The sequence below is a fragment of the Sus scrofa genome, chromosome 14, assembly GCF_000003025.6.
Source record: "Sus scrofa isolate TJ Tabasco breed Duroc chromosome 14, Sscrofa11.1, whole genome shotgun sequence".
NCBI classification, from domain to species: Eukaryota; Metazoa; Chordata; class Mammalia; order Artiodactyla; family Suidae; genus Sus; species Sus scrofa.
Genome location: NC_010456.5, coordinates 91,981,862 through 92,252,353, shown reverse-complemented (window position 1 = coordinate 92,252,353; position 270,492 = coordinate 91,981,862). Strand labels below are relative to the sequence as shown.

Below are 270,492 nucleotides of genomic sequence, written 5' to 3'. Positions count from 1 at the left end.
TCTTCTGTTTTTTGTTTGTTTGTTTGTTTGTTTTGGCTACACCTGAGGCAAATGGAAATCAAAAGTCACAGCTGTGACTTTTGATACAGTTGAACCAATGCTACAGCTGCACCAGTGCCAGATCCTTAACCCATGCGTTGGACTGGGGATTGAATCTGTGCTGCCACAGACAACACCAGGTCCTTAACCCACTGTGCCACAGCAGGAACTCCTTCATTCATTTGTTGATAGATATTTGGGTTGTTTTTACCCTTTGCCTGTGGTTACTAATGATGATGTGAACACTGGTATACAAATATCTATTCAAGTCCCTGCTTTCAATTCTTTTTGGTTTATACCTAGATTTGAAATTACTGGATTATATGGTACCTCTATGTTATTAATGTGGTGGTTTGTAGACTGATGAGCTAGAAGTCAAGTTGCAGTATTTTATGGTGTTGTAGGAAAGATGGAGCATGAGACAATGGTTATGTCCCAAGTCTTGAGTGAGTCTCTGGGACAATCCATCATATGAGGGGCCTTGGCTTCACCCAGGAAAGAATTAAAGAGTGAGCCATAGTGAAGTGAAAGCAGGTTTATTTAGAGTGATGCATACTCCATAGAGAGTGCGGATCATCTCCAAAGGAGAGAGCAGCTCTGGAAGATACACATTCCATAGACAGAATGTGGACTGTTTCAAAAGTTTTGAGAGCATGCCCTTTTGAGTTTGGGAGTGGTTAATTTTTACGGTCTGGGTAATTTCAAAGGCTAATGAGTGGGAGGATGATTCCAACTATTTTGGGGAGGGGACAATGGCTTCCAAAAGGCAAAAAATGGCTTCCACTTTTTGGCCTTTTATGGTTTGCCTTGGAACTCTCATGGCACCTGTGGGTGAGTCATTTAAATAATATATTACAATGAGCCTATAATGAGGCTCGAGTTCTCCTGGAAGTCAAATCTTCACCGTTTTGTGCCTAGTAGGTTCTAACCATTTTTTGTGATATTCTGTCCTTCTTCAAGGTCATGTCATTCTTTTAATGGTTATGCCCTGCCCTCTTCCTTCCTATCTTAATGGGATTTCTTTCAATTAATATGAAAAGGAAACTAAATTTTGAATTTTATTGTTGGGGGAGTGGTATTATTTAATCAAACCATGTTAATTCATGCATATCTGAGCCTGTAAGGGATTGTTAGTACAGTGCTGCCACATTTTATGGGAATGTAAGTTGTGCACATTATGATATGAATCAATATCTGAAAGTTATATGTTGTGCACAAAGTTTAAAATAATGCAGTTCTGGGAGTTCCCGTTGTGGCTCAGTGGTTAACGAATCCGACTACGAACCATGAGGTTGTGGGTTCGAACCCTGGCCTTGCTCAGTGGGTTAAGGATCTGGTGGTGCCGTGAGCTGTGGTGTGGGTCGCAGACATAGCTCGGATCCTGCGTTGCTGTGGCTGTGGCATAGGCCGGTAGCTACAGCTCCAATTAGACCCCTAGCCTGGAAATCTCCATATGCCGCAAGAGCAGCCCTAGAAAAGGCAAAAAGACTAATAATAATAATAATAATAATAATAATAATAATAATAATGCAGTTCTCAATATTTAAAAAATGGTTGGGAGTCACAGAATTTCAAAACTCTCTCTCTCTCTTTTTTTTTTTTTTTTGCTTTTTAGGGCTGCACCTGCACCTGCAGCATATGGAAGTTCCCAGACTAGGGGTCAATCGGAGCTGCAGCTCCCAGCCTACGCCACAGCCATAACAACTTGAGATCCTAGCCATGTCTGTGACTTACACCACAGCTCATTGCAACGCTGTTAATCACTGAACAAGGACAGAGATCAAACCACATCCTCATGGATACTAGTCGGGTTAGTAACCGGATGAGCCACAATGGGAACTCGCTCAAAACTCTCTTGAACCCAAATTGAGGGCAGTATTTGTTATTACCTGCTTAATCCCTTTAGCACACAAAATTTAGCTCTTTCACATGTCATTCTCCTATAAATATTATGTGCTTTGAAATTTTTGTAAATGATCTGCTGACTTATATTGCTATTGTAATATTCAGTGTTGTTAAAACTCAAACTCTTTTTTTTTAAAACCAACTAACCCAAATATTCATTTAGGATGGGCATTAATGCTTGTCCTGTAAAATATGCCTGAAGATTGGTAACTCTGGAACAGTATGTTTTTTTTTTCTTTTCTTTTCTTTTCTTTTCTTGGTTTCACTCTGGGAATATGGAAGTTCCCAGGCTAAGGATTTTTTTTTTTTTTTTTTTTTTTTTTGTCTTTTTGCCATTTCTTGGGCCACTCCCGCAGCATATGGAGTTTCCCAGGCTAGGGGTCTAATCGGAGCTGTAGCCACCAGCCTATGCCAGAGCCACAGCAACGCGGGATCTGAGCCGTGTCTGCAACCTACACCACAGCTCACGGCAAAGCCAGATCCTTAACCCACTGAGCAAGGCCAGGGATTGAACCCGCAACCTCATGGTTCGTAGTCGGATTCATTAACCACTGCGCCACAATGGGAACTCCTCCAGGCTAAGGATTGAATCAAAGCTATAGCTAGCTGCAACCTATACCACGCTACAGCAACACTGGATCCTTAACCCACTGCACCAGGCCGAGGTTCAAACCCATGCCACCATAGAGACAATGCAGAATCATTGACCCACTATGCCCCAGTGGGAACTATGGAATTATGTTTTTGATATAATTTGATTTTGATGCCTGTGCAGTTGAATTGGTAGATAATAGTCTGGAATGCTCAGAAAATAAGAAGCAGAACTAAAAAAAATTTCTCCATCCTATTAGTAGATTTATGCTTTTTGAGAATGCCCTCTCTATAATTTTTCCAATGGGATAATTACTACTGTCGCTGAAACTTGGCCTTTGTACACTGGTGCTGAATAGAAAGGAGGAGACAGAATTTTGGACAAAGTAGAAAGGAGAAGTTCCTAGGCTAGGAGTCGAATCGCAGCTGCAGCTGCAGCTGCCAGCCTACTCCACAGTCACAGCCAATCCAGATTGGAGCAACATCTGCAACCTACACCACAGCTCACAGCAATGTCAGATCCTTAACCCACTGAGCAAGGTCAGGGATCGAACCTGAATCCTCATGGATACTAGTTGGGTTCTTAACCCACTGAGCCGCAATGGGAACTCCAGAAAGGAGTAGCTTTTATTGCTTTGCCAGGTAAAGGAGGCCACAGCAGGCTAATGCCCTAAAGACTGTGTTAGGGCCACAGATAAGAATCAGGGTCCATGCATGCTTGCATTTTTGGAAAATTTCAAAATCATCAAAGCTGGTGTCAGGTGGTCCTGGGACAGGTTCTTGTGGTCTTTGAGGCTGTTGCACCATTACCTTCTTTCTAGACAGAAGAATCAAAGTAGTTAATATCTTCCATTTGTTAGGGGTTATAGTTCTTCATAAGAGCTCAAAGATACTGTTATGTGCGTAACTTAAGGTGGGGTCAGGACCCTGCCCTCATGCTTCACTATTGTTTCTTGAATGCTCCCCCCCTGGTCTCTGTATCCACTCCCTTCCCTGATTAGCAACTATTTTTTTTTTTTTGTCTTTTTTGTTGTTGTTGTTGTTGTTGTTGCTATTTCTTGGGCCGCTCCCGCGGCATATGGAGGTTCCCAGGCTAGGGGTTGAATCGGAGCTGTAGCCACCGGCCTACGCCAGAGGCGCAGCAACGCGGGATCGGAGCCGCGTCTGCAACCTACACCACAGCTCACGTCAACGCCGGATCGTTAACCCACTGAGCAAGGGCAGGGACCGAACCAGCAACCTCATGGTTCCTAGTCGGATTCGTTAACCACTGCGCCATGATGGGAACTCCCTGATTAGCAACTATTTGAACCTGCCCTTAGGGACTCAGGGAAGGTCCTGGAGGCTGAATGAAGCCTGTTTCCTACAAACAGGAAATGGGGGCGGGACGACACAGAAATGCTTTTGTGGGAGTTCCCTTTGTGGTTCAGTGGGTTAAGAACCTGACTAGTATCCACGAAGATGCCGGTTTGAACCCTGGCCTCACTCAGTGGGTCCAGTGTTGCTGGAGGCTTCAGTGCAACTTGCAGATGCAGCTGGGATCTGGTATTGCCGTGTCTGTGGCATAGGCTGGCAGCTGCAGCTCCAATTTAACCCCTAGCCCCTGTGAACTTCCATATGCCTTAAAAAAAAAGAGAGAGGAGTTCCCGTCGTGGCGCAGTGGTTAACGAATCCGACTAGGAACCATGAGGTTGAGGGTTCGGTCCCTGCCCTTGCTCAGTGGGTTAACCATCCGGCGTTGCTGTGAGCTGTGGTGTAGGTTGCAGATGCGGCTCAGATCCCATGTTGCTGTGGCTCTGGCGTAGGCCGGTGGCTACAGCTCCGATTGGACCCCTAGCCTGGGAACCTCCACATGCCGTGGGAGCGGCCCAAAGAAATAGCAAAAAAAAAAAAAAAAAAAAAGAGAGAGAGAGAGAGAAAGGCTTTTGTGCCCACGAGCCTCACAGGGCCTTGCTTGGTTTTAGTACTTAATCATGTAGTGAAAGTTGAGGAAGTCTTTCTCTGTCTAAACTTAGACATTCCTCATATCACTACTATATGTATGTGGGTTTTGTTAAATCTGGATTTAAAAAGTTTCAAAAATTTAAATCTTCTATAACAGACACTCTCAGGACAATTGGAGAAATTTGAATATGGACTTGATATTAGATGATTTTTATGGAACTGCTGTAAATTTTGTCAATGGTATTGTGATTATACAAGAAGATACTCTTAACCACTTCACACCAGTCAGAATAGCCATCATTAATAAGTCCACAGATAACAAGTGCTGGAAGGGTTGTGGAGAAAAGGGAACCCTCCTGCACTGTTGGTGGGAATGTAAACTGGTACAACCACTATGGAGAACAGTTTGGAGATACTTTAGAAATCTATACATGGAACTTCCATATGACCCTGCAATCCCACTCTTGGGCATCTATCCGGACAAAACTCTACTTAAAAGAGACACATGCGTCCACATGTTCATTGCAGCACTATTCACAATAGCCAGGACATGGAAACAACCCAAATGTCCATTGACAGATGATTGGATTCAGAAGATATGGTATATATACACAATGGAATACTACTCAGCCATAAAAAAGAATGACATAATGCCATTTGCAGCAGCATGGATGGAACTAGAGACTCTCATACTGAGTGAAATGAGCCAGAAAGACAAAGACAAATACCATATGATATCACTTATAACTGGAATCTAATATCCAGCACAAATGAACATCTCCACAGAAAAGAAAATCATGGACTTGGAAAATAGACTTGTGGCTGCCTCATGGGAGAGGGAGGGAGTGGGAGGGATCGGGAGCTTGGGGTTATCAGACACAAATTAGAACAGATTTACAAGGAGATCCTGCTGAGCATCATTGAGAACTATGTCTAGATACTCATATTGCAACAGAACAAAGGGTGGGGGAAAAATGTATACATGTAAGAATAACTTGATTTCCCATGCTGTACAGTGGGGGTTGGGGGGAGAAGATACTCATAGAAGATACATGACAGACTTAGGGCTGAAGTTTCATCACAAAGACATACGTAGATAAATCATGTTGGTCTGCACTCACAGGCTTGCAAGCCCTGTACTTGCCCAGCCTCAATCTTGAAGAGTCCAGAGTCAGTGATAGAGACATCAGTAGTTTAATAGATGGGAGATCTTTTTTTTTTTTAAGCTTTTTACGGCTGCACCCGTGGCATATGGACGTTCCCAGGCTAGGGGGTCGAATCAGAGCTATAGCTGCCAGCCTACATCACAGCTCATGACATCACAGCTCATGACAGCCAGAACCTTAACCCACTTAAGGAGGCCAGGGATAGAACCTGAAACCTCATGGTTCCTAGTCGGATTCCTTTCTGATGAGCCACAGCAGGAAATCCTATATGGGAGATCTTAACATGTTTGGAGTTGAAGGGTGTCTGGAGCAACACCCCACTGTGAATGGCAGACATCTGGCAGGACACAGCAGCAGTCTTTGCTGCCTGGGGGAAAGGAAAGATTGCCAGTTATATGGGGAATCAGGTCAGATGGGTTCATTACTAGGAAAACCAGTAGAGGGGCACAGCCCCTAAGAGGTGGAGCTCTTCCCTTTGTTAAACTATCAAAGGGGAGCCATTCTGATCTAAAGATTAAAACAATCTCTAGCTGGGGCTGGGGCGCAAGTAGGTAGGCCTTTACTGATTAGATTAGGATTAAGGTGGATGGTCAGTCATGTGAGTAGGGTGTGGGTGAAGCAGGGACTGGTTGCCTGGGGATGTACAGAGGAGCAAACAGCCATCTTGGGTGGCCTGATTATACAGGCAAATATGATACACAGCTTTTTTTTCTCCCCTTTCATTTTTCCACTGCATCTGCGTGGCATCTGGAAGTTCCCAGTCCAGGGACTAAATCTAGGCAATATATGTGGTCTATGCCGCAGCTATGGCAACGCCGGATCCTTAACCCACTGCCACGGTGGGAACGCTGATACACAGTTTTTGACTCTAAATGAGATATGTCTGCTCACTGAGTATGTTGCCAAAACTCAGCCTCTGTCCACCGGTGCCTAATAGAAACATGCAGACAGTTTGGGGTGAAGGAGAAAAAGATAGTTTTATTGCTTTGCCAGGCAAAGGAAGCCACAGCAGGCTAGGGCCTTAAAGACTGTGCCCCCTTTGGGAGAGATTAAGAGGTGGTTTAATAGTTTTGGGAGTGGAAAACAGGTCCATAGATAAGGATCAGGGTAGAGTCAAGCTTGCATTGTTTCTCAAAGCTGGTGTTTAGTGGCCCCAGGCCTGGTTCTGGTGGTTCTCCTTCTTTGCAGAATGAAGAATGCTTCATCAAGTAATTAACATCTTTCATTGTTGGGGGTTTTAGTTCTGCAGAAAGGCTCCAAGATACTGTTAAGTACTTTCCTTGAAGTGGAATCAGGACCCTCCCTCCAGGCTGCACAATGGTCAGTCTCTTGACTTCTCCTCTCTGGTCTTTGCGTCCTCTCCCTTCCCTGATGAACAACTGTTTGAACCTGCCCTTAGGAACTCAGGGAAGGTAATGGAGGGTGAAACATTTTCTAAAAACAAAAAATGGAGGACACAGAAAGGCTTGTGTGCCCAGGAGCCCCACGGGGCCCTAGCACGCTTACAAATTCTTTCAAATTTTGTTTTAAATTTCCATAATGAAGACCTGGGAAATTCGTTGACCAAGAAAATGTTTATACTGCTTACTGAAATAGCTATGGCTTGAAAATACCACTTGTGTAAAATGTCAAAAGGCTATCTACTGTTACCTAAGGGAGATCAGGCTGTGTGTGTGATAGTCTTTTCCCCCAGTTTGTGTGTATTTTCACTCATCTAACACTTTTTTGTGTACAAGTAATTTTGAGACTTACTCGTGTCATCACACTTCATAATGATTGTTACTACTGCCAGCACGACCAGCACTAAGCTGCTGTGCCTTCCTGTGGGAAGCCCTGCTGTCACGTGGTTTGTTTTCAATTATTGCACTGTGGGTCTCCTCCAGTCTTCCTCCCACTTCAGGCCCTGGACTAAGCACCTCACACTTCCTTCCTGACACCAGCCCATGGGGCTCAGGTCCCACTGAGGCAGAATATTAACTCAAGTAGTCAGTGTTGGAGCATGGGCTTCAATGCATTCTTTGATATGGCCATTGATGAACATTTGTGGCTTAAGGGCTCCAGGGAGTAACATCCCCACAGGCCTTGTTTACTATAGGGGGAGTACCTATGCCCAGATGGGCATTAATCCCTAATCCTCTCTGACTCAGTTTACGGGAAGAAAAGGGCACAGAAACTATGAGACTTACAGGACATTTCCACCCCTAAGACCCCCACTGGACAAGGACTGATAAAGGTAACTGAGCAAGGCTAATGGGAGAAAACCACATCTTTCTGGACCCCACGTTGTTGGTACCCTCCCCCATCTTTAAGGGATAGAAAATCCCTATAGGACAATAGAGAAGGGGGTCTCTTCTCCCCACTCCCAGCAGCCCTGGGAGCTATTTGCTTTCCTTTAATAAAGACCTTGCTTGCTTGCTTGCCTGCTGCCTGTGTGTTGGTGGAGTTCATTCTTTGACTGTATGAACAAGAACCCAGATTCAGGTAACATCTTTCTGGCATCACCACTGCCAGCTCAGTGGCGGGGGTGGGGCTCGGCACCCACCAAGTGCTCTGATGGGAAGCACTCTTTGTGTCTGTGGCACACTGGTGCCAACAGGTGCTCTGGCACATGCACTTCCCATTCACAGACCCAGTCTGGGTGCTGACGGGATCCGAGCACCATTGGGTTCTTGGCAGGTGCAAAGGGCTGGCCTACTCTGCCGGAATTAGGGGTTCAAGACTTGATCCCTGCAGGCTGGAAGTGCCGAGGTGGGTTGTTCTGGGCTGGTCTTTGCACTTATAAGTGCCTGCGGGTTCCCAAAAGCCACAGTAGGGTTGGCAGCCACTGTTCTGAAGTCGCCACACATTCCACCAATGCTTCACAACCTTCCCACTCTAATAGATATGGAATAGAGACTCAGAGGCCAGTGAGTTTCCAAAGTCCACACAGCCCCAGGAGGCTGTGCTAGAGGCACATCCACATCTGCTTCCTTCCTAAAAAACAATTATCTGTGAATCTGGCCTTGTATCCCTCCTGGCACTAAGCCAAAGGACATCGCTGCCTAGTGTAACATGGACTCTTATCACTGGGCACTTGGATTTATGGGATTCTTGGTGTTTCTTCAGGGCAGGCCCTGGGATCACAGTTCCTAATGGTTAGTTCTGGGCCTGGTCTAAACTGCCGAGTCTATGTGCTTTCAAAGTCCTGATTTGCAGTTCTCGTCATGGCGCAGTGGTTAACGAATCCGACTAGGAACCACAAGGTTGCAGGTTTGATCCCTGGCCTTGCTCAGTGGGTTAAGGATCCAGCTTTGTTGCGAGCTGTGGTGTAGGTTGCAGATGCGGCTTGGATCCCGAGTTGCTATGGCTCTGGCGTAGGCTGGTGGCTACAGCTCCAATTAGACCCCTAGCCTGGGAACCTCCGCATGCCGCAGGAGTGGCCCTAGAAAAGGCAAAAAGACAAAATAAATAAATAAATAAATAAATAAATAAAGTCCTGATCTGAGTTTATTGAAGGACTCCACCTGAGATTTGGGGGCACAGGGAGTTCCAAGATTTGGGGCCCTCATGTATAGCTTCCAACTAAAATGATTTTGTGTTCAGGTCTTGGTTCCTAGGAATAAAGCTGATCTTGTGAGGAAGAGGAATCCTGTCTGTAAGATGGCTCATCTGCATGGAGATCTACCAGGGCTGCAGAACAGAGGAGGATCAAGGCCAAGAAGCTCAGACCCTAGATTTGCATGGCTAGTAGCACTGTGATTCTTGTGCTCTGCAAGCCACACTTCAGATTGTGATATCCTGAGGTTTGAGCCAAGTTTTGTGAGAGGCGACCCGGGCTAAAGTGAGGGGCAAGTCTGCCCAGGAAACTATGCTTTTGAGTATTTGAGAGAGCTGAGTCTGGGGGAAAAAAAACACCACCTATCACTAAGAAAATGTTATCTCAGGAGTTCCCGTTGTGGCTCAGTGATAACAAACCTGACTAATATCCATGAGAACACGGGTTCAATCCCTGACCCCACTTAGTGGGTTAAGGATCTGCCATTGCCATGAACTGTGGCGTAGGTTGTAGAAGTGTCTTGGACCTGGCATTGCTGTGGCTGTGATAAAAGTCAGCAGCTGCAGCTCTGATTCAACCCTTAGCCTGGGAACTTACATATGCTGCAGGTGCGGCCCTAAAGAAAAAAAAGAAAATGTTATCTCAGTCTTCTCTAACAGCCTTTGACTTTTTTTTAGTTCCTCTACACTTTCCAGTTCCTTAGGGGGCCTCACACCATGCCGTTTATCACATGTGGCATTGAGAGACATGGGTGCTTCCTCAATCTTGATTTCACAGACAGGAAGCAGTGAAAGAAAGAGAGCTTCCTGGACTGCCTGTTTTCTGCCTAGCCTGAGAGATGCAAACCACTGAGCCCAAAAGGATGAATGTCCATGTTATCTCATTCTTGGCAGCCTATCCAATAGTCAGATTTGCAGACATAGTCAAACCTAGCTTCTATCAAAAGACTGAGAAACTATTGCCTAGGTAGTTAACTACGGGAGTAGTGACTATGGGAAATCAGTGTAGCCATCTGCCTGTATTTGCTCCTCAGGAGAAACAGGACACTTTGTATCAAAGGAGAACTCAATCAGTTCCTGTTTCTAGGCCTTGTAGACCTTTTTCTGCTGGTCCCACTGGATCCAAGCATAGAACCAGGGAAATCTTTAAGAAAGAATGGATAATCTTCTTTAATATTATGAATAGGTTGCACAGCAGATAGGTTACAGTTATATTTTCTGGCAAATGCTCCCCCACTGTCCCTTAACATTTCAAACTGCATCACTTATTGGATCTGTCTGGTCAGGGACACCAGTAACCTTATTGTGATGAATGTCATTGATCATATAGTATTTGCCTTAATTGAGCATTCTGTCCAGGTGACACTCATGTCAGCCCCTCCTAGAAAGTGTTTATTGGTTTCTGGTGTCTTCCTCTGTGATTATTTCTTTTCTGTTTTCTCCATGGAGTCTTCATCCTCTTCTTACCTCTGCTTCCCACAAGGTGTCCATTATTGGTCCCCTATTGTCCTCTCCTGGTCTTGCTGAGTGATCTCCTTTCCCCTCTGGGCATGTACATTTGCTGGGATGCTTTTCTGGCTCTCTAGCCCAGACCTCTCCCCTACCTTAGACCCAGTTGGCCAACTTTCTGTTCAACATCTCTGTATGGCTCTTCTAAAGGCCCATCAGACTCTATGATCCAAAAGAAAAGTTGTTACTAAGAGCCTCCCACCCTTCTCTTTTATTTCCCATCAGATGTCGTCACCAGCCCACACACAGCACTTAGAAATAAGTGCTTTTACCTTTACCCGCTACCCACACATCCAGTCAGCAATCAAATCTTGTTACTCTCAAGTTGTTAATACTTCTTTCTTTTTTTTTGAAATTGAAATAAAGTGTACACAAATCCTCAGAGTACAACTTGATGAATTTATTATACGCTTTGCTGCTGAATAGCTATCCCTCAGCTCAAGATAAGGGGCATTTTTCTGTACAAAATGTTTTCCTGTTTTCTTGCCAAGGCTGGTCTTATCCGCTCACTCATCCCGCATGTGTGTCTCCTTTTGGATTCTTATTCTATTGCAGTTGCCTCTTTGTCTAGCCTGATACCAGTACCGTTCTGCCTTATTGTTTGGTTCTTCAAGATTTGGAGTTCTCTTGTGGCACAATGGGTTAAGGATCCAGTGTTGTCACTGCAATGGTTTAGGTCACTGCTGTGGCACGGGTTTCATCCCTGGCCTGGGAACTTCCACCTACCACTAGGGGAGCCAAAAAAAAAGAGAGTTACTGTGACTACTTTAATTTCTTTCCCGCCCCTACCCTGAGAATTTGCTGGAATTTGGTATTACACTGAATGTATAGATTGATTTGGGGAGTTTGGTTATATTAATATTGACTTGAATTTTCAATTCATGCACATGGCATTTCTCTTCATTTGTTTAGGTCTCATAATTTTTCTCAACAATGTTTGATAATTTCTATGTGTACATCTTATACTTCTCTCATTTGATTTATTCTTAGGTGGTTGAGAAATTTTTTCTGTATTTGGATGCTGCTAGTGCATAGAAATTCAGTCAATTTTTGTATATTGAACTTGTTTTCAATGACTTTACCACTTATTAACTCTAATATTTTATCTGTAGAATACTTGTTTTCTTTTCTTTCTTTTTTGTTTTTTGTTTTTCGTTTTTTTTTTCTTTTTAGGGCCACACCTGTGGGATATGGAAGTTCCTGAGCTAGGCGTGAAATGGGAGCTGCAGATGCCAGCCTATGCCACAGCAACAGCAACATAGGATCCGAGCCTCATCTGCAACCTACACCACAGCTTGTGGCAATGCTGGATTCTTAACCCACTAAGCAAGGCCAGGGATTGAACCCACATTCCTGTGGATACTAGTCAGGTTCTTAACTCACTGAACCATGATGGGAACTCCCTATTTTGGGTTTTCTATCCACGCAATAATATGTAAAACTGATTTTTAAAATTTAGTAATATTTTCTGTGAAGGCACAGCATAACATAACAATTATAATTGGTACTTTATTTTCAAATGACCTTGTTCCAATTTAAGGTGACCTTGGGGAGTTGAGTAACCTCTCTGCCTCAATTTTCTTATATGTTAAATGGGAAAAATAATGTCTTTTTTTAGGTTTGTCCTGAGTATCAGATAGTATATACTTAAAATATTCTATGGAATAAATAGCTGCCCAATGAATTTTAACTGTAATTATTAATTACCTAAACAGACTTCAACAAACTCCACTTGATAATCCTTTCTGTTGATAGAGATATATTGTCTCTTACTGTAATTGTGGTTTTCTTTAAATTATCTTGTAATTGTAGCAGATTTTCTTTTACCTATTTGGATATATACAAATTTGATTTTACCATTTATCATTACATAGTATCTACTTTGCCCTACTAAAGTTAAGGCTGCAAATTCTAATGAATCTCATACAAATAAGACTATGCTCTCTTCTCTTTTATTTGCATTTTCTTGTAATATTTTTCTATTCTTTCTCTTTGAACTATTCTTTATTAGATTTGTTTTTGTAAACAACAAATGGCAACATTTTTTTAGACCAGTATGGCATTCTGTCTTGGATAAGAAATATATCCATTCACATTTCCTATGATAATTCACATATTTGGTTTTATATATATGTTTTAGTTTACTAAATATTTTATTTGACTTTTTAGGACTGCACCTGCAGTATATGGAAGTTCCCAGGCTAGAGGTCAAACCAGAGCTACAGCTGCCGGCCTATGCCACAGCCACAGCAACACAGGGTCCAAGCCGAGCCTGCGACCTACACCACAGGTCACAGCAATGCTGGATCCTTGACCCACTGAGCAAGGCCAGGGATTGAACCCACATTCTCATGGATCCCTACCAGGAACCCACATCAGGTCCCAACTAGGATCCATGGGGATGTGGGTTCAGTCCCTGGCCTTGCTCAGTGGGTCAGGGATCCGGCATTGCTGTGACCTGTGGTGTAGGTCTCAGGCTCGGCTCGGACCCTGTGTTGCTGTGCCTGTGGTGCAGGCTGGCAGCTGTAGCTCCGATTTGACCCCTAGCCTGTGTGAACTGAAGTTTGGCACTTGCCTCTACATGGAGTAAAACATGAGCCACTGTAGCTGCCAATCTACAGCACCCCCTGAATGGAGCTCAAGGTGGAGACCAAGAGTGAGGCCCTCTGTGCTCTGGGAAAACTGGAAGAACAAGTCTTCGGATAGCTAGATATTTTTAAGAGAAGATTTTACGAGCTCAATTCTTGCATCTCCTCCTATCTAGAAAAACACTGATCCATCAATGATGACTAATGTCTATGACTAGTAGTAACCTTCAGAGACCAGCAGAAAACTGTAAAATGTGTGCATGGCTGCAAGCGCCTCCGCCTTCACCTTTATCACTTGGATCTTGATATTCCCCCTTTCCGCTTTGGGCCAGTATTTCAGAGCTTCTAAAATACTGCCTCCTAAGCTGTAGTTAGTGGGCGAAACAAAAGATGTCATGATCATCTATGAGAACAGCTGCTCTCAAGGGTGGGCCAGTGAGCCTTGAGGGAACTCAGGGAAGAAACAGAAGAAGCATATCAAAGGAGTGATTCCAGTCTTGTGCAAATCTGGTTATCTGTACATTTTTTGTCCCTACTACCTCCCCTTTGTTGCAAAAACTCTTATATCCTAGCTTCCCCCTCCTCTCCTCTGAGCAGTTTCTCAGGGTTACCTGAGATGCTGTCTCCCGGTCTAATTTCACCATAAATAAAACTTAACTCTCAACTTTCAGGTTATATTTTTTTTTAGTTGACACCTGGGAACTTCCATATGCTGCGTGTGTTGCCCTAAAATGACAATAATAATGATGATAATAAGTAAAACATAATGCAATATACATCATAATTTATACCTTTTTTTTTTTTTTTTTTTTTTTTTTTTTTTTTTTGTCTTTTCGCCTTTTCTAGGGCTGCTCTTGCGGCATATGAAGGTTCCCAGGCTAGGGGTCTAATTGGAGCTGCAGCCGCCGGCCTACACCAGAGCCACAGCAACGCGGGATCCGAGCTGCGTCTGTGACCTACACCACAGCTCCTGGCAACACCGGATCCTTAACCTACTGAGCAAGGCCAGGGATCGCACCCGCAACCTCATGGTTCCTAGTCGGATTCGTTAACCACTGAGCCACAACGGGAACTCCATAATTTATACTATTAATTATACTTTTTCAGAATCTTTACTTTTTCTGCATATTCGTATTTGTCATTATTTCGTTTTTCTTTGGTAAATTGGTAGTTTTCTGATTTTCAGTTCTCACAGCTACCAACCCACAACTAAGTATTACAACTGAGTTTATATCTACTAATATATCAGGATTACTCTGCTATTCCATAGTGTAGTGATTGCTACTCCTCTTCCTCCAGTTCTTAGATGATCTTAGAAAGTTGTAATCCATTCATTACTCCTCCCCAAACCCATGCTCCGTTTTGCTAATTTACCCAGGCTCTTTTTTAATTCTTTCCCCAGACTAGGGGTCTAATCGGAGCTGTTGCTGCTGGCCTACGCCAGAGTCACAGCAACACCAGATCTGAGCCCATCTGCGAACTGCTGCTGGCCTACGCCAGAGTCACAGCAACATGAGATCTGACCCCGTCTGCGACCTACACCAGAGCTCACGGCAATACCAGATCTTTAACCCACTTAGCGGGGTCAGGGATGGAACCCGCAACCTCATGGTTTCTAGTCAGATTTGTATCCGCCGTGCCAAGACGGGAGCTCCCCACCTGTTGCGGCGGCTGTCAGCAGCCCAAGGCCGGAGCATATCAGCTCTGATGGCAGCCCTATGGCCAGTGTACCATCTCCAGCAGGTCTGTGACCCCAGTGTACCAGCTCCAGCAGCTCTTTCACCCGGCGAGAAACCAAGCGAGCACTCGGAGAGTTGGAGAATTCAGGTTTATTATGCCGGCGGGCTCAGAGGAGATTGCTCTCCGGAGTCTGAGCCCAAAAGAGGGGTTTCACAAGGCTTTTATGGGCTAGTTCTTCCGGGTCTGTGCTTGGCGGACCAGAGTGAGAACTGGCAAAGTAATAGATGTGGGAGCAATTTTTACAGAAGCAAATGTGTGGGGGAGGGGTGGTTATGGGTAGTTGGCTGGGTTAGGGGCTGTTTGGCCAGATTTTGCTTAGTCATCATGGCCAGGGTGTCTCCTTTCGACCTTTTTGTCGGGACATTTTCTCCTACACACCCAGGCTCTTTTATTATGGGAGGGTCTCTTCTGTTTTAAGAGGTCTTCTTTATGTTATATATTGCATCCTGTTCATATCATCCATCTAGTTGTAACCTTCCTCTTGACCTTCACCTTGCTTGAGACTTGTTCGGCAGATTGTTAATACCTCCTTAGTGTTTTCTATGCGGAGATTACAGGGACAATTTATTTCCCAAAGTCCTGCTCATTTGAATATGTCTGGTTTGGGACCTCTCATGACAGCATGTGGGCCCTGCTCAGAGGACTCTACAGGAATATGATGCTAGAGAACTATAGCCACCTCATCTCAGTGGATAGGGATTGCATAATTTGTAAATCCAAATAATATTTGCTTCCTTTTTTGCAGCTGATATATGTGGTTCCTTTGTAGAGATTAATGATTAGATTTTTGTTTTGTTTTGTTTTGTTTTAGGGTTGCATCCATGGCATGTGGAAGCTCCCAGGCTAGGGGTTGAATCAGAGCTATGCCACTGCCATAGCAATACAAGATCCAAGCCATGTCTGTGACCTGCACCACAGCACATGGCAACGCCAGCTCCCCGACTCACTGAGTGAGGCCAGGGATCGAAACCCTCATAGATACTAGTCAGATTTGTTTCCACTGCACCACAATGGGAACTCCTGATTTATAGATTTGAAATTCAGGAATCAAAGGTGATTCATTCCTTTCATGCACTAGGAAGAACACTTGTGTTCTCTTCCTGGCAAAATATTCAAGTGGGCCTATTTTCATGCAGGCATAACTTTGTCCTCCTTTAAAGATCTTGAACCTCAAGCCACCTGTCTAAGTCCTAAATCATTTCCCATTTACAGGGTATTGTGTTGCCAAACCAGAGGTGATTTTTCAAATTGGAGCAAGGAGAAGAGCCATGGATGTTAAAGGAAGAGTCCTAAAGTCAGAGCCACCCAGGCGAGTAGTGAGCATAGAGGTTATTGTAACCTAGGGAGAAATCACATCTCAGGGAGTTAGTTCAGATGCTGCTCTCTTTCACATTTTTTAGGAAATTTTTTTAGAGTTAATTGAGCTTTGGAAGTGACAGAATAATTGGCCTTCATGCCTCAGATGCATGTATCACACAGATAATAGCTAAATTGTTTCTTTTTCAGTTTTCTTCCAAAAATCCAACCTATGCCTCTATAATTTTAGATATTTGATTATTCTTCTTATATTGATTTCACTTGTCTTCTTTTACTCATGTATTATGTATTCATTTAATAGATATTAATTTGATATCCACTATATGCCAAGTCTGTTTATGTGCTGGGGATGCAGTTGCTAATAACATAATGACTGAATTTTAGTGGCAAAAGAGAATTAAATGTGGTGCTGCTTAAGAAATTGTGATCAGAAAAGAGCCTCTTTGAGGTCAATATTATTTTTATTTTTATTTATTTGTTTTTGCTTTTTAGGGCCACACCCGTGGCACATGGAGGTTCCCAGGCTAGGGGTCGAATCAGAGCTGTAGCTGGCCTGCGCCACAGCCACAGCAACTCGGGATCTGAGCTGTGTCTGTGACCTACACCGAAACTCACGGCAATGCCAGATCCCCTACCCACTGAGCGAAGCTAGGGATGGAATCTGTATCCTTGTGGATACTAGTCAAATTTGTTTCCGCTACCCCACAATAGGAACTCCCAAGAGGTCAATATTATAATTAACACAGATTTTTAATTGAGTGAGGCAGTAGATTTTGAATGTTCTAGTCAGATGGTATATACCCTGTGCCATGAACTTGAGACCAGAGTGTTTAGTGTGTGCAGGACAGGATAGTGTATGCCAGGCTAGATAAGGGTCAGAGAGTTAGAATTGACATCAAAGAGATGTTTGGGCCAGTTGGCTTTACTGGCTATTGAAAGTGCCTTAATTCTTTTTCTTTTTTTCTGGCTGCACCTGCAGCATGCTGAAGTTTCTGGGCCAGGGATCAAACCTATGCCATAGCAGCCACCTGGGCTGTTGCAGTGACAAGGGGGTATACTTAACCCACTGTGCCACAGGTAACTCCAAAAGCACCTTAAATTCTAATTGAGATGGAGCCATTGGAAGGTTTTGAGCAAAGGAGAGCATGTACTGATCTGATTCATGTATATCTCTGACTGATATACAGTAGAAATGCTGACAGAGGGGTGGAGAGGAGGGAAGAGTAAAGTCAAGGATGGCAGTTAGCAGTGTGAGGGCTCATAGTGCCTCACACTGGTTGGAAATAGTGAAAGTCAAGTGGCATGGTTGGATTCTCAATATATTTTGAAGTTGTAGCCAAAACAGGATTTGCTGTTAGAGTGCATTATAGGTATTGGAGAAAGAGAAAAATCAAGAGAAAACCTGAAAGGTGTTTTTTTGTTTGTTTGTTTTTTGTTTTTATTTAGGCACTGGATATCCAGTAAAGCTAGCTTTTAACACAGATGGGGGAACTTGAGGAGAAGCAGTTCTGGGAGAAAATAAGTAAAGATATGGGTAAATTTATCCAAATATTATTTATATAAAATACAGACAATCTCCAAATTACAATTATTCAACTCATGATTTTTCAATGGTGTGAAAGCAGTAACCACTCACTGGAAACTGTATTTTGAGTTTTGAACTTTTCCATGGGCCAGCGATATGTGGTAGGATACTCTATTGTGGTGCTGGGCAGTGACAGCAAACTGCACCTCCCAGTCAGCCACATGATCATGAGGGCAAACAACCTTACAACTATTCTGTACCCATACAACCATTAGTATAATAATCAATAAATTACATGAGATGTGCCACACTTTACTATAAAATAGGCTTTGCATTAGATGACTTTGTCCAACTGTTGGCTAATACAAATATTCTGAGTGCATTTGAAGTAGGCTAGGCTAAGCTATGATGATTGGAAGGTTAAGTGTAGTATACGCATTTTCAACTTTTGATATTGTCAACTTACAATAGGTTTATGGGGACATAACCTCATTGTAAGTCAAAAAATATCTGTAGTGTTCATTCTTTTGGGTATAAAAACAATAAAAATATTCTAAAATGATGTAAGTAATTTATCAGTTGATCAGACTCGTGTTCTAAAACCCTTTTATTGTTTAGAAGAGGTGTTGAGTTAAATATGAATGGTAAAATTTAATGAGTAAATGCTATAAGAAAATAACTTCTAAACTCTTGAAAGGAAGAAAATGTAGAAGAAAAAAATTAAAATATATTGGATTATTTATTTATTTATTTATTTGTTTATGTATTTAGTCTTTTTTTTGTCTTTTCTAGGGCCACACCCGCAGCAAATGGAGGTTCCCAGGCAAGGGGTCTAATAGGAGCTGTAGCAGCCAGCCCACACCACACCCACAGCAACATGGGTTTCGAGCCGCGTCTGCCACCTAAATCACAGCTCATGGCAACGCTGGATCCTTAACCCACTACAGGAGGCCAGGGATCAAACCCGAAACCTCATGGTTCCTAGTCGGATTTGTTAACCACTGAGCCACGATGGGAATTCCTAAAATACATTGGATTAAAAAAAAAAGAACAATGAAAAAGAGGGGAAAGGCAAGTAAAAATTAGAACAAGTGGAAACTATAAGTGAAATGGAGGAAACTAACCTAGATATTTTAGTAATTACAATACATTCGAACGGACCAAACCCTTTTGTTAAAAGTTAAATATTCTCGATTTGATTTTTACAAATATAGGTGTATGGTATTTGAAAAGTACATATGAAATATATAATGAAATAATGAACTATATTTCATTGTTGGAATATAGAAAGGAATAATGATATATTTCAAATATTAAACAAAATAGAATATTAAACCTTGGTATACTATCAGGGTTCCCGTGTACTCAGTTTTTGTTTCTGAATTTCTTTATTTTTAAATTAAATTAATTTTGTTGTTTTTTTGACTACGGTATGTGGAAATTCCCAGGCTAGGGACTGAACCCACACCACAGCCATTGCAGTGACAACACCAGATCCTTAACCCACTGTGCCATGAGAGAATTCCATGCTTCAGTTTCCTTTTTTAAAAATTTTATTTATTTATTTATTTGCTTTTTAGGGCCACACCTGTGGCATTTGGAAGTTCCTAGGCTAGGGGTCTAATCGGAGCTGTAGCCACCAGCCTAGGCCACAGCCACGGCAACACGGGATCGAGTCACGTTTATGAGCTACACCACAGCTCACAGCAACGCAGGATCCTTAACCCACGGAGGGAGGCCAGGAATCAAACCGGAAACCTCATTGTTCTAGTTGGATTCCTTTCTGCTGCACCATGACAGTAATTCTTTCTTTTTTTTTTTTTTGCTTTTCAGCATGTTTCAGTTTTCTTATTGAGCTCTCTTAAGTATCAGTTGCGATGATGGTATGAAGAAGTTTGGAGACCTTATTTGTTGTTTGTTTGTCTGTTTAGTTTTCATTGAATATGGCTGAGAATTTAGAATTTTTATTTTCTACCTTTAATTGCAAAGAGCAGAAAATTGACATGAGGACTTTTCACAATTAATTTACGATTATTAGACAAATCAGAAGATGAGTGTTAAAAAAAAAAAAACAGGAAAAAAAAAATAACACCATCCATCAACTGGATGTAATTGACAGCGATAGCTGCTTCATCCAACAACAACAGAATACTCATTCTTCTCAAGTGCACGTGAAACACTCATCGTGAAAGACCACATTCTGAGCCATAAAACACACTTTCACAATTTTAAAGGATAGAAATCTTATAATGTTTGCTCTCAGACTACAGTGGAATTAAACTGCAAATCAGTAATAAAAGATAACTGGAAAATCTTAAAATATGTGGAGATTAAACAACATATATCTAACAGAGAAGTCAAAGAAGAATTCTGAAGACAAATTAAATAGTATTTTGAAGTAAATGAAAATAAAAGCATAATATATCAAAAAAAAAAAAGAAGATGAGTGTAGAGCATTCTGGATGATGGATAATTGATTGTATAAGTGAAATTCATACTCTAAGTTTTAGATGATAATATGCTAGGAGAATAAAGATGTGCCTCTGAGTCTCTTATAAGAATAGCTTGAGGGAGTTCCCATTGTGGTGCAGCAGAAACTAATCCGACTGGTAACCGTGAGGTTGCAGGTTTGACCCTTGGCCTCACTCAGTGGGTTAAGGATCCGGCATTGCCATGAGCTGTGGTGTAGGTCGAAGATGTGGCTCGGATCCTACATTGCTGTGGCTGTGGTGTAGGCTGGCAGCTATTGTTCCAATTTGATCCCTAGCCTGGGAACTTCCATGTGCTGTGGGTGCATCCCTAAAAAGAAAAAAGAGGAAAAAAAAAAAGAATGTATACTTCATTTGGACATTACTATTCATTGTAATCCTAGTGAGAATGCAAATATAGCCTAGGCAATACAGTTTTCCTTTCAACTCTAATGGAAACGTGTACTTACTGAAGTTTAATTTGGTGCTATTATTTGGAATAGAAAAGAGGAGAATGAGGTGGTAACCATGTGCATTAGTGAGGTTCCTGCTTCTGGAGATAATGACTATGTTCTGATTTAATTGTTCTTTTGATAGCTCCTCTTACCCTCATTGTCTATTAATTTTCTTTGTGAGTCTACTTAATATTTGTTGAGCTGTTGGGCTGATTCTGTTCCCTGTGAGGTTCCCCATCCCAAGATTAAGCAGTCATTCAGACATTTTATTTTATTTTATTTTATTTTATTTATTTATTAATTTTTTGTCTTTTTGTCTTTTGTTGTTGTTGTTGCTATTTCTTGGGCCGCTCCCGCGGCATACGGAGGTTCCCAGGCTAGGGGTCGAATCGGAGCTGTAGCCACCAGCCTACGCCAGAGCCACAGCAACGCAGGATCCGAGCCGCCTCTGCAACCTACACCACAGCTCATGGCAACGCCGGATCGTTAACCCACTGAGCAAGGGCAGGGACGGAACCCGCAACCTCATGGTTCCTAGTCGGATTCGTTAACCACTGCGCCACGACGGGAACTCCAAAATTCTTTTTTTTTTTTTTTTGGTCTTTTCTAGGGCCGCACCCGTGGCATATGGAGATTCCCAGGCTAGGGGTCTAATCAAAGCTGAGCTGCCGGCCTACACCGTAGCCACGGCAGCGCTCGATCTGAGCTGCGTCTGTGATCTACACCACAGCTCACAGCAACACCAGATCCTTAACCCACTGAGCAAGGCCAGGGATCGAACCTGCAACCTCATGGTTCCTAGTCGGATTCATTAACCACTGCGCCATGATGGGAACTCCCATTCAGACATTTTAAATTTGTTGTTTGTGTTTATTTCAAATTTTCTATTTTTGAATATCACATTTAAGAAAAACTGAGGTATAATTGACATACAGCATTTTAGTGTCAGATGTACAACAAAATGATTTGATATTTGTAAGCACTGCAAAATGATCACCACAATATACATTTTTGAAATGTCAATCTATTGTGTTTTGTTGCCAGAGTCCCCATTTTCCACTACTGCAAGTTATTTATTTCTCAAAGCTAGTGGAATGAGACCGTATGCCCTTGGGATTACTTTCACAGCAAAAGGCTGGGCTGGAATAGGACATATGAATGTGTCTTCTTTTCATAAGAAATATGTTGATATTTATAATCTATAGTAAATTATTTTCATTTCTGGACTTTTGCATAATTGACCTGATGGAGAATAGCCAGGGAAATGAAAACCAGCATTGGTGGAAGGTTGATTTTGTCCACAACAAAACAGTGACTAAAGAGAGAAATAGTGTGTTAGGAAAAACATTTTCTTTTTGTCTTTTTAGGGCTGCATCTCCCAGGTTAGGGGTCGAATCCGAGCTGTTGCTGCCAGCTTACACTAAAGCCACAGCAATGCCAAATCCGAGCCCCGTCCTCCACCTACACCACAGCTCACAGCAATGCCGGATCCTTAACCCACTAAGCAAGGCCAGGGATCGAACCCACAAACTCATGGTTCCTAGTTGGATTCATTTCCGCTGCACCACAACAGGAACTCTGGAAACACATTTTCTTGGAACACAAACTCTGTTTTATCAAGGAAAATACCTGGTAAATATGACTCATGGGATGAATTTGAATTTTGTTTCAGAATTAATTTTCAGTAAAAAACTCCTTTGTAAGGCAGTTTGATGAGTTTACTGTCCATGTGGAAATTATTCTTCTGTACAAAGCACATTCTCATTCCAGAGAGAAACCTTTTGAATATGACAGAAATGGAAAAGCCATCAGTCAAAGTGAAGGCCTACTTCAGCATCAAGATACTCAAAACTCTAAATAAAGCCTCCTTTTGAATATAATGAATGTGGGAAAGCCTTCAAGGAGGGGGCAATTTTATCCTTTTTTTTAAGATTTTTTTGTTGTTGTTGGTCTTTTTAGGGGCGCACCCGTGGCACATGAAGGTTCCCAGGCTACGGGTCTAATTGGAGCTATAGCCCCTTGCCTACACCACAGCTATAGCAGGAAGCAATCTAAGCCTCGTCTGCGACCTACACCACAACAGCTCACAGCAATACCGGATCCTTAACCCACTGAGCAAGGCCGGGGATCCAAATCCATGTCCTCATTGATTCTAGTCGGATTTGTGTCTGCTGCTCCACGAAAGGAACCCTCTTTTGACAATTTTCTAATTGTGTTTATTTTTTTACTGTTGAGTTTTATATTTGTTCATTTCGTTTCTTTTTTCTTTGTTTCTATTGCTGGCCTTTCTGTGGATTACTGGAACATGTTTTAGAATTCCATTTTTATGTATCTAAAAGGTTTTGAATATATCTCTTTGTATAGCTATTTTAGTAGTTGCTCTATGTATTATACATACACGTATCTTATTAACTTTGCTTTCATTTTATCAGTTTGAATGAAGAATAGTAACCTTACTTCCCTTTACATCCTTTTTTCCTCACTATAATCAGACATTATAATTTGTGTTTCAAGTCAGAAATATAACTTAGAAATATATATATATTTTTTTGTCTTTTTGCCATTTCTTGGGCTGCTCCCACGGCATACGGAGGTTCCCAGGCTAGGGGTCGAATCGGAGCTGTAGCCACCAGCCTACGCCAGAGCCACAGCAACGCAGGATCCGAGCCGCCTCTGCAACCTACACCACAGCTCATGGCAACGCCGGATCGTTAACCCACTGAGCAAGGGCAGGGACCGAACCCGCAACCTCATGGTTCCTAGTTGGATTCGCTAACCACTGCGCCACGATGGGAACTCCAACTTAGAAATCTTAAGAGAAGGAAAGTCTATTGTTTTTAACTCATATTTTTTATTTACTATGTTCTAAGAGTCCTCCCTTAATCATTTTTTAAATTAACTTTTTATTTTTAAATTAAAAAAAAATTTGGGCGTTCCCGTAGTGATGCAGTGGTTAAGAATCTGACTAGGAACCATGAGGTTGCAGGTTTGATCCCTGGCCTTGCTCAGTGGGTTAAGGATCTGGCGTTGCTGTGAACTGTGGCGTAGGTTGCAGACGAGGCTTGGATCTGGTGTTGCTGTGGCTCTGGTGTAGGCCAGTGGTTACAGCTCTGGTTACACCCCTAGCCTGGGAACCTCTATATGCTGTGGGTGCAGCCCTGGAAAAGACCAAAAAAAAAGAAAAAAAAATTAATTTTACATTTTTGTTTAAAGAATTTCTAGCCATTTATGAGGGCAGATCTGAGGGTGATAAATTCTCTTAGTAATCCTTCAACTGAAAAATATTTATTTTCCCTTTGTTACTGAAGGATATTTTGGCTGGTTATAGGATTTTTTTTTTTTTTTTTCATTTGCTCCTGCACATGTGGAAGTTCCTGGGCTGGGGATTGACTCTGAATACTGCAGTGACTGGAGCCACAGCATTGATAATGCCAAATCCTTAACTGCTAGGCCACCAAGGAACTCCTGGTTATAGGAGTTTGTATGGGCATTTCTTTTCTTCCAGCACCTGAAAATTTTTGTACCACTTCTTTCTGGACTCTATAGTTTCTTTTTTTTTTCTTTTTTTTTTTTTTTTGTCTTTTTGTCTTTGTTGTTGTTGTTATTGTTGCTATTTCTTGGGTCGCTCCCACGGCATATGGAGGTTCCCAGGCTAGGGGTTGAATTGGAGCTGTAGCCACCAGCCTACGCCAGAGCCACAGCAACGCAGGATCCGAGCCGCCTCTGCAACCTACACCACAGCTCATGGCAACGCCGGATCGTTAACCCACTGAGCAAGGGCAGGGACCGAACCCGCAACCTCATGGTTCCTAGTCGGATTCGTTAACCACTGCGCCACGACGGGAACTCCTGGACTCTATAGTTTCTAATGAGAAATCTATTACCATTCAACTTTTTCCCTTATAAGTCAGGTGTCATTGCTCTCTTGATACTTCCCAGATTTTTTTTTATCTTTAGTTTTCAATAGTTTGATTATGATGTATCTTTTTTTATTTTTTATTTTTATTTTTTGTCTTTTCTAGGGCCGCACCTGTGGCATATGAGATTCCTAGGGTAGGGGAATAATTGGAGCTGTTGCTGCTGGCCTACGCCAAAGCCACAGCAATGCCAGATCTGAGCTGCATCTGGAACCTGCACCACATCTCATGGCAACGCCGGATCCTTAAACTTCACTGAGCGAGGCCAGGGATCGCACCCGCAACCTCATGGTGATTATGATGTATCTTGATACAGATTTCTTCAAATTTATCCTGTTTGAGGTTTACTCATTTTCCTGAATGTTTATGCCCTTTACCAACTTTGGAGAATTTTTAGCTTTTATCTGTTCAAGTATTTTTCCAGTGCTACTTTGTTTTTCCTCTCTTGTGACTCTGATAACATGAATGTTAAAATTTTAAATTTAGTTGGTCAGGTCCCTAAGACTGCCTTTTTTTTTTTTGGTCTCTTCTAGGGCCGCACCTGTGGCATATGGAGGTTGCCAGGCTAGGGGTCTAATCGGAGCTGTAGCCGCCAGCCACAGCCACAGCCACTAGGGATCCGAGCCGCGTCTGCAAACTACACCACAGCTCACCTCAACCCTCTGAGCAATGTCAGGGATCGAACTTGTAACCTCATGGCTCCTAGGCAGATTCGTTAACCACTGTGCCACAATGGGAACTACCCCCGCCCCCCCTTTTTAAAGTCTCTTTGTTGTTCAGATTGGGTGGTGATGCTGTTGTGAATGAACTTAATTATTTTTCTCATCATTGTGAAAAATAAGAGGTTATATTGTACAAGAAAATGTTTTCTGCAAGATTAGTGATAGAAATCATCATATATGATGGCATTTCTGCAAACTATTAAGTTATACGTTTAATGGTTAAGCACGTTAATCTAAGGGAGTGAGAGTAAACCTGTGTTCATCATTCCTTTTGGTTTGTGCTTATTTTTCTGATTTTCCATATTTATATATATTTAATATATATTATATAGTGTATTTAATTATTCAATAATCAAATAATTATTTAATATATAATACATAGTGCAATTATTTAATATGTAATTATAATTAATGTAATTATACATGATATATTAATATGTAATTAATAATACATATAATGTATAGAGTATTTTGTGTAATTCTTGGAAGCTGGTCTTGTAAAAAGTATGATAATAAAAAACATTCTCCGTATTTTCTTTCTTTCTTTTTTGCTTTTTAAGGGCCACACCGGTAGCATATATATGGAGGTTCCCAGGCTAGGGGTCAAATTGGAGCTACAGCTGCTGGCCTACACCACAGCCACAGCAACACTGAATCAGTGCCAAGTCTGCGACCTACACCACAGTTCACTGCAACGCAGGATCCTTAACCCACTGAGCAAGGCCAGGGATCCAACCAGCCACCTCTTGGTTCCTAGTCGGATTCCTTTCCTCTGTGCCGCCACGGGAACTCCCATTCACCATTATTTTCCAGTCCTGGGAGAAGCCATGCTATTCCCTCGTTTTCCATTCATAGGGCAGATCTTGTGTCACTGCTTCTGATGTTAATGTCACCCTGCCAGCCTTCTCGAGGTCTCGCTGCGCTGGTTCCACCTGCACATGCTTAGCCTTGTGCGCGTTTCCCTGCCAGGCACATAGGTGCATACCCTTCCCGCTGGAGTTGATGGGAAGCTGCACACGTGGGCCTTCCTGTGCGCATGTGTATCCGTGGCCAGCGTTTCACAGCTCGGCTGAATCAGGGCGTTGGCAGTGCTGTGTCAAGGTTTAGCCGCAGAGCTGTGTGACCAACGCAGCTGAGAAGGCTGCTGGGTGAGTGTAGGTTGGAGTGGGGTGCGGGACGGGTTCCAGTGTGGCCCTGCAGCAGGGCACGTGCAAAAGGCGGGCTGCTGGGGGGGAGGGGGAGAAGAGTGTGACCTGGCACCCAGGCTCAGGATTTGCAGCCAGCTGTCAGGCCATGTCCACCAGGGGTTGTGACCTTGGGCAAGTGCCCTGAGCCTCTGAAAGCAGCCCGGGTCCACACTTTGAAGGAGACCTGGCTCTTCAGCCGGCTTCTCTGCATTTCCAACGAGGTCTGTGTGAAGCATTGGGCGTAGCGTTTTGTGTTTAATGATTAAGCAGCCGTTGGTTTCATTTGGTAGCTCTTGAATTTTCGCAATCGTTTGTTTTAGCAAATAAGAAAACAGGCCTGAGAATTCCCGTCGTGGCTCAGTGGTTAACGAATCCGACTAGGAACCATGAGGTTGCAGGTTCAATCCCTGGCCTCGCTCAGGGGGTTAACGATCTGGCATTGCGGTGAGCTGTGGTGTAGGTTGCAGACACGAATAGGGTCCATTGTTGCTGTGGCTGTGGTGTAGGCTTGCGGCTACAGCTCCCATTAGACCCCTAGCCTAGAAACCTCCATATGCCTTGGGTGCGGCCCTAAAAAGACAACAAACAATAGACAGGTCTGGAGAGATGAATGACTTACCCAAGTTCACATACCTTGCAGGTGAAGGAGTTGGACCGAAGGCCAGGTGTTGTCCAGATCTCTTGCTGCTGCTAATAGGACACTGCTGAGCGCTCCCAGGTGGCACAGGTGCCTTTCTGCCCTGTGGAGCCCTGGGTTCAGAGTCTGCAATCATGGGTATGGATTTCTCCCAAACCTTACCAGCCTGTGTGTTTCAGCAGTCCTGCTTGAGCATAAAGAAGGTGCAGTCTTGGAAGCAGCCTTCCAGAGTAGCCAAATCGGGGGCACTGTATGAAGATTACAACTAAATGCTTTTGTCCTATAGGCCCTGAGTTCCATTTCCCTGGGAACAAAGTGATTCTGTGGGAAGATAAAGGGAAAGTAGTGCATGAACCAGAAACCTACCTGTAAGAAAACACCCCTGAGAACTCCCTCAGACCTCACAAGAGCTTCAGTGCAGAAGTAGACGAGACCTCTAAAGGAACAGATTTCCAAGGCCAGAAGTAATTTTTGATCTCCCTGCCCTAGAATGAGCATGTTTTCAGATGTCGTGTTAGAAATCATCACAGCTTTGTAAAGTGGAAGGTCGTGACCAGGTTTCAGCCGAGAGCTGTGCTGCCTTGAATGGTGAGTGAGGCGCAGGCTGCACAGAAAATGCCGCTTCTCTGTGGGTGCTTAACCTGGGGGAAGCGGAAAGATCACCACAAAAGAGGAAGTTTTAAGTAACTCTCCAAATAGCCCACATTTTCCATGTCCTGAACTTGTATGTGATGTATATCCATGTATTTAGCATGTAGATATTTTAAACCTCTTTTTACGCTGAACTTGGAATCACATCTTGGTAGTTCAGGGACGGTCTACAAGGTTTATCTATCTCTGCCTTATTTGAAAGATAAAAACCTGCGGAGCCTGAGAGGGTTAATAAATTGTTACAGGTCACCCCTTTGTTACTGATCAAGACGTAAGTGTTTCTTGGTTGTCTCCTATGTACATTTAAAACCAGTTTGTTATCAAAAGATTATGAAATTGCAATCAAGTTAGGACAGATTTAAAAAATAACTCATTAAAGCATTCATTCCCTTTTTCAGAGTTTCTGTGAATTGTTCAATATTTCCAGTATTATACTAATGGAAAATAGATAAGCAATGCAACCTCAGTAATTCCAGCCACATCAGTTTAAAGAAAACAATTTCTTTGGAGTTCCCCTTGTGGCACAGTGGAAACAAATCAGACTAGGAACCATGAGGTTCCAGGTTTGATCCCTGGCCTCGCTCAGTGGGTTAAGGATCTGGTGTTGTTGTGAGCTGTGGTGTAGGTCACAGATGCGGCTTGGATCTGGCATTGCTGTGTCTGTGGTGTAGGCCAGTGGGTGTAACTCTGATTAGACCCCTAGCCTGGGAACCTCCATGTGCTGGAGGTTTGGCCTTAAAGAGCAAAAAAAAAAAAAAAAAAAAAAAAAAACAACCCACAAAGAAAAGTTTCTTTTTCTTTTTTGGCTGCACCTGTGGCATATTGAAGTTCCTGGGCCAGGGATCAAATCTGAGCTGCAGCTGTGACCTATGCATCCTTAACCCACTGCACCACAGCAGGAATTCCAAGAAAACAGTTTCTGTGTTAGTATCTTGTAATGTATAAATCGATTGTATTTTAAGGTTTTTTTTTTTATGTTTCATAGACATAAATTATTGTTGTAATCAATGAATGTGTATGTTTACTTTCACCCAGTGAAAATGTGTGTATCTGGTCATTGTTATTATCTTCATATTATTCAAACTGCCTATTCTGTGGAGCATTGTAGAAAGGTAAATCTAGGATCTGCAAGGCAGGCCACATTCTCCTGACTTGGTTCTTATTTCCTTCTTCCCAAGCTCTACCTTTATACTTTTTCTACATTTTTCCCAAACCAGCAGAAAATGAGTAAATCCTGGTGAGTTGTTTGTACATTATTTTCAACTCTATTCATAATGCTTTGTGTGAGGCTTTTAAGGGTTAGAGGATTAGATTGGAAATATAGAAATAAATACAAATCAACAATGGTAATAAACAGCAGATCAATGATAGAATTCTATAGCATATAGATATGTACAAGTTTTATGATCTTAGAGAGTTATCAAAGCTGGGCTGCAAATTTGTTCTTTCTTTTTCTTTCTTTCTTTCTTTTCTTTTCTTTTTTTTTTTTTTTTTTTTTTTTGCTTTTTAGGGCCACACCTGCGGCATATGGAAGTTCCCAGGCCAGGGGTCTAATCGAAGCTACAGCTCCTGGCCTATGCCACAGCCACAGCAATGCCAGATATGAGCTGTGTCTGTGACCTACACTACAGCTCATGGCAATGCCGGATCCTTAACCCACTGAGCAAGGCCAGGGATTGAACCTGCAACCTCATGGTTCCTATTCGGATTCATTTCTGCTACGCCACGATGGGAACTCCATGTTCCTGATCTTTCTGATCAGGTCATGGCAAAGTACAGACATCTGGTAAATGACTTACATTTTCCATAAAGAGAAACCATATTGTTAATGGGGCATAAAGCCTTCCTACCACTGAAGTCTAAAACAGTTCCTTTCTTGCCCTTTGTGTGAATGATGAAATGTACTGTCTTCTTTCTAATAACTTCCTTAAAAGACATGCAGCCTCTTTCATAAAGCAGTTCTTCAGTGGAAACAGAGAGCTCTAGAGCTAAGGGAGAACTCAGTGAATATAGGTTTTCAAAGAATTGAAATGTGATGGTCCTGTACTATATGCTGTTCAGTATGGTAACCACTTGGCATATGTGGCTATTTAGTTTGAAATAATTAAAATAATAGCTCCTGAGTCACATATCAACATTTTAAGTGTTCCGTTGCCACATGTGGTTAGTGGCAATCTGCTCTAGACATTTTTCCCCTTTTTCTTTTGAGGGCTGCACCTGTGGCATATCGAGCTTCCCAGGCTAGGGGTCAAATTGGAGCTGCAGCTGCTGACCTATGCCACAGCCACGCAATGCAGGGTCCTAGCTGCATTTGTGACCTGCGCTGCAGCTTTCGGCAATGCTGGATCCTTAACCCACTGAGTGAGGCCAGGGATCAAACATGCATCCTTACAGATACAATGTTGGGTCCTTAGGTCCTTAACCCACTGAACTACAACAGCAACTCTTCTAGACCGTTTTCTGATGTTCCTGCTTGATCCAGGGATAAAATGTAGGAAATAATTGAGTGCATTTCCTTACTGATTATTTCAGTAAATGACTTTTTCCCACTAGGCTGCATTTATTGAGTGGCATAGACACTTCAGAGTTATACTCTTTGGCACTTATGTCCGTAATTCTGCTTTACATTTCAGATCATTCTTGCTTCTGCCTTTATATTTGTCATAATCTCTTTTGGTAAAGGTCACAGTGAACTACTTATATTCAGAGGATGGCTGTTTTCTGTGCCTTCACAGACACTGTAACAATTCTCTCCTGAGAGCCTTCTGTTGGTTTCTCTGACACAACCCCGTTGGCTTTTCTGTTTTGTGGTGCTTTCTTTGCCCCCCCCCTCCTTTAATCATTATTATCCTCAGGTGCCTATCCTAGTTCCTCTGCTTCTTGTTATTCTCGTCCCTCCCAGATCCCATCCTCTCTGTTTGTAGCTGAGGAGCACCTGTGGGACTCAAGAGTCTGTCTTTCCTGTACACCTCACTGCTGGTCCCTGTGTGTCTAAAAGCGTATCAACATCACAGATCCAAAATGAAAGTACTTGTGTTTCTTTACTGTCTGTCAAGTGTTAACAACTGCTCAGCCAGTCATACTATCCATCCTTAAAAAGCAGGTCCTAAACCACTCCCATCTCAGTCTCCTATCCATATGGTTAGTCATCTCATTCTTGTATGTTTTAAATTCTTAATATTTTTTATATCTGTCTTTTCTAGCTCATCCTGTAGTCCACCATCACTTCATTTTCTTTTTTGTTCCAGTCTATATGCCTCTGCTTTTTAGCATCTCAGGATTTTTTTTTTTTTTGTCTTTTATCTTTTTTGTTGTTGTTGTTGTTGTTATTGTTGCTATTTCTTGGGCCGCTCCCGCGGCATATGGAGGTTCCTAGGCTAGGGGTTGAATCGGAGCTGTAGCCACCGGCCTACGCCAGAGCCACAGCAACGCGGGATCCAAGCCGCGTCTGCAACCTAGACCACAGCTCACGGCAAGGCCGGATCGTTAACCCACTGAGCAAGGGCAGGGACCGAACCCGCAACCTCATGGTTCCTAGTCGGATTCGTTAACCACTGCACCACGACGGGAACTCCAGGATTATTTTAATTTGTCTAAAATGTTCATCAGTTAATGTTTCTTCCACTTCATTGGCTTTTACCTGTTGACAGAGTCCAAGATCCTGTGACATAAAGGGCTGCTGCTGACACAGTGACTTCATACTATCCATCCTTAAGTACACACCATGACTGGTCTAGTCTCTGTCAGTGTGTTACTAAGCAATTGTGATATGTCTCCTGTGAATTGCTCTGTTTATATTTTTTCCTATTTTTTTCTAACCTTGTAAGAATCTGTTATATAATTTGGATAGTAATCTTTTTTCTCTTTTTTATGTGTAACTGCATTTCCTCACTGTGTCCCCCCTTTTTTTTTTTTTTTTTTTTTTGTCTTTTCCAGGGCCGTTCCCACGGCACATGGAGATTCCCAGGCTAGGGGTCCAATCAGAGCTGTAGTCACTGGTCTACACAGAGCCACAGCAATGCCAGATCCTTAACCTGCTGAGCAAGGCCAGGGATCGAACCTACAACCTCATGGTTCCTAGTCGGATTCGTTAACCACTGTGCCACGATGGGAACTCTGTCCCTTTTTTTTTTAACAAGGTAATTTTTTTGGTAATAATAAAATTTTAAATTGTGATGTACCTAGTGGATTTTTAAAATGTCTTTTAAAAAAGCCATTTGTCTCGACATGATTATGATGAAGAGTCCTTCACATATTAATCATAGGTATTTTATTTTATTTTATTTTGGCTGCCCCTGAGGCATGCAGAAGTTCCTGGGCCAGGGATTGAAACCCTGACACGGCAGTGACAACATCAGATCCTTAACCTGCTAAGCCACCAGGGAACTCCTAATCATAGTTATTCTAAATTCTCTGTATGATAATGCCAACATCAGTGTCATACTGGATTCTGCAAAAACAGAACAAAACAACTTAAGAATGTTTTTTTTTTCCTTGCTTATTGGCATACCTTGTAGTTTTTTGTTGAAAGCTGGGCAAGTATCTGGTAATAGAAACTCAGGCCAATAGCCTTTAGTGTGAAGATTTGTGTTATTCTGGTTTAGGATTTAGGCTTTGTTTACTGGTTGTTGTAGCTATAGGTGCCAAAGCCTTCAGTTTCCTCTGGTGTCTATTTTTGTCTCCCTTCTTGACTCTGAGAGTTCTTAAAAATGCCGTCTTAGTCAGAGTCTGCGTCTTACAGCTCTTTTAGCTATGATTCACTGTTACTATGCTGGAGTCCTGTAGGTGTGGTGGTAAAGGATGGAGGAAGGAAACCATTCTATAATCTCATGATTAAATCTCAGTGTTTTAATAGGCGTGCATTCTTGGGGCTGAGATTTTCACAAGTGTTTCTTCAACAGGATAGCTTTTCCTCCCTGCCTCCACCCCCTTCCTTGGCTGAGAGTTCCTATTCTATTTCTTTGAAACCCTAGCCTTGATTTACTTACCTCATGATTAATTCTTTTCCATCTGTCCCTTTAATTTACTGGAATCCTAATTATTTATGTTAGCTCTTCTGGATGTGTCAGCCAATACCATTGCTTTTATGTAGTAATTACTTAGCTTGGATTTCTTTTCTCAGGATTTTGGTTCCTCTTAAGTGGAGGCAGTCATCCCTTTTCATGATCTAGGTTGTGCATTTCCAGTGTACTTTGATAGATAAGCTGCTAGGGTCTTTCCAGTATGTGTCTCCCAACAGCTAGTAAAGGCAAGTCAGTTTTTACCTTTGTGGTAGCTAATAAACTGGAACCCTGTTACTTTTTTTTTTTTCTTTCGGTAACAGGTCCTTTAATTGAACAAAGAGCTTCCTTGGTAGCTGAAATCCTGTTGTCTATTCGTCTGTCACACTCCAGTGGCCTGTTTACTTTTTTATATGCTCAGGAAAGAAGGCTGGACTTCTCATGTGATAGCACTTGGCTATCTTTTATTTCATGTTTTAGGAGATTTGCACAATATTTTTCACTTATGTTCATTGTATTTCAGGTCTTCAGTTAAGAATTTTGATTTTGGTTTTCACAATTCAGTCGTTGAGTTTGTTGAACAGTAATGTCGAACTCAAATATTATTAGTATTATGACTATTATGTTTATATTGATATGCTTTTCATTCTTTTTCATTTGGGTTAAGTTTTGGGAGTGGTTGCTATTCTTTTTTCCCCTCGGTTTTATTGAGAAATAATTGACATATATCATTGAATACTTTTAAAGTGTCCAGCATGGCGGTTTGATTTATATATATCACGAAATGATTACCACAATAGGTTCAGCTAACACCCATCATCTCATATAGCTACAATAAAAAGGAAAGAAAGAAGAGAAAAGAAAACAAAATTTTCTCCTTTGGTGAGAACTCTTAGGATTTACCCTCCTAACAGCTTTTCCTGTCATACAGTGGTGTTAACTGTAGCCATCATGTGTGCATTGCATCCCTAGTACTTACTTACCTTTTGACCACCTTCTTTCAGTTCCTGCTCCCTCCACTCCATGCCCCTGGTAATCTCAAATCTGATCTATTTTCCTATATTCATCTTTTTATTTTTTTTAGATTCCACGTTAAGTGAGATCATACAGTATTTATCTTTGCTCTCTGACTTATTTCACTTTGCATAATGTTTTTGGAGTCCATCCATGTTGTTGCAAATTGTAGGATTTCCTCATATTCTGTGGTTGAATAGTAAATATTCCATTGTGTCTGTCTACCTCTGTCTGTCTGTCTGTCTGTCTATCTATCTATCTATCTATCTATCTATCTATATCTATTTCTAACTCACAACTTCTTTATCCATTCATCTGATGATGGACACCTAGGTTGTTTTCATGTCTTTGCCATTGTGAATAATTCTGCTAGGCCATGGGGGTGCAGATATCTTTTTGTGAGTTAGTGTTTTTGTTTCCTTTGGATCTATTCTCAGAAGTGGAATTGCAAGATCACATGGTAGTTCTATGTTTAATTTTTTGAGGCTCCTTATGGTATTTTCCATTGTGGCTAGACTAATTTTCATTCCCACCAACAGCCATGAGGGTTGCTTTTTCTCCTTATCTATGTCAGCATTTATCATCTCTTGTCTTTTTGATGATGGCCATTCTAATAGGCATAAGGTGTATCTCATTGTGGTTTTAATTTGCGTGTCCCCAATGATCAGTGATTTTGAGCATCTTTTCGTGTACCCGTTGGTCCTTTATATATCTGCTTTGGAAAACTGTTCAGGTCCTTTGCCCATTTCAATATTGGGTTATTAGTTTTTGTTTGTTTTGCTGTTGAGTTGTATGTGTACTTTGTATATTTTGGATATTAACCCCTTATCAGATATATGGTTTCTAAATATTTTTTCACAATCCACAGGTTATCTTTTCACTTTGTTGTTGGTTTCTTTTTTCTAAAGAAGTTTTTTAGTTTGAGGTATTCCTACTTCCTTCTTTTTTAGTTGCTTGTGCTTTGTATGTCAGATCTAAAAAAAAATAATTGCAAGACCCATGTCAAGGAGCTATTTTCCTGTATTTTTTTCTAGGAGTTTCATGGTCTCAGGAGTAGTCAAGGTTGTTTTTTTGTTTGCTTGTTTTTAATTTTGAGAATTATTTCTTGTTCTCAGATGGTTCTTTTGATTAAAGTCCATTCTTAGTCAGTTTTCTATTCAAGTATGTTGAGTTATATTTAACACGTTAAATTGGAATTAAAAGCAGATTTTCTTTCATTTCTTGCTGTGGCTTTTGTTTTATTTATGTTCAGTTGTTTTGATTATTTTATTGCTTACTATTTTGTCCTTGGTTTTCCTAAAATATCTCTGTTTATTCCTTTTCTATTCATTTTTTAATAAGTGAAGAGCTATATGTTTAATGTGGATTGCCAATTTTATTTTTACCTTTCGGATAAATTTTTCCTCCCAAATGGCTCCTGAATTTACCTGGATGCTTATAAAGATGCCTTGGGAGGTAATTTTCTTTTCTCTTTTCTTTTTTTCTTCTTTTTTGTCTTTTTGCCATTTCTTGGGCCGCTCCTGAGGCATATGGAGGTTCCCAGGCTAGGGGTCGAATTGGAGCTGTAGTCAGCAGCCTACACCAGAGCCACAGCAACATGGGATCCGAGGCGCCTCTGTGACCTACACCACAGCTCACGGCAAGGCAGGATCCTTAACTCACTGAGCAAGGTCAGGGATTGAACCCACAACCTCATGGTTCCTAGTTGGATTCGTTAACCACTGAGCCACGATGGGAACTCCGGGAGGTAATTTTCTTTTTACATCATGAATGTGGGACCAAAATACCTTAATGTCTTATTTTGCATGATCATTTATTTCTAGGAGTTGGCAAACATATTTAGTAAAACACACAGACAGCAATATTTTAGGCTTTATGGGCCAAGAGATAAAATCAAGAGTGTTATGTAGGTACTTATTGAACACGAAAGAAAACAAATTTCTACCAGTTTTTTGTTGGTGAAATTTACTTATTTATTATTATTATTGTTATTATCTTTCTGTCTTCTTAGGGTCACACCCATGGCACATGGAGGTTCCCAGGTAGGGGTCTAGTCGGGCTACAGCTGCCGGCCTATGGCACAGCCACAGCAATGCCGGATCCGAGCTGTCTCTACAGTCTACATCACCGCTCATGACAATGCCAGATCCTTAACCCACTTAGTGAGGCCAGGGATCGAACCCGAAACCTCATGGTTCCTAGTTGGATTTGTTTCTGCTGTGCCATGACGGGAACTCCTGTTGATGAAATTTAAAATATAATGATGATTGACTGTAGTCTAGTCAATGTAGGTCTGGTGATAGAATGATGGAGTTCTTTTGGGGTTGATAACATTTTGCTTAATTTGGATTCTTTGTTAATGTTTCTTATCAAATCTATGGTAGATTGTCATCTGTTAATGCTAACGTGTAATGGGCTTTGGCATATTTCCTCATTGAAAATGTCCTTCAGGAGTCCTGTCCTGACTAGTATACATGAGGACGTGGGTTCGATCCTTGGGCTCGCTCAGTGGGTTAAGGATCTGACGTTGCTGTGAGCTGTGGTGTAGGTTGCAGATGCTGCTTGAATTTGGCATTGCTGTGGCTGTGGTGTAGGCTGGTGGCTACAGCTCTGATTCAGCTCCTAGCCTGGAAACTTCCATATACTGTGGGTGCAGCCCTAAAAAGACCAAAAAAAAAAAAAAAAAAAAAAGAAAAAAAAGAAAAAGAAAACATCCTTCACACAAATAGGTAAATTATTGATATCAGTCCACAATATATGATTTCAACTTATTAGCAAATTCCTTACTTATAAACCATTTATAGAATTCTTGTAAATTTTTCTCTTGGTATCTGCCTTTTAGCCTATCATTGCATTGCAGATTAATCACTTCTAACGGAAGGTTTAGTTGGAATCTTGTTAAATAGATTTTGAAATATGAAAATGTCATATGACTTACATTAAGGTCTAGAAAAAGCCACTGAAAGTGTAATTTGAGATTAGGAAATATATCTACTGTAGATTTAGAAATGCAGATCTCAATTTTTTTTGGCCATGCCTGTAGCATGTGGAGGTTCCCAGGCCAGGGATCAAACCCACACACACCACTGCTGTGACCCAAGCCACTGCAGTGACAAAGCTGGATTCTTAACCTGCTAAGCCGTGAGAGAAATCGAGATCTCAATTCTTGCTTTAACTTTTGACAGCACAGAATGTGCAGCTTAACTTTACTTGTGATGCTAATAATACTGAAATGTCTGGTGTGGTTTAAGATTTGCATAAGTGCTATTTTACTTTGTAATTTCAGGTAGAATTCATTAAGATACATTATCATGTCTTCAGAAAGAACTAATTTCCAAAGCTATTCAGTGTTTGATATAATGGATATTGAAGGATGGTCTTCTCATTCAAAAGCATTTCAATTTCAGTTTTGAGCTAAAAATAAATTATAAAATTTTACCATTGCTAAGCCATTGGAGTACTCCGTGGAAAGGCAAGTCAAGATATTCATCTTCTATTTCTTTTTCTTTAAATTGAACTATAGTTGATTTACAATATTGTGTTAGTTTCAAATATACAGAAAAATGATTCAGTTATACACACACACATAAATACACACACACACACACACACACACACACACACACACATATATATATACCTATAATGGAAAAGAATCTGAAAAAGAATATATATCAAGGAAAGTCACTTGATCATTTGCCTTTTTTTTTTTTTTTTTGGTCTTTTTAGGCCCACACCCATGGCATATGGAGGTTAGCAGGCTAGGGGTCAAATTAGAGCTGTAGCTGCTGGCCTACATGGCAATGCTGGATTCTTAACCCACTGAGCAAGGCCAAGGATGGAACCTGTATTGTCATGGAGGCTAGTCAGATTCGTTTCCACTGAGCTATGATGGGTGGGAACTTATTTGCCTTGTTTTTAAATTGAGTATTGATGTTGCTTCCAGTGCCGTTGACTCTGTGAGCAACTCTTCTAAAGTTTATAATAAAACAAGTTAATTTTCTCTAGATAGATTTCTTCTTATTTAAAAAAAAATAATTTCTATGTATTTATTTGCTTTTTGTTTGATGTCATCTTTGACTCATGAGCTTTTTTTCTTTTTCTTTTTTGGTCACCCCATGGCATGTGGAGTTACTAGGCTAGATCAGATCCTGGGCTCAGTTGTGACTTATGGCATAGCTGTGGCAATGCCAGATCCTTTAACTCACTGCACCCATCTGGGATTGAGTTTGTCTTGGTGCTACAGAGACGCTGCCTATCCTGTTGCACCACGACAGAAACTTCTGGATACATTTATTTAGCTAGTTTTATCAAATACAAGTTAATTCACCATTGCTAAGTGGCTTCCTTGCTTTGCTAAGACATGAGTCACTTTGGTTGCAACCTCATTTTCTTTTCTTTCTTTCTTTTTTTTTTTTTTTGTCTTTTTGCCTTTTTCTTTTTTTTTTTTTTGGTTTTTGCTTTTGTTTTTTTGCCTTTTCTAAGGCCGCTCCCGTGGCATATGGAAGTTCCCAGGCTAGGGGTCAAATTGGAGCTTGTAGCCACCAGCCTACACCAGAGCCACAGCAATGCCATATCTGAGCCGCATCTGCAACCTACACCACAGTTCATGGCAACGCTGGATCCTTAACCCACTGAGCAAGGGCAGGGATCAAACCCACAACCTCATGGTTCCTAGTCGGATTCGTTAACCACTGAGCCACAACACGAACTCTGCAACCTCATTTTAATTTTTAATTTTTTTGTGAAGAAATTTTGCTACTATGAGATATTATGTTTTATTATCAAACTCTTTTGACTGGTACTTGGCTGTGAGTTGGGAATACAGTTGTTGAATGCTTAGTTTGGTGATATTAACTTACATGGTGCTCCTTTTAGCACAGCTCTCGTGTCCATTGCTTAGTATACACAATACTTTACCATCTAATTTGATAAGAAAATAGTACTCTACTGTGCTTTAAAAATGTGACATTCAAAGTCTACTCTCTTTTTTTTGACATGATATAAACAAACTAAAATAGGAATTCTTTCGTGGCATAGTGGGTTGGGGATCTGGCGTTGTCACTGTAGCAGCTTGGGTCACTGCTATGGTGCAGATTCAATCCCTGGCATGGGAGTGTCCACATGCCACAGGAGTGTGAGGAGTATGCTCCTAAAATTACTTTCAGACCAGAAGATTGGGCTGTTCCAGTACATTTATATATTAAGTCCCCTTTCCACATGAAATGTGTTAACATTTTTAAGCTATGATAAGTTATTCTTATTTCTAGAATTCTGGAATGTTGATGACCTGATGGAAAAGAGCCAGGAAAACCAAGACTAGCATTTATGGGAAATTGATTTTGTCAACAATAAAATAATACTAAGGAGAGAAGTAGTGTATTAGGAAAAACATTTAATATAGACACAAGCCTGTTCCAATGAGAAAAATACCTGTTAAAACTTCTGTAATGAATTTGAATATTTCAGAATTAATTATCACTAATAGAAACTCCTTTGTAAAGAAGATCGGTGAATTTAGTGTTCAAGGGAAATTGCTTCTTAGTACAAAGCCTGAGAATTCTCATGCCAGAGAAGAACCTTTTAAATATGGTAGAAGTGGGAAAGCTGTCAGTCAAAATGAAGACCTCTTTCAACATCAGGATATTCAAACTCTAAAGCAATTGTTTGAATAAATGAATGTGGGAAAGCCTTTTATAAGGAGGCAGCCTTCATTACCTGAAAGAGAGCATGCCCGTGGGAGAAGCCCTGTGAATATAATGAACATGTGAAAACCTTTTCTGATGATTTGAACCTTTTTGTACATTAGACAACTCTTGCAAGGAAGAATCACTGTGAATTAAAAAAAAATTTTTTATTATAGTTGATTTATGATGGTCTGTCAATTTCTGCTATACAGCAAAGTGACCCAGTCATAGATATATTCACATTCTTTTTCTCATATTATCTTCCATCATGTTCCTCCACAAGTGATTGAATATAGTTCCCTGTGCTATATAGCAGGATCTCATTGCTTATCCATTCCAGATGCAATAGTTTACATTTACTAACCACAAACTCCCAGTCTATCCTACTCCCTCCCTCTCCTCCTTGCCAACAACAAGTCTGTTCTCTATGTCCATGAGTTTGTTTCTGTTCTATAAATAGGTTCATTTGTGCCATATTTTAGATTTCATATATAAGTGATATCATATAGCATTTATCATTTTCTTTCTTACTCACTTCACTTAGTATGAGAATCTCTAATTCCATCCATTTCCATTGCTGCAAATGGCATTATGTTCTTTTTTATGGCTGAGTAGTATTCCATTGTGTATAGGTACCACTTCTTCTTAATCCATTCATCTGTTGATTGACATTAAGGTTGTTTCCATGTCTTGGCTATTGTGGGTAGTGCTACAATGAACATAGGGATGCATGTATCTTTTTCAAGGAAAGTTTTGTCTGGATATATGGCCAAGAGTGGGTTTGGTGGATCATATGGCAATTCTATATTTAGTTTTCTGAGGTACCTCCATACTGTTCTCCATAGTGGTTCTACCAATTTACATTCCCACCAACAGTGCCAGAGGGTTCCCTTTTCTCCACACCCTCTCCAGCATTTATTTGTAGACTTTCTAATGATAGCCATTCTGACTAGTGTGAGGTGGTACTTCATTGTAGTTTTGAATTGCATTTCTCTAATAATTAGTGATGTTGAGCATTTTTTCATGTGCCTGTTTGCTATCCATATGTCTTCTTTGGAGAAATGTCTATTTAGGTCTTCTGCCCATTTTTCAATGGTTTTTTTTTTTTTTTTTCGGTCTTTTTGTCTTTTTAGGGCTGCACCTGCAGTATATGGAGGTTCCCAGGCTAGGGGTTTAATTGGAGTTGTAGCTGCCAGCCTACGCCATAGCCACAGCAATGCTGAATCAGAGCCACGTCTGTGACCTACACCACAGCTCACAGCAACATTGGATCTTTGACCCGCTGAGTGAGGCCAGGGATCAAACCTGAAACCTCATGGTTCCTAGTCAGATTCATTTCCGCTGTGCCACTATGGGAACTTTCTTTTTTTCTTTTTTTTTTTTTTTGTCTTTTTTGCTATTTCTTGGGCCACTCACGCAGCATATGGAGGTTCCCAGGCTAGGGGTCTAATCGGAGCTGTAGCCACCGGCCTACACCAGAGCCACAACAACACAGGATCCGAACCAGGTCTGCAACCTACACCATAGCTCACGGCAACCCCAGATCCTTAACCCACTGAGCAAGGCCAGGGATCGAACCCGCAACCTCATGGTTCCTAGTCGGATTCGTTAACCACTGCGCCACGACGGGAACTCCCCACTATGGGAACTTTCACTTGTTTTTTTGCTATTGAGTTGTCTGAGTTGTTTAAGCCCTTGTTGGTTGCATCATTTGAAACTATTTTCTCCCATTCCACAGGTTGTCTTTTATTATTATTATTATTATTATTATTTCCTTTGCTGTGTAAAAGCTTGTAAGTGTGATTAGGTCTAGTTGGTTTTTTTGTGGGTTTTTTTTTTTTTTTTGTCTTTTTGTCTTTTTAGGGTAGCACCTGCGGCATATAGAGGTTCCCATTCTAGGGGTCCAATTGGAACGATAGCTGCCAACCTACTCCACAGCCACAGCAACGCGGGATCCGAGCCACGTCTGCGACCTACACCACAGCCCACAGCAATGTCTCATCCTTAACCCACTGAGTGAGGCCAAGGGTCAAACCCGCAACCTCATGGTTCCTAGTTGGATTTGTTTCTGCTGAGCTATGACGGGAACTATGGGAGAGTTTTTATTAATATTCAATTTCATTTTGGTGATTGATCTGTTCAAATGATTTATTTCTTCTGGATTCGGTTTTGGTGGACTGTATGTCTCTAGAAAGTTGTCCATTTCTTCTAGGTTGTCAAATTTGTTGGCATATTGTTCATGTATTCTCTTACAATTTTTTTTGTATTTCTGAAGTATCTGTTGAGATTTCTCCTTTTTCATTTCTTATTTTATTTGGTCTTTTTCTCTTCTTCTTGGTAAATATGGTCAGAGGTTTGTCAGTTTTGTTTACCTTTTCAAAGAACCAGCTCTTGGTTTTACTGATATATTTCTATTGTTTTTTGAATCTCTATTTTATTGATCTCATGTCTAATTTTATGAATCACTGTGAATTTAATGGGAGGTGGTCTTTTGGTGAAAAGTTAGCTCTAAATATAAACACCATAGAGTTACCATGGGGAAGAAATACTATGAGTGTGGGAATAATTTTGGCCAGAAGTTATTCCCCATTCATACTGAAAGAACTCACAGAGGAGAAACAAACTTTGAATGTATCGAGGGAGGGGAAATCTTCAGGAAACCAAATTTCTCTCAACACCAGCAAACACATACAGGGAAGAAAACTTTTGAAAATAGTCAGTATGAGAGATCTAATCGGCATATGTCAGTTCTTCCTACAGTTGCTCCAGGACCGCAGGAGGAAATTCCCAGGCCATGTATGGCCTACATAGGGATAACTCCAAACATGCCCTTACTGAATAAAGAGATATTTCAGAGTTCAGGGAGCTCAAGGCAGCTGTAATATGTGGGGTAGAAACTGAAGAGGGAGATAGCATAAAAAGAGCTTGAAAAATCTGAGTACCAGTCTGCAAGACTCTTTGAGGCCTGGCAAAAACCAGCAGCTGATAAAGGAACAATTACTGGGGAACTGTAAGACAAACAATTTCTGGGAGTCATACAGAGCTGGGAATCATTTGACGACCTACCAGCCAAAACCCCTCCTCCTTCAGATCCTAGGATCATGGTCTCTCCACCTTTTGGTATAGTTTTTGAAGACCCTGTGGATTTACTGAGAGTGGAATAAGAGTTGGGAATATAAAGAAAAAAAAAAAAAGAAAAAAAAGAACAAAAAACAAAAAGAACAAAAAAAAAAAAAGAAAAAGAAAAAAAAGAGTTGGGAATATATATCATTCTGTATTAGTGTTCTGCCATAACAAAATGCACAGACTGTGCGGTTTAAAGAAAGGCATTTATTTTCTTACAGCTCTGGAGGCTAGAAATCCATGATCAAGGCACTGGCAAATTTGATTTCTGGTGAGGAGGGCTCTATGTCCTCACATGGCCTTTCTTCAGTGTATGCATACAAGTAGGGGAGGGGAATGAGGACAAGCTCTCTGTTACTGCAATGCAGGATCCCTAACCCACTGTGCTAGGTTAGGGATTGAACCCACACTGCCAAAGAGACTACACCAGATCTTAACCTGCACCACAGCAGGAACTCACTGTTCACTCTTATTTTTTAGGACCACACCAGCAGCATATAGAAGTTCCCAGGCTAGGGTGGAATTGGAGCTACAGCTGCCGGTCTATGCCACAGCCACAGCAATGCAGGATCTGAAGCCGCATCTGCAGCCCACACCACAGCTCATGGCAATGCCAGATCCTTAATCTGCTGAGGGAGGCCTGGAATTGGACCCACATCCTCACAGACATTGGGTCAGGTTCTTAAGTACTGAGATACAATGGGAACTCCCCTGTTGTCTTTCTCTCTCTCTTTTTTTTTTTTTTTTTTTTTTGTCTTTTTGCCTTTTCTAGGGCCACTTCCCGCCGCATATGATGGTTCCCAGGCTAGGGGTCTAATCAGAGCTGTAGCTGCCGGCCTACACCAGAGCCACAGCAATGGAGGATCTGAGCCTCGTCTGCAACCTACACCACAGCTCACGGCAATGCCGGATCATTAACCCCCTGAGCAAGGCCAGGGATTGAACCCGCAATCTGAGATCGAACCCACAACCTGATGGTTCCTAGTCGGATTCATTAACCACGGCACCACGACAGGAACTCCTGTCTCTTCTTTTTTTTTTTGTCTTTTGGCCATTTCTCGGGCCACTCCTGTGGCATATGGAGGTTCCCAGGCTAGGGGTCTAATCGTAGCTGTAGTCACCGGCCTACGCCAGGGCCACAGCAACGCGGGATCCGAGCCGCGTCTGCAACCTACACCACAGCTCATGGCAACGCCGGATCCTTAACCCACTGAACAAGGCCAGGGATCGAATCCGCAACCTCATGGTTCTTAGTCGGATTCGTTCACCACTGCACCACAATGGGAACTCCAGTCCTGTGTCTTCTTATAAGACACTTATCCTCTTGGATCAGGGCTCCAGCCTTTTGACCTCATTTAACCTTAATTACTTAGAGACTCTGTCTCTAAGTTCAGCCATGCTGTGTGGTCAGTGCTGCAACATATGAATTTGAAAGGAGACGTAATCATTTGGTCCTTAACATCCAGGCCCTGGCACTCAAAATCCGTATCTTTCTTCCCTTTTCTTGAAAAATTGCTTATATTCTGTGGAGTTCCCGTTGTGGCACAGTGGTTAACAAATCCAACTAGGAACCATGAGGTTGCCCTAGAAAAGCTAAAAAGCCAAAAAGCCAAAAAGCCAAAAAAAAAAAAAAAAAAAAAAAAAAAAGAAAGAAAAATTGCTTATATTCTGTAGAATCTAAAAAGTCTGACAACCTTCCTTCATTGCATCCCATCTCTGTCCCCTTCTGTTCAAACTGACAGCTCATATAATCTCTTAACCTCCTTATCCATACCCTTGCAGTTCACCTCAGAACATGTTTTCTAATTTTTTATAATCTGAAAATTGAGAACTTTCAATTCTCATTGAAAATGGGACTTTTTCAAATTTTCTGAGACTGTGAATTTTCCAAATCTTTAAGCTCTGATTTCTTTTGCTTATTCTTTCTTCATTTCATCTTTCTCCTCTCACATTTTGCTATAAGCAGTTAGAAGGATCCAGGTTGCACCATTAACATTTTGGTTAGAAATCTCCTAGGCTGGGAGTTCCCGTCGTGGCACAGTGGTTAACGAATCCGACTAGGAACCATGAGGTTGCAGGTTTGATCCCTGGCCTTGCTCAGTGGGTTAAGGATCCGGCGTTGCCGTGAGCTGTGGTGTAGATCACAGACGAGGCTTGGATATGGCGTTGCTGTGGCTCTGGTGTAGGCTGGTGACTATAGCTCCGATTAGACACCTAGCCTGGGAACCTCCATATGCCCCAGGAGTGGCCCAAGAAATGGCAAAAAGCCAAAAAGCCAAAAAAGAAAAGAAAAAAAACTCATAGGCTAAATATCCAGTTTCATTTCTCAAAAGTTCCATCTTGCACAAAACATTAGAACACAATTTAGACAAGTTCTTTGCCACTTTATAGCGAGGATCTATTTTCTTCTAGTTTCCAATAACATGTTTTTCTTTTCCATCTGAGACCTCACCAGAATGGCCTTTAATGTTCATATTTCTACTGACATTCTGTTCATTCTGTTCTTGGTGATTCTCTCAGATGATAGAAGCTTTCTTTTATAGCTTCCCTCTTTTCTTTCTGAGTCCTCACCCGAATTGTCCTTAATATTCACATTTCTACCGACAGTGCCTTCAAGGCAAGCTAGGCTTTTTCTAGCATTCACCTCAAAACTCTTTTGGTCTCTGCCCATCATCCAGATCAAAAGTCACTTCCACATTTTTAGGTATTTGTTTTAGTTGCACCCCTCTTCACAAATCTGCTGTGGCACCCAAATCTGCTCAGGCTGTAATAACAAAATACCATAGAATGAGTGGCTTAAATGACAGAAATTGGTTTTCTTAACAGTTGTGAAGCCTACATGCCCCAGATTGTGATGCTGGAAGATTTGGTTTCTGGTGAGGACTGTTTATGGCTTGCAGATGGCTGCTTTCTCACTGTGTCCTTACATGGCTTTTCTTCCATGTGTGCTTGTAGGGGGTTAAGAGGCAGGGAGATAGAGTGAGTAATAGAGATGTCTCTCGTGTCTTTTTCTTATAAGGATACTAATCCTATTGGATCAAGGCCTCCACCTTTACGACCTCTTTTAACCTTAGAGGCCTCACCCCCAAATACAGCCATACTAGGGATAGGGCTTCAACATACGACTTTTGGGGGGACACATACAGTCCCCAAATCAACCTACAGCCCACTGAATGTCCAATTCATTCCCTCCTTACCCTCCATTCCCCCACTCCCCTGCACCAGATCCTCCATCTCATCTAAAATTGGGTCGAATTATACATATCTGGAAGAGTGGAACTGATCCCTGAGCAAACTTTAATTAATCCACTAAGAAAGTATCCCTCTGTCAACTACTCAAGAGTTCAGGAGAGGGGTACAGATCTTATGGCTGCTATTTTTAAAATAAATTTTTGCATTTACGTTCATGAGACATGCTGATGTGTGATTTTCTTGTGATATCTTTATACGACTTTGGTATGTGGGTATATTGGCTCATAAAATAAGTTGGAAAGTGTTTACTCTTAGAAGAGTTTGTGTAGAATTCTTACTACATCTTTGTTAAATGTTTGGTAGAATTCACTCGTACCATTTGGCCTGAACTTTTTTTGTGTGGGAAGGTTGTCAGCTACAAATTGTATTTAATAAAGCTACTCAGATTTTCTCTTTCTTCTTGAATGAGCTTTGGTAGTTTGTAACATTCAAAGACTTTTTCTATTTCAACTAAGTTTTGGAATTTATTGGCATATTTATTAATATAATTCCATTTTGCTTTGGCTGCACCCCACAAATTTTGATATATTCATTCAGTTCAAAATATTTTCAGATTTTCATTGTTACTTCCTCTTTATCCCTTGGCTTATTTTAAGAGCTATTAATTTCTAAATGATGCTGACTGACCCTTCAGGTATCTTATTATAGCAACTTCTAATATAATTTTGTTCTGGTGATAGAATATACCTTGTATGATTTCTGTTCTAAGTCATTTGAAACTTGTTTTATAGCCCATAATGTATATGAACTTGAAAAGAATATTTTATGCTATTATGTTGGAATATATTCTATAAATGTCAGTCAAGTTAGCTGATAATCTTATGTATCTTAATGATTTTCTGACCATTTGTGTTATCAGTTATGTGAGAGTATTCAAATATCTAACTATAATTGATAATTTGCCTATAGTTATTTCAGTTTAATCATTTTTTATCTCATGAATTTTGAAGCTGTTATAAATGTATTGGAGCTAGAAGGTAACTGCTTTACTGTTGGATTTACAAAAGCCGGAATACAGGTCTGTTCCTTAGGGTCATTCACTTTCTACACTGAGGAGTTTTCCCATCTCTTGTTGGACAGTAAATCCCTGAGTAACAGGGCATAGGGGTTGGGGAAGAGGGCAAGTGTGTATGGAATGAAGGGAATGTCCTATATTCAACTGGATATTAATTCCACTGCTTTCTCTTCATGTTTCGCTTCTATCCTCCACAGTATTAAGCATTTCTGAGCCTGTAGCCAAGCTGGCTCCTTCTTGTCCTTATCCTTAGGCCCCTACTTCTGCTCTGATACAATAGCTATCTATCATCCTTCTATATTTCAAATTTTTGGTGAGACCTTCTGTTTACTAGTGGTTTTTTTCTTGTTCTCTTTATTGCTTTTTTTTTTTTTAAATGGCTGCACCTATGGACATTCCTAGGCGAGGGGTTGAATTAGAGCTACAGCTGCTAGCCACAGCCAGAGCCACATCAACAGCAATGCAGGATCTGAGCCGCATCTGCAGCCTATACCAAAGCACACGGCAATGCTGGATCCTTAATCCACTGAGTGAGGCTAGGAATCGAACCCATGTCCTCATGGATACTAGTTGGGTTTGTTACTGCTGAGCCACAGTGGGTACTCATGTGACTTTTTATAAATGTAAAAAATAGTATTTTAATGCTGTCGAGGGAGATATTTAACCAAAGAATGTTTTCTAGTCTTTTTTCCTTGCCATTTTGCTCAGCTGACCAAACCCTGAATGATTTCTGTAGACCCTGCTGATCAGTTGCCACATACTCCCTATGTATTAGCTTTTCCCATCTCTACCTCTTGAACCTACTTGTTGGTATCATCTGCTCTCAGGTACCAACCCAATGCCAGTTTTACTCTCACAACTACTTTGGGCATGTTGCTTTGGACTTTCCTTTGCTCTCCTTACCTGGGGTTCAGCCTTGCACTTCATGAATGCTGTCATGACCCTTTCTTGCCAATTAAAGTACAATGAGAAAGGTCATGGAGGTGCAAAAGTGAACCTCCATATTTCTTTTTATTCCCTAACTCTTGCTATCAGGATGGGGAATGAGAAAGGAAGAATTAAAAAGACTGTAATGTAGAAGTGTGACTACAGGTAATAATCACATATTCACTAGTATTTTGATCTTAAGATCTTAAACAATCCATGGAGAAAGTAACCGCATTCACTGAATAGGTAAGAATTTTAAGAACTGTAAAATCTTGTCCCAAGTACTCAACAAATAATCTTTAACCTAGGTTTTTTTGCTAAATTGGTGACAGAATTATTGAATTCTGGAGAGGAACCATTTTGCAATATATATTTTTTTTAGTTTAGGGCTGCACTTGTGGCATATGGAGCTTCCCAGGCTAGGGGTCTAATTGGAGCTGTAGCCACTGGCCTACACCACAGCCACAGCAACACGGGATCTGAGCCGCCTCTGTGATCTAACCACAGCTCACGCTAACGCCAGATTCTTAATCCACTGAGCGATCCCAGGGATCAAACCCTCAACCTCATGGCTCCTAGTCGGATTCATTTCCGCTGCACCATGACCAGGAGTCAAATCTAGAACAGATGCTCAGCTATAATCTTTTAAGGCAGGAGGAACTGGGAGGCATTCATCATTCTAGACATCACTGAAGCACACACCACTTGTGATACCATCTTATGGTATTTAAACAAGTGAGGGTATTATGCAATGCCAAAGGGCAGATGGTGCTCAGTCACCACCCTAATCATTCCATGTGTACTGCTTGGGGTTGGAGTCAAATATTCTTGGACCGTTTCTTGAAGGAAGGCAAGTCTCAATCTGTTGCCCTCCTTCATTCCTTATTAGAGATTAGATTTGTTTCCCCAAAGTTAACATGTTTCTTCCTTGTTATCTATGTCCAGTTAACTGCTTCAGGTTACCTTTGATCAGAATGAACCAGCTACAACCCCACTTTCTCAAGCTAATCCATATTTTCCCCATCATTTTTCTTGTATGGTTACTAGTCATTGGTCAATAACTGAAACATGGGTGACTGGGCAGCTTCATGAGCACTGCTGGAGGAATCATCAGGCATTGTTCAGAAAGTCAGGGCTGCAATTAGTAGTTAACTGTATAGTAACTTCTGCTTTGGTTATATATTTACAATCATCTTTCTTTCAACTGTTGCCCAAGCTTCTTGTCTTAATTTCTAGGGGATGAATGCCTAACCCTTTGAGGTGTTCTAGCTCCACACCCCAAGTGAATTAATTATGACTGATAGTGCCTATTTTAAGCTTAGTCATCCCAAACATACTCCCCAAGCCTTCCCCCAATTCCAAAGAGTAAATTTAATCAAAGTGAGAAAATGAAGAAAGGAAAACCATCAAGCAAGACAAAGTAACAGTCTAGCCATTAAAAGAAGTCAGAGACCTTTAGTTCCTTCTCAAGGAACATAGTTAATATTCTGAGCCATCCTTTGAGCTGTTCTGCAGATACCGAAACCTCCATCAGGTGGGAGAAATTAACTGTATGCCCACAAGCAAGTAGACCTTAGATGGGTTGGAAGCAGATTGATGATGTTGACTCTGATTACCTCACCACCAACCAATCAGAAGAATGTCTATGAGCAGATCACACACCCCCCAGTCTCCCCTCCCTCACCCTGTCTTTAAAACCCTCGTCTAAAAGCCATCAATGAGTTTAGGCCTTTTGCGCACTAGCTGCCTGGACTCCTTATTTGGAGCCCTGCAATAAATGCTGCACTTTCACCACAACCCAGTGTCAGTAGATTGGCTTTACTGTGCATGGGCAAGCGGGCCCAAGTTTGGTTTGCTAACAACACTGCGAAAACAAATGACTTTTTTTCGTTATACATCAAATATTCAAACAAGATAAGCCTGAAGAGAAAAAATATCAGAACTTTCTCTACTAACACCTTTGTTTTGATTAATATATAATACGGGTGATGAAGAAAATTAAGGAAATGAGAGTTAAGTGTTGAGAGATGAATTAAATACATTTAAATATATTTCAGCTTCATTGGACATCTCCACATAATATATGTACCCTACTTGGCTTTAGTTTGGTGGGGGCATCATCTGAAGTGGCTAGATCTGGAAAAACCCCAACAAACTAGCTGTACCCATGAAAAGGAACCACTGATGTTCTTGAGCAGTTGCCTTTGGGGAAGCAGGGTTCCACATCCTGGAGTGTGTGGAGTGTAATACACAAGTAGCTCTTCACCGTCTTGTTGTGAGGCTACAGGCTGGAGCACATGTGTGCAATAAACAACAGATTTCCATGCCAATGATATGTCCAACCATGCCCTCAACCTAAAACATATTGTACAGTCATAGTTTAGAGAGGGCTACTCAGGGCTGGAAGGAAATAGGAAAACACAAGGCACGTGATTTGAAGAGAAGCCAAAGTTCCAATTTCTCAGAGGATGTGAACAAAGAGAAATATGTTCTGCTTTGACAAATGTAAGGTTCTTGCACTTAAAAACGCTGGGTAGGATATGTAGCTCTAGTAACACTGGCTCAACGGCAAAGTACAGACGTTTTTCACTTTACCCATCTGAGGAACAAGAACAATCAATTTGCTGTGTAGCATAACAAAGTGCTTGGTACTTAAATACTTTAAATGAATGATTTTCAGTTAAGGAACATATCTGAGTAACTCTTACTACCTCCTAAGAGTAGAAAAGTAAGAGCAATGTTAAAAAACATTTATTTCTTGAGAGTACGAGCATGTGACTGAAGACCTCATTTAATGAGGATCTTTCCGGTGGACCCGCTGGTGGATGTGGAGGTTGGAGCTCTGGCTGAAGCCCTTCCCACACTTGCTGCACTCGTAGGGCTTCTCTCCGGTGTGGACTCTCTGGTGGATGAGGAGTTTGGAACTCTGGCTAAATCCCTTCCCACACTTGCCACAGTGATAGGGCTTCTCTCCAGTATGGACTCTGAGGTGGATGCGGAGGTCTGAGCTCTGGCTGAAGCCCTTCCCACACTCATAGCACTGGTAAGGCTTCTCCCCCGTGTGTGTGCACCGGTGGATGTGAAGGTTTGAACTCTGACTAAAGCCCTTCCCACACTCCCCACACTTGTAGGGCCTCTCGCCTGTGTGGATGCGCTGGTGGATATGCAGGTTGGAGCGCTGACTGAAGCTCATACCACACTCCCCGCACTCATAGGGCTTCTCACCAGTATGCACACGCTGGTGGATGTGCAGTTTGGAGCTCTGAGTAAAGCCCTTCCCGCACTTGTCACATTTGTAAGGCTTCTCACCTGTGTGGACTGAGTGATGAATAAGCAGACTTGAACTCCTCGTGAAGCCTTTCCCACACTTGTCACACTTATAAGGCTTCTCATCTGCATGGACTTCTCGGTGGATGAGGAGACTTGAGCTTCTCGTGAAGCCCTTCCCACAGTGATCACATCTGAAGGGCTTTTCCTCTGTGTGGTCTCTCTGATGAAGGACTAGCTCTGAGCGCTCACTGAAGTCCCTACCGCACTGACTACATCTGTATAGTTTCTCTGCAGTGTGAACTTTCTCACCTGGGTGACCACTGAGGCTGGTGCTACACATTTTCCCACAGTCATAATGGGTACAGGGCTTCTCCTCTATATGAGCTCTCTCATGACTATGACTGACAAGCCGTGATTTCCAACCACAAACGTCTTTGTGGTTACAGTCAGAGGGATCCAAAGATTCTTTCAACTGGCCAATCTGGCAGAATGTCTCACCTCTGAACAGTGGTGAGACCACTTCTGTTACATCAGACTCAAGTTTATTCTGAAATTTTTCTGAACAATGGTCAATGGGAGGACTTTTTCCCTCTATCATTTTCCTCTCAGTGCTTTCTTCAGTTACAAACAGACTTTTGCTTTCCTGAGGGTCCTGGGGCTCATTTTTACAGAATGTCACTGAGTTCTGTGTGGCCATTTGGCTTGGGACTTTCAAAGACAAATATTCTTCACTTTCCATGTTTTTTTAAATCATCACTTTGAAGAGTCACCACACTGCTCTTGTTTCTGGAAATATGAGAAGATGTTCTCCCTACTTCTGACAGGTGGAAAGATCTAGTTCAGGGTTCCTATACACCTCCCCTTGAAGATTCACAATTTAATCCTGACTCCCAGTTACTGTACTGGCCATCTCTTCCAAAATTTGCCAGGTGGAAAGCTCTTCAGGTGATAGATAACCTAAGTCCTTTCTCTTGATTCTCCACAGAATTTTCATTCAAGTCTCCTAGGGAACAAAGAGAATTCAGAGATAACAAAGGGTAAATTCAAAATTTCAAAACTGGGGTGCCTAAGATAACTAGGAAAAAATGCAGTCTTGTCCTTATAGCCATGTCCTTTGGGCTAATGTTAGGAAGGGAGAGGGCTTGGGTACACAAGACAGATGTTTTGTGTCTGCTTTAAAGCATAGCCATAAAAGTATTCATACTCTAACCCTGCAGAAGGCTATGCTCCCACATCCTTGCCACAAATAACATTTCATTTTATTTTATTTTAATTAAATTTGCATTTAACTGGTAATCTAATAGGTGCTGGGAATACAAAGAAGAAAATAGAAATCCTTTTGTCTGACAAGCTAGAGTTTACTGGGAAGAAAGATAAATAAGTCAGCATGATAATACCATATAAATGCTACTGTAAATGCTTGCACAGCCAGTCATGGGAGCACAGAGTAGGGACATTCAACTCAAACCTTAGCGAAGATTTCTGGGGGTAAATATAAGGAAAAAAATGAAATGTGGAGAGAAAATATGACATGTTCAGGAAAGCTATATATAGTTTTTTTGTGAAGGAAATAAAATAGGGAGCAGTGACAAAGACTATGCCTGGAGAGGAAGACAGAAGCGAAAACAAAGGGCTTGGTGTATACTCAGATATTCCCCTCAGAGATGTAAAACTATTAAAGGATTACAATCAAGAGTGAAAGACCGACTTTGTGATTATAACCACATCAGAAATGAGCAAGACTTTAAGGTAGGGACAGAGGAGATCAGAAGAAAAGTGATAAGGAGGATGGCTATGGAGAGAAAAGAGATTCATTCTAAATCAAATGATGACTGACTAAACTCAGAAGGAGGCACCAAGAATGATCCACAAGTTCTTTGCTTGAGTGACTAGATATAAGCATGCTGTATCACAAGATGGGGAGTCTTAATCTCCCAAGGCTGGACTGGGGAAGGGAGAGAGAGAACAAACTCAGAATCTGACTTGTTTAATTTGCGGTTCTGGTGGAACATGTTTGCACCGTTCAGTAAGCAGTGAGATACATGGGTCTGGTACTCTTGGGAGATTACTGTGCTAGTAATACAGATTTTAGACTTACTAGATATGGTCTCTGACTTACGATGGCTCGACTTACGATTTTTTGACCTTAAGGTGGTGTGAAAGTGATATTCATTTAATAGAAAGAGTACTTTAAATTTTGATCTTTTCCTGGGCTAGCGATATGCTGTACAGTACTCTCTCATGATGCTGGGCAGTGGCAGCAGCCGCAGCACCAAGCAATATGCTTATAACCATTCTGTTTTTCACTTTGAGCACAGTATTTGATGAATTTCGTGAGATATACAATACAATTATAAAATAGGCTTTGTGTTAGATGATTTTGCATAACTTAGGCTAATGTAAAGTGTTCTGAGCATAATTAAGGTAGGTCAGGCTAAGCTATGATGTTTGGTAGGTTAGATGTATTATATACATTTTTGACTTAATAGTATTTTTAATTTACCATGGGTTTATGGGGATATAACCCCACTGTAACTCAAGGAAGATGTGTTAGTCAAACAATTATGGTAAAGACTCTTATATTACACTAAATGACACTCCCCCCCCGCCAATTCACAGTAGTCTTGGGAAAAAAAAAGAAAGGTTGCCATCACCAGAATAAAAATGCTAAGGAATGGAGTTCCCGTTGTGGCGCAGTGGTTAACGAATCTGACTAGGAACCATGAGGTTGCAGGTTCGATCTCTGCCCTTGCTCAGTGGGTTAACGATCCGGCATTGCCGTGAACTGTGGTGTAGGTTGCAGACACGCCTCGGATCCTGCGTTGCTGTGCCTCTGGCGTAGGCTGGCAGCTGCAGCTCCGATTAGACCCCTAGCCTGGGAATCTCCACGTGCCGCAGGAGCGGCCCAAGAAATGGCAAAAAGACAAAAAGACAAAAAGACAAAAAAAAAAAAAAAAAAAAAAAAAAAAAGCTAAGGAATTCCTAGATGATAAAGAGCAGATGAATGAGGTCTGAGGGAGAAACTAGAAAAAAATCAAATGCACAGCTCAAATTATGTACAGGAAGAGGCTCCCGAAAATGTAGGAGAACTTCTCAAAAGTCCTAGAAATTCAAATTCCAAGCTCTGAATCAACAATTATGAAGTAAGAGAGGTTTATCCTGGAAACAAGTTTATTAAATCATGTTAGGCATTTGTAATGGTTCAACTAGTTGTTGCCATTAGCAGTACCACTCTCATTAGGTGGCTAAGATTAGTGGCCCCCTATAAAGCTTCAAAAATAAAATAAATGGTCTGCCAAAGGGGGACTCCTAATGGTATTATCTGGGCTGAAGAGTGAAGCAGAAGGTGAGGTAATGCCAAACCTGCACAATGACAGGATTGAGGTACAAAAGGAGCAACCGACTCCACATGTGCCCAGGATAAAGCCTCTAGGTAACCTGTGAAGTAGAATTTCTGATAAGGAGGACATCCCAGAGCTGGAGACTGATGCAGGGCATGCCCCAGATTACTTACCAGTCCGAAGAGGCAACCTCAGAAAAGGGGTCTGCATCACTCACCATCTGGATTCTTATTAGATCCATCCCAAGCCCAGTCAGCAGAGATGTCCCCTGTAAGTAGAACATGTATGCACCAAAGAGGGTTGAACATCAGCTGAGGATGGACCCTCTAGCATCATACTGTGAACGTAGGACTTTTGGGAAAAAAAAAAAAAAAAGACAATTATAATAATACAGGGAGTGGGAGTTCCTGCTGTGGCACAGTGGATTAATGATCCAGTTTGTCCCTCTGGAGGTGCTGGTTCAATCCCTGGCCTGGAGCAGTGGGTTAAGGATGTGGCATTGTGGCAGCTATGGTGTAGGCTGCAGTTCTAGCTCAGATTCAGTCCTTGGCCCGGAAACTTCCATATGCTGTGGATGCAGCCAAAGAAAAAAAAAAAAAAAAAAAAAAAGGAGACAAAGCAGGAAACTATAATAAAGAGGCACAAACTCAAGAAACAATAAACAGAGGAAATAGATTTTAAAAGGCTCATAATTAAAACCCCAGAGAAATCTTAGAGGATATCACATCTTAAAAGAACCAGTAACTCTAATAAAATAAAAATATAAATACACTGCTATGAAGAATCAGAATTCTTCAAAATTAATAAAAGGATTGAAAAAGATGATAATCATAATATTTAACATCTACTGAGCCCATTTGAAGCACTAAGGCACTGGCTGCATGACCTTGTGTGAGAGGAACTATTAGAATACCCATTCTACATTAGAAGAAACCAAGGTTGAAATGACTAAGTAACTTGTGTCATAATACAAATATCAGGCAGTCTGATTCTAAGGCCTGCAATCTAGATGGGTTGAATAGTAAAATGGACATCTGACTAAGATGGAAGATTGAGGGAATGCACAGTAAAAGGGTAGGCAGATAGAAAGATAAAAGCAAAAGCTCACTTGAGTTCCCTGGTGGCTCAGCAGGTTAAGGATATGGCATTGTCACTGCTGTGGCTTGGGTTGCTGATCCTTGGCCTGGGAACTTCTACATGCTGTGGCAGTGGGCAAAAGCCCATCTTGGAGTTTGATGAATATAGTGGAGGTAGAATGAAGGGAAAGAAATGATCAAAGAACAGAAACAAGAAAGTTTCATAGAATTCAAGATTCAGGGCTCACTAAATGCTAAAAAACTGTGTGTGAAACCTTAGGACTTCAAGGGAAGACAAACTTAGAAAAATGCTAAAAGCAATCAGAGAGTTCCTGTTGTGGCTCAGAGGGTTATGAACCTGATGAGTATCCATGAATATGTGAGTTGGATTCCTGGCCCAGCTCAGTGGGTTAAGGATCCCATGCTGCTGTGGCTGTGGCATAGGTGGGCAGCTGCCGCTCCAATTCGACCCCTAGCCTGGGAACTTCCATGTGTCACAGGTGCAGCCATGAAAAGCAAAAACCAAAAAACCCAAAAAGGAACCCAGATAGAAAAGCCAAGTTATGTGTAAATATAAATGAGAATTATACTGATAATGAACTACTAAACAGCAATATTGTTTACCTGAAGATAACTGAGTAAAAACTTGTAATTTTGGAGGTAAAAGATTGTGAAATTAATATTCTATTCTATACTCAGCAAATCAGCCATTTCAGTGGGAGGAATAGACACTTTTTCAGATAAGGAAGGATTTAAACAATTACTGAAACAATTACTCAGCAATGTGCTGTAGCAGATGAAAATTTAAATTATTTAAGAAAAATGATATATAAGAAATAGCAAATGACAAAGAATAAAACAGACAAGCTCAATCAACTGTTGATATATAAAAGAAAACCAATATTTAACCAAATCAACCAAAACTCTGTAAAACAGAATGGAAAGAAAGAAAACCCTAAATAAAATATACTTAGAAAGAGAGGAGGGTAGTATTTACGGTGTTGACAAATTTTCTCTATCTCTAAACTATTTTAAAAGGAAAAGAGCTATAATCCCATGATAAAACTAAAGGAACAAGAAGGTTGCTTTCTCAAACTTGTCCCAAACCTGCTGCTAATAATAGTATCATCACTCTAGCATTGGCTGGCTAGGCCAGTGCATTTGTGCATAATTTTTTATGTGTACATTTAATTTTTAAAATGTCTTTTCTTATAAATATGATATAGCTTAATTGCTGCATACTCAAGCCATAGAGAAAGGTGCAGCATTTTTTTTTCTTATAGTCTGCCAGATTTTTCCATTTTTCACTTCTTTTTCATTTCTCCCTTTACCTGAAGTTTATATTTACGGAAATGCTGGCACAATGCTCAAAGTATCGAATGGTTCTATAAGCTTCTATCATCCCACTTCCTACTTCCACTAGGCAACCACTTTGAGTTTTTCAAATTGATATTTTACCATTTACCCCAGAATCTCTGTATAACCTGTCTATACATGTACCTATATTTTCCCATTGAAATGATCGGTCGACTCCCCTTTTTGGAATATGAGGATTTGTATCTTTTCACAATCCTTTCTCTACCCCCACTACACACATACACATACACACCACACACACACACTCACATCCTTTCAACTCAGTAAAATTTTGATTTTTTTCTGACAATCCAATATACTATGATCACTTTTGCTTTCTTATAGAACACTTTGTTTAACTTTGAGCTCGAATTTTCTCTGTCAAATTTATGGAGTTCCTGTTGTGGCTAAGAACTCAACATAGCATCCATGAGGATGTGGGTTCAATCCCTGGCCTCACTCAGTGGGTTAAGGGTCCGGAATTGTCACAAGTTGCAGCTTAAGTTGCAGGAGTGGCTCAGAAGGATCTCATGTTGCTATGGCTGTGGTGGAGGCCTCAGCTGCAGCTCTCTCACCTGGTCAATGTTCCTCTCTCATTTCATAGATAGGTACTTTGATGGGCTCTGTTTCCTTCCATTATGTTGGGCACTCTATGTGTGAATCCCTTTTCAGTGGGAATTCATATACTCTAGATTTGCAAATTTTTGAAAATTATCTTGTTCATGACTTTATCTTCTCTATGCACTTCTTTTTTCTTTTCAGAAATTTCTAACAGATCTCTTGGACTCTTTCCTTTTTTCCGTATTTCCCATTTGTTTGCTTTTTTGCCCAATTCGGTGGGAGAATTTCTGACTTTGTCTTCCAAATCTTGTTTTGACTTATTCATTTCTGCCCTCATATTTTCAATTTTCAAATACCTCTGTTGGGATTGGCATATGTACACTGTGGTATATGAAATGACTGCCAGCAGAGACCTGCTGTATAGCACAGGGAACTCTACCCAATATTCTGTGATAATCTATATGGGAAAAGAATCTGAAAAAGAGTGGGTGTGTGTATATGTATAACTGAATCACTTTGTTGTACAGCAGAAGTTATCTCAACATTGTAAATCAAACATACTTTAATAAAACTTTTAAAAAAGGAAAAAAAACCCTAAATAAAATATACTTAAAAAAGCAGGTATTAGTTTTAGAAAAGGGATTAAAAAAAAAAGGAACTGTAATCATAGTATACTGTTTGCAGGAAAAAGAATTATGAAGTCAAAGCAACATAAGCATTAATTGCTGATGTGACTGAGATAAATTCTTGGGAAGATGGGCATTATGGGGGATATAACATAAAAAAGAGCTAAATCTCATCTATGATATAAAGAAGTTAATAGGAAATGTCAAATATTGATAAACTGAAAAAAGCAGTATAACAATATAAAATATTTAAATCAAAACTATGCTGAGGTACCATTTTCTCCCTGTTAACACTGGAAAAACCCAAAGCCTGGCGACACACACGGCTTGTGAGTATAAATTGGTATCACTCCCCCCTCCAAAGGACATTTTGATAATTAAGTATCAAAGTCACAAACGTACACACTCAGCAGTCCAGCCTGGGGGTTTTATTCTTTAGGTTTCCTGGCATAGTTGTGAAATGATATTTGCACAAGATTTACTCAATGCAGACAGTCTGTGATAGCAAATGACCAGAACCTGGGTAGAGTGAAGTTAGGGACATGAAAGTTTTCAGGAAGTTCCCTTGTGGCTTAGCAGGTTAAGGACCTGGCATTGTCACTGCTGTGGCATGAGTTTGGGAACTTCTGAATGCCACAGGTGAAGCCAAAACAAACAAAGAGAGCGTGAGATCATCAAATTCAGCACTCTCATTTTACAGATGAGAAAACTAAGGTTCATAATGGTGAAGTGACTTATCCAAGGTCACAAAGGGAGAAGGGATAAACGGGACTTCTGTTTTTTTTTTTTTTTTTTTTGTCTTTTTTTTGCCTTTTCTAGGGCTGCTCCTGCAGCATATGGAGGTTCCCAAGCTAGGGGTCTAACTGGAGCTGTAGCTGCCGGCCTACACCACAGCCACAACAACACAGGATCCGAACCAGGTCTGCAACCTACACCATAGCTCACAGCAACCCCAGATCCTTAACCCACTGAGCAAGGCCAGGGATCGAACCTGCAACCTGATGGTTCCTAGTCGGATTCACTAACCTCTGAGCAACGAAGAGAACTCCAGAAATTTATTAACACATGCCAGAATCTTAAATTTCAATATGCTAGCAATCCCTAACTTCGTCATAGTGAATAAACAATCTTCATTAAGGAAGAGACAGAAGGGAAGTAAAATAAGAACACAGGCTTTTACTCAGGTCAATCTTTGCTGAAGTTCTCGATTATTTTTTTTTCTTTCTTTCTTTCTTTCTTCCTTTTTTTTTTTTTTTTTAAACGGGCTTTGTCTAAGGCACATGGAAGTTCCCAGGTTTGGGGCTGAATCAGAGCTGCAGCTGCCAGCTTACACCACAGCTGCTGCAACACCAGATCCGAGCTGCATTTGTGACCTATACCACAGCTCACGGCAATGCTGGATCCTTTAACGTACTGAGCAAGACCAGGGATTGAACCCGTATCCTCATGGATACTAGTCAGATCCTTAACCTGCTGAGCCACAATGGGAACTCCCTCTCAATTATTTTCAAGGCACTGAGATGTCACACTCAGTATCTGAGTCAGCTTACTGTCCTTTTAAACAGATTTTTATTTATTTATTTATTTTTGTCTTTTTAGGGCCGCACCTGCAGCATATGGAGGTTCCCAGGCTAGGGGTCAAATCCCAGCTGTAGCCGTCGGCCTATACCACAGCCACAGCCACGCCAGATCCAAGCCATGCCTGCCACCTACATCACAGCTCACGGCAACACCAGATCCTTAGCCCACTGAGCGAGACCAGGGATCAAACTGGCAAACCTCATGGTTCCTAGTTGGATTTGTTTCTGCTGTGCCATGATGGGAACTCCTTAAACAGGTTTTTATAAGCACACATGGTGTTTTCCCATGGATGTGAGGACTAAGCAAAAAGATGGTTTTGTTGGTGATATTGTTAAGAACTAATTTTTTTTCTTCCTTAAAATCCAGTCTGTACATCTGAAACACTGTAAATCAACTATACTTCCAATTTAAAAAAATAATTTCATCTAATTATAAAAAAAAATCCAGCCTGATATTTTATTCAAATAATTTCTGATGTGATGACCTGTTTAGTTATGGAGAAGGAAGTGCATGGAGTTAGAAAACATGGGGTTTACTTCTGGCTCTGCTGCTCTCTGCAATAAAAGACATGGTGTTCCCCTTTAGCTCCCTCAGAATTTGACCTCTCCTCTGTAAGATAACGGCACCAAGGCAGAGAAGGGGCTGGCTAACCCCTTCCTTTTCAAAAATTCTATGATACTGACAGTCTTGACCTAACTTCCTAGAAATGGTTTTATGGAAACCAATGAGAAATTGGTCTTTAAAAAAATGCTGCATGGTAATTCAACTTCTTGTACCAATTAAACATGTAGATATGCTGGTATAAGCAACAAAACAATGAGAGCATGCAAGATGAGCAACCTATCTTATCTACCTAGGTGGTAAGTATGTAAAGAAATATCCAAGTATGTAGAGAAATATGTCACAATAAATTTTTGGATGTACAAAGATCAAAGGGATAAAAAAGGAGTGAAATTCTCCTTTTGGTAGGTGTGGGGGAATGATGCCTAGGAACCTTAATTCTTGGAGTTCCCTTCGTGGCTCTGTGGTTAACAATCCTGACTCGGTCTTAATTCTTAAAGAACACCTCTGATAATTGTGACGCACAGCCTGACTGAAGAGCCATTTCTGGGAGTGATCTGGTAACTACTCTGCTGTTATTTAACAAATTTCCTCATGTTTTTGATCTTTCGTGTTTAATAAATCATTGTTAATGTGCATACTTTTTTAATACACATCATCTGCTCATGACAAAAAGCACAGTTGTTTATAATTCTGTTTGTTTTCTTGAGACCACTAGATTGTGCATGTCACAACTCTGAATGAATTTCAATGTGAGTGAAATGTCTGGCAGGAAAAGGCATGGTTTGAGACACAGGACCAGACAAAAATGCTATGTGGAGTCTTTAATAAAAGAGCATAGCCCAGTGCTCTCGGGAGTGGGCCAAATTCATGGAAGCAGTGTAGTTCAGTGAAAACTGAGGTGGAATTTAAAGTCGCATGTTTTCTGTGCAGACCCTGATGACATCATTTGATAACCATACGCTCTTAGTATCTTAATGTTCTTACACTCATGTTTATAAGATGTTTTATGTCTCACGCTGAAGTATGACAATAAAAAGAAAAAACATAGAGAACCAAGACGGGACCTGACACCAGACAGGCACTCAAGTTAATCCTGATGTCCTTCCCAAGAAAAGAAAGGAAAGGAGAGGAAGGAAAGGAAAGTATTTCCAGTCTCAGAGAAGAAAAACTCCAACTCACCTGGAACTCGGTCATTTCCTCTTGTCAGCAAGGACAGACTCCTGGAAAGGTAGAGTTAGGGAAAGCGAAAAATCCATGTAAATCACGTCCACTTTGCAGGACACAGACAAGCCAATCCAGCAAGACTGTAGGAAAAAAGTTACTCAGCTCCTGCAACCTTCCTTCATACACCCTCTGCTGGGGTACCCTTCCTGTCTCTCCATGCTGCACCTCCCTCACCTCTCTCCACTGGGCTTCGGATCAAATATGCCAAGCCTCCCCCGCAAACCCACCAGGGTAAGAAATTCCCATCCTTCCCAGCAGCTCTTAAGATGTGCCCATTTCCCCAGGCTTCGCGGATTTTTTTGCCCTCAAGTTCTAGTTAGAGCAGTAGGAGCTGTCGGGTTAGATGTATCGCCTCTCCGGAGAGATTTCGGCTGCCCGACACCTGACGGCCTGACTCGTTTCTGGGGTGCACGGCCTGTGACGCACTCTCTTTTCACCGAGGACAGGGCTGTGGGGATGGAAACTTCAGTCCCTCAAAGGCCCCCTCTCGGTCCCTTAACGTCCACCGAAAATCTCCTTCGAGTAGGGCCAGTCACCGGCGTGGAAAAGGCCGGTATGGCCAACTGCGAAGCTCCCAGGCCAGCCGAGGCCGGAGCTCAGGCAGGCGAGAGGAGGGCCATTCGGAACCGCGGGCGGCTCAGCAGTGGGGGCCGCCTGGTCTCAGGTGATCGCCGCCGATCCTGGGAACGCAGCAGCGGCCGAAGCGCGTGGGCACACGTGCGGCCCGCGTTCTCATCTCCGCCAGGGCGCGCGCCCTCCCACGGCCGCCCGCCAGGCTTCCGGGTCCCTGCGGTCCAGCGCCTGCCCCGCAGCGTTCCCACAACTAGACAGCCAGATGCTTCGCTGCGGGCTGCTCCGGGCTGCGCCTTCTGCCAGACAGCTCTCACCTCCCACTTGGAGTCGGACACCTGGAAGCGCAAGATTCGCAACACTGGCAACACTGACCCGCACCCGCGCCTATGTGCCGAACTACAAGTCCCAGAAAGCCGCGGGCGGACCACGCCCACTTCCGGCGCCGCCCTGGGACCTAGCGCGGCGCGGCGTGGGAGGATAGTATCACGAGCTCCGTCCAGTGCCCTTCGCGGTTGTTTGAGGTCTGCGTCTGGTTCCTTGGAGTTATCCGTGTTAGTGCGTCTGTGTGTTTTAAATTATAAACGCATAAGAATTATTTTAGGAATACTCATTAAAGTGTATTTTCGTTTTATTAAAGCGCTAATGGGGTTAAAGAATGTACATTACCCGTAATTTTTTCCTCTCCTTCAAAAATCAGAAGTTCATTCATTTAGCGGCTTATACAAATATGCTTTTTGAAAACAAAAATGAGGTCATGCTGTATATAGAGGCCTGCAGTTTGATTTGTAAAATTTGATAGTACTGTGTATCATAGATTACACAGAAACCTTTCTCTCTGAGGCCCTTTTAGTTCTTAATGCCTTCAAGGGAATGGCACCAAAATTCTCCTCAGTGGCTTCTCCATTGTTTTCACCCCTCACTGAATGACACAGGGATGCTCACTTGGTCTCTCTGGAATACTTTCCCTTCAGATTAATCCTGGAGATGAAAGAGCTGTTTTCTAGTCCTCTCGTCTTTGTCTCTCCCCTTCTTGGTGTAGTTTCCAGTTGCTGCTGTAATAAATTACCATAAACTTAGTGACGTATCACAGACGCAAATTTCATCTTTTACAGTTCTGGGAGGTCGGAAGTCTGAAATCAGTTTCACTGCACTAAAGTCAAGGTGTCAGCACTGCTGGGTTCTTCTGGAGGTTCTAGAGGAGGATCTATTTCCTTGCCTTTCTCAAGGTAATTCATGGTCTATGTTCCTTGGTTTGTGATCTCTTCCTACGTCTTCAAAGCATATGACTCCAATCTCTGCTTCCTTTGAAGTTAATAAGGTAGCTTGATAGTTACTTTCTCTGGTGCAGACTCTTCCAGAGAACTAACTACATGTGATTACATCAGGCCCACTTGGTTAATCCAAAACAATCTCTCCACATCATGATCTTAAATTTTGTCACATTTACAAATCCCTTTTTGCTCTATAAGGTAGCACTCATGGTTTCTGGGGATTAACGTGGATATTTTAGAGGGCCTACCACATTTGGAGAGCCTCCTCCTCGGAGGTGCTCTCCTGCCTTTGGTCTGGGGAACAAAAGATCTCTCTGGGACCTGATGTTCCCCTAAATCTTCCCTATCCATCCCATCACTCTTGCCCTGACTCTCACGCCTTTATGTTCTCATTTTCCACCCCACCCAATTTAGAGGGAGTGGCTCATAATTATGATCAGTGTCTTGCTCCTATCTTCCTTGGTTTTATTTTCCTGATAAAATATCAAATCTAGTTGAATCCAACTCCTTGCCTATTTCACACCTGTACCTGTGTAGCAGATGTGTCCTGAGAAAAATATGGCTCTGGTGATTGGTCTCACTTTCAGTTTATGACTGCTAAGGTCAAGTGGGCCGTCAGTGCTGCTCAATTATCCCATTACACTTTCTTAGTTCATTCATTCTCCTAAATGACTATCTCACAGTTTCTCGTCTTTCTTCAAGCCTCCAATAACTACTTCTCTCATCTCAATCACAGCTGATGACCCTTGCTTTCTCTGAGAAGAGAGAACTTTTATACCCTCACACAAGCACATCTGCCCACCTCTTTCCACTGGAGCCTATTTTTTCTACCTTCCATTCTGAATGAACCGCCCCAGTTTCTATTTAAGAAAACTTGGAGTTCCCATTGTAGCTCAGTAGGTTAAGAATCGGACATGGTATCCATGAAGATGCGGGTTCAATCCCTGGCCTCGCTTGGTGAATTAAGGATCTGGTGTTGCTGCAAGCTGTGATGTAGGTCTCAGATGTGGCTTGGATCCTGGGTTGCTGTGCCTGTGGTGTAGGCTGGGGGAGTGGGGAGGGGGAAAGAAAAGAAAGAAAACTCTCCGTTTGTACCCTGAATCTTATCCCCTTCCTCACACATGAGGGCATTCCCTTCTCTCTTCTGTGTTATCAATTTTCATTCTGTAAGAACTTGGGAGATCTTCATTTGGGGGCTATATCTTCTGTGTGTTAAGGTCTTGGGAGGAGCACTAGTCAGGGAGCATCTGAGTCCTTAAGTCTATCTGGGAAGCCCTTAGGAGACATGCAGAATTAAAGGTGGAGGCACTTCTCTTTCTTCCTGGGTGATCTGCTTTGGGCTCGTGGCCCAGTGTTCATCCTTGCCTATGAACAGCACTGTGCAGTAGGGGTTCTTCCTCATTCACTCTTCTTTTTTATTTTTTTTTAATTTTTAAAGAATTTTTTAATGTTTTTATTTTTTTTGTCTTTTTGCTATTTCTTTGGGCCGTTCCCGCGGCATATGGAGGTTCCCAGGCTAGGGGTCCAATCAGAGCTGTAGCCACCAGCCTACGTCAGAGCCACAGCAACGCAGGATCCGAGCCGCGTCTGCAACCTACACCACAGCTCACGGCAACGCCGGATCGTTAACCCACTGAGCAAGGGCAGGGACCGAACCCGCAACCTCATGGTTCCTAGTCGGATTTGTTAACCACTGTGCCACGACGGGAACTCCTCATTCACTCTTCTTAAAAGGAAGGCACAGAGGCTGTGAGAGAGAGGCAGTGACTTGCCCAAGGTCCTGCTACTACTAAATGGCAGAGCCAGTGTCCAAACCCAGCACCTTGGGTATTGAACTGGGTCACTTCCACTGTAGCACATTTTTCATCTCATCTTTTCAGCACATCACAGTTGGAACAGGTCAGGCTAGAGATGAGGAGAGGATTTTCTGTTGGACCCCTTGGGCCCCACCTCCCAGTCCAGCCTGCTGGGGTGATTGCTCCAACCCAGAAGTGCCCCAGACCAAGCTGCGTAGTGGCAGATGCAGACCTGGCCATGCTGGACTCCTGAGAAAGCTGGAGAAACCACAGTTAGAGCTGGAAAAGGGAGTCCAGGGCTCTTGTGTAGATTTGAGCCCTTTTTCAACCCGTTTGGCTCCTGACTGGAGCAGGGGCTCACAGAGCTCTTTCCTTCCAGATCTCTTGGATCTCTGAGTTACAAGAATGTCTGCAGCTCTATTATCTGACCTGTTACCAGGATGTCCTCAAAAACTGTAGAAATGGAGGTGATTGATTGGGAGAGTCTTGTTCAGCTCTCTTCACCTTTCAGACTGATAATTGAGGCCCAGAGAAAAGAGAATTGTTCAGGTGCACCCAGACAGGAGGGGAGAGAGGAGGGAAGTTAATCTCGCCCAGTAATGATGAGCTCTTGATGTTCCCTTGCTAGGGTCCAGGAAAGATGGCCGAAGGGCTAGAAAAACTCATCATTATAGTGCAAGTGCTGCTAGAAGCAACTCAGCATCATTCCTGCATTTTTATTTATTTATTTATTTATTTATTTTTTGCTTTTTAGGGCCACACCTGCAGTATATGGAAGTTCCCAGTCTAGGGGTCAAATCAAAGCTACAGCTGCCGGCCTACGCCATAGCCACAGCAACACTACAGGTCGTAGCTATGCCAGATCCTTAACCCACTGAGGATGGGTTGGTAGTCGGGTTTGTTACCACTGAGCCATGACAGGAGCTCCTCCTGCCCTTTTTCATTCAGGAGCACTCATTGAGTATATTCTGTGTATCTTGTCACAGGGATGCTGTTTCTCTTCAGAGTTCCACTTGCACTGGGGATAAGGAGAGTTTCAGTGGGTTTTCAGCATTATGAACCCTCTCTCTTCCCTCATCGGCCTCTTCTCCCTCATTGTGTGCCATTGCTACACTTCTCACCTTTATTCACACTCCACATGTTGACTTTCTGAAAGATGTTGGGCACAGCCAACTAAGGACACTAATGTGTAGATAACAACTTAAAATGTATCCTCTCAATCCAAGGATAAATGTGTCATACGGTATCCCTAAAGATCTAGAAATCTTTAAACAAAAATTGTGGCTTTTTAGATGTTACACTGGGATAATAGAGATTTGTTTTTTTTAACTCAGTGAATTTTATTGTAGCTATACAACCATCAGAGTTTTTGTTTTGTTTTTTTTTTTAAAGATCTATATGGGGCAAAGAGGCTTGGGTTGCCAGGTTTAGCAAATGAAAATACAATAATACAATATGCCTAGCTAAATTTGAATTTCAGATAAATGGTGAATAATTAAAAAAACAATAGGTGTCCTTGCAGTGTTTTTTTCCTGAAGTTCAGATGTCACTGGACATCCTGTATTTTATCTGGCAACCCTAGAGGAGGGGTATGCTTCCAGGAACTCCTTGACATATTCTAAGTGAGCAATTGCCTTCCTGTAGGCTAATCCAAAAGATGGGCTAAGCCCTGCCTTGAACTCAGTCAGCTCCCACAGAGAGAAAGGATCTGAAGCCAGCTGCCCAAAGGTCCTCAACAGGGGGAGTCCTGACCAGCCCCTTCTGGCTCACCCTGTCCTCTGTCTTCTCTCTTTTCCTTCATCTTCAGTGAAAATTCACACCTTCTCCATTTTAGGAGCCAAAACAGAGCAGCTAAAAACAGGGGCTGTGGATGAGACTGTCTGGATTTAAACAAAGCTTCTGCCAAAAGAAAACTGCACCATCGTGAACAAGTTTATCAGTCACTAAGCCCCGAGTTCCTCCTTCATAAAATGAAGCTCACAATACTTGTCCCTTTCAGGGAATTTATGTTGTGAGGACTGCTGTGAAGGACTTTATGAAATAATAACATGTGGAAGGTGCTTATCACTACGCTGGGCAATGAAAGTTAGCTGTGCTGTTCTCATTGACCTTTGGGTGGCAGTGGTTATTAGTGACATGCCTTTGGAGACAGAGGCACTATGGAGGATGTTTTGCCCCTGCTTTAGGTGTGTCTGCACTTGTGTTTGCTCTCTGTGGTGTCCCTCTCCTTGAATCTCTGACTTTTCATTTCTTTTATCTCAGTTCTCACAATAGTCCTGGGAAGTAGGCAAACAGATTAACTGTCTTGCACGTGAACAGACTGAGGCTACATTATTTAGCCTCTCTAAACCTTCCTCAACTGCTAAAACCAAGCAACAACCAATCAACCAACCAACTGACCAAGCAATAAAAGCAACAACAACAAAAAGTAGGGAGTAGGGAAAGATCCTTATGGCAGAAGAGTTTTTTAAAAAAATTATTTTGTTGAAGTATCATTGATTTACAAAGTTGTGTTGATTTCTGATGTACATCAAAGAGATTCAGGTATATATGTATATGTATATATACATTCTTTTTCTTTCTTTCTTTCTTTTTTTTTTTTTTTGATTTTTAGGTCCAAACCTGTGTAACGTGGAGGTTCCCAGGCTAGGGGTTGAATTGGAGCTGCAGCTGCCGGCCTGCACCACAGCCACAGCACTGTGGGATTTGGGCCGTGTCTCCAACCCTACACTACGGCCCACAGCAATGGCGGATCCCTAACCCACTGAGCAAGGCTAGGGATCGAACCTACAATCTTATGGTTCCTAGTTGGATTTGTTAACTGCTGAGCCACAACAGGAGCTTGCTACATTCTTTTTCATATTCTTTTCCATTATGGTTTGTCAGGATATTGAATATAGTTCCCTGTGCTGTACAGTATGACCTTGTTTAAACATCCTAAATAGGAGTTCCTGTTGTGGCTCAGTAGTTAACGAATCTGACTAGGAACTACGAGGTTTCAGGTTCTATCCTTAGCCTTGCTCAGTGGGTTAAGGATCTGGCATTGCCGTGATCTGTGGTGTGGGTTGCAGACTCAACTTGGATCCCACATTGCTGTGTCTGTTGTGTAGGCTGGCGGCTACAGCTCCAATTAGACCCCTAGCCTGTGAACCTCCATGTGCCACGGGAGTGGCCCTAGAAAAAGGCAAAAAGACCAAAAAAAAAAAAAATCCTAAATATACTAGTTTTTATTTGCTAATCCCAATCCTTAGCTCCCCCACCTCCCACCCCCTTGGCAACCATAAATATGTCCTCTATGTCTGAGTCTGTTTTTGTTTCACAGATAAGTTCATTTGGGTCATAGTTTAGATTTCACATATAAGTGATATCATACAGTATTTGTCTTTTTCTGACTTACTTCACTTAGTATGAGAATCTCTAGATCCATCCATGTTTCTGGCAGCAGAGTTTCTGAATCTCCAAAATCACTCATAAAAATGGGTTGAGTCACTAGAATAGGAGAGAAATATCCCACTGGACAATATCTTCAATGAAACCAGAGTCAGGGTCTCCTCTCAAATCCCAGAATAGGTCAAGTCAAACAACATCAGGCTTGAGCAACTATGCTGAGATAGTAAGGGTTATAGAACCCAGAACCCTGAAACTGCCAATAAATGGCCTACCCCCCAAAGAGGGGCGCCCCGCTCTGGTGGAATCATCAGCAAGAAGGTGAGAACACTGTTGAAACTGGGCTAAGGTTCCACAGATTCCTCTACAAGCTCCAGTTTGTGGACGAATCCATGAAACTGCAGGAAACTGAAAAAGCCAGGGCTCTCTGGAGAAATGACTGGTTCACAGCAAGTGTAGGGTTAGCCTGGGACAACTTGTCTGCCAGAGAGCAAGGAAGGATTAAAGATGATGACTATCACGTCCTGAGGAGCCAGGACCAATTTGAAGGGCTCCCCTATCTGATTCAAACAAACCAGGGACAAAAGAAATCTGTGAGGCATCTTAGGGAGATTTGAATATTGACTGGATATTAGATACTAAAGAATTTGTGGAGAAAATGGAAACTGAAGACCTACCAAATGAGAATAAACAAAGGCAACTTATTTATTCAGAGTTTACTAATGGCAAGGAAGTCAGCCACCATTATTTGCATTTTGGCAGAGACTCAAAGGCAGGCAGCCAAGTGGGAAACGTGGAAATGGCTTCAGGTGCACCATGTTTACAGGTTGTTGGTGAAGGGAAACTGGAGGGGGCCAACTAGAAGAGGAAATCTTATGTGATTGGTTAGGGGAGTATATTTGGTTTTCTCTGGGTGGTCCTAAGTTGGAAATGGGGGAAAAGTTTGGGATACTGCCGTTATTAATCAAGGCCAGACATTTTGTGGGTGATTGATAGTTTGGCTTCCTGGGCTGACTGCTAGAAATGGTGGTCTGACTTACAAGTCTGACTGATAGCAGGCTGGTTTTCTGGGCTAGTTACTGTAAAAAATGGGTTGGTTTGCTGGGCTGGTGGCTGCAGATTGTTTTTATATGTGGTCTTGCTATCATCCATTTGCATATTAACTCTCAAATCATTATTTATTTTTTTAAGTGTGACAATGGTACAGTGTAAAAAAATGAAATAAAATGACTCAAGTCAGGTACATACCTTACTATTAAATAATTCAGAAAACCAGGTGTGGGAGAAGATTGTATCAATCTAAAAGAAAATAGGCACTTTTTTTTGTTTTTTGTTTTTTTTAGGGCTGCACCTGCAGCATATGGCGGTTCCCAGGCTAGGGGTCCAATCAGGGCTGTAGCCGCCAGCCTGTGCTACAGCCACAGCAACACAGGATCCGAGCTGCATCTGTGACCTATACCACCGCTCATGGCAACACTGGATCCTTTAACCCACTTAGCAAGGCCAGGGATCGAACCTGTGTCCTCATGGATACTAGTCAGATTCCTTTCTGCTGAGCCACATGGGAACTCCAGCAAAATCTTGATATTGATTGGGCTTTCATCCAAAATAACTAGCTATCCTTATAAGAGGAAATACCATATGAGGACAGAGACACACAGGGAGAATGTAAGGCAAGGATTGATGGCGACCACTAGAACCTAGGAAGAGACAAGGAAAGAGTCTACCCAAAGTCTCAGGAGGAACCAACCCTGCTGACACCTTGGTTTAGTTCTTCTCCAGAACTGTGACAAAATTAATTTCTGTTGTTTAAGCATGTAATACTTTGTTAAGCAGCTGTAGGAAACTATTGTAATTACTATCTAATTTTACATTTCGCTACCCACGAAAGAAATTCTTTACCCATCAATAGTATCAATCTATTCCGTCTTCCCTCTTTCTACCAGCAACTGTATATCTATTTTTGTCTCTATGGAATTTGACATATTGGAATTTCATATAAGTGGAATCATACAGTATGTTGTATTTTGTGACTGTCTTCTTTAACTTAGTATTGTATTTTCGAAAGTTTATTGATTATCAGCATATATCAGTACTTCCTTTTATTGCCAAGTATTATTCCATTGTTTGGATATACCATATTTTGTTTATTTATTCACTAGCTGTATATTTGTGTTTTGTCCACTTTTGGCTGTAATGAATAACACTACTGTGTACACTCGCATACACATTTTTGTGTGGATGTATATTTTCATTGCTCTTTGTTAGGTATCTAGGAATGGAATCATAGTGTAATATAGTAACTCTCTATTTATTGTTTTGAGGAACTGCCAGCTTTTTCCAAAGTGGCTGGACTATTTTATGACTCTGCTATTAGTGAAGGAGGATTCTGATTTTTCCACATTCAGTGGTGTAATGCAGTTGGTATCTGAAGGTCTGAGAACTCAGAGAGTAAATGGCATGAGAGTTGGAGGCTGAAGGCCTGAGAAGGGGGGAATGGTATGCTGGCGTAAATCCCAGCGTGTGAAGTTCTGAGAAATAGAAGCTCTGATATCTGAGGATAGTAGAAGATGGATGTCTTAGCTCAAGTGGAGAGACCACTTCCTTCAGGTTTTGCATTGTATTTGCACCCTCAATAAATTGGATGTTGCCCACCTACATTAAGGAAGGCAGTCTGCTTTACTTAGTTCACCAATTCAAATGTTAATTTCTTCTGGAAACATCCTCACACATGGGTCCAGAAATAATATTTTACAAGCTATCTGGGTATCCCTTAGCTTAGTCACAGTGAAGCATAAAATTAGTCATCACAAATATGATTGGGCCTTTTCTTATGTCTTTAATATTCCAACTTAATTGACCTTTTGCTGTTCCTCAAATAGACTGAGCACATTCTCTGTAGGGGTTTTACATCTGCTATTTCATCTGCTTGAAACATACTTCCCACGGATATACTCTGTCTTGTTGCCTCACTTCCTTCAGACTCTGCTCATCAAAGAGGGCAGTTCTTAAGCTTTATGTTGAATAGGAATTCTCCTCCAATCTCTTTACCTTGCTTTTGTTTAATCTCTCTCTTCCTGCCCCCCCCCATTTGAATGTAAGTTCTTTGAGGGGGTAACATTATTTATTTTGTTCACTGTGTTAAAGGGAATTATTCTGACACTTGTTGATTCCTGCAAAGAAGACTTTATTCAAGACTATTGCAATAGGGAGAGAGCTTGAACTCAACTCACCAATACAATAGGGACAAGTGGGTATTTATAGCCAACTGGCAGGGTGAAGGGGGTCAATGGAAAATTACTAAGAAGAAACTGGTTAGGTATCAAGGGGATGGCAAGGGGAGAGAGGAGCTTGAAGAGATATCAAGAGTGGGGAAAATCTTGATGAACTGACTTAGCAGGATTCTTTGCTACAGTTGGACTCAGCAGGCCAAAGACAAGGTCTATATGAGAAAAGGAGTCACAGGATCCTGACTAAGATTTGGTCAAATCCTTGACAACTGCTTTATCCTTAGCATCTAGTACAGTGAGTGGCATATAGTGGGGCATTGGTTAGACATTGTTAGATTGATGAATAAATTCCCCATTCTGAGAAACTTTCTTTTAAATAAAAAGTACTAATTGAACAAAAGAGATACATTTTTCCATTCTAAGCTGTCAAATTTTGGTTTTATAAGCAGATTTTTTTTTTTCCCCTAGAAAGAAATACATTTGCTAAAACTGATTTCAATCTTACATCTTCTATGTCAGTTAAATGGTGAGAAAATTATTTTTAGTGTTCGGGTGCTATGCTTTCCTGACACGCTTTTTATTTGTTTGAAATCAAAACAAGATTGCTTGGGAACAAATGAACAAACCATAAACAGCTCCCCCAAAGTAACCTAAAACACATTTTGCAGATTCGAATCAGTTTCTATCAGTGGGTGCCAATCTTGGCTGAAATTTTTTTGTGTATTCTTTTTACTTTTATTTTTTTATTACTTCATGAATTTTATACATTTATAGGTGTACAACAATCATCACAACCAAATTTTATAGCATGCCCATCCCAAACCCTCAGTACATCCCCCCACTCCCCCAGTCTTGGCTGAATATTAAAATCACTTGGGAGCTTTAAAAAAATCCTGATACCAGGCCCGCACCTAACTATTCATGCTAAATTTATGGAGCAGGGACCAAGGTACTTTTCCAAGCTCCCCAGGTGATGCCAACATGAGCGTAGGAGGAAGAACCCGAGGCCCAGATCGTAGCCCAGACTACATTTCCCAGAGGCCGCAGCGGCCACTTCCGTTTCCGGTCTACCCCGCCTCCGCTTGAGTAGACGGGGGTATCAGCTTGCTCGCGTGTAGCGACGGTGAGCATTACTTTGGTTGGTCTGTTGTCTTCTGCAGGCGTGGCCTTGCGGCCCAGCTCCCCCAAGCGTGTTCGGCTGCCGCTGGGCTGAGGCGCAGAGACCTGATGCCCTCCTCCTTTCCTCGAAGAACGGATGGAAGGAGTAGCTTGGAGGGACTGGTAGTTCTGTGGCGGGGGGGGGGGGCAACCCTAGAAACTGTGCTGGTCCTCGTGACCGTCTGAAGGGTTAAAGGTTTGCGCCGAGACCCAGGGAAAGCCTCCAACGAGACTTTCCACCCATATTGGCGAAGGTCCCTGTCTGACTCACAGTTAGAACTTGGCCTGGAGCTTGCTTCAAGGCCTGACTCAAGGGAGGTGCTCCTTTCCCTTCCTGACTTTAACCACCTTCACCTGTCTGCTTTTGTGGGGCGTAGGGAGGGTAGTGGACTGTTCTCTCTCGGCGTGCAGAGAGGGAGCTCTAGCTAGTATAGGACATGGAGGGACTTCATCGTATTTCCTTTCTTCCCAGATTGGCTTACTCAGGATTCTTTGACCTTGCCTGGGAGAATAGGTCAGGAGACAGATGGCCCCAAGACCACCAAGAGCCCATATCCAGGCAAGTTTGATTTTTCCTTTTCCGGAGAGGTTGACATTGTCTCAGAGTGAAGTTGGGTTTATGCCTCTTTTTTGGAAGATGCTCTGCTCAGTGATTGGACCAAGCTGTCTTAGCCAGTCCTGGAGGTTCCCAGGCTAGGGGTCCAGAGGAAGGACCCCTTTTTCCACTGTCATCCCTTCATGTCCTCGCTACCCATTACAGAGTTATTCACCAAATAGATTATTGCTGTCTGTACTTTCTAGAGTGCTAAAAACTGAAAGGTACTTTGTGCATAAAGTATAGCTGTTACTTCAAAGACATTGCCAACTCAGAGAAGGTAAACAGACATGTCATAAAAAGACAGCAAGATAGAATACTCATCACACGGCCATGGTACAATGCTCTCTTGAACTTCAGGGGTCACCCTGTAGGGTAGGGTGGTGGTGTTAGTGGTATTGGTCATTAATGGTTCTTACTGAAGATAAATTTGCATAATTGCAGAATTTGAGGTGACTAGGGGAAGGTGCTACAGCATTAGTGAAGCCATTATGTTGGAACCGTGAATGAACAAGCCTCAGAGAAAGTTGGAAACATTCAGCATCTAGAATGCCAGGTTGGAATTTGCCTTTATCTCAGGGTTTTGAAGGACTTTGAGAGTTTGACAGGGAGTAATCAGCGTTTTCAAAGGAAGTAATAAATAGTTGAGTATTTACAAACTAAGAGTAACAGATATTTTTAAAAATTAAAGGTTACTCAGAGTTCCCGTCGTGGCTCAGTGGTTAACGAATCCGACTAGGAACCATGAGGTTGCGGGTTCGATCCCTGGCCTTGCTCAGTGGGTTAAGGATCCGGCGTTGCCGTGAACTGTGGTGTAGGCCACAGATGAGGCTCGGATCCTGCATTGCTGTGGCTCTGGCATAGGCCGGTGGCTACAGCTCTGATTCGACCCCTAGCCTGGGAACCTCCATATGCCATGCGAGTGACCTAAGAAATGGCAAAAAGACAAAAAAAAAAAAAAAAAAAAAAAAAAAAATTAAAGGTTACTCATATTCCTAATGAATCACATTATTTCATTTGAGACACCTTTGCATGTGTATTTTTTAGGTTTACCCATTTTTTTCCTTTTAACATGTCATAGCCATTTCTTCCAGTTTGCTCCATAGTCTCATTACCACTTTTTATAGCTCCTTTTTATTTTATTTTATTATTATTATTTTTTTGTCTTTTTGCCTTTTCTTGGGCTGCTCCCTTGGCATATGGAGGTTCCCAGGCTAGGGGTCCAATCGGAGCTGTGGCCACTGGCCTACGCCAGAGCCACAGTAAGGAGGGATCTGAGCCGTGTCTGCGACCCACATCACAGCTCACGGTAACGCCGGATCCTTAACCCACTGAGCGAGGCCAGGGACCAAACCCACAACCTCACGGTTCCCAGTCGAATTCGTTAAACGCTGTGCCATGATGGGAACTCCTATAGCTCCTTTTTAATATTTTGCACTCAGCTAGCCTGTGACTTTGAGCAAGTTCTTTTCAACTCTCTGAGACTTAGTATTCTTAGCTGAAAAATAGATACACTATATAGAGTTGTGGAAATTCAGAGAGATGATGTATATTTTAGGGCTCATCATTGTGCCTAGACATATTAAGTTTCCACTGGTATGAATGGCAGTTAATGAATATATATTTGTCTATGTAAATTCTAGGATAAAGCCAGTATTATTTTGTATGTCTTTCACTGTTTCTTTTCATTTGTTGAATGAGACATCCTTGAACATACCCACCTGTCAGGCAGTGTTTTAGGCTGAGGAGTCCCTGCCCTCCAAGCTCACATTATAGAGGATACTGACCATAAATCTAGACCTTTCCTGCCAGGTAATGAGAAATCCTGTGGAAAAAGAATAAAGTGGGTCATAGGATAGAAAGTAGAAGAGGATGGGAGAATAGGAAAAAAAAGACTTTCTGACGAGGTGCCATGGAAGCAAAGACCTACTAAGTGAGGGATGAGCCAACACCAGGCCCAGGGAAAGAAGCTTGTTAGGTGTATTGAAAGAACACAAAGAGGGCAGCGTGGATGTATTTATTGTGAGGGGTCACTATTCACTTCACTTTCCAGCTTTTCATCTTTAATATTTCGTTCCTCTGAAGCAAGTCTGCTTTCTGAGCATGTCATATATACTTTCCCCATTGGAAAAATTCACTGTGTCCCACTTCCCTCCGTGTAAACAATCTGAACTATCAGAAGCTGACTTTTGAATGCCTTGCTTTCCTTCTTCACTGAGGCTTTCCTGGCTCCCCACCTCAAGGGCAAGGGAGTCAGTGGTTCCTGGATGTGCAGGATTGGGTTTGATTTTATAGGGATCACTGGTATTTGGGGCTGTGGCTGTGGCCTTTACCCAGATTGAAGAAAGACACCTGGATGCTGCTCAGCTGGCCCTGTATGGGGATGTGGTGCTGGGGAACAATGGGAATCTGGTGTCCATGGGTAAGGATTTCTTTCTCTTTGGGTCAAAATTGGTCTGCTGGGTAACTGTGCATTTTCACAAGGTTAATGATTTGTGATATTTAAACTCTTGTTTGTTTTTATCACAAGTTTAGAGGCTGGAGTTGATGCTCCTTCCACCCCTTAGAAAGATCAGAGCCTTGCAGTTTAAGGTGTGCAGCTTTGTGTGCAGTCTAGCCCAGTTCTCTAAATTTTGCATGTCAGAATTCATCTGCCATGAACAATAGGAGTTTCCTGTCCTGAAGGAGGGCTGGTTTTCTGAGTTTTCCTTCTATATTTCTATAACTGACTTGGATGTCTAGATATCATCCTCTAGGCCTTCCTGATATATCCATGCTCTTTGTAGACCCTCCACAGTCTCAAGTTGTCTACAAAGTTGGTTTTATTTCTAATTAAATAAATTTGGGATAATTCCTTTTGCTCATAACCATAGTCACATTCCCCCCCTTTTTTTTTCTTTCCCCCTGTGTGAACAGGGCTTCTCTCTCCCCAACTGAAGCTGATCACCCAGTTGTAGCAAGGTGCAGAGCCATGGATGGAAGTACAAGAGGTTTTGTCAGATACTCTGCAGGTGAGTGAGTCAGGAGCTCCATGCTCAGAACAATGAGCTCCTTGGTCAGGAGGCTCATCTTACAGAGCCCATGTCTCCGCAGAAGGTCAGTGACAGTTGACACTAGCTTTCTCTTTTTAACATCATCCTTATGTCTGATGACTTGCTATTTTTCTTATTCTTTCTACTCCTGCTCCCTTCCACGGGCCTCAGGCCTATGACTTCTCACCCTGAAATCAGTCTCTTGATGTGTTTTTTCCCCTTCTCATTTTCAGGCACTTGTCAGGTTACACATTGTTTCTACCTTCTGTCCATGTTCAGTGCCTTCCAAAGTCTCCCATGATTAGCTTGATGAATGGCTGTTTAACCCTTTCTGGTTTTAATATCCATATTCCTGATTATACAGTGGGGCCAGTGACAGATTCCAATTATAAGCATAATTTTCTGACTATCAGATAATTACTAATTTTGGCAAAGAAACTGATGGAGAGGCATTTTCTTCCCTCCCCTGCCCCTTGCCTGCCCTGTCTTCCTTCTTTTATTTCTTTTCTGTTGTCATTTGCTCTTGGCTCTAACTTTTTTCTGTGTATACTTTGTATAAATTTATGTATGTCACTTTCTTTATGTCATCATTCATTTCTAAGTCTTTAAATGTGGTTATTTCTCTCACCTAAAATATTTATCCTGCCAGTATTCCTCTTTTAAAACTTGAACTGTCATTTTGCCTATCTCATCTTCAAGGAAACATTTATAACTATATTAACCCATGATAGATAATCTTGCTTAACCCGGGTTTTTGTCTTTTAAATCTCTAAATTATTCTTTTTAAAAATTGAAGTATAATAGATATATAGCATTATGTTTCAGGTGTACAACATAATGATTTAATATTCTTATATATTGTGAAGTCATTACCACAATATGTCTGGTTAACACGTCACCATACATAGTTACAAAATTTATTTCTTATGATGAGAATTTTTAAGGTTAACTCTCTTAGCAACTTACAGATATGCAATACAGTATTAACTAGAGTTACCATGTTTTATGTTACATCACCATGACTTATTTATTTTATAACTGGAATTTTGTGTGTGTATGTGTGTTTTAATGCTTCTAAGTAATTCTCTTTGTTCTCACTATGTGGAACATTTCCCCCTAAATGGTAGTGTAAATTCTTTGTACAGTAACAGTAGTGACTCAGTTGTTTCTTATGCTTTAGTTTTTCTGCTTTTGGTATTGTGTTGGAATGGTTATATGTTGTTATAAAAGGAGGTATTTAATCTCCCTCTTTTATTAAGAAATTTTTGTTCTTTTAAATTAAGCATGGATATTGAATTTTATCAAATGCCTTTTCAGTGCAAATAGAGGTGATGTTTGTCTTTTCCCTTTGATCTGTTAATAGGGTAAATTTTATTCCTAATTATCTTAATAACTTTTCATTCTCAGTAGAACCCCAGTTGGTGAATGGCATATTACATTATTATTTTAACATGTCAGTAGATGATTCCTTTGCTAATCTTTTATTTATGTTTTTGCATTAATACTTACAAGAAATTTGTTTAGATTTTTCTTTTCATTGGGCCATTTTCATTGAGTTTTGATTTAAATTTTGTAGTAATTTTTGTGAAAATTTTGAACCCTTCTTACACATAGCAGTGGTTCCCTGAAGGTTTGGGTGCTTTTTTTTTTTTTAACTTGTTTTTTATGGTAGGGAGTAGGGGAGAGGAATTGGGGGGTAGTTCTTTAAAAGTATTTTGTCTTATATAAAACTTGGCTGAGTAGATTTTTGCTCTCTCTGAAAACAGTTTTGGTAATCAGCAATTTCTTGGGATTCTTGTCGTGGCTCAGCACTTACGAACTTGACTAGTATCCATGAGGATGCAGGTTCAATCCCTGTTGTTGCTCAATGGGTCAAGGATCTGGTGTTGCTGTGAGCTGTGGTGTAGGTTGCAGATATGGCTCGGATCCCACATTGCTGTGGCTGTGGTATAGGCTGGCAGCTGTAGCTCTGATATGATCCCTAGCCTGGGAATCTCCATATGCTGTGGTGCAGCCCTAAAAAAAAAAGACAGAAAACCCCCCCAAACAAAAAACAATTTCCTAAAAAAATTATCTGGTAATTAAATTTCTCAAATTTATCTGCATAGTATTGAACCAAGTAGGCTTTTATGATTCTACATTTATCCTTTACATTTGTGGCTACTTGTATTTTTATTTATTTATTTATTATTTTGGGTTTTTTTTTTTTTTTTTTTTTTTTTTTTTTGGTCTTTTTGCCTTTTCTGGAGCCTCTCCCGCGGCATATGGAGGTTCCCAGGCTAGGGGTCTAATCAGAGATGTAGACGCCAGCCTACACCAGAGCCACAGCAACTGGGAATCCAACCCACGTCTGTGACCTACACCACAGCTCATGGCAACGCCGGATCCTTAACCCACTGAGTGAGGCCAGGTGTTGAATGAACTCTCAACCTCATGGTTCCTAGTTGGATTCGTTAACCACTGCGCCACTACAGGAACTCCCCATTTGTGGGTATTTTTATTGTGTATGTTCATGGTTACTTTCTTATGATTTCTTTCTTTCTTTTCTTTTTTTTTTTTTTTAACAATGCAAGTAACAGACTGGAATTTATTGACATATTATCACTATATATGATGGCTGAATTCATTTCATTTAAATTTACAGAGTTGTCAAGCTTGTGATAATTTTAGGTGATAATCTCATCTCACTGTGATAATGACTACAACATGAGGGCTTGAAAATTGTCAAGGCTCCAATAATACATCAGTCACTCACATGAAGCAGTCTTTTCCCAAGGAAACACATGGACATTTATTCTTCATTGAAAAAATAGCTATTGAACAACTGCTTTGTCCCATATTGAGTACAAAGGTGTCAATAAGAACTGAGAAATCTCTGTGTTCAAGTTCATATCTTTACATCAAGCCAGGTTCAAACCTTTGTAATTTTCTAAGATGAAAATTGGAAAAGGGCGCAAAGTACGAGGCACCTCTTAAAAAGAATATGAAACTCTTTACATTTGAAGATAATTACTGAACCTATGCCATGGGCTTTCAGTGTGGTTTGCTGTACCCTACCTGTTTTGAGTCACTTAGAATCCCCTGTTATAAAAAATGTCTAATCCAGGCTTCCAAGCCAGTGTTGATAATTTCAGGCACTGTCCCAAGGGTTTTAAACACACTTTCTTTTTTTTTTTTATTTTTTAATTTAATTTATTTTATTTTTTTTATTTTCCCACTGTACAGCAAGGGGGTCAGGTTATCCTTACATGTATACATTGCAATTACAGTTTTTCCCCCACCCTTTCTTCTGTTGCAACATGAGTATCTAGACATAGTTCTCAATGCTATTCAGCGGGATCTCCTTGTAAATCGATTCTAGGTTGTGTCTGATAAGCCCAAGCTCCCGATCCCTCCCACTCCCTCCCCCTCCCATCAGGCAGCCACAAGTCTCTTCTCCAAGTCCATGATTTTCTTTTCTGAGGAGATGTTCATTTGTGCTGGATATTAGATTCCAGTTATAAGTGATATCATATGGTATTTGTCTTTGTCTTTTGGACTCATTTCACTCAGTATGAGATTCTCTAGTTCGATCCATGTTGCTACAAATGGCATTATGTCATCCTTTTTTATGGCTGAGTAGTATTCCATTGTGTATATATACCACCTCTTCCGAATCCAATCATCTGTCGATGGACATTTGGGTTGTTTCCATGTCCTGGCTATTGTGAAGAGTGCTGCAATGAACATGTGGGTGCATGTGTCTCTTTTAAGTAGAGCTTTGTCCGGATAGATGCCCAAGAGTGGGATTGCAGGGTCATATGGAAGTTCTATGTATAGATTTCTAAGGTATCTCCAAACGGTTCTCCATAGTGGCTGTACCAGTTGACATTCCCACCAGCAGTGCAGGAGGGTTCCCTTTTCTCCACAGCCCCTCCAGCACTTGTTATTTGTGGATTTATTAATGATGGCCATTCTGACTGGTGTGAGGTGGTATCTCATGGTAGTTTTGATTTGCATTTCTCTTATAATCAGCGATGTTGAGCATTTTTTCATGTGTTTGTTGGCCATCTGTATATCTTTTTTGGAGAAAGGTCTATTCAGGTCTTTTGCCCATTTTTCCATTGATTGATTGGTTTTTTTGCTGTTGAGTTGTATAAGTTGCTTATATATTCTAGAGATTAAGCCCTTGTCAGTTGCATCATTTGAAACTATTTTCTCCCATTCTGTAAGTTGTCTTTTTGTTTTCTTTTTGGTTTCCTTTGCTGTGCAAAAGCTTTTCAGTTTGATGAGGTCCCATGGGTTTATTTTTGCTCTAATTTCTATTGCTTTGGGAGACTGACCTGAGAAAATATTCATGATGTTGATGTCAGAGAGTGTTTTGCCTATGTTTTCTTCTAGGAGTTTGATGGTGTCCTGTCGTATATTTAAGTCTTTCAGCCATTTGGAGTTTATTTTTGTGCATGGTGTGAGGGTGTGTTCTAGTTTCATTGCTTTGCATGCAGCTGTCCAGGTTTCCCAGCAATGCTTGCTGAATAGACTTTCTTTTTTGCATTTTATGTTCTTGCCTCCCTTGTCAAAGATTAATTGACCATAGGTGTCAGGGTTTATTTCCGGATTCTCTATTCTGTTCCATTGGTCTGTCTGTCTGTTTTGATACCAGTACCACACTGTTTTGATGACTGTGGCTTTGTAACATTTCTTGAAGTCTGGGAGACTTTCTTATGATTTCTTACATTATTTATTTGCTTTTTTTTTTTCCATTCCCCCCCCTTCATTAGCTCTATTTTCTTTTTCTCTTTATTTATTTGGCTGTACCCTCAGCATGTGGAAGTTCCCAGGCCAGAAATCGAACCCTTGCCACAGCAGCACCCAAGCCACTGCAGTGACAATGCCAGATTCTTAACTCACCGTGCCACAGGGAACTCCCAGCTCTAGTTTATTTTTAAAAGAACCCTCAGATGTATTTATTGGTGTCACTGTTTTCTGTTTTTTTACTCTTTAATTCCTTCCCCCACCTTAGGTTTATTTACTTTTTCTAATCTTTTACAGTTGATTCATTAATCAATTAATTTATAGATTTTTCTTTCCTGTTTGTATAATATCAACATTTAAATCCATAAACTTTTGTTTGTGCAGTGTTTTGGTTGTATTCAGTAGATGCTTATATGTAGTTTTTAATTATTATTTTTTACATATTTTGCAATTTGCATTTTGATTACTCTCATCAAAGTATTAAGAGAGTCATAAGCTAGCTTTGCTTTTTCTTTCTTAAAACCCTTTTAAAATTCGACATAAGGATTCCTGCTTGTGGCGCAGTGGGATCTGTGGTGTTTCTGTAGTACCAGGACACAGGTTCGATACCCAGCCTGGCGCAGTAGCTTAAAGGATCCAGCGTTGCTGCAACTGCAGCTCAGATCTGACCCCTGGCCCAGGATCTCCATATGCTGTGTGGCAGCCAAAAAAAAAAAAAAAAGAAAAAAAATAACACCTATACGGAAGAGTTGATTTTATGTATATATGTTTTGTTTTATTTAATTTTAATTTTTTTTTTTTTTTTGGTCTTTCGTCTTTTTAGGGCTACACTTGCAGCATATGGAGATTCCCAGGCTAGGGGGCTAATTGGAGCTGTAGCTGCCAGCCTACACCACAGTCACAGCAATGTGGGATCTGAGCCATGTCTGCAACCTACACCATAGCTCACGGCAACGCTTAACCCACTGAGCGAGGCCAGGGATTGAACCTGTGTCCTAATGGATATTAGTTGGGTTCTTTAACCACTGAGCCACAATGGGAACTCAGGATTTTATGTATGTCTATTTTGAATTGGAGTTTTTGAAATGAATATGTAACTAGTACTCAGGTCAGGAAATAGTGAAACACAAAGTACTGAAAACTGAAAAAAAAAAAAAAGAGAAAAACTGATAGTACTGTATTAAATCATATCTTGATTCCTCCCAATCATTAGCCACACTCTTTTCTTTCCCCGGCACTAAAACTAATTAATTTTGGGCTGTTGTCATATATGTGTGTGTGTGTGGTTTTTTTTTTTTTTTTTTCCCCACAGCCATGACATATGGAAGTTCCCCAGGCCAGGGATCAAATCCAAGCTTCGATTGTGATCTGCTCCACAGATGTGGCAGGGCCAGATCCTTAACCCACTGCACTGGGCTGGGGATTGAACCTCACAACTCAGCATTGACCTAGGCTGCTGCAAAGACAACATTGGATCCTTTGTTGATTATATATATGGTATTACCCTTCTCTCTGTGATTTGCTTTTGATGAAAGGCACTTCTAATTTTAATGAGCTCTATTTTATTAATCTTTTCCTTTCTTGTCATTGTGGTTTTTGTACTGTTTAATGAATCTTTTATTTTCTCAAGTTCATGGAGATATTTCGCGTTAACTTTTAGAAGCTTTTTATTGCTCATCTTTTAAATTTATATTCACCATCATCTTATAATTGATTTTGTCCATGGTATGAGGTAGGGTTCATGTTTATTCCTCCCTGCCCCCAGTGTGCCAATGTAGTCTTTTTGTCACTGCACTGCGAAGCTACTTTTGTCATAGAATGTATATCCATAAGAGTGCCTTTCTCTTCATATGACTGACTTTCCTCCATCTACCATCTCTAGCTTAATAATTGCGCATTAAATATATAATCTCATCAAAGGCCATTTGAAGGATCTGGGCTGTTTATTACCAGACTTCACCTCCAACCTGCACTTCCTTAAAAAAATAAGTCCTGGAGTTCCTGTTGTGGCACAGTGGAAACGAATCTGACTAGGAACCATGAAGTTGTGGGTTTGATCCCTGGCCTCGCTCAGTGGGTTAAGGATCTGGTGTTGCTATGAGCTGTGGTGTAGTTGCAGACGTGGCTCAGATCCTGCGTTGTTGTGAGTGTGGCATAGGCCGGCAGCTGTAGCCCCGACTGAACCCCTAACCTGGGAACCAGTGTGGCCTTAAAAAAAAAAAAAAGTCCTAGTATCTGATGTATGGAACTTCTCATTAGACTAATAAATATAAATGTAAATATAAATGTACACACACTATATACATATATATATAAAGATAAATGTGTATGTATCTTTGTGTGTTTAGATAGATACAATTTTTATGAGAAAGCATTCAGTAAAAGAATTGATTGGTGATTGGTGATTTATTGCAGATTGGTTCCATTTGTTTTTCAGACTGTCCTTGTTAGAATCATTTTGCATGTTTTCTTTTGGACCTTGTATCTGTATTTTGTAAACAGCTGGAGAACAATCACATAGTTCACCTTTTGATTGATATTTTTTTTAGATAAGTTAAAAAACTTATAGTAAAATCTTGTTGACCTGAGAACTATTTTAGTTCCTTAAATATTTTTATTTTTTTCTTTGAGCGATTAAATGTTGATTCTTTTCTAAATTCTCACAGAGGAATGTTATCCTCAAGTTCTTGGAGATGTTACAGTGTTGCATTACAATGTTCACTAATGTACCACCCTCTAGGAACCTGTGCTGGTGATCCCAGCTTGTGTTGTGATACTTGGTTTTCTCCCTAAAGTTGTATTTATCCTCAGATCCTTATCTCTTTTCTTTATTGGTATTTCTTTTGTTACCTTCCAAACTTGCCAACTTCTTAGATGCTCCTTGTATTCTTTAAATACAATATTTATAACTTCCTTCCATTTCTTTAGATCTTACTTACTTCTCTCATCTTTAGTCTTTCCATCTTTTCTTATCAAAAATGACATGTGGGATGAATTAATTTTATATAAATTTTAATTGTATAAAATAGAACATTATTTTTTATCCCTGTGCAGCTCTCATTTTCAGTATTTCAACAAGAGAACATTTGAATATCTTAAAATTTTTCTTTCAGTCTAGGAGTACATATTTGTCTTTTTTTTTTGTCCTTATAGGACTGCAGCTGAGGCATATGGAGGTTCCCAGGCTAGGGGTCTAATTGGAGCTGTAGCTGCCAGCCTACGCCACAGCCACAGCAATGCCAGATCAGAGCCATGTCTAAAACTTATACCACAGCTCACGGCAATGCCGGATCCTTAACCGATGGGGCAAGGCCAGGGATCGAGCCCGCAACCTTGTGATTCCTAGTCGGATTCATTTCCGCTGCACCATGATGGGAACTCCTGGGAGTACATATTTGAAATGAAGTTGTTAGCACTAAAGCAAAATACTTCTGAGAGATATAATTTGGGAGAGCAAACAAAAAATGTCATGATGGAAAATGGCTTGGATTGGAAAGGCAGAAGCTATGCAGAGAAGACACACTATAAATGTGAGGAATGTGGGGAAGTTTTCAAATATCATTCCTTCTTTTTTAGTCACCAGAGAAATCATACTGGTGAGAAACCCCATAAATGTAAAGAATATGGGGATAGCCTTTGTGAGCAGCTCATCCCTTTTAAATCATCATAAAATTTACATAGGCAAAAAATCTTATAGATGTGTTAAATGTGCAAAATTTCTCAGGAAACACTCAACATTTGTTAATCATCAGAAAATTCATTCCAGAGGGAAACCTCATGAATGCAATGAATGTGGAAAAGGTTTCAGAAAGAGTTCTGTCCATTTAAGTCACCAGAGAATTCATACTAGTCAGAAACTCCAAATGCAAGGACTGTGGGAAAGCCTTTGCTCAGAATTCAGGCCATGTTCATCACGTGAAAGTATATAGTGGAAAGAAGTCTTTTAAATATAATGAATGTGGGAAAGCTTTTGGGGATAATTCAACTGTGTTGGAACATCAGAGAATATTTATGTGTAAGGAATGTGGAAAAGCCTTTAGGAATAGCTCAAGTCTTAACCATTCATCAAAGAAAGCATACAGGAGAGAAGAAACCTTCTCAGTGCAGTAAATGTGGAAAATTTTTCAGGTGTAGCTTGTCCTTTGCTGGGCATCAGAAAACTCATAATGGAGGAGTTCCCGTCGTGGCGCAGTGGTTAACAAATCCGACTAGGAACCATGAGGTTGCGGGTTCGGTCCCTGCCCTTGCTCAGTGGGTTAACGATCCGGCGTTGCCGTGAGCTGTGGTGTAGGTTGCAGACGCGGCTTGGATCCCGCGTTGCTGTGGCTCTGGCGTAGGCCGGTGGCTACAGCTCCGATTCAACCCCTAGCCTGGGAACCTCCATATGCCGTGGGAGCGGCCCAAGAAATAGCAGCAACAACAACAAAAAAAGACAAAAGACAAAAAAAAAAAAAGAAAACTCATAATGGAAATATACGCTATCAATGTAATGACTGTGGGTAAATGTTTATGAAGAATACAATCCTTATTTTATTTTTTACTATATGATTTATATTTTATTTAAAATTGACTGGAAGAAAAAACATCAAAATAACAAAACCGGTGGAATTACAGGAACTTTTTTTTGGGTGAACTATTAATTTACAATTTACATTGTAATTAACCCCCAAACTTTTTTTCAATTTCTTTATATGTATATTTTTTCTACTGCATAGTATGGTGACCCAGTTACACATACATGTATACATTTTTTTTCTTCACATTATCATGTTCCATCATAAGTGACCAGATGTAGTTCCCAGTGCTACATAGCAGGATCCCATTGCTAATCCATCGCTAAGGCAACATTCTGCATCTATTTACCCCAGGCTCCCAGTCCCTCCCACTCCCTCCCCTTCCCCCTTGGCAACCACAAGTCTGTTCTCCAAGTCCATGATTTTCTTTTCTGTGGAAAGGTTCCTTTGTGCCATATATTAGATTCCAGATATAAGTGATATCATATGGTATTTGTCTTTCTCACTTACTTCACTCAGGATGAGAATCTCTAGTTCCATCCATGTTGCTGCAAAGGGCATTGATTTTGTTCTTTTTTATGGCCGAGTAGTATTCCATTGTGTATATATATCACCTCTTCCTGATCAGATCATCCACCAGTGGCCATTTGGGTTGTTTCCATGTCTTGGCTATTGTGAATAGTGCTGCAGTGAACATGCAGGTGCATGTGTCTTTTTAAAGTAGAGTTTTGTCCGGATATATGCCCAAGAGTGGAATTGCTGGGTCATGTGGCAGTTCTATGTATAGTTTTCTAAGGTACCTGCATACTGTTCTCCATAGTGGTTGTATCAGCTTACATTCCCACCAGCAGTGCAGGAAGGTCCCTTTTCTCCACACCCCCTCCAGCATTTGTTATTTGTGGACTTATTAATGATGGCCATTCTGACTAGTGTGAGGTGGTACCTCATAGTAGTTTTGATTTGCATTTCTCTAATAATCAGTGATGTTTAGCATTGTTTCATGTGCTTGTTGGCCATCTGTATATCTTCCTTGGAGAAATGTCTGTTCAGGTCCTTTGCCCGTTTTTCCATTGGGTTGTTGGCTTTTTTGCTGTTGAGTTGTGTAAGTTGTTGGTATATTTAGAGATTAAGCCCTTGTCAGTTGCATCATTTGAAACTATTTTGTCCCATTCTGTAAGTTGTCTTTTTGGTTTTTTTTAATGGTTTCCTTTGCTGTGCAAAAGCTTGTCAGTTTGATTAGGTCCCATTGGTTTATTTTTGCTTTTATTTCTGTTGCTTTGGGAGACTGACCTGAGAAAACATTTGTAAGGTTGATTGCAGAGAATGTTTTGCCTGTGTTCTCTTCTAGGAGTTTAATGGTATCTTGTCTTCTGTTTAAGTCTTTCAGCCATTTTGAGTTTATTTTGGTGCATGGTGTAAGAGTGTGTTCTAGGTTCACTGATTTGCATGCAGCTGTCCAGGTTTCCCAGCAATGCTTGCTGAAAAGAGTGTCTTTTTCCCATTTTATATTCTTGCCTCCTTTGTCAAAGATTAATTGACCGTAGGCGTCCGGGTTTATTTCTGGGTTCTCTTTGGTCTGTTCCATTGGTCTGTATGTCTGTTTTGGTACCAGTACCACACTGTCTTGATGACTGTGGTTTTGTAATATTGCCTGAAGTCTGGGAGCGTTATGCCTCCTGCTTGGTTTTTGTTCCTCAGAACTGCTTTGGCAATTCTGGGTCTTTTGTGGTTCCATATACATTTTTGGAGTGTTTGTTCCAGTTCTGTGAAAAATGTCATGGGTACTTTGATGGGGATTGCATTGAATCTATAGAGATTGCTTTGGGTAGTATGGCCATTTTTACAATGCTAATTTTTCCATCCCAGGAGCATGGAATATCTTTCCATTTCTTTACATCTTCTTTAATTTCCTTGACTAAAGTTTTATAGTTCTCAGCATATAAATCCTTTACCTCCTTGGTCAGGTGTATTCCCAGGTAGTGTTTGATTTTGGGGGGTGCAATTTTAAAAGGTATTGTATTTTTGTATTCCTTTTCCAATATTTAGAAATATTCATATACAGAAATGCGACTGACTCCTGAATGTTAATCTTATATCCTGCTACTTTGCTGAATTTGTTGATCAGTTCAAGCAGTTTCTGGGTTGAATCCTTGCGGCTTTCTATATACAGTATCATGTCATCTGCATACAGTGACAGTCTTACCTCTTCTCTTCCAATTTGGATACCTTTTATTTCTTTTGTTTGTCTGATTGTTGTGGCTAGGACTTCCAATACTATGTTGAATAACAGTGGTGAGAGTGGGCATCCTTGTCTTGTTCCAGATTGTAGTGGGAAGGCTTTCGGCTTTTCTCCACTGAGTATTATATTTGCTGTGGGTTTGTCATAAATGATTTTTATTATGTTAAGGAATGTTCCCTCTATACCCACTTTGGTAAGAGTTTTTATAATGAAGGGATATTGGACACTGTCAAATGCTTTTTCTGCATCTATTGAAATGATCATGTGATTTTTGACTTTTCTTTTGTTAATGTGGTGTGTAACATTGATTGATTTGTGTATGTTGAACCATCCTTGTGAACTTGGAATGAATCCCACCTGGTCATGGTGTACGATCTTTTTGATATGTTGTTGATCACTCCTTATTTTACATCAGAGAATTCATACTGGAAAAAAGCCCTATCACTTTAAGAATTGTGGGAAATTCTTCAGGCATAGCTTTGGCTTTATTTTACATCAGAGGATTCATCCTGGAGAAAGGCCCTATCACTGTAAGAAATGTGGGAGCTTGTTCTTAAGCATAGCTTGGCCTTGTTGAACATCAGAAAGTCCATAATGAAGAAACACCTTATGAATGTAATGAATGTGGGAAAGTTTTTCCTCAGAATTCAGTCCTCAAATGACATAAGCAAATTCATGATAAAGAAAGCCATCAAATGCAGTTAGTTTGGTAAATTACGTAGAAATAGTTTATTCCTTTCAACTATCAAAGAGGAGACATTCAATAAGTTATACACTTAAAATATTCTTTGACTCTCTATCCTGGAAAACTTCTCATTTGTGAGGATGTTCATTGTAGTATAATTTGTACTAGTAAAATATTTGAAGAACCTAAATGTTTATATGGAAGAATACAGAATACTGTGTAGCAAGTGGAAAGTTTGAGGTAGCACTCTACAACATAGAAATATCTCCATGATACCTTGTTAAGTTAAAAAAGCAAGTTCAGAGATTAATATTGAAAAAATGGCTGTACCGCCCAAAGCAAACTGTAGATTTAATGCTATCTCTATCAAGTTACCCATGGCATTTTTCACAAAACCAGAAAAGAATAATCCTAGGAGTTCCCATCGTGGTGCAGTGGAAACGAATCCGATTAGGAACCATGAGGTTGTGGGTTTGATCCCTGGCCTTTCTCAGTGGGTTGAGGATCTGGTGTTGCCGCGAGGTGTGGTGTAGGTCGCAGACACGGCTTGGATCCTGAGTTGCTGTGGCTGTGGTGTAGGCTGTCGGCTATAGCTCCAATTAGACCCCTAGCCTGGGAACCTCCATATACCAAGGGTGCGGCCCTAAAAATAGAAAAAAAAAAAAAAAAAAGACGAAAAGAATAATCCTAAATTTACATGGGACCATAAAATACCCAGAATTGTGAAAGCAGTCCTGAGCAAAAAGAACAAAGCTGGAGCCATAACTCTCCCACACTTCAGAACATACTACAAATCTACGTAATCTAAACAGCACTGTATTGACACAAAAACAGACATATGAATCAGTGGAACAGAATGGAGAGCCCAGAAATAAACCCACATACCTACAGACAATCAGTCTTTGACAAGGGTGGTTAGAATACACAATGGAGCAAAGACAGTCTCTTCAGCAAGTGGTATTGGGAAAGTTGGACAACTGCATATAATCAATGAAGTTAGAACACTCCCTTACACAGTACACAAAAATAAACTCAAAATGGCTTAAAGACTTAAGTGTATAACTTGACACCATAAATCTCCTAGAAGAGAATATAGGAAAAACATTCTCTGAGGTAAATTGAAGCCATGTTTTCTTAGGTCAGTCTCCCAAGGAGAAAGAAATAAAAGCAAAAGCAAACCAATGGAACCTATAGCATGGATTTACCTTGAAAACATTGTGCTAGGTGAAAGAAACCAGGCACAAAAGATGACATATTGTGTGATTCCATTTATATGAAATATCCAAAAAAGATAAATTTATAGACACAAAGGGAGATTGTTGGTTTCCAGGAGTTAGAGTATGCAAGTGAAGTCAGTAAGGAGCAACTCGTTATGGATACTGGTTTTCTTTGTGAGGTGACGAAAATGTTTTAAAAATTGATTTTGGTTGTGTGGTAAGTCACAACTCTGTGAATGCATGAAACTATCATTGAATTGCACAATAGAAATGTGTGAATTGTATGGTATGTGAAATAAATCTCAGTAAATCTGTCTATACAAAGTATGTGAATGGATATTTTACCATAGAAGATATCTGGATTATTTAATAAGCACATTGAAAGCTCCTCCAAATTATGAGATATTAGGGAAATGCAAATTCAAACCACGAGATGTTATTTCATACCCTAAAGAATGTCTGTAATCAAAATGACAGGCAATTACAAGTCTCAAGGGGGAATGAAGAGAAACTGGAATGCTTATACATTGCTGGTGGGATAAATACATTTTGGACAGCAATTTTCAAATTCTTAAAATGTTAAACTTGATTTTACCACGTTACCCAGCAGTTCCACTCTGAGGTATTCCAAGAGAAATTAAAATATAAATGTCCACATAAATACTTGCATGTGAATATTCATAGTATCATTTTTCATAGTAGTAAAAAAGTGGAAACAATTCAAATCTTCATCAACCAGTGAATGGACAAACAATACATGGTATAGTCATACCATGGAATACCTTCAGTCATAAAAAGAATGAAATACTGATACATGCTACAACATGGGTGAACCTCAAAAACATTACACTAAATAAAAAAATCACATATTGTATAGCTCCATTTATATGAAATGTCTAGAAAATACAAATCTGTAGAAACGAATGCTAGATTTACAGTTCCTTGAAACAGACGGTAGCAGTGGGTGTGACTGCAAATGCAAATGAGGGTTCTTAGTGTGATGGAAATATTCTAACATTAGAGTGTAGAGATGGTTGCTCAACTTTGTAAATTTTAATTTAGCAGTGCTACTTCTATGAATGCATTTTATAGAACTAGTCACACTTAAATGCAAAGATGTTCTTTGAAGCATTGCTTGTGATAGTAAACATTTGAAATCAAACTGTTGATTGATTAATAGAGGATGTTTTAATAGATTATGGTATATCAACAATTCAGATGGATCTAAATGAAGAACATCTGTTAACAATTCAGATAGATCTAAATGAAGAAATTAGAAAGAAATTCAGACTTTTTAAAGGGAAAGAGAGATGTGGATCATTATATGTGCCCTGATCCTATTAAGAAAATAAGCCATACTGAGGTCCCTTTACCATCTCCCTTTTAGAGTATACTTGTTTTAAATATTTACTCTATATATATTGAGTACCACATCAGAAAGTGTTACATTTTTTGCTTCAGTTATTGAATATAATTTAGGAAACGTAAGAGGAGAAGTCTTTTATACCTATCCATGTTTTTACTCTTTCTTTTGTTCTTCTTCACACTTCAAGTTTACTTAAATTTTTTTTTTCTGTTTGAAGACTCACTTATAGTCATTTTTTAAAGGTCTGCTGATGACAAATTCTCTTTGTTTTCTTTCATCTGAAAGAAATGATTACTTTTCCATTCTTGAAAGATATTTTCAAATCATTGATTCTCTAGGGGCAACTTTTTATTTATCTCTATCTGCTTTCAAAATTTTTTCCCTTTGTGTTTGATTCTTTGAAGTTTGATTATGAGATTATGATGTGCCTTGATGTGGATTTCTTTGGGTTTATTTATTTATTTTTTAAGTTTGATTATGATGTACCTTAGTGTGGATATATTTGTTTGTCATCTTTGGAGTTATTCAGTCTCTTAAATCTGGAGGTTTGTGCCTTTCACCAAATTTGGAGATTTTTTTTCAGCCATTGGTTTTTCAAATATCTTTTCAGCATTATTCCCTTTTCTTCTCCTCTTCTGCATCATCAGTGATACAAACATTAGCTCTTTTGTTATCTTTTTTTTTTTCAATCTATTTTCTCTCTCATTTGGATTAGGTAATTGTTTTATCTTCAAGTTTACTCATTCTTTGACTTGTTAATTCTGTTATTAAGCCCATATAGTGAGTTTTTAAGTTATTTTGTTTTTCAGTTCTAATGTTTCTATTTGATTCTTTCCATTTGATTCTTTTATATCTCTAACCACTGTGACCTTGCATGAGTTTTTTTGCCTCTCTAGACCCCAGTTTCCTTCTTTCTTATTTAAAAAAAAATTTTGGGAGTTCCTGTCGTGGCACAGTGGTTAACAAATCTGACTAGGAACCATGAGGTTGCGGGTTCGATCCCTGGCCTTGCTCAGTGGGTTAAGGATCCAGCGTTGCCATGAGCTGTGGTGTGGGTTGCAGATGCGGCTCAGATCCCGCGTTGCTCTGGGTCTGGCGTAAGCCGGCAGCTATAGCTCCAATTTGACCCCTAGCCTGGGAACCTCCTTATGCCGCAGGAGCGGCCCTAAAAAAAAAGGCAAAAAGATAAAAAAAATTTTTTTTTTGGCCTTACCCATAGCATGTGGAAGTTTCTGGGCCAGTGACTGAACCTGCATCACAGCAGTGACCCAAGCTGCTGCAGTGATACTGGATCCTTAATCTGCTGTGCCACAAGGGAACTCCCTAGACTCCAGTTTCCTGATAATTGTAGTCCATGTTTATCAAGAAGTTTGCTGAGAGATACAAGGCATAATTCAGTCTAGCAAGAAGTAAATATTCCATAAATATTAGCTCCTATCTAAAAATTATTTTCCTACAAAAAAAAATAACAAAATATTTCTGACTTTCTGGTGTGTGAAAGCCCTACCTGTGGCATACGGAAGTTCCCAGGCTAGGGGCTGAATCGCAGCTGCCACTGCCACAGCCACATGGGATCCAAGCTGCATCTGCAACCTACACCACAGCTCACGGCAATGCTGGATCCTTAACCCACTGGGTGAGGCATGGATTGAACCCACATCCTCATGGATACTAGTCAGGTTTGTAACCCACTGAGCCACAACAGGAACTCCCTCTGGTGTGTGATTTTTATTGATTTTATTGTAAGTCCCACTTCACAGTTACATTGATGTTTTTTAGTTGAAGTTTAATTGACCTTCAATATTATATTAGTTTTAGGTGTACATTATAGTGATTTAGGTGTATATTATAGTACATTATAGTGATTCAATATTTATACACATTTTGAATGGTCACTATAATAAATCTTTGGCTTTACAAATTATTACAGTATTATTAACTATATTCTCTGTGCTATACATTACATTCCCACGGTTTATTTATTTTATAGCTGGAAGTTTGTACCTTTTAATCCCCTTCATCTGTTTTGCTACTCCCCAGTTTTCTCCTTCTGGCAACCACCCTTTTTCTTTCTTACCTATTCATCTTTTAATGGAACTTAGGTTGTTTCCATATCTTGGCTATTGTAAATCATGCTGTGATGAGCATGGGGTGCATGTCTTTTTGAATTAGTTTTTTCCTATTCTTTGGATAAATACCCAGATGTGGAATAGCTAGATCATATGGTAATTTTTGAGCAATCTCCATACTGTTTTCCATAGTGGCTGCAACAGTTTACATTCCCGTGAACAATGTATGAGGGTACCCATTTCTCCACATCCTTGTCAACACTTGTTATTTCCTGCCTTTTTGGTAATAGCCATTTTAATAGGCATGAAGTGATATCTCATTGTGGTTTTGATTTGCATTTCCCTGATTATTTGTGATGTCGAGCACCTTTTCATATTCTTGTTAGCCATCTATATGACTTTTGAAAAAATGTCTATTTAGATCCTTTGTCCATTTTTTTTTTCTTTTCTTTTATGGCTGCACCTGCGACACATGGAAATTCTCAGGCTAGGGGTCTAATTGGAGCTGCAGCTGCCAGACTACACCATAGCTACAGCAACACCAGATCAGAGTTGCATCTGCGACTTATACCACAGCTTGTGGCAACACTGGATCCTTACCTACTATGCAGGGCCAGGGATCAAACTCACATCCTCATAGTTACTAGTTGAGTTTTTAACCTGAGCCATGATGGGCACTCCTGGGAATGAAGTTCTGACTTGGGGGTTTCTCATACAGTTTTCATCAAATGTCATCTGAGACTGTAGTCATATGAAGGTTCTGCTGGGCTGAGCATCTAGAGTGGCTCACTCACATGCCTAGGGGTTGATGCTGACTGTCTTTTAGGAGTTCAGATGAACCTGTCAGCTGAGGCACTTGTCTAACAAAAGTGTCATGCAGAAACTTTTCAGACTTTTAAAGGGCTTTTTAGACCTATTCTTGGAAGTCAGTGTAGCATCACTTCTACCATGTTTTATTGTTTGAAGCAGTCACAAGCCTTCCCATATTGAAGGGGAGGTGACACAGACCTCATCGTGAGATGAGTGTCAAAGGACCTGAGGGCAATATTTTAAAACTACCTCTTTGTTATTTAAACTTTATGTATAACATATTTTGCATATAAAGTGTACCTTATGTATAATAACATGCATAGATTTTAAGTATTGTGCTCAAATTTAAGTATAGGCCCATGCGTCCACCACCTGAAGAAAGGAATAGAAAATTTTTTCACTCTGTAAGGCTGTCTTATGTGTCTTTCAGTTCAGTTCCCCCCTCCAACTTCCGTCTTTTTCTACAGATTAGTTTTTCCTGTCTTGTGAAATCATAATAATGGAATTAATATACTGTGTGTGTGTGTGTGTGTATTTGGGTATTTGGGTTCTTTTACTTAACCCAAGTCTTTGAGATTCATCCATATTATTGAATGTATCAGGTGTTTATTATTATTTTTTTATTGCTGACTTGTATTTGATTATATGAACATACCACAGTTTATTACCTTGTCTGTTATTGGACACTTGGGTTATTTCTAGTTTACTATTGTGAATGAGGATAGTATGAACATTCTTGTGTACACCTTCAGATAGTATCAGGGTATCTTTGGGAGCAATATTATATTGTTATTGAGACCCATACTATTTCTAAAGTGTTTCTATGCCCAGAGATCTTTGATAAAATTTACCTCTCTATTTGATTAAGATTTGCTGTCAAGTTTCTTGGGATTAAGAACCCTGCAGCTTATAGGATCTGCCAAAAGCCTATGGTTTATAGGAACCTATAGCTTATAGGATATAGAAAAAAATGGAGTGGTATCTTTTCAAGAAAACCATTTTTTTCTACATCATTCATCATGTTAATTACATGGAAACTCAGAATGAAAATTTATAGGGATGGTCAAGGCTAAAAAAGGAAAGTTCCACCTTAAAATCAACTTCTCATCTCCAGTATTCCTCACAATCTCAACCACTAGAGGTAAAAATTATTAGAGTAGATTATCCTTCCAAATTCCTTACTGTGTGTGCATGCATGTGTGTGTAGGAGGAAGAGTACACTGTTAGAGGAGAGGAACTTCATTACTGACTACAAATATGAGCTCAGTAATGAGGACACTTAATGCCCTTACTAGATGACCCTGAGATATTGCTACTGTTGCTAAAAAGGAGTGAAAGTCATTGTGTCTCCCCCAGACTTGTAGATAGTTGTCTGCTCTATGGCTATAAGCAAGTTATTGCCATCCCAGTTAGGAGTGGAAGACTGAAGTAAAACACCCAGCAGATTTGGAAAGGAACCTATTTTTGTAAGGAAAGGCTAGGGCTTCTGCTATGAACATGGGTGATTTGTTAGAATAGGCTATTAGAGGCTATTATCCAGATAATACAGTGTTCAATATGAGGATTATTGGTTAGATTTGCCTCATGAATTCTGCCTAGTGGTCTTATATGCAAAATAAGATAAATTTGAATATGTAGAGAAGAAAAGAATCTTGGGATTGGTCTGAGGCTGTTTTTTTTTTTTGCCTTTTTCTAGGGCCGCTCCCGCTGCATATGGAGGTTCCCAGGCTAGGGGTCAAATAGGAGCTGTAGCTACCGGCCTAGGCCAGAGCCACAGCAGTGTGGGATCCAAGCTGCATCTGCGACCTACACCACAACTCATGGCAACGCCGGATCCTTAACCCACTGAGCAAGGCCAGGGATCGAACCTGCAACCTCATGATTCCTAGTCAGATTAGTTAACCACTGCGTCATGAGGGGAACTCCCTGTTTTTTTTTTTTTTTTTTTTTTTTTTAAGGCTGATGGTATCAACTGCAAATTTTAAATCTGTACCTGCTATATAAATCTCCAATTGTGTACCAGATTAATGGAGGTACAGTGGGACATTAGGTCAAAATAAACTGAGAGAAATTAGGAACCATACATGATAATGATAATAAACAAGACATTTATTTTTCATACTCATTTGAGGGAAAGGAGAAAGTCAGTTTACTCTACCCAGTGATGGCTTCTGAAAGAGTCTCCATTCTTTCCACAAAATTGGATAGGTTTTTTTAATCTCAAGGAATTTTATACTCTTAATTCATAAAGAGAACTTCCTTTGAAGAGAACGGTTATAGCGTGAGCCTTTGTGAGCAGCTTCGTTGGTGCACAGCCAGACTCCCTCTCTGAGTGAAGCTTTTCCCACACTGGCCACACAGATAGGGTGTCTCTCCTGTGTGGATTTTTCCATGCAGGATACAATTCCCTCTGGTGTGGAAACTCTTCCTGCATTGTGTGCAGGCATAGGGTTTCAGGCCTGTGTGGACTCTGATATGCACAATTAAACTTCCCTTCTGACTGAAGGCTTTTCCACACTGATCACATCTATAGGGCTTCTCACCACTATGAACTCTTCTGTGAACAGCAAGGTTACTTTGATTCCTGAAGCTTCTCTGACAGATAGCACACTCATAGGGTTTTTGTCCAGTGTGGAGTCTTTCGTGAACGGCCAGACTACCTCGTTGACTAAAGCTTTTCCCACATTCCTTGCACTGATAGGGCTTCTCTCCTGTATGTATTCGTTGATGTGTAACAAGATTGCCTTTGGCCCTAAAGCTTTTTCCACAATGGGTACACTCAAAGGGCTTTTGGCCAGTGTGGATTCTCTCATGTAATGTTAGGCTACCTTTTTGCCTGAAGGATTTTCCACATTCCTGGCACTCATAGACCCTTTGCCTCACTCCAGGTGAATCTTCCTGTAGTGTCTTAGAATCTGGGGATTTTTGTTCCAGCTTCTCTCTTCTGAAAGAATTCTGGAAATCCCAGCTTGAGGATCCTGTGGCCTCAGAGTGATCATATTTGTGGTGGGCTTCTGTCATCACATCTGGTAAAATGAGAGGGAAGTCATGTAAGATGCACCAATATGCTGAGTGAGAAGAATAGGGAAAAAAGAAACAATGCTTTGAGTGCTTATTATGTATCAGACATTAATACTATAAACTTTGCATAGATAATTTAACCCTGAAAACAATCTATGAGATTGCTACAGATAAGGAAATGAAAGCATAGGGAGGCTGTCAAAGATCATGTAGTCAGGTAGGTATAAAATTGGGATTCAGACACAGGCATGCTCCATAGCTGTGTACTGCCTCTAAATTTAGTTTAATTTAGCCTCCCAAATAGTCTTGTGTGATAAACATGATTATCTCCATTTTATAGAAAAGAGGCTCAGAAATATTGAGATAACTATAAAATATCATGTTTAGTCCCATACCCAAGTTTTACCTGACTCCAAAACAGGTATGGATCCAGGTTGTGTAGGGCCTAAAGCTTTAAAATTTTGGAGGGATTCCATTAAGAAAAAGTATAAGAGTAGGTATAGGGCCTTGAAGAAGACCAGTGTAAGGGAAAGATCCTGAAACTTAAGTTTTATTGGCTTCAAAAGGAATCTACCTCTGCTCCATTCTGCTTTCCTAACAGTGGAGTAATCTCCATTATGTCAGAATATATGTAGCAGAATCTTTGATACTTTACACCTATTAATTCTAACCCTTGAAACCCTGCAATATAGAGCTTACTGTTGCACTTTACAGATGAAGAGCCTGGAGCTCAAGAAAATTAAATAACTTGTCTGATACCACAGATTGAGTCAAGGCAATCAAAGAATCTGATCCAAGGATTGTTCTTCCCTTTAAAATCCATGCTATTTCATTTTGCTAAGCTACAGTGGAATTGAAGTCAATTTTGGTTTGGAAGTTATTCTCAACACTTCCTATTCAGATATGATAGTATTTTCCAAAACTGCCCTGCATATGAGCCTCCTACTTCACTTTAAATATGGGTCCATTCATCACTAGTAATAGTTCTCCTGGAGTCATCCAAGGGAGATTTCAACTTGTTCCCCTTCCTTACTTTATCCTTTCTTACTCAGTGATTGTGCTTGATTAAAAACTGCTTATTATTCTTTCAGAGACTACCTCAAGACTACTTCATAATAAGACTGTTCTCTTGATCTGTTTCTACTATTATTTCTAACTCCAACTTGTAGGCTTTCCCTGTAACCCCCGGAAATGGTGAGCTCCACCAAAGGAATGTCTTATCTGTATCCTCAGCCTGTTGAGGACAGCCTGTGCTGAGGACAGGGACACTGATTATTGTGGGCTGAGGGCATCCCAGCAATCAACCAACTCACTGAAAAATGCTACATTCTGGGCATATCTTCCATGACAGTCCAGCAGTGTAGCTGTTGGAAATCCAAACATGTCCACTCCTGCCGTACGACCTTAATCACCACCTCCTCATATGATTCTTCCATGGGCTGCTCTTGAGTACCTAGAGAGGAAAAAACAAACAAAAACAAAACAGAACAACAAAAACAAACATTAAAGGACAGGATGATTGTTAAGTGAGAAGAATGAAGTCAACAGGCGCTCCATTTTGGGGTATGAGTGAATAGAGGAAATGTGGATTGCCTGATGTAATGTCAGACACCTACCATGAAACCACAAGATGGGCCAAAAGGTACCATGACCACTTATAAATATAAGAGTCCAAGAGTAAGCAGAGAAGCCATAAAGCAAACATGTACCTCTTCCTGCTAATGCTAAGATAATGTCCCTCCTATTTGTACCTTAGCTTTTGCAGGTGATTGGAATCTTTTGCAAGTGATTGGAACTTCCTCCATGTAACAGTTTGCTACTTTATCTCTTAGCCCCCAAAGAAATTTAGAATATATAAAAAACAATATTTTACCCTTTACAGTTGGCTCTATGATTGAAATGGCTCCAGCTCTCCTCTCCAGTCCCCACTAGGTTATTGGGACAGAAAAAGAGACTTCCTATATCTTTTTAGCACTTCTTAGGAGGCTCTAGACTCACACCCACACTTCTGCTTTTTGAGATATGAGAAAACCAGTTCTGAGGAAGTATAAATACTTGTCAATTCTTGGAAAAAGAAGACCTACTTCAGACTCCAAAACCAAGCCCAGGGCATTCTGACAAGGGAAATAACTTACCACAAGTCCCAGAGCCAGTAAGGAGTCAAGGTGGAGTAAGGTTCGAATTCAAGACTCTCGGGATCCAAAGCCTAAGTCCAGACAATTCTCTACTTCCTCATCACTAATGAGCTAGTCAGAATTCTTACAAAATGGAATAAAATGGAACAGAGTTTGACCAGACTTTCCTATTCTTCCAGATCCTAGAAATCCTCTTGTTCCACGTTATTTTTTTATTTATTATTTTTTTTTGGAGGGAATATTCTTATTTCAGGACCCTAATTACTGAATTCTTATACTTTATTTATGCAGTGGTTCAGTGTATAATCTTTGTTTTCCTCCAATATTTAACAAGAAAATGCTGACCTCCTGATTTAATGAAATAGCAGTGTGATGCAACAATTCTGTGTTAATCCAAGCATCTGGTCTTCTTGACACCTGCATTTTCTGCTACATATCATGGTGACTGGAGAGGCATTTAAACTCTTAGTTGGCAGATTCAGGTTCAGTTTGGAGTATAAACCACAATGCAATGCCCTATCAAAGTGTCAGGACACTACAGGACCTTTCACTAGGAAGTTCAAGGTGTTACTGCTCAACAGCTGCACATCAGCCAAGTCAACGTAACGTATATGTACCTGCTGCCTAAGGTTGGACTCTGTCCCTGGTGAGTCCAGCAAATAGAGCTTGGAACCGTGGGTAGAATTTACAGCTGTGCCTCTCCACGTGCTGTGAGATATTCAGGAAGAACTCAGATGTGTCTATGGAACCTCTTTGATTAATAAAGGGAATCTGTCATAATTTTCTCCCTAGATTACACAAGTCTGGGGAGTCAATTTCCTAAAGATTTTGGAGAAAGCCACTTTATACTAGAAAACATTTCTTTTCCTATCAGAAAGGCCATTATATCCTGTGGTTTAGAGTTAGGCCATGAGAGATTTGGATTACACTCTCAGTCCTCTCAAATGACATTGGGCAAGTAACCAAACAGCCCTCACTCTATCTCCTCACTTAATAAATACTTTGATAACAAATATGAAGTAGCTCCTGGGCAAATAAAAAACCAATTGTGAAGGGCCTCTGACATGTCCTACAGACTTAAGGCCTAAAGTTGAGAAGTCCTGAGGAGATGACTAGAAGAGGGGGAACTTTTGCTATCTTGAGGATAGTTTCAGGATTAGGAAATTCTGGGTAGGGGTGAGTTTTTCCTCCACACACCTGAATCCAGTTTGTCCTTTCCCATTCTCCACCCAGCGGGGTTTGTCCTTTCTCCCATTCACCCACCCCAGAGAGACACCGCTTTCCCCTGTCCAACTTCTTAAGGCCCTGGGGCACACCTGACTGTGGCCTCCCCGCCCACAGCTCCAGGTGCCAGGCCTTCCCCACACCCCGCCCTGCGGTGCGGCGGAGGGGCCCCCGCTAGTCCGAACAGGCTCTACCCTCCCGCCTCAGGCTCCCCCAACCCCGCGTTCCCGGGCCCCCAGGGCCGCCCTGCGTGCTGGGCCTCAGCACCCCGCTCTCTGGTCCAGATGGACCTTTTCTTGCGGGCCGCAGACCTCTCCCCTCTTAGTTGGCCGCCCTGGGGGTCCAGGCTGGTCAGGCCCGCTCAGGGTCTCGGGGGAGCTCGGGAGCCGTAGCCTGTCGGCGGGGCCCCGCCTCACCCGGGCGCACTGACCCGGCCGGCGGCCTCACTCACCGCAGCGGCGCGCGCCCGCAGACAGACAAAGGCCGGCACCGATCCCACAGCAGCGCCGGCGCGAGCAGACCGGACTACAGCTCCCAGGAGGTTCCGCGCGAGCTGGAGGCTGGGGCCTCGGCGGCCCCGGCTTTCCCGAGCACTGTGGGAAACGTAGTTCGGCGATGCGTCCGGCCTCTCGGGACTCTGCGGGTCCAGGTGATCGCTGGGCGCTCAGGCCACCTCCATATGGTCCTCAGCCGGTGGCGCTGATTCGTTCGCGGGTGTATGTAGAGCGGGCACCAAGAGCGCCGAAAGGCTGCTCAAATTAGCCAGGCGTGTGTAGGCAGCTTGTGAAGTCGTCCGCTGAACCAAGAAACTGAGAATCTGGGTTCTTGCATTAGGTATGGTGGGAGGAAGCTCATTGGGAAGAAATGAGTTGATAAAACCTTGGGTGCTTGGAGGTTTTGTTTTGAGCCATTGGGGGAGCAAAGACTAAGTATTCTGTAGTTAGAGCTCTGAGGCGAGGAGCAGATATTTCAAGCGAAGTCTGTGGCGTTTTGGAACACCAGAGGAGAATTTAGTGAGGTTGGGGAGGAGTCTGGTGGAGGGCTATGCTCTTCTTATCCCGTTAAAGAATTTGCATCCGAAATAATGGGTAAGAGATCCGGTTTGGAATTGTCTTGAATTTGCATGTCAGCTCCACCACTGACTAGCTGCAGAATTCTGGATAGGCTTCTTACCTGGTGGGGAGCCCAGGATGTGGTTAGGTGGCAGCTACAGAGGCTTCTTGAAAGGGCCAGAATCCAAGTCAGGTCACCCTCTTGATACTTGCAGAGCAAAGGCAGGTATGTAAGAACCCAGAAAAAAAAAATCTTTCTGCATGTACCCCCTCTGAGTTTTGGAGAGAAAACACTATTTTCTAGGATAAGAAATTAGATTTTTTTCTTACATGGATAAATTGTAAGTTTTGAAAATCACTCAGCAAGTTAGATGAGCTCTTTTTCATGAGGCTTCTTTGTGAAGTACAGGCATTCAAATCCTGTTGTGTGATCCTAAGAGGGGGCAAGGCTCCCTAAATGCCTTAAGCCACCTTCAAATGTATTTTTATAGGATCCTGGCCTCTGAAAGGGAATTTGGGAGAGGGAAGAATGGTATTAAAATTTTCTATGGCTGAGACTGCTTGGGCTTCCTCCCCGTTTGAATCGCTTTCGTCTTCCTTCATCCTGGAGCTCTCCTCAGTGTAATTCTCTCCAGGTTCCCTGCTCCAGAGCTCCTACGCAGAGGCTAGTTTATCCTATTAAAGGAGAGGTTTCATAAGGTATGTTTCCTCTTACTATGTGTTTGTCCTCTACCCAAAAGTCACCTGTTAAACATTTAACAACAAAAACAAAACATTTAATTTCTCACTGTGTACAAAGTGTAAGTTGATTGCTAAGTGTTAGTTTCACTATCACTAATAACATCATTATTTAAGTTCATTGAACCTGTATGTTCTGAGCCCATTTTAAGCGTCAGGTACTCTGCTGGGCTTTGGACACATAAATGTAAAAAAGATATACTCTCTTCTCCTAGGAAGGGAGCTGACAGTCTAGTTTAGAAGACAAACACACACCTTTCCTCAAAACCCAGGACAGCAGTACAGAAAAGTCCCTGAGTGTGTAGGGGGAACTGCCCTGTAGGCCTGGCTCCTGAAGGCGCCTCAGCACAAATGCAGAGCTTCCTGTGGTGCCTCCTTCATTATTTGCTCCAGAATCACAGAGAGAAAGGGGTAGGGCATTAGGAGGTGAAGCACAGTCATCACATCCTTTCCTTCTAGAGCAGCCACAGACAATTTTCAGTGCCCAGGTGGCACCCAGCAAAGGCCAGTCCTTGCAGCTGACTGGATGGTGCTGTATGAGTGTCTCTGCTCCCTTCTCTCCCAGGGCTGTATCCGCAAAGCTGCAAGGCTGCGTATGTCACCCCCAGGTCTGGGAGTCATTTCCTCCGTTGAAAAACAACACCATGTGCCTAGAAGTCTTATCAGTTCTTTTGAGGTCAGGCTCAGCTGTGGTTGTTAGGATGATCCCACTGTGAAAGCGATGACAAAGCTTTGGTGGAGAAGGCGACTGTAAAGGGGGAATGTTGTCACCTTAACAAATCTGCGTGAATTCTTTTAAGGTGTCTCAGGAAAGTGGGTGCATTGAATAAAAAGTGGAGGAGAGAGCAGTTAGGACTGGAGTTGATGAGACCCAGAAGAGACCCACCCACCACCCTCTTGACAGACACATAGCAGTCTTTACCCAGATCCTGAATGAGGCCCAACCCTTAACCACGGCCTGCATTTTAAGACACCCACTCAACAGAAAGGCACAGAGCTGAGGGAGGGTGTTAGCAGTGTCAATTTGAAAAATTACCAAAGAATTATTCCCTTATTTCACATGCATTTTAAAACATTATGGAACGAAGATAATCTGGTAACTGATTATATGACAAAAGGCTAAACATTTGGCAAAAAAAATGAAAGTATATACTTATCTAACTTCTGTGCCAAAATAGCCTCCAGATTGATTAAATGTAAAATGTAAAACCCAGATCCACAAAAGGCCTAGAAGAATGTATGGTTTAATAGTTTTATAATCTCAGCATAGGAAGGGTTTTCCTAACCATGGTAAGAAACGCAGAAACAGTGAAGAATAAGATTGCTGGATTTGACTACATTAAAATCCAGTACTTCTGTGTCAACACCACCATTAAATGAAGTTAATACACGACAAGCTAGGAACATGGTAATCACTATCATCTTTAAAGAGACCATACAACTCAATAGGAAAAAGAAATTTCACTGGAAATTTGGTAAAGGATAGCAACTCACACACACAATAGAATTAAGGAAAAATGCTATTAATTTTTAAAAAGTGCTAATTGAAACTAAGAGAAAATTTTCTTAGCTGGTGAATGGAAAATAATGTAAAAGAGACTAGGGAAATAGACATTTTCAGCCATGTCTAAATTGAGACAATTCAGTCTAATTAGACATTTGCTTATACCTATCAAAAAGTCCTAAAAATACACATTTTACTTCTACAGATTTTTTTACTCTTTGAGTGGATTGCAATTGTTTCATATTGTGATCCTAAATTTTATATTCATTATATTCACTAAAGTATACCTTAATGAATATTTTATGACCAATAAAAAAAGAAAAAAGAGAAAAATAAACCTACCAGGAAAAGAAAAAATGAAATAATTGCATCCTAAATGTGGAATGAAAGCTGCAGAATTCTGCAGTAAATTCTTAAGTGAATTATTGACTTGGAAAAGACTCCTGGTTCCTTTAAATGGAGGATTGCCCCAGAAACCTGCATGAGAGCACATGATACTCAAGGAGAGCTTGAGCTTCATTTGCTCTCATTAGCTCAACGAAGTCTTTGGGTGTAGAGTGGTAGAATGAGGATCTGCCCTCCTGGAAGAGTTTATCAGAATAATTTCTACTCTGCCTCAAGTCTGTGTTTAGTCCAATTCCCATCAGAAATGCAGACCTCTTCAGTTAGCTCTTAATAACTGTGTTTTATGAACCCCCGTCTCATCCCACTACTCTGTACATTCTCTGAACTAACCAGGCTTCCCATCCCTCCCAAAAAATCCCACTGTGTCCAGCTTGGAGGCCAGTGCTTGGGAGAAAGCCAGCCTTCTTTTAAGCCCCTCCTACTCAATGGCCAGGCTTGAGTAGCAGGACCCACTAGAAAGAAAGAGGTTGTGCTTTAATGCAATTCTCTAGAAAGTTGTTGGTCTCTTGGTTAGAGTCATCCAAATGTCTCTTGATTTGCCAGCTATTTCTCAGGGCTGGAGATCATCCTGGCCTCTCCTTGGACAAGTCATTCCTATTTTCTGTACCTACTCCTGTCTCTTTGAGCAATTATGTCCTGTGTTTGCTCTCACTATTCTTCCCTGATTTATAAATGCAGGATATTCATAATTTGGGCTTGAAGATGCTTAGTGTGTGGATCTTAGCTTTTGTAACCTCAAAATTCCTTCCACTATTCAAATATAAATGATTTATTCTTAAGGGAGCTATTTATGCAAGCTTCAGATGTTTTTTAGTTCTTTTTTTTTTTTTTTTTTTTTTTTCGTCTTTTTGTCTTTTCTAGGGCCGTACCCATGGCATATGGAGGTTCCCAGGCTAGGGGTTTAATTGGAGCTGTAACCGCCAGCCTGTGCCAGAACCACAGCAATGTGGGATCTGAGTCACGTCTGTGACCTATATCACAGCTCACGGCAATGCTGGATCCTTAACCCACTGATCTAGGCCAAGGATCAAACCGGCAATCTTATGGTTCCTAGTTGGATTCGCTAACCACTGAGCCACAACAGGAACTCCTGTTTTCCAGTTCTTACCATTTATTTCTACCATGTAACTAGCTGTTCCTTTCTTCATATAGACTCTTGATGGAGTTGCTTATAAGCCAGAAGATGGGAAGTAAAGTTTGGGGTGGGGACTGATGACCCACACTTAGTATATATTTGCATTTATTTCCAAGGCCGTGGGTCTGGCCATCATTCCTGCTGAGGCTTTCATGCCAAGAGCTGACTTTCCCTTTCCTGTTTGGTATCATTTAGTGGGGCTGCCTTAGGGTCCCTCTAGAATATATTTACATTGCCACTTGGCCCAGAAAGAGGAGGTACCCTTTGTTTGCTGTTGTGTGCATGAGTGTTGTCCTCTCATAATGACTCTTCTGAGGAATGTCATGGGGGAGCACAGCCCATTTTGTAGGTAGGCCTTCCAGACAACCAGAGGGTGAAGATGCGACTGTGACTACAGGTGGGAGGCTGGATGTTGTTCCTGTTCATGTCATGTGTTGGATGTTACTTCCTTCCACACCCATGTCCTAAGCAGTGGTCCTAGAGCCAGAGTTCTCATCTGTGGCCCATGAACAGGCTCCATGTGAATCTGTGAACATGCAAAATGGAAGAAGTGGACTTGTATGTTTTTTTTTTTTTTTGTCTTTTTTGCTATTTCTTGGGCCGCCCCTGCGGCATATGGAGGTTCCCAGGCTAGGGGTCGAATTGGAGCCATAGCCACCGGCCTACACCAGAGCCACAGCAACGCAGGATCCAAGCCACGTCTGCAACCTACACCACAGCTCACGGCCACAGCAACGCCGGATCGTTAACCCACTGAGCAAGGGCAGGGACTGAACCCGTGACCTCATGGTTCCTAGTCGGATTCGTTAACCACTGCGCCACGACGGGAACTCCTCCATCCAACTCTTTAAAGAAAAGAATATACTATCTGTCCTAAAAAACATACAAGTCCGGAGTTCCCAAAGGTTTGATCCCTGGCCTCAGAATTTCCACATGCTAGGGTTGGGTGGGGCGTGGCCAGAAAAGTGTGATTTAGGGTGCACACTGCCTCATTAGACAGTCTTTGGTTGGGACATGGACACTCCAGGTAGTAACAGTGAGATATAGGGTGGGGGCTTTGGGTCATGTGCTTTCCATCAGTTGACCTCCAGAGGGGATGGAAACTGGAGACTGAGTTCAGCTACAAGGGTGATTAATCATGACTAAGTGATGGAGCCTGGTAAACACTCAACACCAAGGTTCCCAAGTTGGCAGTAAAATGGTCACACATTAATGTTGGGGAAGCTTTGCTGTCCTGACTTGATAAGGGAAGTGGTTCTTGTGGCATAGGCTCCAAAGATGCATGTAAAGTAGCACTGTGATGTAGTTACTCTCAAATACATTCATTCTGCAGAGCCCCTGATGCTCTTTGTAGAACTTCATAAAATAAATGTTTTCAGTAGGTGCTATTGGTGCCCCCTCATATCCCCTTAAGCTTCAGTGGACAATGTTTCCATATACAGAGGGGTTCCCATCTCAAAAAGCTGAGTTCCTTGTATGAGGACTTTCTTTGGTCATGGGGATTTGTTTGGTCCTCTGAATGTGGCAGGCCCAAAGTGTGGGGATTAATGCTTTCAGAAACCACCCAACCAGTGAGAAATAGGAATTCATGGAGAAATAGCTCAGCTTGCCGCCTTCTCAGCAGGACAGTCCTGAAGTATATTCCATATTCTCAGAGGGCCCTAATGGGCTTGCTTGTACCCCACTTGCCCACAGTGGTAACCCATCCTTATGTGCACACTGGATTGATTTTTCCTTTTATCCCTGGCTCATTTTCCTACTGCTGGACTGCGCTTCCCAAACTACTTGCTCTCAAGTTTTTGTCTCAGGGTGTACTTTCTGGGGAATACAACAGAAAACAACATATGAACTAAGTATCAAAACAGAGTCATCTCTCTTATTGGGAGGTAAAAATCTTTTGATGGGTCCCCAAACTATTTGAAGGAATGTGGGATTAAAAGAAATCAGTAACCTCACAATGAAATGTCAGAAAGGGAGTATAAAAAATCAATACCTTTAAAAAATCAAGTTTCTGTCTCCCCACCTCCTCCCCCCAAAAACCCAGGGATAAACCTGACCAAGGAGGTGAAAGACTTATATGCTCAGAACTATAAAACATTAATAAAGGAAATTAAAGAGGATGTAAAGAAATGGAAAGATATTCCATGCTCTTGGATTGGAAGAATTAATATTGTTAAAATGGCAAAACTACTCAAAGCAATCTATAGATTTAATGTGATCCCAATCAAATTACCCAGGGCATTTTTCACAGAACTAGAACAAATAATCCTAAAATTTATATGGAACCATCAAAGACCCAGAATTGCTAAAGCAACCCTGAGGAAAAAGAACAAAACAGGAGGCATAACTCTCTCAACCTTCAGACATTACTACAAAGATACAGTAATCAAAACAGTGTGGTATGGGTACAAAAACAGACATACATATCAATGGTACAGAATAGAGAGCCACACACCTTTGGTCAATTCATCTTTGACAGAGGAGGCAAAGACAATCTCTTCAGCAAGTGGTGTTGGGAAAGTTGTACAGCCTCATATAATCAATGAAGTTAGGCTGCAGCATCACACCTTACACAAAAATAAACTCAGAATGGCTTAAAAAACTTATATATAAGATGTGATACAATAAAACTCCCAGAAGAGAGGGAAGATACTGTCTGACATAAGTTTACCAATGTTTTCTTTGGTCACTCTCCCATGGCAATAGAAATAAAAATAAATGGGGAGTTCCCGTCGTGGCGCAGTGGTTAACGAATTCGACTAGGAACCATGAGGTCACGGGTTCAGTCCCTGCCCTTGCTCAGTGGGTTAACGATCCGGCGTTGCCGTGAGCTGTGGTGTAGGTTGCAGACGCGGCTTGGATCCTGCATTGCTGTGGCTCTGGCGTAGGCCGGTGGCTACAGCTCCGATTCGACCCCTAGCCTGGGAACCTCCATATGCCGTGGGAGCAGCCCAAGAAATAGCAACAACAACAACAACAACAACAACAAAAAGACAAAAGAAAAAAAAAATGGGACTTTATCAAACTTATAAGCTTTTGCACAGTAAAGGAAACCATTAAAAAATAAAAAACCTATGGACTGGGAGAAAATATTTGTAAATAATGTGACTGACCAAGGCTTAATTTCCAGAGTTTATAAACAGCTCATATAACTCCACTATGAAAAAACAAGCAATCCAATCAAAAAATGGGCAGAAGACCTAGATAGACATTTCTCCAAAGAAGACATACAGATGGCCAATAGGCACATGAGCAGATGCTCAACCTCACTAATTATTAAATAAATACAAATCAAAAGTACAATGAGGTACCACCTCACACTAGGCAGATTGGTTATCATGTGGGTTAAGGATCCAGCGCTGCTGTGAACTGTGGTGTAGGTTGCAGATGTGGCTCAGATCTGGTATTGCTGTGGCTGTGGCATAGGCCTGCTGCTGTAGCTCCACTTTGATTCCTAGCCTGGGAACTGTACCATATGCCTCAAGTGTGGCCCTAAAACAAAAACGAAAACAGAAACAATTCATTGTGCGTATTAGGTACCCAATAAATACTCAGTTGTGATAAATACACAAAAGTGCCCAAGAATGGACTTGGGGACAGTTTCAAGTCTGAGGCTCTTAGGAATAGATGTGTTTATGCAGACATTTATGATTGTTACATATAATTTAATTCTCACAACGATCTGATTCAGTAGGCCATCATTCCCTCAACCTTAGAGAGGTGTCCATCATGTGCCTAGGTTCTCACAAGCCCTAAGTGGGGAGTCTTGGATTCTCCAAGCGCCTTGCTCCTTCCACCTCACTGGGTTTCTTGATGGGGCGAGTGTTGGACTGCAACACTTGCGACTGAATCAAAGTAATCTGGAAAGGCTTTATCAAATATGAACAGAGGTGCTGATATTAATATTAAAGAAGTATTTTTTTTGTCAGCAGAAAATGGCTATATAAATGCAGCATTTAACAAAAATTACAGTCAATATTAAACATAGTGGTTTTTTTTTTTTAGCACTTTTATTTACTTATTTATTTATTGGCCACTCCAAAGCATATGGAGTTCCTGGGCCAAAGATCACATCTTAGCCACAGTTGGGACCTATGTGGCAACATTGGATCCTTTAACCCACCGCAATGGGCTGGGGATCAAACTGGTGACCCGCACTGCTGCATTTGGATTCTCAACCTACTGCGCCACAGCGGGAGCTCCTAAATACAGTATTTTTATGCAGATAGCCAATAGACATGTGAAAAGATGCTCATCATTGCTAATTGTTACAGAAATGCAAATCAAAACTACAGTGAGGTACCACCTCACTCTGGTCAGAATGGCTGTCATTAAAAACTATCCAAGTAACAAATGCTGGAAAGTGTGTGGAGAAAAGGGAACCCTCCTACACTGTTGGTGGGAATGTACATTGTTGCAGCCACTATGGAAATCAGTATGGAAGGTCCTTAAAAAATGAAAGATAGAGTTGCCATATGATCCAGCAGTCTCACTCCTGGGCGTATACCAGGACAAAACAATGATTCAAAGAGATATATGCACCCTAGTGTTCATTGCAGCACTATTTACAACAGCTAAGACTTGGAAACAACCTAAATGTCCATTGACAGATAAATAGATAAAGAAGATGTGGTACATATATATAATGGAATATTACTCAGCCATACAAAGAATGAAGTGATGCCATTTGTAGTAACATGGATGGACCTAGAGATTATTATATTAAATGAAGCAAGCCAGAAAAAGACAAATATCATATGATATCACTTATATGTGGAATCTAAAATATGATACAAATAAACTTATCTATTAAACAGAGAAGGACTCACAGACATAGAGAACAGGCTTATGGTTGCCAAGGGGCTGAGGGGTGGGGGAGGGAAGGGTTGGGAGTTTGGGATTTGCAGATACAAACTATTGTATATAGAATGGATAAACAACAAGGTCTTACTGTATAGCCCAGGGGACTATATTTAATATCATGTGATAAGCAATAATAGAAAAGAGTCTGGAAAAGAATATACATATATGTATAACTGAATCACTGTGCTGTACAGCAGAAATTAACACAACATTGTAAATCAACTGTACTTCAATAAAATAAAAATAAAATGAATGCAATGTTTGAAAAACTGAATTTTGTTACATTTGAAGCCATAACATTTAGAATTAAGAGTACTTGAAAAAATATGCTGTTTAGAAACTTAAGTTTATCAGTTTATATTAAGTCAAAAGATAGGTATAGATTATAAAACAATAAAATAGAATTGATAGAATCTGAGTCTTTCAAGAGTCTGAGGTCTTTTCAAAGTATTGTAATTCATTATGACATAAAGAAAATCAATACATTATAAAAAATAAAGAAAAATCTTATAGGCTATATAACCCCTTTCCCAATTTAGCAAAACTAGTAGCAATGAATGTTTCTATAGGAATTACAGAATCATGCCATTTATGTTTCGCTCAATTCTTTCTTGATAATTGGCTAAAGTGGGAAAATAGAAAATAGAGCAACATAACGTTAATAAAATGACAACTCTGCATTTAAATTCTGTAATATTAATCAAAGCAATACTCAAAAGAAAATTCACATAAAGTGTTTTATCATCAAAAAAAAGAGAATGCATTCAATCTGTGTCTTTTGGAAAGAGTGATTCCAAGATGTATATGACAAAGGTAATATTAATAAAAGGAGAAATAAATTATTAAACACAAAAACTGAAAATTGCAAACCCCCAAAACACAACTCACTAAAAAATCAGGTCAAGAAAAATAAATCAATATGCACAAACAATACTGTAATTAAGAAAGATTATGGAAAAGACATAATTTATTTTATAAAATTATAAGCAAATATTATGATTAATTGTAACAAGTACTTCTGGGAAATTTAATAGATATTTTGGTGTCTTTGGTTTCACTTATGACCACCAGAGGGCACAATAACTTAAAAATGCTTCCCCTCCCTTTTCTTTCCTGGGAAGTCCTAGATGAGCTGTGGGCTGTTTATTTTCGCCACAGACCCCGGGAAATGAGGAGGTGTTGTGGGGAAGGAGCCAGCCTGCTTGAGGCTTAAGTGCTGGTTTCAGAAGATGTTATGCCCATCTTCTATTGGAGGGAACATCAAAATGAGGATCCTAGGGTCCTGGTGGGACAAGAAAAAAACATGGAATTTTTAGCATAAATTGGTAAATTGATATAGTTTCCAGGAAAAAATTCGTAGATTTACGAATGGGAAGAAGATGCTAGCTTAGACCACTGTTAAAGTCCACTAGAGAGAGTTGGACTTTACTTTCCTTATTTATGTTGAAAGTGCTTCAGAGTCTCAGAGGGGCAAAATTAACTGGCTCCTATTTTGTCCTTACCGCAAGAGGGCAAACAGTCCTTTTAGAATAGCAGTGCTAAATTAGTAAAGAGCTTCATCAGAGTTCCTTTCCAGCTCAATGATTATTATTTTTTTAATAATTAAATAAGTTGCAAAGGCTATCCTTGGCCCCATGGTGGAAAGTGTACAAATACAAAAATCACATACCCGGCATGGACCCAACCTTCTGTTACTTTGAGCAGATCACTTTAAATGACTCAGAAATGACAACAACCTTGCCTGTGTCATGGGCTGGGAAGATTAATTCTGGTAGTAATGTTTCACTTTTTGAAACATAAGGCTATCCGCGTATCTAAGGGTTTCAGGTTACCCAGTGGTCCTAGAAGTAGTCTTTCTCCTTTAGACCTTCTGCAGCACTGTCAGTATGTGGTTTATGATCCTTGCTCCTTTCTATGCTGCATTAGCAATATATACATGTCTCCTCTTGATTGTAAGATCAAGATCTTGACCTATTGCATCTATGAATCCTCTTCTTTTTTTGTGTGTGTGGTCTTTTTGTCTTTTTAGGGCCACACTTGCGGCATATGGACGTTCCAGGCTAGGGGTCTAATTGGAGCTGTAGCCCCTGGCCTATGCCAGAGCCACAGCAACATGGGATCCAAGCCGTGTCTGCAGCCTACACCATAGCTCATCGCAACACTGGGTCCTTAACCCACTGAACGAGGCCAGGGATCGAACCCACAACCTCATGGTTCCTAGTCAGATTCGTTTCCGCTGTGCCGTGATCGGAACTCCTGAACCCTCTTCTTTAATGAGCAGTGTCATACATGCAGCAGATACTCAAAGACTATTTGATAAAGGAGTGGGTGAATATCTGTTCAACAGTCCCAATGCCTCACATCTTCATTCTAACCCCTAGAGTAGCTAAAACATACAGATTGGGAAAGAAGTGATGCAACTCTAATTACATATGTCACTGTCATGGTTGTTGTTTTATGGAGAAAATCCTATGGAATATAAAAACAAAACCACTAGAAAAATATTTGAATTTTGTATGGATATAGGATACAGCGAATAAACAATTAGTTGTATTCATAGTGGCAATGAATTAGAAAATGAAATAAACATCCTTTTTATAATAATATCAAAACATCAGATATCTAGGAAGAAATGTAACAAAATACATATAAGTTCTCTATATTAAAAGCTGCAAAATATTGCTGAGAAAAATTAAGGCAGACCTAAGTGGAGAGAGATATCATGTTTATGGATTATAAAATTCGATAGCATTAAAATGGCATTTTCTCCTGAAATGGATTATGGATTTATAGACTCAGTGGAAGTCCCAGCAAGACTTTTTTAGACATAGACAGCTTATTCTAAAATTTATAGAGAAAGGCAAAGAATTTAGAAGAGCTAAAACAGTCTTTAAAAAGAGGAACAAAGTGGAGTTCCTGCTGTGGTACACCAGGTTAAGAATCAGACGTTGACTATGCAGGTTTGACTCCTGGCCTGGTGCAGAGGACTAAGGATCTAGCGAAGTAGGTTGCAGCTGTGGCTTGGATTCCGTTCCTGGCCTGGAATTTTCACACATCATGGGTGTGGCAAAAAAAAAAAAAAAAAAAGAGGAACAAAATTAGAGAACTTACCTAATCAGATTTCAAGAATTATAAACTAAGTAGTAAGAATCGTGCTTATTGGCACAAGAATAGACAAACTAATGGAACAGAATAGAGAGACAAGAAATAGATTCACACAGTCAATTGATTTTCTACAGAGGTACCATATCAACCCAACTGGGAAAGAAGGTCTAACAAATTGTGTTCAGACACTGAATAATCATATTGAAAAAAATGAAACTTAACCCGTCTCACTACATACATAAAAATTAAGGTGAGTCAATGCCCTAAAAGTGAAAGCTAGGACCATGAAGCCTCTAGAAGACGACATAGGAAATTATTTTTGTGAATTTGGAGTAGGCAAAGGATTCTTAAGACACAGAACACATTGATAATTAAAAAAATAGTGAAATTAGCTTTCATAAAATATTTCTATTAAAAAATGGACAAAGGACTAGAATTGATATTTCTCTGAAGATGACATACAGATGGTCAATAGGCATGCACAAGGATATGCAACATCGCTAATTAGGGAAATTAAAATCCAAACACATTGAGATATTGCTTCACATCCAATAGGATGGCATATATATTAGCTGAAGTGTTTTGGTGAGGATTCAGAGAAATTGAAACCTTTGTACACCATTGGTGGGAATATAAATTCATGCTGCTACCGGGGAAATAGTAGGACAGTTCCTCAAAAAATTAAACATACCATTTCCACTCTGGGTATATACTCAAAAGAACCAAAGCATGGACTTGAACAAACATTTGAATGCCAATATTTATAGCAGCATCATTTGCAGTAGCCAAAAGGAGAATCAATCCATATGTCTATCCACAGATGAATGGATAAACAAAATGTGCATATACCTACAATGGAATATTATTCAGCCTTAAGTAGGAAGGAATTTTTCTTTTTTTGGCTTTTTAGGGCCACACCCATGGCATATGGAGGTCTCTAGGCTAGGGGTCAAATCAGAGCTGTAACTGCTGGCCTACACCATAGCCATAGCAACGTTGGATCCGAGCTGCATCTGTGACCTACACCACCGCTCACAGCAATGCTAAATGCTTAACCCACTGAGTGAGGTCAGGGATTGAATCCACTTTCTCATGGATACTAGTCAGGTTTGTTAACCACTGAGCCATGACAGGAAGTCCAGGAAGGAATTCTTATACATGCTACAACATAAATAAACTTTGAAGGTATTATGCTAAGTGACAAAAGGACAAATACTGCATGATTCCACTTGTGTGAGATACATGGAATAGTCAAATTAATAGAGATGGAAATTTAAGCAGTGGTTTCCAGCAGCTGTGGGTGGTGGTGGTGGGGAAGAATAGAAAGTCATTATTTAATGGGTACAGAGTTTCAGTTTGGGAAGATGAAAAAATTCTGAAGATGAATAGTGCTGATGGTTGCCCAACAGTGTCAGTTTATTTCATGACACTGTATCTAAAAATGGTTAAAATGGTAAATTTTATGTATATTTTACCACAATAATAAAAAGTTGTAAAAGGAATGTCCTTTCATTAAAGCTATGTACAAATTTGTCATCACAGAAATTGCGACGGCAAATGCAAGCCACAACTTCTGTGTTGCATTTAAAGGACACAGCAGAAGCTAATGCATTTCTTTAATGGCATACCCTCAGCTTGTTCCAAAGTTCCTCAGAGGTGCCTGAAAATAAACACGGTCACCTAGCACTTTCTGGGTGCTTGTAGTGTGTGTGGACACTCTTTCAAGTGTTTTATGGATGTTGATTTGTGTATCCTCTCCTGAGCTTTAGGAGGCTAGGTAGCTGTTATTACCCTCCAGAGAGAAGGGGTTAGTCAGGGAACCATGGTGATGAACTTACATGGCCCCAAAGGCAGGAAGTAGAGCCATCAGCCCACAGCAATCCAGCCCCAGGTTCATGTCTCTGACCACTAAACTCCCTGTCCCCTGCACATTCCCTTTCAGCTCCCTATGCTACTCCCCCTTTCAGGTATTTGCTATCCTCTTTTCATACACAGCCCTTTCCTCAGCAGACAGAATCCTATCCTGCTTCGAGGAAGTGAGCATGTCAAGTCTGAGTCCCCAGCTGTTCTACACCACTGCTGCCAAAGCAGGTCTCATGGGGCCACACAATACTTCTTTTGGAAGCAGGTCAGGCACTCCAACTTGCTTGTCTTCTTGGGAAACTTGTTCTTTCATGTAACCTCTCTTGTTGCCACATGTTCTTTCTTTCTTTCTTTTTTTTTAGAGAAGATGTTTTGGGGATAAGAACAATGCAACTTCTTTTTTTTTATTTTTTTATTTTTTTCTATTTTCCCACTGTACAGCAAGGGGGTCAGGTTATCCTTACATGTATACATTGCAATTACAGTTTTTCCCCCACCCTTTCTTCTGTTGCAACATGAGTATCTAGACATAGTTCTCAATGCTATTCAGCGGGATCTCCTTGTAAATCTATTCTAGGTTGTGTCTGATAAGCCCAAGCTCCCGATCCCTCCCACTCCCTCCCCCTCCCATCAGGCAACCACAAGTCTCTTCTCCAAGTCCATGATTTTCTTTTCTGAGGAGATGTTCATTTGTGCTGGATATTAGATTCCAGTTATAAGTGATATATGGTATTTGTCTTTGTCTTTCTGGCTCATTTCACTCAGTATGAGATTCTCTAGTTCGATCCATGTTGCTGCAAATGGCACTATGTCATCATTCTTTTTTGTGGCTGAGTAGTATTCCATTGTGTATATATACCACCTCTTCCGAATCCAATCATCTGTCGATGGACATTTGGATTGTTTCCATGTCCTGGCTATTGTGAATAGTGCTGCAATGAACATGCGGGTGCAAGTGTCTCTTTTAAGTAGAGCTTTGTCCGGATAGATGCCCAAGAGTGGGATTGCAGGGTCATATGGAAGTTCTATGTATAGATTTCTAAGGTATCTCCAAACTGTTCTCCATAGTGGCTGTACCAGTTTACATTCCCACCAACAGTGCAGGAGGGTTCCCTTTTCTCCACAGCCCCTCCAGCACTTGTTATTTGTGGATTTATTAATGATGGCCATTCTGACTGGTGTGAGGTGGTATCTCATGGTAGTTTTGATTTGAGAACAATGCAACTTCTAATATAAGAGTACAGAAAAATAAGAAAAGGAAAACCTGTTACTATTTCTGTCAAACAGAAAAAAACACCATGAACATTTGTATTTTTTGGATGCATTTTAAAGGCACAGTGTTGTCATAATGGCAAATAAAAATTGTCCCCTCAGTTAAATGGATATTATTAATTATAACATAACCATTCCCACACTGCTGGACATTTTAGGATGTTTCAAATTTGAAATTTATTGTTGGGTGGTGTTCTAAAAGTTTTTTTTTCCTGATTATGATAATTTTATACTATTCTCTCTTGTTGTGCAGTTTTAGCTGCTGCCCCTTCCCTCTGGAGGTTCCTCAGAGGTACTCCTGCCCAATTAAGAGATTTTGGGTTCCTTCCGTAAGCTTGTCTTGGAGACTTCATGGGGCTCAGAAGTCACATCAGACCCCACTTCTGCAGTGGAAGGCTCTTCTGCTGATACACCACTGAATGGCACAGGGGACAGCCACAGGGGACCCCAGCAGCAGCAGACCACTTGTCCTCACATAGAGACACATGTTACCTCTTTGAGAAGAATCTTGGCTCAGATTTGGGACCCGCATTTGGTTGGTCTGCCTCTGGGCGTCTTGTGGTTCCCAGGCCCCATGGAGGGACCTAGAGGGGCTCACTGTGCCCAAGTCAGCATTTATCATGCAGTGATTTTCAAGGATTAAGTATGATGTCACTTAGAAGGCCACCTGGCAAGTGTTTTATGAAGAAACATGGACTCTGGTGCTAGCTAAGAGCTCTCTGGCTCGCAAGGACCACTGCTCCGAACCGAGTGGACCGAAGTGCTTGCTGCTGGAAGCTTCCAGTAGGGGGCAGTGTGGGCACATTTAGGAACCTCTTTCCTGACCACACCTGGCATTACATCGCAAAAATCATTGAAAATTTTGGAAATCTTGATCTTTGTTTATGATATGAAGTTTATTGACTTTCACCCCAAATGAAATCATCCATCCAGAATGATGGCTGTTATGAGTCCTCCAGTACATAGGTACACCCAGACCCACTACTCCCTGGGCTGGATGACACAGGCCTTTCTAAGGTGCTTGCTGCCATGTCTTCTAGGCTGTTGCCTGATCTCAGTTCTAGATCAGACTCTCAGACTTCAAGGTAGAGTCCACCCCCAACCCCCGTGTGCTCTGCTCAAGGAGGGAGGGGGAGAGATCATGGCCTTGGTGCTGGGCCTAAGCCCTATGTTTCCTCTCCCAACAGTTCCTATTATCCAGCTTTGAGGGTGCACACAGACACACGCACACACGTACACACACAGAGACACTGCATACATTCGATTAAATATATTAGCTTCTCACTTCACATATGTGAGTACCTTGTGAATGAGGATGGTAGTGGTGGTGGATAATAAACCTCTGGAGTTTCCGTTTCATCACCTTTCAAATCTTTCGTCTCACACCTGGATGGCACTTTTTGAAATGAGAAGGTTAAGGATGTATCTTCTTTATTTTTTGATTCTGCAGTGTCTCTTTTCCCCCAGGACATTGAGTGAGTTTGTGTCTATCTCTCTGGGGAAGAGAAAGGCTCTTGGGCCAGAAAGAACACTTCAGAGAGGAGAGGTAGCAGGCCAGCATCATTATCCATATCTGCACTCCATCCTCTGTGCCTCATGGGGGGTTGTCTGGTCAAGACCCCAGGACCTGACTGCTTCTGCAGTGGAGGGGCTTTCTCTTGAAGGAAATGGTTCTCTATTGTCAATCATTCTGAGAAACAGTGGATCCTAGGGCAGGACGTAAGGCTTGGGATGTGTTGGGATCTCTGAGTAGATTCAGTAAATACAACCCGAAATGTCTGAATTGTGAACAAGTTGAGAAATATTCCTCAAAAGTGGCAGATGGAAGCCTTACTAGTACTGGTAGGTGCTCACCTCTGGCCATACCATGCTTATCTCTGGTGAGGTAAACAGTCAGTCAGGGGTCTCTAGGGTGGATGCAGGGCCTATTTCTAAATTATTTTCTGTTATACTTCCCTTAGCTTACTCCCAGGTCTTTAGGAAATTCCCACTGAAAGTTACAATCTGAGCTCAGGTTTTGGTGGGCTGTGGAGATGGGGAGGATTTTGTGCCTACGGCTTTGGTGAGTAGCACAGAGCACAGTGCCCACTCCTGAGTACAGCCATGCCTGGAGGACAAAGGCCGTTGTGCCTGGTGGACCTGACTCATGAGCCTCCTGGCAGGAAGGGTGGTATGATGAGAGCGTGGAGAAGGGAAGAGGAGGAGAGCTTGAGAGTCCCGCTCTGGAGCCTCCAGGGGTAGTTGTAGAAAGTGCTGGTGGGTGAGCTGGTGGGGTTCCTTGCCTTCCTAATTTGGGTCAGAATGGATTCGAACATTGGCCTATGTTTTCTGTGCCAGAGCCGTTATGCTGAGTGCTCTTCTGTGCTGGAGGAAGGCAGTCTCCACAGCATGTCTTCCCAAAGAAACTCCATGTCTTCAGATGAAAGCTTCAACCTGGATGTTTAGCCGTGAGATGTGGGTGAGAAGACAGAAACTGATTTTTAAAGCTAATCAGGGCCTTGTCACTTCATGGTAGGCACAGGGTTGGGTGAGCCGTGATACTCAGCCTTTTCCATGCAGCATTCCCTTCCAGGAGGTCCTAGAGAGCACTGAGAGGGCCCCCTGGCCCCTCACTCTGCCCCTGCCCCCCAGACCCACCTTGTACCCACAAAGGACCTATTGTCTCTACACAGGCGTCCCGATGCTGAGCTGCCCCTGTGCAGCTGTCATAACATTGGGATCTGCCGACTCTTCCTCAGACAGTTTCGTTACCAGATCTGGGTCTGATGTTTGCACTTTATACTCCACCCTCGCCCCAGGCCTGAAAAGGAACTCTCTGCGTCCAGGTCCCCTGAGTTCCAGCTGACAAGGACCTTGGGCTTCCCAGGCCTTCGCTGTGTCCACACCTGTTTTGCTGTGGGAACTCTTGACCTGGATTCTCAACCTGCCTGGGAGTGCTGGAAATGTCCGGAGATTTCAGGGGCAGGGAGAAACAGATCATCTCCTGTTTCTTTTTTCCTTGCTTCCCCAGAGTAAATAGCAAAGGTTTTGGTTTTAAATTGGAGACGGGGGACCTTATAGTCTTTGCAAATATCCCATGATCTCATTCTCTGACCCTTTTCCTTTTTCCTTTTGACACCTGGGGATTTGTTGCTAAGTCCTGAAAGCCCTGAGCTATGTTATCGACTATCCTCTAGTGTTTCATGGTTTTTGTATTACACTTCACATGAGAAGAACCAGCCCTTTTTCTTTCACCTCCTGTCCTCACTCCATCCTTTTGGTCAGGGGATCACAAGTTCTAATTTTGATGCTGTGCAAAAAGTGTTCATTCCACTGTCACCTAACCTCTGACATAGCAACATCTTGTGGTGTTGTTCTTACCAAAGCAACAGAGAAACTGAGGCAGGAGGAGGCCAGGTGCTGGCCAAGGTCATAGTAGAAAACTTAGCCTCACCACTTAAGTTCTTCTGGCTCTCAGCTCCAAGTCCTTTCAGAATTAAGAGAACCGAGGTGGTGTGTGGACTGGCTGTGGCTTACAAGTCAGTAGGTGTTGATGGCCTCTTCCCCTCTCGGTCTCTTCAGGGTCTCTTGAGGCAAGTTTGTGGGATTCCCACTTACCTGAGAAAGGCTTTCTATTTGTAGAACACCTTCAGTGTAGGTAAGTTCTTCAGAGACTGGATAAGAATAAGGACAGTCTCTTATATATATATATATTTTTGTCTTTTTGCCATTTCTTGGGCTGCTCCCACAGCATATAGAGGTTCCCAGGCTAGGGGTCTAATCAGAGCTGTAGCCACCAGCCTATGCCAGAGCCACAGCAACATGGGATCCGAGCCGTGTCTGCAACCTACACCACAGCTCATGGCAACGCCGGATCCTTAACCCACTGAGCAAGGCCAGGGATCGAACCTGCAGCCTCATGGCCTAGTCAGATTCATTAACCACTGAGCCATGATGGGAACTCCTTTTTTTTTTTGTCTGTTTGTTTTTTTGGTCAGTCTCTTCTTTCCTACTTCTCCCTTCTCTGGCTTTCCTCCCCCAAATCCTAGGTAGTTGTGGAAGAGAGATCTTTTTGTCATTTATGTGACATCTTTTGGGACTTCTGTGAGTTAGTTGCTCCCCCTTCTATATTTCCTGAGCCCAAGGCCACTGCTTAAATTGAGCAAATGATCATTGCAAAACTTTAAGCAAATTCTATTCTAATTCATAGCCTGGGTGGACCTGTTTATTATTTTAACAGTTTTCCAGCAGATGGCAGGAAAGTGTCATGAAGAGCCCGTGTCTGGCTCTTATTTGTGAGGCATCTCTGAGTTAGCATCAGACCTGACCTTGGCATGTCTGACTGAGCTGGTGCCACAGCAGAAAGATGGCCACAATGAGCTTGACCTCAGATGTTGGTACCCAGCATGGCTGTTCCTGCAGGAACAGGGTGCAAGGACCTTTCTTCCACTGCAGCCAGCTGGAATGCCAGACAGTGAGGCCAGGCCCTCAGGACTGTCCTGGTTGCCATGAGGGCCCTTCCAAGACACATGATTTAGTCCAGGGATCCTCAAACTATGGCTGGCGGGCCAATCCAGCCACTGTCTGGTTTTGTTTGGCTAGAAAAGCAAGAATTGTTTCTATATTTTTAAATGGTTGGAGGAAAAATCAAAAGAAAATAATATTTTGTGACATGTGAAAGCTATATAAAATTCAAATTTCAGTATCCACAAATGAGTCTTTGTTGGGATACAATCATACTCATTTGTTTACATGTTGACTCTAGCTGTTTCTGCCCTACAATAGCAGAGCTGAGAAGTCATGACAGATGTCACAAAGCCTAAAATACTAACTCTTACCCTTTACAGAAAAATGTTGCCAACTTCTGGGTTAGTCCTTTGAAACTTGTATTGGCGCCAAACCATTACGATATTTTTGAGTATGTATACCTAAGCAGAGGATCAGGGGCCAGGATGGAGTGGAAGACCCAGGGGCTGCTGATTCACTGTGGGTTCTTTAGAACCCTGGGAGTTGGTGGTTATGGACTCTCCTATTCTGGGACATATCTGGAGGGCGCAATGCCTTGAGAGAAGTGATATACCCTGCTGGCTCCAGTCACTGCAGCCGTAATTGCAAAGATGTGTTTTTGCTTCATCCATGTCTGTCCATGCACCAGCTATGACCCCTGGACCTAGCAGAAGACTTCCAGCCTTTCAGACTCCTTTGGTGTCACTTTGAGCATTTACTGATGTCTTAACCCTGTCTAAAATCCCATCGGATTTCCAAGAATATGTAAGGGAAATCCTCCGTCCCCTTCTGGATAATGGGGTGATGTTGTATACAGACAAGTGGTGGCCATACTCTGAATCCTAAACTTGGCAGCCCCTGGGTTCTCTACAGAAACCTCTTCTATAGATCGATGCAGCAAAAGTAACTTTCCACATCCCAGTGGTTGACTTCCTGGGCCATGTTCTGTTCAAAAAAGATAATGTTTATAATATCTGACCAAATAGCCACCATCTGTGAGGAAGTCTGGCTGTCTTTGCTTTCAAAAGATGTCCAGATTTCAGTTTTGCAGGATGAAAAGAGTTTGGGAATGGATGGTGGTGATGGTTGCACAATGATGTGAATGTTGTTAATACCACTGAGCTGAACACTTTGAAATGGTTAATATAGTAAATTTTATATTATGTGTATTTTACCACAAAAAAGACAAAAAATGCAAAAAAAAGTTCAAGAATCCAACCACCTACCTCCTCCTCTGTCTCGCTTAGTCTAGCACCCTGCTAGTTCATTTCTAAGAACTATTTTAAGAGCTTCTAAGGATTCCCCTCCTTCACCCTTGCTCTATCATAGCCTACTTTTAATGAAGCAACTGGAATGATCCTTTTAAAATATCAGAAAGCTCAAGGCCCTCTTAGGTTCAAAATCCTGCCGTGCCTCTCAGCTCACTGGGAGCAGAAGCGAAAATCTGTCCACTTGTCTTCAGGTCTCTGCGTAGTCTGACCCTATCTCTCTCTGCCCTTCTATCCCTCCTTCTTTCCAGTCTGTCCCCATGGCCTCTTTGCTATTTCTCTGGGGCACCAGGCACATACCTTTCAAGAACATTGACACTGTAGAGTACCTCTGGCTAGAGTATTCCTCCCCAGATGTTTCCCTTCAAGCTTTTGCTCAGATGTCATTTTCTCCACGAGGTCTAGCTTGACTCTCTTTAGTAATATACCTATGTCCACACTCCCTCTGTGCTGCTCTGTTTCTTACACTATGGTATTTACTTATCTTCTCTGGCATATATATGATTTGCATATTCATTTACTGCTTATTCTTGCTAGGATGTGAACTCCATGAAGTGAGGCATATTTTGTTCACTGGTGTATTCTCAAAGGGATTAAAATAATAACTGGCACATTGCAGGTGCTAAGCACATATTTTTTGACTGAGTAAATAAATTAATTATTATTTTTTTTTGCTTTTTAGGACCACACCTGTGGCATATGGAGGTTCTCAGGCTATGGGTCGAATCAGAGCTACAGCTGCTGGTCTATACCACAGCCATAGCAATGCAGGATCCAGGCCAAGTCTGCGACCTACACCACAGCTTATGGCCATGCCAGATCCTTAACTCACTGAGCAAGGCCAGGGATCGAACCAGCAACCTCATGGTTCCTAGTCAGATTCATTTCCCCTGTGCCACAATGGGAACTCCCTAAATTAATTCTTAAGAAGCAAAGCTTCCCGAGTACTGAAGCTTGTGTTGGAAATATAGTACCTCCTCCACTAACAAATTATCTTAACAGGGCTCCTGATCAGCATCCATGAGGCAGCTTCTTTAAGTAGGGTAGATGGTCTTACTATCCTTGATAAACAGAAGAGGAAACAAAGGCAGCCCTAGGACATGAACCCAGGGTATTGGATAGAGAGTCAATGTTTTTAACTCTGTACCTTACTACCTTTCCTGTAGTGCACCAGAATTTGAACTTGTCTTCTCTCCTGATTTGGTCTTTTCCTTTTTTTTTTTTTTTTTTTTTTTTGTCTTTTTGCTATTTCTTGGGCTGCTCCCGCGGCATATGGAGGTTCCAAGGCTAGGGGTCGAATCGGAGCTGTAGCCGCCGGCCTACGCCAGAGCCACAGCAACATAGGATCTGAGCCGCGTCTGCAACCTACACCACAGCTCACGGCAACGCCGGATCGTTAACCCACTGAGCAAGGGCAGGGACCGAACCCGCAACCTCATGGTTCCTCGTCGGATTCGTTAACCACTGCGCCACGGTGGGAACTCTAGTCTTTTCCTTTTTTGAAGCATTCCTATATCCCCACTTTTCTGGGAGGGACCACAGATAATTTTCTATGTACAAGTGGGGAAACTGAGGCCTGGCCATTTTCAGTAACATGATTCTGTTTTTTCTTTTTATTTATATGTATATAATGATTTTTTTTCCATTATAGCTGATTTACAGTGTTCTGTCAATTTTCTACTGTACAGCATGGTGACCCAGTTACACATACAAATTTACAGCTTTTTTTCTCACATTATCATGCTTCATCATAAGTGACTAGACATAGTTCCCAGTGCTACATAGCAGGATATCATTGCTAATCCATTTCAAAGACAATAGTCTGCATCTATTAACCCCAAGCTCCCAATGCATCCCATTCCCTCCCCCTTGGCAGCCACAAGTCTGTTCTCCAAGTCCATGAGTTTCTTTTCTGTGGAAAGGTTCATTTGTGCTGTATATTAGATTCCAGATATATAAGTGATATCATATGGTATTTGTCTTTCTCTTTCTGACTTACTTCACTCAGGATGAGAGTCTCTAGTTCCATCCATGTTCCACTCACGGTTCCACTGCATTTGTGAGATATCTCAGCTTCAGCCTTCTCCTTGTCCTGCTGTCTTCGTTGTTATGTGTTTTGCTTGTTACTGGCAAATAAATAATAAACAATGAATAAAAAAATCTCTTAAAGAAACCAAGTGGTGCCCTTTGTCCTTGGTCCCCATATCATCTTAGGGGAGGTCTATTTGTTGGCCCAAATAACATCATAGGCCAACAGGTAAAATAACTCCTGCAGGAACTATAAGGATAAAATAAAATAACTCAGTGTCCTGGGAAGTTTTAATGTATCTATTTTAATACGTATTTTTAACAATCAAGTACATAAAAATGAAGACGAAAAGGATCAAAATAATATATAATCAGTCCTTGGTTCAGAAGCATTCATATTAATTTTTGCCATCTATTTCAGAATAGTACCTTAGAGAGACAATTAGTTGTGTTTTCAATTCCAAATCTTTATAATAAAATTTACCTCTCTGCTCAGCCTGCCTGTGACATCTCCTGGATGGATACACAGTGAGAAGCCAATAGTATTCAGTAAAATCTACACAGGGAGGCAGTAACAGAGCTGATTGCACCTGGGTCCATCCCTGTCACTAACTTTAGGCATCTCTCCCTACTTTAGTCTTTTTTAAGGTGTGGAAATGACATTTTTCAAAACGTTATGGAGAAATTTGAATATAAGCTTATAGTAGGTGCTGTTATTAAATACATACATACAGTATGAAATGCTATACACACAAAATGCATATGAGAGTGCTGAACATACAAACAGTAAATGCACAGTCACTATTAGCGACTATAACATGATCTGGGGCTTAAAAACACTATTAAAAAAGAATTCTAAAGTTTTTATTTTTTTATTATTAAAGTATAGTTGATTTCCCATGTTTCTTCAAGTTCAGTTGTACAGCAAAGTGACCCAATCAAACACATTTAGAATAGTGCCTAATACCTAGTAACCACCAACGACACTTCGCTATCTTTGGCAAACAGATGTGACCATGTGACCAAGTTCTCAACAGTGGAAATGAGAACAAAAGTAACATTCTGTTTCTCACAAAGAAAATGCTGTCCCTCCATTCTTTTATACCCAACTTTTGGGTTGGAACATAAGACACGTAACTGCTAAGCCAGCTTGCACCATATAAAGAAAGGACACATCTTAGGACATGGCTAAGAAGGAAGAGAACAGCACCTGAATCCCCGAATGGCTTCATGAAGCACAACCACCACCTTGCCTTATACTTCCTTTGTTTGGTATTGTTATAAGACAGAAATTAATAAGATTGCTTGAAAAAAATGTTGGCTGTTATTTATTAATCATTACCACCACACTACACTAAAAGGTAAATATTTTAAGAAAATGGCCAAATTCAAAAGTCTAATTGTGTGTATTAAAAAAAAAAAAAAAAAGAGGAGTTCCCATCATGGAACAGCAGAAACAAATCCAACTAGGAACCACGAGGTTGCGGGTTCAATCCTTGGCCTCGCTCAGTGGGTTAAGGATCCGATGTTGCCATGAGCTGTGGTGTAGGTCGCAGACACAGCTTGGATAACGTGTTGCTGTGGCTGTGGCATAGGCCAGCAGCAACAGCTCCAATTAGATGCCTAGGCTGGGAACCTTCATATGCCGCAGGTGTGGCCCTTGAAAGACAAAAGACAAAAAAAAAAAAAAAAAAAGAAAGTCCAGTGTAGTATGTTATCTATGTCCATTAAATTGTCATTCTGAGAAAGATATTTGGAGAAGTATACTTGTTACTTTATTTTTTTCATTTTACAATGATTTTTATTTTTTCATTATAGCTGGTTTACAGTGTTCTGTCAATTTTCTACTATACAGCATGGTGACCCAGTTACGCATACATGTATACATTCTTTTTTTTTCATATTATCATGCTCCATCATAAATGACTAGATATAGTTCCCAGTGCTATACAGCAAGTTTGCATCTACCAACCACAAATTCCCAGGCCACCCAATCCCTCCCCCTCCCCCTTGGCAGCCACAAGTCTGTTCTCCAAGTCCATGAGTTTCTTTTCTGTGGAAAGGTTCATTTGTGCTGTATATTAGATTCCAGATATATAAGTGATATCATATGGTATTTGTCTTTCTCTTTCTGACTTACTTCACTCAGGATGAGAGTCTCTAGTTCCATCCATGTTGCTGCAAATGACATTATTTTGTTCTTTTTTATGGCTGAGTAGCATTCCATTGTGTATCTATTCACCACATCTTCCTAATCCAATCACCTGTCAATGGACATTTAGGTTGTTTTCACATCTTGGCTGTTGTGAGTAGTGCTGCAATGCACATGCGGGTGCATGTGTCTTTTTCAAGGAAAGTTTTGTCTGGATATATGCCCAAGAGTGGGATTGCTGGGTCATGTGGTAGTTCTATGTATAGTTTTCTAAGGTGCCTCCATACTGTTTTCCATAGTAGTTGTACCAGTTTACATTCCCACCAACAGTGCAGGAGGGTTCCCTTTCCTCCACACCCCCTCCAGCATTTGTTATTTGTGGGCTTATTAATGATGGCCATTCTGACTGGTGTGAGGTGGTACCTCATAGTAGTTTTGATTTGACTTTCTCTAATAATCAGTGATGTTTAGCATTGTTTCATGTACTTGTTGGCCATCTGTTTATCTTCTTTGGAGCAATGTCTATTCAGGTCTTTTGCCCATTTTTCAGTTGGGTTGCTGGCTTTTCTGCTGTTGAATTGTATATTTTAGAGACTAAGCCCTTGTCAGTTGCATCACTGGAAACTATTTTCTCCCTTTCTGTAAGTCATATTTTTTTTTATGGTTTCCTTTCCTGTGCAAAAGCTTGTCAGTTTGATTAGGTCCCCACTGGTTTATTTTTGCTCTTCTTTCCGTTGCTTTGGGAGACTGGCCTGAGAAAACATTTGTAAGGTTGATGTCAGAGAATGTTTTGCCTGTGTTCTCTTCTAGGAGTTTAATGGTGTCTTGTCTTCTGTTTAAGTCTTTCAGCCATTTTGAGTTTATTTTGGTGCATGGTGTAAGAGTGTGTTCTAGGTTCACTGATTTGCATGCAGCTGTCCAGGTTTCCCAGCAATGCTTGCTGAAAAGAGTGTCTTTTTCCCATTTTATATTCTTGCCTCCTTTGTCAAAGATTAATTGACCGTAGGCGTCCGGGTTTATTTCTGGGTTCTCTTTGGTCTGTTCCATTGGTCTGTATGTCTGTTTTGGTACCAGTACCACACTGTCTTGATGACTGTGGTTTTGTAATATTGCCTGAAGTCTGGGAGTGTTATGCCTCCTGCTTGGTTTTTGTTCCTCAGAACTGCTTTGGCAATTCTGGGTCTTTTGTGGTTCCATATACATTTTTGGAGTGTTTGTTCCAGTTCTGTGAAAAATGTCATGGGTACTTTGATAGGGATTGCATTGAATCTACAGAGATTGCTTTGGGTAGTATGGCCATTTTTACAATGCTAATTTTTCCATCCCAGGAGCATGGAATATCTTTCCATTTCTTTACATCTTCTTTAATTTCCTTGATTAAAGTTTTTTTTTTTTTTTTTTTTTTTTTTTTTTTTTTTTTTTTTGTCTTTTTGCTATTTCTTGGGCTGCTCCTGCGGCATATGGAGGTTCCCAGGCTAGGGGTTGAATCTGAGCTGTAGCCACCGGCCTACGCCAGAGCCACAGCAACATGATTAAAGTTTTATAGTTCTCAGCATATAAATCCTTTACCTCCTTGGTCAGGTGTATTCCCAGGTAGTGTTTGATTTTGGGGGGTGCAATTTTAAAAGGTATTGTATTTTTGTATTCCTTTTCTAATATTTCATTGTTAGTATACAGAAATGTGACTGATTTCTGAATTCAGTAACATGATTCTAATCACAGTGTTAACAGGCAGCAGAACTCACCCTGGAAGCTGGGAATTCCAGCCACCACAGCTGAATATACATGCTGTGCTTTCTTGTGTTCTGCTCCTCATTCTTGTCAATTGGGTAAAGATATGCCAATTAGATCAGCAATAGGAGAAATTGGTGAGTTTCTGTTGTGGATCAGTAGTAATGAAACTGACTAGTTATCTGTGAGGATGCGGGTTCCATCCCTGGCTTCACTCAGTGGGTTAAGGGTCCAGTGTTGCTGTGCGTTGAGGTGTTAAGTCACAGATGCAGCTCAGATCCCAGGCTGGCAGCTGCAGCTCCGATTCGACCCCTGGCCTGGGAACTTCAGTGTGCCTCACATGAGGCCCTAAAAAAGCAAAAAGCAAAACAACAACAATAACAAACAATAGTGGAAATTGCGGTGGAGGGTGGGAGGCGGCTAGTGAAAACTCACCAGAAGTTGTACAGGATCAAGAAAGGATTCAGAATTATGGGGAATGGTGGAAGGAGCAGAGTGTTTTCAGCCTTGAGTGAATTCAGGGTGAGGGTCTGGGCATAAGAAAGCTCTCTTTTCGCTATTCAGATGCCTATGTGGAGGTCTTAAGAGGTGGAATGAGGTTTGAGAGAGAGCATGGGATCTGGAGAGTTGCCATTCTAGGATGGGGGACAAAAGTCTCTAACTTGACTTTTCCTATAAATGCAATGAATATCCACTAAGATCCACTTTACAGAGTAGTGTTAGAAGGTCATGTAGGAAAGGCACCAGCAGAACTCCTCATACCTTGTGAATGTCATCTTTTGTGAATGTGACTGTGAGTAAGTTGTGATAAAGATGACCATCTGCAAGCCTGGAAAACTACTGGCAACTTAATGGGGATGGTTTCAAGGATGAGATTAGAGGACGTGTACCACCATTCCACTCTCAGCTGTTTTATTTAATTAAAACCAGTTTAGTTTAGCATGGCAGCCACGACAACTGCCATATTTTGGGCAGTTTCATTTTGTTTGAAACATAGAGTGGAAGCAGTATTCTTTTCTGTATGACAGAGGATGTAGTAGCTAAGATGATTGGAACAGAAATATTTTGTGCATTTGGATGGTTATTTTGTTTTATTTTTGTCTTCTGAGGGCCACACCTGTGGTGTATGGAGATTCCCAGGGTAGGGGTCTAATTGGAGCTATAGCTGCTGGCCTATACCGGAGCCACAGAAACTCCAGATCCAAGCCGCATCTGTGACTACAGCTCACGGCAACACCAGCTCTTTAACCCACTGAGCGAGGCCAGAGATTGAACCTGCAACCTCATGGCTCCTAGTCAGATTTGTTTCTGCTGAGCCACAAGAGGAACACCTGGATGGTTATTTCAATTATAACATACTCACCTCTTGTGCATATCCTATGGCTTACATATAATCAGTAAATATTCTATCACTTGTTCCTCTTCAGAAACGTGGAAAAATGAACAAAAAATAACTGCGACATTGTAGCGACACAGGGTCAGGGAATTTTAGAAATGGAAAGGATGTTAGAAATGGGGTTACGGTGAAATTCAACATCTAGAGGAAGGATTTAGAAGTCTCACCAGAGTCCTTTTCTGGCGGTCAGCAGCAGTCTCATCTTGCTAAAGTGTCATATTTGGCAGGCACTCCTGGAAAATGAGCAAACTCTTCAGTGTTTTTCAATTAAACTCCATGATGCTGTTCCTCTTGCCAACCTGATGTTAATTTGCCTCCCATTGTTGCACCTTCAGTGGTTTCCCATTTCCTTTGGGAGAGACTCCAAAGAAATTCACAATCTGGCACCAGTATACCTAAGTCTGTTACTTCCCTTCATGTGTCCTCCATTCCAGTCTTGGCCTCAATGTGAGCTCAGATTTCTGAGACAGGGCCACGGTGCCCTGGGGCTCCAGAGCCAAGGGGCCAGGTGTATCTGTGGAAGCATGGCCTTATCTTACATGCTCTGGGGTTCTACTCTTACCTCGTTTTTCACTTTAGTGCTATAGAGGTTGTGATGAGCAGACAGGGAAAGAATGTTATTGAACAACTGTGAACCTCTGTAAATCCAGCCGAGATTAGAGAAGCTTGCATGTAGAAAGCACTCAGTAACCAGCACATCCCATGATTGGATGATCCTTTGTAATACAGGAGGCACCTCTTGTGTCCTGGTCTATTTGATCTTCACATGAGAACTCCTCCTGTAGCCAAAACAAGTCCTTCCAGGTCGGTAAACTGCCTGCCATTCTAAGCATGCCTGCCTCCATTGTTCCCTTTCCCTGGAGTTCAAGCTGATGCAATATGCTCCTAAGGTGATTCTTTTCACCGCCTCCTTTAGTAGTATTTTTGTCACAGGGAGGCTGTTGATTCAAATCATAGGAAAGAAACACAAAAACAATTCATTTCAGAGTCAGATGGGACTACACCAGCACTGTCCAGTAGAAATTTAATGTGAACTATGTATACAGTTAAAAAATTTTTGGCAGCAGGTAAAGTTAATTTTAAAAATAAATTTTATTTAACCCAATGTATACAAACTATTATTTCAACACATAGATTAAAAATGATTAGAAATATTTTACTTTCTTTTTTCTATTCTGAGTCTTAGAAGTCTAGTATGTGGTGTTTTTTTTTTTTTTCTTTTCTTCTTTTTATGGCTGCACCTGTGGCATTTGGAAGTTCCCAGGCCAGGGGTTGGATCAGAGCTGCAGCTGAGGCCTGCACCACAACCACAGCAATCCCAGATCTAAGCCCCATCTGCAACCTATGCCACAGCTTGCAGCAATGCTGAATCCTTAACCCACTGAGAAAGGCCAGGGATTGAACCCTCATTCTCATAGAGGCAATGTCGAGTCTTTAACCTACTGAGCCACAACAGATGTGTCTTTCATACTCTGAGCACATCTCTATTCAGACTTACTCCGTTTCAGATGCTCAGCAGCTGCTTTTAGCTAGCGGCCTCTGTATTGACACAGCAGGTCTGCAGAGGCTGTGGCTAAATGATGTTAGCCCCAGAGTCATATGGAACTAAGTGTGAACCTTGGCTCTGCCACTAATAGGGTGTCCAGATTTAGAAAAACTCCTTTGCTTTTATGAGCCTCAGCTTTCTCACTTATAAAATGCTGATATTAGTTATTACCTCATAGGGCTGTCATGAAGATAAAATGAGATAATACTGTTCTGTCACAGAGTAAACATTTAATATGCATTAATTGCTGATATTTTAGTTAGATTTTAAATTCGAACATTTGTGTGTAATACAGTGATGTTCTCTTTTCTTTTTTCTTTTTTTAAGGGCCTCACTGCAGTATGTGGAAATCACCAGGCTAGGGGTATAATTGGAGCTGCAGCTGCTGGCCTATGCCAGTCACGGCAACACAGGATCCAAGCTGCATGTGTGAACCACACCACAGCTGACGCCAATGTCAGATCCTTAATCCACTGAGTGAGGCCAGGGATGGAACCCATGTCCTCATAGATACTAGTCAGGTTCGTTATCGCTGAGCCACAACAGGAACTCCCAGTGATGTTTTATTTTCTTGCATCAACTTCTTTCCCTAAATATCTGTGGGTAATGAAGACAAGTTAATTTGCTTTTAGGACCTTACTTGGTGGGCATTTTTAAAGCACACATACATGAAGTTTAAAAATTTTGTGTTTTGAACATTTTATTATGAAAATATTCAAACAAAAAGTTGGAAGAATTATACAGTGAACCCATAATTACAGACCATATAGAGTCTAAATGAATATTTTGCTGTATTTTCCTTATTAAATACCTATCCATCTTAATGTTATCCATCTATAAATCCATCTTAATTTTTTGCATATTTATAACTATTTGGGTCATTGTTCATATTGCAAATGTTAAAAAAAAAACTGTTAAGATGCGTTAATCATGTGTGTTTTTACACTTTGGAAAATTGCCAGAATAGTGACAATACATAAGAGGTTTGATAATTCGAAGAATGTAATTGATATTACTGATGTACTATAATTTTTTTTTGTCTTTTTGTCTTTTCTAGGGCCGCACCCGTGGCACATGGAGGTTCCCAAGCTAGGGGTCTAATCTGAGCTGTAGCTGCTGGCCAGTGCCAGAGCCACAGCCATGCCAGATCCGAGCCGTCTGCTACCTACAGCATAGCTCACAGCAACGCTGGATTCTTAACCCACTGAGCAAGGCCAGGGATTGAACCCGCAACCTCATGGTTCCTAGTCAGGTTCGTTAACCACTAAGCCATGGCAGGAACTCCCTGATATACTATGATATTTAATAAATAGGATAAATGTTTTTTTTCCAGCGTGCATGGAAATTTTATGATTGTTGTTACAAATATAACATGTATATCTCCTGGAGGAAATAACTACAAAAAGAAAGTCCCTCCAAAATGATCACCTTTAAAATAAGAACAAAGCCAAAGAAAAGGAACTAAATTACTGTTCTAAACAACTCTTTTTTTCTTTTTTTAAAAAAATTGAATGAAATTGACTAACAATATTATGTTAGTTTCAGGTGTACAAAATGGTGACTCCATATTTTTACACATTACAAAAGTAACCACAAATATATTAAGCATCTGTCACAATACACAATTATTACAATATTATTGACTATGTCCTCTATACTGTACATTACATCCCTGGGATTTATTTATTTTTTAACTGGAAGTTTGTACCTTTTAACTTCCCTCACCTATTTCATTCATGCCTATACCCACCTCTCTTCTGGCAATAACCAGTTTTCTCTCTGTATCTTTGAGTCTGCTTCTGTGTTTTGTTTATTCATTTGTTTTGTTCATTTGATTTCACATATAAGTGAAATCATACCAAAGTGTCTTCTCTCTGTCCTTTCACTTGAGATAATACCCTCTAGGTCCAATCATGTTGTCATGCTGGCAAGATTTCATTATTTTTTATGGTTGAGTAATATTCCATTGTATCTAAATACCACATCTTTATCCATTCATCTGTTGGTGGATGCTTAGGTTGTTTCCATGTCTTGGCTAATGTAAATAATTCCATAGAGATCCATTTTTTTTTTTTTTTTTTTTTTTTTGGTCTTTTTGCCATTTCTTGGTCTTGGGCCGCTCCCGTGGCACATGGAGATTCCCAAGCTAGGGGTCCAATCAGAGCTGCAGCCACCGGCCTACACCAAAGCCACAGCAACGCGGGATCCGAGCCTCGTCTGCAACCTACACCACAGCTCACGGCAACGCCGGATCGTCAACCCACTGAGCAAGGGCAGAGATCGAACCCGCAACCCCATGGCTCCTAGTCGGATTCGCCAACCACTGCGCCACGACGGGAACTCCCCATATATTTTTTGAATTAGTGTTTTTGTTTTCTTCAGAAAATATCCAGAAATGGAGTTTCTGGATCATATAGTAGTTTTTTTTTTTTTTAAAGGAAACGCCATAATTTACATTCCCACCAAAGTGCATGAATGTTCTCATTTCTCCACATCCTTTCCAACATTTGTTTTTTATTGTCTTTTTGATAATAGCCATTCTGACCGCTATGATACCTCATTTTGTGTGTGTGTGTGTGTGTGTGTGTGTGTGTGTGTGTGTGTGTGTTTAATAGTTGCACCTGTGGCAAATGACAGTTCCTGGGCTAGGAGCTGAATCAGAGCTGCAGCTGAGGCTTATGCCACAGCCACAGCACCACTGGATCTGAGTCACATCTGCAACTTAACACTGCAGCTTGTGGCAATGCCAGATCTTTAACCCACTGAGTGAAGCCAGGATTTGAACCCACATCCTCATGGACACATGTCAGGTTCTTAACCTGCTGAGCCACAGCGAGAGCTCCTTATTATAGTTTTGATTTGCATCTCTCTGATCAGTGAAATTGAGTATCTTTTTATGTGTCTGTTGGCCATCTGTATGTCTTCTTTGGAAAAATGTCTATTCAGGTTCTTTGCCCATTTAAAAAATCAGATTGTTTGTTTTTTTGACATTGAGTTATACTTCCAGGGCTGGTGCTGGCCCACTGGTGGTGGGGCCAGTCCCTGAAAGGCTGGCTGCTTGACCTGGGGATTCTGGAACTGGAGCTGGTTCCCTGATGCTAACAGGCTAGAAGGAAGACTCCAAAATGGCCCCTGTCAACACCAGTGTCCTTGTGGTAGAATGAGTTCCCCAAAATGTTTGCTGCCGTCTATCTCCAGGGGTTGTCTCGGTTGTCTCCTGCCTGTCTGGCAGGCTCTCCAAGACCAACGAGTGGATCTGACCCAGGCACCTTTTAAATTATCATCTCTGCACTGGGATCTGGTATGTGAAATTTTGCAGTGGAATTTGGTGTATGAGATTTTTGTGTGTGTGTGCCCTTTGGGAGTAGAATCTGTTTCCTATGGCCTTCTGGCTCTTCTGTATATAAGCCTTGTCTTCCTGGTATAGTACCCCCAGGACTGGGGAGCCTGACGTGGGGCCTAAACTTCTCACTACTGGGGGAGAACCTGTGCAAAAGCAATTATCTCCCATATGTGGGTCACACACGTGTAGGTGTGGTTTTTGACTATACTACATCTCTGCCCTTTTTACCAATCTGGTTGTAGTTCCTTCTTTATATCTTTTTTTTTTTTGCTTTTTAGGGCCGTACCTGCAGCACATGGATGTTTCCAGACGAGGGGTCGAATTGGAGCTGTAGCTGCTAGCCTAAACCACAGCCACAGCAGCATGGGATCCAAGCCGTGTCTGCAACCCACACCACAGCTCATGGCAATGCCGGATCCGTAACCCACTGAGTGAACCCGTGCCCTCATAGTTGCTAGTTAGGGAACTAAGGGAACTCCCCTTCTTTATATCTTTAACTGTGGAAAATATTTTCTGCTGGTTTTCAAGTTGTTTTCATAAGTAGTTGTGATTTTGGTGTGTCTGTTGGAGGTGAGCTCAGGGTCTTCCTCTTCGGCCATCTTGGCCACACCTCTAAACAGCTCTTGACTGTACAGAGTATCAGAGTACAGAGTATTTAAAAAGGAAAGTACAGAGTATTTAAGAAGGAAAACTCAACAGCATGACATATTTTGTCTAAATGTAACTCAGAAGAGTGTTCCTGACTTTAAATGCATTTATTAGACAAGAGAAAATAAGGTAGAAAGTTAAGAAGGTAAACAACAACAACAAAGAAACCAACAACAAAAAACCAAATTTAGCAAAATAAAGCAGTAGGGCGAAGATGGTGATGTGTGTTTCCTGTGGCTCACAGTCTGCTCAAGTCTCAGCTCAGAGCACTGGCCAGCGACTTGTTGGTCCAGTGCGCTCATCTGTCAGCCCCCTGACCCCACTCCTGGGCCAGTGCCCGATTCCCAGCATGCCCTGTGCCCGAAAGGGCAGCTCGCTTTGCAGAGGTGGCCAGTGCCATGGAGGAGATGCCCAGAGCAGTACCCAAGAGGACTCAGGTTCCAGCAAGGACAAGGCAGCCAGTGAGGCTCTCAGCACAGCCAGTGAATGCCCCAGCCTCCTAAGCACCACAGCAGAGGAAGGCCTTGAGGCTGATGCTGGATGAGCAGGGTCAGCAGGAAGACCTTGAGGAGAAGTTTGTGGACTGCATCACAGACAAGAGTGCCAAGACCCAGCAGGGTTCTCTTGAGAGCCTATGCCTGGCCTTGGCAGTTCACCTACTCCCCTACTTCTTGCTGAAGCTCTGCCTCACACTGATGGATGCTTTGGAAAAGTACCTCAAGAAGGGAAACTGGAGGGATAGGCCCTGGATGCTGCCATGCTTGGTGCTATGCATGCACTGGTCCCTGGACCCAAGGGGAGGAGATATTCCACAGCCTGCAGCCCCTACTGGTTTCTGTACTCAGTAGTGGCACAGCTAGTCCTGCTGCCCAGCTCTACTGCACTTTTGCTCTTGGCTTAGGCTGCTCTGTGGCTGCTGCCAATGTACAAGACCTGGTCTCTTGCCATACCCCCTTGGAAGGTGTTTTCAGCTGGACCTGTGGTATGGGTAGCTTCATAGCCTCTATGGTCCCTGCTAGCCTTGGTGGCCTGCTTTGTGCTGCTCTGCAGGCCTGGGCATTGATACTCACCATTTGCTCCAGGGCCCACATCAGCTACTTCTTGGACAGACAGTTGCCCCAGCTTCCCTAGCTCTTGTCCAGTGAAACTGTGAACCTGTGGATTACCGGTGGAGAGACCATTGCATTGCTCTTTGAACTGGCCTGTGACCTGGAGAAGGATTTTGTTTATGAGGACATGGAGGCCCTCTGCAGTGCACTGCACACTCTGGCCATTGATAGTAAGTATCGTGCCAAGGCTGACCGTCAGTGCCAGTGCTTTACCTTCTGTGCTGTGCTGCACTTTGTTTAGGGCAGCAAATGTGAGGAAGAGATAGTCTGCTTTGAGCTTGAGGTGCTTTATGTGGACAGCTGGGCTCAGTGCTGGATCTACACCACTTTCAAGGATGTTCTGGGTTCTGGCATGCATCACCACCTCCAAAGCAACAAGCTGCTCCATGATATCTTTGGCCTGGGTGCTGTGCTGGTGCTGGATGCCACTGTCCTGAAGGCCTGCAAGATCTCATGGCTAGAAGCACCTGTACAATGCTGCTTCCTTCAAGGCCAGGACCAAGTCTTGGAAGCCATATGCAAGACAAGCTGGCAGACATCCTGTGAGGCAGGACTACCTAAAGAGGAGATTGTCCACATTCTTGCCTGTACTTTTAACAAAAAATAGTATAATATCTGGTCCCTGGCTGGAGTTGTCGCTTTATTTTTTTAATGACAAACCCGAAACAGACAAGAGTATGGGTGGCTGGAGGCCAGGCTGCTTGGGACCCTGGCACTTTTCCCCTGCACTTAGCCCTGTGGTTTCTTCCTGCCCTGTCTCAGGCCAGGCCAGCTGTGTGCCTGTCACAGGGCTGTGGGGCAGACAGAAGAGGATTGTTCCTTCCTTTCTCAGGCCTTGCTCTTCTGGGCTGAACCACTTCCTTGGAGGTGAATGGTATCTGGATAAATGCCACTACAACAGGTGGGGGAGTGAGACTACCCGGAATGGATTTATGTGCTTATTTTTAAAGATTATTAGATATAATTAAATAGTGCTCAGCCTTCTGTGGCAAAAGAGAAAAATAGTAGGAAGGACTCATTAAACAACAACAAAAATACAAATTAACAAAGATTGGACAATGAAAGAAAAAAGATGATTCTTTGAAAATACCAAAATAGACCAATTTCTAGACAGTTGAGAAAAAGAGAAGACAAATAAGCACTGAATAATGAGAAACTCAGTGTGCTTCATGAAAGGCAAGATATTTTAAAAAGAAGAAATCTTTTATAAAAGCTTTTAAACAATCTAAATGGAAATAACAGATTCTGGGGAACTAAATTTCTAAATTTGACTCAAGAAGGGTCCAAAAATTCTCCCAGATTATGGAATAAATTGAAAAACTAGTCTAAAATATACTACTAAAATGGTCACTGTCTTTCAAATAATTTGTTATTTAAATTGTTCTAGAACACAGAAAAAGATGTATTCTTTTTCTAAACAGTGAACAAACCCTGAACCTACCTTAAAATAAAGAACAGAAAGGAAAATAAGTTAATCTCACTCATAAACAAAGATGCAAAATCTTGGTTGAAATGTTAACAAGTCAAACAATGTTCTTAAAGAAAGAATAGTGCATCCTGACTAAGAATGGTTTGTTCAAGGCATGCAAGGATATCCCAAGCCTAGTGAACATGTACACGTATTCTTGATAAAGCTGCAAATCATGGTGAACATACATTTTCTGTTCTTTTTATATTTTTCTATTTTGCTACATGGCTTAATAACAGAATTGATTCTTGTTGCTCAAGGCAGTTCTGTAAAGTTGTCCTGGATACTGGCAAATTTAGTTATGAATCCTGAACCACTGTTCTTGGGGAAATATAGAACTAGGTTCCTGCAAGCTTGTGGTCACAATATTTTCATCAACTGATCAACATATAACTTTGTTTTATGCATGATTCTGTTTAAAGACACCTTGTTAATATATATTGCTGATCCATTAGCATTGATCTCTCAGCCAACAGCCCTAGAAGAATAAGCTTATCTAACACAGAATTCTCCGTAAAGCCAGTCACAGCCTTCTCAAGCTTAGGAACACTAGATGCTGCTTTAGCAGTGTACTTGGGACTATTTTAAACAGTAAAATCACCTACAAAAAGCATGAAGACACATAAGACATGGCACTAAACAGACCTGGAAGAGGACTCTGATTTACAGTATGAGCTGAAACAAGAAGGCAGGTTATCGACCTCAGGTTGAATGTGTGTGTCTCAAATTTGTGACTCAGATGTTTCCCCAGCTGTGCACCTGTCCTCGAATGGCAGTAACAACACTGCAAGTATTGATTTTGGGGTTATAAATAAATGCTAGTGAATGTGCAAATGCAGAATCTGGGTAATGAGGCCTTTCAGTGCCACCATTATATTCCATTACGCTGATAAAATATCATTTACTGAGGCCCCAGCGCCAGGATGTTGGATGTCTCTAGCTTCTTCCTGTTGTTGAAGATGACACAGTAAATAATGCTGCAGAGACAAAAAAAAAAAAAAAAAAAAAATGGAATGCAAGGATAGTTCAACAAAAAGGAATCTGTTAACATTATTCACCCTATTATTAAGGTGGAAAAAACAAAGTAACTTTGTGATATTCTGGATGGATGCCAGAAAACACATTTTTGAGAAGCTGTAAAACTCTTCTCTGAGGGCCATCACTGAGTGCAGTGCTTGAAAAGGTAAATAGATGCTACTAAGCAGATGTGACAGTGACCCTCCATTTTTCCTAAGAGGGTAAGTACTTTTGGGTTAGATTAATGTCTAGACGATAATTTCACTGTGATTCTCAGTGATTATGCCTATGTCATTTAAAAAAATATTTCACTCTATCTTCAGCTCTTTGTTTGTTTATATATTGGGGATATTTTGGTTTTGCGAATTTTAAATAAAAAGGCGTGGGGGCCCTAGCTATTATTCCAGGCTAGAAGTGGAGGTAGAGGTTCCTGAAAATCCAGGAGGTACATGTTTCTGTGCTGATAGCACACAGCCTCCAGGTGAAGTTAGGAGAGCTCTCATTCCAAATGAAAGAATGTGAGCAGGGCCCCTAACCGTACAATGCACTTGGTCACGCTTTGACCTTTCTCATTATGTGGAGTAGCTGCAGGATTCATACAAATGGTGTTTTAATCATAGCATAAGTTATTAATTTAAACCAGACAAACTGCCTTTGGGGATTCTTCATTCTGTGTAGGAGTTTTTATAAACTTCCATGATTTTTCACCTAATTCTCCCTTGTTTACTTTTGTTGAGATATTGGCAGTGTTTTATAATTTAGACTTTTTCACCTTTGGAAGTAAACCAGGCTTGGAAAAAAAAATATTTTGTCAGAATTTTGGATGAATTAAAGTTGTGTGATTTATGAAATCAGGACTGCTAATTTGAGGAAGTATAAGGGATGGAGTGCAGCCCAGGCCTAGTCAGCACTGGGCCTCCTGACCCCATCTCAGTCTAAGTCCATGGCCTTCTGGGCCACATCTCCGTTTTGAGCCCAGTGAAACAATCAACCTGGATTTTCATGGTACTCAGCACAGAAACACTGGGCTGAAAGGTATCACATGAGAAGCCAGTTAATCTCTGGATATTTAAATAGATCAGCAAATGGTTTCTGACAGAATAGTTCATTTACCATCCTTTGGGCAAAATTTGTCCCCTGTGTGTGGTGAATTTGTCTCAAGGAATCAGAGGATGTGTGCAGTGGTTAATTAGCTGTCCAGTGTTTACATCCTGAAAAACCCACTCAGGGAGACAGCAGACCCAGTGGTTAACTATTTAGCCTTTATTATTGCCCACATTACCTCTGGAATACCCCCTCCCCTTTCTTTTTTCTACCATTTGGGATGAAGCTGAGGACCTGTCCCAGATCTTGCTGTGGATTGGTACCACTCTTGCCCTGGCCACACTCTGGGACAGGAGTACAGAAATGTTTGTTGAAATGTTAGGGCCTCTTTTAGGCAAGAATGAAGACACATGCAGTTTGACAAGCAACTGGACTGCAGTCATGAAGAAGAGATGGAGCTAATACGGTGGCAAAAAGATAGAAATTTAAAATTTCATGACATTGGAGAGGCCCTGGGGCCACCAATTCTAGAACTGTCTTAACTCTTGGACCTCCAGTTATGTGTTTTAATTGTTTTTGAGCCAAGTTGAGGTGAACTTTCTCTTATATGCATGGTAAAGCTCTGTAATAATGCAGAGTGAGAATTATTCTCTGAAATTTTCCAAATGTAAGACTTCTACTTCCCTTTTTGTGGATGCTCCCTCACTTTTAACCTTGAAGTTAAAAATCTCTCAAACTAACCACTTCTTATTTTGAATTCTTTCTTTCTTTCTTAGGAGCTAGATTGTTTCTTTTATTGATAATATTATTGGAATAAATCTTCATTAAAAGATGATCATATTTATAGTTTTAAAAATAGTCTAGCAGAAATTGGTGCAACATTGTAAATCAACTATAATTTAAAAAAATAGATAAGATTCTCAACAAAATTTTGGCCAACTGAATCTAACAACATATAAAAAAGATCATATACTATGAGTAAGTGGGATTCATCCCAGGTTCACAAGGATGATCAACATGCACAAATCAATCAACATATATACCATTTAACAAAAGAAAAGTCAAAAATCACATGATCATCTCAATAGATGCAGAAAAAGCATTTGACAGTGTCCAATATCCCTTCATGATAAAAACTCTTACCAAAGTGGGTATAGAGGGAACATTCCTTAACATAATAAAAATCATTTATGACAAACCCACAGCAAATATAATACTCAATGGAGAAAAGCCGAAAGCCTTCCCACTACAATCTGGAACAAGACAAGGATGCCCACTCTCACCACTGTTATTCAACATAGTATTGGAAGTCCTAGCCACAACAATCAGACAAACAAAAGAAATAAAAGGTATCCAAATTGGAAGAGAAGAGGTAAGACTGTCACTGTATGCAGATGACATGATACTGTATATAGAAAGCCGCAAGGATTCAACCCAGAACCTGCTTGAACTGATCAACAAATTCAGCAAAGTAGCAGGATATAAGATTAACATTCAGGAGCCAGTTGCATTTCTGTATACTAACAATGAAATATTAGAAAAGGAATACAAAAATACAATACCTTTTAAAATTGCACCCCCCAAAATCAAACACTACCTGGGAATACACCTGACCAAGGAGGTAAAGGATTTATATGCTGAGAACTATAAAACTTTAGTCAAGGAAATTAAAGAAGATGTAAAGAAATGGAAAGATATTCCATGCTCCTGGGATGGAAAAATTAGCATTGTAAAAATGGCCATACTACCCAAAGCAATCTCTGTAGATTCAATGCAATCCCTATCAAAGTACCCATGACATTTTTCACAGAACTGGAACAAACACTCCAAAAATGTATATGGAACCACAAAAGACCCAGAATTGCCAAAGCAGTTCTGAGGAACAAAAACCAAGCAGGAGGCATAACACTCCCAGACTTCAGGCAATATTACAAAACCACAGTCATCAAGACAGTGTGGTACTGGTACCAAAACAGACATACAGACCAATGGAACAGACCAAAGAGAACCCAGAAATAAACCCGGACGCCTACGGTCAATTAATCTTTGACAAAGGAGGCAAGAATATAAAATGGGAAAAAGACACTCTTTTCAGCAAGCATTGCTGGGAAACCTGGACAGCTGCATGCAAATCAGTGAACCTAGAACACACTCTTACACCATGCACCAAAATAAACTCAAAATGGCTGAAAGACTTAAACAGAAGACAAGACACCATTAAACTCCTAGAAGAGAACACAGGCAAAACATTCTCTGACATCAACCTTACAAATGTTTTCTCAGGCCAGTCTCCCAAAGCAACGGAAAGAAGAGCAAAAATAAACCAGTGGGGACCTAATCAAACTGACAAGCTTTTGCACAGGAAAGGAAACCATAAAAAAAAATATGACTTACAGAAAGGGAGAAAATAGTTTCCAGTGATGCAACTGACAAGGGCTTAGTCTCTAAAATATACAATTCAACAGCAGAAAAGCCAGCAACCCAACTGAAAAATGGGCAAAAGACCTGAATAGACATTGCTCCAAAGAAGATAAACAGATGGCCAACAAGTACATGAAACAATGCTAAACATCACTGATTATTAGAGAAAGTCAAATCAAAACTACTATGAGGTACCACCTCACACCAGTCAGAATGGCCATCATTAATAAGCCCACAAATAACAAATGCTGGAGGGGGTGTGGAGGAAAGGGAACCCTCCTGCACTGTTGGTGGGAATGTAAACTGGTGCAACTACTATGGAAAACAGTATGGAGGCACCTTAGAAAACTATACATAGAACTACCACATGACCCAGCAATCCCACTCTTGGGCATATATCCAGACAAAACTTTCCTTGAAAAAGACACATGCACCCGCATGTGCATTGCAGCACTACTCACAACAGCCAAGATGTGAAAACAACCTAAATGTCCATTGACAGGTGATTGGATTAGGAAGATGTGGTGAATAGATACACAATGGAATGCTACTCAGCCATAAAAAAGAACAAAATAATGTCATTTGCAGCAACATGGATGGAACTAGAGACTCTCATCCTGAGTGAAGTAAGTCAGAAAGAGAAAGACAAATACCATATGATATCACTTATATATCTGGAATCTAATATACAGCACAAATGAACCTTTCCACAGAAAAGAAACTCATGGACTTGGAGAACAGACTTGTGGCTGCCAAGGGGGAGGGGGAGGGATTGGGTGGCCTGGGAATTTGTGGTTGGTAGATGCAAACTTGCTGTATAGCACTGGGAACTATATCTAGTCATTTATGATGGAGCATGATAATATGAAAAAAAAAGAATGTATACATGTATGCGTAACTGGGTCACCATGCTGTATAGTAGAAAATTGACAGAACACTGTAAACCAGCTATAATGAAAAAATAAAAATCATTGTAAAATGAAAAAAATAAAGTAACAAGTATACTTCTCCAAATATCTTTCTCAGAATGACAATTTAATGGACATAGATAACATACTGCACTGGACTTTCTTTTTTTTTTTTTTTTTTTTGTCTTTTGTCTTTCAAGGGCCACACCTGCGGCATATGAAGGTTCCCAGCCTAGGCATCTAATTGGAGCTGTTGCTGCTGGCCTATGCCACAGCCACAGCAACACGTTATCCAAGCTGTGTCTGCGACCTACACCACAGCTCATGGCAACATCGGATCCTTAACCCACTGAGCGAGGCCAAGGATTGAACCCGCAACCTCGTGGTTCCTAGTTGGATTTGTTTCTGCTGTTCCATGATGGGAACTCCTCTTTTTTTTTTTTTTTTAATACACACAATTAGACTTTTGAATTTGGCCATTTTCTTAAAATATTTACCTTTTAGTGTAGTGTGGTGGTAATGATTAATAAATAACAGCCAACATTTTTTTCAAGCAATCTTATTAATTTCTGTCTTATAACAATACCAAACAAAGGAAGTATAAGGCAAGGTGGTGGTTGTGCTTCATGAAGCCATTCGGGGATTCAGGTGCTGTTCTCTTCCTTCTTAGCCATGTCCTAAGATGTGTCCTTTCTTTATATGGTGCAAGCTGGCTTAGCAGTTACGTGTCTTATGTTCCAACCAAAAGTTGGGTATAAAAGAATGGAGGGACAGCATTTTCTTTGTGAGAAACAGAATGTTACTTTTGTTCTCATTTCCACTGTTGAGAACTTGGTCACATGGTCACATCTGTTTGCCAAAGATAGCGAAGTGTCGTTGGTGGTTACTAGGTATTAGGCACTATTCTAAATGTGTTTGATTGGGTCACTTTGCTGTACAACTGAACTTGAAGAAACATGGGAAATCAACTATACTTTAATAATAAAAAAATAAAAACTTTAGAATTCTTTTTTAATAGTGTTTTTAAGCCCCAGATCATGTTATAGTCGCTAATAGTGACTGTGCATTTACTGTTTGTATGTTCAGCACTCTCATATGCATTTTGTGTGTATAGCATTTCATACTGTATGTATGTATTTAATAACAGCACCTACTATAAGCTTATGTTCAAATTTCTCCATAACGTTTTGAAAAATGTCATTTCCACACCTTAAAAAAGACTAAAGTAGGGAGAGATGCCTAAAGTTAGTGACAGGGATGGACCCAGGTGCAATCAGCTCTGTTACTGCCTCCCTGTGTAGATTTTACTGAATACTATTGGCTTCTCACTGTGTATCCATCCAGGAGATGTCACAGGCAGGCTGAGCAGAGAGGTAAATTTTATTATAAAGATTTGGAATTGAAAACACAACTAATTGTCTCTCTAAGGTACTATTCTGAAATAGATGGCAAAAATTAATATGAATGCTTCTGAACCAAGGACTGATTATATATTATTTTGATCCTTTTCGTCTTCATTTTTATGTACTTGATTGTTAAAAATACGTATTAAAATAGATACATTAAAACTTCCCAGGACACTGAGTTATTTTATTTTATCCTTATAGTTCCTGCAGGAGTTATTTTACCTGTTGGCCTATGATGTTATTTGGGCCAACAAATAGACCTCCCCTAAGATGATATGGGGACCAAGGACAAAGGGCACCACTTGGTTTCTTTAAGAGATTTTTTTATTCATTGTTTATTATTTATTTGCCAGTAACAAGCAAAACACATAACAACGAAGACAGCAGGACAAGGAGAAGGCTGAAGCTGAGATATCTCACAAATGCAGTGGAACCGTGAGTACTTTGGGGAGCTCCCAGGGAGAGAACCTAAGGCGGAATGGTCCATACTGGTGGCTGGCAGGAAATTTTCATCTTCTCATCTGGGTAGAGTGGGGCATGGAGTGATGTCCGAGAATCTGGACCACAAGACTGGGACAGGGAAAGGGCATATCACTTTCTGCGTGTTTCTGGGGCCTCTTGCCATGTTCTGCACCTACTATGTTCTACCTGTTGCCATTCTCCTCCCAGGCCCTCCTGCTCCCTGCTAACATTATGCATTGCTTCCTCCTCTCCTCTCTGCACCTTCACAGCCCACAGTCTGTTCTGATATTTAGCAACTGCTCTTTTATGAAATTATCCTGCTTACACATATATTTTGACTTATGGAAATAGCTGTCTGCTCTACAATATGAATTTACCATAAGCACTATTTTTCAGGCTACTCCTGATCCAAAGTGGAAATCCTAGCTTTGGATCAGGAGTAGTCTGAAAAATAGTGCTTATGGCAAATTCAAATTGTAAAGTAGACAGCTATTTTCACAACTGTTGTGAATAGAAATAGAGGTGAAAGGAGTTGAGGGCTTCCCCCAAAACCCCCACTTTCCTCCATAGTTTCATATTAATAGAATACATTTGCTTTCCTTTGATTTGCATTTGTCCAGACCATCCTCTGACTTACAGGTTTTCTGAGGCTTCATTTTAGGGAGCTCTTTTACATTTGGACTTATTATTTTTTTTTGCGAGAGAATTCATGACTTTTGTGGTTCAAAATGATTTTTCCTGGGACATCAAAATATGATCTTTTTAGTTGCTGTTTTTGTTTAAAGCCATGGTAACATAGTTGAATTACTGTTGGGAGTAGCCATTTCGCAGAACATTTAAAAACATTGAGCCAAATCTCTTTGACATAGCACTTTACGATGTTAGGATTAAATACTCTTTGACAAGTGTTTTAATTGCTGAAAAGTGAAGCTTGGGGAGGGGTATGAAGGAGTTTTTGCTGGTGTTCCTATGCCTGCTGTTAGAACTCACGTGGCAGTGAGGCACTCTGGTAAGCCAGAGGTTACTGGCAGCCAGAGCTGCCGACTTGGCATGTGACTTCTTCAGGTTCCTGAATCTTTCTGTGCCTCTATTCCCTCATGTCTTTTGGACGTGGCAGGATATGGCTGACTCAGGGCTGCATAGACTTGAGTGAGCCCTTGGTGAGAGAGCAGAGATCATCAAAAAAGATTGCTTCTCTTCCCCAGCACATATGTCCCCTGCACAATGGATCAGTTTCCTACTCAGAAATTATTCAGTGCTTATGTTTTAAATCCAGAAAAAGTAATTGTTACTTGATTTAAAACTTGTTTTTTTTAATTAAGAAGTTTTTGCACAGCAAAGAAAACCATAAACAAAACAAAAAGATAGCCCACAGAATGGGAGAAAATATTTGCAAATGATACGACTGACAAGGGATTCATCTCCAAAATATGCAAACAACTCATGCAGCTCAATATCAAAATAACAAACAGCCCAATCAAAAAATGGGCAGAAGGCCTAAATAGACATTTCTCCAAGAAGACATACAGATGGCAAAAAAAAAAAAAGAAAAAAAACCCACACGAAAAGATGCTCAACATTGCTAATTATTAGAGGAATACAAATCAAAACTAGGATGAGGTACCACTTTACACAAGCCAGAATGGCCCTCATTAAAAAGTCTACAAACAATCAATACTGGAGAGGGTTCAGAGAAAAGAAAAACCTCTTACGCTGTTGGTGGGAGTGTAAGTTGGTAGAAGCACTGTGGAAAACAGTATGGAGGTACCTCAGAAAACTAAATAGGGAACTATCATGTGATCGAGCAATCCCATTCCTGGGCCTCTATCTGGGGAAAACTGCAGTTCAAAAAGATACATGCATCCAAGTATTCATTGCAGTACTATCTACAGTAGCCAAGACATGGAACTAACCTAAATGTCCATCGACAGGGTAATGGATAAAGAAGATGTAGTACACATATACAATGGAATATTACTCAGCAATAAAAAGAATGAAATAATGCCATTTGTATTGATGGATATAGAGACTATCATACAAATGAAGTTAGGCAGTGAAAGACAAAGATTATATGATATCATTTCTATGTGGAATCTAAAAAAGGAATGCAAATGAACTTATTTGCAGAAGAGAAACAGACTCTAAGATTGAAAACAAACTTATGGTTAGCAAAAAGGACAGTTGGTTGGGGGAGGAATGGACTGAGGGTTTGGGATTGGCATTTGCACACTGTGGTATATGGATAATTGGCCAACGAGGACCTGCTGTATAGCACTGGGGACTCTACTCAATATTCTGTGGTAATTTATATGGGAGAAGAATCTGAAAAAGAATGGATGTGTGTATATATCTAACTGAATTACTTTGTTGTATAGCAGATGTTATTACAACATTGTAAATCAACTATACTTCAATAAAACTTTTAAAAATGAAAAAAAAATGACACAGTAAGTATGACTTTTTTGGGGGGTGTACAGTTCTGTGGGTTTTAACACCTGTATATGTTCACCACAATTAGGATGCAAAACCATTCCATCCCTTCCCAAACTCCCTGGTACTGTTCCTTTGTAGGTGCACCATCCCTTCACCCTCAGCCCCTGGCACCTATGAACTGTTTTCTGTCACTTTAATTTATTCATTTTGAGAATGTTATGTAAATGGAATCACAGACTATGTACCCTTTGACACTGGCTTAATTCGCTCAACATAATGCCTTTGAGATTCATCCAATTTGTTGTGTATATCAATAATGTGTCTTTTATTGCTAAGTAGTATTCTGTTGTATGGGAGCACCACTGTGTGTTTATCCATTCAACCACTGAGGGACGTTGGATTATTTCCAGTTGTTTCTGCCTGTGAATAGAGCTGCTATAAATAATCATGTGAAGGTCAAGTTGTTCTTAAGAAGTTCCATTTTAATATATTTCTTTTAAAGAGGTTCCTTTCTATGTATTATTGCTTCCTGTGGAGATTTTAAAAGATGGCTGTAAATCCTTTGATGTTTTTCTCATTGAGAGGTGGTATCTATGTCCCTTTTCCTTGAATATGAGTGAGTTGCTATAAACAGTAAGATATAACAAAAGTGATGCTTCAGTGACTCTGAGATGAAGTCATAAGAGGCCATGCAGTTTCTGCCTTGTTTACCAGAATGCCCACTCTGGAGTCCTCAGGCACTATTTGGGAAGCCCAGTTACTCTGAGACAGCCATGCTGGGGAGGGCCCGTGTAGGAACCCTGGCTCACAGTCCCAGTTGAGCTTTCCCGCATCTCTTCTGAGCTGCTAGATGGGTGAGTGAAACCATCTTGGTTCGATCAAGAGTCCTCCTATTACTTGAATACCACCAAGTGACCTCTGCTATCCATGTGGAACAGAAAAATCACTCAGCCAAACTGCCAAATTTCTGAGTGAAGAAATTGTGGGATATATGAGATCCTGCTGTATAGCAGAGGCAACTGTATCTAGTCACTTGTGATGGAACATGAAGGAGGATAATGTGAGAAAAAGAATCTATATCTATATCTATATATGTATGACTGGGTCACTTTGCTGTCCAGTAGAAATTTACAGACCCTTGTAAATCAACTAATGGAAAAAATAAAAATCATATAAACTTAAAAAAAAAAGAAATTGTGGGCTATAATAAAGTGGTGGTTGTTTTTACCTGCTAAATTTGGGTTTGTTTGGTCTACAGATGTGGGTCACTGGAATACTACACAATGAGTATTTAAGATTCATAGGAGCAAGGATTGCATCCCCTGACTAACCTAAAACTTTGGATGCAGGGGTGCTCAAAATGTATCATTTTTATTTTTTTAGACTCTGATTTCTACACCATGCTTGGCAAGGCCCCTTGTAAATGTTGTGTGATGATAATGAGGAAAAGGAATTACCTTGATAATTACCTTGGTGATAAGAAAACAATCCAGCTATCAAATGTTATTAAATATGTTACTCATGGACTCACCAACTGCAAAACCATCTATTTTACCCCAGCATCAAGCAGGTGGGCAATGAGGCCCTAGTGGGGAAACTCCCAGTAGGAGCAAGGACCTGGAGCCAGATGTCTGATTTCTGGCTCCAAGCCATCAATCAAGGCCTGTGTTCACAAATGTAGATGGGCCACAAAGAACCACTGGGTGGCTTTGTGAGCCAGCAGCGCACAAGGGCGGCTAGCCGGGCAATCAAAGACTCCGACCTAAGTAGTTAATGCAGAAAACAGAAGCACCTCTACATGATTCTGATCTGTAGTCTCAGGAGGCGTTTAGGAGCTATTGCTTTGATTAAACCCAAATGTAGGCAATTATGAAAAAGGAGCAGAAGGAGAAGAAGGAAGTGCTCTTGGAAATAATAAACAAACAAACAAAAAAACCCCCACAATGGGCGAATTTAGAACAAAACTCACTAGAGGCAAGGAGTGACAAATAGACTCTAAAATCTGAAGCAAAGGAAAAGTAGAACTTGAGGAATCCTTACCAATCAGAGAAGAAATAAAAAAGTGATGGAATTGTAGGAAAGAAGATAAAAGAAGGAGAGAAAATGAAGGGAGACATGATTTATCCATGCATTTGTTGAACAAATATCTGTTGAGGCCCCCCTCTTGGTTTCAGCAGGAAGCATCAAGTGGTGAATTAACTAGGGAAAAAGTCCTGGCTCACTTGGAGCTTCTGTTCTATGAGGCATAGAGTGGGTGGGAGAAAGAAAATAAACAAATAAACAAGTTAAAATGTATCAAATGGAGAAAGTGATCAATTCCCTGAAAACACAGAGCAGAGAAGAAAGAGGAAGGGGGAGTGAGGGTGGGGAGGAGGGAGGGAACTGGCAATTTAAAATAAAGTGGTCAGGAAAAGCCTTTGCCTAGGTCTGAAGGAATAAGGGGGAATTGAACCAGGAGGAGACCTGGGGGAGCACATTCCAAGCAAAGGGGACAGCCACTGAGGAGCCTTAGACCTTGTGAGGGTGGAACCCTGGATGAGTCCTGGCAGAGGAAGCTGTGGGGGTGCAGGTGATAAGGGACTTCAGACTGTGGTAATCATTTGTGGTAAGCAAATGATTTCACTCCTTTAAAAGAGATTTGAGCTTTAAACAAGATTATTCTGGCGGTTGAGTTAGGGAGGGCAGCTAATGCAAAGGTAGAAGCAGGGAGAAGAGGGAAGGGGCTCATGTAACGATTCAGGGGAGAGATGGTGGCAGTTGGTGGTGGTTTGGACTGGCCTGATAGTGATGAAGGGGATGAGAGTGGCTACATTCTGGATTTGCTTTGAAGGCAGGTCCAACAGGATTTGCTGACAGATCAATTTTTTTTTAATTTTAATTTTTTAATTTTTTATTTTTTAATAGTTATTTACCCAATACAATTTTTTTTCTGCTGTACAGCATGGTGGCCCAGTTACACATACGTGTACACATACTATTTTTGCACATTATCATGCTCCATTATAAGTGAGTAGACATAGATCCTAGTGCTACACAGCAGGATCTCATTGCTAACCCATTCCAAAGGCAATAGTTTGTATCTATTAACCCCAAGCTCCCCAACTACCCCACTCCATCCCCCTCCCCCTTGGCAACCACAAGTCTATTCTCCAAGTCCATGATTTTCTTTTCTGTGGAAAGGTTCATTTGCGCCTTATGTAAGATTCCAGATATGAGTGATATCATATGGTATTGGTCTTTCTCTTTCTGACTTACTTCACTCAGTATGAGCATCTCTAGTTCCATCTGTGTTGCTGCAAATGGCCTTTTTTGTGGCTGAGTAGTATTCCATTGTGTATATATACCACATCTTTCTAATCCAATCGTCTGACAGATCAATTTAAAATGGAGTAGAAGCAGGGTCATCAGAGATAAATGAAATTTGGGCTTAAGCAGCTGAAAGAAGTTGCTATTTACTGAGGAAAAAAGATTCAGGGGGCACTGTTTGTTTGCTTTTTGTAGGGGGGCATTGTGGAAAACAAGGAGTTTGCTTTTATAAATTGAATTATAACTGAGATACAATATTATACTAGTTTCAGGTTTGCAACATATCGATTTATCATTTTTATACATTATGAAATGAGCATTATGATGTCTAGTTACCATCTGTCACCATGCAGAGTTATTGTGATATTACTGACTATATTCCCTATGCTGTATATTACATCCCTGTGACTTACTTATTTTACAGCTGGATGTTCATACCTCTTAATTTCCTTTACCTATTTAGTGCCTCCCTGTTTTCAATTCTTTTTCAAATGGAATTGCTGAATCATAAGATAATTCTATTTTTAATTTTTTGAACCACCACTCTACTGTTTTCCACAAGAGCCTCATCATTTGCATTCCCACCAGCAGTGGAAAGCATGCCAACATATCTATATTCCTACCAATCTTTGTTATTTTCTTTTTTTTTTAAATTTTATTTTATTGAGGTAGCTATCCTAATAGATGTGATAGGGGATTTCTATTTAAGATGGGTAAATTCTACCATATTTGATTTTATCGTAATACTCTAATAGAGGGAAAATTAGAGGAGGCAGAGAGGATTGTTGGGGTGACTGAACAGACAAGGGTACAGAGGTCTAATCCCCAGATGGAGAATGGTCTTCGGAAAAAGCTCAAAGGCAGGAGGGGAATAGAATAGATGGGCACATATGCATGTGGTTGGGAAACCTCTTCTGATTGTTTCTGTTTTCTTAGGGAAAGCAGAAACAAGGTCATTATTATGGAGAGAGCATTTGGGCTGATGGGAGAGGAGAGGGTATGAGCTTCAAGCAGAGCAGGTGTGTGAAAGGTCCAGAGACTGTAGGAGGGTTTATTTTCAAACAGTCCGGAGGACCCACCTGAAGATGTTTGTGGTCACTAATTTGGAATGGCACCTGTCTCTCCCAGTACCATTCTGCCTCTCAGGGCCAGGCAGTGAGAAGGCAGAAGGTGGGACTATCCAGTAAAAGTGAAGAACTGATGGGGCGAGATGTGAGGGCCTGTTTAAGGTAGTGCTTAATAATGGTTCATGGCATTCAAGCTGGGACAAGGACAAGAGGGTGTGAAGGAAGGACTATTGGAGTCAGGGTACAGGGGTACTGTGGGAGATCAGGGGCAGTTGGGGGTTTGAGACCTGTTCAGAAAGGGGATGAAAGTCTTTGAGGTGAGCATGACCTGGGCAACCGGATCTTCTTGGGTGACTCCTGTAAGGAGGATGAAGTCTTCAGTAAGTCCTGTGGTCCCAGCCCAGCCTTGGTCACCAAGCTGTGAATGTGGGGGAAGAAGAAGGGCGGGGTTCTGGGGCCCACTCTTTCCTCTTGTTAGTGTTGGTGTGCGGGCTGTGGGGGTGGGACTGTCTAGAGCTCTCCACCATCCTTTGAATCTCTGCAGGGAGCCTGCATAATAAAATAGGCAAGGTTCCCAACTGTCATAAGCAATTATTGCCTCTTTTGTGTGAAATCTTTTCAGGGAAGAGAGAACCAGGACCTGGAACCAAAGCCTTTGCTGTCTAGTGTGGTTCCTCACACACAGGCTGACTGGGCTCTCGTGAGGATGCCCCTCTTCACTGCCACCTTGCCCACTTAACTATTTCCTGTGGTTCAGGACTGGTTTCAGGGTAAAACACGTTCACCCTGTGAATTCAGAGGGACACTAGAAATGCGATGTCTAGAGAGTTCCTGTTGTGGCTCAGCGGTAATGAACCCAACTAGTACCCATGAGGACTTGGGTTCAATTCCTGGCCTTGCTCGGTGGTTAAGGATTTGGTGTTATCTTGAGCTGTGGTGTAGGTTGCAGATGCGGCTCAGACCCTGTGTTGCTGTGGCTGTGCCGTAGGCACCAGTGGCTGCAACTCCAATTCGACACCTAGTCTGGGAACTTCCATATGCTCAGGTGTAGCCCTAAAAAAGACACACACACACACACACACACACACACACACACAAGAAAGAAATTCGGTGTCTAGATTTCTTGTTTTCTTACAACCTCTAGGTCTTCTGAAGAAAGGGATAAGTCAATATTCACTAGGAAGCCCAGAGCCTCTGGAGAAATGGGATTTACAATTCCCTGTAAAAGTCACTGTCATGAGTGCCTCTTGTGCACCTACGTGTTGGCACAGCCCACTGGTGACCTCTGTGGGAAAGAGCTGCGTTCTCGACTCTTTCGGGCAGGGGGCACTGTGAGAGGGCAGTGGACCCTGCATGCTGCTTCCAGGAGTGGCAGCTCGGCCCCTTGGCTCATTTCTGCTGGGAACTAGTATCTCTTTGATGGAGGGTGGGGAGCTGTTCAGGAGTCATAAATGCAAAGCTAGGATGTCCAGATGGGGAAACTGGCCTGCTCTGGCTACACAGCACATGGTGGCTGCCAGGTGCTGGGAGGGGATGGTCCTTGAGGAGTCGAGGTTCCTGGTTCCCTTTCTGAGTCCTGAGCAGGAGGCATCTCCCCAGAGGCTGTGCTTGAGGGACCCCCCTGCTTGGAGCTGTCATCAGGTCTCAGGCAGGGGAGTGCCGAGGGAGTTAACATCTCATTTTAACACCAAGCATTCTCTACTAACCCATACTTCTTGGGACTGAAGCATGGCTGGTGGTCTTGGAGCAGGAAAGAAGAAGGAAGCATTTGCATGGTTAATTTTTTTATTGTGATAAAATGTATATAATACAAAATGTACTGTTTTTACTATTTTTAAGTGCACAGCTCAGTGATATTAAATACATTCCCGTTGTTGTGCAATCATCACCACCATCCATCTTCACAGCTCTTTTCATCTTTCAAAACTGAAACTCTATACTCATTAAACGATAACTTCCCATTTCCCCACTCCTGGCCCCTGGAAACACCATTCTACTTTCTGTTTCTATGAATTTGATTACTCTAGTGCTGTTTATTGAATGTTTGTGACTCACCAAAAATTTGTATGTTGAAACCTAATCCCCATATGATGGTAATTGGAGGTGAAACTTTTGGCAAGTTATTAGGTCATGAGGGTCCAGCTCTCATGATTGGAATTAGTGCCTTATAAAAGAAACCTAGAGAGTTCCCTTGCCCCTTTTGCCATGTGGGGACACAATGAGAAGAAGGCAGTCTGTGAAACAGAAATAGAGCTCTCACCAGACACCATTTCAACCGCATCTTAATCTTCTCAGCCTCCAGCACTGTGGGAAATAAGTTTCTATTATTTATAAGCCACCCAGTCTGTGATATTTTTGTTAGAACAGCCTGCTTTGTTAGAGAAGTACCTAAAAGCCTGCATTTAGGCACTTCATATCAGTGAATTAATACTGTATTTGTCCTTTTGTGTCTGGCGTATTTCATTTAGCATAACCTCTTCAAGATTTATCCATGTTGTAGCATATATTAGAAATTCCTTCCTTTTAAAGGCTGAGTAATATTCCATCATATGTATATACCATACTTTGTTTTTACATTCATTTGTTTATTCATTCTTCTATCGATGGACATTCGGGTTATTTCTACCTTTTGGCTGTTTCAAATAATGCTACTATGAACATTCGTGTACAAATATCTGTTCAAGTCCCTGATTTCAGTTCTTATGGGTATATATGCATAAGTGTAATTGCTGGATCATCTGGCAATCTTATGTTTAATATTTTAAGAACTAGCATATTATTTTCCAGAGTGACAGTTGCATGATTTTTTGAAAGTGGCATATATTTTCAACACATTTTTCAAGGTAATGTTTTGGACCAGGTGGTTATTAAGACTATGGTTAAGAGATGTAAGACTCTGGAGAGATGGTCAAAGAGTGGCATTCTTTTTCATTCTTGCTTACTTTCTGTCCCAGGCCCATGCCTCTGAGGTCAGCTTGGCATCCATCTGGAAGCCAGGAAGAGGCCCAGACCCAGCAACTAGGGGCCAGGCGTTCCCCTTATGATGGTGTCCACCTACTTTTTTTCCACCTCAGTCTTCCTCACTTTCTAAATATCTCTCACACTAAGTTGAATATTTCTTGTTTTACATTGGGATGGGGGTACTTAAGAGGATGCAGAAGAAATGGCCACAGACTGTTGGCTCAACAAGAAGGGAGAGTCATGAACTGCTAGAATTTTGGAGGCATTGAGCCCCCTGAAGGTCCTGGGCCCTATTTTACAGATAAAACAAATAAAAGGAACAAATATTGCTGCAAGGAGAAGAATGTGGAAGATGTGTCCAAGGAAACAGTCCTGGAGGATGTGCTTACCGATCCTGGAGAACAGCATCAGCCTTCCCGAGGTCCCCGAAACCCAGGGCCACCAGTGAGCATCACGTGGGTGCCCTGTGGGCACTGAGAGCTGCCTGTACATGTGGACATTTCACATTTTCCTGCCTGCATCTTAGATGACCCAACAGCTTATTTCCTTTGTCTACTGAGGCTAACTGGGAAGTCTTTCTTTTTAGCATTTATCTACTGTGTGTTGAAAGAGAGGTGGGGGTACAAGATTAGGAAACCTTTAAACAAAGCTTTGAGGAGAGCTATCTCAACATAATTCAAAACTGAGCACTTGGACGCCTAGTAATATAAGTCCTGCCAATTCCCATTACAACACAGATTGCAACATGCCTCTCTTCTCGTAAATGTCTTTGCAAGGTCACTCCAGCCCTATCTGATCCCTCTCTGTCTTGACCTTCTGCCAGTGCCCAACTGTGAATCAGTAGAGTCTTCTGCTTTCCCCTTCTTGCTCACCTGCAGCTTTAAGGCTGGTCAGGGATACAGGAGGGCTGGACTATGGGTTCAATGACCAGTGTGTGGTCTTTCTGCTCTGCTACACACAAGACTCTGCCTGGCAGCCCCTTTCTTTCTCCCAGGATGACCAGATTCCACTGGTTATCACTCTCCTCCAGTGTCTCTCCCCACTCTCCACCTCAGTGCCTACCCACACCTCCTATTTTATATCAGTGAGGATTCCCTTCAGCTTCCTGCCCCCAAAGCCACAAATGTCCTTCCCCGCTGTCCTCAGGTCTGAAACAGGCACCATCCTTTCCTCCAGGGATAATGCCTCCATCTCCGATCTTCACACCCCACCCTCTTTCTCTTAAATACTTGGTTTCCTTCCCCTTGCTTTCCAGAGCCCTCAACTTTTCCTTCTTAAGTCCTTCCCCACAGATTATGAACAATGTTCAAGCTTAAAACACCAGTGGCAGTCCGGGGGAGAAAACAAAAATGCTCTTGCTCTGAAGCCTGTGTGAAAGTGGTCTCATCTTTTCAACTGAGCTTCCAGTGAGAAAACCATTGCTTCCCTCCCATCGCTTTTGTAGCCATTTAGTCCGGCTCCTTCCCAAACTCCGCAGGAACCAGGCAGGCTATCATGCCCCAGTGATCACAGTGGACAGGAGATTTTGAGTCCGTCTCTCACCTCTTCTCTGACTGCAATCTGAAGGTGTGACCTTCACACTGTTTTCTCATAATCCTGGTGCTGCTCAGCATGGAAAGAACACATGGTTTGCAGTAAATTTGTATCACACCCCTGCCATGTAATAGCTGTGTGACTATGGCCTAGTCACTTAGCTCTGAGACTTACTTTTCTCATCTACAAAATGGGCAAGGTGGCAACAGTAGACAGTCTTTGGGAATTCTGATGAGGAAGAGAGAAAGTGCTCCACTATTGATGACTGTGATGCTTAGCAGTCCACTCTTCCCTTTCTAGATCTTGCGATGTTTGTCCTTCAGCAGTCTCTCCAATCAGACCTTCTTTCTCTGCACACACCTTCTACATATTTTCATTCTTCAAACTCTGTAGGAAGTTTGTGGTCCCCATAACTCCATTCTCTTCTAACTCATTAGATGCTCTTTCTGAGTAACTCAACCTCCCTGTTTTTCTCCCCATTACTCCAGAGGAGCAAAGCTAGCTGCCTAGTAGAAACTTATATTGGACTGTCCCACAGGCATGGTCAAGACCTGAATCATTTCCTTCCCTGAAGTCTGCTTCTTCCTATTTCCACTTTCAGAGGCATCACTTTTGGCTCTGACTCCTTAACTCTCACACTGGGGTCATGTTTAATGCCTCAGCTGCTTAACTCCCATTATCGAAGGTCTTTGGAATCTACTCTCCATTAATAGGTCTTGCATTATTCCCTTTTCTCTTTATATTGTTACTTCCTTAGTTTAATTCTTCAAGATCTTGGCCTTTGCATGAGGCATTTCCTCCCTCTAAACTGCCTTTATTTTTTTCTCTGCTCAGCAAACCCCCACCTATCTTCCTGACCTCTGCTCAGTGTCCCTTCCTGGGGTCGATGGTCACCCCTCATACCTGGCGCCTCCCTTGTCACTGACACATGACACATCATTCATGACAGTCAGTCCCCAAGCAGTGGGAGCCAGGCCATTGTGTTACTCCAGTGGCCTCTGTTCCTAGCACACATGGGGCATCCACAAGGGTTCATGGAATGGATTAATCTCTAAATATGCCTCTTTAGTAGTGCATTTATCTCAATATGCAATAAAATAATAACTAGATTCAATAAGATAAAGACAATCGCTATGGACTTTATTTTTTAAACTCAATGAATTTTATTACATTTATAGTTCTACAATGATCATCACAACCCAATTTTATAGCATTTCCATCCCAAACCCCCAGCCTATCCCCCCACCCCCAATCTGTCTCCTTTGGAAATTATAAGTTTTTCAAAGTCTATGAGTCAGTATCTGTTCTGCAAAGAAGTTCATTGTGTTCTTTTTGTAGATTCATCATGTAAGTGATAGCATATGACTTTGGTGTCTCACTGTCTGACTAACTTCACTTAGCATGATAATTTCTAGGTCCATCCATGTTTCTGCAGATGCCATTATTTCGTTCCTTTTAATGGCTGAGTAATATTACATTGTGTATATGTACCACATCTTCTTTAGCCACTTCTCTATCAATGGATATTTGGGTTGTTTCCATGTCTTGGCTATTGTATAGAGTGCTGCAATGAACGTTGGAGTACATGTATCTTTTGAGTCATGGTTTTCTCTGGATAGATGTCCAGGAGTAGGATTGCTGGATCAAATGGTAATTCCATTTTTAGTTTCCTGAGTTATGTCCATACTGTTTTCCACAGTGGTTGCACCAATTTATATTCCCACCAAGAGTATAATAGGGTTCTCTTTTCTCCACACCCTCTCCAGCATTAATTGTTTGTAGGCTCTTTGATGATGGCCATTCTGGCTGGTGTAAGGTGCTACCTCATAGTAGTTTTGATTTGCATTTTTCTAATAATTAGTGATATTGAACATCTTTTCATGTGTTTTTTGGCCTCTATGGACTTTATTTTTAAATTTTTAAATTTTTATTAAAGTATAGTTGATTTACAGCATTATAGACTTTAACCTGTGATGTTAACATACATGATAACATTATTTGTCAAGGCTAAAATGGAAGTGCTATTTTTGATGAGCTTCCAACCCTACTCAGTCCCTTCTCCCTACCCCAGTCTGCTTCTGCCTCTGTGCTCATGAAACCTCCCTGTATTCTCCCTAGCACTCTTTCAACCTGAGAGATTCTTCTTGGCCAAAGGTCAATGTGAATGATAGCTTTGGAACAGTCAGACCTCCGGTGACAAACAGAGGGGCTGGGAGGAGGGTGTGTGTGCATGGCTGACTCTGACCAGGGACAGTGACATTCCTGCGCCCCCCAGAATTGTGCTTTATCCCCTTCTCTTATCATCAGCTCCTCTTGGGGCCCCTGAGGGACATACTCTTGGTTTCATCCTTAGTACCCATGGCTCCTCCTTAGTGATTTTCAACAGTAAACAAACACAGACAGGAGGATTCTTATATAAAAATTGTGTAATAAAGACCCACAGTATGGTCCCATTGGAACTATCTCATTCTTCAAAGGAAAGAATTTGATTACAATATGAGGATAGGTTACCGCTAAGTGACAGTGGGATTCTAGGGAAACCAGCGTGGCAGTAAGTGTGTGTATGAAGAACTCCCAGTGATTAAAATCCAAGCAGGAAGCAAGGGGAAGATTAGCAAAGAGTTTGCTCTAAGGAAATTCACGGTCCTGTCAAAACAGAGTCACGTAGTCTGCTATTAGGGAAAAAAAAAAAAAAAAAAAAAAAAAAACCAGTTAAACGAGAGTAGGGTTTGGTTCTCCAAACCTATGTACAGCATAGAATGTCTGTACTAGAATAGCTCATATGTACATTCTGGGTATCCACAGAATCCTTTCTTCCTCACTTTGGAGTTACTGCTTTTTCTTTTCTGGGTTTAATGGTTATTTAGCGGAGAATATGAAGGCAGTAAAGGAGAATTGCAGGCTCCCATTTTTTTTCATGCTGCTAGAACTTTCCCACCAGGTTAAGGGGACTACTCTTTTTCTTTCTAGAACTAATTTCTTGAGGGCTAGCTGGGATTTTTCCATGTATTTTTATTTCTGTAAGTGGCATTGTCTTGGCAGTGTCTGACTCTTCCTTGCACTAATCTGCTGGTCTGAGAGAAACCTCCATCCTGTCCATTGGCCTCGCCTTTGTAGCTTAGTAGCTTCAGCCATACCCTTGGATATCCCCTCAGTTGGATGTCTCCCTCAATTCAGTCTATTTTGCACATCCCCACTAGCACATCCTCAGAGGGTGTTGCTCTCCTTCTCTCATCCTTCATTGACTTTCCTTTGTTTAGGAAATGGTATTCAGACTTCCAGGTTTGGAGTTCGATGACCCATCACCATCTAGTTTCAAATTATACTTCAGTCCCTGTCTCTGAGGATGCTCTTGTTTTTCCTCCTTACCGTATGGAGTCCTCCTATCTTTAAGTCCCACTGTAGAACTCACTTCCTCTGTAAAACATCTCTGGCCTCCTCAGAAAGCCCTCTTCTAAAATTACTTGTTGGTGTGCTTTAGCTCTTCCAGCAGTGGGAAGCTTCAACAGCAGGTTCTGCTATATCTTATTAATTTTTAATTTCCTTATAATAGCTAGCATGGGCTGTGCATGTGAGTGTGCATGCATTGGTTCTCTAGGATCAGTCTTTAAGGTGCTGAAGAAAATCAACTGTAATTCATCATGTTACTCCAGATAAATGAAAAGGTCTCAACGTGCTCTTCTATGACACAGTAAATATTTCCAAATGAAAAATCATGCCATTCACACTTACAGTGTCCATTTATAATTGAGGGAAAATTTCCGATAAAGTTTAATGATAATTTATTTGAGGAAAGGTATCTAGTGTATTGGTAAAATTACATTAAGCCAAGAACATTTTGTTCTGATGTATTTTTTGTTTTGTTTTGTTTTGTTTTTTTGCTTTTTAGGGCCACACCGGCAGCATATGTAGGTTCCCAGGCTAGGGGTCTAATTGGAGCTACAGCTGCTAGTCTATGCCAGAACCACAGCAATGCGGGATCCAAGCTGCGTCTGTGACCTACACCACAGCTCACGGCGACACTGGACCCTTAGCCCACTGATCGAGGCCAGGGATTGAACCCTCAACCTCATGGTTCCTAATCAGATTCGTTTCTGCTGTGCCATGATGGAAACTCCATTGTTCTGATGTATTTTGAATTTAAACATCTAGAAATAAAGATGGAGAGAAATTTCATGTTCATTCCACATTGTGGGATAGCTATATCCCATGATTTCATTGATCTATTGTTATTTACTTAAAAAACACATCTTTCAGAATGTGAACTTTTTTATGTGTTTTATTCTAAAATAGAGAGAAATATTCCCACAAATCCCCACAGGCTAAGTTGGGAGGCTCAGGGGGTACCTGCCCGTGGGGTGCCTATGTTTTCCCGGATGGGCTTCCCGACCCATCTCTGGGGGTGTAGTGTGACCCAGCCACTGGAGGCCCTTGCTGATGTGACTGTCCAGCCTCCAAGGGGGCTGACTATCACTCTTCAGGAGAAGTGGGTCATATTCCATTTCAGGGCTCCCAGGGGCCAGCCCCACTTTGAGCATCTTCCCTTTTGCTTTCCTCACATTGGTTTCTCCTGTCAAAAGAATTTCTCTGATGCCTGAAAATCCTTGATTTCACCTCCAGCACACAGAGCTGCTGCTCTCTGAGAGGTTTTAATGTCCATGTGAAATGTGATAATAAGACTGAGTTTAATGGAGTCAGTCTTCTGGACATGACTTTTATCTGTGTTAAACAGAGCTTAACTCAAGCTCAGGACTCCAGCAAAGTCAGAGCCTCTGCTCTCTGCTCCATTGGGCCACCTCTCTGCTCCACTCTCTGTACTGACTTCTCCTCTCCCTAAAGTAGGGAAGGGACATTGTGGCCGTAGATGGCCAGGCTTCTGTCATCAACATTGGCAAATCTAGAGGAAAGAAAAACTGTCCCTTCCCTGGGTGCCAACACAAAACCAAAGGACAAGACTCGGATTGGCCAGGCTGGGGCCCTGAGCTCACAAGGGGAGCAGAAACTGGTCCTGTGCCCCATGTGGCCCATCCTCAAGGAATGCAGTGTCTTTACTAGGAAGAGAGTGGGGCTGCGGGGCAGAGAAAGACAGCAGATGTGCACCATGCCAGATATGTCTTACAGAATATATTTCTTTCTCAGCATCATGACATTCAGTTTTTTAAATGAACATTTTGTAAAATTACTGAGTTTAAAATGGAGGATGTTGGAAATTACTGAATAGTGTCTCATTTTTCCACCTGAACAGGGTTGGGTCACCACAGGCTCACTCTGGGGATCTGAATGACGCATAATTTCTGGGGAAGGGATCAGGGTGTGCACCCTTCTGCGTAATTTGAACCCAAGCATTCTTAGAACAGGGTGAGAAAGGAGAGGGGGAAATTTTCTGTGGTGATCAACAAAGCAAGGCATTATTGTTTCACCATTTCAGACTAGAGGATTATGTACAAGGCTCACTCTGCCCAGAACAGCCTCCATGAGATGTTGTTGAGAATCGAACCCTCTTGCCCACCCCACCCCATGCTACTCACAGAGGCCTGCAAAGCCTCAACACCTGAGGGTAACACTGAAGTCAGTCAAAAAGTGCCTGTGTATTTACTTCCACGTGTGCACATACTCTGTTTCTGAGTTGTATCCATGTGTGAAAAAATGTGTGCTTTGTGTGTCTTACATGTCAGGATGTGTTCCTTGTGTGTTTTTGTGGGTCTGCATTTGTGTAAGTGTGTCTCTGTGGTGCTTGTGTGTATATGTAAGAGAGGATATATGAGCTGAATCAGTGTTTATGTTTAGACTGTGTTTGTGGGTGTATCTGAAGAGCTGGAGGAACAACATTCCTTTACTTACATTTACTAATTTTGTCTTTAATGTGCTTAATTTATGAAGCCGCCAGCTGCCGTCCTTCCCGCTCCCCACCCCCCGCCCCAGCCAAGCAGGAGGCAATTTGGTCCAGCTGTCGTGCTGGAATGCATTCTGCTCTTCTTGAGCATGCTTTATTATTATTATTTTTAAAGCTTTTGGAAGGTCTTGTGAGAGAGGTGCTGGGAGTTCATCACAGATTATTTTTAATAACAGAATTCTAGAGGGAAATGGAAAGCTGTGTTTTATTGGCAAGCTGTCTTCTCCATCTCTAAAGTAAACAAGACTCCATTTTCTACATTATTTAACGTGTCATCCTTCCCTCCCGTTTTTAATCATTCTCCACATGGACTCATAAGATCCAAACCGACAGGCCTAGAGCCCTCTATGTGAACACATGTATATCAGGCCCTGCTCGGGAGAGGCTGCACCCAGCAGGGCACGGATCGATTCTGCTGTGACTTAGGTCCTCCCTGGATCCCAGTTGCCCACCTCCCTGCTTAGAGCAGCCAGCATCACAGAGCCCCTGGACTGCATTGGTGATGGGTAAAGCTTGGAAAGAATCAGGATATGGTGGGTGGAGGGCACCCTTTTATCTAGAGAAGCTTCTGCTCAGCTCTGGTGGCAGCACGAGCCATTTGTCATTTCAGCTTAACTTGGTTTGATCCAAATAAACACATGGAGCACCTGCTCGTCCCCTGGCATTGTACTAAGCCTCTGTGTGTAAACAAATGAAAGCTGAGACCCCCTACTGTCCCTTGAAAATGTTGATATGTTGATGTAATTGGCCCAAAGACCAATTCTTCAGGTTGCAGTAAAGACCCTGCCATGTCTGTGAGCCCTGCTGCCCTCTGGAGTCACAGCCCTGTGTTTGTGACAGCCTTTCTGCTCTGCCATGAACATGGGCAGGGAAGCCCTCACCACTGGTTTCTGCATGTCCACACACAGTAAGCATCTTTTGATTTCTGCACTCTTGTAGCAAGGGTGTGGAGCCACTGGCCTGGACGCCTGCACCCCAGCCTTGCTCATCTTGCCTGCTCTCCACTTCCACCCTTCTTCTCACATCCCTGCACAGCCAGCCTTTGTGTCCACACAGGACCATCCTCCCAACCTCAGACTCCTCAAGAGACTCAGTTTTCACCCTTCATGGGTTTAGTAAGAAGTTTATTTATTTATTTTTTGCTTTTTAGGGCTGCACCTGCGGCATATGGAGGTTCCCTGGCTAGGGGTCGAATCAGAGCTGTAGCTGCTGGCCTACACCACAGCCACAGCAACACAGGATCCAATCGAGTCTGTGATCTACACCATAGCTCACGGCAGTGCTGGATCCTTAACCCCCTGAGCAAGGCTAGGGATCAAACCTGCATCCTCATGGATGCTAGTCAGATTCGTTAACTGCTGAACCACGATGGGAACTCTGAGAAGTTTTTTTTTTCTGAATAAATAAAGAAGAATTTTGAGTAATGCATTGCTCTGCTGAACTAAATGTATAAAGCTGACAGCCAGGTAAGAACTTGTTTTCAAACTATTTTTTTGTAGAAGATACTGCTCCGAAGAGGAAGAGCTTAGTCTCAGTCCTTTCAGGAAACTCTTCCCTTAGTATTTCCAGGATTCTAGGAACCATCAGTGAGGAGTTCAATACACCTGTTTCTCCAAAGCCTTTCTTTGCATACTCCCCCTTCTTCTTCTTTTCTTCTCTTTTCTGTCCTTATCATAAAAGTGTTAAAGCACGTTCCCTCTGCCAGGAAAAATTCGTGAGGCTAGATCACACAGTTGAAGAGCTTGCAAATCACCCACCCTCAGTCACCCTTAAAACTGTGAGCGTGTGGGTCCAGGAACAGCACAAGGTGCTAAGGGACTGTTGCTGCCTTCAAAGGGCTAGTGGTCTCCAAGGGAAGGCGATGTGTCTGCAAGTGACCATAAGGGAGAGTATGAGAATGTGCTGGGAGCCAGTTTGGAGAGGGTTCCTCCTGGCTGAGGCTCAGGTACAGCTTCCTGGAGAGGACATATTTTAAGCTGTCCTTGAAGGTTGAGTGGGATTTTGACAGCAGCCTCAAGGGAACAGACGGGTGAAGGTGGTGCACCACACGGCCAAAACAGAGTCGAGCAGTTCCTTCAGGTTACCTGAACTGAAGGGATCTGCAGGAGATAGATGAAAAAGATGGGCTGGGCCACATTCAGAGGGTCCTGAAGGCAAGAAGCAGGGGTTTGGATGCTGGCCTTGAAATATCTTGAGCAGGCAGGCATGCAGGCTGAACTTTGTGCTAATGGGAAAAAATAACAGAGCACTTTATATGGTGACTAGAAAGTGGTGAAGGGAAAGTCAGAGCACAGCACTGGCACATTGCTGCTAGTTTACAAAGCCTAGGATTACACCCAGATGTGTATTCTGCTCAGTGACTCACTTAATGTTAAATTAAACACTTTTAGTAATATTAACATCAGAGACGTTACCTAATTCTTTTTGGCCTCTGCTAACAATTTTTTTTTCTATATTTGTATTTAGTCTTTTCTCCCTCTCATCTCCATTATAAAGATACCTTTGATGGGCGGGACAATTCTTTGGTTTCAAAAAAGATGAGGGTTTTTCTTTTCTCTTTTTGTAAAGTATGGATTTGAACTTCTGTCTTAGAGCTTCTGCAGCATCTTATACTATAGGAAGTTTTAATGTTTATCTAATGTAGGTTTGCATGGCAGGCACATGGGTAGCTTGGAGAAGGAGAAGGTGAAGCCCATAAGGTGTGTGTTTGCAGGTGAATCCTCTTACCTCCCCACATCTTCACCTTTCATCCACCTTTTGAGCTGGGGACTTTCAGAGCACCCAGAAGTGTCTTTCTATGCTTTAGGCATGATATTTCATCTCCCTCTAATGTGTGTGTGGAATGTGCTATAGAATAACTAGTTGCAGTTGGAAATACCCTGGGAAAGAATTATTCTTTCCTGAAAACACATGCAGCATCCTGCTGTCCTGACTGCTACAGAACGTGGGATGAGTGCAGATTTAAGAACCCTCTAAGCACTAACAGACACTGTCACCCACGTACTGGGGTCCTGGAGATCTGGCTGCCCTCCACTGGTGGCAGATTTGCTTGCTCCCTTCCAGGAATAAAATGGGATGGGGCAGTTTTCTGCTACAGCCTCATACTCCAGGGCACAGGAGAGTGGGCTGCGCAGGGGTGATCTATCTGTGCATGCGTGCCAGGACAGGGAGGCTGGCTGCAGTTCTTGGTGTGGTAGGTGGTTCTAGGGAATTTCGATGGCATCCCTTGCTTTTCTGCTGTTCCTCAGCTCTTCTTGCTTGTTTCTCCTAATGGCCTGGGCAAGGGTAATGGAGAGTGCTTTCAGCCCCTCTAAACAGGAAGGTAGGCATCTTCAGCAATCCTCCCTCTCCCCAGGGCTACAGACACTGTCCTGGATGCTTACCGGCTTGTACTTGCTCAGTAAGTGTGTGTGTGTGTGTGTGTGTGTGTGTGTGTGTGTGTGTGTGTGTGTGTGTGAAAGAGAGAGAGAGAGAGAGGAAATACCCTGGGTGTGGGCCCAGTAAAGAGGACTGGGTTTACATGCCCCCAGTCTGAAAGACTCCAGGTGGGAGGAGAAGGAGCCTTGGGCAGAACTAGGACCAGAGGCTGGAATAACAGGCTTGTAGTCCTGGTAAGAATGGGAGTCTCGGGTACCTGTAAACTGAGGAGCTTGTGGAGACAGAGCCTCACAATGAGGAGATGTTGTGGAGGGGTTTTGAGGGCTTGGCAATGGGGTCTGAGTCTTGCATCTTGCAGCGCTGAGGTCTACAGCAGCTCCACATGGAGCCCTGGCTTCCTGACTCCCCTGGCTGACTCATCCTCAGAAGCTTGCTTCATATGCTGGACTCATCTCCTGCCTTCCTGCCAGACCATGTCTGTGTTTTCACACAGCTTTTGACTGCTGCTCCTCCTCTCTTGGGATTTTTGCATCCCAATGCCTGACCTAGATCCCAGACTGGTTCCAGATCAGCTTCTGGGCCCAAACATTTCAGCGCAAATTCTTAATTTGTTTGTACTTTCCATCCTGAGAACCTATTGTTGGGGAGCTTCTGGGTTCTGTGTTACAAGAGAGTCAAAGAGCATGAGACCAGCTGTGACTTGAGGCTATTTTAGTCCTGAGTGATCTCTCTTTTAATTTGTCCTTAAAATACACACAAAAGTACAGAAAATGAACAAAACAACACAAAAAAACCTCACCGGAACACTGTCAACAATTGTTAGCCTTGGAAGGGATTTCCATTATCTTCAGCAACAATGAGACAGATTCAGAAGCAAAATTGATGACAGTTTTATTGTTAGTGGCTCATTTGGCCAGAGGTAGGTGAGAAGGGGCCTTGGTGACCTCCACCCCCTCCACCAAGGTCTGAAGAAGTCCTTGAGCCCAGCAGAATATTGAATAGCACCCTGCCCCCTCATCACCTCCCTTCCTATTGCATCTGGAGGAGATAAAGGGGAGACCATGTCACAGCAATCTGGAAAATTGTGGTTATTACAGCTACAGTGCTGCTGGTGGGGCTGTGGGAGAAGAGTACCATTTCATCTTCTGTGCCTTGTACCTGGTGGAAGAACATTAAGCCCCTCCACACATTTGCTAGGGTGTGAGGATGTTAGAGAACCTGATCATCCTTAGCCCACCAAGCTGAGGGCCTGAGAGCAAAGCACTGACATACGGACAAGATGTGAACCAACTTGGCTTTGCAACTTTAGCTCTCCAGGGAACCAGCAGATCAGAGGGTGTGCAGAAATGGTAAAATTGTGCTGCATGTCTTCTGTCAGCAAGTATTGTGGAAGATGAATATACAACAAAAAAAGACAAACCACTAGAGAAACAATAAAAAAGTTCTGAACTAAATACACTGACTACATTTGAAAACACAACTTTTGAAAACATTATTTTTAGGAGGAAATAAAAAGTAATTTAAAGATCTATATTTCATGTTCTTAGTAAGCCATAAAGAATATATGAAATTATTAGAAGAGATCTGGTTGATGACAGAGCAGACTGAGATATGAGCCCAGATAAAAAGGAGCTTTTTATAGATAAAAAGGACAACAGTGATACTAGGAAAAGGCCTTAAAAAACATACAAGCAAACAGTGGAGCTGAAATCTCTCTGTATCAGTGGCAGTGAAGGGAAGAACTTAACCAGAAAAAAAAATATAATGTTGAGGGCAAACTGAAGTTCCTTTCCTAGAACTCATTGAAAAAGGACAAAGTGATGAAAATAATAATAATAATAATAATAATAATAATAATAATAATAAGAAATAGTTACAGAGCCTAATAAAAGCAAATCAACCTTTGAATAAAATGGCTATTGTGAGGAAGAAATTTAAACAACTGGGAAGAAGGAACAATCAAATATACAATGTTTGAAAATTTTTCTGAGATGGGAAAAATATGCTTCATTGATAGACAGTAATCAATAATGATATTAAAAGCAAATTTGTTAAAGAAACCAAACATAGCTATACTCTCTGAATTTAATCAGACTTAAAAATACATAAAAGCCTTCAATCTGACAGTACATGTTACTCAGAAAGGAACAAAAAACTAGTTAGGATAATGTTAGATTATCCATTAACAATAAGAAATTACAAGACAGAACTTTGTCTAGATACTCATGTTGCAACAGAAGAAAGGGTGGGGGAAAAAATGTAATTGTAATGTATACATGTAAGGATAACCTGACCCCCTTGCTGTACAGTGGGAAAATAAAAAAAATTATATATAAAAAAAGAAATTACAAGACAATAGAGCAGTTTCTAAATATTCAGAGAAATCATGTTTATTACCCTTATTTTGAATTTTATATGTTAAGAAAACAAAACCATTTTTATATTTAAGGACTCCAAAAGTCCAAGGGCTCTTATAACTGTGAGAAGAATCAAAGCTAAGAACTCTGGGAAGGAGGTCAGTTGAAAAATGTCTGCATGTTGTTACTTTGGATGAAAAAGCCAGAGGTCAGAATAAAGACTAACGATATACAATAAACAAAATATGTCACTTGATCACAGTGGCCTGGCTCTTGAATTCCTGATGGATACATGCAAACTGAGAAGGGTCTCTGAGCTGGTACAATTTCAAAGCTGGACATGAAGACACACAGAATTCCTGTTTTTATGAGGTACATATCCTAAGTAATGCACTAGAAAACAAAGAAACTGATAAGTCAATTTTCAGATTGTGATGATGTCATGAAGAAAATGTCATTGACAGGGATAGGGGGATGAAATGAGTGGAAGGCTATTTGGTAAGGAATATTCAGGTTCTCCTTTGGATGTGCTAATTTGGAAAACCCAACCAGGTAGTCAGATTTGAGTCTGGAGCTTGGAGAAAAGGTCTGAGCTACTAATATCACTTTGGGTGTCATTAGCCTGAGGATGGTATTTTAAGCTGTGGGGTTTAGAGAGGGCCTGGGCCTGAACCCTACATCAATCCAATGTTTAGGAGAGGGAGAGGAGTAGGGCCTGGCAAGGGAGGCTGAGAAGGGCTAAGGAGTTTGGGAGGAGTGAAATCAACAGAATTTTTTGGGTTGGAAATGTATTTGGCTTCTAGTAACAGAGACCAAACTTAATAATGGCTGGAATCAAATGGAAAGATGTTTTCCCCCTGCCAAGGGACAACATGGTGGCCCTACAGATGTTGGAGACATAGACGTCCTCTAAGTTTTGTCAACCTGAGCCTGCAACTTCATCTTTAAGACTCTGTGATGGAATAGCATTGAGAACTATGTCTAGATACTCATGTCGCAACAGAAGAAAGGGTGGGGGAAAAAACTGTAACTGCAATGTATACATGTAAGGATAACTTGACCCCCTTGCTGTACAGTGGGAAAAAATAAGTAAATAAAATAGTCAAAATGGAAAAAAAAAAAAAAAGACTCTGTGATGGCTGCTGGACCTCCAGCCATCACATCTGTATCCTCACACCTAGAAAGAGAAAGGATAGGAAAGCAAGAAAATCTCAGGCTGCATGTCAGTCTCACTGCTAACCAGCTTTCCTGGAAGTTCCACTCACAACTTTCACTTACATCTCCTTGGACCTATGTCTTAAGGGAGGCATTCAGTTTTTCTGAATACAGTTCAGATACAAATACAATTTTTCTGGCTCTTAATATCCTTATCCACAAAAATAGGGACTTCTCCATTTATTAGTGTTTCTTTTTTTTTTTTTTCTTTTTTTTTTTTAAGGCTGCACTCGAGGCATATGGAGGTTCCTACGCTAGGGGTCAAATCGGAGCTATAGCTGCTGGCGTACACTACAGCCAGTATAGGATCCGAGCTGTGTCTGCGACCTACACCACAGCTCATGGCAACACCGGATCCTTAACCCACTGATCGAAGCCAGGGATCAAACCCATGGTTACTAGTTGGATTCGTTTCCGCTGCACCACAACGGAACTCCCTATTAGTGTTTCTTTACTCATGGATGCATTCATTTATTCATGAACCTTATTATGCATCAGGGCTGAACACAATGCTTAATGCACCTGGGCCTGGTGATGGGGGCTGTGTCCTGGTTCCTGTTCATTGCTGAGCACTGACCATGTGATGGGATGGGTGCAAAGTGCTCTATGTGGAGTAATAGCATTACTCTCTGGGCTACCTTTGTCCCCATTTGCTGTGTGAGGACAGTAGGAGGCCTGCAGGGGGTGAGCCCAGTGGTGATGTCACTGCATGGTGACAGGTGGTGTGCACATCTCCTGCACAGTGAGCCTACCTCTTCCTGCAGACCCTGCAGACTTGCTGACGACAGGGACAGCTCCGTGCAGGGTGCAGGAAGTGTCAGAACAATGAATCGCTGCAGCCTGGAGGTCTGGGCATGCCCCCAGAGATTTCCCCGGTGTGTTCTGGAATGTTTAGTGTGGTTGACCTTGCCAGTGATTTATGAAATACATTAAAAATAGTTTTTACCTAGAGATAAAATATGGCCCTGATTCTTGTGTGTACAATGACCATTGTACTTGTTGATGACTTCAGCTATAGTTGTTTGAAATCAGTATTATATTCACCCAGAACACTTAATAAAATAATTTCCCCAGCAAACACCTAGTTTCTGAGAAGAATTTCCTCTGGTGGTACCAGAAAGCCATTCATGTCTTACCCTTAAGAGATGATGGATAAAATTATCCTGATTATGAAGAAATTATTTGTCCTGTAAAGAAAGCCTGATGACTCTGTTGTGTACCTATCCACATTTTTCTGAGTTTGACCTCAGTCAGCTCTGGCAGCAAGGATCTCTGCCCCTCCTGCTCTGAGATGCCCCCTGATGTGGCCAATGTGAGGATTACCCCCTTTACCTCCCCACCCAAATCAGGCTTAACCTGGCTCTGGCCTTGACTGTAATTTTAACTCTGTTCCTCAACATGTAGAAGGCACCCGATTTATGGTGTTTCAATGTCTGTTTCTCATTAATCAGCATTTCCGCTTCAGTCCCAAATTTTTACCTAATCAGCAGACAGAAAGGTCGCAGCCTCTTGTGCCAGCTCCATTCTACATGTGGGTCTGGGTGAGTCCCTTCTTGCTTGTCAAATGGGGACTTTGAGAGCCACTCCATGGAGAGATCCCCTTGCTCTCTGTGCACAATCAGTCTCGAGACTGGGAAAGAGATACTGCTTGTGTGGGAAGCCATGCGAGGCTGATACTCAAAGGCAAAGTGAAATCAGGGAGCATTTTGTTTTCATGGACTCATTAGAAAATGTGGGCCATGGAGCCAGTCAAGACTAGATTCCAGATTCTAACCCTGCCAGTCACCGGCCTATGACCTTGGGAAGGTCACCTAACCTCTCCAAATGTGTCTTTCTTTTTTTCTAACTTTAAAAATATAGACTTTCTTTAAAAAAGAGTAGTTTTAGGTTCACAGCATGATTGAGAAGGAGGTACAGAGATTTCTTCTAGCTCCCTCCCTTCCCCCACATGCACAGCCTCCCCCCATCACCATCCCCCTACCGGAGTGGTTCATTTGTTATAACTGATGAACCTACACTGACACTTCCTTATCACCCAAAGTCCAGTTTACATTAGAGTTCGTTCTTGGTGGTGTATATTCTGTGGGTTTGGACAAACATGTAATGACATGTACCCATCAGTTTTGTATCATACAGGGTATTTTCACAGCCCTAAAAACCCTCTGTGCTCTGCCTCTCCCTTCTTCTCCCCTTGCCTGACGACCACTGATCTATTTACATCTCTGTAGTTTCACCTATTCCAAAACGTTACATAGTTTTCAGACTGAATTCTTTCACTTAGTAATATTCATTTAAGGTTTCTCCATGTCTGGATAGTTCATTTCTTTTTAGTACTGAATAATATTCCATCATCTGGATGTACCACAGTTCTTTTGTCCATTCACCCACTGAAGGGCATCTTGGTTGCTTTCAGGACTTGGCAGTTATGAACAAAGCTGCTGTAAACATCTGTGGGCAGGTTTTCAAGTATTACTTTCTTCATCATCTGCAACATGGGAATTTGGAAAGCATTAAACCAGACAAGACAACAGAGAGCATCCAGCACATTGCTAGGTACCTCATGTGCTCTGAGTCTCAGTTCCTGATTACTGCTGTTATTGCCTTCTTGCCTGTACTAGTGACAGACATACTGCTCAAGACACTCTAGACAGTAAGCTTTCATTTACTGGGAAGGGAGGAGTCATGCAGTAACATGACTTTCTGAAGAAAAAGAACAAAATAAGCATGTTACTTAGGGAAGGAGAATGCCTCTCAGGAACCCAACAATGTGTGCTTTCAAGGATTAGGAGAGTATTGAAGGGAGGGTAACAGGCCACGAACAGACTTAGGTCATGGACCTAAGAGAGGGGACAGTGAAGCATCTAGTCCTGGGGCACCTGTGTACCATTGTGACAAGTCCTGTGAACTATAATCAAGGAGAAAAAGGACAGTCAAAAGAAACTTCATAGCACAGAAAAGGGAGTGATAGCTCTGAAGCTTAGGGCTGGGGTGGCCTTAAAATGGCCTGGATAGCTGATGGCCTTCCCTTAGGGTGGACCCCTGCCCCCTCACATCTGTGAGGAGTTCAGTGTGGTGGGGAAAGCCTGGGCTTTCTGGTTAGGTAGCTATTAATGAGTTCCAGATCTGGCTGTGCTGTGTGGCTTTGGGGAAATTATTTAACCTGTCTGATTGATGGATGGCATTTAATACCTACCATGACGAATTGTGGTGGAGGTCAAATGAAGTAATAGTCATGAAGTACTTTGAGGAGTATGCAGCCATGGTAGATAGGTTTATTTATTTATTTATTTATTTATTTATTCATTTATTTATTTATTTATTTTTGCCTTTTAGGGCCACATCCATGGCATATGGAGGTTCCCAGGCTAGGGGTTGAATCACAGCTACAGCTGCCAGCCTATACCACGCCACAGCAACGTCAGATCTGAGCTGTGTCTGTGACCTACACCACAGCTAATGGCAACAACATTGGATCCTTAACCCACTGAGTGAGGCTAGGGATCAAATCCACAACCTCATGGTTCCTCGTTGGATTCGTTTCCGCTGCACCACAATGGGAACTCCTGGTAGGTAGTTGTTTTGTAGCATGCCACCTAGAAAGGAGAACTGGCCCGGGCATTGCTCATTGTGGCAGCTGTCATCCAAACCAACTGATTCCCACTGTTACGAATGTGTCCTTAGCCTAAGCTGAAATCAATGTCTTGGTGGGTAAGCTAAAATTACTTCTCTTCTAGATGTAGAACATGGCATTAGAACATGTCTAACTCCTGTTGTATGAAGCATTTTGAGATAGTTGACATTGACGTTCGCATCTTTCTCTGCCTCGGCTGTGCCTTCTCCTGGCTAAAATGTCCTCAGTGCCTCCAAGCACCCTTGTATGGGAAGAGATGGTTATATTACCAATCAAGCCCGAGATTAAGAATTAGAATTTGCTGGATAAAAGCAGTTGCTTATTCAAAGCAACAATATGATAATGGCAATGGTATCTTGTTATTATGGAGTATTTCCAGCATGTGTCCAACATATATTATCTCATTTGGTTCTTCTTAGAGCCTTGTGAATGAAGCATGGGATTTACTGTCATCTTATTTGAAAAAAATTAAGAAAGTGCTGTTCAGAGCAGTGATGTTACTTGTCTTGGGAGTAGCATATGGAATTAGCATTCGTTTCCCAGTCCAGTGCTCAGGCTGTGTCTGTTCACATGTCACAGGGCATGGGGTCTCATCCTGCACTGAAGGAGAGTCAGTAGTACATGATCAGTGCATCTGTAGGCTCTGTAACTCTGTACCTAGAGAGACAAGCAAATATGGCAGAATTTTCTCAAGACCATTTTCAAAGCTGAAATCCAAATGTCCAAGTTGCCATGGAAGCCTTAGAGTGCCTGGTATATATAAGACAGCCTGACTGGTCCTTTTGGGGAAATGGTTGTTATCAGACAGGTTTAAGACAGATGGAGTTTGGATCTTGAATAGGGCTTACTGTGTTGAGACATATGGTGATGGAGCATGGAAAGGATGGAGCATGTGGGATCTGGGATAAAGACTGTGAGTTGAGTTGCCTTCTGGGGAGTGAAGAGTGGACTCGGGGCAGGGTGACACAAAGGTCAGATAACCAAGCAACCCCCTTCTAAAGTATGCTGGCAAGGGGCTTCTATTAAGCAACCCAAGAAAAAAAGAGACTTACAAACAGCATTGTGGAAGGCCACACAGTGGTGTCTGAGCTGTCGCCAAATGCAGTCTGCTAACTTAACATGTGGGGGGATGTGGCTAAGTCTCCTCTCCAATCTACTGAAGATTTAAAGCACAAGCAGATCCAACATCAATAAAGTGATGCTATCAGGGTGGGAGAAGGAGGGGGAAACGGAGGAAAGAAGCAAAAGTGGAAGCATGATTTAGTAATTCTGGAAAGAACGATGCTGCACATAACTGAGAAGTTATTTCAGTGGGCGGGGAAAAGAAAAAAATCTCAAAATCAGAGTGGGAGGCTGATAGGGAAAAATGAGAAAAGAAACGAAAGTGGAAGAATGTTTTAATGAGTTCTGGGAAGAAAGCACGTAACTGAATTGAGGGGCTGATGGGGTGGGTTTTGAAAAGAAAACAGAATCTTAGGAGAAGTTGGGAATGTCTGAAATCATTCCTGATTCATCAGTTTTGAATTAAAATTTTATATGTAAAATTAAGTTATATTCAGCCATTGCCGACAGGACGTTTAGCATCTCTGTTGATATTGTTTGCTGCTCTGTGGGTTTACAGGGATAATAGAATTCAAAGTAAGTTGCCACTTACCCCCCAGGAGGAAGTCTGGAAGTGATTAGGAAGAACCTTTCTTTGGTTCCTCTAAGTTTTAGCCAAGAGAGAGAGGAAAAGAATGAGAAAAATGGGTGCATGCTTTCTATGGGTTGGAATCCCAGCAGTTTATCTGGATTTTAGATTTAGAGCTCCATGGGGGAAGATGGAGTGCACGATGGAGGTGACAGCTGACTGAGGAGACAAAAAGTGAGGAAGAGGTCCTGAGGCCCAGAGTGTGATGAATCTCAGCCATGGGGTTGAGAGGTGACAGTGTGACTGTACTTGGGATGGGAAGTTACCAGCTCTGAGATACCTACATTGGGTACGATTTACTTGGGGATGTGAATGTCAGATTACACCTTTGAGCATTACATCAGGAGGCAGGAAACTTCAAAGGCATTGTAGCCAAGAGAAGTCTCCATCAGGGTTGCTGTAAGATGACTGTGTGACTGCATGATCAAGGTTTTCCAGGGAACAGAACCTACAGAATACAGATATGAGGAGATTTATTATAGGAGTTGGCTCATGTGGTTATGGAGGCCATGAAAGGCTACAATCTGGTGTCTACAAGCTGGAGACAGGAAAGCTGGTGGTGTAATTCAGCCCACTGGCTGAATATCACCGAATATCACCTTTCTGTCATAACAGCCATTTCATTAGCAAACACTTAAAAGCCTCTTTGTAAATTTAGGGGATTGAGAAAAGAGGAGAAAGATATTTTCCCTCCTTTGAGTCTGGAGAACTCTCGTTCACTAAACTTCAGATTCATAGGAGTCTGAAGGCATAGGATAGAGGTTAGATTTGGCCTAACCAACCTGCCTATAAATCTTGAATTAACTCCACAGCATTCTCATGAGATGTCTTCTTCCAGTAATGGAGTAGTAGCCCAGTGTGGGCAGGCCCACTGGTCAGATCCACATAGAGGGTCTTTCTGTTTTGTTCACACTTGTATCTCCAGTGCTTGACATATGCTTATGCTCAATATATATTTGTTGAATGAATGAGTGTGAGAACATTTTGTTGTTGAGCTGGCTTCAGACTCCTTAATTCCACTCTCTGCATTTGTTTCTGTCCTCTGATTCACAGGCAAATACACTGCTCATCACAGAAATCTTAGATCTGTGGTCTTCCAACTGGGTTACACCACCTAGGGGATACACAAAGGTTTTCAAACGGATATGCAGGCATAGATAGTTTGTGATAATGAATTCCCACATCCATCCATATACTTCCCTAAATTGGTCTTCTTGAGGTAGGGCCCTAGTGAGGGCCATGTGGATCTCTACCACTTGCCTTCTCTGCTGGGGGGGGGGCCCTTTCCTCAGTTTATCAAAGCAAAGTGCACCTCTCACTCACTCATCTCTCTCTGATGCACCGCCCAGTGTGTATATATTTCAGTTAAGTATATGAACATTGAGAAAGGGAATGGTTCAAAGGAATGGGTAATACATTCTTTTGCAAATCACATGCTTTCCAGTACTTTGTTTTCAACAAAATTGAAGGAAAATTTAATCAGTTTGTTAGCTGATAGATCATTTGAATGTAATATTTAATGATAGATTTTTGGCAAATAACTAGAAAGGAGTTCAAAGAACTGAGGGCCATCTCTATAGCGCACACAACTCCATTCTATTCTACTTATTTAATAGAACAGTGTCTCAAGGCCTAGAGTTATAAAAACTGAAAAATAAGTAATGTTTATCATTGTATGCATGAACTAATTTATACAAACATTCCATCCATCTCATTAGGCAATAAATTTACCATAAAATTTTGCTTTTCATGTGCTTTAATTGTCCAAATTTGTAATATTTTTATTTTCATCAATTATATACTATTAATAATTATAATAGGAGTTTCCATTGTGGCTCAGTGGTTAATGAATCTGACTAGGAACCATGAGGTTGTGGGTTCGATCCCTGGCCTTGCTCAGTGGGTTAAGGATCCTGCTTTGCAGTGAGCTGTGGTGTAGGTCACAGACGCGGCTTGGATCCCGAGTTGCTGTGGCTCTGGCCTAGCCCAGCGACTACAGCTCTGATTTGATCCCTAGCCTGGGAACCTCCATATGCCGTGGGAGCAGCCCAAGAAATGGCAAAAAGACCAAAAAAAATTATAATAATTTGCTTAAAAATAAATATTCTTAGCCTGTTAGAGCCTTATAATCACAGGAAATGTTTTAAAAAATATATATTTCATTTATATACATATAAGTGGGCATGTGATAAAGTAATAACAGGCTTTAAAAAATATATATTTCATTTATATACATATAAGTGGGCATGTGATAAAGTAATCAATAACAGGCTTTCAGAGCCTCCTTGCCTGCCTGCTTGCATCTCTCACATGCATCCTATCTTAATAAATCTATTTTTTTTTTGGTCTTTTTGCCATTTCTTGGGCCGCTCCCGTGGCATATGGAGGTTCCCAGGCTAGGGGTCAAATTGGAGCTGTAGTCACTGGACTACGCCAGAGCCACAGCAACGTGGGATCTGAGCTGCGTCTTCGACCTGCAGCACAGCTCATGGCAACGCAGGATCCTTAACCCACTGAGCAAGGGCAGGGATCAAACCCGCAACCTCATGGTTCCAAGTCAGATGCGTTAACCACAGAGCCACGACGGGAATGCCAATAAATCAATTTCTTGCCAATCAAAAAAAAAAAAAAAAAAAGGCTTTCAGCCATGAAAACACATTAGGAGAAAATTCAGTGATGGAGATGGGAAATGGAAATACAATTCTAGGAGAAAAAGGAACATGTAAATTGCCTATTAGAGTCCAAAATTCAAATTTATTTTAAAATAGATAATAGCATCAAATTGCAAGGTATTTAAGTTTAATCACATACTTGGGGTTAATAGATGCAAACTATTATTGCCTTTGGAATGGATTAGCAATGAGATACTGCTGTGTTACACTGGGAACTATGTCTGGTCACTTATGATGGAGCATGATAATGTGAGAAAATAGAAGGTATACATGTATGTGAAACTGGGTCACCTTGCTGTACAGTAGAAAATTGACAGAACGCTGTAAACCAGCTATAATGGAAAAAAATAAAAATCATTATATAAAAATAAAAAAATTAATTTCATCAGATACATTTAAAATGAGTGTTGTAATATTTTTGTTGTAAGTTGTCAATATTTATAATATACAAATTATATACCTTGCAATTATAAGAATAAAAGATAAAATAATTCAAGTGTCATCTTTGAAATGTCTATCATTCTCAAAATTCCTGAGGGGTATGCAAAAAAATTTTTTTGAAAAGTTTGAAAGCCACAGCTTTGGAGGATGCCTAGTGTGTGTGCTCTTCATCTCCCTGGTAATCCTTGGATCATATCTTTGCCACCTTTTACCTGGACAAGAGCCAGATTCACTCTAGGGTCTTTTGCTGGCTGGGAAGAATTGACTTTACTGCCAAAGAGGCCTTCCTACAGACAAATCTGGTCATGCAGTCCCTTCAAAATCTCTGTTGGATGTCATCCCACCTGCAGCTTGTTGCTGGGCCAGGTCAACTTTTTACATGGGTCATTAACTGAGAGGGACTTACTGGAAAGTATTGACTTGAATTTTACTTGTTATTTCTCAATAAAGATGTCTGCATTTAAGTGGCATAGGATAGAGGTGGCAAATCAGTAGTCCTTGGGCCATATCTTGCTTGCAGATGTGCTGGTTTGAAATCTAAAATATTTAAAAATATTTTAAAGGAGAAACACTGGAATCTTGGTAACAGCAAGCTTTGTGGCATTTTAACTTGACATATTACCATCTCCCCTCCCAGCTCTGCAGTAGCCTTGGAAACCAACAGCCCACAACAAAGGTGAAAGCCAGCAGACTAACAGCCTTGGAGGAGCAGAATGGGCTTGAACTCTTCTAAAGACCCATTTCCAGAGAATTGTCATTATTTCATCTGTTTAATTCTTCCCCATTCAGAAGAGTTGTTTTTATTTGACCTGACGTGGAAATGCCCCAGTGCAAACGAGAGATATTTGTCAAAAGCAATCAGTGGTGATGGTTGATGGCATGACCATAATCCCTGGTGTATCTAACTCTGCCTTCTCTGTGCCATGCTGAGTGGTTGCTCTGTAAATTCATGAATATGCACCTCAGACATAAATGGTGCCAGGTCATCATGCCATGTTTCCTTTCCAACTTCCTAGACAGCTATTCTACCTTCTCTTTTCCTCTCAAACCTCTGACATCTCCTGCTTCATCTTCATGCTCAACTAATTGAGCTTCATTTTCTATTTTCTTTAAAAAAATTTTAAAAATTATAGTGAATTTACAATGCTGTGCCAATTTCTGCTGTACAGAAAAATAACTAAGTTATATAGATATGTGTGTGTGTGTATATATATATATATATATATATATATTCTTTTTAATATTCTTTTCCATCATGCCCTATCACATCAGCTTGGATATAGTTCCCTGTGCTATACAGTAGGACTTTGTTGTTTATCCTTTTAAGTAATAGTTTGCTTCTACTAACCCCAAACTCCCAGTCCATCCTTCTCCCTCCCACTCCCTCTTTGCAGCTACAACTCTGCTTTCCATGACTGCGAGTCTGTTTCTATTTGTAGATAGGTTCATTTGTGCCATATTTTAGATTCCACATGTAAATGATATCATGTGGTATTTGTCTTTCTCTTTCTGACTTACTACACTTAGTATGATACCCTCTAGTTGCCTTCATGTTGCTGCAAATGGCATTATTTCATTCTTTTTATGGCTGAGTAGTATTACATTGTGTGTATGTTTGTGTGTGTATGTATATCACATCTTTTTTAAATTATAGTTGATTTACAGTGTTTCTTCAGTTTCTATTGTACAATAAAGTGATCAATCACACACAGTTCCTTGTGCTCTACAGTAGGACACCATTGCCCATCCATTCCAAATGTTAGAGTTTGCATCCACCAACCTCAAACTCCCTATCTATCCTACTCCCTCCCCCTTCCTCCTGGCAACCACAAGTCTGCTCTCCATGTTCATAATCTATTTCTGTTTTGTAGATAGGATCATCTGTGCCATATTTTAGATTCCAATATAAGTGTTACTCATATGATATTTGTCATTCTCTTTCTGACTTACTTCACTTAGTATAAAAATCTCTAGGTCATCATGTTCCTGCAAATGGCATTATTTTTTCCTTTTTTATGGCTGAATAGTAGTCCATTGTATATAAGTACCACATCTTCTTTTTTTTTTTTTTGAAACAATCCTCATTTTATTGCCAAGTGACTTAAATTTACATTTTTTTTCTATTTTCCCACTGTACAGCAAGGGGGTCAGGTTATCCTTATATGTATACATTGCAATTACAGTTTTTTCCCCACCCTTTCTTCTGTTGCAACATGAGTATCTAGACATAGTTCTCAATGCTATTCAGCGGGATCTCCTTGTAAATCTATTCTAGGTTGTGTCTGATAAGCCCAAGCTCCCGATCCCTCCCACTCCCTCCCCCTCCCATCAGGCAACCACAAGTCTCTTCTCCAAGTCCATGATTTTCTTTTCTGAGGAGATGTTCATTTGTGCTGGATATTAGATTCCAGTTATAAGTGATATCATATGGTATTTGTCTTTGTCTTTCTGACTCATTTCACTCAGTATGAGATTCTCTAGTTCCATCCATGTTGCTACAAATGGCATTATGTCATCCTTTTTTATGGCTGAGTAGTATTCCATTGTGTATATATACCACCTCTTCCGAATCCAATCATCTGTTGATGGACATTTGGATTGTTTCCATGTCCTGGCTATTGTGAAGAGTGCTGCAATGAACATGCGGGTGCATGTGTCTCTTTTAAGTAGAGTTTTGTCCGGATAGATGCCCAAGAGTGGGATTGCAGGGTCATATGGAAGTTCTATGTATAGATTTCTAAGGTATCTCCAAACTGTTCTCCATAGTGGCTGTACCAGTTTACATTCCCACCAGCAGTGCAGGAGGGTTCCCTTTTCTCCACAGCCCCTCCAGCACTTGTTATTTGTGGATTTATTAATGATGGCCATTCTGACTGGTGTGAGGTGATACCTCATGGTAGTTTTGATTTGCATTTCTCTTTTAATCAGCGATGTTGAGAATTTTTTCATGTGCTTGTTGGCCATCTGTGTATCTTCTTTGGAGAAATGTCTATTCAGGTCTTTTGCCCATTTTTCCATTGATTGATTGGTTTTTTTGCTGTTGGGTTGTATAAGTTGCTTATATATTCTAGAGATTAAGCCCTTGTCAGTTGCATCATTTGAAACTATTTTCTCCCATTCTGTAAGTTGTCTTTTTGTTTTCTTTTTGGTTTCCTTTGCTGTGCAAAAGCTTTTCAGTTTGATGAGGTCCCATGGGTTTATTTTTGCTCTAATTTCTATTGCTTTGGGAGACTGACCTGAGAAAATATTCATGATGTTGATGTCAGAGAGTGTTTTGCCTATGTTTTCTTCTAGGAGTTTGATGGTGTCCTGTCGTATATTTAAGTCTTTCAGCCATTTGGAGTTTATTTTTGTGCATGGTGTGAGGGTGTGTTCTAGTTTCATTGCTTTGCATGCAGCTGTCCAGGTTTCCCAGCAATGCTTGCTGAATAGACTTTCTTTTTTGCATCTTACGTTCTTGCCTCCCTTGTCAAAGATTAATTTACCATAGGTGTCAGGGTTTATTGATTTCTAAGTTGATTTTGTATCTTGCAACTTTGCCAAATTAATTTATGAGTTCTAACAATTTTATGGTAGTATCTTTAGGATTTTTTTGGGGGGTATAGTATCATGTCCTCTGTAAACAGTGATAATTTTACTTCTTCTTTTCCAATTTGGATTCCTTTATTTTTTTTTTTCTTCTCTCATTGCCATTGCTAGGACTTCCAAAACTATGTTGAATAGTAGTCATGAAAGTGGACATCTTTGTCTTGTTCCTGATCTTAGTGGAAATGTTTTCAGTTTTTCACCATTAAGAATGGTGTTAGCTGTAGGTTTGTCATATATGGCTTTTATTATGTCAAGGTAGGTTCCCTCTATGCCCACTTTCTGGAGAGTTTTTATTAGTAACAGGTGTTGAATTTTGTCAAAAGCTTTTTCTGCATCTATTGAGATAATCATATGATTTTTTTTTTACAGTTTGTTGATGTGGTATATCACACTGATTGATTTGTGGATATTGAAAAATCTTTGCATCCCTGGGATAAATCCCACTTGATCCTGGTGTATGATCCTTTTAATATGTATTTGTATTCATTTTGCTAATATTTTGTTGAGGATTTTTGCATCTATGTTCATTAGTGATATTGGCCTATAATTTTCTTTTTTTGTGCTATCCTTGTCTGGTTTTGGTATCAGGGTGATGGTGGTCTCATAGAATGAGACTGGGAGTGTTCCTTCCTCTCTTATCTTTTGGAAGAGTTTCAGAAGAATAGGGTGTTAACTCTTCTACAAATGTTGGATAGAATTCGCCTGTGTAGCCCTCAGGTCCTGGACTTATGTTTTTTGGAAGTTTTAAAATCACATTTTCAATTTCAGTACTTGTGATTGTTCTCATATTTTTAATTTCTTACTTATTCAGACTTAGTAGGTTATACCTTTGTAAGAATCTATCCATTTCTTCTGGGTTGTCCATTTTATTGGTTTAGAGTGGGTTTTAGTAGTCTCTTAACAATCCTTTGTGTTTCCATGGAGTTATAAATTCCCCATTTTCATCTCTAATTTTATTGATTTGAGCCCTCTCCCTTTTTCTTCTTGACGAGTCTGGTTAAAGGTAGCTCTCAGTATGGCAACACCCACAGCGGCTCCTGCAGTCCCTCCCTTTGTCTGGAGGTCTCAGGTCTGCTGTCTGTACCTGCAGGGGCAAGTGCCTTTCTGTAGTCACTCTCTGTTTGGCCAGTCTGGGAGCGTTCTCTGTAGCTCCAAGGGTGTGGGCTGCACCCTATCTGCTGCTGAAATGCTCTCTCTGTTGCTGTAGATCCTGCACCATTCTGATGGTCCCTCCCCCTACCAGGCTGATGGCAGAGTGCTCCCTGTAGCCATTACAAAGTAAAACATGTGCCAGTGGGCCCTTCCCAGCTCCTTTGGCCAGCCCTGCAATGTATGTTGCTTCTGTGGTCGCTGCTTGCTTGTTGGCTGGGATCATGGAACTTGTCCTATTCCCGAGGACATTCATGCTGTTTCAGAAATAACCTTCTCTACCCTTTAGGCAAGTTGAGGCTCTCTGCCCAGGAGGCCCTTGTGGACTCCTGCACCATCTGTGCTGTTTCCTTATTCACCTCCCCCACCCCCGACAAATCGGGGCTTTCCACCCACCCAGGAGGCCCCTTCCAACTCCCAGGATCATTTGCGCGGTTTCAGAAATAATTTTCTCTACCCCCTAGGTAAATCGAGGCTCTCTGCCCACCCAGGAGACTCCATGCAAACTCCTGTACAGAATGTGCTGTTTCCAAATTTGCCTTCCGACCCCTAGACAAATGGTGACTTTCCATCCACCTAAGAGGCCCCTTCAGACTCCCAGAATCATTTACACTATTTCAGAAATAATTTTCTCCATCCCCTAGGTAAACCGAGGCTCTCTGCCCTCTCAGGAGGCCTCGTGAGGACTCCTGCACCATCACACTGTTTCCAGATTCACCTTCTGCCCCGTAGATAAATCATGGCTTTCTGCTGTATATACTACATCTTCTTAATCCATTTCTCTGTTTATGGTGACATTTAGGTTGTTTCCATGTGTTGGCTATTGTGAATAGTGCTGCTATGATCATTTTCTATTTTCTGGTGGAGGTTGAAGCAGTAAGTAGAGAAAGTTTACAGACTCTCACCACTTTGTTTAACTTCTTACCGCATCTTCACCATGTATTCTGTCCTACCATAGATGTAACTATAAACGCATTCATGCTCCCTTCTATACCTGGTCCTTCCTCTTAGGCACAAACACATCTACTCCAAGACATCACTTGCAAAATTCTCCTTCTCTTTCCTATTGAACCAATTTTTTATCTCTACTGGGTCATTCTTTTACTATACAAATATGCTGATATTTCCTTTGAAAAAACCCATCTCTTGACCCTACTTTTCATGTTGTTACTGCTGAGTTCCTTTGTTTTCCTATGTGGCAAACAAAAGATTTGCCAATTTTGTACTTTCGCTCTTTCCTTTTTTAAAAAACAAACTTTATTGGGGTATATTTTCATATAATATGATTCTCATCCCAAGTGTACAGTTCTTTGAATTTTTACAAATGGATAAACTGTGTAACCAGTACTTATATAAAGATATAGAGTTTTTCCTTCACCCAAGGAAATTTTTTCTTTCTGTTTTATAGTCAGTTTCTTCCACTCCCTGATCCAAGGAGCCATAGGTCTGATTTCTGGCATGATATTTTTTTTTCTTATTTTAGAACTTTATATAAATGAAATCATACAATATATACTCTTTTTTCTCTAGTTATCTTTCAGAATAATGTTTTGGATATTCATCAAAAATGTTGTATCAGTAGTTTGTTCTTTAAAAAAATTGCTGAGTAGCATTCCATTATATCGATTTTCCACAGTTTGTCCATTTATTAATTAATAAATGTATTTTGTCCTACCATAGATGTAACTATAAACGTATTCATGCTCCCTTCTATACCTGGTCCTTCCTCTCAGGCACAAACACATCTACTCCGAGACATCACTTGAAAAATTCGAGTTATATCCAATTTCTAGTAATTACAGCTGTAAATTTTCATGTCCATGACTTTATATGGACATATGTTTTCATTTTTCTTGACCAAATATGTAGGAGTGGAATTTTTGGCTCATGTGGTAGTTGTACATTTAACTTTTAAAGAAATTGTCAAAGTGTTTTCCAAAGTAGTTGTGCTATTCCACATTCTTACCAGCAGTGTATGAGGGTTCCACTTGTTTCACAGCCTTGTCAAAACTTAGTATTTGTTTGGTATCTTTTCAATGTAAATTTAAAAACTTTAGCCATTTTACTGCTTTGGAGTAGTATCTCATTGGGGTTTTAGTTTGCATTTCCATGATTAAAAATGAGTACCTTTTCATTTGCTTATTAAACATTTGTATATCTTCTTTGATGGAGTATCTATTCAAATATTTTGTCCATTTAAAAACTGGATTGTTTTTCTTATTTAGTTGGGAATTTTTTTCTCTTTGGATTTTAATTAATTAATTAATTAATTAATTAATTTCTTTTGTCTTTTTAGGGCTACACCCGCAGCATATGGAGATTTCCAGGCTAGGGATTGAATTGGAGCTGTAGCTGCCGGCCTGCACCACAGCTACAGCAACACTAGATCTGAGCCACATCTGCAACCTACACCACAGCTCATGGCTACACTGGATCCTTAACCCACTGAGTGAGGCCAGGTATCGAACTGGAAACCTCATGGTTCCTAGTTGGATTCGTTTCTGCTGCACCATGATGGGAACTCCTGAATTTTATTTTTATTTTTTTTCATTTTTTGGAAGTTTTATTGAAATATAGTTGATTTACAATGTTGTGATAGTTTCTGTTGTACAACAAAGTGATTCAGTTATACGTATACACACATCTGTTCTTTTTCAGATTCTTGTCCCATATAGATTATCACAGAATATTGGGTAGAGTTCCCTGTGCTATATAGCAGGTCCCCACAGGCCAATCATTCCAAATACCGGTTGCATATGCCAACCCCAAACCCCTAATCCATCCCTTCCCCTACCTGTCCCCTTTGGCAACTAGAAGTTTGTTTTCAAAGTTTGTGAGTCTGTTTCAGTCCTGCAAATATGTTCATTTGTATCTGTTTTTATTTTTTTATTTTTTTAAAAATTTATTTATTTTTTGTCTTTTTGCCATTTCTTGGGCTGCTCCCATGGCATATGGAGGTTCCCAGGCTAGGGGTCGAATCGGAGCTGTAGCTGCCGGCCTATGCCAGAGCCACAGCAACGTGGGATCCGAGCCACATCTGCAACCTACACCACAGGTCACGGCAACGCCGGATCGTTAACCCACTGAGCAAGGGCAGGGACCGAACCCGCAACCTCATGGTTCCTAGTCGGATTCGTTAACCACTGCGTCACGACGGGAACTCCTGATGTTCATCTTTCTTTGTCTGACTTATTTCACCTAGTATGGTTATCTCTAGGTTGATCCATGTTGCTACAAATGACATTATTACATCCTTTTTTTTATGGATGAGTAAAATACCCTTATATATATGTACCATATCTTCTTATCCATTCCTCTGTCAGTGGACGTTAGGTTGCTTCAGTATCTTCGCTATTATAAATAGTGCTGTAATGAACGTTGGGGTGTATGTGTCTTTTCAGATTATGCTTTTCTCCAGGTAGACGCTCAGGAGTGGGGTTGCTGGATCTTATGGTAGTTCTATTTTTAGTTTTTTGAGGGACTGCTGTACTGTTTTCCATAGTGGCTACACCAATTTACATTCCCACCAACATTGTAGGGGGATTCCCTTTTCTCCTCACCCTCTCCAGCATTTACTGTTTGTAGCCTTTTTGAGGACAGCCAGTCTGACTGGTGTAAGGTGATATCTCATTGTAGTTTTTTTTTTTTTTTTTGGTCTTTTTGGTTTTTTCTAGGGCCGCTCCCATGGCATACGGAGGTTCCCAGGCTAAAGATGAAATCAGAGCTGCAGCCACCAGCCAATGCCACAGCCACAGCAACGCAGGATCTGAGCTGCGTCTGCAATCTACACCACAGCTCATGGCAATGCAGGATCCTTAACCCACTAAGCAAGGCCAGGGATCCAACCCGCAACCTCATGGTTCCTAGTCAGATTCGTTAACCACTGAGCCACGAGGGGAACTCCTCATTGTAGCTTTAATTTGCATTTATCTAATAATTAGGGATGTTGAGCATTTTTCCTTTTTTTTTTTTTGGCCATCTGTCTTCTTTGGGCAAATACCTGTTTAGATTTTCTGCTCATGTTTTGATTGAGTTGTTTTGTTTTTTTGATACTGAGCTCCATGAACTCTTTGTATATTTTGGTGATTAATCCTTTGTTGGTCAATTCCTTGCAAATATTTTCTCCCATTCTGTGGGTTGTCTTTTTGTTTTGTTTATAGTTTCCTTTTCTGTGCAAAAACTTTTAAGTTTAATTGGTCCCATTTGTTTATTTTTGTATTTTCATTACTATAGGTGGTGGGTCTGAAAAGATATTGCTGCAGTTTGTGTCAGGGAGTGTTATGTCTATGTTTTCAACTAAGAATTTTATGGTATCCAGTCTTACGTTTAGGTCTTTAATCCATTTTCAGTTTATGTTTGTGCGTGGTGTTAGATAATGTTCTAATTTCATTCTTTTATATGTAGCTGTTCAGTTTTCTCAGCAACTTTTATTGAAGAGACGGTCTTTTCTCCACTGTATATTATTTTGTTCTTTGTCATAGATTAATTGACCACAGCTGTGTGGCTTTCTATCCTGTTCCACTGATCTCTATTTTTGTGCCAGTACCATACTGTTTTGATGACTGTAGATTTGTAGTATAGCCAAAATCAGGGAGCTTGATTCTTCCAGCTCTGCTTTTCTTCCTCAGGATTGCTTTGGCTATTTGGGGGTCTTTTGTGTTTCCATGCAAATTTAATGTTTTTTGTTCTAGTTTTGTGAAAAATGTTATTAGTAATTTGATAGGGTTGCATTGACTCTGTAGATTTCCTTGGGTTGTATAATCATTTTGACAATATTGATTCTTCCAATCCAAGAACATAGTATATCTCTCCATCTGTTTGTTTCATCTTTGATTTCTTTCATTAGCATCTTATACTTTTCAGAGTACAGGTCTTTTGCTTCCTTAGGTAGGTTTATTCCTAATATCTTATTTTATTTTTTTTGGTTGTAATTTTAGATGGGATTATTTCCTTAATTTCTCTTTCTGATCTTTCGTTGTTAGGTTATAGAAATACAAGTGATTTCTGCATATTAATTTTGTATCCTGCAACTTTATCAAATTCATTGATGAGCTCTAATAGTTTTCTGATAGCCTTTTTTCCACTGATAACATTTTTAGGATTTTCTGTGTATAGTAACATGTCATTTACAAACAGCAACAGTTTTTCTTCTTTTCCAATTTGGATTCCTTTTGTTTCTTTTTCTTCTCTGATTGCCAGCTAGGACTCCTAAAGCTATATTGAATAAAGTGGTGAAAGTGGACATCCTTGTCTTGTTCCTGATCTTAGTGGAAATTATTTCAGCTTCTCACTGTTCAGAATGATGTTAACTGTGGGTTTGTCATATATAGCATTTGTTTTGTTGAGGTACATTTCCTCTAAGCCCACTTTCTGGAGGTTTTTTTTTTTTTTAATCAGAAATGGGTGTTGGATTTTGTCAAAAGCTTTTTTCTGCATCGATTAAGATGATCATTTAGTTTTTATTCTTCATTTTGTTAATATGAGGTATCATACTGATTGACTTGCATATTGAAAAATCCTTGCATCAGTGGGATAAATCCCACTTGATCATGGTGTAAGATCCTTGTGATGTATTATTGGATTCAATTTTCTAGTATTTTGCTGAGGATTTTTGCATCTATATTCATAGTGATATTGGCCTATAATTTTCTTTTTTTTGTGGTATCTTTGATTTTTGTATCAGGGTGAAAGTGGCTTCATAGAATGAGTTTGGAAGTGTTCCTTCCTCTGCATTTTTTTTTGAATAATTTCAGAAGGATAGGTATTAACTCTTCTATCAGTGAAGAGTCATCCAGTCCTGGACTTTTGTTTTTTGGAAGTTTTAAAATCACATTTTCAGTTTCAGTACTTGTGATTGATCTGTTCATCTTTTCTATTTCTTCCTGGCTCAGTCTTGGAAGATTGTAGCTTTCTAAGAATATGTCCATTTTCTTCTAGGTTGTCCATTTTATTGGCACATAGTTGGTTGTAGTAGTCCTTTATGATCTGTTGTATTTCTGTGATGTCTGTTGTAACTTCTCCTTTTTCATTTATAATTTTATTGATTTGAACCCTCTTCCTTTTTTTTTTTCTTAATGAATCTGGCTAAGGGTTTAACCTTTATAATTTCTTTCCTTCTACTAACTTGGGTTTGGTTTGTTTTTCTATCTCTAGTTGCTTTAGGTTCAAGGTTAGGCTCTTTATTTGAGATTTTTCTTGTTTCCTGAGTAAGCTTGTATTGTTATAAACTTCTCTCTTAGAACTGCTTTTGCTGCATCCCATAGGTTTTGGGTCATTGAGTTTTCACTTTCATTTGTCTCTAGGTATTGTTTGATTTCTTCCGTGTTTAGTCTCCACAATAGTCTTAGAGTGTTGTAGTTGGAAAAGATGCTTGATACGATTTCAATTTTCTTAAAATTACTGAGGCTTGATTTGCAGCCCAGCATGTGATCTGTCCTGAAGAATGTTCCGTGTGCACTTGAGAAGAATGTGTATTCTGCTTCTTTCAGATGGAATGTTCTTTAAATATCAATTAAGTCCATCTGGTCTAATGTGTCATTTAAGGCCTTTATTTCCTTATTGATTTTCTGTCTGGCGGATCTATCCATTGCTGTAAGTAGGGTGTTAAAGTCTCCCACTATTGTTGTGTTATTGTTGATTTCTCCTTTTATGGATGTTAGCAGTTGCCTTATACATTGTGATGCTCATATGTTTGGTGCATATTATTTAAAGTTGTTATATTATGGAATTAGCTCTTTGTCAGATGTATGATTTGAGAATATTTTTTCTCAATTTATAGCCTAACTTTTTTTTTTTTTTTCTTTTTAGGGCCGCACCTGCAGCATATGAAAGTTCCCAGGTCAGGGATCGAAGTGGAGCTGCAACTGCTGGCCTACACCACAGCCACAGCAATTTGGAATCTGAGCCATGTCTGTGACTTACACCACAGCTCATGATAATGCTGGATCCTTAACCCACTAACGACGCCAGAGATCAAACCCACATCCTTATGGATATTAGTCAGAGTTGTAACCTGCTGAGTCACACGGGAACTCCCTCTAGCTTTTCATTGTCTTAGTGGTGTCTTTTGAGGAATAGAATGTTTTGATTTTGTTAGGTCCAGCTTATCAGTTTTTTTCTCTCTTTATGGTTAATCCTTTTTGTGATCTAAAAAACCTTTACCTGCTCTTAGATTAGAAAGACCATCCCTGGAGTAACCATCGTGGTGCAGTGGTTAACGAATCCGACTAGGAACCATGAGGTTGCGGGTTCGGTCCCTGCCCTTGCTCAGTGGGTTAACGATCCAGTGTTGCCGTGAGCTGTGGTGTAGGTCGCAGACTTGGCTCTGATCATGCATTGCTGTGGCACTGGCTAGGCCGGCAGCTACAGCTCCGATTCGACCCCTAGCCTGGGAACCTCCATATGCCGCGGGAGCAGCCAAAGAAATGGCAAAAAGACAACAACAACAAAAAAAAAAAAAAAAAGAAAAAAGAAAAAAGACCATCCCCATTCCTTCTTATATTCCTGCTACTCATATTTTCGCTCTCAACCTGATACTCTAACTTCTGTCACCAAGTTGACCAGCAATAATAATCCATTCTGTTTTCTTCTTACTTGACCTGCCAGCAGCATCTGACATGTCTTCCCTGTCATTCTGTCTTCTTCTGGCTCTCTAGACATCACATTCTCATGACTCTTCCTCCTGCTTCCCTTACTCCTTCTCAGTATTTATTACTAGTCTCTCCTTTCCTCTTTGCTTTCTTAATATCAAAGTGCCCCAAGGTTCATTCCTTGGTTTCTTTATTTGTCCATCTTTTCCATATTCCAGCCATATAACTTGGAGCCAGACTTCACTCCTCTGTCTCATATCCTTTATCCATTCAGACATAAAACACCCTGGGTTCTATCTTAACACTTTGCCCAGAGTCCAGTCCTCTCTCACCATTTCCACTGCTCTCCTCCTGGCTTGCTTGAATATGCATCATCTTTTCCTAAATTACTGAAGGAACCTGCTAAAGGTCTTCCTGCCTCCACTCTTGTTCCTCTGTAGCTATTGTCAACACAGTAGCCAGAGTGACCCTTGAAATACAGTCATATCATGTCACTAAACACATCCAACCTTGTAGTGTTTCCTCATTTCATGGGAGTAAAAACCATGGTTCTTATGTAGACCAATAAAATACTCTTCTGTGGTTCTGTCTTGTCTCTGGCCTTATTTCTTTGCTCAACTCTGCTCCAGCTATACTAGCTTCATTGCTACTATTTCTTGACTATGCAAGAGCATTCCTACTTCAAGACATTAAAAAAATTGAGATATAATTCACATGATAAAATTCACACTTTTAAAGTGTACAGTTCAGTTGTTTTTAGTATATGCACAAGGTCATTCAGTCAGCTCCACTATCTAATTCTAGAACATTTTAATCACCTCAAAGAGACACCTATATCCATTGCCTCAGGACTTCCGAATTGGCTTTTCCCTCTGCCTTGATCGTCTTTCTTCCAGTTTGTCTTGTCCTCCACTCTCTCACCACCTTCAAATCTTTGCTCAAATATCACTTTACAAGGGGGCATCCCCTAACACCCTAATTAAATTTGTAACTTCTCCCACATTAAACATTTTCTTTCCATTGTACTCATCACTTTCTAACATACTATGGTATACTGTGTATAATTTATTGCATGTGTACCCCACCCATTCTATGGCAACAATGTAGATTTAATAAGTTCAGGAAAATTTCTGCTATTTTCTGATTTAATCTAAGCAGCTAGAACAGTGTCTTCCACATAGAAGAAGTTTATTAAATATTTGTTAAAGGAATAAATACACCAATGAAATAATAAATGATTATAAAACACATTTATCCATATAAGTGTAACCTTGCACCAACCTAGTCCTACCTGTGTTTTTTTTTTTTTAAATCACTAAACCCCAGCTAGGAGGGGCAATGTAGATATTTATTTGAAGTGGAAGTTCTTAGGGGAGATGGAGGAAGAAGTTACAGTAAATGTTAAGTCATAACATTTCTTAAATATCCTCTTTAAACCATTCAACTCTTTTACTAAATTGTTCTCTCTGAAGCAGCTGACAGGGAGAAGAATTCAGTGATTTTTCCTAATTTTTAAAAAAATTTCTACAAAGTCTCTCTCCTCCTTTTTGATGGCTCTCTGTGTCATGCCCTACACCACCCTTCTTCTGCCCACCCTATCCAGCAAAACAAAGGATTGACATTTCATTCCTTGACCAAGTCAGTGATATGCAGAGAGGTGACAGAGATTCAGTTACACTTGTATTTTGAGAATAACTGACTCTACCCTCAAGACCCCTTTACCTTGATGTGTCAGGCATTTATTCTGGGTGCTCAACTCACAACATTCTTAGGTTAAGTCCCCAACTCCTAAAAATGTGTGAATTTTCTTCTTGATTTTGAAAGCATAGCAGTGCATTAGGGAATTCTCTTCTGATCTTTGCCTTGTGAAAATAGAAACCCAGATATTTCTGGAGGTGAGAATACTGGAGGCTGAGAAGCAGTGGAACTATAATTAGAGACCCACAATTCCAAAGGTGGAGTCTCCCCAGTGGGAAAGCCTGAACCCCATCCTGGGATTCATTTCTTCTCATTCCTCTACATCCATCATGCTTCTTAGGGTGGAACTGTAGTCACAGTCATGAAACCACCTTTGACTTTACTGATGGCAGTTCAGGGAAATTGCTGATTTGGAGGTCAGTCTGCCATGATCAAGAGAAGGTCTGGGCAGGAGATCCTAAAACAGAGAGGGAAGGTGATAAAATACTCTGCTAGGAGGGTGACAGAGTTAGGGTAATGTCTCCTGTCATTTCTAAGCAGGCAGAAAGAGACCTTGGATAGTAGCCTCCACTAAGAAGATGGTGAATCTAGCAAGTGAATGTCCTCATGCTTCTCAATATCCCCTCTAATGTACAAAATATAGTAACCAGTGCAATGGGTGTTAGTTCCCATGCACTGTTATGTTTATTTATAGCTGTTTTTTTAAAATCACAAAAGTAGTATATGCTCACTGCAACAATAAAATACTGGAGTAATTTAAAAACTAAAAGGCTCCCAACATCTTTTAGAAACCAAGATTGAAGATATATTATGCATGTTGCCTGAAATATTCTTTTTTTCACTTCACATATATCATGGATACACACCTATGTGAGTGCATGTAGATCTCCCTCATTCGATTTAGTGGTTGCATAGTATATCACTGTGTGGGCTTCTTATGATGTATTTAATCATCTTTTTTTTGATAGACATTTAGGTTTTTCTTTCTTCTTTTCCTAGTTCAAACAGTGTTGCAGTGAACAGTCTTTTACACATATCTCCATGCACTAATGCTAGTGGTTCTGTAAGAAAAATCCTAGAAGAAAATGTTCTAGGTTTAATGGTACGTTTTTTTTTTTTTTTTTTTTAACTTTTTAGGGCTATACCCACAGCATATGGAAGTTCCCAGGCTAGAGGTTGAATCAGAACTGCAGCTGCTGGCCTACACCACAGCCACAGCAGTGCGGGATCTAAGCCCCATCTGCAACCTACACCACAGCTCAGAGCAGTGCTGGGTCCTCAACCCACTGGGCAAGGCTAGGGATCGAACCTACATCCTCATGGGCACTAGTCAGGTTTGCTTCTGTTGCGCCACAACAGGAACTCCCAAATGCTATGTATTTTTAAAAAATTAATAGATATTAACAAATTATTCTTCAGAATGTCACACGTTTGCACTCTAACAAGTACTGAATCATATTTTTTCCTGTAAATAAATCTATGACCGTTACTATTTCTTATTCTCTAGTGCTGTCAGAAGAAATACAAGGCAAACCATGCATATAATTTAAAACATTTTAGAAGCCACTAAGTAGTAAAAGGAAATGGGTGAGATCCGTTTTAATAATACCTGTTATTTAACCCAGTATACCAAAATATTGTAATTTTCACATATAATCAAATAAAAAAAATTATTGAAGAGTTATTTTGCAGTTTTGGCACTAAGTCTTTGAAATCCAGCGTGTGTGTGTGTGTGTGTGTGTGTGTGTGTTTTGTCTTTTTGCTATTTCTTGGGCCGCTCCCGCGGCATATGGAGGTTCCCAGGCTAGGGGTCGAATCGGAGCGGTAGCTGCTGGCCTACACCAGAGCCACAGCAACGCGGGATCCGAGCCACGTCTGCAACCTACACCACGGCTCACGGCAATGCCGGATCGTTAACCCACTGAGCAAGGGCAGGAACTGAACCTGCAACCTCATGGTTCCTAGTCGGATTCGTTAACCATTGCACCACGACGGGAACTCCCAATGTGTGTTTTACATGTAGGGCAGACCTCAGTTTGGATCACTTACATGTGGTAAGTGCCACCACATTGGACAGCAAAGCTCTAAACTTTCTTTGAGTCATTTGCCCATTTTTCCATGGGGTTAGTTTTCTTTGCTTATTGATTTCTAAGAACTTACAGTGTAGCTTAGCCCTGTGTTTGACATATGTATAGCAATTATTTTTTCCTCATCTTGACTTTCACTTTTGATCTTGTTTACCTTTAGGAAATATTGGTGGATCAACTGGTGAATGATTTCAATTTGTATGTAGACAGATTTAGTCTTTTTAGCTTCTTGTTTTGCTTTCGCATTCTAAAACCATCAAAATTGTGTTTATGCTTACTTTCATTTTTTTCCTTTAAACTATTTGCTTTTCCTAAATATTATTATCACTATTATCCTGAAGGATATAACATCACCTTTATTACTGACTAAGATCTAGTTGGAGGATGTAGCTTTAGGTCTGTTAGACAAGGGAGCATCTAATTCTGCAGTTTAGAATTTAGTATATTTTCCCACAAGTCTCAGGCAGAATTGCACTTGAAGGGGCTCCCCTAAACTTGAGTGAGCATCAAATCACCCAGGAGGGCTTGCGAAAACATGGACTGTTGGGCCTCAGCATGAGAATTTCTGATTGAGCAGGTGTGAGGTGCGGCCCTCACATTTGCATTTCTAACAAGTTCCCAAGTGATGCAGATGCTGCTGGTTTGGAGATCACACTTTGAAAACCATTGGCTCATGTCATAGAGGAACATGGATGAAATGTGTGCTTTCTGTGGGGAGCCTTACTCCCAAGATAGAAAAGGGCAGAGCTGAGCTGAACAGTTTGGGAAACCTCTTCCCAGATTTCCGTCTCCCATATGGTGAGAGTAAAGATGGAGCAAGACCTAGTCCTCTCATAGAAAAAGGAAACCTTGGGAATGGGGAAGAAAGTTTCCTTACACTGATTTTCCTCCTTTCTAAAATTATATGTGTCTCATGTTAGCAGTTCTGGATTGTGGGTGCACATTAGAACCGGGTTGGGAAACTCCAAAAATACCATATCTAGCTCTGCCCCTAGAGATTCTAATTCCTGGTCTCTCTGGATTGCAACATGCAGCCCAAGTTGAGAACCACAGCTTTTAACTTTGTGAGACCAAGCATCACCTGGTAGCTTGTTAAAAATGCATCTCTGTGGAAAGGTTCATTTGTGACATTTATTAGATTCCAGATATAAGTGAAATCATATGGTATTTGTCTTGCTCTTTCTGACTTATTTCACTTAGTACGAGAGTCTCTAGTTCCATCATGGACATGGAAAACAGACTTGTGGTTGCCAAGAGGCAGGGGGAGGGAGTGGGAGGGCCTGGGAATTTGGGGTTAATAGATGCAAACTATTGCCTTTGGAATGGATGAGCAATGGGATCCTGCTGTATATACTGGGAACTATGTCTCTTGTGATGGAGCATGAAAATGTGAGAAAAAAGAATGTATACATGTATGTGTGACTGAGTCAGCTTGCTGTACAGTAGAAAATTGACAGAACATTGTAAATCAGCTATACTGGAAAAAATAAAAATCATTATTAAAAAAAGTTAATCTCTGGTCACGTGTAGACCTACTGAATTGGAATCTGCATTGTGATCCACAGACCACACTTTGAATAGTTAGATGATATCAGACCTTTTTTTTTTTCTGTTAAATCTCTTGCCATTCATTTTATTGTTTTTTTGTTTCATTTTGTTTTGTTTTCATTTTTAGGGCCACACCTACAGCATATGGAAGTTCCCAGGCTAGGGGTTGAAGCTGAGCTATAGCTGCTGGCCTATGCCACAGCCACAGCAACGCAGGATCTGAGCCGTGTCTGCAGCCTACACCACACCTCATGGCAAGGCTGGATCCTTAACCCATTGAGTGAGGCCAGGGATCAAACCTGCATCCTCATGGATACTAGTCGGATTCGTTTCTGCTGCACCACAAAGGGAACTCATGTTACCAGACCTTTGACATTTGGGAGGATCAATCCAGCTTTAACGTTTTGCCGTGGGACTGACAGGTGTGGCCAGTCACTTCTTCTTCTGTGAATGGCTTATCCCCCTAACATTCAGTTTCTTGTGAACTCTTCTCTGTCTACACCCATTTCTTATTGTGGCGAAAGATACGTAGCATAAAATTGATCATTTAAAACCATTTTAAGTGTACAGTTCAGTAGCATTATGTACATTTACAATGTTGTATAACCATCACCAGTCTCTGTTTCCAGAGCTTTCTAAATATTAATTTAAGGAATGAAGTAAAAATCCACTTTAACATTACTAGCCACTTGTCTTAATGCAACTTACAGAACATACCATATTTTCTTCCATCATTTTAAGTGGAACTTTGTCATATATTAAATTCCTGTGTATATTTGGATCTATTTCTGAATTTTCAAACTTGTAAGTACTGTGGCTTTAGAATAAGTTTATTAGTTGAAGTATATGAAATCACCAATATTCAAGCAATTGAATATTGCAATTTTATGTGGTTCAACCTGATATCAGATAGGGTCAGTTCTATACATGCCCCTTTTTCTACTCCATCACTCTTTTTTAAATTTAATTTTGCTGGCTATTCTCATTTTAGTATCTTTTTTTGTCAGATTCTTTCTGTTATGGATTGGATTGTGTCACCACAAAGTTCATCTGTTGAAGCCCTAACTCTTATTGTGACTATATTTGGAGAAAGGGCCTTGAAGGAGATACTAAAAGTTAAATAAAGTCATAAGGGTAGGCTCCTATCCTTATAAGAAGAGAGAGAGACACTTGGAGTGCATGTGCCCAGAAGGAAGGCAAAGTGAGGATATAGCAGGGTGGCCATCAGAAAGCAGAGGAGAGAGGTCTCACAAGAAACCAGTCCTGCTGGTGCCCTGATTTTGCATTTCTCACAGTTCTCACCCCAGAACTGTGAGAAATGAATTTTTGACGTTTAAGCCACCTACTCTATGGTACTATGTTATGGCAGCCTGAGCAGACTAAAGCATTCCCCACCCCTAGTATTTTTATTTTAATTGAGATCATATGAATGTCTAGATCAATTTAAGGGAGGATTTAGATCTTAAAATGCTTAGTTTTCCTGTAAAAAGACACAGTTTTTCATTTAATCAAGTTTTCTTTCATGTTTCTCATTAAGAGTTTTGTGTATCAAAGATGTGCATATTTGTACATCTTATTGTAGATTTTTAAAATATTTTTTTTGTTTGTTTTTGGCTGCATCCATGGCCTATGGAAGTCCCCAAGCCAGGGGTTGAACCTGCTCCACAGCAGTGTCCCAGGCTGCTGCAGTGACAATGCCGAATCCTTAATCTGCTGCACCACAGGGGAACTCCATATTGTTGGTGTTATAATGGATTTTTTCTCCTACTCTGTTTTATTTGTTTAAAAAATTGTTTACATATATTTGTTTTAAAGAATGAGATAGTTCGAAGGTCTTGCACTTCTTTTAGCTGATTGTTTTGTATTTCTACAAAGCACACTGTATTTGTAGTTTTGGAATTTTCACTTGTAGATATTATCCATTGACTTTTTGATGTAGAGGCCTCTCGCCCTCTTTCTATTCCCCCTCTTGGATAAACTTGTATTTCCCTTCTAATCTCTTCCAAATGCAGTTATAGTACATTATCTTTGGATCAGTATCCAGTATCTATATTATTTTAACTATTATAAACATTATTTGCAACTGAGTCATTTTGTAAATTAAGATGAATTTATTTTCCTTCTTGAATTGTTTTTTTTCCCTGTAATTAATAATTGTGTTTTAAAAATTTTTATTGGAGTTCTCTTCATGACTCCAAAGTTAACAAACCCAACTAGGATTCATGAGGATGTGGGTTCGATCCTTGGCCTCGCTCAGCGGGTTAAAGATCCGGCATTGCTGTGAGCTGTGTTGTAGGTCACAGATGTGTCTTGGATTCTGCGTTGCTGTGGCTGTGGTGTAGGCTGGCAGGTGTAGCTCCAATTCGACCCCCAGCCTGGGAACTTCCATATGCCATGGGTGTGGTCCTAAAAAGCAAAAAAAAAAAAAAAAAAAAAAAGTTGTTTACTTTAAAAAGTATTTTATTGAAGTATAGTTGATTACTGTATTCTTTTTTTTTTTGGTCACTCTTGGAGCATGTGGAATTTAGATCCAAGCCACAACAGTGACAACACCAGATCCTCAACCTGCTAAGCCACCAGGGAACTCCTTTTATTTTTTATTGAAGAATACTTGATTTATAATGTTGTGTTAGATTCAGGCATATAGCAAAGTGATTCAGAAATATCTATTTTTTTTTTTGGTTTACTTAGTTTTTCTCTTTAATTACTAATACAACCCCACATCCTTCCTTAGATGTATATATCTCTTTCAATATGCTTCTACAAATTAGGAATTTTGTATGTGTAGTTTTCTCATCGGAGTGGTTCTTAAAGCCTGAGCTGCTCTGGTCTGGAGAGATGGCCTTCTCAGCCTGCTGACATCACCATCTTGAGATTCCCTCACCTTCCTCTGCTTTGAGTCTCCTGTATTGTGGATCTCACCTCTTCCTCTCATTTGGCTTACTGCCTCATTTGATAAAGCCCATCCTCTAGGAGCTTCCCGAAGAAGGTTGTGTGGGAGAGACATTGGAAATTCTTGGAAGCCTGGCAGCATGGTCATAGATGAAGAGGGACAGTGCACGATAGGGAAAAAATCCATTTAAAACATCAACTGTAATATATGACAAAGAAGGGGAGTGTGGGCTCTGCACCCCCCACTTCTCAGTGATGTGGACTGGAACATGTTCTTTGAATTCTGTGTGTCTCTCTTTCCTTTTCTATAAAATGGGAATTGTAATACTAACTGCCTCATAACTCCTGGCATGTAATAAGTGCTTTGTAAATATTGGCTATTATTCTCAACTGTGGTTGTGTGCACATAAATAAGAATGGGGCATAAATATGCTTATTAATGAACCGTCTTCATTGCAGAGTGACTTGGCTGGTGCATTTTGATGATCTTTCCTTTGGAGCTAGTCAGACTGGCCAAGAAGGCTCTATGACTTCCTGCATGGGGCCAGAAAGCCTGGCTGCCATAAGAAGGTAAGAGAGAAGAAGCTGGGTAAAGGAGAGGGTCTCAGCATTCAGTATATAAACTTTTACTTAATTTCCCTGTTTTCAGTGTGTTATACTCACCTTTAGCCCCATGTACTGTCTACTGGCCTTGACCTCTTGTGTTATCCTCTATAGAGCATAGACATTGTAACCTCTGCTGTGTGGAGGAGGAGCAGCTACGCAGTCACTTTTAGCAGGATATGAAGTCTGGTGGGGGGAGAGGGATTAACTTCTTTTGAAACAGACTTTCAGTCAATTCTCTTGTTTTTAGCCCATCATCACCTCACTTCACCATATTTTCTGCTGCTTTAATTCCTCAGTTTTGTGGAAATTTAATGATATAAATCAAGTGGCCTATTTCCTATCCCACTTCTGGCTTTAAAGTCAGTTTTGTCAGGTTTAGTAAATTAGCTACCATTTAGCATTAATCTCCAGCTGCTAATTTATCATTGTTTTTGTCTTTGATTTTCTTTGTCTTCCTGGGTTCATGATATCAAAAGAAACCTCACTTTTAGTGCTGTTGCATAGATATTTCAAGAGGGAATGTAGACAGGTGTTCAATTATCTACCTTTACTTTCTGTCTTCTAACTAGATGTAGTTGATATATATAGAATTCTAGTTTGTGTAACATTAATATGCCAATTCCAGCTTTTCTCTGTTTTTATCTGTTTGCTTTTTATATTTCACATACGAATGAAATCATATGGTATTTGTCTTTCTCTGACATACTTCACTTAGCATAATACCTTCTAGGACCATCCATATAATCATAAATGGCAAGCTTTCATTTTTATGACTGAGTGATTTTCCATTTGTACATGCATGTATTTTGCATGCATGTATTTGTGCTGGTGTATCACATATTCTTAATCTATTCACCTATTGGTGAGCACTTACGTTGCTTCTATATTTTGGCTGTTGTAAATCATACTTCAATGAACTTAGGAATGCATATATCTTTTTGAGTTAGTGTTTTCATATTTTTTGGATAGATATCCAGAAATAGGATAGCTGGATCATACAGTGGTTCTGTTCTTAATTTTTTGAGGAATCTCCAGACTGTTTTCCATAGTGGCTATGCCAGTTTCATTCCTACCAGTGGTGTATAAGGGTTCTTGTTTCTCCACATCCTCATCAACACTTGTTATTGCTTGCCTTTTTGATAATAGCCATTCTAACAGGCATGGGGTGATATCTTATTGTGGTTTTGATTTGTGTTTACCTAATAATTTGTGGTGTTGAATATCTTTTCATATGCCTGTTGGCCATCTATTCAGCTCCTCTGCTCATTTTAAAAATTGGACTTATCAGACACAACTTAGAATAGATTTACAAGGAGATCCTGCTGAATAGCATTGTGAACTATGTCTAGATACTCATGTTGCAACAGAAGAAAGGGTGGGGGAAAAATGTAATTGTAATGTATACATGTAAGGATAACCTGACCCCCTTGCTGTACAGTGGGAAAATAAAAAAAATAAATAAATAAAAACTGGATTGTGTTTGTTGTTGTTGAATTGTGTATCTCTCTAAATATGACTCCTCAGGCAAGGAAACAAAAGCAAAAATGAACAAGTGTGACTACAGCAAACCAAAAAAGCTTCTTCATAGCAAATGGAACCATCAGTGAAACAAAAAGACAACCTGCTGAAAGGGAGAAAACATTTGCAAATGATATATTCACTCCAGCTTTCTTTTGATTAATGTTAATAACATGGTCTATCTTTTCATCCTTTTTTATAAAGGCATATTTGTATCTTCATATTTAAGTGCATTTCTTATAGGAAGCACATGGTTTAGTCTTGCTTTTTTAATCCAATTTGATAATTTTTGCCTTTTTGATTGGAGTAATTGGAACATTTACATGTAATGTAATTATTGGTATGCAAGTCTGTCATCTTGCAGTTTGTTTTTTACTTGTCACATCTTTAAAAATTTCCCCATTGTTTACTGCTGTCTTTAAGATTGGCTATTATTTTTAATGACTCTCTTCTCCCTCTTAATTTGGCCTATGTGCTATAGCTCTTTGTTTTATTATTTTAATTATCGCTTTAGCATTTATAGTATACATCTTTAATATCATCAAATGTTATTATAGATCTCACATAGAATGTTGGAATCTTATGATGGATTCCATATCCCCTCTACTGGCCTTTTGTGCTATTGTTGTCATACATTTTACTTCCACATATGCTATGAAGCTCATATTATGTTGTTATTATTTTTGTTAATAGGAACACAATCTTATGTCCCTACTCATGTAATTATAATTTCTGATCCTCTTCATTTCTTTGGGTAGAGTCAGATGTCTATGTGGTCTCGGTTTCTTCCTGCCTCAAGGGCTTGCCTTAACATTTCTTTTCTTTTTTTTTTTTTTTTTTTTGCCATTTCTTGGGCCACTTCCGTGGCATATGGAGATTCCCAGGCTAGGGGTCTAACTGGAGCTGTAGCTGCCAGCCTATGCCAGAGCCACAGCAATGCGGGATCTGAGCTGCGTCTGTGACCTACACCACAGCTCACGGCAACACCGGATCCTCAACCCACTGAGCAAGGGCAGGGATCGAACCCGCAACCTCATGGTTCCTAGTCGGATTCGTTAGCCACTGCGCCATGACAGGAACTCCTCTAAACATTTCTTATAGTGCAGGTCTGCTGGTGATACACTCTTTGAGATTTTTTTTTTTTTTTGTCTTTTTAGGTCCACATCCATGGCATATGGAGGTTCCCAGGCTAGGGCTTGAATCAGAGCTATAGTTTCCAGCATATACCACAGCCACAGCAATGAGGGATCCAAGCTAGGCCTGCAACCTACACCACAGCTCACAGCAATACTGAATCCTTAACTCACTGACCTGGGCCAGGGATCGAACCCTTGTCCTCATGGATACTATTGGGTTCATTACTGCTAAGCCATGATGGGAACTCCTCTTTCAGCCTTTTATTCCTGAGAAAAGCCCTTATCCTACCTTTAGTTCTGAAATATACTTTTGCTGGGTATAGAAACCTAGATTGAGATTGACATTTATATCTTTAATCCAACTGGAATTTATATTTGTATATGATGTTCATTCTTTAGGAACTGTAAGACCAACATTTTATCTCTGGCTTCCTAGATGAGTCTTCTTTTAGTTTGTTTTCTACTTAGTGATGATCTCTTTTTTTTCATGACTCTTTTAGTACTTTATTTTTTTATTTTTTATTTTATTTTTTTGTCTTTTTGCCTTTTCTAGGGCCACTCCCATGGTATATGGAGGTTCCCAGGTTTGGAGTCAAATCACAGCTGTAGCCACCGGCCTACACCAGAGCCACAGGAATGTGGGATCTGAGCCACATCTGTGAGCTACACCACAGCTCATGGCAACGCTGGATCCTTAACCCACTGAGCAAGGCCAGGGATCAAACCCGCAACCTCATGGTTCCTAGTCAGATTTGTTAACCACTGTGCCACAATGGGAACTCCCTCTTTTAGTACTTTAAAGATGTTACTTTATCATCATCTTTCTTTCATTGTCTCAGACAAGAACTGTGCTGTAATCCTTATTTTTGTAATGTATCTTTTATTTTATTTTTTTAAAGATTTTCTCTTTACCATTGGTTTTGAACAATTTAATTATATTCTGCCTTGGTGTACTTTTCCTTATGTTTCTTGAGCTTTGAGTTTGTTGGACTGCTTGGATATGTGGATTTATAGTTTTAATCAAATTTGGAAATTTTCTACCATTATTTCTTCAAATACTTTTTCTCTATTCATTTTATTTTTATCTGTCTTTTTATTTCTCTTGGTGTTTTATTTTGGATGGTTTCTTTATCTTCAAATTCACTAATATTTTTATCTGTAGAGCCTAATCTGCTGTTAATCACACCCAGTATTTTTTTATCATCTCACACATTGTGTTTTTCATCCCTCTAAATTCATTTCCCTCTATTTTACAGCTTCCATGTGACTCATTTAAAAATATACAAAATGCATTTATAACAGCTGTTTTACTGTCCTTGTTTGCTTATTTTAACATCTTTGTCAGTTCTGGGTCAGTGTTGATGGGTTGATTTTTAAAATTTTATGAGTTCTACTTTTTGCATGTTGATAATTTTTGATTGGAAGCCAGTCATCATAAATTTTGCCTGTTTGGGTGCTGGATTTTTAAAAAAAAATCCTTGTATTTATTCTTCGTCTTTTTTTTTTTTTTTTTTGTTGTTGTTGTTGTTGCTATTTCTTGGGCCGCTTTCGTCTTTTTGTTGTTGTTGTTGTTGCTATTTCTTGGGCCGCTCCTGCGGCATATGGAGGTTCCCAGGCTAGGGGTCCAAGCAGAGCTGTAGCCACCGGCCTACGCCAGAGCCACAGCAACGCGGGATCCGAGCCGCGTCTGCAACCTACACCACAGCTCACGGCAACGCTGGATCGTTAACCCACTGAGCAAGGGCAGGGATCGAACCCGCAACCTCATGGTTCCTAGTCGGATTCGTTAACCACTGCGCCACGACGGGAACTCCCTTGTATTTATTCTTGAACTTTGTTCTGAGATGCATTTAAGCTGCTTGGAAACAGTCTGATCCCTTTGGGTCTTGTTTTTAAGATTTGTTAGGTGGTTCTGGAACAGAATTTAATTTCAGACTAAGTATTCCCCACTGCCAAGGCTGAGTACACTACCCAATAGCTCTTGAACTGTAATGTTTAGAGTCTGGTGGGAATAGCTATATTCCTGATACTGTGTGAGCACCAGGTACTATTTCCTCTAATCCTTTCCCCAGGTTTGGGTTGGTTTCCTCGCATTTGTGCTAAATATTTAAAGGAGACCCTCTGCTGATTTCTGTAGTTTTCTCTCTGTGAAGCTCTTTTCTATCTGGTATGCTGTTTTGCATAATCTAGCTTCCTCAGATTTGTCTCCTCAACTTAAGGAGTTTTGAAATCCCCTGATATTCATCTCCCTCCTCTGTGACTGGAGAGGCCACCAATAAGTGGTACAGCTGTAGGAATCACCTCAGCTTCTTTCATGTCTCTCAGGGATCACTGTGTTCCATTGCCTGTTGTACAGTGTCTTTTCATATATTCTTTCCATTTTTTTTTTTTGGTTCAGACAAGAGGGTAAATCAAGATTTTGTTACTTCCTCTTTGTCAGAAGTGGAAGTACACTAGCAGTGTATAGATAATATAGTAATAATAATAGTAATTTTTTTCATAGGGTGAAATGTGCTAATAATTATAAAGGGATTAGAGCCTGGCAAATGCTAAGTACCCAATTAATATTAGAGATCACTACTATTACTACTGTTAATACTATTGCTGCTAGTAATTATCTCATAGAGATAATATGTATTATATAATGTAAGTTGCTTAGACAGGGCCTGGCAGTTAGTATATACTCAATATCAATTCTCCTCCTTCTTCTGCTGTACTATTGCTCTGGCTGTGATAACTTTGCTGTTATAACTGTCATTATTACTACAATCTAACTAACAACACTGGCATAAAAAACTCTCACTGGCATGAAAAGAATCTGATCAGCTTCTTATTTATTTATTTATTTTTAAAAGTTTTTTTATTACTCAATGAATTTACTATATTTATAGTTGTACAATGATCATCACAGTCCAGTTTTATAGGATTTACATCTCACATCCCAAGCGCATCCCCCTACCCCCCAACCTGTCTCCTTTGGAAACCATAAGTTTTCAAAGTCTGTTAGTATCTGTTCTGCAAAGAAGTTCATTGTGTCCTTTTTTCAGATTCCACATGTCAGTGATAGCATTTGATGTTGGTGTCTCATTGTCTGACTGACTTCACTCAGCATGATAATTTCTCGGTCCATCCATGTTGCTAAAAACGCCAGTATTTCATTCCTTTTAATGGCTGAGTAATATTCCATTGTGTATATGTAGCACATCTTCTTGATCCACTCTTCTATTGATGGACATTTAGGTCGTTTCCATGTCTTGGCTATTGCAAGTAGTGCTGCAATGAATACTGGAGTACATGTGTCTTTTTGAGTCATTGTTTTCTCTGAATGGATGCCTAGGAGTGGGATTGTTGGATCAAATGGTAGTTGTATTTTTAGTTTTCTGAGGTATGTATGTACTGTTTTCCACAGTGGTTACACCAGCTTACAGTCCCACCAAGAGCGTGATAGGGTTCCTTTTTCTCCACACCGTCTCCAGCACTTATTGTTTGTAGACATTTTGATGATGGCCATTCTGGCTGGTGTAAGGTTGACCAGCTTCTTTGAGAGCTTGTAATTAAGGACTTATCTGAGAAGTGGCATGAACATGTATCCTCTAATCTGAGCCCAGGTGTACTGACCCAGGGGAAATCACTGTACCATATGGTCATGATTTCTACCTTGATCTTGGAGATGCCTTTTCTTGAAAATTATAAAATTGTTACAAATTCAGCTTCTTTGTTAACATAGTCTCTTCAGCAAAGTTTATGCCTTCCTTCTCTCTCCCATTATCTCATGCTAATGTCTTAGAGTTGAGAAAAGAGGTATAGGAAAGAGAGCTAATATATAAATTTAATCTATTGTTATTATGTTCACAAAAATCCTACAGTGTAGCTAGTATCATTGTTTCCTTTTTCCTTACTTACATAAGAGCACTGATGGAGCCAATATCAGACCTACAGTGAATGCCAAGCCCAATCCCTAATCCCATCTCCTGTATTCTAGGCCTGGGTGATATGGGTTTATGCTCTCTTGGAGCACAAAGTACAGACAGGTAAATTTATAAGTGCAGTAAAGTATCATAGGAACAATGACAAAAACGTGCAGAAGGGAACGATTTTACATGGTTTTGGGGGAGAGGGGGTTGGCGCTAAACACTTAATTTGGATTCAATCTTGAGACATGTTAATGTTTGCCTATGATAAAGAGTAGAGAGAAGTGTATTCTTAGCAGAGAGAACAGCATGAATAAAGGCCAAGAAACATAAAATTGCCAGATCATCAGTATGTATGGAATGTAAAATACCAGTAGAGATTGATGAGAAAATGGTCTGGAGTAGGAGGATCTTGATGCCAAGAAAGGAGTTGGAATTTTATCTTGAAAGCCATGGAGAGCCAATGAAGAATTTTAAACTGGAAAGTACCGAAACCAGTTTTTCAGCAATATTTTAAGCCAAAATAATATAAATTAACATATTCCCATGGTAACAAGTCAAACAGTACATATTTAGGAATAAGGACTCAGTTCCTTGGTGCACGTTGATAGAGGTTTCATCCTATAATGTCTACAGGTGGGATTCTCTCCTGATGAAGACAGCATAGCTGAATGTTTTCAGTTTGTGACAGGAGATGGGCAATAAGCAAGTGTCATTTCAGAGAATGAGCATGGGAAGCTGGGGATAGATTCCCCAGATCCCTGAATGAGAAGAGGCTCAATCTTCTGCCTCACTGGAGTGATCCCAAGTTCACTTTCTTTTAAAAATATCCCTATCAACTCTTCTTAAAAGATCCAAATCCAAAGCTTCTCTGAATGTTGTGCAATGGGGTGAGTCTCTCTTTATTCCATTTTATCTGTTTACCTCACTTCACTTTTTAACTCTAAAATGTTTTGAAATGTCCTTTTCACTAATGGCCGTTTTCTTCGCTATTATGGACTCATACTATTTTTATACCTATCATACTGTAATATTTGTTTCACCAGCTTGAACTGGAATCCTAGTTTTCCTTTGATTGCATGGTCCAGGTGAGATGGTGGGGCCTTACTCAAGGGAAGCAGTGGGTGTGAAGAGAAGAGAAACATCTAGAGATGTTGGCGAGTAGCTCTCACAGATTAGGTTTGGGAGCTGAGGGAGAAGTAGGGATGTAAGATAACTGCCGTATTTTAGACATGGCTGGCTGGGTTTACAACAAAACGAGGAGAACTGAGTGTGGAGCAGAAATATAAGGAGATACAGCTTGGACAAATTGAATTTTTAGCACCATTGAGACATGCTGGTTGTAATTTTTCTGTACAACTGGTACTCAGGAGGGATATACAGGAGAAAAATATGGACTCATGACTCTTCAATATGTGACTTCTGATGACTTAGTATATTGTATTGGGCATCCTCAAGACCAACTTCAGGCTCAGTGATTCACTGGAAGTCATCACAGACCTCAGAAAAGCCATTATATTCATGGTTATTGTTTATTACAGTGAAAGAGGGAGACAGAATCAGCAAAGGCAAAAGTTGTGAGGGCAGAGTTCAGGCAAAAGCTTTTGGTTGTCCTTTCCAGTGCATTTGTGCAGAAGGTACTTATCCGAGCAATGATGCGTGACAACACCTATGTAGTGTTGCCACCCAGGGAATCTTACCAAAGTCATGATGTCCAGGGATTTGGGAGGGTTGATTGGATCACCAGGGGGTGCTCACATGACTGTGGCTACTAGTCTTCAGTCCCTTCAGAGGTCACATTGATACTGTGTGGCCTATGATCCCCACAATATCTTACGTTGTCAGCATAAAGCACCTGGCATCATCCTGAAAAATAGACACTCCTATCAGGCAGGATATTCCAAGGGCTTAGATATATTCCAGGAGGCAGGCACGGGCACTTTGGAAGGTTCACAGTTTGAAGATCCTAGACCTGCTGAGTCAGCCCTTTCTTGCACACGGGGCATTGGATGAAATCACTGGGATGGCTCTGTAGAGGGAAAAGTGGGAAAAGACTGTTGCAATCTCCATCCTTTCAGGGAGGTTCTCACAAAGGGGCCTTGGGAAGAATGTCAGAAAGGTAGGAGGACAGCTTATAAGCAGTATTTCTGGAAGCTGAGGGAGCAGGAAATACCAAGGAAAGCATACAAATGTGACAGGGAATTCAGGGAGGAGGCTGACTAGATAGTAGATCCTCTGGATTTAGCCACTAAGAGCTTATTGCCATTTTTATCAGACTGTTTCCATTGCAGTGGCTGGGGCTGGAAGCCTATTGTCAGCTGGAAATGTTAGGAAATGGAGACAAGGAACACAGACAAATACTTTGAGCTGCTTGATTCTGAAGGGAAGAAGAGTGATAAGGTGGCAGTTAGATGTGAATAGCAGATCAAGAAATGAACTTATCTAGCCATGGGAAACATGGGAAGACTTGAGTGTGTTTATAGATTATGGGAAAGAAGCTGAAAATCAGAGTGAGTGTGAGAGAAAGAGGGAGAGAGACAACTTGAAAACACAGGAAAAAGAAGACATGTCATGTGGAAGAGGTATGCCTGGGGTGTTGAGGAGAGCAGTTAAGGAGGAGCCACTTAGGAGAAAGGTGAAAGAACTGACTGCTAAACATAGCTGAGGTACTTAAGGAAGTTATCATTTATGACATCATAATGTTTAGGCTGGAAAGTGGAGTCCAGAGTTTGAATGCTGTAGAGTAGGCATGTGGGGATGAGAAAATGAGAAGAATATAAGGATAGTAGATTGTGATAAAGGAGCTATTGAGAGTTTAGCTAAACTATTCTGCATCACTGCTGCCTTTGTATCCATATTATTTAACCATGTGTTCTGCAGGGACCTTGAACTAACATTTCCCCCACCTATGTGAGCACATAACCCTGATAGCAGCCCAGTCACCAGCAAATGTAAATTCCTGTTATGGCTATGGTATTTCCCAACAACCCTTCCCCCTACCTCCCAGAGCCTGTATGCCTTATGGGTCTTTTAGATGAGACCCCCAGGGGGACTTTGCAAAAGCTCGCTCTTTGGATTGAGTTGACCCTTCTACCCCTAGCCTGGGAGCTCCAAAGCACTCACCCATGCACCCTAATAAAGGCATGTACCTCGGGTCCTGTCACTCTTTCTGCCTGTACCTTGCCTTGACGTTCCCATACAACCCCTCAAGGCATGCCATATTCTTCCTCCAGGACCTGCAAGTGATAAACTTTTTTCTATTTCAGTTTCTTTTGCAGTCTGTTGTTGAATCTCTGCTCACCCCTTGGCACCTTGAGCTCTGTTTAACAAATGTTAACTTAATAAAGTCATAATAGGAACAGAGCATACAATTTTGGAGGTTCTGTGTAATGACCTCCAAAAGTCTAGGGTGTAGCCTGAATCCAGTAGGTAAAGTTCATTGGCATCCAGGGGTTAAGAATTGTGGAGGGTTAGGAATTGGAATGTGTCACCTGCAGGACAATCTCATTTGGGCAAATCCAGGGCTTTATCTGATGGAGAGGGAGGTGCTGGATGGAAGCTCCACCGGGTTGGTTTTCTAGAAGCTAATAGTAGTGTCTTCTTTCATGACAATAGGGCAGCAAGAATGGCTTAATGCATAAGTATCAGAAAGACTAAACCAAGCTGCTTAAAACACCACAGAAATATGTGAGTTGATCACCTTCAGGGCCAGCTTTGGAGACTCCAGGTCTAGTTCTCTGCTGTTCTCTCAGCTTGGCCAACCTCTGTATGGGGAACTAGTTCTCTTTAAAAAAAATGTAGTAAAATACGCATAACATAAAATTGAATATCTTAATCAATTTAAGTGTACAGTTTAGTGGCATTAAGTACCTTCACACTGTTGTACAACCATTGCTCCCACCCATCTCCAGAGGCTTCTCATCTTGCAAAACTAAAACTCTGTACCTGTTAAACAATAACTTCCTATTTCTCCTTCTTCCTAGCCCCTGGCAACCACCATTCTACTTTGTCTCTCCAAATTTGAATACTCCAGGAACCTTATAAGTGGAATCATACAGTATTAGTCCTATTGTGAGTGACTTATTTCACTTCCAATAGTGTCCTCAAGGTTCAGTGTTGGAGCACGTGTCAGAATTTCCTTCCTTCTGAAGGCTGAGTAATATTTTTGATGTATGTATATCCCACATACTATTTATTTATTCATCCACTAATAAGACACTTAGGTTGCTTCCACTTTTTGGCTTTTGTGAATATTTTGTGACTAATGCTGCTGTGAACATGGGTGTACATATATATGTTCAAGTCTTGCTTTTGTTTCTTTTGGCATATATCCAGAGATGGAGTTGCGGCATCATGAGGTAATCGTATATTTCTTTCTTTATTTTTTCATGGCCGCACCCGAGGCATATGGAAATTCCTGGGCTAGGGGTCGAATTGGAGCTGCAGCTGAGGCCTATGCCACAGCCACAGCAATGCCAGATCCAAGCTGCATCTGCAGCCTTCGCTGCAGCTCATGGCAACGATGGATCCTTAACCCACTGAGCAAGACCAGGGATTGAACCTGTGTTCTCACAGACACTATGTTGGGTTCTTAACCCACTGAGCCATAGCAGGAACCCTGTATGTTTAATTTTTTGAGGAACCACCATAGTTTTCTATAGCTGCTATGTCATTTTACATTCCCACCAACTCTGGGCTTAAGTCTTGAGCTCTTTTCTTCCTATTGGAAAATGGTCCAGACTTTATCTCCCCATGCTATGATGTCCAAGGAAAGGCAGAAACTTCCAGCATTCTAAGCAGTAGCTATGAGACATAACTTGCTTGGGCTGCTCAGGTCACATAGCTAAGCTTGAACCAATGACTGGTAAAGGGAAGGCAGTGAACTGGTGGACTTCAGACAATCCAGTCTCCCCTTGTACTAAGGGGAGGGTCATTTGTCCCCTTAAGTACATATGCTGCATAGAGCCTCAAGTGAGGACCACTAATGCAAAGAATTCAGGCCATAGTTATTTAATGTAAAAAGGCATTTTCATGTGCATGTGTGTTGAGGGAACATTCTCCTGAATTCTTTTTTTTTTTTTTTTGTCTTTTTTAGGGCTGCACCCTTGGCATGTGGAGGTTCTCAGGCTAGGGGTCTAATGGGAGCTGTAGCCACTGGCCTACGCCACAGCCACAGCAACGCTGCATCTGAGCCACGTCTACAACCTATGCCACAGCTCATGGCAATGCCAGATCCTTAACCTACTGAGCAAGGCCAGGGGTTGAACCCACAACCTCATGGTTCCTAGTTGGATTCGTTAGCCACTGAGCCACAACGGGAACTCCTTTTTTTTTTTTTTTTTTTTTTTAATTCTGAATTCTTTCTATCTTGTTCTATTATTTTTGTCTCTTTGCTTCACTAAAGCATAATGTTTCTCTGACATTTGGAGCAGTGGCCCCAGGATACAGGATTGTTAGGGAAAAGGACAGCTCGTTTTTTAACACATGGTTTTCTTTTATTAACTTTACAAGGGAAGGGGAACTTTTGCCAAACGTCAAGACTTTTCTTCACAGTTTGTCATCTACAATGAGAGAAGACATATTGGCCAGGCTTCCCTGGTCTCAGAAGAAAGACCTGCACTCAGTCCTTGGAAGGCTGTTTGTTTAATTGCTGATGAACACCAGCTTCCTGACTCTGGGCTAAAGAGTTGCACCCTTTTATGAGAGGCCTGGGCTGGGCAGCACAGGCCACCTTTGCACAGTCACTTGGATGATTTAAGATCTCATCAGGAAAGAGACTATAGATGCCAGTTCCCAGGTCCACATTCAAACAAAGATTCAGAGGGAAAGGTCTTGGAAACAAATACTCCTGGCTTTGTCAGAAGGAAAATGTCAGCTAGTTGCAGCCAAGCTCTAAGCCCATTTTGAAGGTTTCATTGTCAATCAGGACCAACTCAGCGAAAATGAATTTTCTCGTGAAAATTCAGATGCTGCATCCACTCCCTCAGGCCTGGCAAAGAGAACATGGAGCCCACAAATGGAATAAAGAGTAGGTCCCACTTAGAGCACTCAGTTTCTCTGGGGTCTCTGGTTACCAGGCTGGTATCCTCCTACTAGCCTCAGAGGCTGGGGCTAGTCCAGGATGGGGTATCCAGAGAGCCACCTCACAGAGAGAGGTGCATCCACACTGGGATCTCAGTCTCCTACCCTGGGCTGGGGCAGGCAGGCCTACTCAGTGCCTCCCACTGGGATGCCCAGGCCCTTCATTAGCATCCTTTCCTGCCTATTGATTGAGTCTCAGAGGGGCCAGGTTGGACCCTCCCTCATGTTTTCTCTGCTCCCATTTTCCCAGGCTTCCTGGCTACCAGCTTAACTGGTGGCTAAGGAGTGGCAGGCCTTAACCCAGAAGGAGGCTCCACGCAGGAACCCTACCAAGACTCATACTTGGCATATAGCATTGTGGGCTTCCTTACCCTGGCCCAGGGCCATGGAGTGGGACCTGCCTTCTGTCGGGGGCCCAGGATGCGTTCACCTCCAAGCTGCTGGCCCTGTGGCCTTGGCTTTGTGTGGCTCCGGTCAAGCAGGTCTTTCTTCACTGGGGCCTCCCAAGGCAGCAGAGAAAGAGCCCCAAACCCGTTTCCCACCCTCTGAAAAACGGGGCTTTGACTTCCCTGGGTGTTCCAGGCCCTTCTTGTTTCAGCAGGAGGATCCTGTGTGTTTGATCTAAATCTGGTCTCCCGCTGGAAAGACCCAAACAATCTAAGTCAAAACAGTATTAACAGGAAACCTGTCTCTTAAGGCCAAGAATGCCACCAAAATAACTCTGTCTTTAATTCTGATAGTAGCACCATTTGGGGAAGGCCTTTCTTTACCTGCAAAAAACAGTAAGTGGAACTCTCCTCACCCCCAACATACACCTGAGCAGGAGAGCAGAGGATTGCTGGAGAGCCAGGCAAGCAAAAGATGTGTTTTTACTGAGTGAACTGACCAGGTGTTTTTGTTTGGTGGAGATAACTGAGAAGGAAAAAATAAATCCTGCTTTTTTCTTTCAAGCCATGTTCATTTTCACTGTGGAATATTTGTGAGCTCAAAACACTACAAGGAAGAAAAGTCATTCATAATCTTACAATACAAAAAGAACTGCAGTAAACGTTTTCTGCGAACTTTAAGTGTTTTATTTATATGTGCACATGCACATTTTTAATGGTTTATGTGCCTCTTATTTTAGTTTCTTGGCCACATGCAGTCACTGCTACCGACTTCCAGGCATATTCTCCCCATGTACAAGCATTTATTTATGTATTATGTTTTTATATGCAAGTGGTAGCTTAGCAAAATACTTTTGTGGACCTTTTTTTTTAACTTGACAATACATCTTGGAGAGTTTTCCATGTCGCAATGTACAGTTCTACTGCATTCTTTTAAAATGTTGCATTAGTATTCCATTGTATGATTGCACCATAATTTATCCGATCCCCTATTGGGAACATTTAGATTGTTTTCAGACCTTTGATGTTAAAAAATACCATGTCTCACTTCCTAGAAGTAGCATTATTGGGTCAAAGGATTTCACATGTTTAGAGCTGTTGCCAGACTGCTCTCCACAGAGTAACCCCAGTCTGCACTCCCACCTGCAAAATATATGAGGTTGTTTATTTCACCACACATATCATTCAGTTTGCTATCAAAATTTTTGAATTTTGCCGATTTAAGAAGTGAAAAAATATCATTGTGTAGCTTTGCATTGCTTTCAAGAGCAAGATTGAAAATATTCTCCCATATTTGAAAGCGTTTGCATTTTTGTTTCAGTGAAATGTCCCTGTTATTTGCTCACTTTTCTGATTGGCTGTTGGTACTCTTTCTCTTCCTTTTTGGAGAATGTTTTTATTTTCAGACCCTACTCCTTTACTTCTTTTTAGCCCAACAATGAAATGGGGCTTTAACTTCCCCAGGAATGATGTGATATCTTGTGGTTTTAATTTGTATTTCTCTCATGATTAGCAAAGTTGAACATCTTTTCATGTGCCTTTTGGCTATCTATATATCTTTTTGGAAAAATATCTATTCAGTCGTTTTGCCCATTTCTTTGGATTGGTTTTTTGATGTTGAGTTGCACGGACTGTTTATGTATTTTGGATATTAACCCCTTATAGGTCATATAATTTGCAAATATTTTCTCCCATTTTGTAGTTTGTCTTTTTGTTTTGTCAATGATTTTCTTCACTGTGAGAGAGTTTTTAAATTTAATTAAAGGTCTCATTTGTTTATTTTTGCTTTTGTTTCCTTTGCCTTATGAGACAGATCCAAAAAATATTGTTATGATTTATGTTCTGCCTATGTTTTCTTCTAGGAGTCTTAAGGTTTCTGGTCTTATATATAGATGTTTAATCCATTTTGAATTTATTTTTGTATTTTGTGTGAGAAAATGGTCTAGTTTCATTCTTTCATATGTAACTGTCCAGTTTTCCCAGCATGAATAATCGAAGAGACTATCTTTTCTCCATCTTACTTCATTTGTTGTAGATTAATTGACCATAGCTTTGTGGGTTTATTTCTGGGCTCTCTGTTCTGTTCCATTGATTCCTATGTTTGTTTTTGTGCCAGCATCACATTGTTGTGCTTTGTAGTATAGTCTGAAGCCAAGGAGCATGATACCTTTAGTTTTGTTCTTTTTTTCTTAAGATTGCCTTGGCCATTTGGGGTCTTTTGTGATTCCATATAATTTTTTTTTTTTTTTAGTTTTGAGAAAAATGTCATGAATATTTTGATAGAGATTACATTAAATCTGTAGATTATTTTGGGTAGTATGGATGTTTTAACAATATTAATTCTTCCATGAACATGGGATATATTTCCATTTATTTACACTGTCAGTTTCCTTCATCAGTGTCTTATAGTTTTCAGAGTATAGATCTTTCACCTCCTTGCTTGAGTTTATTCCTAGGTATTTTTGTTATTTTTGGGCAGTTGTAAATGGGATTGTTTTTTAATTTCTTTATGATAGCTCATTATTAGTGTATAGGAAAGCACTAGCTTTATGTATGTTAATCTTGTATCCTGCAACTTTATTTAATTCATTTATTCTAGTAGTTTTCTGGTGGAGACTTTAGGATTTTCCATATATAGTATCATCTGCAAATAGTGACAGCTTTCCTTCTTCTCTTTGAATTTGGATTCCTTCTATTTCTTTTTCTTATCTTATTCCTATGCCTAGGATTCCAATACAGTGTTGAATAAAGGGGTAATAGTGGACATCCTTGTATTGTTTCTAATTTTCAAGGAAAAAGCTTTTCATCATTGAGTATGTTACTTGTATGTTTATAATAAATGGTCTTTATTACATTGAGATATGTTTCCCCTATACCCAATTAGATGAGAGTTTTTATCATGGATGGATGTTGAATTTTGTCAGATACGTTTTTGCATCTATTGAAGCAATCTTGTGATTTTTATCCTTCCTTTTGTTAATATGGTGTGTTACATATATTGATTTCCAGATACTGAACCATTCTTGTATCCCTATAATCACTTGATCATTATGTATGATCCTTTTTATATATTGTTGAGTTCAGTTTGTTAATATTTTGATGGGGATTTTGCATCTATATTCATTAGAGATATTGGCCTGTGATTTTACTTTTTTTTTTTGATAATGTCTTTGTCTGGTTTTGGTAGCTACATAGAATGAATTTTTGAGTATTCCTTCCTCTTCAATTTTTGGGAATAGTTTGAGAAGTATAGGTATTCACTTTTCTTTATATGCTTAGCAGAATTCGCCTATAAAGCTTTTCAGTCCTGGACTTTTGTTTGCTAGGAGTTTTTTTTTTTTATTATTGCATACTTGATATCACTACTATTGATTGGTCTGTTCAGACTGTCTATTTTTTTTCATGGTTCAGCCTTGGAAGATTGCATGGTTTTAGAAATTTATCCATTTCCTCTATGTTATCTAATTTGTTGGCATATAACTGTTGTATTTATTTATAATTTTTTGTATCTATGTGATGTTGGTTGTAATTTCTCTTCTTTAATTTTTTATTTTGTTCTTTTGAGTCCTCCCTCTTTTTTTCAATTTTATGTTTTTTTTAAAAGTCATCTCTTGGTTCATAGATCTTTTATATATATATATGTGTGTGTGTGTATATATGTATATATACACACACATACACACATACATACATATATATGTATATATTGTTCTGTATTTTACCTTTATCATCTTTATTATTTCCTTCCTTTTGCTGACTTTGGGCTTTGTATATTCTTCTTTTTCTAATTTTTTTGGTTGATAGGTTATGTTGTTTTTTGAAGAATTTCTTGTTTATTTAGTAGGCCTATATTGCTATAACTTCCCTCTTAGAGCTGCTTTTGCTGTGTATACAGGTTTTAGAAAGGGGTGTGTGTGTGTGTGTGTGTGTGTGTGTGTGTGTGTGTGTGTGTGTGTGTTTTGGCTGTACCCATGGCATAAGGAAGTTCCCTGGCCAGGGATTAAACCCACAGCACAGCAGTAACCCAAGTTGCTGCATTGGCAGGGCAAGATTCTTAGTCTACTAGAACACAAGAGAACTCTGGAAATGTATGTTTTCATTTTCATTTTTTGAGATATTTTCTGATTTCCTCTTTGATTTCTTCATTGGCTTATTGGTTTTTTAGTGTATCATTTTGTTTAGTCTCCAGGTGTTTGTGTTTTCCCGCATTTTTCTTTCTGTCTGTAATTGTTCCCTAGTTTTATACTCATGTGGTTGGAAAAATGCTTGGTATAACATCTATCCTCTTAAATTTTTTGAGACTTGTTTTGTGGCCTTGCATGTGATCTATCCTGAGGGATTTTTTTTTTCTCATTTAAAAATTATAGTTGATTTAAAATGTTGTGCCAAGTTCTGCTATACAGCAGTGATGCACTCATGTGTATATATATTTGAAGAATTTCAAATGTATATATATATACATTTTATACATATTATATGTATATATATATATACATTAGTTTTCTCACTATATCTTCCATCATGTTCTATCCCAAGAAATTGGATATAGTTTCATGTGCTGTTCAGTAGGACCTCATTGTTTATCTATTCTAAATGTAATACTTTGCATCTACTAACCCCAGACTACCTGTTAATCCCACTCCCTCCTCCACCCTCTTTGGCAACCACAAGTCTTTTCTCTATGCCTGTGGGTCTGTTTCTCTTTTGTAGATAAGTTCATTTGTGCCATATTTTAGATTCCACATATGAGTGACATCATATGGTATCTGTGTTTCTTTTTCTGATTTACTTGACTTAGTATGAGAATGTCTAGTTTCCTCCATGTTGCTGCAAATGGCATTATAGAATTTTTTTATGGCTGAGAAAAAATATGTGTGGTATATATGTACAACTTTTTTGGGGCATTTTTTTATATTACTCAATGAATTTATTACAGTGATCATCACAACCCAATTTTATAGCATTTCAATCCCAAATCCCCAGCATATCCCCCCACCTCCCAAACTCTCTCCTTGGGAAACCATAAGTTTTTCAATATCTATGAGTCAGTATCTGTTCTGCAAAGAAGTTCATTGTGTCCTTTTTTCAGATTCCACATGTCAGTGATAGCATTTGATGTTGGTGTCTCATTGTCTGACTGACTTCACTCAGCATGATGATTTCTCGGTTCATCCATGTTGCTAAAAATGCCAGTATTTCATTCCTTTTAATGGCTGAGTAATATTCCATTGTGTATATGTAGCACATCTTCTTGATCCACTCCTCTATTGATGGACATTTAGGTCGTTTCCATGTCTTGGCTATTGCAAGTAGTGCTGCAGTGAATACTGGAGTACATGTGTCTTTTTGAGTCATTGTTTTCTCTGAATGGATGCCTAGGAGTGGGATTGTTGGATCAAATGGTAGTTGTATTTTTAGTTTTCTGAGGTATGTATATACTGTTTTCCACAGTGGTTACACCAGCTTACAGTCCCACCAAGAGCGTGATAGGGTTCCTTTTTCTCCACACCGTCTCCAGCACTTATTGTTTGTAGACATTTTGATGATGGCCATTCTGGCTGGTGTAAGGTGGTACCTCAGAGTGGTTTTGATTTGCATTTCTCTCATAATGAGTAATGTTGAACATCTTTTCATGTGTTTTTGGCCATCTGTATGTCTTCTTTGGAGACTTGTCTGTTTAGATCTTGTGCCCATTTTTGGATGGGGTTGTTTGTTTTTTTGGTATGGAGCTGCAGAAAGTGTTTATAAATTTTGGAGATGAATCCCTTGTCAGTCGATTCACTTGCAAAGATGTTCTCTCATTCTGTGGGTTGTCTTTTTGTGTTGTTTAGGGTTTCCTTTGCTGTGCAGAAACTCTGAAGTTTGAGTAGGTCCCATTTGTTTATTTTTTGTTGTTGTTGTCAGTCCTCTGATAGGTGGATCTGAGAAGATGTTACTGTCGTTCATGTCACAGAGTGTTTGGCCTATGTTTTCCTCTAGGAGTTTGATAGTGTCTGGTCTTACATCGAGGTCTTTAATCCATTTGGAGTTGATTTTTGTGTATGGTGTTAGGGAGTGTTCTCATTTCATTCTTTTCCATGTGGCTGTCCAGTTTTCCCAGCACCACTGATTGAACAGGCTGTCCTTTCTCCATTGTATATTCTTGCCTCCGTTGTCATAGATGAGTTGGCTGTAGGTGCGTGGGTTGAATTCTGGGCTTTCCAGCCTGTTCCACTGATCTATATTTCTGTCTTTGTGCCAGTACCATGTGGTTTTGAGGACTGTTGCTTTGTAGTGTAGTCTGAAGCCAGGAAGCCTGATTCCTCCAGCTCCGTTTTTCTTTTTCAGGATGTCTTTGGCTATTCTGGGTCTTTTGTGCTTCCAAACAACCTTTAAAATCTTTTGTTGGAGTTCTGTGAAAAACGTCCTTGGTAAGTTGATAGGGATTGCATTGAATCTGTAGATTGCCTTGGGTCATACAGTCATTCTGATACTATGAACTCTTCCAATCCACGAGCATTTCCATCTGTTTGTGTCATCTTTGATTTCTTTCATCAGTGGCTTGTAGTTTTCAGAGCACAGGTCTTTTGTCTCTTTAGGTAGTTTACTCCTATGTATTTTATTCTTTTGGATGCGATGGTAAGTGGGATTGCTTCCCTAATTTCCTTTTCTGCTTTTTCATTGTTAGTATATAGAAACGCTGTCGATTTCTGTGTGTTGATTTTGTATCCTGCGACTTTGCCAAATTCGTGGATGAGCTCTAACAGTTTTCTGGTAGAGTCTTTAGGATTCTCTATGTATAGGATCATGTCATCTGCAAATAGGGATCGTTTTACTCCTTCCTTTCCAATTTGGATTCCTTTTACTTCTTTTACTTCTCTGATGGCTGTGGCTAGGACTTCCAGAACTATGTTGAAGAGTAGTGTGAGAGCAAACATCCTTGTCTTGTTCCTGATCTCAGCAGGAATTCTTTCAGCTTTTCACCATTGAGAATGATGTTCGCTGTGGGTTTGTCAAATACGGCCTTTATCATGTTGAGGTAGGTTCCCTCTGTGCCCACTTTCTGAAGGGTTTTTTTCAGAAAATGGGTGTTGGATTTTGTCAAAGGCCTTTTCCGCATCTATTGAGAGGATCATATGGTTTTTATTCTTCAGTTTGTTAATGTGGTGTATCACACTGATGGATTTGCGGATATTGAAGAACCCTTGCATCCCTGGGAGAAATCCCACTTGATCATGATGTACAATCCTTTTCATGTATTGTTGGATGTGGTTTGCTAGTATTTTGTTGAGGATTTTTGCATCGATGTTCATCAGTGAAATTGGCCTGTAGTTTTCTTTTTTTTTTTTGTGGAGTCCTTGTCTGGTTTTGGTACCAGGGTGACGGTGGCCTCATAGAATGAGTTTGGGAGTGTCCCTTCCTCTGTGATCTTTGGGAACAATTTCAGAAGGAGAGGTGTTAGCTCTTCTCTAGATGTTTGATAGAACTTGCCCGTGAGGCCATCTGGTCCTGGGCTTTAGTTTTTGGAAGTCTTTTAATCACAGTTTCAATTTCAGTTCTTGTGATGGGTCCGTTCATCTTTTCTATTTCATCTTGGTTTAGTCTTGGAAGATTGTACTTTTCTAAGAATTTGTCCATTTCTTCTAGGTTTTCCATTTTATTGGCGTATGGTTGCATATAGTAGTCTCTTATGATCCTTTGTATTTCTGTGATGTCCGTTGCTACTTCTCCTTTTTCACTTCTAATTTGATTGATTTGAGTCCTCTCTCTTTTTCTCCTGGTAAGTCTGGTGAGGGGTTTATCCATTTTGTTGATCTTTTCAAAGAACCAGCCTTTTGTTTCATTGATCTTTTCTATGGTTTTCTTTGCTTCTATTTCATTGATTTCTGCTCTGATTTTAATGACTTCTTTCCTTCTACTAACTTTAGGTCTTGTCTGTTCTTCTCTCTCAAGCTGCTTTAGATGTAAAGTTAGCTTGTTTATTTGAGCTTTCTCTTGTTTCCTGGGGTGGGCTTGTATTGCTCTCAGCTTTCCTCTTAGAACGGCTTTTGCTGCATCCCATAGGTTTTGGAGTGTCATATCTTTGTTGTCATTTGCTTCGAGGTATTTTTTAATTTCCTCTTTGATTTCTTCAGTGATCCATTGGTTGTTTAGTAGCATGTTGTTGAGTCTCCACGTGTTTGTGTTTTTTGCAGTATTTTTCTTGTTGTTGATTTCCAGTCATATAGCGTTGTGGTCGGAAAAGATGCTTGATATGATTTCAGTTTTCTTCAAGTTACTGAGGTTGGATTTGTAGCCCAGGATATGATCCATCTTAGAGAATGTTCCATGTGCACTTGAGAAGAATGTGTATTCTGTTGCTTTTGGATGAAACGTCCTATAAATATCCATGAAGTCCATCAGGTTTAATGCTTCATTCAGGGCCTGTGTTTCCTTATGGATTTTCTGTCTGGTTGATCTGTCCATTGCTGTGAGTGTGGTGTTCAGATCCTGCACTATTATTATTATTGTGTTATTGTTGATTTCTCCTTTTAAGGTTGTTAGCAGTTACCTTACATATTGTGGTGAACCTGTGTTGGGTGTGTAGATATTTAAAATTGTTCTATCTTCTTCTTGGATTGATGCTTTGATCATTAGGTAGTGACATTCCTTGTCTCTTAAAATGTTCTTCATTTTAAAGTCTATTTTTTCTAATATGAATTATTGCTCCTCCAGCTTTCCTTTGATTCCCGTTTGCATGGACTATTTTCTTCCATCCTCTCACTTTCAATTTGTATGTGTCTCTAGAAGTGAAGTGGGCCTCTTGAAGACAGCATATATATGAGTCTTGTTTTTGTATCCATTCAGCCAGTCTGTGTCTTTTGGGTGGGGAATTTAGTCCATTCACATTTAAGCTAATTATTGATATGTATGTTCTTACTACCTTTTTATTAATTGCTTTGGATTTGTTTGTGTTGTTACTGTCTTCCCTTCTTCTGTTGTTCTCTCCTCTTGTGGTTTGATGGCTATCTTTCGTGTTGCATTTGAGTTGATTTTTCTTATTTGTTTGTGTATCAATTGTAGACTTCTGGCTTGAAGTTATTCTGAAGTTTTGATGTAAAAAGTCAAAACTTACATATACAAGATTATTTTAAGTTGTTGATCTTCTAATTGCAATTGCATCTCCACTGTCCTGCATTTGCAGCCACTTCTTCTCACGATTTCTGATTTTGGTGGCATTATTGTGCATGGATTATTTTGTATCTTTGCTGTATATATACCTTTACTGGTGAGCCTTGTCATTTGTGGCATTTTTGTTTCTGGTTGCAGCCTTTTTTTTTTCTTTGCTGCCTAGAGAAGTTCCTTTAGTATTTGTTGTAAAGCTGGTTTAGTGTTGCTGAATTCTCTTAGCTTTTGCTTATCTGTGAGGCTTTTGATTTCTCCTTCAAATCTGAATGAGAGCCTTGATGGGTAAAGCCATCTTCGTTGGAGGTTTTTTCCTTTCATCACGTTGAGTATATCATGCCACTCCCTTCTGGCCTGCAGAGTTTCTGCTGAAAAATCTGCTGATAACCCTATTGGGATTCCCTTGTATGTTATTTCTTTTCCCTAGCTGCTTTCCAGGTTTTCTCTTTGTCTTTAATTTTGGTCAGTTTGATTATTTTGTCTTGGGGTGTTCCTCCTTGGGTTCATTTTATGTGGTACTTGTTGTGCTTCCTGGATTTGAATGAGTGGTTCCTTTCCCATGTTAGGGAAGTTTTTGGCTATTATCTCTTGGAATATTTTTACTGTCCCCTTCTCTCTCTCTTCTCCTTCTGGCACCCCTATAATATGGATGTTGGTGCGTTTCACATTGTCCCAGCATTCTTTGGGACTCTCTTCATTTGTTTTCAATCCTTTTTCTCTTTTCTGTTCCACGTCCGTAATTTCCACTTATCTGTCCTCCACCTCACTTATTCGTTCTTCTGCCTCCTGTATTCTGCTGTTAGCTGCTTCTGATGAATTTTTTATTTCAGTTATTGTATTTTGCATCTTTTCTTTCTTAAGTTTTGTATCTTGTATCTCTTTGCTCAGTGTTTCGTGTAAGTTATCCATCTTTGATTCCAGTTTTTTCCCAACATCTTGCATCATCTTCAGCATCAACAGTCTAAAGTCTTTTTTCTGGAGGTGATTGATATGGCTTCCTCTTTGTCTTCTGGAGTAGGATATATTTTTGAAAGTTTCTGGTTGATTTGGTTGAAGATTCCTCAGCATTTAGTTGTAATTTTGTTGTTTTTAGGAGAGAAGTTGAGCTCCAGCCCTTCTGTTGTGCCATCCTTATCTCGTCCTCCTCTTCATCCTTTTTTTTTAAATTAATGTATAGTTGATATACAGTGTTGTGCCAATTTCTGCTGTACAGCATAGTGAACCAATCTTACATATATATGGTGTATATATATATGTATATACAACTTCTTTTTTATGCTGTCTTCCATCATGTTCTATCTCAAGATATTGGGTATAGTTCCTTGTGCTGTACAGTAGGACCTCATTGCTCATCCATTCTAAATGTAACTGTTTGAATCTACCAACCCCAAAATCCGCATTCATCCCACCTTCTCCCTCGTCTCCTTTGGTAATGTCTGTCAGTCTGTTCCTGTTTTGTAGGTAGGTTCTTTTGTGCCATATTTTAGATTCCACATATAAGTGATATCATATGGTGTATGTCTTTCTCTTTCTGACCCACTTTACTTAGTATGAGAATCTCTAGTTTGATGCACATTTCTTCAAATAGCATTCATTCTTTTTATGTCTGACTGGTATCATTGTGTATATATACTCCATCTTTTTAATCCATTCATCTGTTGATGGGCGTTTAGGTTGTTTCCATGTCTGGGCTATTGTGAATAGTGCTGCAATGAACATAGGGGTGCACGTATATTTTTGAATTGTAGTTTTGTCTGGATATATGTGCAGGAGTTGGTATTGCTTGATCATATGGTAGTTCTATATTTAGTTTTCTAAGGAAAATCCATACTGTTTTCCATAGTGGTTGTACCAGTTTGCATTCCTACCAATAGTGTAGGAGGTTCCCTTTTCTCTACACCCTCTCCAGCATTTGTTATTTGTAGACTTGTATCCTGGAGAATGTTCATTGTGCACTTAAGGAGAATGTGCATTCTTCTGATTTGGGGAGGAATATCCTGTGGATATTTTTAATTTATTTATTCATATTTATTTATTTATTTATTTTTCTTTTTTGGCTGATCCACAGCATATGGAGTTTCTGGGGATTAGATCCAAGTTGTAGTTGTGAACTATGCTGCAGCTGTGGCAATGCTGGATCCTTTAACCCATTGTGGCTGGCTGGGGATTGAACCTGTGTCCTTGGTGTTGCAGTGACACCATCATTCCTGTTGTGCCACAGCAGGAACACCCTGTGAATATCTTTTAAATACAACTGGTCTAATGTGTCATTTAAGACTGCTGTTTTCTTGTTGATTTTCTGTCTGGGTGATCTGTCCATTCATGTAAGTGGGATGTTAAAGTACCCTTCTATTATTGCATTATAGACAGTTTTTCCCTTTATGTCTGTTAATATTTGCTCTCTATGTTTAGGTGCTCCTATATTAGTTTCATATATGTTAACAAGTGTTATATCCTCCTCTTATATTGATCTCTTTATCGTATATAATGTCCTTCTTTGTCTTTTGTTATAAACTTTGTTTTAAAGTCTATTTTGTCTAGCTTTTTTTTTTCTTTTTACAGTCAAACCAGCAGCATATGGAAGTTCCCACATCAGGGAGGGAATCGGAGCTGCAGCTGCAGGCCTGTGCCACAGCCACAGCAACACTGGATCTGAGCCGCATCTGTGACCCATGCCACAGCTTGTGGCAGTGCTGGATCCTTAACCCACTGAGTGAAGCAAGGGATTGAACCCAAATCCTCACAGAGACAACAGGTTCAGAGCCACTATAGGAACTCCTGTTTTGTCTGATTTAATCATTATTATCCCCACTTTCTTGTTATTTCCATTTGCATGAAATAGCTTTTTCCATCTCCTCTTTAAAAATGTGTGTCTTTAAAAGCTCTGAAGTGACTCTCTTATAAGCAACAGTTATATTGTCTTTTTTATTTTTTAAATCCCTTCAGTCATCCTCCGTATTTTGATTGGGGCATTTAATCCATGCACATTTAAAGTAATTATTGAGAGGTTTGTACTTGTCATTTTGATATTGTTTCCTGGTTGTTTTTTTAATTCTTTTCTTCTTTTAGTTTTTTTCCCTTGTGATTTGATTATTTTCTTTACTGGTGTGCTTGTGTTCCATTCTCTCTTGTTTTTGTGTTTCTGTTGTAGGTTTATGCTGGGGTTCATATAAGTTGACTTTTAATTACATGTCTTGGTGTGTGCCTGTTTGGATTCATCTTGAGATCCTCTGTACTTCCTGTACCTATATATGTGTTTTTTTCTTCAGGTTTGAGAAATTTTCAGGCATAATTTTATCAAATATATTTTCAACCCCATTTCTCTTTTCTTCTGGGAATGTTTAATCTTGTTTCATAGATCCCTTAAACTATACTCATTAAGGAGTTGCTACTGTGTAGCAGTAGGTTAAGGATCTGGTGTTGTTTCTGCAGTGGCTCCGGTCATTGCTGAGGCATGGGTTTGATCCCCAGCTCAGCACAGTGGGTTAAGGATCCAGCATTGCCTCAGCTGAGGTGTAGGTCACAGTCGTGGCTTGGATTCAGTCCCTAACCCAGGAGCTTCCATATGCTGTGGGTACAGCCAAATTTTTTTTTTACAGAATAAAATACATATATTTAAACACAATTACATTCACACAGATTATTATATCATGGATCTTAAGAAAGAGATTAAGTGACTCCCTCTGGAGAAGTGGAATGGAAAATATGCTGAGACAAAAGGAAATTTATTCTGTACTTTATCCCATTTTGTATGGCTTTCATCTTTAATATTTAGTATTATCTATTTCATTTTTTTCCTTAAAAATTAGCATTATATTAAAATTGTGTATATTATGCAACTAAAGTTTATAAAAAAGAAAGCCTTATATACCATTAAATATTTTATATAGCATAATAAAAAGAATAACAACTGGTAAGAATAACAAAAATAATAAACCCTCTGAAAATAAGTAAAATATAAAATGCATAAATTGGTTAAAAAACAGTGTAACTATATAAATATGTCCTCACAATTTGTTACATCTTATTGATTCTTCAATATAGGCATTACACCATTCTAGGTGATGTGATAAACTAGACATCATAGACCTTACATTGTACCATGGAGAGAAATGGTTATTAATAATACAATTGTAGAACTGTATTATTTAATTGTACAGTGGCATTATTTAAGTATAATTATCATAAATTCTTTGATGGAGAGGAAATCAGAATCAGATATATAAGAAGACTTCAGCATTCCAAGAATGATGTCAAATGACCCCCTTCATGGTGGATTATGTACTTATTTACTATGAGATATATTTCTTCTCCAGAGACTCCTTGTTTGAGTATCAGTTGTAGATTTTTGGTTTGCAGTTATTCTGAAGTTTTGATATGAGTCTATATGTATATGAGATTGTTTTAAGCTGTTTTTCTCCTAATTGCAAGTTCATTTCCAGTGTCCTGCATTTGTACCCACCTCTTCTCATGATTTCTGATGTTGGTGGTATAATCATGCATGGATGATTTCATATCTTCACTGTATATATACCTTTACTGGTGAGCCTTGTCATTTGTGGTATTTTTGTTTCCTGTTGTTCTTTCTTTTCTACCTAGAGAAGTTCCTTTAGTATTTGTTGTAAGTCTGGTTTAGTGTTGCTGAATTCTCTCAACTTTTGTTTATCTGTGAGGGTTTTTATTTCTCCTTCAAATCTGAATGAGAGCCTTGATGGGTAGAGTAATCTTGGTTGGAGGTTTTTTCCTTTTGTCACGTGAAGTATATCATGCCACTCCCTCTGGGTTGCAGAGTTTCTGCTGAAAAATCTGTTGATAACCCTACTGGGGTTTCCTTGTATGTTATTTGTTTCTTTTCCCTATCTGCTTTCCAGATTTTCTCTTTGTCTTTAATTTTGGTCAGTTTGATTAACATGTGTCTCAGTGTATTCCTCCTTGGGTTTATTTTATGTGGTACTCATTGTGCTTGCGGATTTGAGTAAGTGGTTCCTTTCCCATGTTAGGGAAGTTTTTGGCTATAATCTCTTGGAATGTTTTTTCTGTCCCCTTCTCTCTCTCTTCTCCTTCTGGCACCCGTATAGTATGGATGTTGGTGCGTTTCACATTGTCCCAGAGTTCTCTGAGACTCTCTTCATTTGTTTTCAATCTTTTTTCTCTTTTCTGTTTTGTATCTGTAATTTCCACTTATCTGTCCTCCACCTCACTTATTTGTTCTTCTGCCTCCTGTATTCTGCTGTTAGCTGCTTCTGATGAATTTTTTATTTCAGTTATTTTATTTTGCATCTTTTCTTAAGTTTTGTATCTCGTATCTCTTTGCTCAGTGTTTCCTGTAAGTTATCCATCTTTGCCTCCAGTTTATTTCCAATGTCTTGCATCATCTTTAGCATCAACAACCTAAAATCTTTTTCCTGGATGCTGAGAATCTCCTCATTGGTTAGCTGAATTTCTGGGGTTTTTCCTTTCTCCCTCATCTGAGTTATAGTTCTCTGTCTTTTCATTTTTATAGGTTTTTGGCGTGGTGACCTTTTTACAGATAATAGAGTTGTACCCTCTCTTACTTCTGATGTCTGCCCCCCTTGTGGCTGAAGTTGGTATGCGGGCTTGCTGTAGGCTTCCTGATGGGAGGAGCTGATGCCTGCCCACTGGTAGGTGGAGCTGATTCTAATCCCTCTGGTGGGTGGGGCTTTGTCTCTGGATGGGATTAGAGGCAGCTGTGTGCTTGAGGGGTTTTTAGGTAGCCCGTTTACTGAGGGGTGGGGCTGTGATCCCATCTGGATTGTTGTTTGCCCTGGGGCTTCTCAGCACTGACTTATTGGTGGGGCCAGATTTTCCCAAAATGGCCACCTCTAGAGAAAGGCATGCTGCTGAATATTCCCAAGAGCTTTGCTTTCAATGTCCTTCCCCCACAACAAGCCACATTCACCCCTGTTTTCCCAGGATGTCCTCCAAGAACTGCAGTCAGGTTTGACCCAGATTCCCTTGGAGACTTTGCTTTACCCCGGGACTCAGTGCATGTGAAAGTCTGTGTGCATCTTTTAAGAATGGGGTCTCCGTTTCCCCCAGTCCTGTGGAGCTCCTGCACACAAGCCCCACTGGCCTTCAATGCCAGATGGTCCAGGGCTCTTTCTCCCAGTGCCAGATCCCCGCACGTGAGGGTTTGATGTGTGGCTCAGAGCTCTCACTCCTGTAAGTGAGTCTCTGTGAACCAGTTAGTTTTCAGTCTGTGGAGCTTCCCACCCCAGATGTATGGGGTTGTTTATATCTCGAAATCGCCCCTCCTACCTCTTGATGTGGCCTCCTCTATTTCTTCTAGAGTAGGATATCTTTTTTAAGGTTTCTGATCCATTTGGGTGGAGATTGCTCAGCCTTTAGTTGTGAATTTTGTTGTTTTTAGGGGAGAGTATTTGAGGTCCAGTCCTTCTATTCCGCCATCTTAATCCTCTCTAATTTTTTTTTTTTTGGCTGTTCTGATTGGGTGATTTCTCTTACTCTATCTTTGGATCACTTACACTTTCTTTGTTATCACCTAGTCTAATATTAATTTCTTCTAGTGTGTTTTTAATTTCAATTATTATATTCTTCAGTTTTGTCTGGCTTTTTTTTTTTTGTATTTTTAGTTCCTTGTTAAATTCTTACTGTGGTTTTTTTTTTTTTTTTTTTTTTTTTTTTTTTTTTTTTTTTTTTTTTGTCTTTTTGCCTTTTCTAGGGCCGCTCCCGCAGTGTATGGAGTTTCCTAGGCTAGGTCTAATTGGAGCTGTTGCCGCCAGCCTACACCAGAGCCACAGCAACAAGGGATCTGAGCCGTGTCTGTGAGCTACACCACAGCTCACGGCAATGCTGGATCCTTAACCTGCTGAGCAACACCAGGGATCAAACCCGCAACCTCATGGTTCCTAGTTGGGTTCGTTAACCACTGTGCCACGACAGGAACTCCAAAATTTTTATTGTGTTTGCCTGTTCTTTTTCCAAATTGAGTTAACATTCTTACTAGTAATGCTTTAATTAGTAACTGTTTATCTGGTAATTATTTTTTCCCTTTCATTGGTTGTTTTCTCTTGTTCTTTTATTTGAAATAAATTTCTCTGCCTTCTTATTGTGCTTATTTTTTCCTGTCTATGAAATTAGGTGAAACAGTGGCCTTTTCAGTGTCTTGAAGGAGTGTCCTTGTGGGAGTGTCCCTATATAGTCTGTTTTTGCCCTGTGGCTTTGGTAGGAGAGCTAAATCTGATATGAGCACAGCCATGTTTTCCCCCAGGGTGTGCTGGCATCTATCACCTTGGTAGGAGTCAAGGCTGGGGGTGGAGGAGCTGGGCCAGAGCTATGTGAGCTGGGGCTTCTCCTGTGCTCAGTGGCCAACACTGCTCTATTGGGGTTGGGTCAGGTCCTAGGGTGCTGTATCAGAAGCCCTGAGGTTTGGGTCTGTGATGGCTCTATTCTAAGTGTGTGATTTGCCCCCTCTCAGCACTGGCCCCCTTGTTCCAGATGGGAATAATGCTGAAGCAAGAGAGGATGGAGTGGGTGCTTTGTGTGGGTTAGGCATAGGCTGTGGCATTCTTGGCCCCAGTCAGAGTCCTGGACTTTTCCTTAGATGCTGGAAATATATCCCCTACCCCATTCAGATGCCATAATGGGTCTGAAATGGCTTGGATCCTCATAATTGCATACTATTCTCAGCCATGTCAGCCCTTGTCCCTGGGGCATGTGCTGGGATAGTCACCGAAATTGGCCAGTGTACCAGGTACTTTCAGTCTGCCCTCTCCACCTTGTTTTGAGTGTAAGCAAGCATGTGTGTGCTCTTTTATGAGTGGAGTCTAGATTTCTTATAGCCCCACTGGTTTTTCATCTAGCCAAGGAAACTTGTCCTCCTTCTGTTGGACTCCAGGGATGGGGTGCACAATATGTGGCTCACACTGCTCACTCCCTAAGGAGGATCTCTGAGCCTGTGTTATCTCCTCTTCTATGTCCTCTCCTAGGGGCACAGATCATGACCTGATTTCTTCCCTTCCCTTTCTAACTGATTCTGTGAGGCTTTCTTTCAGGTTTGATTGTATAAGAGTCCTTCCAGCCTCCACTGGAAGAGTTTTCAGTGAGAATTTCTTCATATGTAGATGTATTTTTGATGTGTTAGTGGGGGGAGGTGGGTTGCACACTTTTCTACTCCACTGTCTTGGTCACCCTCCTCATCCAGACAAATTTTAAAATTTATTCCTTTGGAGGAATTTATAATGAATTGAATTTGGAGTTTGTTATCAATAATAAATTTATCATCCCATTGGAATTATTCAGAAAGCATCCTGCTTTCCAAATTAGAGCCCTCGGTGTGTGCTTAAGGATTGCCTGAGTGACTAAATATCCATTCTGCTACTGTTGATTTAAAACAACTATACCACCAGTTATTTCTCCAACAAAGATGGATTTATTTGGGATCAGTAGAGAATTGCAGTACAGGGTCTGCAATCATGGTAAGCCACATGCAAGTCCCCATAAAGCAAGGGGAGAAGAGAGCTTTTATATAGAGGAAAAGGAATTTGGGAAGGCTATAGTAAACAAATAGTTTATGGCTGCATCTTTGCCAGGAAAGAAGAAGAGTCTTCCAGTTGGGCTCTGCTATCATTTCAGGGCATGAGTGCTCCCCCTTCTGATGTCCCAATTCTACTTAATTGATGGTTTTGTTTATTAAGTTTTTATACTACCTAGGGCACAATGGATATTTTAGACCTGGTCTTTTCCTCTACAGACTCTAAACATCTCCCCTGATAAAAGACATAAGACAAATATTTTAGCTATTTGGTATAATTTTGTTACAGATTTCTAGGATGCATTTTCTTAAAAAAATTCCTGTGTTGCTTCCAAACTAAGTCAAGGGGCTAATAAAAGACACTGGAAGGGTCTGAGTTTACAGGATGATAGATGTTATGGATTGAGTTGTTCAGTTCTTTTTCTAGTCTCCTGCTATTGCATAGTCCTGTGTGCAGATACAGAAAGCTAAAAACCGTGTTTCCCAGTTGCATTTGCTCCTGGGATTCCAGATGGGCTGTATGGTCCACCAATCAGATGCACCCATGTGAGACAAATTTGGAACTGAGATGAGAAGCCAGAGAGGCATGGCATGGGGGATCTACTTGCTGAAGTATATTGTAGTATAAGAAACATGTTTGGAACCAGCAACTCTAATAGTCAAATAATATTCTAAAGTCACTACAAAAAACTCTTTGTATGGTTATATTACCAACCATAGATAATTGGTTAAGCTTATTTGTTTCAGATTATTTTGAGAGTTGCTTTTTAATCACTTAAAAATATGCGAAATATATTTCATCTCAAACATATTCATCCCAAAGTTGAAACAGTAACGATATATTTTGAAAAGTTTAGCTACCATTCCTCCCCTACCTCTTTTCTCCTCCTTTCTTCTTTATGTAACACATTAAAAAATTTAGTTTTTGGTTTATTTTTCCAGTATTTAATTTTGCAGCTATATTGGTTACACAAAAGGTAGATATTTTATTTACTGTTGTGCTCCTTGCTGTTTTCCCCATAACATGTTCTTCAGATTGTTTCCCATCAGGATAAGGCATATGGGGGTTTTTCATTCTCTTGTCCAGCTACCATGGCTAATATCCCCAACACAATACATAATGAGGAGACCTCTATTCCCCATTCAGCAAAATGCTGGCTTAGTTGTGGGGTTGTATGTGTATGAAATTGTATATTAGTCAAACCAGTATTTGTCAATTCTTCCGTAATTGAGTATTTCCTAAAATCAGAAATGGGTGTCAGATTTTTTCAAATGGAGACAGAAAACATACCTGTTATTTTACAAAGAATTTTAAAATAATTAAACATGTAACTAATTGAAAAAATAAGAGACAATTAGGGTATCGGGAGGTAGCAGAAACTGTAAAAAGCAGCTAGCACATGTAGTGTTGGGAGAATAGGAAGAAGAGGGGCCCCAAAGAACTCAGAGCTCTGAAGAGTCCACTGCTTGGCTGGTACCCAGCCTCTGAGTTCAGAGAAGGAGTTCCAAGAAGCCAAATCTACACCTCTGGGGAGGAGGCACTGGTTGGCTGGAGGAGCAAGCTCTGGAAATATAGCTAATTAAATTCAAAAGCTGCTTCTGGAAGAAACCACATGAGGTAACAAAACAAGGTTGGGATGATATGGGCAAGAGGAGAGGGCAGATAAGGTGGAGCAAATCCTCTACCTCCAATTCCCCATGCTTCTACTCTCCCTCCAGTGCCCTCTACCCACCTTCCCATCAATAGCAGAGTCTGATCTTGGGCAGCAGACCAAGCTGCAATGTTTGCAGGGTCCCACCACAGAGAAGAGATAGAAAGGTGGTCTTGAAGCTAGGGATGACAGCTAGTTAACTGGTGCAACACCTCTAGAAATGACATGATTTTTGTTTTGGAGATATGGCAACCATGAATTACATGTTAATGTAATTAAGCTTTCTAATACTAACTTCTTTCCTGGATTGGATGTGGTCATGATGAATTATTTTCATAATGCTATACTGTTTGCTCATATTTTATTTAAGATTTTTAGTATTAGTATTTGTATGTGAAATTGGTTTATAATTTTTTAAAGAAAATATTTATCAGATATTGATATTTATGTTAAGTTTGTCTCATAAAAAGAATTTTGATATTTTAATTCTTTCCCCAGGTTCTGTAACAGTTAAAGTAGTGTTGGGGTTATCTGACTTTAATAGATTGCTAAATTCCCCTGTGAAACCATCAGGGCCTGGTGAATTATTTGGTGAGAATATTTTTATGATTTTTTTCTTAACTTCTATAGTAGTTGATCTTTTCAAATTTTTTCTCTAAAGGTTCAGATTTGGCAAATTGTATTTTCCTAAAAATTAGTTATTTTAATTAGGTTGTCAAATTTATTTGGGTAAAGTTAGCAAGGTATTGTCTTAAGATATTAAAAAAATTCTCTATTTCAATGGGAATTTTCCCCTTGTCTCATTTTTTTTGCATATTTGTGCTGTCTTTTTTTCTTGCTAGTGTTTCTCCACTTTGTGGATTTTCCTCCCAAAACAATGGCTTTTTCATGTATTTATTCATTTTACTGCTTTTTAGTTTTGAATATAATGTCTGATCTTTATCTTTTATTAATTCATGTCCTGCTGTGTTGCATTAGCTTTCTTTCTATTTTTTATTGACATAGATATTTAATACTATGATTTTTTTCTCCTCTGAGCACAGCTTAACTGTGTTTTGTAGTCTCTAGCATATGTCTACAAGTTTCTCCTTTCATCTCCTATAATTTCTGCCTGGCAAACTTTCTGGGTTATCAGGTGCATAAATATTAATAACATATCTTCATTATGAATTATTGCCTTTAGCATTAAAAATGTTTTTCTTTGTCCCATTTATTGCTTTTTGGCTGGAATTCTACTTTGTCTGGTATCAAGATATGCCTAATATGAATTTCCTCATCCTTTAACTTTTATCCTTTTTGAATCTCTTCACTTACTTGTCTTACTTGTTTAGAGAACAAAGTTGAATTTTGCTTTGTAAATCAAGTTGATAAAACATTGTATTTTACAAATTAGCTTTGCTCATTCTGGTTTTTTTTTGACACAAATGACATGTTAAATCTCAGTTTGACCCTGCCCTGCTTTATTTACTCTTTTATTGGGTATTGACATTGGTATTTAGCAAGATTTGTGTGTGTTCTAGTAATTACCTCTATGCTAATTAATGATTTGTATAAAATTCTAGTTATCTTTTTCTTTAGATACTATCTGTTGGTACTTGATAGTACTTGAGCAATATGGAAATTATAGAAACTACTTCTCTTGCCTCCCTTTTCCTAACCTTTTAATTTTAGAAACTAGTTTTATTTTATTGTTAATCTTTGCACTCTTTAATTTACTTAAGCTTCTTTTACTTGTCTTGTCAGCCTCAAGTGACATCTTTTTATTCTCAGCTAACATTAATAGGCAATCAGTGATCTTCTAATTTACAATTATTCTGTTATCTCCTGGTCTACCCTTTGATAAAGTGTATATTAAAATATTTTGCTCCTTTTCTTTTCAAACTGAGTTATTGTTTCCTTATTGAGTTTGGAGAGTTCTTGATACAAGTTTATTTAAAAAACTGGGATTTGCAAATATTTCCTTCCAGTGTATATTTAATCATTTCATTCTATTAACAGTCTTTTGAAGAGCAGTTCTTAATTTTGTTTAGCCAAATTAATAAAATTTTTTTTTTGTAGATCATGGTAAGAAATCTTTGTCTAACTCAAAATCAGAAAGATTTTTTCCGTTGTTTTTGTCTAGAAGTTTTATGATCCATTTTGAGTTAACATTTGCATATGGTGCAAGGAATGAGTCAACATTATTATTTTTTTTTCATTTGACTAATTGTTTTAGCCCTATTTGCTAAAATAACTATCCCTTATCCATTGTATTGTCTGTGATCCTTGGTTGAAAATTAGTTGTTTATATTCATACTTCTGGTCTCTCTATTCTGTTACATTGATCTCTTTTTGTATCTTTATGCCAATATGGCACTATCTTGATTACTATAACTTTATAATGTTATAAATCAAGCCCTTTGTTTTCAAAGTTGTTTTGGATACTCTGTATATCCTTTGCAATTACATATGAATTTTAAAATCACCTTGCCAATTTTTCCAAAAAAATTGACTAAGATTTTGATTTGGATGATGTGCTGTATCTATATAGATCAATTTGGGAAGAACTGGCATCTTAACAATATTGAATCTTCATGTACATTTTATATTTCTTCACTTGTTTATATCTTCTGTAATTTCCTTCAACAATGTTTTATAGTTTTTGGTGTATAAATCTTACATTTTTCCCACCTGCTCCTAAATATTTCATAATTTTATGCTATTATAAATGTTTTTTTTTAATTTCAAGTTCTGCTTTCTCATTGCGAGCATATAGAATATGATTGATTTTTTATATTGGTCTCCCATTCTTCAAACTTTATAAACTCTCTTATTACTTCTAGGATTTTTTTGGTAGATCTGTGGGAATTTCCGGGTGAAGGACAATTTTATACATTACTTGCAATCAGGATGCTTTTTTATTTTTTCCCCTTCCTTGGCTTATTGACTGGATAGAATCTCCTGTACAATGTTGAATAGAAGTGGTGGGATCAGAAATCCTTGGCTTGTTCCCAATCTTGTGGGAAAACATTTAGTATTTCACTAATAAGTATGATGTTGACAGTAGGGGTAATTTTTTTTTTTTTCCAGTATGTGCCCTTGATCAGGTTGAGAAGGTTCCTTTCTAATCCTAGTTCACTGAGAGGTTTTTGTCAGGAATGAATGTTGAATTTTGTCAAATGTTTTTCTGTGACTACTGAATGTTCATAGAGTTTCTCTTTTTTAAAATTTGTTAATATAGTGAATTATATAGATTGATTTTGAATATTAAGTTAGATTTCAATTCCAGGGATAAATTCTACCACTGTACCATGGTCATAACCATGATATGTTGTTCTTTTTTTGGGGGGGGGCTGCACCCATGGCACATGGATGTTCCCAGGATAGGGGTCTAAGCGGAGCTGTTGCTGCTGGCCTACGCCACAGCCACAGCAATGCCAGATCTGTGCTGCATCTGCAACCTACACCACAGCTCATGGCAACACTGGATCCTTAACCCACTGAGCAAGGTCAGGGATCAAACCTACAACCTCATGGTTCCTAGTTGGACTTGTTTCAGCTGTGTCAAGACAGGAACTCCTATTCTTTACATTTATTATTGGATTCAATTTTATTTAAAAAAAGAAGTTTTGAGTCTATGCGCATGAGGGATGTCAAATTGTACTTTTATTGTCAAGTAACTCTTATGGTGATGAGAGTACTTTTGAATTCATTGGATGAATGAGAAAGTATTCATTCTAATTAAATTACTTGGAACCCCACTTACAGCAATGGACAGATCAACCAGACAGAAAATCCATAAGGAAACACAGGCCCTGAATGAAGCATTAAACCAGATGGACTTCATGGATATTTATAGGACATTCCATCCAAAAGCAACAGAATACACATTCTTCTCAAGTGCACATGGAACATTCTCTAAGATGGATCACATCCTGGGCTACAAATCCAACCTCAGTAACTTGAAGAAAACTGAAATCATATCAAGCATCTTTTCCGACCACAACGCTATATGACTGGAAATCAACAACAAGAAAAATACTGCAAAAAAACAGAAACACGTGGAGACTCAACAACATGCTACTAAACAACCAATGGATCACTGAAGAAATCAAAGAGGAAATTAAAAAATACCTCGAAGCAAATGACAACAAAGATATGACACTCCAAAACCTATGGGATGCAGCAAAAGCCGTTCTAAGAGGAAAGCTGAGAGCAATACAAGCCCACCCCAGGAAACAAGAGAAAGCTCAAATAAACAAGCTAACTTTACATCTAAAGCAGCTTGAGAGAGAAGAACAGACAAGACCTAAAGTTAGTAGAAGGAAAGAAGTCATTAAAATCAGAGCAGAAATCAAAGAAATAGAAGCAAAGAAAACCATAGAAAAGATCAATGAAACAAAAGGCTGGTTCTTTGAAAAGATCAACAAAATGGATAAACCCCTCGCCAGACTTACCAGGAGAAAAAGAGAGAGGACTCAAATCAATCAAATTAGAAGTGAAAAAGGAGAAGTAGCAACAGACATCACAGAAATACAAAGGATCATAAGAGACTACTATATGCAACCATACGCCAATAAAATGGAAAACCTAGAAGAAATGGACAAATTCTTAGAAAAGTACAATCTTCCAAGACTAAACCAAGATGAAATAGAAAAGATGAACGGACCCATCACAAGAACTGAAATTGAAACTGTGATTAAAAGACTTCCAAAAACTAAAGCCCAGGACCAGATGGCCTCACGGGCAAATTCTATCAAACATCTAGAGAAGAGCTAACACCTCTCCTTCTGAAACTGTTCCCAAAGATCGCAGAGGAAGGGACACTCCCAAACTCATTCTATGAGGCCACCGTCACCCTGGTACCAAAACCAGACAAGGACTCCACAAAAAAAAAAAAAAGAAAACTACAGGCCAATTTCACTGATGAACATCGATGCAAAAATCCTCAACAAAATACTAGCAAACCACATCCAACAATACATGAAAAGGATTGTACATCATGATCAAGTGGGATTTCTCCCAGGGATGCAAGGGTTCTTCAATATCCGCAAATCCATCAGTGTGATACACCACATTAACAAACTGAAGAATAAAAACCATATGATCCTCTCAATAGATGCGGAAAAGGCCTTTGACAAAATCCAACACCCATTTTCTGAAAAAAACCCTTCAGAAAGTGGGCACAGAGGGAACCTACCTCAACATGATAAAGGCCGTATTTGACAAACCCACAGCGAACATCATTCTCAATGGTGAAAAGCTGAAAGAATTCCTGCTGAGATCAGGAACAAGACAAGGATGTTTGCTCTCACACTACTCTTCAACATAGTTCTGGAAGTCCTAGCCACAGCCATCAGAGAAGTAAAAGAAGTAAAAGGAATCCAAATTGGAAAGGAAGGAGTAAAACGATCCCTATTTGCAGATGACATGATCCTATACATAGAGAATCCTAAAGACTCTACCAGAAAACTGTTAGAGCTCATCCACGAATTTGGCAAAGTCGCAGGATACAAAATCAACACACAGAAATCGACAGCGTTTCTATATACTAACAATGAAAAAGCAGAAAAGGAAATTAGGGAAGCAATCCCACTTACCATCGCATCCAAAAGAATAAAATACATAGGAGTAAACTACCTAAAGAGACAAAAGACCTGTGCTCTGAAAACTACAAGCCACTGATGAAAGAAATCAAAGATGACACAAACAGATGGAAATGCTCGTGGATTGGAAGAGTTCATAGTATCAGAATGACTGTATGACCCAAGGCAATCTACAGATTCAATGCAATCCCTATCAACTTACCAAGGACGTTTTTCACAGAACTCCAACAAAAGATTTTAAAGGTTGTTTGGAAGCACAAAAGACCCAGAATAGCCAAAGACATCCTGAAAAAGAAAAACGGAGCTGGAGGAATCAGGCTTCCTGGCTTCAGACTACACTACAAAGCAACAGTCCTCAAAACCACATGGTACTGGCACAAAGACAGAAATATAGATCAGTGGAACAGGCTAGAAAGCCCAGAATTCAACCCACGCACCTACAGCCAACTCATCTATGACAACGGAGGCAAGAATATACAATGGAGAAAGGACAGCCTGTTCAATCAGGTGCTGGGAAAACTGGACAGCCACATGGAAAAGAATGAAATGAGAACACTCCCTAACACCATACACAAAAATCAACTCCAAATGGATTAAAGACCTCGATGTAAGACCAGACACTATCAAACTCCTAGAGGAAAACATAGGCCAAACACTCTGTGACATGAACGACAGTAACATCTTCTCAGATCCACCTATCAGAGGACTGACAACAACAACAAAAAATAAACAAATGGGACCTACTCAAACTTCAGAGTTTCTGCACAGCAAAGGAAACCCTAAACAACACAAAAAGACAACCCACAGAATGAGAGAACATCTTTGCAAGTGAATCGACTGACAAGGGATTCATCTCCAAAATTTATAAACACCTTCTGCAGCTCCATACCAAAAAAACAAACAACCCCATCCAAAAATGAGCACAAGATCTAAACAGACAAGTCTCCAAAGAAGACATACAGATGGCCAAGAAACACATGAAAAGATGTTCAATGTCACTCATTATGAGAGAAATGCAAATCAAAACCACTCTGAGGTACCACCTTACACCAGCCAGAATGGCCATCATCTAAAAGTCTGCAAACAATAAGTGCTGGAGACGGTGTGCAGAAAAAGGAACCCTAGTACACTGTTGGTGGGATTGTAAATTGGTGCAACCACTGTGGAAAGCAGTATAGAGATTCCTCAGAAAACTAAACATAGAACTACCATTGGATCCAGCAATCCCACTCCTGGGCATCTGTCCAGAGAAAACCACGACTCGCAAAGACACATGTACTCCGATGTTCATTGCAGCACTCTTTTCAATAGCCAAGACATGGAAACAACCTAAATGTCCATCGACAGAGGAGTGGATCCAGAAGATGTGGTACATATACACAATGGAATATTACTCAGCCATTAAACAGAATGAAATACCAGAATTTTTTGCAACATGGATGGACCTAGAAACTATCATGCTGAGTGAAGTCAGCCATACAATGAGACACCAACATCCAATGCTTTCACTGACATGTGGAATCTGAAAAAAGGTTAGATGGACCTTTGCTGAACAGATGCTGACTCACAGACATTGAAAAACTTATGGTCTCCGGAGGAGACAGTTTGGGGGGTGGGAGGATGTAGGGTAGCATATAGGTGGGTCTTGCTTTTTGGATGTAGGGTAGCATATAAGTGGGTCTTGCTTTTTGGATTTAATCTGACAATTTTTGCCTTCTAATTGGTGTATTTAGACCATTTACATTTAATATTATTGTTGTTCTTAAATTTAAATCTATTGTCTTATTTGTTTTGTTATTGTCTCATCTGTTTTGGTTTCCTCTTCTTTTACTGACTTTTTTGGATTAAGTATTTTATGTGATTTAATATCATGTACTTTGTTGGTTTATTAGTAGTGGCTCTTTTGATATTTTTGTTGTTACTTTAGAACTTATAGTACATAACTAACTTATTGCAGACTACCTTCAAGTAACATTATACTACTTAATGAGTACTATAAGAACCTGATTGTAGTATACTTCCATTTCCCCCCTCCTAGTCTTAAGCTTATTTCTGTCATACATTTTATATTCACATATTTATACAAACCTCATACTGTGTTATTATTATATCTGTATCAGACATAAATATATTTATCTTTATTTTTCATAAAGGCATTTTAAGTATGTTTATTCTTTAAATAGAGATATTTAAATAATAATATTCTTACATATTTTATTTATGCCGTTGCCAGTGTCAGTGGGGTCTTCATACATTTGTACAGAACTACATTTCCCTCTAGCATCATTTTCCTTCTAATGAAGGATTTCCTTTATCATTTTTGTATTATGAGTCTGCTGGTGATAAATGATTTCAGCTTTTTTATATCTGAAAAAATATTTTTTTCTTCTGTTAATTTTGAAACATGTTCATGCTGGATATTATGCTAGGTCAACTATTTCTTTTTTCTTCTCTGTGTTTTAAAGATTTGCTCCATTAAATTCTTGTTCGAATAGTTTTCAATAAGAAATGTGTCATTATCCTTCTCTTTGTTTACCTGTATCTGTTATGATTTTTTCCCTTAGCCACTTTAAAAATTTTCTCTTTGTCACTGATTTCAAGCAATTTGTTTATGATATGCCTTAGTCTAGTTTTCTTCATGTTTCTTGTGTTTTGAGTTAGTTCACTTTCTTAGATCTGTGATTTTACAGTTTTCATTAAATTTAAAAAATTGCAGCCATGATTTATTCAAAAATTTTTTGGCTTATATAGTTTATCAAATATATCAAAGTTTATTTGTAATTGTATTTGTATTGAAGGAAAGAGCAACTTGTTATGTTATGTGATACTGGCTAACGTGCTGCGCCTTGTACAAAGCATAGTACATGCATTATTTCAATGCCATTTCTTACTACCATGCTATTAGGTAGCAACTTCTAATCTATATGAGAACATTGGGCCCAGAAAAGCTAAGTGAGTGTCCCAAGAATGTGGTGAAGCCAGAATTTGAATCTTTCTCCTAAATTTAAAACTAATCTACTCCACTTCTTTGAAAATCCTACCCACTTCAGGAATCTTATACTTTATGGACCAGAAGATGAACTTAATCTGGTCCTCCCCTACTTTTTTTTTTAATATAATAATTTTTATTTTTTTCATTATAGCTGGTTTATAGTGTTCTGTCAATTTTCTAATGTACAGCATGGTGACTCAGTTATACATACATGTATAGATTCTTTTTTCTCACATTATCATGCTCCATCATAAGTGACTAGATATAGTTCCCAGTGCTACACAGCAAGACCTCAATGGTTATCCATTCCAAAGGCATCTGTTAACCCCAAGTTCCCAATCCATCCCGCTCCTTCCCCCTTCTCCTTGGCAACCACAAGTCTACTCTCAAAGTCTGTGATTTTCTTTTCTGTGAAAGGGTCATTTGTGCTGTATGCTAGATTCCAGATACAAGTGATACGGTATTTGCCTTTCTCCTTCTGACTTACTTCACTTAGTATGAGAGTCTCTATTTCCATTCATGTTGCTGCAAATGGCATTAGTTTGTTCTTTTTTATGGCTGTGTAGTGTTCCACTGTCTATATATAACACATGTTCTTAATACAATCATTTGTTGATGGACATTTAGTTGTTTCCTTGTCTTGGCTATTGTGAATAGTACTGCAATGAACGTGTGGGTGCATGTGTCTTTTTCAAGGAAAGTTTTGTCCAGATGTATGCCTGAGAGTGGTCTTCACTCTTCTCTTTTCTCCTTTAGGGACTCCATTTGCATTTATACCAGGTGGCTTGAAATTGTCCCACACTTTACTTATGATGTGTTCATTGTTTTTATTTTACTTTCTCTCTGTTTCATTTTGGATCATTTCTTTTACTTTCTGAAGGAAGTGGTTTGTTTTCTTGTAGAAGTTTCTGCAGTTTGAATTTACCAGTTTTCTCTCTATTCCCTGTATTCTGTGTCAGTTGGTAGTTAGGTCTGGAGGCTTGATCAGATTCAGATTCAGTTTTTTTTTTCAGTGGTGCCACATGCTTCTATCAGGATTCACATAATGTCTGATTTTTTCCTTTTGTGATATTAACAACCTTCAACAATCACCACTATCTTCAGTCCATATGTCAGTTTATTTCTAATAGATTTCTCATGAATGCCTCACGGGGATAATATTTATTGAGTTCTTGCTTTTCAGAGATCTTCTTCAGCTTTTATATACTTAAGGAGTAGTTTTTCTCGATGTAAAACCCTTGGCTTACATTCCTTTCCTGGAATATCTTAGATATGTCACTCAATTGTCATTTGACACACAGTGCTGCTATTTAATGGCTAATGCCAATCTGATTTCTTTTCCTTTTATTTTTTTAACTGAAGTATAGTTGATTTACAGTCTTGTGTTATTTTCTGCTGTACAGAGAAGTTCATGGCTTTTAAAAAATTTTCACTAAAGTGTTATTCCATAAACATTACTGTCATTATACAACTTTCATTTTTAGACTTAAATTGTTTTTTAAATCTATCCGTGTTAATATGTTCATAGAGATCTGTATATATAACTTCTTATAGTTGCTGTGTGATATTTTCCCATTGAATCAGTATACCACATTTCATTTACCAATTTACCTATTCATTTGCATTTCAGCTATTTCAAAATTTTTCCCCATAACAAAAAATGCAATAAAAATTGTCATATTTTTTGAAATCATATCATATGTGAGAGTTGCTATAGTATTTATATATAAAAATTAGTTTTAATCTTCTAAAATTTAAATAACATAAAAGTTTTGTAAATGAAATATGGTATACAAATGTTAGGTATTGTAATTATCTTAGATTCTGGCCTTTTCCAAAATTTCCAAAAGCTATCTTAATGTTTGGATACCCACTCTTTTGAATAGGAAAGACCTTTTTTTAAAAAAAATAAAAATTATTAAAATAAACATTCATTTCCCTTTGCAAGTTCCTTGAATCTGTCTGTAGCCTTTCCCTTTAATGGCTTAAGAGACACATAAAGAAACACACACCCACACACAACAGAGATTCTTATGTGAAAAATCCCTGTTTTAGTAGATTGCTGTGGCGGTTACCCTTGTAGTTTGTTCTAAATCAAATAATCTAAGAAGAAAGAGGAGGAATATATAGGTTTTTCATTCTCTATCCATATCTTGGGGTTTCTGATACGATCCAAGCAGTTCTAGCCAGGCAACTTAGCCTGAACTGGAACAAAGGTTCTTAGTTGCATAATATTTTATTTTATTTTTTTTTATTAACTAATAGGTGAGCCTGATTCTTTGGCCTGGAGGCCTGTGCTCTTCATTTGGGTAAATTAATTTAGGAAACAAGTTCAGTTCCTTGAATTTCCTGTGTATTCTTTTGTGGAGGAAAGCAGTGATCCTGGTGTTTTTAGATGTAGTCCAGGCAGCTGTGACTGCCTAAAACTAGAGCAGGTCAATTTTCTCTTTTACTCGATTCTCTGTTTTATAAATACATTTATTTGTTCATTTGTTTGACAGAACTTTATGAAGCACCTGCTGTATGACAGGCTTGATAGGAGGTAGGGATGCAAAGATGACTATGATCATGATGACACCGGTATCTCCTTAATAGCTGGAGGGTACCTTTCCCTTGTATGAAAATACTGCATTTATCAATTTCCCTATTCATTCACATTTAGATTGTTTCATAATATTTGTTAATTATTCCAGTCATTTTTACCTTTTAGTTGCTTTCATTCTCACAGTGGCCCTATGGTGTTGGCAATTTTGTTATTGCCCCCATTTTACAGTTGAGGAAATGACACAAAAAGTTTAAGTAATTTTCTCATAGAGTGGTAAACCTGAGATTTCATCCTAGGCATCCTGGCTCTGAAGACCAAAATTTTCTGTTCCCTCTAACCTGCCTCAGAAGTAGTTACTGTCTTAAGGATTCACAGGAGGCTACTAGCTTGACATATAAATAAACAGATTATAGTACAAAGCAATGAGAAACAATAGAGGAACAATTTAAAGTACAGATGTGGCACAGAGGAGAGAGGACCAGTTAACCCTTGGGAGTAAGAAGTTTCTCAGAGAAGTTGGCTGTTTTGGAGGATACATAGGCTCCAGACCAATCTCTGTAAATTGTTTGAGAAGGGCATTTGCACACATCCAGGCACAAATAGTATGAAGTCATGAACAACAGTATGGTTCAATGGACAGAGCTGCTCTTTGGAGTGAGTCCCCTGGGAATCAGAAGTTCAGGCCCTGCCACTTCTGAGTCTCAGTGGCTTTTGGCAAGCCACTTAACTCACCCCATGCGATTGTCACTTAACAACCTCACATAGTTGGTCTTCGTTGCAAAGGGAATAATTAATGCAGAAGTGCTTTGTAAATGGCAAAGTGCTAGACAAATGTAAAGGGCTGTGGCATTACTTAAAAGGAAAAATAAAGCCCCTCATGTTTCACTGGGAAAATGTGAATGGTGATTCTATGTCCTTGCTCTAGTGACTGCCAGATGAAACTAGATTAATCTCTAAGTTCCAGCCTTGAACCTCTCAGGAAAAACGTCAAGCATCACGTTGCACTAGAAATTCTGAACTGTGTGGTGTTGACCTGATATCAGGAGACCTGGCAGTGGGCTGAGGATGTGCGTCTCCATTCTAGTTTGCAGTTAGAGCCCCTCTCCCTCTCCAGGCAGAAAGCAACCATTTCTGTATAATAATTAGAATTGATGTACTAGTAACACAGTCACCAGGAGTTCCTGTCCTGGCACAGTGGTTCATGAATCCAACTAGGAACCTTGAGGTTGCGGGTTCTATCCCTGGCCTTGCTCAGTGGGTTAAGGATCTGGCATTGCCATGAGCTGTGGTGTAGGTCGCAGACATGGCTCGGATCCCGAGTTGCTGTGGCTGTGGTGTAGGCCAGTGGCTACAGCTCCGATTCGACCCCTAGCCTGGGAACCTCCATATGCCACAGGAGTGGCCCTAGGAAAGGCAAAAAAAGACCCAAAAACCCTCCCAAAAACCACAGTCACCAAAATGGTCTAAGCCACCAGAATGACTGCTGGTTAACTCTGAATTAAAAGAGGGACTTTCCCTAAACTAGTTCTCAGAAACTGTGGAAAGTACAAATGAGCTGAGGGTTTGTCCTGGGAGGATTTAGCAGATTAGCTCTTTTGTTATAAGGGTTTCATCTGTGATTCAATCTATAATTCCAAAAACTCTTATTTCTAAGATCTGACAATTCTTCCACCAATGACAATAGAGACAAAAAATTGAAATTACATAGGTTTCTCTAGGTCCCGAGTCTCTTCAATTTCCCTAGCTCCCTGTTGAAGGAGCTATTCATTCAGATCATGGAAAATTGACATTCAGGGGGTCCATCCAGGTCTACTCTGCTGAATGAAATGGCTGGAGGAATCCCCTTTGGATGACTCATGATGATATTGGCAAGGAAGTTCTCCTCCCCTCCAGTTCTGTGTCACTCTAGGGAATGAGGATTGGCCCCTGGGTTCACCTGAGTCAGGAGAGGTTTTCCTCTTTGGAGTCATTCACTGGGTGAGGCCACAGAGAGGAAGCTACCAGGTCTGAAGGTCTAGGGGTCAGTGTGTCCCTTTGCTTGTTGGTGAGCTCTCTTTTATGCTGGACTGAGTGGGGGAAGATGTGGCAATGATATGCACCAAGAAGGAGAAGCAATGACACTTCTTTGAATGAAGATGCTCCATTAAGGTAATGGCTACCTTTATGACTCCCCTTGACTCCCTAGCTCAGCAGGCCACTGCTCTCCTGGTCCTTTCCACCCAACCACACAGTGTGTACCTAGGCCTGGAGATTACCCAACTCTGATTCCTTATGAAGCTTCTAGTCAAAGATTCCCTTCCACAGTTCACTGTGGTCTGTCCTGTTCTGGCTGCTGTGAAACTGCTGTGGATGTACACAGTCCCTCCAGGAAGCTTCACAGTGATGACCAGCTTGGAAGACCTGCTGCCTTTGACTCAGGAAGTCTTAGATTTCATCCGACAAAAACTTTACAGCTTTTTACAGCTTTACAACCTCATCCCAGGTCTTGAGGTTCTGAACTCCCCACTTGCTTGCTTTCTGGCAGTTTCCACCTAATTGACGCCATGGCTGCTGTAAGCTACCCACTTTGAGGTTCTCATCTTTGTCCAAGTTATTTTAGCGCATTTTCTTGTTCTAAAGTATGTATTTTGAATTTGGTTTTACCTTGAATGACTAATTTATTTAATGGAAATAAATGGTTATAAGCCCCCAACTCTTTGTGTCCACCTTAGCTAAAGTCATAGTTGAAGGCCAAAGCCATATGATTTAGCAGTATATAATGCTTTGAGAGGATGAGCAGTTATTGACACATGTGCATTTGAGAGTACACAACACTGGGTCAATTTCAGTTACTAGTTGTTTAAATCCTCTCAGCTTATGGCCATCCAGTGACCCCACTTGTGGTCACAGCTAAAGGTGCATTTTGCCCTCATCTCCTACCTTTCTCTCCCTTGTTCAGTACACAGGTCTCCTTGCTGTTCCTTAGACACTCCTTTGGTTTGAATGCTTTCCCTCAGGTGACCACAGGGTGGTGCCCTTACCACCTTGGGTCTTTGTCCAAAAGTCACCTTCTCAGGGATTTGTCCATCACTGTGTAAAAATGCAACAGCTTCCCAGATCAAGTATCTCTTCAACACCTCTTTTTCTTTATAGTTCTTACCACCATTGGACATACTCTCTGTTTTGTTTATTGTATGTGTCTCCCAACCAGAATGCAGCCCTTAAGAGGACAAGATTTTTATCTGGTTTGTTACCAATACTTAAGTGAGTGTCTGGTGTGAACTAATGTTGAATGACTATCTTTTAGTGAATGGATGGACATTATGTCTTTTTATAACATTAAAATTCTGAAGAATTTTATTTGAAGACATTTTCCCTTTTATGATATCCCTTCAAATAAAAACTAAATGGCTCTAACAGAATAACTTTAAAACAACACAAAAATCTCACTTTCTATAGATACATTTTCAAGCTACCTGTTTTCTGCTTTCTTTATTTTTTGAAATTCTTTTTTTGGGGGGGCAATAAAAGTAATAGTGAGATTATTATGAGAAGTTCAAAAAAGTATAACCAATTTAAATTGCTAATAATCCCACAGAGTTAACCACTGTTAGGATTTTGATGTCCTTCCTTCCAGGCACCTAAGCATGCACGTGTGTGCACACACACATTTTTATGAATAAATAATTTTATATATTTACACATATATGTATAAAAGTTGAGATTGTATTGTGTTTAATTTTATTATGTACTATGCCAGGAGCACAGTATGCAACATTATCTAAAATGTTTATGTTCAGAGGTATTTTAATATTGTACCTATAGTCTATCATAATTTGTATAATTCGTCTGAAAGACAGTTTTTCATGTTCCTTTGAATGACAATTTCATTCCTTTCATCTGTTTTATTTGTTGGTTTTTAACAACTCTTTCATTTATTTTAATTCTTTTAGCTTATTTTGCTTATATATTTTACTATAATCTTCAGAGTTTAGGCTTTTGTCCTTGTAATTTTTTTAAAATGCCATTTTCTCTAAGGGGTTTAGTGTCATGGCCTCTTTACCTTTAATTCTTTAGTTTTATCTATGTCTTACCTTCTTTATATTTTATAAATTGTTTCCTTTTTCCATGATATATTTTATAGGGTTTTTACTATAGTCATTTGGGCAACAGCAGTGTGATTTATTGCTTGTGGCACTTCCTCTCCTCATCTCTCATAGTCTCATCCTAACTCTCTCAGAAACCCCTTCCTTTAAAGAACGTTCTCAGGGCATTGATGATTTCCCCTTGTGGCTGGCCGAGTCACACCCCCCTGGAATCACATTCTGGCCATCTTTTTGGGAAGGAAGGGACATTCTGAATTCTAATGTCTTTTTTAAAATTATTATTTTAAAAGTATATTTGGTTTACAATGTTTTGTCAGGTTCTGTTGTACAACAAAGTAACCCAATCACACATATTTCCCTGTGCTGTACAATGGGATCCCATTGCCCATCCATTCCAAATATAACAATTTGCATCCAAAAAAACCCCCCAAATGCCCATGTGCAGCCCTTGGTATAAGCCATGCAGGAATGTCACCCAGCCTGATGGGAGGGGCCATGTGAATGAAAGCAGACCATCCTTGGGAAGCTGCTCTGTGGAGCATTTGTAGCCAGAATGCTGGCATAATTTCTCCCTCAGCCTCTGTTTCTACCACTTTTATTCGAAGTTTTTGACTGATTTCTTTTTGGGGCAGGGTAACAATTTTGAGTCCTCTCTGTACCCCAGTCAGGCCCAACGAAGAGCTGACTGGAGCTAAGGTTACTCCCACAGACTTCACTGCCAGAGACTGGAGGTCCTCATGCATGAAACAGACCTGCCAAATTGCAGCATTGGAGGCTTGATCTTAAAAGTGTGAGGAAATGGCTGTCGATGGGATGCTCTTTCCCTGCATCTTGAGGGGTAACTGAGGAGACAAGGGCCCCTGTGAGGTGTCCATGGTCATAGGTCCCTTCATTGCACCAGTGCTCTTCCAACTGGCTTCTCTGTTTTCTCTGGTCCAGGAGGAGTGGTTTCTCTTGTGTGAGCATCTTCTCTTCTCTTGAGGTATTTCCTCTTCTCTTCTCTCAAGGTAAAGCTTGGATCTCTGGCCGACTCCCCTGCTGCTCACCTCTGTGGCCTGTGGCCTTCAGTGTTTTCCACGAGACTCTTCATGTCGGACCAGTTCACGTGGTAGGCACCTCGCTGTAGGTGGTCTTGAAAGCCTGTTACACAATGATTCTCAGGAATTCAGTCAGTAGATTACTCTTTCCCTGATGAGCTGACCTGCAAGACTTCACATTATCTGGACACACAGAGTACAGGTGAAGGCTGGGGCATCCTGGGTCTTGAAGAGCCAGTGGGGACAGAGCCAGTCCCTCCCAAGGACTAATTTTGTTTCTCAGTGTTCACATTGCAGCACATTTATAGTTGTCTGATTAGATAGACTCTCCAAGATAAAGGTCCTGATATATTGGCAAGAGATTTGGATTTTGGAAAACATATTTCCTCAAATTTAAAGTTTTAAGTCCTCTTTTCTCTCCAGCTTTGTGGAAGAAAATACCTTTGGCAAAGGTCGGTTGGGCTGGCACCTGCATCTGCTCAGCCTCAGGGAGAACTGGCTCGTGCAGTAAGAACCGACTTCTTCCAGATCTGATCTAGAAGTCTCTTCAATTGTACGCTCTGTGGTCAAACATAATACCCTCTGGCCGTTCTATCTACTTGGCTGTTTAGTTCTGTTGCAGTCCTACTTTGTGATTCTCTATGCCACTAGCTGGGTGGTTATTGAGGAGACCTATCCCGAGGCCCAGTGTGGACTAGCAGAGTCTGCCTGGAGCCTGTGGGCCACCCCTCTAGGTGATACACAGTCACAGTTGGGGGTGAGGTTGATTTCAAGAACTCGCTACAGTTTCTAAGTGAAATTTATAGTCATAACACCATTCTCATTCCTTTGACCTCTGATGTGCTTTCTTGAACAGGACGAAAAGGTCAGAGTGTTTCATTGTGTGTCAGGAATTGCCTTTATCCTTGGGCACCCCAGAGAGTGCTGGCTGGCTGGTCCAGGGAGAGCAATTGCACACATGCCAGGCCTCTAAACACTCAAATCCTGCCTGCCTCTCGTTTGTAAATAGCAAATCCACATGAGATTGTGTGATGAAGAAGAAAAGTGCCTCTTCCATGCTGTTAAATAGCATTGAGGTACATTTACAACTTGAAGTGTGAGAAATTCTTCTCCAGCTGGGGACCAAGGCCAAATGGCTTTCTCGCTGTTAGGCTCCTCTGTGGCAGAACTAGGTGTGCATTGCAGATCTCACACCTCTGACAATCTCAGCCACATGGGATGAGGGCCATTCAGGTGGATATTTAATTTCTAGACTGTAAACAATACAACTAGACTATGAAATCTTATTGCAACTGCTTAAAAAGCATGCTTTTGGAGCTATTCTAAGACATGGGGAGATGCTTATGGTATAGTACTAAGTTTATAAAAAGGTAGTATCTAAAACTTCTTATTCTGTATAATCCCAGTTTTGCTATTTGTATAAATGTCCATGCCAAAATGTTATAGTAGATATTTGGAGTGACTCCACTATAGGTACATTTTGGTATTTTTCAAAAATGTACAATATGTGTGAATTATTTTTGTAATGAGAAAAGACATGCTATTGATACAGCATAAGATTTTAAAAAACTTCTGTCATGGACATAGAATAATATAATGAACCCCCATGCATAGACCATCGTTCAGCTTTAAAAATTACCAGCTACTGGATAATTTTATTTCATCAATTCCCTCATCTATTCCCCCTTCCCATATTATTTTTTAAATTAATAGACTTTTTGTTTTTTAGAGAAGTTTTAAGTTTACAAAAAATTAAGCAGATTATGCACAGAGTTCCTATATATCCCTCTCCACTCAGGCCCCCCCATTATTAACATCATGCCTTAGTGTGGTACATTTGTTACAGTTGATGAACCAATATTGAGACATTGTTATTAACTAAAGTCTCTAGTTTATATTCGAGCTGCTGTTGTGCTTTACAGTTCTATGAGCATAAGCTTTTTATTCCACAATTTATAGAGTTGATTATCCCCAAGACCATAAATGTCTGGACCAGATCTACCATTTGAAATTTCTAAACTACCTTGCTAGTCTTTAGTCCACGAAGCAGTGAAGTGATAAAAAAGCCCTAGGAACTCCGTGAAAATTATAAAATTGAGAAAGCAGCAGACCATATTAAAAAAGAACTACGCCTGGTACACAAAGGCAATTGAAATGCAAGATGTCATTGCTCAAAGTGTGGGGAGGGCTATGGGAAGGGGAGGAGCCTGCATCCTGCCTGGCCAGTGTGGGCCTGGAGGAGACTGAACTTACTCTTCAGAGAACAGTAACTTTAATTGAGAGACAGTTGTTGAGGTGACAGGAGTGGCAGGGAGAGCGTAGAACTTCCCACAAGCATCATCGGAGACAGAAGAACCTACTAGGGAATTAGGGGAAAAAAAAAAGAGTAATGCTTCTGGCAACCTAATTAAGCAGAGGATTTCCCAGCAGTGGAATGGGGGAGGGGCATGTGCCCAGTCATAACCTCACTGCTGCCCTGCAGCTCTTTCTAGACACCTGCCAGATGCTAATTAGTCAAATCCTTCTAAGCTGGAATCCAGGTGGGGGGTTGGGGAGCAGAGGTCATATCCCCCAGGACATCTGCAACAAATTAGAGTTCAATGCCCCATCCTTCCAACTAAGCATTAGACTTTGGGATCAATAATTGTCATAGCCAGCTGACAGACCCAGAATCTGTCAAGCCAGTTGTTGTAGAGACCACATTGACTGCTTGATATTCAGCAATATCACTGACAGGCCTTCACCCAGGCATGTCAGGACTGGGCTAGGCTGCAGATCCAGTGGTGAAAAGATGAGGCTAAGCCTGTGGCACAAGGCACTGACCTTCCACCATGGAAGATTGAGGCCCATGAAGACACCATGGTTTGCTCCTCCTTTGTTATTCTGCTGGGGTCCAACCTGCCTTCACCCCACCCTATGTGTAACCAAAGGGACACATCCATTCATAGACACATGTAGTCTGGGTTTAGCCTGAAGCCCACATCAGAGTTTCCAAGTTACCAAATATTCTGCCCATCACGATGGTGTGGTCCACCCCATCCTGAGTGGGTGGAGGAGCAGAGAGGGCCTGATGCCTGCTTCCTCCCAAAGCCAATCACTTCTCACCCACAGCCTAAATGCCTTCATAAGAGGAGCATCAGACTCTCAACTCAGGACCACCTTAACTTTTAAATTATTTACATTAATCTGGAAAAAATTCCATATATAAAAACAACTAGTAAACTTTAAAAAACTAGAAGGAGCTGGGTTTACATGATTAAAAATCATATTTTATGTTTCCATAGAAAACACCAAAAGATGGGAAGACCAGGTGTGGTGAGAGTAGGAAAAACAGTAAGTTCTGTTTGGTACTTTAGTTTGAGGTATATTTGAGACATTTAGAGTCAGTACCCTGTGGACAACTGGATATTACTAGATATACCAAAGAGAATTTACAGACAAAATGTGGAAATCAGAGGCGTGGACTGGCTCAAATCATCCAGCATGCCTTGGTAGTGACAGGCCTTGGGTGCACACAGTTCATCTGAGGAAAGGGCGCAGATGGAGAAGAAGGGCCTAGGGGGCAGCCTTGAGGAGCTCCACAGTTCTAGGTTTAAGTAGATGGGGATGAACGTGCCAAGAAGGCAGAGAATTTTCTAGATCATCAGGAGAAAAAGCAGAAGAGTGTGGTATGAATGAAGTCGAGGGGAGAATTCATTGTGTTATTGTAGCACACTGTTATGCTTGAAGTTATTTCAAAATATACAATGAAACACCATTTTGTTAGAGCTTCTTAGAATGGAGAAGGGACAACCTCTCTTATCTTGGATTACTGCCCTCCCACTCATAGGAAGGTTCTTAAATGGGGGTCAGATCCCTTCACATCTTCTTCAAAGAGCCAGTTTAACTCTTTGAAGATTCTGTTCCTCTTTGAGTACTACAGACTATCTATCACTGCATCAAAATTGCTAACGTCATAGGAAGTACTGTTCAACAAAGGTAGATCATCTAAGTTTTAGCCTTTTTTATTTGAAGAAATGCTACTGGCTTGCTAAATGTACACTACGTTTTAATGTATTCCCACCTATTTAAACCAGCAAAATGCATTTACTTGAGAGCACCAGACAAATTAATTTCAATTTGTGCCAGTCAGGGTGGGCTAGGATTTATGGAAACAAACCAATTCCAAGTCCTAGTGGCTTAAAAGAGCAAAAGTCAAAGAAAACCGTTGGTAGTAACTTATACCATGCAATTTCAGGTTCTGCTACAGAAACAATCAAAATCAGGACATTGTAGCAGAAACACCCAGCCGCTTTTTCAGTATCTATTCTGCTCTACTTCATTACTAGAAGAACCTTGGTATGTCACTGCCAACTGAAAAGTACTAAGTCTATGGATACACTAATAGTTATAGGTGGACATATGACCCAGTTGTGGCTCTTTAGAAACAGGTGGAGCTTAAAGTAAAAGAAAAAAAATTTTTTTTTAGGGCTGCACCTGGGGTCTATGGAGGTTCCCAGGCTAGGGGTCTGCTTGGAGCTACAGCTGCCGGCCTATGCCACAGCCACAGCAATGCCAGATCTGAGCCGCATCTGCGACCTACACCACAGTTCACAGCAGCGCTGGATCCTTAACCCACTGATGGAGGCCAGGGATTGAACCCGCAATTTCCTGGTTCCTAGTCGGATTCGTTTCTGCTGCGCTGCTATGGGAACTCCAAAAAAAATTTTTTTTGACCATCAGATGAGGCTGGCTTATGCCTTTGGCTCTTTGTGGTTCACCATCCGTCATCTCTCATCCTTCATTCTTCTTTCATCTTGGAATATGGCCACAGTGCCTGATAGTGCAGTAGTCACACTGTAACTAGTACAGAAGCCTCATGCTGAGGTTAGGATCAGGACTACAGATGGACCTAGATCCTAGTAACACTATGAGCCTCCAAACCATCTGTGGGCTGCTTCTCCCACATTGTTTGTTACTTCAGACAAGTAAGCTAGCACTGTTGGGTTTCTGTTAGTGCAGACAACACAATCCTAAATGATGCAAATAAACTATTTTTATTAGTATATACCATAGATAGTGATTTATTCATATAGCATCAAAATTCTGAGCATTTGGGAAGTATTTACAAACATTGTTGAAGTATGCTTATTTTCCTTTGGGTAGTTAAATGGTATATAACTTTCTATAGTGAATTTAGAACCATTTTTTCTACTATAACACTGAGGGAAAACTGAAACATTATCAACGGCCTACCTTTGAGATCCACTTTGGAGAATGATGAGTTGTATATACATTGGTCTTATAAAATTAACCCATCTAACCTAATAATTTAAGACATTAGTTATTCAAATATTGACAGTCATGAATATAGAAATAGTAAATGTCCCTCCTCCAACTAATTGTCATCCCTCTTATTGATATGAATTATTCTTAAATTAGTTTATTTTGCTGTATATGTATCGACAGCTTCACCTTTGAAATTAGAAAAAAAAAAGACTACAACACTAAAATGATACTATACTAAACAAAACTTAAGTAACTGAGATGGCATTTTGAAAATCACTAAAGAAATTGCTCACCAATTGAAAATAAGACAAAAGTTCAGTTGGGAATAAAATTATACTCAGGAAATTTCTTACTCAAATAGCATGTCCACATGAATTTGTTTCACCAATTCTGTTTTATCATAAATTATGTGACAACTTATTTAATGTGCTTGCTTTACTTATTTATAAAAAAGAACTGCAGTAATATTTTTAAAATGTTTGCTTCTTAGGTGTAAAAATCTTACAGGAGCAGTTCCAAATGCAAGAGCCTCATGGCAAATCTGCAGCCTTTTGGAAACAGCCGTGGAAGACCTGGAGGGCCTCTAGCAGGTACTTTCATTGAGGCAGCTCTGCTGCATCAGTGCACCTTCCCTTTGCAATTTATGACTCAGCGCTGAACCTCTTTGATGACTTTTTCTGACTTCAGAAAGAAGCACTCTATCTTGCAATATCTCCATTGAGCCACTGACATGGGCCTTAAAGTTGCTGTTTAAATGGTCAGATGAAGCTAGCTGGTACTTTCAGATCATCAGTGTAGTAAGAGGCGCCTAAAAAAATCATAGATGCTGGTAATTTTGATGTTCTTTCTGGAAGCCCCAGACTTAGGGAATGTGGTGACAGTCAAGGATACTGGTTGGAAACCATCTCTTTCTGGGCTGTGGACATTTCAATATTTCTACACCCCATATTTCTACTACATTGGTTTATTCTTTGAGCATGTCTTATTTACTTCCATGCAAATATTTTCTCCTAGTCTACAATCTCGCTTCTGAGTTACTCAGCTCTAATCCCACTCCCACAAGAGCTTTTCCAAATCTCATCACTCATCCCCCATAGATGCCCATAATTTTTTGTTAATATCCCACTGGGCCTTGTATCTTGTGTTTGCAATCTTACTGGATTGCTAAACTCTCAGAATAAAGACATTTTTCTTATCCATCTCTGACTCTTCCTACCCCAGGTTTTGGATAGTGTATGGACCTTGAACGAACTCCATGGTTTGGGATTTCTGGGGTGGTCTCTGCCCCTTGTAAGTGGAGAGAATCTTGGTTAAAAGAAGAAATGGAGGAGGACCAATTTCAAATATTCTTTGCCGAAGGTCAGGGTATTGCTCCTTCTCTGAATTGCTCTGGCTTGCTGAAATTAAAACTTCCTTTAATTTGGAAGAGATAAGAGTAATTTTGGACAGATAAGATAAGAGCCCTGGGAAATGGTCATTGCCCACTGGCTTGGCAGGGATACTGTTACAAAATTATTATGCAGGACTTTTTTTTCTGTCTATTTTGAATTATTAAAAAAAAGCAATTAGCTGGCTTAAAAATAATAGATCAAAATATCCTTCTAGCACTACTAAAATTCAGAGTGTACAAAGGGAACCTCAGGTGTCCCCAGACAGGCCAGTATTTGGTGGATGTAATGATTCACTGTCTCCTTGGATTTGTATGTTATTAGTTGATTACTTGATAAAAATATTAGAGAGAATCAAGATGTGCCCTGATGTGAAGACCTTGTGAGGAATCAAAGAGCAAACATGCCAGAGTCTCTAAAATCTCTCTTGGGAGGATTTATACCCCGCCACAAGGGGGTGAAATTGATTAGGCTTATTTCTAGCAAACCAAAAGAAGTTGCAGTAAATTTCTGAAGGGCACAATCTCCCCTTTGGCCCTGTACTTCTGACTTCTGGGATTCACGCACACATATGTTTCCGTGGTGCATGGGGTGTATCCTGTCTGCACAGGTGTAGTTCTGCACTGGGTCTGAAAGTCTCAGGCCCACCATGCCTGACCAACCTGCAGAGACTTGGTAGAGCTGCACTTGGCTGGGGTCAAAGGCGGGGGTTGAGAATGACCTGTCAGGAAGGGAGGAATGAGAAAGGAGAGCGCTCCCATGACTGCCAGGTCCTGAAGGATCCCGAAAGGGTCTAGTCCAAGGTCTTACAAGCATATGGCCTGCACCCTTTCCTCCTACCTAGCACAGGCTTCAAGGATGTTTGCACGTGCTTTAAAATATTCTAAGACCCTAAGCTTTTATTGCTCAACCCTCATTGTCTTTCTGTAACGAAGTTCTTGCATTTGAAGAGGATTGTGTGTTTCACAGCAGCACTTGGCCTTCACGAGAAAGGCCTGATTGTTGCTCTGACCCCAGGGAATCATCAAGGCATTTCCATCCTACCTATCTGGGGGGTGGTGGTGGTGGTGCAGGGGTGGGGGTTGATAGTGTAGGGGTAGGGGATAGGGCCAAGTACAACCTGTAGTGAAGACTTTACATTGAGCTAGGGACTGTTGAGTTTTTGGATGCCAACAGGTAGGGTGGGGAGACTTAAGAGTGAAATGAAGGCATCTGGCGGTTCTGGTGTCATTCCCTTTCTGCTTCAGAGAGCACTCAGGGCCCCTAGTGTGCCGCCTGTTTATCTCTCCCCCCAGGGGAAGAACACAGGACCTCTACTGTTGGCTTGATTTTCCTTCCTCACACCGTTTACTCTCTACCATTCCCTTGTCCCTTTCAAAGCACACAACACTAAGCATCGACTCCCTCTTATATTCTGGAGATGTTCATTTTGGGAATAAAAAAGATAAGCATATCTTTAAGGTCAGAAGGGGGGCCTCCTCCTCACAGGTAACGTCTTTGACTCCACCTCTCCTTGTGCTGTGTCCAGCATCACAGTCAGCCAGGAGCAGGTGTCCTGTTGTTTTCTATCCACTCTGCATAGATGAGTGTGAACAAGATATGAGATGGTTTCATCAGGCCATGTTCAGTTGTGTTTTGGTTGGCTGTTTGAAAGGGTTGGTGTTTGAAAGGGTATTACATTTAGGAATAGAGCTCCTGATGCACTGATGGTGAGGGAGGAGGGCTGAACTGGTGATGAGAAGACCCTTGTTCTAGACCCAGTGGAAACTCTTTGGAGTGACCTTGGATGGGTCACTTAATACTCCAGAGTGGATAATCCTGTCAGCAACATTAGCTAGTTGCTGTTTTGACTCTCTCTGTCATGGCAAAGGGGAACTCTGAGACACTGAACTGGATTTACCTCTGTTTCCAGCAAATTCTCATTTAACTTTGATCCCTCTCTGCCTTTGAAAAAAAAGGCTAGGTGAATTTTATTAATCCTTTTCTTTAAAAAAAATTACATTTTAATAAGTAAATAAAACATTTATTAAAAATAAATAAATCTATTTAACATTGATATTAAATTGATATTTAATTAAATTAATAAAAAATTTTAAATGTATTTATATTTTAATATAAAATTTTAAAAAGGAGACAATTTTAGTTACACATATACAGTTGGGATAATTGGTGGCAATGGCAGCAACAGGAGAAGGGATTTAGTTGGTTATCTGTGATTATCGGTTGTTTGTTAGTCTCATGGTAATAGAAGCTGCACATTTTTTTGAAGGAACCAAGAAGCTGCTGGAGTTTTGGTTCTCCCGGCAGTAACCTGTAACAAACCAAGGATCTGGGGATCGTCAAACCATCCCAAGATCCCAGTGGGACATAGTTTTGAAGGATGTTTAGTGGTCAGTCATAAGTTTAGCAAAAACTGACAGGCAGGAAGCTTACGTACTCAGTGAGAATAGCATGTTTGTCTCCAAGAGACATTTTATTTTGAGGACATGTTGTACCACCTTCTGCTGAAAGCACTGGTTCCTCTGTTGAAGCTTGCTAGATATTATAGTGGTTTTGACTCAATTCAAAGTTTCTTTTATTCTCCTAAGAATTTCTCACCAAGGGAACCTACACCAGAATTTCCAAGAAAAAAATAGTTTTATTAATGTAATTTTTCCAAATGGAGCAGCATATTATATAGGATAAATGAATTCTGACTGTTCATCCAGGTATACTTTGAATTTCCCAGTGTTGGGTAAACAATCAGCTAGATCTAACCTAGGAAATACTGATGAGTTTTCTTGACCCAGAAGTTATTGACCAATTATCCAAGAAAGATGGTGCTAGTGCAAAGATGTCTTTCTTAAGAGTGGTATTTATGCCAATTCTGTTGATGTCACACTGTTCAATCCTTGTGGGTATTCAGTGGGTGGAATGAAATCATAGAGAACCTACTGGACTACTCCAAAACCATAATTTTCTCACAGTAGCTATGAAACAAAATTCAGTTAGAACCCTTGTAGTGCCCTGATTAAGGAAGTTGTGGGTCTTTAAGCCAGGAAAATTTTTGACCACCTTCTTTGTAAATCAGAGTTTTAGTCCCATAGGGCTTTCTTTCTTTGCTGCAAAAGATTAAAGGTTTTAAATATCTTGATTGCCAGAAATTGTAAATATCTTGACTGCTATATTCAATGATTATAATTTTGTTTTTACCAGTTTTGCTAAAAAAACAGTAATAGCAGCAGAATTGATTAAGAAAAATGAAGAAAAAATGAAAAAAGAGAACACATTTAGAAGAAGACAATCAATGGCTGCTTTCTGTATATTGATATGAGGTCCATGCTTCCATAACCACCACCTCGTAGTTGCAAAAAGCCCTAGATATGGTGACAGTGTGATCATTTTGGATTGCATGCATTCTTATACCAAGGAGTGGTATCTTGCATGAATGCTGTTTTTTGCTGTTTAGGTATTCTGTACCACTCTTGCTATGAAATCAAAATGCATGTAGAAAAATGCCTTTATTACCAAATGAAACTTTACACCACTTGTGAAAACAATTGTTTGGTTTATTTATGCACAATGTAATATTTCTCCAAGTATTGTCCAAAATTCCCCTTAGGCAAAGCTTTTGTCCTCATTAGGTGTTGGCCTCTGCCTAACCATCTGGAATTGCTCTATTCAATTGCTGTTAGAGTTTTTACATTCTAGTTACTACTCCTCTCTAGAATGTATTCTCTACTAATGTTATTGAAAACAATTTCAACTTCACACAGATGTTTTTTTTCCTGTAGCAATTAGTGTTTTTCTATGAATTGAGTCCTCCTAAGAAAATGATTACAGTTCTTACTTTTTTTTGTAATAATGTTTTAACATTATTGCTCCCTGCATTTGTAGTTCTTTAATTTATTTCTTTCCTTAACAGGGTGTCTCCCTTCCATTCCTCAGATAAAGCAATACACGGTTACACTGTGGGTTTAAACTAATCTTATATTCCATAGGGAAAGCTGGGGTAGACCTGGGGCCTAATTTTCATTTAAGGTTAAGAAAATTTGCCTTCATTTTCATTGGTATGGACTCTCTTGAAAGATAGTGACAAAATAAACTTGCTCGTGTTGACCATCAAGGACGACCCACAGAGTGTTACAGATTGAGATGTGGGTGTACTATCATGACTATACAGAAACATATACCATCCTGGGCTTCCCAGTAAATGAGATTATCTTCTTGTGAGCACCATGCCTTGGGAAGTAGTAGTATGCAAGGATTTTTATCATGGAGTTTATTAAGCAGGTAGATTTAGCATTAAGGTTGTACTGGATTCAGTAAGTTGACTTCGATCATTCACTTTAACTTTTACATTAGCAGCCATTTCCACTAATTTCCAGTGATAATTTCCTATAAACTTTGGTTTAAAGAAGAATCAATGTCTTTTTCATCTTGTGGCTTAAAATCCCATGGTTTTGTGATACAGGTGATAATGTTCTGACTTTGTCTATTCCTTTCACTATGATGTTCCCCTCACTGAGGCTTTATAGGATCAAGTGAATGACTGCTCAGAATGAGACGTATACACAGGGAAGCAGTATGCTATCCATAAAACATCACATGCAGAATTCCAGTATTGTCAGTGGGAAACACCTAGAAACATAGGCTTTCAAGAGTTAGTATCTTTTATATGGAATACTATTAGGCCGTAAGAGAGAATGAAATAATGCCATTTATAGTAACATGGATGAATCTCGAAATTATCATACTATGTGCAGTAAGTCAGAGAACGAAAATACAATATGATATCACTTATATGTGGAATCTAAAATGTAACACAAATGAATTTATCTATGATACAGAAACAAACTTATGGACGTAGAAAACAAACTTATGGTTAGCAAGGGGAAAAGGGGTGCGGAAGGGACAAATTTGGAGTTTGGGATTAGCAGATACAAATTACTATATATAAAATTAACAACAAGGTCCAAATATATAGCACAGGGAACTATATTAAATATCCTGTAATAAACCATAATGGAAAAGGATATGAAAGAGAATATACATAGTGAATATAACATAACAGAATCACATTACATCAGAACCTAACACAACATTGTAAATCAATTCTATTTCAATAAAAAGAAGTTAGCATCTTTAGCTATATCTGCAAATACTGTGGGATTTAAGCAGCCAAGAGAACAGCAGAGTTAACTAAATTTTATATTTTTTCTTGTCTCCAAAATATTTTTTTGATTCTTTCTGGGTTGATGCTGTGATGTTTGGTTCCTTCCATGTATATAAATGAACCACTCTTCTATAGTGTTTCCAAACACAAAATCTACTCTGTTTGAAACCAAGTGGTTGGAATACTATTTTGACCTAAGCACATTGTTGACTGAAAGTTTTACCTAAGAAGCTTTCAATTGATGTGATCAGCTTGATTCCATAATTAGCATAGCAATAGTGTTTCAGTTGTCCTGTTTTGAGGACAAATATTCAGATTGTATTTTTTTCTTGAACAGTATCCTAGTAGATAAGATAAAATTTGTTGGCTCAAAGTCTGATTTTTTTTTTTGGTCTTTTTGTTTTTTTCAAGGCCACACCTGTGGCATATGGAGGTTCCAAGGCTAGGGGTCCAGCTGGAGCTGTGGCTGCCAGCCTGTGCCAGAGCCACAGCAACACAGGATCTGAGCCACATTTGCAACCTACACCACAGCTCATGGCAGCGCTAGATCCTTGACCCACGGAGCACGGCCAGGGATCAAACCCATGTCCTCATGTATGCTAGTTGGGTTTGTTAACCACTGAGCCATGATGGGAACTCCTGATTTTTTTCTAATAGATTTAAGAATTCTAACTAAATTCTTAAAAACTGCACACATTGTATGCAGCAAAGCCTAGAAAAGGGAAAACTGTATATTGAATATAAATTAATCTTAGTATGATCAAAGAGGAGAGGGTGGTTCAATAATTTCCCCCTTCACAATGTTGGATTTAATTCATTTTTAATGTATTTCTGTACCACATTATATGTATCAATAAAAGTTTGCTCAGTTGACTTGTGGGAAGCGCTTGGTGTCTTGCACGTCCATTGTTGCCAATTATTTTATTAGCTAGGAACACTTTCCCACCTGGGTTCTGAGATAATGTTTATTCTGTTAGAGGAAGAAATGATCTGATGTGAGAGACACTGATGGTGACAGAGGACAGGGAAGGGAGTGGTTGGAGTCTAGAGAGTGGGCATGGTCTTTAGGGCCTAGGTCCTGGAGAGTGGACACTGTAATTCTGAAGACAGAGGATTCAGAGATGCTAAAAGCAAATCTCACTTCATTGACTTCATGTTTGTACCTGTCCTGTGAGCAAGGTTCCAGGCTGTGTACTGTGGGGAGTGCCTACCTTCAAGGACTCACCTTTCCTGCAGGTCCGCTTAAGTGAGACTTATGCCAAATTTATATTTGCAACAGAGAAATGTCCCATGTACCTGTGAATAGCATTAGTTACCATTTACCTTTGGAAAAGATCTATCCTGAGGAAGCTTACCTTTCCTTTGTGAGAGAAATTTAGAAGCAGAGGGACAAAGGCTCCTCCTCACTCCAAGTGGTCTCTTCAAGCCCTGTGGGTGCTGACACCTGGGAGAGAAGGGTAGATTGTCTTTGGAACTCACCGGTGGGCAGGCAGAAGCACTGACAGGGCTGGTGGGAGTCAGGCCCTGGAGTGGGGTTGGAATACTAGTCTTCTGAGCATCCTCCCTGTAGACTAGAGAAAATAGACCACAGGCAGATGATCTCAATAAAGTCTCTAAAATGATGAATATTTTTCATCCACCTTAGCCTAACCTCCTTATCATTTTGTATCATGCAAACAGGAACCTTATTTTATGTAGGCACACTTCTTTTAGTGCATGTCACTTTATTGTGCTTTGAGGATATTGTATTTTTTGCAAATTGAAGGTTTGTAGCCACCATCAAGCAAGTCTGTTGGTGCCATTTTTCCAATAGCATTTGCTCACTTCATGTCGTTGTGTCACGTTTTTCTAATTCTTTCAATATTTCAAATGTTTTCATTATTTGCTTGAGTGATCTGTGATCAGTGATTTTTGATATTACCATTGCAGTTATTTTGCAATGCTGTGAACTGCATACATATAAGATGGTGAACATAATGGATAAATGTGTGTGTTCTGATGGCTCTACTGATATCTTTTCCCCCGTTTCTCTCCCTCTCCTCAAGCCTCCGTATTCCTGAGACATCACAATTTTGAAATCAGGCCAATTAACAATCTTACAATAGCCTTTAAGTGTTCAAGTGTAAGGAAGAGTTGCATGTCTCTAAATTTAAATCAAAAGCTAGAAGTGATAAAGCTTAGTGAAGAAAGCATGTTGAAAGCCAAGATGGACCCCTAGACTAGGCCTCTTGTGACAGTCAGCCAAGTTGTTAATGTAGGAAAAGTTCTTAGAGGAAATTAAAAGTGCTACTTCAGTGACCACTCGAATAATAAAGTGAAAAAGCCTTATTGCTGATACGGAGAAAGTTTTAGTGCTCTGGATAAAAGATCAAACCAACCACTACATTCCCTTAAGCCAAAACCTAATTCAGAGCAAGGCCTTAACTCTTCTCTCTCTCTCTTTTTCTACACGTGTGCTTTTCCAGGGAATCAGTGGGAGGGAGGAAGTGTGTGCAGTGCCTGCTTTGTCCTCTGCTGCTGGCCTTGTGCAGGGGAAGGCCACAGTGCCAGTGCCCAGGAGGGAGGGGATGGCCCCACACACTCATATAGAAGCTTTGTCGTAACTGAGAGCTGCCATGGTGTCTCAGTCACTTTCTTTTTCATCTCCCTGGGCCCTACTTCTCTTTAATTCTCTGAGGGCTGAGAGAGGTGAGGAAGTTTCAGAGGAAAAGTCTGAAGCTAGCAGAGGTTGGTTTATAAGGTTTAAAGAAGGAAGCCATCTCCATAACAGCAAAGCACAAGGTGAAGCAGCAACTGCTGATGTAGAAGCTGCAACAAGTTATTCAGAAGATCTAGCTGAGACCATTAATAAAGGTGACTACACTAAACAACAAACTCTCCATGTAGACAAAATAGCCTTCTACTGGAAGAAGATGCCATCCAAGACTTTCTTAGCTATGGGGAAGAAGTAAATTCCTGGCTTCAGAGCTTCAAAGGACAGGCTGACTCTTTTATTAGGGGCTAATGTAGCTGTTGACTTTTAAGCTGAAGCCAGTGCTCATTTACCATTCCAAAAATCCTAGGGCCTTTAAGAATTATGCTAAATCTACTTTCTTCCTGTGCTCTATAAATGGAACATCAAAGCCTGGATGACAACATATCTGTTGATAACATGGTTTACTAACTATTTTAAGCTCAGAAACAATTGAATTTTGAGACCTGCTGCTCAGAAAAAAAAGGTTCATTTCAAAATATTACTGCTCATTGACAATGCACCTTGTCACCCAAGAGCTCTGATGGAGATGTACAATGAACTCTATGCTGTTTTCATGCCTGCTAATAAAGCATCTGTTCTGCTGCCCATGGATCAAGGAATAATTTTGACTTTCAAGTCTTAATTATTTTACAAGGCTTATAGCTGCCATAGATAGTGATTCCTCTCATGGATCTGGGAAAAGTAAATTGAAAACCTTCTGTAAAAGATCCACCATTTTACATGCCATTAAGAATATTCATGATTCGTTGGAAGAAATCAAAATGTTCCCAAGAACAGGAGCTTGGAAGACGTTGATTCCAACCTTCATGGATGGCTTTGAGGGGTTCAAGACTTCAGGAGAGGAAGTTACTGCAGATGTGGTAGAAATAACAAGAAAACTAGTATTAGAAATGGAACTTGATGTGATTGAAATAGTGCAATTTCATGATACAACAGTAGCAGATGAAGAGTTGCTTCTTATGGATGAGCAAAGAAAGTGCCTTTTTGAGATGGAATCTGCTCCTGGTTAAGATGCTATGAAGAGTGTTAAAATGACAACAAAGGATTTAGAATATGAGAGAAACTTTGTTGAGAAAGCAGCAGGGATTGAAAGAATTGACTCCAATTTTGAAAGAATTTCTAAGGTGGGTAAATTCTACCAGACAGCATTACATGCTACAGAAAAATTGTTCATGAAAGGAAGAATCAATTCGTGTGCAGACTTCATTGTTGCTTTATTTTAATTAGTTGCCATGGCCACCCCAAACTTCAGCAACAGTCACCCTGATTAGTCAGCATCTGTCAACACCTAGGCAAGACCCGCCACCAACAAAAAGATTACGGCTTGCTGAAGGATGAGATGGTCAGAATTTTTTAGCAATAAGGTATTTTAAAATTAGGATATGTGCCTTTTTAGGCATGCTATTGTACACTTAAAAGATTACAGTACAGGGTAAACATAATTTTTATATGCACCAAGAAACCAAAAGGTTTATGTGACTTATTTTATTGTGATACTTACTTTATTGTGTGGTCTGGAAGAGAACCCACAAAGTCTCCGAGGTATTCCTGTATTGATTTTTATTTCTAATTTCTAATAGCACCTTTCATTAATTCTGACTCATATTTATCTTTATCTTATTTTTGGTGAAAATTCTTGCTGTATTAGAGCATCTGTTTAATTTTCAATTTTTTTTTTTTGTCTTTTTGTCTTTTCTAGGGCCACACCCATGGCATATGGAGGAGGTTCCCAGGCTAGGGGTCTAATTGGAACTGTGGCTGCTGGCCTACAGCAGAGCCACAGCAACGCAGGATCCAAGCTAAGTCTGTGACCTACACCACAGCTCACGGCAATGACAGATCCTCAACCCACTGAGCGAGGTCAAGGATCAGACCCACAACCTCATGGTTCCTAGTCGGATTTGTTAACCACTGAGCCACAATGGAAACTCCCTAGAGCATCTGTTTAAATTTTGAAAAAGACATTAGGTTTTTTTATATGCTATTTGATATGTGTTTTATGAAACATAGGCCAGTAATGAAGCTCAATATAAAAATAAAAATCCCAGAGTTCCTCTTCTGGCTTAGCCAGTTAAGAGCCTGATGTTACCTCCATGAGGATGTGGTTTCGATCCTTGGCCTCCCTCGGTGGGTTAGGGAATCTGGTGTTGCCCCAGGCTGCAGTGTAGGTTGCAAATGTGGTTCGAATTTTGTGTTGCAGTGGCTGTGGTGTAGGCCTCAGCCGCAGCTCCAATTCAACCCCTGGCCCAGGAACTTCCACATGTCACAGGTGCAGCTATAAAAAGAAAAAAATTGATCATCCATGAATTTACCATGTATCTTGAAAGGCTGTCTTTGTGTTCTTCTCAGATCTCATCCTTTCCCTCTTTGAGATACTGAATTTTGTGCATATTATATCCCCATACTTGTCTCATATATATCTATATCGCTAAACAATGTAGTTTTAGGTTCTGCAGATACTGGCTTTGACTGGGAGAATGTATTCCATTGGTGACAAATAACAGTTTTGGATTCAAATTGATGGTGTTGTAATCTCAGATGAACCATTTCCTAGCTGTGTGGCCTTGAATACATTATTTACCCTCTCTGAACATCTACAAATGGGAAGAATCCTTCCCACCTCATCTCTCTCTTAAGATTTCTCTAAGGATTTAATGGAATAATAAATGTTAAGGACCTTGTACATTCCTCATCCATGACTGACTCTCACAAATGTTACCTTCTTCCTCGTCTGGCACCTACTCCAAGACACCAACCTTAAAACAACAAAGAATGAGAAATCCATGGATTGAGCAAGAGCCCCAGACTGTATTTAGAGCCCTTAATCTGTCCACACAGGGAAGACAAATGAGGCAGACAGCGGATAGTGGGTGCCATTACTGGGTCATTAATTAGCAACTTGCTTGGCCTTGGCAGGAAATCATTCATCATTTTCAGATGAGTGGAGAACTGCAGAACCTTCTATCTGTCCTCCCTCATTCTGCATCAGTGTGACACACGCAATCATCCTCGCCAGAGCTTTCCCTCCCACGGTGCCTTATCGAGATAAGTGACCGGGACGCTGTTGCCTTGTGATCTGCTGAATGCAAGAGGCCTGAACTCGGAAGGGGTCCAGGGCCAAAGGTTTCCAGGGTTGGAGAGCCATGCCAGAAATCCGAAAAGACAAATGAAGACTTCTGGAACAAGATGAGAAGATGAATAAACTTCTTGCTCTGAGAACGGATATAATGTTCCAGAAAAATCAACTTTGGCTGCCAAAGTAACTCTTTTGGAGTTCATAGAGAACTTCATCAGGGCTCCCACATTTGAGCTTGTACTCAGGGCTTGCATATGGGGCTTCACAGCTCAGGTTACTGAGCTCCTAGCACAACGGAGGAACCAGAGGCTCAGAAGGCCATGGTTAGTGTCCAAATTAAAATATTGAGGCAGAGGCTAATTTGCATTCCAAGCTGACATCTGTCTGATTCCAGAGCTCAGGCCTGCTCTATGACACCATTCTGTGTCCCTCAGCAGTGTGACGAGTCACTCAAAGCCAGATACCTGCTGGCTGATAGTGTCTTAACCACTGATTGCCCACTGCCTTTAGACACCTAGAGGTTCTGTGTGCTGAGTAGATGATGCATGATGCATCTTTGGCATTTTTATGTATAGTGTATCTAATCTTAAGAAGTCTGTTGTCTCTGGTTGCAACAATTTCAGATAGGCCAACTTTTAAGGGCAATGACGCATTTGTTGTTAGAGGTGAGAGGGAAGTCCACATTTCCCCCTGTGCTGAGAAGGCAGGGAGACTGTCTCAATCAATTTCTGAAGATAGGAGGCTTGCAAGAAAAGGACATGGCTGAAAGTTCCAATAGCAAGAGGGAAAGAGGTTTAGCAGAAAGAAGCAGGGGACAATGTCTGTGTGGAATCTCCAATCTAAGTTGATAAATACAGGCTATGAGATACCAAGAAAGTCAGCAGAAAATATTGCTTTGGGTCCTCAGGTTTTGTTAGAAGTAGAGAAGATTCTACAATCTGGAGCTGGGTGTTCAGGTGATTGGGTTTCTGTCCTTCCAAGAGCAGCCTGGGCAAATTGCAGCAGTTGATCTGTGTTGGGGGAGGCAGCTTGGTGAGCATGGTGAGGCTACAGTTGAATTGTTTTCTGAACAAGAGACCTAGAGGGGAAGGTGGCTATTGGTTTTGCCAATCCATTGTCCTTAGGATGAAGCACACATGAACGATATTTAGGGAATATCTTAAAAAATCTGAAATTTAGAACTAAAATTATTGTCACAAAATCAAATGTGATTCTTATTCTCTGATAGAATTAAGAACAAAATTATTGGTATTTGTGGAGTGTAGATACTTAGATTAGGGGAACTGAGATTAAGCACTAAGCTACAGGTTTTTATTTTTATTTAAATTTTTGCCTTAAAATGTACTTTTTAAAAACTACTCAATGAATTAATTACATTTATACTTGTACAATGATCACCACAATCCAATTTTACAGGATTTCCATCCCACAGCCCCAGTGCACCCCCTACCGCCTGAACTGTCCCCTTTGGAAACCATAAGTTTGTAAATGTCTGTGAGTCATAATCAGTATTTTCTGCAAAGAAGTTCATTGTGTCCTTTTTTCAGATTCCACATGTCAGTGAAAGCATTGGATGTTGGTGTCTCATTGTATGGCTGACTTCACTCAGCATGATAGTTTCTAGGTCCATCCATGTTGCAAAAAATTCTGGTATTTCGTTCTGTTTAATGGCTGAGTAATATTCCATTGTGTATATGCACCACATCTTCTGGATCCACTCCTCTGTCGATGGACACTTAGGTTGTTTCCATGTCTTGGCTATTGAAAAGAGTGCTGCAGTGAACATCGGAGTACATGTGTCTTTGCGAGTCGTGGTTTTCTCTGGACAGATGCCCAGGAGTGGGATTGCTGGATCCAATGGTAGTTCTATGTTTAGTTTTCTGAGGCATCTCCATACTGCTTTCCACAGTGGTTGCACCAATTTACAATGCCACCAACAGTGTACTAGGGTTCCTTTTTCTGCACACCGTCTCCAGCACTTATTGTTTGCAGACTTTTGGATGATGGCCATTCTGGCTGGTGTAAGGTGGTACCTCAGAGTGGTTTTGATTTGCATCTCTCTAATAATGAGTGACGTTGAACATCTTTTCATGTGTTTCTTGGCCATCTGTATGTCTTCTTTGGAGACTTGTCTGTTTAGACCTTGTGCCCATTTTTGGATGGGGTTGTTTGTTTTTTTGGTATGGAGCTGCAGAAGGGGTTTATAAATTTTGGAGATGAATCCCTTGTCAGTCGATTCACTTGCAAAGATGTTCTCTCATTCTGTGGGTTGTCTTTTTGTGTTGTTTAGGGTTTCCTTTGCTGTGCAGAAACTCTGAAGTTTGAGTAGGTCCCATCTGTTTATTTTTTGTTGTTGTTGTCAATCCTCTGATAGGTGGATCTGAGAAGATGTTACTGTCGTTCATGTCACAGAGTGTTTGGCCTATGTTTTCCTCTAGGAGTTTGATAGTGTCTGGTCTTACATCGAGGTCTTTAATCCATTTGGAGTTGATTTTTGTGTATGGTGTTAGGGAGTGTTCTCATTTCATTCTTTTCCATGCGGCTGTCCAGTTTTCCCAGCACCACTGATTGAACAGGCTGTCCTTTCTCCATTGTATATTCTTGCCTCCGTTGTCATAGATGAGTTGGCTGTAGGTGTGTGGGTTGAATTCTGGGCTTTCTATCCTGTTCCACTGATCTATATTTCTGTCTTTGTGCCAGTACCATGTAGTTTTGAGGACTGTTGCTTTGTAGTGTAGTCTGAAGCCAGGAAGCCTGATTCCTCCAGCTCCGTTTTTCTTTTTCAGGATGTCTTTGGCTATTCTGGGTCTTTTGTGCTTCCAAACAACCTTTAAAATCTTTTGTTGGAGTTCTGTGAAAAACGTCCTTGGTAAGTTGATAGGGATTGCATTGAATCTGTAGATTGCCTTGGGTCATACAGTCATTCTGATACTATGAACTCTTCCAATCCATGAGCATTTCCATCTGTTTGTGTCATCTTTGATTTCTTTCATCAGTGGCTTGTAGTTTTCAGAGCACAGGTCTTTTGTCTCTTTAGGTAGTTTACTCCTATGTATTTTATTCTTTTGGATGCGATGGTAAGTGGGATTGCTTCCCTAATTTCCTTTTCTGCTTTTTCATTGTTAGTATATAGAAACGCTGTCAATTTCTGTGTGTTGATTTTGTATCCTGCGACTTTGCCAAATTCGTGGATGAGCTCTAACAGTTTTCTGGTAGAGTCTTTAGGATTCTCTAGGTATAGGATCATGTCATCTGCAAATAGGGATCGTTTTACTTCTTCCTTTCCAATTTGGATTCCTTTTATTTCTCTGATGGCTGTGGCTAGGACTTCCAGAACTATGTTGAAGAGTAGTGGTGAGAGCAAACATCCTTGTCTTGTTCCTGATCTCAGCGGGAATTCTTTCAGCTTTTCACCATTGAGAATGATGTTCGCTGTGGGTTTGTCAAATACGGCCTTTATCATGTTGAGGTAGGTTCCCTCTGTGCCCACTTTCTGAAGGGTTTTTTTCAGAAAATGGGTGTTGGATTTTGTCAAAGGCCTTTTCCACATCTGTTGAGAGGATCATATGGTTTTTATTCTTCAGTTTGTTAATGTGGTGTATCACACTGATGGATTTGCGGATATTGAAGAACCCTTGCATCCCTGGGAGAAATCCCACTTGATCATGATGTACAATCCTTTTCATGTATTGTTGGATGTGGTTTGCTAGTATTTTGTTGAGGAGTTTTGCATCGATGTTCATCAGTGAAATTGGCCTGCAGTTTTCTTTTTTTTTTTTGTGGAGTCTTTGTCTGGTTTTGGTACCAGGGTGATGGTGGCCTCATAGAATGAGTTTGGGAGTGTCCCTTCCTCTGCAATCTTTGGGAACAGTTTCAGAAGGAGAGGTGTTAGCTCTTCTCTAGATGTTTGATAGAATTTGCCCGTGAGGCCATCTGGTCCTGGGCTTTAGTTTTTGGAAGTCTTTTAATCACAGTTTCAATTTCAGTTCTTGTGATGGGTCCGTTCATCTTTTCTATTTCATCTTGGTTTAGTCTTGGAAGATTGTACTTTTCTAAGAATTTGTCCATTTCTTCTAGGTTTTCCATTTTATTGGCGTATGGTTGCATACAGTAGTCTCTTATGATCCTTTGTATTTCTGTGATGTCCGTTGCTACTTCTCCTTTTTCACTTCTAATTTGATTGATTTGAGTCCTCTCTCTTTTTCTCCTGGTAAGTCTGGCGAGGGGTTTATCCATTTTGTTGATCTTTTCAAAGAACCAGCCTTTTGTTTCATTGATCTTTTCTATGGTTTTCTTTGCTTCTATTTCATTGATTTCTGCTCTGATTTTAATGACTTCTTTCCTTCTACTAACTTTAGGTTTTGTCTGTTCTTCTCTCTCGAGCTGCTTTAAATGTAAAGTTAGCTTGTTTATTTGATCTTTCTCTTGTTTCCTGGGGTGGGCTTGTATTGCTCTCAGCTTTCCTCTTAGAATGGCTTTTGCTGCATCCCATAGGTTTTGGAGTGTCATATCTTTGTTGTCATTTGCTTCGAGGTATTTTTTAATTTCCTCTTTGATTTCTTCAGTGATCCATTGGTTGTTTAGTAGCATGTTGTTGAGTCTCCACGTGTTTGTGTTTTTTGCAGTTTTTTCTTGTTGTTGATTTCCAGTCGTATAGCATTGTGGTCGGAAAAGATGCTTGATATGAGTTCAATTTTCTTCAAGTTACTGAGGTTGGATTTGTAGCCCAGGATATGATCCATCTTAGAGAATGTTCCATGTGCACTTGAGAAGAATGTGTATTCTGTTGCTTTTGGATGGAATGTCCTATAAATATCTATGAAGTCCATCTGGTTTAATGCTTCATTCGGGGCCTGTGTTTCCTTATGGATTTTCTGTCTGGTTGGTCTGTCCATTGTTGTAAGTGAGGTGTTTAAGTCCCCCACTATGATTGGTTTACTGTCGATTTCTCCTTTTAAGGTTGTTAGCAGTTGCCTTACATATTGTGGTGAACCTGTGTTGGGTGTGTAGATATTTAAAATTGTTCTATCTTCTTCTTGGATTGATGCTTTGATCATTAGGTAGTGACCTTCCTTGTCCCTTAAAATAGTCTTCATTTTAAAGTCTATTTTGTCTGATATGAGTATTGCTACTCCAGCTTTCTTTTGATCCCCATTTGCATGGACTATTTTCTTCCATCCTCTCACTTTCAATTTGTATGTGTCCCTAGAAGTGAAGTGGGCCTCTTGAAGACAGCATATATATGGGTCTTGTTTTTGTATCCATTCAGCCAGTCTGTGTCTTTTGGGTGGGGAATTTAGTCCATTCACATTTAAGCTAATTATTGGTATGTATGTTCTTATTGCCTTTTTATTAACTACTTTGGATTTGTTTTTGCTGCTCTTTTTCCTTTCCTTCTTCTCTTGTTCTTTTCTGCCTAGAGAAGTTCCTTTAGTATTTGTTGTAAAGCTGGTTTAGTGTTGCTGAATTCTCTTAGCTTTTGCTTATCTGTGAAGCTTTTGATTTCTCCTTCAAATCTGAAGGAGAGTCTTGATGGGTAGAGGAATCTTGGTTGGAGGTTTTTTCCTTTCACCACATTAAATATATCATGCC

At 40.5% G+C, this 270,492-nt stretch overlaps 2 protein-coding genes, 1 long non-coding RNA gene and 2 pseudogenes across 14 annotated transcripts; 3 read left to right on the top strand and 2 right to left on the bottom strand.

Moving 5' to 3' along the window:
* On the top strand, positions 26,485-28,143 carry LOC110256691. 2 transcript variants are annotated; one of them, XR_002338574.1, is made up of 3 exons: positions 26,485-26,568; positions 27,248-27,382; positions 27,531-28,143. It is a non-coding gene; the product is annotated as an uncharacterized LOC110256691 (long non-coding RNA). The 2 variants fall into 2 exon arrangements; XR_002338573.1 differs by having other exon boundaries at positions 27,248-28,143.
* Positions 49,713-62,529, bottom strand: ZNF239 (zinc finger protein 239). Of its 10 annotated transcripts, XM_021073015.1 has the most exons (5): positions 61,939-62,464; positions 61,468-61,592; positions 54,742-54,792; positions 54,547-54,621; positions 49,713-52,186 (listed from the first exon to the last, which is right to left on the bottom strand). In XM_021073015.1, exon 5 carries the CDS (start codon positions 51,920-51,922, stop codon positions 50,705-50,707), a length of 1,218 nt encoding a protein of 405 aa, XP_020928674.1. In that variant the 5' UTR covers positions 51,923-52,186; positions 54,547-54,621; positions 54,742-54,792; positions 61,468-61,592; positions 61,939-62,464; the 3' UTR covers positions 49,713-50,704. The 10 variants fall into 10 exon arrangements, with proteins under 10 accessions (XP_020928674.1, XP_005657486.2, XP_020928677.1 ...); XM_005657429.3 differs by lacking the exon at positions 54,547-54,621 and having other exon boundaries at positions 54,698-54,792; positions 61,468-61,508; positions 62,400-62,499; XM_021073018.1 differs by lacking the exon at positions 54,547-54,621 and having other exon boundaries at positions 61,468-61,508; positions 62,400-62,499.
* LOC102167823 lies at positions 62,528-259,522 on the top strand (annotated as a pseudogene).
* ZNF32 (zinc finger protein 32) lies at positions 96,277-101,123 on the bottom strand. 2 transcript variants are annotated; one of them, XM_021073020.1, is made up of 3 exons: positions 101,020-101,123; positions 98,523-98,662; positions 96,277-97,256 (listed from the first exon to the last, which is right to left on the bottom strand). In XM_021073020.1, the coding sequence occupies exons 2-3, from the start codon at positions 98,590-98,592 to the stop codon at positions 96,463-96,465; spliced, it is 864 nt and encodes a 287-aa protein (XP_020928679.1). In that variant the 5' UTR covers positions 98,593-98,662; positions 101,020-101,123; the 3' UTR covers positions 96,277-96,462. The 2 variants fall into 2 exon arrangements, with proteins under 2 accessions (XP_020928679.1, XP_020928680.1); XM_021073021.1 differs by having other exon boundaries at positions 96,277-97,214.
* On the top strand, positions 134,021-138,693 carry LOC100513824 (annotated as a pseudogene).

Bases quoted from the DNA above. Each gene is read 5' to 3' on its own strand.
- ZNF239 (XM_021073009.1), bottom strand. From the start codon at position 51,922: ATGGAAAGTGAAGAATATTTGTCTTTGAAAGTCCCAAGCCAAATGGCC.
- ZNF32 (XM_021073020.1), bottom strand. From the start codon at position 98,592: ATGTTTGGATTTCCAACAGCTACACTGCTGGACTGTCATGGAAGATAT. The intron at 97,257-98,522 runs GTGAGTTGGTTG...CTTCTCACTCAG, and splicing joins CCAGAATGTAGCATTTTTCA to CATATTGGTGCATCTTACAT.